The sequence below is a fragment of the Hippocampus guttulatus genome, chromosome 22 (assembly GCF_054856545.1).
Source record: "Hippocampus guttulatus isolate MCC_2025c chromosome 22, RoL_Hgut_1.0, whole genome shotgun sequence".
Lineage (NCBI taxonomy): Eukaryota > Metazoa > Chordata > Actinopteri > Syngnathiformes > Syngnathidae > Hippocampus > Hippocampus guttulatus.
The window spans coordinates 3,917,280-4,183,859 of NC_141282.1; the positions used below are offsets into that span (position 1 = coordinate 3,917,280).

General features: G+C 46.3%; 18 protein-coding genes and 6 long non-coding RNA genes across 78 annotated transcripts; 20 read left to right on the forward strand and 4 right to left on the reverse strand.

Moving 5' to 3' along the window:
• Positions 1-376: 376 nt before the first annotated feature.
• LOC147186103 (uncharacterized) lies at positions 377-54,588 on the reverse strand. Its single transcript, XR_015099292.1, has 5 exons — positions 52,859-54,588; positions 52,596-52,717; positions 51,521-51,651; positions 47,156-47,253; positions 377-522 (listed from the first exon to the last, which is right to left on the reverse strand). It is a non-coding gene; the product is annotated as an uncharacterized LOC147186103 (long non-coding RNA).
• A 3,000-nt stretch (positions 54,589-57,588) lies between these two features.
• On the reverse strand, positions 57,589-102,323 carry LOC147186104 (uncharacterized). Its single transcript, XR_015099163.1, has 4 exons — positions 102,251-102,323; positions 101,344-101,410; positions 98,614-98,687; positions 57,589-60,260 (listed from the first exon to the last, which is right to left on the reverse strand). It is a non-coding gene; the product is annotated as an uncharacterized LOC147186104 (long non-coding RNA).
• gpr37b (G protein-coupled receptor 37b) lies at positions 63,297-75,695 on the forward strand. Of its 2 annotated transcripts, XM_086103409.1 has the most exons (3): positions 63,297-64,659; positions 72,143-73,000; positions 73,435-75,695. In XM_086103409.1, the coding sequence occupies exons 1-2, from the start codon at positions 63,535-63,537 to the stop codon at positions 72,956-72,958; spliced, it is 1,941 nt and encodes a 646-aa protein (XP_085959535.1). In that variant the 5' UTR covers positions 63,297-63,534; the 3' UTR covers positions 72,959-73,000; positions 73,435-75,695. The 2 variants fall into 2 exon arrangements, with proteins under 2 accessions (XP_085959535.1, XP_085959534.1); XM_086103408.1 differs by having other exon boundaries at positions 72,143-75,695.
• Positions 79,757-81,434, forward strand: LOC147186106 (homeodomain-interacting protein kinase 1-like). Its single transcript, XM_086103410.1, has 7 exons — positions 79,757-80,225; positions 80,300-80,481; positions 80,563-80,686; positions 80,777-80,908; positions 80,986-81,048; positions 81,125-81,291; positions 81,356-81,434. The coding sequence occupies exons 1-7, from the start codon at positions 79,788-79,790 to the stop codon at positions 81,432-81,434; spliced, it is 1,185 nt and encodes a 394-aa protein (XP_085959536.1). The 5' UTR covers positions 79,757-79,787.
• tmem229a (transmembrane protein 229A) lies at positions 96,000-98,185 on the forward strand. The gene has a single exon (XM_086102885.1). The coding sequence runs from the start codon at positions 96,176-96,178 to the stop codon at positions 97,187-97,189; it is 1,014 nt and encodes a 337-aa protein (XP_085959011.1). The 5' UTR covers positions 96,000-96,175; the 3' UTR covers positions 97,190-98,185.
• Positions 101,349-112,236, forward strand: LOC147186108 (actin nucleation-promoting factor WASL-like). Of its 3 annotated transcripts, XM_086102882.1 has the most exons (12): positions 101,349-101,457; positions 101,560-101,996; positions 105,224-105,358; positions 105,449-105,535; positions 106,037-106,133; positions 106,839-106,862; positions 108,024-108,204; positions 108,322-108,364; positions 108,935-109,088; positions 110,237-110,748; positions 110,826-110,934; positions 111,054-112,236. In XM_086102882.1, exons 2-12 carry the CDS (start codon positions 101,895-101,897, stop codon positions 111,113-111,115), a joined length of 1,506 nt encoding a protein of 501 aa, XP_085959008.1. In that variant the 5' UTR covers positions 101,349-101,457; positions 101,560-101,894; the 3' UTR covers positions 111,116-112,236. The 3 variants fall into 3 exon arrangements, with proteins under 3 accessions (XP_085959008.1, XP_085959009.1, XP_085959010.1); XM_086102883.1 differs by lacking the exon at positions 106,839-106,862; XM_086102884.1 differs by lacking the exons at positions 101,349-101,457; positions 101,560-101,996; positions 105,224-105,358; positions 105,449-105,535; positions 106,037-106,133 and having other exon boundaries at positions 106,143-107,841.
• A 1,737-nt stretch (positions 112,237-113,973) lies between these two features.
• Positions 113,974-118,543, reverse strand: lmod2b (leiomodin 2 (cardiac) b). The gene is made up of 6 exons (XM_086103362.1): positions 118,125-118,543; positions 117,095-117,502; positions 116,318-116,578; positions 116,037-116,246; positions 115,015-115,455; positions 113,974-114,214 (listed from the first exon to the last, which is right to left on the reverse strand). The coding sequence occupies exons 1-6, from the start codon at positions 118,398-118,400 to the stop codon at positions 114,188-114,190; spliced, it is 1,623 nt and encodes a 540-aa protein (XP_085959488.1). The 5' UTR covers positions 118,401-118,543; the 3' UTR covers positions 113,974-114,187.
• Positions 118,544-120,083: 1,540 nt separating this feature from the next.
• LOC147186110 (uncharacterized) lies at positions 120,084-124,587 on the forward strand. 2 transcript variants are annotated; one of them, XM_086103912.1, is made up of 8 exons: positions 120,084-120,252; positions 120,609-120,716; positions 120,815-120,871; positions 120,968-121,126; positions 121,191-121,350; positions 121,967-122,067; positions 122,492-122,658; positions 124,150-124,587. In XM_086103912.1, the coding sequence occupies exons 1-8, from the start codon at positions 120,241-120,243 to the stop codon at positions 124,169-124,171; spliced, it is 786 nt and encodes a 261-aa protein (XP_085960038.1). In that variant the 5' UTR covers positions 120,084-120,240; the 3' UTR covers positions 124,172-124,587. The 2 variants fall into 2 exon arrangements, with proteins under 2 accessions (XP_085960038.1, XP_085960037.1); XM_086103911.1 differs by having other exon boundaries at positions 120,165-120,252; positions 122,492-124,587.
• Positions 124,588-125,323: 736 nt separating this feature from the next.
• On the forward strand, positions 125,324-130,099 carry LOC147186111 (uncharacterized). Its single transcript, XM_086103910.1, has 7 exons — positions 125,324-125,521; positions 126,214-126,422; positions 126,491-126,583; positions 126,654-126,743; positions 126,949-127,059; positions 127,162-127,285; positions 127,608-130,099. Exons 1-7 carry the CDS (start codon positions 125,497-125,499, stop codon positions 129,239-129,241), a joined length of 2,286 nt encoding a protein of 761 aa, XP_085960036.1. The 5' UTR covers positions 125,324-125,496; the 3' UTR covers positions 129,242-130,099.
• Positions 130,100-131,205: 1,106 nt separating this feature from the next.
• ints13 (integrator complex subunit 13) lies at positions 131,206-136,451 on the forward strand. 4 transcript variants are annotated; one of them, XM_086103761.1, is made up of 18 exons: positions 131,206-131,588; positions 131,673-131,918; positions 131,994-132,068; positions 132,298-132,500; positions 132,598-132,678; positions 132,792-132,882; positions 132,958-133,086; positions 133,390-133,413; positions 134,155-134,239; positions 134,337-134,429; positions 134,507-134,596; positions 134,678-134,856; positions 134,928-135,095; positions 135,200-135,354; positions 135,431-135,676; positions 135,743-135,873; positions 136,011-136,143; positions 136,236-136,451. In XM_086103761.1, the coding sequence occupies exons 2-18, from the start codon at positions 131,694-131,696 to the stop codon at positions 136,270-136,272; spliced, it is 2,145 nt and encodes a 714-aa protein (XP_085959887.1). In that variant the 5' UTR covers positions 131,206-131,588; positions 131,673-131,693; the 3' UTR covers positions 136,273-136,451. The 4 variants fall into 4 exon arrangements, with proteins under 4 accessions (XP_085959887.1, XP_085959888.1, XP_085959889.1 ...); XM_086103762.1 differs by having other exon boundaries at positions 135,431-135,661; XM_086103763.1 differs by lacking the exon at positions 133,390-133,413.
• Positions 136,452-136,953: 502 nt separating this feature from the next.
• ano6 (anoctamin 6) lies at positions 136,954-145,746 on the forward strand. Its single transcript, XM_086103272.1, has 20 exons — positions 136,954-137,225; positions 138,562-138,632; positions 138,853-138,981; positions 139,517-139,582; positions 140,081-140,371; positions 140,443-140,556; positions 140,654-140,769; positions 141,723-141,857; positions 141,937-142,042; positions 142,132-142,192; positions 142,331-142,476; positions 142,562-142,639; positions 142,905-143,133; positions 143,424-143,593; positions 143,677-143,774; positions 143,859-143,989; positions 144,127-144,332; positions 144,412-144,608; positions 144,690-144,795; positions 144,880-145,746. Exons 1-20 carry the CDS (start codon positions 137,135-137,137, stop codon positions 145,102-145,104), a joined length of 2,766 nt encoding a protein of 921 aa, XP_085959398.1. The 5' UTR covers positions 136,954-137,134; the 3' UTR covers positions 145,105-145,746.
• A 306-nt stretch (positions 145,747-146,052) lies between these two features.
• pwp1 (PWP1 homolog, endonuclein) lies at positions 146,053-149,427 on the forward strand. The gene is made up of 15 exons (XM_086103273.1): positions 146,053-146,226; positions 146,378-146,436; positions 146,505-146,647; positions 146,761-146,846; positions 146,915-147,011; positions 147,141-147,251; positions 147,329-147,456; positions 147,540-147,610; positions 148,082-148,178; positions 148,256-148,317; positions 148,379-148,487; positions 148,558-148,648; positions 148,746-148,867; positions 148,944-149,049; positions 149,141-149,427. The coding sequence occupies exons 1-15, from the start codon at positions 146,161-146,163 to the stop codon at positions 149,233-149,235; spliced, it is 1,443 nt and encodes a 480-aa protein (XP_085959399.1). The 5' UTR covers positions 146,053-146,160; the 3' UTR covers positions 149,236-149,427.
• Positions 149,428-150,076: 649 nt separating this feature from the next.
• On the forward strand, positions 150,077-151,075 carry mrpl42 (mitochondrial ribosomal protein L42). Its single transcript, XM_086103407.1, has 5 exons — positions 150,077-150,190; positions 150,422-150,482; positions 150,551-150,635; positions 150,719-150,882; positions 150,966-151,075. The coding sequence occupies exons 1-5, from the start codon at positions 150,112-150,114 to the stop codon at positions 151,009-151,011; spliced, it is 435 nt and encodes a 144-aa protein (XP_085959533.1). The 5' UTR covers positions 150,077-150,111; the 3' UTR covers positions 151,012-151,075.
• Positions 151,076-151,822: 747 nt separating this feature from the next.
• ube2nb (ubiquitin-conjugating enzyme E2Nb) lies at positions 151,823-154,289 on the forward strand. The gene is made up of 4 exons (XM_086103544.1): positions 151,823-151,969; positions 153,274-153,520; positions 153,599-153,739; positions 153,842-154,289. Exons 1-4 carry the CDS (start codon positions 151,940-151,942, stop codon positions 153,916-153,918), a joined length of 495 nt encoding a protein of 164 aa, XP_085959670.1. The 5' UTR covers positions 151,823-151,939; the 3' UTR covers positions 153,919-154,289.
• Positions 154,290-157,217: 2,928 nt separating this feature from the next.
• On the forward strand, positions 157,218-165,808 carry nudt4b (nudix (nucleoside diphosphate linked moiety X)-type motif 4b). Its single transcript, XM_086103534.1, has 5 exons — positions 157,218-159,131; positions 162,731-162,841; positions 163,317-163,361; positions 163,549-163,636; positions 163,792-165,808. The coding sequence occupies exons 1-5, from the start codon at positions 159,036-159,038 to the stop codon at positions 164,019-164,021; spliced, it is 570 nt and encodes a 189-aa protein (XP_085959660.1). The 5' UTR covers positions 157,218-159,035; the 3' UTR covers positions 164,022-165,808.
• Positions 165,809-167,023: 1,215 nt separating this feature from the next.
• pkp2 (plakophilin 2) lies at positions 167,024-172,735 on the forward strand. Its single transcript, XM_086103414.1, has 13 exons — positions 167,024-167,324; positions 168,188-168,258; positions 168,403-168,926; positions 169,004-169,139; positions 169,286-169,493; positions 169,562-169,739; positions 170,344-170,461; positions 170,531-170,692; positions 170,806-170,982; positions 171,160-171,313; positions 171,395-171,587; positions 172,104-172,191; positions 172,287-172,735. The coding sequence occupies exons 1-13, from the start codon at positions 167,129-167,131 to the stop codon at positions 172,347-172,349; spliced, it is 2,268 nt and encodes a 755-aa protein (XP_085959540.1). The 5' UTR covers positions 167,024-167,128; the 3' UTR covers positions 172,350-172,735.
• Positions 172,736-174,791: 2,056 nt separating this feature from the next.
• On the forward strand, positions 174,792-184,264 carry rassf8b (Ras association domain family member 8b). Of its 3 annotated transcripts, XM_086103415.1 has the most exons (10): positions 174,792-175,199; positions 179,645-179,811; positions 180,571-180,921; positions 181,021-181,223; positions 181,374-181,577; positions 181,695-181,769; positions 181,835-181,985; positions 182,416-182,545; positions 182,922-183,028; positions 183,630-184,264. In XM_086103415.1, the coding sequence occupies exons 2-10, from the start codon at positions 179,700-179,702 to the stop codon at positions 183,662-183,664; spliced, it is 1,368 nt and encodes a 455-aa protein (XP_085959541.1). In that variant the 5' UTR covers positions 174,792-175,199; positions 179,645-179,699; the 3' UTR covers positions 183,665-184,264. The 3 variants fall into 3 exon arrangements, with proteins under 3 accessions (XP_085959541.1, XP_085959542.1, XP_085959543.1); XM_086103416.1 differs by having other exon boundaries at positions 174,793-175,199; positions 182,922-184,264; XM_086103417.1 differs by having other exon boundaries at positions 174,794-175,199; positions 181,863-181,985; positions 182,922-184,264.
• An 8,163-nt stretch (positions 184,265-192,427) lies between these two features.
• On the forward strand, positions 192,428-222,811 carry LOC147186120 (uncharacterized). Of its 2 annotated transcripts, XR_015099226.1 has the most exons (7): positions 192,428-192,577; positions 194,984-195,040; positions 196,360-196,415; positions 196,528-196,594; positions 209,742-209,833; positions 214,012-214,084; positions 219,602-222,811. It is a non-coding gene; the product is annotated as an uncharacterized LOC147186120 (long non-coding RNA). The 2 variants fall into 2 exon arrangements; XR_015099225.1 differs by lacking the exon at positions 214,012-214,084.
• A 4,586-nt stretch (positions 222,812-227,397) lies between these two features.
• LOC147186121 (uncharacterized) lies at positions 227,398-234,841 on the forward strand. Its single transcript, XM_086103175.1, has 23 exons — positions 227,398-227,717; positions 228,334-228,536; positions 228,615-228,719; positions 228,800-228,895; positions 228,956-229,066; positions 229,151-229,274; positions 229,358-229,754; positions 230,105-230,172; positions 230,260-230,503; positions 230,587-230,762; positions 230,846-231,068; positions 231,159-231,304; positions 231,571-231,662; positions 231,727-231,884; positions 231,972-232,117; positions 232,193-232,430; positions 232,503-232,844; positions 232,973-233,115; positions 233,180-233,429; positions 233,495-233,619; positions 233,697-233,958; positions 234,023-234,126; positions 234,207-234,841. Exons 1-23 carry the CDS (start codon positions 227,678-227,680, stop codon positions 234,212-234,214), a joined length of 3,801 nt encoding a protein of 1,266 aa, XP_085959301.1. The 5' UTR covers positions 227,398-227,677; the 3' UTR covers positions 234,215-234,841.
• Positions 234,842-237,002: 2,161 nt separating this feature from the next.
• Positions 237,003-237,497, forward strand: LOC147186122 (uncharacterized). Its single transcript, XR_015099362.1, has 3 exons — positions 237,003-237,091; positions 237,192-237,207; positions 237,288-237,497. It is a non-coding gene; the product is annotated as an uncharacterized LOC147186122 (long non-coding RNA).
• LOC147186123 (uncharacterized) lies at positions 237,470-263,284 on the reverse strand. 17 transcript variants are annotated; one of them, XR_015099352.1, is made up of 24 exons: positions 259,667-259,813; positions 257,568-258,152; positions 257,141-257,288; positions 256,852-257,049; positions 256,668-256,772; positions 253,497-253,555; positions 253,338-253,382; positions 252,243-252,339; positions 250,990-251,396; positions 250,794-250,874; positions 250,647-250,714; positions 250,333-250,445; positions 247,368-247,642; positions 247,209-247,253; positions 246,117-246,213; positions 244,822-245,273; positions 244,626-244,706; positions 244,491-244,558; positions 244,177-244,289; positions 240,555-243,984; positions 240,424-240,470; positions 238,673-238,904; positions 237,846-238,538; positions 237,470-237,737 (listed from the first exon to the last, which is right to left on the reverse strand). It is a non-coding gene; the product is annotated as an uncharacterized LOC147186123 (long non-coding RNA). The 17 variants fall into 17 exon arrangements; XR_015099350.1 differs by having other exon boundaries at positions 252,243-252,930; XR_015099345.1 differs by adding an exon at positions 262,286-263,284 and having other exon boundaries at positions 252,243-253,382; positions 253,497-256,772; positions 259,667-261,661.
• Positions 243,511-245,307, forward strand: LOC147186124 (uncharacterized). 2 transcript variants are annotated; one of them, XR_015099360.1, is made up of 6 exons: positions 243,511-243,660; positions 243,761-243,790; positions 243,871-244,445; positions 244,524-244,714; positions 244,850-245,016; positions 245,075-245,307. It is a non-coding gene; the product is annotated as an uncharacterized LOC147186124 (long non-coding RNA). The 2 variants fall into 2 exon arrangements; XR_015099361.1 differs by having other exon boundaries at positions 245,186-245,307.
• LOC147186125 (uncharacterized) lies at positions 247,768-251,430 on the forward strand. Of its 28 annotated transcripts, none has more exons than XR_015099337.1 (9): positions 248,337-248,893; positions 249,773-249,815; positions 249,916-249,945; positions 250,026-250,252; positions 250,355-250,435; positions 250,500-250,601; positions 250,680-250,882; positions 251,018-251,184; positions 251,309-251,430. XR_015099337.1 is itself a non-coding variant. In XM_086103662.1 (9 exons), exons 1-7 carry the CDS (start codon positions 248,877-248,879, stop codon positions 250,775-250,777), a joined length of 324 nt encoding a protein of 107 aa, XP_085959788.1. In that variant the 5' UTR covers positions 248,337-248,876; the 3' UTR covers positions 250,778-250,882; positions 251,018-251,184; positions 251,309-251,430. The 28 variants fall into 28 exon arrangements, 8 of the variants coding, with proteins under 8 accessions (XP_085959788.1, XP_085959789.1, XP_085959786.1 ...); XR_015099338.1 differs by having other exon boundaries at positions 250,026-250,247; XR_015099340.1 differs by having other exon boundaries at positions 250,026-250,247; positions 250,576-250,601.
• nrf1 (nuclear respiratory factor 1) lies at positions 256,894-263,992 on the forward strand. The gene is made up of 10 exons (XM_086103657.1): positions 256,894-257,041; positions 257,127-257,271; positions 257,594-257,708; positions 257,787-257,913; positions 258,032-258,172; positions 259,694-259,852; positions 260,236-260,547; positions 260,617-260,774; positions 261,455-261,576; positions 263,281-263,992. The coding sequence occupies exons 1-10, from the start codon at positions 256,973-256,975 to the stop codon at positions 263,439-263,441; spliced, it is 1,509 nt and encodes a 502-aa protein (XP_085959783.1). The 5' UTR covers positions 256,894-256,972; the 3' UTR covers positions 263,442-263,992.
• The last annotated feature ends 2,588 nt before the right edge of the window (positions 263,993-266,580 follow it).

Genomic DNA, 266,580 nt, shown 5'->3' on the forward strand with positions numbered 1-266,580 from the left:
CTAAAAACGCCTTACTGTACTATGTCGTTTTTGTCGAGTTTAAAATGCTTTACTATACATGGTCGGTTTTTTCCAGTTAAAAACGCCCTAAACATGGTCGTTTTTTCTGGCTAAAAACGCCTTCCTATACATGGTCGTTTTTTCGGCTAAAAACGCTTTCCTATACATGGTCGTTTTTTTTCGGCTAAAAACGCCTTACTATATACATGGTCGTTTTTTTCGGCTAAAAACGCCTTCCTATACATGGTTGTTTTTTGGGCGGGTAAAAACGCTTTACTATACAAGTTCGTTTTTTTCGAATTAAAAACGCCTGACTAAACATGGTCATTTCTTTCAGCTAAAAAGACATTATACATACACATAGCCTCACTCACATGGCAAATTGGGGTCACGTCTGCGTTAGATGCTCTGCGGCTCATCAGCATTAATGGTGACTCAGGTTACTGTCAACACACGATGACGCTTGATGATTCCTGATGTCCTCACTTTCATCCGCTTTCTTCTTCCCACTGGAAAAGTCACCTTTGGCCCAAGAAAAATGCCCAAAATGCATCCGGACTATTGTCAGCGACTTCCCGCGCACGCCACAAATCTGCGTTTGTCTGTGATGCGACGACAAAAGGCCAAGATTGGCGCCGCTGCAGGGAAGGATGGAGGGATGTGAGACGAGCAGATGGAGGCGGCGGCGGAAGGGGAGCAGCGGGGCCTGTCAGACTATTACCGTCATGGCGTGAGCCCCCGCGGGCTCCCTGGCGACACGGGAGACCAGTGGAGATGTTTAGCAAGGTACTCTCAACACGTTCACATGCACCTGCACACACTGTATCCCACGAGTGCTCTTAAATATCCTTGAACACACAATTTTGACTGTACATACGGCTGTGGCAGGGCATAAGACAGCGTCTTAATAATAAACCACTCCGCGGTTTTGGGGTTAGGGCGTTTGCGCGATTGGAAGTTTGGGCGATTGGGCGTTCGGGGTTATGGCGATGGGGGTTTGGGGTTAGGGCGTTTGGGGTTTGGGCGATTCATGTATACTAAGGCGTTTTTGGCCCGAAAAAAAACGACCAGGCGCACCGGATTTTAAGGCGCGCTGTCAGCTTCTTTTCGGAGCGCGTTATAGTGCGGAAAATACGGTACATCTTTTTTAATTGACCACTTTTAAGAGGAACTTTTGTTTTGTGTTCAATCAGTGAAACAGTTTAATCGTAACATGATCATTTTTATTTGTTATTTTTTGAGAATTAAGTTAACTCGTAAAAATATGTTGAAAAGGCTATTTTACGGTGTATATTTTGATTCTATGAGCTAAACGAATATCAGCCAATGAACCGATTTCAGTAGAAATAATCATACAGCGATGGTCGAAGTGTGAATCTGTGGACTCCCTCTAGTGGTACTCCAGAGAATCACTGCCTGTTCTTCATGCTCTACACTAAAAGAATCATTATATAAATATAGTTTGGTTTTGTTTTGAAACTACATTTACACACAGCGTTACTGCAATAAAATAACTGTCTATGATTGTGTCCCGCAAGGTGTTTTTTTTGGGGGGGCCTGGACGACTATTTTGCTGAACGGACCAGAACACATCTCGGGAAATGGTGCACTTTTTAATAGAGGAAGGAGGAGGAGGAGGCGGGCATTTTGACAGTTTGGCTCGTGTCGCAAATTCAAGTTACTAAAAAAAAACTATTAAGGCACAATACCTTGCAGGCAGGCCAACAAAAAAAAATTTAAAATGAGTTTGCTGTACCCGCCGCCAGAGGAGTTCACTTTATCTGCCCGTTGCACGAGCGCGATAAGCGTGAATGTTGTGATGATAGCACATTGAAGAAACACTGACTGAATCATAATTAAGTGTATCATTGTGTCCTCCCCAGCAACGACTCTATCTGATGGCGCATGAATGCAGTTTTATTTGACTAGAGAGTGCGACCGATGTACAATCGGGGGGTTGGGGGGGATGACACTGGCGGCTGAAAACCCTTTTATCTCAAATCCGCTTTCTCCATTGAAATGAATAGAAATGACATTCTTTAAAAGCTCCATTTTTCATTTTTAATCACAAAAGTGGCCCTTTTTAGCAACTGGAAACATACACCAACGGCATCATTAAATTGAATACATACCGGATTTTCCGGACCATATAAGTTGCAGGGGGTTTTTTTCATCATTTGGCCGGGGGAGCGACTTATGAGTGAAATAATTACCACATTATTACATCATTTCACGTTATTTTCACCTTAAACCACAAGAGGGCGCTCTAGGGCTGTGTTGATCAGTCGACGACGACTCGTCAGCGACGTAGAAGACGAAGCGCCGCCAAGCATGAAGATTTCATTGGATGGAGTGACACTGATGCTTTGCTAAACTTGTTAGCGTGTTCTTTACGCTATAGTTATCTGACTAACTCTTAATACGTTACGTGAACATACTGTGCACATGTAACGTTAGCATATCATACACTTATTCAGCGTCCGTTTTATTTTTATTTGAAATTGCCTGTCAAGATGACATTGGTATTGGGTTTTATCAAGCAAATTTCCCCTAAAAATGCGATTTATACTCCAGGCTTATATACGGGGTTTTTTCATCTTTATTATGCATTTTATGGCTGGTGCGATTTATACTCCAGAATGATTTATAATCCGGTCAAGCGTCAGTTAAAGTGCTGCTTTTCAGAAAATCAAAAAGTCTGATTATCGATTAATTGGGCAATTATTTTAAATATATATAATGAATAAAAACATTTTGTGGTCCCTTAATGCATACAACTTTGAATCATCACAGGCGTTCCGGAACGCTTCACTGTTTCACAATAATTATTCCTTAACTTTACGACAGGTAGAGGTGAGCAAAGAGCAAATACGGTCCGATTAATCGGTCAGTCCCGACTTTCAATACGTGACGTGCGCGCTGCACAAGCACTCAACTGGAAACGGGAAATAAAATATCACCGTTCAAGCTATTTTCAGCACCATTGCGGAGTTCAAAAGCAAGACATTCCCCTCCATTGTCAAGAAACGAGTCGAGCAACAGGAGTCACATTTAAATCAATGACTCATTAAAATCAAAGCAGTAAAGGCCGTTTAATGGCGATGGAGCAGATGAATCATTTTAACTAGTGGAATGAAGGCGCTCGTAAAGAGCTACAGTGCAAATGCACAAGAGCTCCGATTTGTTCCGGAGCGCTCATCTCATCACGACTTTCCGATCAGGTGGTCGGTAATTGGACGATCGTGTCGAAACGGCGGCACGTGAGCTCAAAACGTTTTTTTGTCGCCTGCACGCAACGGAAGGGGAGAAATCAAGCGGTTCATGTCATGTTATAAAAAAAAGTAAATGGTGCGCAGTTGGCGCAAACCACATAATATTTTTCCGGAGTATTTTTCTGATTTTCGGGAAAAAAAAAAAATCCATATCTGTCTGGCCGTAGAAAAAATCGATTTCCGCCCGGCAACAGCGCAAGATACAAGAGCGTCATGGCAAATTCTGCCTCTCATCACATTTTTTTGTTTTGTTTTTAGGACCACCACCCGCAAAAATAAAGCATCAAACGTTCAATCTCGCATCCGTGGGCTGACTTCGCGAGGTCATGTGAAGGGTACAAACAACCGAGTGTTGTGGCCGCACGCTCGCGGCGGTGTGTTTGACTTAAGACGTCCCCTTGGGTGTCGTCCGTCAACAATGTCCCTGGCGGGATCAAAAACAACGCGGCCGTCCGTCCGTCATCTGCAGCTGACACCGGATTTTTGTTTTCTCTCAAATTGATTTTACATGGTGGTCTGCATAAACGTGCGTATCGAACACGCGCTGTCTCTGGGCGGCAAAAAAATAAGTACAAATCGATGGCGGGCGACCGAGCGAGGCCGGCGTGTGCATCGGCACTTAGCGGGGAAACGCTCCACTCTTTGCTTCAACTTGGGTTGTTAACTGGGGCGGCTTTGTTCTGTCTTCTCATGTCTTCGCTTTTTATTTGGCGCCGCAAAACTCAACGTTCCGGGGACGGTCGATGCTAAAGTAGCGTTAAAAGGCAGAATCATTTCCAGATGAAATGTACTGATGCGCTTTTGTTCCTGGTTCTACTTTGATCAGATGAGATACTTCCACTCATTGTTATCTTTAGGTAGGGGGTGGGGGGGCGGGGGGAGTCAACGTTTCGTTTTTGGCCTTGGAAAAAGGTACAAACAGTTGCCGTGGAATGCCGTAATTAGTCTTAAGGGACACTTTCCTTGCAGCTTGAAGAACAGAAATTGCTTCAGCCATTTCGAGCCATAAACAACCTTTCTCGTCTCCTCGGCCAATTATAAAGCATTGTAACCTTGGGTTGACGTCATCGGGGTTGAAATTGATCCCGCCCGCCCCCATCCGCCTACTCGAGTCGAAAAATTGGCAGAAAGACGCAAGGTTTCCCCCAAATCAATAATGCATTCAAAGGGGCGAGAACGACTTTTGAACTCATCTTTTTCCATTTCCTTGTGAAGCTCTTGTGAAAACACAACAAGACATCAGCCTCTAATGAGCAACATCATCGGACAACTAGAGACTAGAGTGCGCCAAATGAAGGACTATACTACTATAGTCTATAGTACTCTATACTAAGTTGGCAATTCAAATGGCCAACAATGGCGGGGATGCCGGCGGCGTTCGCCGCGGCACCCCGGGGCGAAAAAGCCCTCGCCTTTGCAAATATTTGCAAATGTCAGTGGCAAAGGGGTCAAAAAAACACCATTACCACTTCAACAGTGACATTTCTGTGCATGAGTGTGGCATTAGTGAGCAAAACTGCTTACACTGGAAGTCAGCGGGCTCCGGTGGAAGGCCTTCGGTGGCGGGAGATGCTAGCTTGGCAAAGGAAGAAATGCGTCACTAAACAGCACGTCGCAGGTTTTAAAATCATCTTGACTCCATTGAACTGAATGGAAAGACCATTAATCAATTCCATTTTTTTTAAATCAGAAATAGAGCCATTGATGCTATCTGACGTGTTAGCCAAAGCTAAAGCCACTTGTTTTTACATTTCACACTCAAATGATGAGTAAAAAGTAGGGCAACGTGTAAAAAGTAACTCGAAAGCATTGAGCTGTCCAACTGCTCCACTTCCATGAGTACCTTTCTCCGGATCTGCCGCCCTTGTTCACTAGTTTGGGTTTGAGGCAGAAATGAGACGGGGCCTTAACTAGGAGCTGCTGTCGACATATTAAAAAACGATCAATCTCACATTTTTATGGCTTCCCGCCGCCGGGGCTCAGGGCTGCCTGACTCATTACCTCGACCCCGCTCACTGCACATCCTTCATCCCATCGCCTTCAACCGACACGTCTCTAATGCGCCGTACGCCACAAAATAATGCAGAGTATTATTTAATCATCAATTATCTCGCCCGATAATGCAATTACGTCCCTTTTCTGGGCGAGCACATGTCCACAGCCGAAAGGGATCCCGAGGCGGTCCTGGGACAGATTGGATCAAATCCTGTGCGACTCTGCTGTTGAAACGTGCCTGGAAAACCTCAAGTACGCCCGCAACACCTCAACTGACCTCTTTTTAATGGCAGCAATTCTACTGGGAGGAGCGTCCAGAATCTGATTTACAGCAAAGCCGCTCTCTCACCGGAAGAGTGAAAATGACGAGTACGAGGCGCAATAGTGTCGATAGCACTATTTGGATTCCACTGCGATGGGACACTTGACTTTTAAAGCTACAAGCGAATACGTTTTAGCTAATGTTGAAATTCGAGGGGAACAGTTGACAGGGTTGACGATGGAAATCTGGCCACTACTGCTGAGAGAACTGCAGAGAAGAACTAATCAACAAAAAACAGTCAGCCTCTGCTACTTGAGAACTAGCGGTGCCAAGCTTGGCTCAAAGCTAACTTGCCCGGTACTAGCTGCAGCTAGCAAGCTATCGTGGCTAAAAACTGTCCAAACAAACTGAGAAGAACTAATCAACAAAAAAACAGGCACCCACTGCTACTTGAGAACTACCGGGACAAAGCTAGGCTCAAAGCTAACTTGTCCGGTACTAGCTGCAGCTAGCAAGCTATCGTGGCTAAAAACTGTCCAAACAAACTGAGAAGAACTAATCAACAAAAAAACAGGCACCCACTGCTACTTGAGAACTACCGGGACAAAGCTAGGCTCAAAGCTAACTTGCCCGGTACTAGCTGCAGCTAGCAAGCTATCGTGGCTAAAAACTGTCCAAACAAACTGAGAAGAACTAATCAACAAAAAAACAGGCACCCACTGCTACTTGAGAACTACCGGGGCAAAGCTAGGCTCAAAGCTAACTTGTCCGGTACTAGCTGCAGCTAGCAAGCTATCGTGGCTAAAAACTGTCCAAACAAACTGAGAAGAACTAATCAACAAAAAAACAGGCACCCACTGCTACTTGAGAACTACCGGGACAAAGCTAGGCTCAAAGCTAACTTGCCCGGTACTAGCTGCAGCTAGCAAGCTATCGTGGCTAAAAACTGTCCAAACAAACTGAGAAGAACTAATCAACAAAAAAACAGGCACCCACTGCTACTTGAGAACTACCGGGGCAAAGCTAGGCTCAAAGCTAACTTGTCCGATACTAGCTGCAGCTAGCAAGCTATCGTGGCTAAAAACTGTCCAAAGAAACTGAGAAGAACTAATCAACAAAAAAAAACAGGCACCCACTGCTACTTGAGAACTACCGGGGCAAAGCTAGGCTCAAAGCTAACTTGTCCGGTGCTAGCTGCGGCTAGCAAGCTATCATGTCTAAAAACTGTGCCAACACGCTTCCTTTAAATCACTAATTAACGCTAAAGGAGAACCAGGAGAGCAAGCCATAAATTACTATACAGCGTATTATGAAATCGTGCAGCATTGTACTTTTAACAGTCAGCATTATCCGTTAACCACGGAAAGAGTCTATGCTAGCTGTTGGTTAAACCAGAGGAAAACATGTCAGTGCGTGGCAAAAAAAAAACCCCGAAACTCCCCAGGCAATAAAAAAGGGAAACGCTGTAATATGAGCGGGGCACATCGGGATTTGACGAATGCAATTGGAGTGCGTGCGCAAGCGCCACCGTGCATGGTTATAAATCCTGGAAATGGATAAGCTGGCGATGGAGGCGAGCGATGCGCGAAGAGACAGATTCATTGATCGCTGATGCTGTCGCTCATAAATTACTTAAATTTGAAGAGTGTTTTCAAACATGTGCACAGGTTCTACCTCATGCATAAATGCATTTATAGGAAACTGTAATTTGGCCTTCATTGATGCCCAAAAAGGTGCAAACTGAATACATAATGTGGGGGGGGGGGGGGGCGTTTAATGTTTTATTTTGCTCAAAAAGCATGCAAAAATATGAAAACCTGCGATTTCAAATTTGTCAATCTGAACTTGTTTCCTTGAGGAATGAATAGCTGGTGCGTCCACTGCTGACCAAAACGTGAACCGTTAAATACACGTTTTATTCAGAGCCACCACGGAGCGCATTTGCCGTTTTAATTATATCTCGTCCGTGAAATTCTAAATGTTTGCGGCAATCCAAACAGCAGCAGTTTTAGTTAGCGAGCCCCCCGTTGCGCTATTGCAAAGATTATAGGCCACTTACGAGTATAGACAAATTCAAACGTTGCTCTTTATAGGCCAGCGGTTTTGTCAGAGCCGTCCTAAAGCAACATTCAAAACTGATTACCACAAGCCCTTTTTATTTTTTGCATGGAACAATTTTCGAGGAGGTCCCATTGGTATTCTCTGCTGTTTTGTTCTCCTTCAACATGGAGGAGGAGGAGGAGGATGCTCGACAGCGTTTGAGATCTGAAGGGCCTGATGAATAATAAGTGGCGTCCCTTTCTTAATTCTGACAGTAAATCTCCACACAAAGTGAAACTTGCAGTTTTCTGCTCTCACAAAGTCTCACAAAGTCATCTCAAATGCCACAATAGGCAGTAAATTGGACTGTTAAAAAAAGAAAAGCTGCCATTTTACATCGGACCGTGGTCACAAATGAGGTGCAATCGTTGCAGAGGATAAAGAATATGCCTTTAATAATGTTACATTGCCCGTGAAGTGTTCTCGCATCGTTTGTGCCACATGATGCGATAGCTGAGCATGTCTATCGAATTGCGCACGGTGTTAGCATTGAGCTAGCGTACAGTCAAAGCGATGTTGTTGTTCTAATACAGAGTAATTCGCTTCGTTTTTACAAAATACAATAAATCCAAAAAATACTTATCAGCGCCCAGTGGTTCGTGCGTTGGCCTCACAGTGCAGAGGGTTCAATCCCAGCTCATGCCTTCCTGTGTGGAGTTTCCATGTTCTACCCGGGCCTGTGTGGGTTTTCTCCGGGTACTCCGGTTTCCTCCCACATTGCAAAAACATGCACGGCAGGCTAATTGAACACTCGAAACTGTCCCTCGGTGTGTGCGCGGATGGTTGTTCATCTCTGTGTGCCCCGCAATTAGTTGGCAACCGGTTCAGGGTGCCCCCCCCCCCCCGCCGCCTACTGCCTGAAGTCGGCTGGGATAGGCTCCAGCCCACCCCCCGCGACACTCGTGAGGATAAATCGGATCGGAAAATGAATGAATGAATACTTATCATAGGAGGGTGATTGTGAGGAAATGAAACGCCGCCTCAAAGGAAGAAAAGACGATCAAGCTTTGCACTAAACGTCTCAGGCTGCATAGCTTGGTCTTGAAATGCAGTGCGTTTTAAATACTATTCTGTAAATTCGTCTGCAAAACAAAAAAAAAGATAATTAGTAGTTGCAAGTAGTGCAGAGAGACAGGTTTGTGTGGATCTGCTTCCGGGCATAAAAAGCCGCGCGAGCGACCTCCGCTCCGATGATTCCCTCGCCGCCTACACACTTAAACCACAGCGTCGGAAGCTGTCTCCTCTGTCTCCCGACACACCAGCAAATGTTTTTTTTTTCTACTTTTTCCTTTCCCCGAGGCCGCCTAAGTGGAGTGGTTCCACTGCAGCCTAGCCCCAGTAATTAACTGTCACGACGTTTCAAAACTAACAAATGGACTTTGTGTCAAGGAGGGCCCATTAATTTACTGGGCCGCACTCGTCCATCCCGTGCCTATTATCTCCATTACGGCCGACTTTCATGTCCGGGGCCGTCCGCTCCCTGCTCGCCCTCCCGTTTTCTCTCCCTAGCTCGGATTTGCGCCGATTCCCCGCAATGTTGCGGTCAACTTTCAACACACGGCAAGGGGGCGGGGCTTGTCGTTTTTCCACCAAGCGATTTGAAAGTTGCGCTCGACAACATCGCGCCGTCAATTTCGATTTGATCAATGGTCCAGCCCGAGTGCATTCGCCATCCCTGACGTGTGACTCATATGATAAGTGGCGTGGGTACAAAAAGAGGTACGCGCACTGATACGCTTCATCCCCACATATTTCCCTCCCGGTCAAATATATTTAAAGCTTCATCCCGCTCATCATGGCAGCCCGAGGGGACACATCATTTATATGTGAGGGGGTTTGTTAACAAGCTTAACTCATTCAGTACCAGCCAATTCTGGACCAAGACTGAAAAGACGTTTAAAAACGTCTTTGGGAGTGAATGAGTTAAGGAATGTCAGAAAAACGAGATCGTCACTAAAAATCACGTGCGCCTCTCTGTTCATGGTCACGTCAACCTGTGAAAATTTGAAAACAATCGGCACAATATTTTGGGGATTTGAGTGATACTAAAGTTGGAATAGTTTCAGAGTTTGAAGTACAGACGTCCATGATTCCTGACGGCGCTTTTCCGACATTCATCATATGGTGTGTCTATGGAAAGAAAAAAATGTTGCTCCCATAATTTCAGCAAAAAAAGTAACTCAAAGCCCTGACCTCAACTCCATCAAGCACTTTTGAACTCGATCAGTTTCAAAATTTCCTTTGCGGATGAATGGCCAAGAATTCCACACAGACACCTCCGAAAATCTGGTCCGCGTCGACATACGTCGGACTCTCGCCTCTGATGTGTGCTGAATGGCGCGCTAATATGACACGTCGGGTTCTACTCCGCAGTGGAGGACGGTGGAGAGCCCTCATTTTGGCACATTAGCCTCAGACGCCTTCATTACTGTCCGTTTAGTCATCAATATTGTCATTAGCACCGCAAACGCCGCGTGGTTTGAATGCAAATGCGGTTTTGTGGGGTGGGGGGTGTGAAAGACCGCTCGCCTCATTTTCTTGCCGGCACATCTGTTGTTGGCGGTTCTACGAAAACAGGTAGGCGCCAAGTTGCTTTCCCGGTTTGCGTGGTGCAGGATTGCACGCGCGTGGGCAACACGAGAGCAATTCAAGCATTATCCCGACGAGACAGAAGCACTGTTGCGCAATAACCGCGCCGGCGTGCATAATGTCGGACCGAAATTAGTCATGCCAGACAATATGGATTGCAATCTTGTATTCTATTTTTTTTTAAAAATGGACACCATCTAAGGTAGCGCCCCCAAAGTGCTCGAAAACAATATAGTGGAGGGCATTGTAATTTCCTAGGAATGTATCGAATTGGGGGTTATCGCTGTTGTTGCTACGGCGTTTGTTTTTTTCCCAAGTTCCTTCGCACAGATGAATGTCATGAATACCATTTGAGGTAATCTGAGAGCCTTCATTATTTCCGACGCATGTATAAAAAAAAAAAAAGTACAGTTGGTCTTCATATCAAAAAGCTTCACTTATGTAATCACACTGCTACATTATTATGTGGGGATTTTTCTTCGCGCCCTCATTTTTATCTGTAATTTTTAAAAAACAACTTAAGAGACTACAGATACTTATTTACTTTTTAGGTATCTGGTTAATGGACAATAATTTCAATTCAGAGTTCCCACTCTTCCACTTGCTTTTTATTTATGGACCTTTTAAGGACTTTTGAGGGCTAATTTGGCCATTTTTAAGGACTTTTTCTCATACTGTATGTCAAATTTTCATTTTTTTTTACCTGTTTTACAGGAAGGAAAATTAAAAAAACTTGAATTCATTCTCAAATAAAGTACACTAAGAAATATTTCAATTTAGAAAATATAAAACTTCAATTTATTTTCAAATAAAAATATTTTTGAGGACTTTTATTGATTTTAGACGTTTTCCCTGAAAATTAAGGACAATTAAGAACTTAATTTTACTTCTTTTTTATGGATTTTTATGAACATTAAAATTTAAGGACCCGTGGGAGCCCTGCAATTTGGGGGGCGGGAGGGAACAAGTGGGATTGCGCGCCATTTTGGAAATGTGTTCACATGAACGTACGACTTGAACCGTTTCAGGCTCTCCGGGCGAATTATTCGCCCCCAACATTATTTGCTCCAAACAGCGATTCCGAAACCTAGCCGACGCACTTGTGTTTCAATGTGCTCAGATGTGCACATCTGGTGGATTACAACAAAAGAAGGCAGCACAAAGACACTGACTGAAAGCGGAGAATCAAACAACGGCGGGCCTGCTCGCAAATGCCGGAAACGCGCTGCCCTTCTTCTTTTTGAAAGCTTCCCTGCTGAGAAACATGCTGTGTTTGCGTGCGTGTGTGTGTTCCAAACACCAATCCCCCCCACACCCTCCTCCAGGTGCCTCACTTTGCTCCTCCACCTTTTGTTTTTTTCCGAGCTCGACGGCCGACCCGCTGCCGCTCACTCTCTCCTCTCTCTCTCTCTCGCCTTTTGTCTGTCGAGCGGTAGAGCCGGAATGCCAATGGAGCGGCGCCTCCTGCGTCGTCCCCGCGACACATGCTTTCGGCGCGGATTCATGAGAGGGCAACGAAAGAGACTCGCCCACGCGGTTGCACTGCGCATACTGTGAAGACGCGACGAAATTTGTCTAAATGCACATTCGAGACGTACTCTCTTGCCTTTTACCGCTGCGCGTGGATGCTAATACCGCAGGCAATCAATATCGAGCAGCGTAGTTACAAACAGTCTCTGGTAGCCAAAGTATCAGTCGACATATCATTATGAATATTGCCCCCCCCCTGCCCACGGTCACAATGAGTCAATTTTGCCCTAAAAATACTCCCAGCACATCCGCCGTCATGTTGCTCCTACAGAACGCCAACTGCAACGCTAGCGCTTGGGTTTGCATTCTGTGGAGGAGCAGCCATGAAATGTCACCCAGCTGGCGACGGATAAAAAGGGTGGAAAGAAGAGGGTGGTCCCCCCCCCCTTCCCTCGCCTGGTGTCACTTGTCGCAGCTAAAATCCTGATTTTTACACTCGCCGGCCGTAACATTAGCATACCTGTCAACCTCGGTTAATAGCTGCCCTTATAAATGATTACGATTCCCCTTACAGAGCAACAAAAACACGCCCAACGGCTTACCGCGCATGCGCACATCATGCTTTATCAATCCGACCGCACGCAGCGATGAGAAAAAAATATACCATTTAGGATTACTTTTGCTGGTTTGCCGTGACAATAATAGCGATCGACCACGGCATTGTCGTTGGCTACATGCAGGTGAGACGATCTGGATTTGAGCCAAAATGGTCTTTGGGAGATCGGTTCACAATTGGGGGGTTTTCCCCGCCGTATAAAAGTTGTAATACGCCGTACATGATTTGAAATGATTTTAAAAAACGTATAAAATACGGGGAAAATGTACAAGTTGACAGGTATGCATTCGGTACCATTTTTTTTGTCGTTTTGTTTTTTTTTCCTGGACTGCTGGGACTGTCACGAACCGCCATGAAATATACAATAGCACAACTTTGCGAGACGTCAGCCAACTTTCCCGCGCGAGCGTGTTCATCCAATGTTACCATAGCAACAGCGGTGGCAGGCGAGCAAAAAGAGGTGGAAAGCGCTCGCCACAAAAAAATTTATAAAAGAATGTTAAAGGGAGTGCTAATGAGTTGAGAATGAAAGGGAGAGAAAGCAAAAGAAAAAGCAAGTAAGAAGAGCACGAAGCTGCTGAGATGACGGAAGCTAAGTACCGGTTGAAAGGTCGCGCCGGCCCACTTCTTCCACGCTCGCGGGGTCAATCAAAGAGCCGCGAGAAGGTCGGGCCATTCAACCCCCCCTTGACTCACGCTTCCCCCGCCATCGTGCGGACGTCACGCGGTGAAAAGCGCGTGGGCGCAGTGCGCTGCCGGGGTCCCGGTGACGCCGCTCATCATCATTTCCACGCTAGTGGCGGGACACTGTGGCCTGCTGGCGGCCTCAATAGATAAATATGTTCCCTCTTCGGGATGTACGCCCTGTTCTCGTCGCTTCTCCTAGCAGCAGCCCGAATGGCGTCAAACGAGTCCAAAGAGCTTGATTTTGCTCAGCGGCGGCGGTCGTAGGGGGGGGGGGGGGGGGGGTTAATTGTTGTCTTATCAAAAAGTGATGACTTGAGATGTGGAAAATGCTCTGTGTGACATGTGTTCTCTGCTCGAGTTGGACGATATGGCAACATGTGTCTGATTCGTCGCCGCCGCCGGAGCGCCTCTGGCGTGCTCGCCCATTTGACAAACTAGGGCATGAAAAGAAGGCTTGCTAGCGCCAGGAGAATTCGAAACGCAGGGCGGCTTTTCTTTGGCCTGGCCTCTTTAATCAACCTCGTCTTATCTCCGCTTGCATCCTCACGCCGGAGAGGAATCTCCGACTATCCTCCGGCCGTGGCCGCCCGTTCACCCTCCGCCCCCTCCGTCGCTGACCGCCTTGCTTGGGCACTGAGTTCCGGCGCATTAACAAAAGTAATGGACACCCGATCATAGGATCGAAGCGGCCTCGCTTTGTCATTATTGCGGCGAAAGAAATGGCCCAAGAAAATTGGAGGCACGAGAATGAATTAACTGATTAATGCATTAATGTCTAATTAATGATTAATTATTAATGTCTCGCACTCTAGAGCTAATTCATTCAATCCATAGGTACGGATTGGAGTGGCGTAAAAAAGAAACGTTTCCCCTTCCTGATTTAAAGCCTTTCCGATTTTGGCCGCATTTCTTTCCTTGCCGTCGCTTCCAAATTTCTCCCCAGAGCGTGTTGATGTGGATATTGGCGAATTAATCCTCATCGATGGGATCCGGTGCAGACTTGTTTGCTTAATTTGCACTCAAGGACAATTCTCGCCGCCGCTTTCGTCGCGCTCTCCCCCCCCCCCCCCCCCCCCCACAAATATGTCCGAGCGAGACATTAATAATTAATCATCCCCCCCCCCCCCTGTTTGACTCTCAGCGCTTCTCTGGCCCTTTTCGTTCTTTTCCTTTTTCCTCTCGGCCCCGTGAAATTTCTTCTCCCTTCTCTCTCATCGGATCGATGCTGGATGCTCCCTTGTAAACATTTGGTGAAAGTTTGCCCATAGCGAAACAGTTTGTATCCAGCATAAAGTTATCCATCAGGGTTGCCGTGGCAACAAGAGGGCCGGCATTAAGACCCTTCAAAGATCATCTCCGACAAACACGGAGGCAGCTAAAGTCGATTAAACGCCAAAAGGTGAGGCTTAAAACGCTTCGGCCGAATTTGACGGCGAGTGTCATTATTTTCGGACGGATTACGCCGACAACGCGAGATCACGGCAAGTCGCTCGGCAAAAGAAACGCTGACGCAAAACGTAGCGCGCTAATGCCGAACAATTCACGGAATTCAAATCGACATCGCAATGCGGTAGAATGCGATTTGGTTGGTCGCAATTACATCATCATCCCCCCCCCCCCCCCAAAAAATGCAGTGGGACTTATTACAAGGTCATGCATTAAAGGGGGAGATGACACGGGTGCAGGAAAAGTAACTCTTTTCATTTTGGCTCGCTAGGATTTCCCTTTTCAAGTATTACTCGAAATGAGGGCTTGACGCAGCCTTTTTGGGGGGGGGAGGGATTTCCTTTTTTTTTTTTTTTTTTTTTGGGCGCTCCAACCTTCGGCGCTGTTCCGACGTTCCCGAAGCTCGAGTGACAAATGTAGCGTTAAATTGCCCCCGCTTTTACTTGCGTCGCGCTGGAAATGTCTCGTGGGAATTTGTGTTAATATTTGATATGTTAATATTTGTCTTGCTGTCAGCCAATGAATAATGCAGGGAGTGGGGGGGAATGGGCACGCCCTGTTCTTTTCATCATGGCTATGACGTACGTGGCCTTTGGCTTGTTCTTTCATATCATTTCCCCCCCCCCCCCCCCCCGTCGAAACAATAAGGGCTTGATTGCAATTCCTCCCCCCAGCAATCTACGAACTTCTCCGCACCAATGCAGCAATTAACGGCAACAATGGCTACGAGCGTAACATTGATTGTTTTTGTTTGTAGCTTGCTAAAAGACCTCACAAACTTTTTTTTTTTTTTTTTAAGCAGAAGTGGTTTTCGTACCTTCGACGTTTGAATAGCGACAACGCGGAGCGTTTGACCGAGGCGTTTCCGCCCGAAAATGCGAGAGCGCCTCCCCCGCGCGCGCGCGACGCCGTAAATAAGCTTCCTTTTAATCACCCCAGCTGAAGTATAATTAGCATTTGATTTGTATTCGTCGGGAAGTGGGCTATAGCCGCGCGGCTCATTAAGCAAATCAAACTTGTTTGCTGTTCTCGCCCTTATTTCACATGATGGGCAAAGAAGAAGAAGAAAGCGAGGAGGGGAGGAAAGATGAAGGATGAAAATAATAAACACCCCCGGATAAATGTAAAAAATAACGTTATGCATGAATACTCCCTTAGCGGTGTAAAAAAAAAATAAAAAAAATGATATCGCACCTAAACTGTGCAAGTGAGACCATGTGGGGGTCATAAATAAAAACTGAACGCCGTGAAGGTCTGTGCATATTCCAAATGTGATTTTAAGACGAAAAAGTCTCTCTCGCCGTTGATTGATAGTCTTGTTAAAAATAAAAAGACCCCAAAAAAGTTGGCTGTAATTCAGAAATCCCTCCCATATTTTGTCTCAATTTTTTTTCGGGCACTGCTTTGTCAGCTAAATTGCGGAGACCCCGTCTGGAGAATAATTTACTAAATAAATTGTATCGGAATGATTTGACTGGACGGCCCATAAAAGCCGGTGGCGCTCGTTATAAAGCAGTCAGGAGATGGTATCGCAATTTTCAATAAGATTTAAAAAAATAAAATAAAAACATTTCAACAACCGAGTACGAATGAGGCCATTTTATTTTGTTTGTTTGTTTGTTTTAGCCGACTTGTAGCTATCGCTCGTATATGAGCTCATCGCATTTTTCTGTAAATAACAGCAGACGGGCGAGTCGAAATTGACCAATCGCGATTAGTCGTGTGTGTTTGTTCTTTGCCGCTGGGTGGGTGTGAATATTTCAACGTGACGGACGGATGCTAAACGACTGTCACTTCATCACATGAAAACACACTGCAAACTTCAGCCCCCCCCCCCCCCCATCCCCTTTGAGAGTTTTGGTTGCATTTTGGTGTGTTTTGTTTTTTTTGCGGGGCGTGTGTATGTGTGGGTGATGATTGACAGCTCGGTGCCGGTGGGTTCGTCCACTACTGAGAGCGAACCTCTGGAGAGGAGGCGCACACCGGCGAGGAAGCAACCGCACCACGCAGGCACACAATGACGTCGGTGTGATTTTTTATTTTTTTTTTCCATTTTATTTGGATTGTTTTGGGTCTGTTTACCGTACTTTTTATTCCCACACCGCTTGCATCGAAACAGAGGGCGACGAGGTCAAGCCCGTATTAAAGCGACGACGAAGCACTCTAATTCTACTCGCTGCTATTGAACATTTAAAAGCACTCGACCCGCCCGCCCGCAATTAGCTGATGCGCTGACTTGTTTTCATGATGAGCGCTGCGCTTTTTAGCCACGGACAAAGCGGGCAAAAACAAAAGCAAGGGGACGATTTGATTCACTTCATTTGGACGCTTGTGCGGAAACAAGACGGAATATTGTTTTGCGGTTGGAACCGGAAAGAAGAGCATCGGGATTGTTGTTGGATATCAATATATTTGTTTGGAGTTGGAATTAATTTTGTAAAAATAAATATCATCTAGGATCACATTTTGGGAGGGAGGCCAGGGGGGCACCCGAGGCCTATTCACTTGATTTTGAGTATGGGGACGAATGTAATTAACAAGTTAATCACAGTTAATCAAAGTTAATCAAAGTTAAATCACAAAGGGTAAAGATATCGCTAAATCGCCGTCGCTTCGTTTTTTTTTTTGTTGTTGTTGCACAATGTAACATTTTATCATTTTGATTTCGTTTTGATATGGAAAAAAAAGGAGTCCTCTCAAATGGAATAACATTTGATTTTTTTCGTTCATCTAAGATGGCGTATTTCAATACAATTTGCTTGCCTCGTTATTTTGTGACCCACCACTGATGTGCTGCAAAATGATTTCAATCGATGACTTATTTTGAAATAACGGAAGCCCTTTTTTTTTGTTTGTTTTTTAGCATTCCTGAAGTATCTGGTTTGATTACAAATAGAACAAAAATCGCAGGTCTTCTTTTTCTTCTTTTCAAAGAAACAACGGAGAAGAAGAAAAATGACGACACATCGCGCACGTCTTTATGCAATGTGACACGACACTGAACTCGGCGACACCGGAGACGCCTGATCAAAGACGAGCGGAATAGGACTCCCTATTTTCTTCCTGCTGCTGCTGCTGTTGTTGTTTCTGGGGAAGATTAGACGCGGGGACATACATCACCATGACAGACGAGTTGAGACGGAAAGCGCGACTGTGACAGCTTAGTTGCTTCCTCGAGAATTCCCTCATTGTTTTGTTTTGGTTTTTTTTTTGGTTTGACCCAAAAGCCCGAAACACAAGCTGGCAAACGAGCTGCTGTCAACGCGGCCTCGCAGCGCACCGTGTCCAATATTTGGCCATTTCTTGCCCGACGCCGCTCCTTCACTTCCGTCCGATACTTTGCCGTCACATTTTGAATTCCGCTCTTCACACTCGGGCGCTCTTCCCGCTAACAAGTTAAAAATGCTCATCTCTTATCACGGCTAAGATAATTAGCATTCAGAGAGGCTCGGGCGCTGTAATTGCATGCTCGCGTATGCGAGTTAATCTACAATTCAAGTCAGATTTATTTAGAGTGCATCATCAGCCAGCCGAGGTCCCAGAGCACATAATAAAACACGCACGCGGATAATAAACAACAAAACCTACGTGACACTAATCCTCCACGCCTTGTGTTTTCAAAACAAGTGCGCCCAGATCCAGTGTGTGCGATTATGATACCGATGCCGCTATTGCCTCCAAACAAAGATAATTAAAGATCCTCGCGTGGCACTTAGTCACCATCGATCACCGCTTCTTAATCCTGCGCCAAAGTAAAGACGACACCGGTGTTTATTACGCTCGTAACTTTCTTGTCACGCTCGCACTTGAGCTCCGGCCAGTTACGACCAGAAGTGGACGCCACTGCGAAGTGCATCCAAACGGCATTATTAAGTTATGTCTCTATCGACACTCGGATTTGTGTGCCGGTGCGCACATTCGGTACGCCTCACGTTGTGGCGGGCGAGTGCAAACAGCTGTTGAGCTAGAAATGACATTTTGGAATGAGATAATAAAAAGCGGCAAAAAAAATGATGCCTTTTTAGTGCACTTTACGAATGTAAAAGTCACTAATGGAGGGGAGACTGCGGAGTATCTCGCCAGGGCCACCCACTGTCTGGGTCGCACGCAGTCGGTGCTTTGCACCTTCCGCCTCCAAAATGTAACAGAGCTTCTTCAACTATGGAACGCTTTAACTGGAGCATCAATGTTTGGCGAGCGGCTCCGCTAACTTTTCATTATAAATGGCCTGTCTGCCTGCCATCCTGCCCCAGAAACGCGTCTCCAGTGTACAACCCACATATCGCCGCCAAAATTGTTGCTCAGGCGGCAACAAACAACTAAAAATACCCAGTCGGTATGTTCAAGCCATTTGGATATGACGACTTAACGGCCTCGTCAGAACACAAGTGGGTAACGTTAAAAATTTTCCGCATTTGGATCCAGAATTGTTTTTGAGTAATTAGTTTCGAAATTGTTTTTTAAAAAAATTGCAGCTGGCTGACAACAACAATAAACAAAAACGTTTAATGGTGTTGTTACAACTCAACTGGTGGTGATTTGACGCTATCGCTAGCCATCGAGCTGTTGAGCTAGCTAGCTCAACGGCTCGCGCGCTAGCTAGCTGGCGACTTGTGAATTGAGGTTTAGGTGTTTTCTCGTTTGTGATTGTCATTAAGCTTTTCCATTTTTATGCTCATCAAATATGTAAACATAGTGAGCCGTATTAACGCTCAATCATAAGGTTTTTGTTTTTTAATTAACTGGCAGCGCTAAGTGACTTTTGCTAGACCACACTGAGTTGTGCGTCGCCCACGCGATCAAATAAATCGACCAACAGTGATTATTTTTCACCTTCGGGCCGAATGAAAACCTGCAAAATACCAGCTGTGTCGAAAGGAGATGGAATGTGTGGATTGCAGAGACTGGCTGTTTTCATTCCTGCTGTTCTGTATGACAGGAGTCATGGAAAATCCAGTGTATAAATAATACATAATAGCGGGATAAATAATAATACATAATAGCGGGTATCTGTGAAGATGTTCCCTTTGTTGCCGATTCAAGCGGAGGTCTAATTCTCGATTAAAGCGCTCCCTTTGTCTCTCTTTTTGCGTCTCACCTAACTTGACGGCGGTAAAACTGTGGCTCACTTCAAGTAGCGTGCGTGGCGGCGTTTGGCTGTCATCGTCGGGTCTTTGTGGGTTTGAAACTTCGAAAACGACCCGAGTTCTCAGTTGTTTTTTTCTCAGCCACATCACGGCGAAGCATGACAGAAAGACACCGCCGGTGACGCTCCATGAAGCAGGATGCGCGCTCTTTCATGGGAGGCTCAGCGGGGAGTTGGGGAGGGGGGGGGGGGGGGTTATATTGCCATGAGAACATTCGTCGGGCTCCCTGCGGCTTTGACGTTCAGTTGTTTCGACAACACTGCCATGGGACTTTACGTGTCTGGCGATGTAACTTTTGGTGCTCAATTATTTGTATGGCCCGAGGCCGTCACGTCAAGGCCCCGTGGCATCCTAGCTTCAACTGTCCCCTTTTCTGGAAATTATTTTGTGTTAACGCGTTCGCCTTCGCCCTCTCTTTCGGCCTCTCCTATCCGTATTGTGGTTTGGCTCGTTGTCTTTTTTGTGCACGGTCAATAAAACAGCCTTTACCGGCCAATAAGTGAACACATCCATCCTGCTTTTCGAAGAGGAGCTTAGTGAAAAGAAGCAGGCTGATAGACTTGCTGGCAAGTGCGTCTACAAGACTTGTCAGATATCCAGCTTGGCTTTTCTCCCCAGGAGTTGTCAACATCTCTGTGATCACGCTGCGAACATCATAGACTCACACACACACGCACACACACACACACACACTCAATTTTTCATGTCAAACAATCCAAATCAAGTGAGTTGGGCTTCCGCTTCGAGCTACTGCTCCAACCCTGTGGTTCACAACCAGAAAAGCAATTTTTCGAGAAAAAAAAAAAAAAGAATGCGCTGACACACAATTGATAATCGGCATATTTTTAGGTGTCGTCAACCCTGGTTACGCGTTTCTTGAGACCATGCGACAAGTTAATCAGGTTCTGCTCAATCCAATGATGCAACCAGAGTACACCAACAAATAAATCGGCGTGACCCGACCGAGACAGCTGAACGGAATGATCCGTGGAAAGAAGAGGGCGCTCGTTCTTGCCAACAGATTCTATAGTGCCTGTTTCACCATTTCCATAATTGTATGCGTGACTGCACATCCTGTTCCCCCCCCCCCCCCCCCCGCAAGCCTCATACACAACCAGCAGCAACATCTCATCTATGACATGCTCTTCTCAAAAGCAAACCTAAGGAGATGACTGACGTGTGATATTTGGGTTTTCACCGCTCCTAAAACGGATGGACGCTGACGAGTGACAAACTGATCGCGGGCCGATTTCAAGTGTCAAGACAAATACGACGCCGGGCCGAATAAACAATTTGAATGGCAAATGCGCCAGAGAAAGAGACCAAACGGTTTTGTTGTGTTCAGATGTGCGTTTCCCGAATTATCGGCGGAGCGTTCGCACGGCGTGTTGGAGGAAAGAAGAGAGAGGCGGGGCATCGGGTCGGCCATATGGTTACCTTATCTTTTCAGCTTGGACCAATCTGCCAAAGCCGTGGGAGCTTGGCCTCGTTCGCCGCGCGCTCCATTTCAAACTCTTCGGATCGCGGTCGCAGCCGCCGGGCTCAAACGCAAGTTTTCTACCCGAGAGTTACGGTCACACCTCTTCACTGACGACATCGTCGTCTCTCCCTAAAGTCAAAAGAGTAAGATTTGTGATATGATATACTTTCGACTCTGACTGCGATATTTTTTCCGTCCTTACAAAAAAAATAAGGCAGCTATTGAGCACTTTTGGAGATGTTTGATTCGTCCTGTCGGTCGCAGAGGTGAAGAGGGCATGAAACAAGCCGGCGTCTTCTTCAAAGAACCAGATTAATCAACCGATGAATGCTTTTAACTCATCCACTCCCAAAGACGTTCTTAAACGTCTTTTCAGACTTGGTCTAGAATTGGCTTGTACTGAATGAGTTTTAAAAGCGCACTGCATTTGATCCGAGGAACTGAAAAGATTTCACTTTGCAAGGAAGAAGACCTTGCATCTCGTCAATGACGTCTACCCGCAAAGCTCGCGGATCGCCAAACAAATAAGGGCTCTTAAAAAGTTTCATTCGGCGTCGTGGAAAGGTGAATAAGGACGAGCGGGGGGGGGGGGGGGGGGGCAGAAGATTCCTGCGACGCGGACGGCGGCTACCTGAATACTTTCTGCCTCTGTGAATCGCATCCATCGGTGAAATAAATTCCATTTGGTTCACTGCCACTCTGCAGGCTTTTTCCTCCTGATTAACTCGGGTATGTTTGCACAAATTACCGGCGTGGCCAGAATAATGCGGTTGGCGACCCGTTCATTAGGAGGCAAATGATGCTTCAGTTCGCCCTACAGAACAGTCTGCAGTTGTTTAGCACAGCAGACCGAAGAGAGGGGCGGAGAAAAGTGTTATTTGGAGCAAAAATGGAGACGAGCGACTGCGTGCCTACGACCCGCATTCAAGACAAAACACAAAATAGCGACCGTAAATGTTTGCATTTTCACCAATGATTCGCGTTCCTCTCTTGAACTTGCTCTTTTGTCTCATTCCCGTTTCTGTCCTTGACAACGTTGCCGCTCGCGCACGAGTCATTACTCTTCCATTTTCCTCCGATTAGTCTCTCTTCAGAGTTAATGAGAGAGAGAGAGACAGGCCGATACGAAAAAAAAAACTGGCTACGTCTTTGCAGAATCCACAGCTTGGTTTCCCCCCACCTCGTTTAAATACATACATTGACTTTCCGGTGATGAGCCATAAAAAAAAACCATGAAGTGTGTCTATGTCACACTTCATGGTTTTTTCCCCTTTAATGATGTGAGAGTCGCCGGGTGATGGATGACCGCTGGAATGAGGATGGACGTTCGGGATGAGCACAGTCTGTTCCGTTTTCCCCGCCGTCGCCAAAAAGAAGCACTTTGGCGCCTTCGACGTGTGCCATCCTCACTCCCCCGTCTTAATCCCACAAACAGGTGGGGCCTCGTTGACTACCGGGTCTACTTCTCGGAGAGATTAATAATAATAAAAATTGGATGGCGGCAGTGACGGTTGGCTTCTCCGGAAGAATGTTCATCGACATGCCGCGGCTAACGGCTCAAATGGAGGAGTTGGTTACTGCTCAGCATGACGCAGTGCGGATCTACACGACCGCGATTGTGAGAATGCTGTTTGACGGTCGCCCACGTAATTAGCGTGACGATTTTATTCGGAGCTAAAAACGCGCAGTCGATCAGGACGGTCAAGTTGAAGAGATCCGGTCATTGTTTTGAATGATGTATCCTTGACGCTGACTTAAAAGCCACCTTAAGAAAAGTGCAGCTCATTAGATTGCCCAAGTGTAAATTGTGGCCAAAACTTGCACGGTTGGTTTATCTCGATGAATCCGTCCTTATCTAAATGGGCCCAGAACTCAAAGATGCATGTTTATCCGCGATAAAAACAAAGCGCTTGATCGGAAACGTTCACACCGTGACATTGGTGAAGCTAAGAGCTTCTATATTTTGTCCCGGCTGACCTGTTTTCTTTTCTTTTTATCAGCTCGCCTAATGGTCCGGAGGGCAATCGGTGTGTTTCAAGACTTGATGAAGTGGAGCCTATTGTCGAGGAACAAAGGCTTACTACATCTCGGTTCTCTCTGGCTGACACCGTCGGTCCCCGGGGTGGGGGGTTGGGGGGGTTGAGGCGCTGCGCCGGTTGCCTCGTCGTTCCGTTCGATGGTTACAGAATCGGGGACGGCGACGGAAAGGGAAGATTCACGGCGGACTAGGACGACAACAAGCGATGACATAAAACACAATTTAGCTTTTGTAGGCTGCACGGCCAGTTGACGCCGCCTGAGGCACAGTTCCTGGAACTTTTCTGACTTAAGTCGGACAACGATGAGTGGCTATCGCATGCTCGTTGGGAACAAAAAAGAACAAAAAACGCGACTCCGTTTGCAGTCTACCTCCTCGAGACAATCGCAACAGGTGCAACGGCGCGAGACTCAGTATCGATAGTACGAGTCGGAGTCGCGAGGCAAGGATTGCTAATTTGGTATCGAAAAGAGGAGCGCTTGCTCACAGCAGATGCGACGTGAGTGACAAGACATCATGTGTGAAATGGAGGAAGGAAGGTCCTCTGGGAAAGACTCGTCTGTCACGGCGTCGCGCCGCCTGTCACATCTCTTGCCATGTTCCACTTCGTCTCTTTTTGTTTGAGTCAGATTGCATTTCATTTCTCTCAGGAGCCCTCAAAGTGCGCGCCAAGTGAGGAGATGGGGTGAAATCAGGTAAAAGTGGTTTTCTTCGACTTACTGATAATTTGGAAACTAAAGAAGAGTCAACCACGGGGGGATTGCTCATGGATGTATTCTCTGTCATGTTTCTCTTTCTTTCTTCCGAGGTCTATTCTCGTTTATGCTGACACTTAAGCTTTCTTCCCTCTTGTTTCATCTGCTTCTTTAGAGTCGTCTTCCTTCTTGTGCCAACCACCTCTGGCGGCTTTTCAATTTCTGCCTCTGTATTTCTCGTTCCCGCTGCCGGGAACCACAGCCCGGTCTCCCTCGGGGATAAACACACACAGAGAGAAGAAAAAAAAATGTCGCTATAATCGCCTTCGGGGAACACAAACGCACTGTCCGGTCTCACGTTATATTTGTTGGCGATGCCACAGAAGAACTAAAAAAAAAAATTGGTAAGATCATTTATGACCTGCTGTTTTCACCTAGGAAGTGTTTGGAATTTAGCCCTGTAACGATTACCATATAAAATAGATATTGATGAACATTAGCTTGACATGATTAAGCTTCAAGGTCAGATCAGGAAGCTACTTTAACTCGATCCAACAGATATTCAACAGATCGACTTTTTGAGGTCAGCGGTCCATACGTCAGCCACGGGTGCCCAACACCCGTTTAAGCGGCCTCACTTCCGAAACCCTGAGAAACTTAATTGCCTGAAAGGCTCTTTCGTAGCTGTTATTTACATGAGAGTGCAACTCGGGTGGAGCTCTAATTCATTGACCTCAGCGCCTGTCAGTGGTGACAAATGGCAAAGGGCCGACGGTGACGGACTCAAGTGCGGCGGGGTCTGCCGCACACGTTCACAAAGTGGCTGACCGGAGCTCATTGAAAGGAAATATAGAGTCCATTAATGTCGCCGCATGGGTTAGCTGAGTCAGGAGAAAATTGGTCGGGGGGTGGGGGTTGGTTTCACAAGCCGACAAAATGCTACACAAAGTTCTCGTGCAAGCTAGGAAAACCCCCTGTTGTGAAAAATGTCTTGCTGCAAACGATTTCGTTGTAGAAGAGTTTCTCTGTGGTGTGCAAAGTTGACTTTTTGGACATTGTATACACTAAGATTGGAATACATGCCGGACTATACATATTAACGATTCAGCACTCGTAAAAGGATTGATAGGAGTAGTCCGTGGGCTCCGGGCGGGGTTTCTCACTAAGGCTACCCAAAGGCCGGCCTGCTCTGGGCAGCGGCGCGTAAGCCCAACTTCAACGCCACAAACACCATCGTAAGTCATATACAGCGCCGCGTCACCTGACACATCCCGAATGCCATTATTAGTGACTAATTTCTTGAACGGCCTTTCAATTTGTCTCTTGACGTGTTCACAGCTGCGAGGGGACTCATTAGCAAATTGATGTAATTGTTTTTTAGCCCGAACATGATTGAGCATCCTCGGGCCGATAATTGTTCTAATCCGTTTGGCTTTTTTTGCGGCTCTTGCGCAAGGAGGCTTTATGCACGATGTCAATGTGACTCCTACGCCCCCCGCCCCCCCCCCCACCCCCGCCCCGCACCACCACCATCTGCGTCAATTCAGTCAATGACAGGATTTTGTAATGAATTCAAGATTGGCTTAATGTCTCCAAAGACGCTGTTTAGGGAAGGAGACAAGCTTTGTCGGATTAATTCAAAACCAGATGGCTTCAATGACATGTAAACAATAAAAACATTTGGGCTTGTGGACGTTCAGATTTCAACGGCCCGACACATACCCGACACTTCTTAACGCCCATGTGGCCTCTCACGCGCAAACATACACACGCCAGTCTCATTAGTGCGCACTAATGAACATAAATCCAATATTCGCTATTAATGAACAACCAAAGTAAATAAAGCAATCGCCCCCTCAGGCACTCGCTGTGAGGCAATGTGCTTTTGGACTTTAATTAAAATCCTCATATTGCAGTTATTTTGAACAAATGACCTAGACAATACACTGCATAAATATATTGAATTAGCACAACGGAGGCTCAATCTGCAACAGTCAGACCGACATTTCCTTCTTTTTTTTTTGCTAAATACCCTTGAAACAGTAAATCCAAAGTCAGGTCGTTACGTAAAACCGAGCTACTATTTGTGGTTGTGAAAGTTTCCAATTAAACTGCAAGTTGAAGCCTTGGAGGGGGAAAAAAAAAAAAAAGTAAAGGTCGGGCAATTACTGCATGACAATTTTACATTCGCTCTGCAGTCGATCACTCAAAGTTTGTTTCTCGACTCTGCGGTAGATTTGGACTCTGCTGACCAATCGCGATGAAGCTTGGTGAGGATGCCATCGTATCTGCCTCGGTAGCTTATATTAATTGTTTCGATTACTTCCGATGGTGGTGCTGGAGAAGCTGCCAGCCGCACGTACGTCTACGATCAATTTCCCCAGGAATGCTAAGATAACCTGCTCCGTACTGACGACAAGCCACCTTTAGCTAGCTAGCGCGGCTAAACAGAAGAGAGAACACGAGAAGCCATGCTAACTGCTGAGCTACAGTGAAACGTAGAGTCGTGAAAAGGCCACAATCAGCGCTTTGGTGGTGGGAGGACACTTTAGAACAAAAGTCTCTCTCTTTAGACTCTTAACAGGCATATTCGGTGAAGAGCAACATCAGCGATTGCCTCGAAAGGACCCAGAGATGATGAGAGTCAAGCTGAAGCAATTGGATTCGGTCAGGAACCCAAACAAATCTGTTTGTTTACAAGAAGTGGCGGTCCGGTTCAACTGGCACCGCCACCAACTGTATGCAGGCGCCAGGATGGCTCTCTCTGCATGCAAAAGAGCATCATAATGTCTGGCTCAACAACAAGAATGTCATTTAGCAGCAATAAAAAAAGGGGATTTCGAGCGCGGGCCCGTAGAAAACCGGTTGACCCATATCATCTGGCTGAGACTGGGGGGGGGGAGTGCCGCCCACTTCCTCTGGCCCTTTAGGGATTAATGAGGGCCAGTCAAAAAAAAACGATGCACTCGGCCTCCCCACATCGTTAACTTCTCACAACACAAAGCTCAACTGGCACAAAGGTCTCACAAAATGAGCTGCGGAAGTCCCAAAGGTCCCATTAGTCACTGCAGGATGGAGCCTGTATTTTTCAGCTTCTTTTAAAACTCAGAGGAAAAATATGATTATCGACACAGGTCACTTGGAAGAAGCTTAAGTAGGGCAATTATACCCCTTAATCAACCTCCGCCCAACTGCAATCAAGCTCTCATTTATGCCGGCACCATTTGAATGGGCTCCTCAACGTATGAATGGAAATACTAGTCTGCAATTCTTTCAGTGAATGCAAAATTCATACAGGGCATCGGTTCTTTCAAGACGACACACTGGGCTGGGTTATTAAAGAACCCCACGGAGCCCTACCTGTCGCCAACCGCCTACCGACTAGAGGTCACTTAAGAATTTATAAGGAAAAGAACTGCCAAAGGCTAATTGTTTCCACTGATAAAGTCACTTCTTCCTTGTTACTCCCTTCCTCTCTTTCCGTGTTCACTTGCATAATGTGCTTCTCTCATTGGTCGGGATGATAGATGAGAGGAATGCACCACTTGTCACACTCCTCTCGCCGCACATCTGTTAGCACACAGCTCGGCACTGGCCGCGAAAGTACCCGAAGGATCCAGGAAAATGAAGGAGTGGGAGAGCAGGGAGGCAAGATAAAAGACCGGTCTCTACAGAGTGGACACAATATGGCACCCTGTTAAACAAATACATGAAAATGAGAGTATTTAGTTCATTGTGTTAAAATTTTGCGGTTCCTAATGTATGCCACAATGTCAAAAGATCACACCTATGTGGTTCTGTTCAAGAGGCCCTCATATTGACCCTTGGGGCACACCACACATGTTCTGCATCCATGAAAGATGCTCTTGCAGTCAAATAATGTAGTAGATATTTCAAAGCAAGGTCAAGAAATAAAAATGAGTTCAGTAAAATTAATAAAAGAACATCAGAAGAACAAGATTTCGGAAAAGAAAAATATGACGATGAAAGACGAATGCTTTAAAAAGCCTTAATCACAGGTGTGGTTGGAGCAGTTTTAATCTGGATTTAGAAGCATTTACACTTGGGGCTGACTGAAGTATTGTTGTCATCTTATTCCATTTGCGCGCAGCCTAACAGCAAAATGCTGATTCATCATGTTGGCTTTGAACTGTAGGCTCCACTAAGAGTTTGCTGATGCCAGACCCGGCTTTAATGAATGAATTAAGGGCCAGAACCATTCACGGATTTATAGACCAGCAGCATAATGTTAAAATGTATTCTACAGTTAACTGGAAGTCGCTGTAAAGCCTTTAGGACTGTTGGTAGTCCGTTCTGATCTCTTTGTTTGAGTCAGAACCCGAGCTGCAGCTGTTTGATGCTCTTTTCAGGGAGTCCAGTCAGAAGCCCACTGCAATAATCAAGTCTACTGGAGCTAAAAGCATGGATAAGCTTCTCCTGGCCTGCTTGGAGTCCTCCAACCCTTCAATCTGGATATGTTTTCCAGCTGGTAAAAGGCCGTTTTAGTGATTTATTTGATGTGACTGCTGAAAGTCAGATCCAAATCAATCCGCACAGCGAGGTTTCGGGCCGTGCTTTCACACAAGACGCAGAGATGAGCGCCAGAAAAAAAATAATAAAAAATGAATGCATAATCAGGTGAAGAGGCACAGTGAGCCAGCTCGAGAAGCCCCGTCACCTGAACATGATTGGAAAAGCTTTTTTTATTTATATACAGTATATCTATATATATAGATATATTGTTGCAGTAAAGAATCTATATTCGTTACATAAAGACTGGTTACTTTTTAATGAGAGTTTCCAGGCTTACATTAAGTCTTGCAAATACATAGTGACTGAGTACGCAGTGAGGGAAATCGATGAATGGATAAAGAAAATATGCCTCTGATTATCGCTATATCGTCTACATGTGTTGCTGCACGGTTTTTGTTCAAATACCCATTACTTGGAGCACGATTAACACCCGCCACGTGAATGCTATTCATCAGCCCAAGCGAGTCGACTTCAAGGCTAGCGTGTGATTCTCCGCGTTTTAGGTTTAGTTTGACTGCAAAACTTTTCCTGAAGCATCTTTTGTAAAAATTGTTTACTATCTGTCAACTGGTGCCCGCTCTGATGTGAGGAGCTATTATTTTGGGCGCATGACTCACAGCTCGGCGCAATGTCGGAGACAGGTTACGGCAACGCGATGGCACCGGAGTTGTCAACCGTTGAGCAAAATGAGACGGACGACAAGGCCCAGGTAAGAGGAGCTTCTGCCACTAACAGCCTCCATAACACCATAAAGTTCATCAAGTGTAGATTTATGACTTTTTACGTCGCTGCGCTGTGATACAACACCGGATTTATATTGGTGCAGCGAGTAAATTGGCGGAGGGTAAACTCCTCCTGACATGAAAACACAATGTTTGCATTCTCCAACTCTATGCGCAATTGGGTTAGGACTGCTTGTATGTCTTGCGGGCAGAACCTCCCAGCACTCAAATTGGATTCGCTTGTAACCATCCAACACTACGTCTGCGCATGAAAAAGTGCAATCATAATTCATCCTTGCGCTTATTGCCGTGCCGCCTTGGCTCCGTGTGGGGGGTAGCGAGTGGACGACTGGTGACTGAGTGATGAAAATGACTTGAAGGAGGTTAAAAAAAAAAAAAAAAAAAAACACGTCCATGACAGGATGAGAGTTGAAGGATGAGGATTTCTACATGGCTGCTCATCTCATTACTTGACGGCGCTATTTTGCCAATTGCTCCGTTCCATCTTCCCTCCGTGTCGCCATCCGGCAGACGGGCGCGAGGTTACTCTGATTTCCCTTTTTTACTCCCCAATATCATAGCATCGATTGCTGCTTGGCGAGAAAATACTGCGATCAAGCGTGAATTTAAATATATGTTCTATCTAAGTTTTTTTTTTTTCTCACCCGCATATTCATATCTTCAATTAACATTTTTTGTTGTACTTGGCACTTTCCGGAGCGCTAAAACCCCCCCCCCCCTCACTCCCCTCATTATATTATATATTGCAAATTATGCTTCTGATGAATTAATTGGTACCCCTGCTAAGGATTCTATTATGGCTGAATCGGCAATAATGGAAGACGAACTCAGCGAGTTGAGTTTGCAGTGGCGTGGCGAGAAGCCAATCAGATCAAACCGGCGAGATTGGGCTGCCTTCGTAAAAAAAAAAAATCAAACACGCGGTATTTGGGAATTCAAATTCCGCTTTAGCTGGAAAGAGCTCAGAGCAAACGAAGGCTCGTGATAGAAGTCGGCGGTGAAGCTTGAACTTAATTCCGCGGATCTTGGAAATAAGCTCTGACAAGGATATGAACACGGAAGAAAGACAAATAAATGGAACTCAAACTGCAGGTAAATAATCATTAATATGAACAAAACAAAAAATGACCATGGTCTAATTTCACAACAAAATAATGTCCGGAAATATTGCAAAAGTCAAAATGACAAATTATGTCGATCCAAATTGAGGCAAGCACGCAAATGCTAATCATCTAATTATCCCCCTTGTTGACTCAAGCCGTCACCCACTCAAAGACGGACACTCGTGGGAATTTCAAGATATCGTTCGCTTGCACCGCATGAGCCCGTCGCAATATGACCTCATTGACGAATTCCAAATCGCTTATAAAGTCAGTTCGTTCCGATCTTACTGCGTGTGAAGCCGGCAGAGCGGCCGCTAAGCCCACCCGCCCCCCCCCCCATGCAAAAGTGTAATGTATATTTTAACCTGCATTTATCTGGAGCGACAGGGGTGTAATTGTCTATCATTCAAAGGCAGACGGGCAACGAGTGATAAGCATATGTAAAAAATGAACATTATGTGCTTTGCTTGCCGGTTTCAGCGTATTTATAGAATATGGAACACGGCGCGCTGCGTTACGTTTTTTTTTTTTGGTTTTTTTTTCCGGGAAGCTATTCAAGCATTACAATATTTAAATCTTCTATTCATGTTTGCAAAATGCGGACGCTTTCATGCGCCAACGGGCACAGCGGAATTCTTAAACGGGTGCCGTGTAGAAAAAAAAGGATGAAAACAAACACGCTTTCCCTTTGTTTCTTAGTTTGATGTTGGGTCCGTGTTATCTCGTCTTTACTGCCTCCACCGAGGAGGTTACGTTTGAAATTGCGTTTGTTTTGTAATTAGCAGGATTACGCGCAAACTAAACTTGCTTGCAGTAAACAAATAGATTTTTTTCCCCCCCCGCCCCAAACGAACAAACATACTAGATCGAATTAACCATTTGCCGTCCGTCACTTTCCGTAGGCGTAAAAAGCAGGATCACGGCAGTCAATGACACAAACAAGATCTTCCCATTTTGTTGTTATTCTTTCAAACTCACACTAGCTGAATAGCTGTGCTGCCTTCTAGTGGTCGATATTAAAATTACACCAAATATAAGCCAGCGTTAGACTAAAACAGTTATTTACTGTTCAAACAAAACAAAACTGTGATATAGCCTGACTGCGAACCTGTAACACACACTGATGTTGGTGGGTTTCATTTGACGGGGAAATTTTCCATTACGCGAGTAAACTATTCCTAATTCGCTCTCACTCTGCTCACACATTCCATTACAAACACCCTCGGCCTGGGGAGCAGAGCGTCCTGCACCCTGGCAGGACGTCTGACTGCCTGTCACGCCAGGAAGGCCTGCAGGACTGGCAGCAAGCAGGCAGGCAGGCACGGTTGGAGCAAAATCTAACAGGACTGGATTCATATCCAAAGAACCGTGTCCAAGCTTGTTTTAGTCTCCCCTTTAATTAGGCGACAATACATTGAGTTATTGGGATTTTTTTTTTAATTTTTTCTCTCACGACAAAAATAAATACTTTGGTGATTTTTAGTTCAGTGGTGTGGAATTAATAACTTGGGAATATTTGCCCTGCTCGAACAACGGCAATTAAAACTGGGCATTATATTTAGCGCTCATGTTATAATGCAGCGTGAGCATTCCTGTTGGAGCCCATTTTTTTTTCCACAGTAAAACTCCATTTTGGGTGACTTGTTTTCAAGAATTAACATTTGGAGTAGGCTGGGAGTTGAGTAGCGCTGACAGGAAGTCGGGTTGCATCGGGCAACCAAGTGGCACATTGTTCTTGTGGGCTTGCTTGATAGTAAAAAGAAGAAAAAAAACGCGGGTGGGAAAAAAAACCCCAATGTTGAATATTATGCAAATCTTACAACTGCTTGGCGCACTTAAAATCTGTTTTGCGCGTCACACACGCACATGCAAAAAAACTTCAGAAAGTATGCACATAAATTAAACAACTTCTCAGACAAGACAAATTGGAGCGTTCAACTGTTGGTCCTGTTGCATTGGAAAAAAAAAAAAAAAAAGCCCCGCGGGAGGCGGCGCGGGGGTGCGGACGAGGCCAGGTATAGCGGGGTTAAAATGTGAAAACGTTGCTAAACATTTTTTTTTTTTTTTGCTCGACACGCCGGGCTCATTTTCTACTTCAGTGTGCAAAAGTAGAGAAGCAGTGCAAAAGCCTTAATACATAATTCACCGCCATCTGTCCGCGGCACATGTTGTGTAATAAAAGCTGTCTTGTCCGCGTCTCTCGCACTCTCGCTGCCATGTAGGAACGCTTCCATTTATTCTCTTGTCCCCTCCCCTGCACATCTTACTGGGCTACCAATACATGCCTGCTCTCATTCGCAGTTTGCCCTCCTTCCCTTTTTTTTTTTTTTACACTGCAGTATCCGTGACGTTGAATGCGTGTGGCTTTAAAAAGACTTTGGGCCCGGTTTGGTGAGCGACGCGGGAGTCACAGAGTGAGCGCGGAGAGTCGGCTAATTGTGAGCTCAGGTTAGCAGCTGGCTATGAAGTGGCGAACCCCGTTTCAGTCTGCGCACGGTGCGTCCGACGTGGCTGTGCGGATTTTGTTCGCGTTTGTCTTATAAAGCGCTTGACAGTGATCGGGCAGATGTGTCTATCTTGTGAGGGGATTACAAAACATTACAACTAGCGATGCTAGGCTCGATTAAATTAGCTAATCGACACCTGGTGTTGCTAATCATAGACATGCTGTTGTTGTAGAGTAGTTCTGCTTTGCTCATGGCGCTTTGTTGTTCTTTTTTGGAGCGGGTTAATCATCTCCAAGTGGTATAAAGATTGGCAAAAATAACTTTTTTTCCCCCCCCTCAATCTGAAAATCATCACATTCCAGAAACGAGCACTTCAGATGCGTTTATGACTTTATGCGGCGTCATCTGATGCTATGGCGGAAACGTGATTATTTTCTTGCCGTGTCCCGAAGCTTTCACGTGAAGAGCCCGGCTTCCCTTCGAAAGGACTCTTTGATTGCACATATTGGCGCGCCGCTATTTGCTGATTGCCGCCTTATTTGGCTCCACTTCCACTCGCTTTTTAGTCATTTGTTTTCCCTCCAAGCCATTGACCTCGCCGACAATATATTTTCCTCTACGTTCCCCCAATTATTTAGCGCTGCAGAGGCCAGACAACGGTTTGCCCCGCTTGCCCAATTGCAACGCATATTTCCCGATTCTTCTTCTGGCCCACGGTGGAGGAGGCGTGTCTGTTTTAGTAAAGTGCCGCTCTTATGAATCCTCCTCTGTCTGTACGTGGCAAAGAGGAATTTGTTGCATTGTTCTAGACCGCTAAACCCTTAAGGTAGTCTAGGAACGGCTAGGGCCACATACATATTCAAGATGGATCCTCCAAGAGCTCCCCTTGAACATTTATTCTTCCTCCTTTTGTTCCTTGCTTGCAGCAAAGAATCCATTTCAAATCTAAAGACGACAGCTTACATAATGGCAAAGGTTTCTATGCGGTGACGTTTCAGCCTGCCAACCACTTTCTGCCGTCAATGTTTTGGAAAACCGCCACCGCGCATCACAACAAAACATTCCTGGGCACTCTGAATAAAGAGCAGGTGTAGGAAAGTGCTCATTTGCCGCATCGGGCTACTTGAATGGCGTAATATGAAGGTCGGACTTGCTTATTTTTTGGGAGCGTTTCAAAAACGGAGACGTGAGGCTCGCCGAGCGCATTATTTCATTTTTTTTTTTTTCCAGGTCGCAGAGCTGCTCGTAAGTAGTGGGCGGTCAAGGCAACCGGTGCTTTATCGCAATTTCTTACCTCACACCACTTTCTCGTCTCGTCAAAACTTTCTTAGCTTGCTTTACACTCTTACCGCGTAATTTCCAGCGACCCCCTTCGCCCTTTCAAAATCCAAACGCCCTGCTCCTTTATTGCAAAACCAGCATTTCCGATGCGGCCGAGGCGAATATCGACTGCCACTGGCATCATCGGCTCGTGCCAAAGCTTGCTGCGCACAGAGTCACTTTGGGTAAAAGCAGCACAAGCCAAGGTAACGACGCGCACAGTTTCTCCAACCGAAAAGTTACAGCCATGTTCCCGAAACTGTCAAACTCAAGCATCAACATACAAAAGCAGAACGTGACAGACCATCGTCCCGCTAAAATATGCCTGACGACCATCTTTAAGTGTGTGTGATTACCGGTAAGCTCGTGTGAGCGTTCGCCCACAATAGTTCTGCTCTCCGATGTCACTCTCACTTGGAGCGGGCGTAATTACTGCCTTTTATTCTTACGACCAACGTTTTAAAATTCGCGGATGTGTAAAGTCACACGGCGCCTCGGTAATCTGGCCCATTAGGAATGACATTTCAAAGTTGGATAAAAGAAAGAAAAAAAAAAAAAAAGGCCCATTTTCATATTCAGACTCGTGTGCCTTGCTTCACTATTCTTTAACCTGTCGCCTTTTCGCTCTTTGTCGCTCTCTACTTATTGTTCTTATTACTTCATGCACGTATGTATCTTAATTGATTCATTCATTTTCCATTTCTACTTCCTGACGCTTCGGCATTGGAGGTGCAGGTATCGCTGAAAAGTTCAATCGCACTCCAGCAAATGGAAGGTCAGTCACAACACACACACACACACACGCACGCACACGTCGGGCGTGCAAAAACACAAACTGCTCTCGTTGCGTTGTGGCTCTCTAAACCTCCGCAGGACACACGTAGGCGGGATCACGCCGGAGTGCCAAATACGGATTATATTACATTGCGTGGTGGGGTCTCGATCAACAAGAAATGCACATATCACAAAACAAGTCAATGCTAGCAACGTCGCAGCCGTGGCTAACGACGGTTTGTTCATGCTAGCTTAGAATTGCTAGCACGATGCTATTATTTTCTTGAGAGGGATTACTACAACGAGGCGGTGTTAAACTTCATTTTCGCACTCAATCGATCCATATTTCAGATAAATGTCCACAAGTCCCATTTTAATGAGCAGAATGATGCCGCCCGGCGACACAGCCAGTGTGAAATGTCCCTGAATACGACGCCTTTGCGACGACCATGAAATTCATTTTAGCTAGTCTCGCAGAACATTATCCAACAGCTGGCATGGGCCAAACAATTCAACAGTCTGAAGCATTTTAAAACGTACTTTCACGTCATGCAAAAAAACGATTGAAAGCTGAGCAGGGGCGGAGTTAACGTTTCCAATTTTCTCCATGGAGGAGAGCGAGGTGATTTGGGGGAAAGATTCCGTCCAGAATCAAACGCAGATGATGCATATGCGAGAGAATGACTCAGCGCCAGGCGACGTGTGCGCGAGGCGAGTCCCTTGGTACTGGGGCAAATTGAAAAATGAAAGGGGTGGGAAGGAGAGAGAGACAAAGAATTAAGCCAATACAAAGCAGAGACACACAACTCCTGATAAGTGTCCCCATCCTCAAAGGCACCGCTCGGAAAGAAAGCAGCCAAAACCAAACAAGAAATGTCGACTTTACAATGTCCTGCAAACACATTCCAGCTCCACATAACTCACTGAAAGACTTTTTTCTAAATGCAGTTCACCTTCAGTTGCGGTCTTTGTGTTTGTCGCACATTCTGGTTCTACAGTTGTTGTTTTTTTTATTCCCATCTTGTCCACCATTGTGATGAAAAATGCAGTGGGGCCAAATGCAGGACTGCCACACTGGGCTAAATTTGTATATCGACACAGCCTCAAACAGGATTTATGAATAAGTCATTCAAGTCATCTAAGGGGCTGAAACCCTACTTGAAACCACAGAAACACAATGTTTTGGTGTCTGCTGTGGTGAACTAGCAACCGAGGGATGTTGTAAAGTGTTTGCTTTCTTATTCTGGTCCAGTTTTTTTGGAATGAAATGTAAAAGGATAAAAAAATAAAAAGCAAAAAAATTTTAAAATGGATTCAGATTTCTCACGTTAATGCCTATTTTGGATGGAAACTGTACTGTATCATCCTTGATTTTGTGGGACTGTCTCAAAAACTTCATTTTCACCTATTCCTTGGGGGTCTGGAATGCAACGCCCATATGGTGAATCTTGGTTCACTGTAGACACTGAATGTGAACAGCATGGGGCCTAAGATCGAACCCTGTGGGTCTACAAGTTGCTCATGAAGGGTCCAACAGTGGTCCAGAGTTCAATTCTTTCCACCTAACTAAAAACACTCAAAAACATCTTTCCACGTACAAATCATTGGAAATGCCTTTCATCCATATGAATACGCCCAAAAAAATCTTTTCATCATATGTTAGTTAAAATAAAATCACGGTATATTATTGATCTTTATAAAAACCCAAAACAAACAGATTTTACTAGGGCAAACCTATGTACAGGTAGTTGGATGAAATTATGTTCCTCAAAACATTTTACACACGAAAGAAATAATAAGGAGTCTTAACGTGTCACTAAGCCGCTCAAAGAAAACAATTCCCACAATGCAACAGTTACTCAAACTCACGGCAGCTCGGTCACCGGAGCTCAACTGAAAACACAAGGACGTGTGTCGATAGCGGCGCTCTCGAGTGAAATGCCACCTTTCCCCAAATTTAGTTTACTTCCGCTCGGCTCGTTCCCTCGCTCCAAGCGTGAATAATTGCGCGTGTCGGGTAATGATGGCGGAAAAGGGCTGACAATGTGCTGGATTCAGTGCGAGTCTTGACGGATACTCTGACAAATAGAAAGTGTATTAGAAAAGACAGTTTTTCACCTCTGGGTGACCTGAAATGAAAATTTATTTTCATAGCAATGCGCTTGTATTGCTTCTTTTTTTTTTTTTTATCTGAAAAGTGTTAGCTTTTTGTGAGGTACTGTACATTTTTCTGAACACATGGGCTTATGATGACAAAGGGTCACATATTTACAATCAATTATGAGACAAATTTGCTCTGAAACATCTTCAATCGATATTAAATGTCAGCGTGAAAAGTATGGAAACCTCCTGTCGGCGATTTGTGCAATTTGCGACAGCCGCCATCGTGTCCCTTGATATAGCGGCAAAACGGTGGAGTTCAATTAGACACATTTGTCACCGTCTCGCCGAGCTTGTTTACACATTCTGCCGGGGACAATGAAGTCCCATCAGTGACACGCCAGCGGCGGTTTGGCAGTTTGCAGTGTTGTTGACGGAGATATTTGTGGCATTTGGTGTGGACCGATGCTGTTGAACGACGCCGGGGACATTTGATATTGCTGTTTTAGTTTGGATAAGTATTTCCCACATATATTTAGATCCGCGGAGATAATTGCAAGTCGTGTATTTGAGACAGCAACGCAACTTTGCTTTCCAATTTGCCGCTAGTTTGATGCTAACAAACGACGCAAAACGCCACAGGCTACGTTATTTAAGCAATGGATATTTGACGCATGCCGAGCAATAATATAACAATACTTACGAGCAGGCCGTATATGCTTTATCCTCTGTGAAGAACGACTAATATGAACGCAACTGAGGAGCTGTCACTGTCTCCATTTATTTACACTGCCCCCAGGTGGCCAGGCTACGCACAACAAAGATAGTAGCCCAATGTCCATTGATATGAAGCAAACAAAAATTTGTGGCAAAAACGGTTTTATTATTTACGTCTGATTTCATTTTTATGGCTTTTTTTATGTCGTAGAGTGCTGTTTGTGTTGTCCAATCATGAGAAATTTTTATTCTGGGAGGCGGGAACCGATGCTTTTTTCCATTTATTTTAATGAGCGTTTGAGACAGAGGGCGGTCACGAAACGAATTAAACTTGTATCTCAAGGCACCACACGGTCTCGAGTTGAATGTTTTCAGCAGCTGCACATCAATGATCACACCATATGAGATTTGCAGTCATGCCTTGATTTCCCTTTCAGGATTAACTTTTTTTTTTTTATTATTCCCGAAGATGTTGCAAAACATAATCTTCTGTCATTTTCTCATCTTGTGTACTGAAGTGTTTCTCGATACGGTTTCGGCAATATTGCCCGAGTCGACACGTCAACTTGATTTTTACACGCGGAGATATTGGCTGTCAGAAATAAAGCATATTCCTTGGGTACCTGGGATATTGTAATGTGTATTTGAATAACCACATCTTCAGCAAGCAAGCATATCAAGAAGGCAAACAACTGGCAATAAGGAAATGGGAGGCAGACGGAGAGAAGGTGCTATCGAGGGAGGAAGTAATAGAGCATGCCAGTGGGAGATCAAATGGCAGAGATGACACTAAGCGGAGGAATGAAATGCAAGAAAACAGCACATGATGACAGCTGAAATTAACGCATTCACTCCCAAAGACGTTTTTAAACGTCTTTTCAGACTTGGTCCAGAATTGGCTGGTACTGAATGAGTTAAAAAAGATAATAATAATAAAATCATGACGAAACAAGAGATTGACAAAAATAAGGCAAATGGTCGCTGGCTTTTGGGGGAAACTAAAATAAGATGAGAATTAAACGATATGCACACTTGGTTATTGCAATCAGCTCACTTACAGTTTGTAAATTTTAAAAATTAAGACTCGATATAAGTTGCATGCAAAAGGCATGCACGGTGTACCGCAGGGGTCCGTGCTCGGGCTGGTACTATTTAGTCTGTATTTGATTCGCTTAGGCAAAATTATTGGGATAACGCTCCCATTTTTTTTCTACCGTTGGCGTACATCTTCATTTCACAAAATGAAGATGTACTCATTTGTTAGTTGTTGTTTTTTAAAGGAGGTCGTAAGGGAGGTGCGGATGAGAAAGTTACAAGAGTGCTTATTATGTGGTGGACGCCTGCACGCCACGCTTGGCTGCTGAACGCCGTTGATGCAGTGCGGTGCGCGGGTAGGAGGGGGGGGGGGGCGCAATCTTGTCATGTGCCAACATATTGCGCGTTGGCGCCGAAGCACACTGACTGCTAATGCCATCCCTCGCTTGGGGAAGGAATATTATCAGGGCAGAGTGGGGTAGGGATGGCAGGGTGGGGGCGGGTGGGGGGGAGCAAGCGCAAATAAGAGAAAGGCTGCGATAAAAAGAAAAAGGAGAGGGGGGGTGTCGAATGAGAAAACGCAAAGCGCTTGTTGGCGAGGAGAAGAAGAGCTCGGAGGACGAAGCGCGGCGCAGGTGAGAGGGAGCGGGAAGAGGATGAGAGTGCAAAGGGAAAGCCGGGAAGTGCACGTTGAATTATGAATGCGTTGGAAGCGCACGCGGGGTTTCCTGCGCTCCCCTGCAGCGTGGGCGGCTGCATTGATGGGGTTTGGCAACGCAGGACACATGCCGGATGAGCCTCCCCCCCGAACACGTGACGCAACCGCACCGTAACGTTCGGCGGTTTCGAGAGATTTTCTCGTGTGGATTCAAACCCACGCGTTGGGTTGAGATGCTTCAATTGTCAAACGTGTGTCACAGCTGCCGCATTGAATTGAAAAGAAATCGAAAAATACTCGAGGAAAGTTAAGTTTTGTGTGGAGACGAACAACGAAAGATTTGTTTCGAGTCGAGTTGAGGTTGATTAAATAAATTATTTTATTTTTCAGCACGGTACAGTGGTCCACAACCTTTGAGCAACACAATTGATTGACTCATCGACTAGTCGACTTAATTGCTCTGCATCGACGTTCAAACTTGAATTCAAGTCATCACTCACCACGTGCTCTCGGAAACTTGGCCAATCCAACAAAAAAAATGTACAAATGAATTTCGACTCACCCGTCTGCTGTCGTCGACTAGTCGACACATTGACTAAGAGTAGACGGGCATGATCGACTCATTCAAATCGGGTCGATTGGTGTGTGTGTGTGTGTGTGAATTTATTATTGCGACGGTTGGCTCCAAGTGCCGTTTACCAAACAGATGAATGCATGTGCGGCTTAAACATTTGAATGTGTAAACCAGTTAGCTATGACCCTGAGGTCAAGCTGCTTTCATGAGAAAAAGTCAAAAAATTTTTTGGAGTCAAACTTGGTTGCTGGTGGGAAATTCATATCGCCCAAAAAAACTTTCTCCAGCTTTGATCTAATTTAGGAGCAAGCGCTTTAAGACAGTTAAAAGCCAAAAAGAAAATGCCCGACACAAAAGGGAGGGGAAAAAAAAAATGATGAAAAAGTATTGGAATGTTGCAAGGCTGGGGATGCAAGAGAGAGACAATCAAGAACGGGGGGTAAAGACAGGCACAATATGAGGTGACCGACAAAGGGAACAATTGTAACGAGGCTGAAAAGGACGGCGAACGGCGGGGGATGATGAAAGGGAGGCAGAGGACTAAGTCGAGCGAAAGACATAAAAGTACGGGAAAATTGATGACGGCTTAAGCGGGAGAGAAGAAGCTAAGTGCAGAGTTGCGCTCGAAAGGTCAGCGGAAGAAGGAGTCGGGATGTTTGATTTGAACGGCGCTCGCGGCGATGCCGGGCGCAAAGGGGAAAAGTTGGGACCTCCTTTTTCATGCCAACTTTGAATGTCTCTGAAATGTTCTTGAGGGGAGGAGTTTTATAGATATATATGTGAAGATTTTTTTTTTCCGTTGAACGGCAGATGAGGGAAAAGCTTTATGTGTCGGGGAGGGGCTAAGTTTAGCCTGGGTTGTTAGCAGAGAACGCGAGCTTTTTCAAAATCAAATCAGTCAGCGGTCATTCTTAACTCATTCAAACCCAGCGTTTTACTGGATTTTGACTGATCTTGCAAGGCCCACAGAATATTTGGTTCCAATGCTATATAAACATACCAAAGCCTACCAAAAAAAATTTTGTTTCTATCTTTTTCCATTCTTCAGCAATCGGCATTACAAAATGGCTAAGTTTCACGGAAATTGTGATTCCTGGGCCAAAAAAAAAAAACCAGAGAAAAGGAGCTTTTTGTAAAAGCAAGCATTTCAATCACGTGAAGCACCACTGTCACCTACTGGTCGCTTTTTGACATGATTTACAATGCAAACGGCTTATTCTCATTCACAGATTGCATCAGACCCTCCTCTTCTCTATGACGCAACAAAAAAGACTTAGACGTACAACGACGTCCTTGGTAGGCGGGGCCTAATTTTAAAAATTTGTGGAATGAAAGAGTTAAAGCTAATAGGAAAATGAGTGTAAATTCAGATCAAAGGGTTATGGGAGTCACAGTTTGGAAATATTTGACCGGAAGAAAATTAAAAATAGTTTAATTGTGGTGGAATGCTGTGAGCGCGGTTCAAAACAAAAAAAAAATCTTGAGCAGGTAGCGAGAATATTCAGTTGCCCCAGAGACAAAGGCAATTTTCTCGAACAGAAGATTTTTTTTTTTCCCCATCATACATATCAGCTCCGTAGATCAAATATCCTGTGACGTCCTTTGAGAGGAATGAAACACAATCGCAAATGTTTTTTTAGGTCTTTCATATTGCAGCCCGGCCCTTTGAAGCACTATCGTTTCATTATGAGGGAGGGAAGGCGGGCGCGCTCCAACGAAGGCGAGCCGAATCTTGCCTCGTGCTTTGACGCGGTTACATCTGGTGAACGACGAGCGGCGGTTCGGCGTTGCTCTCCCGCAAACGTCTCCTTAATGATCCCATGTTTGTCCTTAGCCGGAAAGTCCGCGAACGAGCATGAATAATGCTGCCCCCCTCCCGCGCCAAGCCCGCGGCTTCCCTGAATGGAGTGCGGCCTCGCTGCGCAAGGGGGTCACGCAACACGCTTGCAAATTGTCTACTAGCATACACGTATATTTTGTACCCGACGCCGCTGTGAGTCACGGCCGCGCAGGCGAGCAAAAGGACGATTATGAAAGCGTGCGCCGTACACAATATCTCAGGAAGAAAAAGATGCCTTTACAGGTAAACAGCTACAGAAAACTGAAATGTTCTTTCAAGAGTTTATAATGAGACAGACTGGCGGGAAAGTTCTGGTTCTGGTTCGCGGAAATTCAATTCCTAGGAATTGTTTAGCTATCTTTGTTAGCGTTAGCATTTTGAACAGGAGGCGAGGGGGCTTAAAAAAGCGCCCTCGTGTTCTTGGCCGTGAGTGGAACTGGACAATTTCTGAAAGCGCTTGTGCGGTATGGAAAAAAATTCTTGTCCGTTGCCATCGTTTCAAAAATGTCAGAAATTCACAAGGGGTCAAAAAAAATGTCCTCTGACAAAATCCGAATAAATTCAACAGGCAAGAGTTGTTTTTTCTAAGCTCTAAAAAGCCAAAAGGTCATCTTCCTGTCGCAGAATCACACATCTGACTTCAACTGAACACAACAATATGATTCTTCCCACAGTATCGGGTTGGTTTTTTTTTCTCTCTCTGTGCGTTTCCCCACTCGAGGCGCTCAAGATGAACACTCGTGATTGGCCCCACAATGGCGCCGCGTCGGGGGCATAATTGCTCCATCCTGTGAGCTGCCGACTGCATGCGCGGCTAAGCCTGTCTAAGATCATCATTTCAATTTGCTCTTAGCAAGGTTGTCAACACTCCAGTGTTCCCGGAGGAGTAGAATGGGGGGGTGGATGTGGGGGGGGGGGGGGGGGGGGTCGCGCTTCGCTTCTGACCCGCCGACTAGTTGCTAATCCTGTTACGCCGCGAGACATAACGTAACAAAAGGCTCGTACGGCGAAAGGAAAACAAGGCGATAGCTCGGCTCCCCCGCCAACATCGTCACAGCATGAGCGGTTGTGGGGGGACATTTGAAATCTGTTTAAGCTGCGGTGGGAGCACCAATTTAGCATTAACGCGAAACAGATGTATAAGTCGACGCGTTACGTGAGGGGTGGCGTCTGTCGGAATTTTTATCACTCATAGTTCGGAAGCTGTTAGCCTCCGCGCTAAACAAAAATATAAACAAACACTTTTGGCAATGCCCCCTAACTTCATGAGCTGACCTGCCGAAGTAATCGATCCAGTTCAGTATATCGAGCGCACAGGTTTTTTTTTTATTGCACAAAAGCTATCGTTATCGCTACGATGTCGGATTGACGGCAAAAAAAAAAAATGACGGCTTTCCGCTGCGTTTTGGTCCACTAAAAGCATCGGGGCGCATTGGCCTGGCATGCGTTTGTTATGTTTACGTTGTCATGCGGCAGAAGCCGTTGGAGACGCATATGCCCTCCGTCAGTTCTGTGTCATACGCTGTGGCAGATTTCCGCGTATTGCGTGCGTGCGCTTGTGTCTTTCTGCCAGCGTGCCCGCAGTCGGTAATGGGATTGGACAGATTATGCTCCAGCCATTGTTGTCACGTCCGTGTTTTACAAATGGCTCTGCCTCGTCGCATGAAGCATGAGATGATGCAGCTGTGACAGCGAGTCCCTCATCTTTGTCACTTGTCCTTTTTTTTTTTTTTTTGAAGTAGTTTGATCTAATCGGGTTAAAGCCGCCTTTGCGGCTCGCCGACCGAGCCGGACGTGGAGGAATCTGACGAATTTACAATTATTTGAGTTTGTGCCGTCGCTCAAGCCGTCAAAATTCCTACTTTGGACGGCAGTGGCAGTAAATATAATAATGAAAATAAAGGATCGTCTCTGTTGGCTGCTTAGCAACCATAAAAGACGTCCGGGCGAAATCATTCGTCAAGCAAATGGACTTGGACGACAAAGCACTTGAAATGATTTATGTCTGCGTTGACAGAGCAACGTGGTTATTTAGGTGCCTGTATAGACCTTGAAACGAAACAAATCGCGGAGACATAAAATGAGATGTTTTGTGTACAGAAGTTAGTCATTAGAGGCATCCGATCGATCCAATATTTCCTATGTGGACGAGTAATGAAAAATAAGACGGTGCGAACATTACAGAAAGACACTGATGGAGCAGAGCGATGAAAGCGCATCGGTTTTACGCATTCGTTCAATAACGCGCTCATATTCTTCCCATTATCCCAGTTGAAGGCATTACTGCACATGTAAAAATGACTCGCGTCAAACTTTGAGGCAGGGCAAAAACATTATTTGGGTGTTCATTTTGCAAAGCGCGTTACTGCCGCCTACAGGATGGGAGGGGATTGAACGACGATTTCTTTGTCGTCGTGATTTGAATTATATTTGTTCGAAACAGCTTTTGATTTGGATTTTTGAAACACTTTTGAGTCGCCGTGAATTTTTTTCTTAACTTTTAATTCCCCGTGTACTTTTTTCGTAACTTTTCAATTTCCCACACATTTTTTTCCTGAAATACAAATTCGACTTCACGCTCTAAACAAGGCCACCAGTTTTAACCCAGAAATCATGATCAGCTGGTCTAGTCAGCTTTTCCTGACATCGGCTTTGTTTTGTTGTCCAGCAGATTTCTGAAAGCAGCCCAAAAGCATGTCAGGAGAAGCCTACTAAAAAAAAAATGAAACATAATCTTTAAACGTCCACTCACGTTTCACCTAACGTGAATGTGATTCGTGAATTCCGAATGCAGCTCCATCCCTGTGATGAGGGTGTGCATACTTGCGCAACCACATCGTTTCAGTTCATAAATCATGACGCGCTCGGCGAATTCGTCGGATCGCTTCTGGTGCGAGACTTTTGTCGTAACACGTGGAGCACTTTTTGCCGGAGTTGTGTAACGAGAGAAATCGCCTGCGTCGTTACGCATCTGATCACGTCAGCTCACATTAATGACCGCTTTGCATATATGGCGCACACACACACAGGATTCGTCATCCTGTTCGTCTGCTCGTTATCTCATTATCCCATCAGCTAGTTTGTCGTCATTCAGCATCTGTTCCCCTCACACAAACACACAAAAGTCTGCGAGTCCAAACCATTAGACGGCGGGTCCGTCACTGGCTTGCTGCCTGACACTTGTCCGATTCATCCTTGCCAGTCGTAGTCAATCAGCGTAATCTGCCGATTGTTCACGATGCAATGTGGCATGTTTTGTGGGGGCGAACGTGGCCCGAAGAGGCATAAAAAGGCGTCATCAACATACTGACATAACACAAGCATGGATAACGACGTGACACACTCCCAGTGCTCATTAACAGGCTCAAAGGATGGCGTCAAAGCAGGTCTTGATGTGACAAAATCATATCAAAGACAAACCTGCTATGTAATTTTGTTGATATGCGTCAAGTTGGCCTAGCCGCAACATTAGGTAACCCTGAACAACCTAATGACGTGTCCCAAATTCTGTTTTAGCAAATACAGTCGCGCATTTAAAACAACCGCATAGCTTTGCCGTATATGATTGTCTGCTAGCTTAATGCTAACACGCAGTCAATGTAAAATCCCATTGACGGGCTAACAGAGTATGAGCATCAAGTTCCAGGAGTGATAGTCCTTCAAATAACTCACTCAAACGCTGTACTAACACAGAGAAAGGTAACACAGCAATACTCAAAGGCATAAATTCTTCCAAACTTGCAAAAAATGAGTTGCATTAATCGAGCTCAATCGCAACTTTGTTCTTCTAGCTTCGTTAGTCGAACAAATACAAAGCTCCAGCTCACAATGCAAAATGGATAAAACAAATAATGCAGTATATGCAGACAAAGATCACGATACTCGCAGGCATATATTCTTTATCTTCTGTGAAAAATGAGCAATATTACATCGGCATAGTGCGTCAATTGTTTAACGCTCTTTGTGTATGTCCCTTTCTGTATATTAGACTATCCCCATGGCGGCCAAGATACACACACCAGGAGTGGATTAATGGCTTTTTCATTCAGTTCAACGGGGAAAGATGACTTGACAAGCTGCGTGCTTTATATCAATGACAGTGCGTGTGGTCTCAGTAAGCAGGTAGGCAGGCTTCGGTGTGTTTGTCATTATGTCACGGACCAGCGAGCCGCCGTCGGTGTCACCGAAATCAAAAATACGACGGCCACTTTCCTCCGACCGATTCCTCTCAGCTGAGCCGACAATCAAGCTGTCCGTCATCCCTCCGTCTCAGCTGAGATGCAGCGCAAAGTTCTCAAATTCCGTCTCACGGGAGGACTGCGGTGAATGTTTTCGACACATTCCCCCCCCCCCCCCCCTTGAGTATATGCGGTCGTCAGCGGCGAGCTACGGACCTCAATATGTAGCGTGTCGGAAGGAATGAAAGATAGAATCGGTTTGGCGGAGGCAGGCTGATAAAAATGAGAATACAAAATAGAATAGATGCCACAAGACACATTGTCACAATGCACTTTTCCCTCTTGGAGAGTCACAAGCCCTCCATTTTCAATAAAATCCAATATGGCAGCCCATTAGAATATACAAGGCTGCATATTGCACGGGAATAATTTATGAGGCTTGAAAGCTTATCCTGGCATAAAATGTGAGGTAAATATCCACATGATGACTCATTATTGGCCTTGGTTACAGAAATTTTACACCACTGCTGCATGCTGGGGATTGAGAGATAATAATTGATTCGCAGATTACTTAAAAAGAGCGGCACGGCAGGCTGTGAATTAAGTACATGGGAGAAAATGACCACCCGCGAGTTACGACAGAATACACACTTCGGTGCGGTTCGCGGAAAGAGTGTAGATACCCGATAAGGACGTTACACGGTGTGGGTGGGGAGTGGGGGGAGAATAAATAAGGGACCCTGCTTACTCGACTGTTGCCAGGTGAAGGAGGCAGTGACTAACAGCAGATCACCAAAGTCATTGATTAACACACACACACATATATATATATATATATATATATATGTAAGAAATAAATCAAAAGATTCAACTCCAAATGTCAAATATGGCTGTTTAAATTTGCATGAACACAAATTTAAGTGCTAAGTAAGGCCGGACACGTTACTACTTGATAAATGGACTACTTAATTTCACTCATTCACTCCCAAAGACGTTTTTAAACGTCTTTTCAGACTTGGTCTAGAATTGGCTAGTACTGAATGAGTTAATAAAAAGACAATCAAAGCACAATTTACAGCACACCCTCCTCCTTTAAATATGGAGACAAAAAAAATTGTCTATGTCCGCATCATTGAAAAAGAAGAAAGCAAACCAATGCAATAGTTGCCCACCTAACCCTGCTAGCCGTTAGCGGCTTGCTAGTTGCTAACGTTGCATTGGCGGCAAACGTATTGCTTGATCGCCTTTTATTTTGAAGTGAGCCTTTGCGTTGCTGGCGTGTTACGCTTTGAGTATGCTTATTTTAATTTGAGAAAATCTGCGTTCCGCGTGGTACCTTTGCTAGCTCATGTATGAAGAGGTGACTCCGTCTTCCAGGATCGTCTGTTCGCCCCGTCTTGTCCACAGTCTCCCTCTCCACTTTTCATGGGATGTCTGTGCATTTTAAAAAAAAACAGTACGAGAAAGTCAACAAAAGAGAGACACCATACAGCCGTAAAACAAAGTTCAACAGGCCCGAGTTAAAATCACATCGCCCTTTTGAATTTGGCGGAAGCGTGACAGAATAAGTCGTCGTAATTGCTTGTAAAAGCAGCGCACTCCCGTTGTTATTCCCAAACTGTGCTTAACCGAGCATCCTGCGGCGACGTTTTGCGCTGATGGTGCTTGGGTGGCAAAAGCATCTCACAAATGTCGAGCGTGCTTTGCTGCCCTTACCGGCCCGCGCTTAACGTGACAGCTTTCCTTTGCATGCAATGAACAAGCCCGGTGAGCCGATACTGCTCCATTTGCAGTATTTTCTTCCCTGTGACGACGGCAATGCAGCACGCCCCCCCCCCCACTCCCCCACTGTTATTCTTCACCGGGTAACCAAAGGCCATGGAGAAAGATGTACGCCGCACATCTCGGCGTTGACGGGCTGATGAAAGCGATGGCTTTGACGACTGTATTTGTCAAGGATAGAGACGGGGGAAGGGGGGGGGGGTGACTTATGCATGTTTGCTTAATAAATGATGGATGGCGGAGGCGGCTTTGTGCGCACGCGTCTCACCTCGCGATGCACCTCGCTTCACAAAAAAAATAAAAATAAAAAAGGTGAATTTCGACTTGAAATGATCATTACGAGAGCGCATAAGAGACGTAGACGTCAAAAGTGCCATGTTTGGGGTAGGGGGGGGTTGTGTCATATTGACTTGCAGATCTTTCAGTACCTTCGAAAGCAATAACTCCACCTGTAAAAGTGACAATTAATGGGATACTTGAAACTGCCTGCTATTAAAATGATCCAATTAGTTCGCACATTTGAATTAAAAAAAAAAAAAAAGACTGTAATACTCTTGAAGTGACTTTTACAATGACTCTGACCGTTCTAAACATTCTCCAATCTTCAGCTTTGATTTTTGGCCCCCCCCCACCCCTTTCGCTCTTTAACTTTCAAACTCCATCGGCATTGACAAATTCATTCTATCGCCAAAGCGGCGGCTCTTTTTAACTTCGCAAACGGGCTTTTAAGCCCACTCAGCATCATTCTTTATTTGTTTATCTCCTTCTCCACAGAAGGCAGGCTGACACGGATCCAGACCCCCCAAAAATAGAGCTGCTCTCATCCCACTCCGATTACACACATCGGCGTCTGGTGCCAAAAGGATCTCTCGCACGCGCTCGCTCGCACACACACGAGCTTGGGAGGAACATTTTATATGAACGTTATGTACAGCCAGTGAAAGAATAACACAAGGAGATTGCAACAAAAGAACTCCTTGGCGAACAACTTTCTCGGAGGTCATACGCGGTTTAATTGTATAAAAAAAAATGTATCACGAAATACGAAAAACGAACAAAGCGCACGTGAGGTATTAATTAATATTCAGTACCGGTCAATTCTAGACCAAGTCTGAAAAGACGTTTAAAAACGTCTTTGGGAGTGAATAAGTATTTGACATTCGACATTGTTGTGTTTGTGACTTTGAGTGGGTATGATTTGAAAAAGGCGGGGCCTGGATCGGTGAGTGACGTGGACGCCAGCGTTCAAGTGTGTCGTTTGGAATTGTGATTTGGCGTCGAACTCTTGACATAAAAATGCCCTGCTCAATCATTCAGGGTTTTTTTTTTTTTTTTTCCATTGTGCATTTTATTCTGTTTGGAAAAAAATACCACTCGAGATTTTTTTGGTCCCGGTAAATGGCGGCGGGCAACATGGGGCGGGCCCCCGGCCATCATTTCTGCCGCGCGCGGTCAACGGGGGTTAAAACGCGGTCGTTACGGGGCATTACGCACTCCGGCGGCTCAAAGACACAATCGGATGTGAGGCATCGCCTTCGCCCGTCGGGGGCTTCTTTGATGCTCACATCATCGTGCATGTGGGTCAAACATCCAGTCGTCACGTCAAACGACCGCGTCGGTATTTTACGATGATTGGAATGTTGGCTTTCTGCTCCTGGCAAGAGAGGCCTGTCAGCAAGATCGCTAATGTGTTACGAAATGAGCTGCCGATGTAAATTATTGGAAAAGGTTTGGAATGGATTTTGCCCCCAAAATAGACACGCAAATTTGGGGGTGTACTCGTCTTATTCTTACAACAAAAATACATCGATAATCATCTTTTGCGAAAGGACAAAGTGGCGCCACAGTTCTCATCAATCCCATTTAGGCTTTTGTGAAACCGAGGAGTTGCACGTATCCGTTATTAAACAGCGTGAAGCCAGATTTGTGGATAATTTACAATCTGCCTCGGAGCCGGCATTAAACTCGGCGGTCGGTCCAGTTTCCCGTTCGTGTGGCGCTCATGAAGGGGAAAAAAAAAAAATTCTGAAATGTCCATATTGCGCTCTGGATGCGCTTCGCAGACAAGTTCGGCAACGTGCTCCAAACAGGAGCGGCGGAAGGAGATTTCTCCTCGCGTATATTCGAAGTGACACACAAAAGGAGATTATGCATCCACACACACACACACGAGACTGCTCATGTGTGGTGTACCATCTGTGTCGTGAAAGGGGGGAGTCTTTGCGTTCCGCCTCCCCCCCCCCCCCCCCGAGGTTTGGCTTCTCATGTCCTCGCGTACGCTAGTTATGTTCGACGCCTTCTTCTTCATCGGCGACGACATGAAGGCGCGTCCTCCGCGCGCCTGAAGTGTCTTTGCGCAGTCCCCCCGAATTTCATCTCGACCTGTAGCGAGCGTGCTTCTGCGCCGAGTATTAAAGTGAAGTACTGTGCCTACATTGTCAGGAGGGCTCGATGCCGAGAGTGAATTTTTTTTTTTTTTTTTGTCGATGCGTCATGCGGTCCTTCGGGATCAATTCAAAAAAGATGATGCAAAGAAGGGAGCGCTTGGAATAAGGAAAGGTTTTCTTTCAGCAACTCCAGCGGAGGTTAGAGATAATGTGTCGACTGGACGGGGAATTCATCGACAAATGGCAATTTTCACGGCAGCCATGTTGACGAGTCAACGCGGGTTTCGCGCCAAGCGTATTTGAAGCCATTATTCGTGACCACGTTCCGCTGAGGTGGGAAAGGACACAAGACGGGGCGGGGGCCAGAAAGAAGTTAGCAAATGACGCCGGCGTTTGGCTGCTGTGGAAAATAAAGAGCCTTCGGGGTTGCCAATAGGGGAAAGGCAGCCAAATATTTTGGCGGCCCATTCAGGTCTGCCGATAACACGCGAGACTCCTTGGGCTGCTATAAATATGCAAAGTAAACACATTTGATGGAACCTAATAAAATGTCCTTTCAAGCGAGCGGCAAGTCGCGGCGATCTGTTCGTGTGAGGCGGGAAGCGGCGGCGTGAACTGGGGACTGACCGCTTGCAACATCGCATCCATTTAAAGATGAAATCTGGGATGAAATCTGGAACTCGGCTCGCTTCCTGTTTGATGTTGACGGCTTACAGGAAGTTGCATATGCGCGGCGGGTACGAGGCCCGCCCGGTCATGGGGGAGGGGTCATTCAAAGGGCAGATGTCATTATAAGTCCGAATACGTTACTATCCCTTCACAAATATCCTTTATCGAAAATATGTCTATTGGCTGGAAAGCAATAAAAGTGGCACCATCTTATGGCGCCAAGGAACTCTGTTGACGTGAGTTTGTTTCAACAAAAGGTGTACTTTGCCGCCCCTTTATGGCATTTTGATGCCAAGGAACGATGTTGATACAAGTTGAGGGGCTTTATTTTAACAAATGTAATGCTTTAGCGGCAAATTGTGGCATTTCGGTGCCAAAGAACTCTGTTGAGGCGGGCTGAGGAGCTTCATTTCGAGAAAAAGAGTGCTTCGCCATCCAAATCGAGGCATCTCGGCGCCAGTGATCTCTTTGTGAAGTGAGCAAAAGGAGCATTGTTTTGACAAAAGTTGCGCTTTGAGGCCTAATTGTGACAGAAGGTGAAACAAACCTATGCTCGTGTTAGTTGAGGAGCTTCCTTTTGACAAACGACATGCTTTGCCACCTAATGGTGTGACCAGTCCTTTTTTTTTCAACAGTATCCTCAGTTTTGGAGCACCACATTTAAAATATTTTCTCCCTAGAGAGTTGACACTAAGATGAATGGCTAAGCAACAGAGCTGAGGACCCATCGATGCCGCGTTTAAAATGAAAAAAAAATTAAAAAAAACATACTGGATGCAGTTTAAAAAGGCGTCCCGGGCAGGAAATAGAAATCTGATCGTCCCTAATGCCTCTCTGGACGCCCTCCCCAGGCAATAACTTACCCTTGTACGAGCACACCGCCAATTTTCCGTCGGCTGAATCTCCAGAGGAATGGGGACGGACACTCTCCCAGATGGCGAGGTGTTGGCTCCTGCTGGGGGCGACTGTTGTACCCACCCGAGCTCCGACATTCCTTCAATCAGCGAAAATGAAGCACTTCATGAGGACCGAGTAAAAACAGCACTCGGGAGATGTCACGGTCAAAGAAAAGGGTTACTTACTCTCATCAGATGGATGAAACGTGAGTGATTAACATTTCATATCTCAGATCTCGCTGACGTTTCCCGCGGGGGACTTCCTACTACTGCGGCCCAACAATCATGGGGTAGATTGCAGGACTGCAATTTTTTTTGACACCGTTTTTGTGCACCAAAAATCGTATGGTACCAATGTCAACCGGACAAGGAACATCTGGTACCTACTCCAGCTACACAGGATGAGGATCGATAGCGCTAAGTCCACTTGGCGCTTTTTCAACAGTCCAGGAAGGATTTGAAGCATCACATGGCGGAGTGGAGCGCGAGTGTGCAGACACCCGACGACGACAAACACGCTACGGCGACGATTGGACGCTCCATTGCATAACAGAGCGATTTGCATTTCCTGAGGTCGATTACAATATATGGCTGATTAAAATTCCGATTAATTAATGGGACGATTAATGCAAACATGAAATTCATCAGAATAACTTATTTTTTGGTCCCGTAACGTCTAAAACAAAAAATTATATAAATTAACTTATTCAGTACCAGCCAATTCTGGACCAAGTCTGAAAAGACGTTTAAAAACGTCTTTGGGAGTGAATGAGTTAAGAGTCAGAACAGTCTCTTTTATGATCAAAAAAACGCTATGCTCTCATTTACCGACACCCACGTCACTCACCAGGCCAAACCCCGCCTTTAAAGACACAAACACTCAAAGCCACAGATATGATCTATTTTTTTATGTGACATCTAAATAAGACAGTCGACTAGTCGATTATAAAAACATTCAAGCGCTGCAGCCCTTATGTAATATTCCTTAATTAAGCGGTTCATTTCTAATTGTATGGGGGGGGGGGGGGGGGGGTTAGCCTACCTTACGTAATCCAATGGTGTCGGTGCTTTCAGACGGATGTGGATGAGCCCAGTATCTGTCTGCGGTACTTCATGGACCGGTCGAGGCAAATTTTCGAGGCAACCGTGGTCCCACAGCACCATCTGTTGATTGCAGAGGGGAAAAAAAATGTTCATGCTTTTGGTTAGAGGTGGAGCCGTTTTTTCACGAGTAGTAGGGTGAGAGGTAATGGGACCCCCCCAAGTTAGCACTCCCAGATTTCATTTCTATTTTGGTTTACTGACATTTCCCGTTTCCAAGCGCTCCCTTCAAGCACTTGCGAATTGATGAGGACGCATCGATCAAGGAACCCTTAAAGGTTGGAGCTTAGGCGCAAACGTGGGAACGTTCCTGAAGTGATCGACCGGGCCAAAAAGACGCGTCACTGTCCCTGGAGTGGCTAAGACAAAAAAATAATAATAATAAATCAATGTTTATGTCACCCAATGGATGGCACATACAAAAGCCTGTAAAGAGACAGAGTCTGTTTTGCCGAATATAATATTCAGCCTGCTCCTCTGCGCGCTCCCGGCAGTCTTCTCCTTTGTCGCAATGACGGCCAAATCTTGTCTTCTCTGCCTGCTTCCTATGGAAATAGAAATCAAAGTGCTTTTTTTTTTTTTGGCAGCCTGATAAGAAGGTAATCGAGGCGACAATTGGAACAATTCCATTCGCCAATGGTATTCCGCTGGCCCGTTGTTGTTGTTTTCCTGAACAGCGTGTGCAGGAATGAGCATGTTATCTTTTTGCGTCTCCTCCAGAATAAAAATTCGGCGAGAAAATCCTTGAGACGGTGGAGATGACATTGCAGGAATCGGATAGCAGGGCCGCAGTGGGAGTTTCGTGGCTCAAAGCGGCAGGCTATGTTGCTGTTACAAGCTAGCGCGTAGCGATATCTCGCGTACTTTGGACATAGAAAAAATTATTTTAACAAAATGACAGAAAATTGCCCACCGAGAGCCTTTTTCTGTCGTGCACGATCATTCGCCAATAAAACCGCCCCCGGTATAACGCCGAGGAAGACATACTCGATGTTAAAATATTTTTGCCTCAAGTATCGGTGCTTAGTATCGGCTGCATTCATGATTTACTCGATAGCTGAAAATAAGACCTGTCGCAGTCCGAATATTGATATCTGTAATCGGTACTTGCACTTGGCGAAAAGAAATCAGCATGATGTGATTTACAACCACGAAGCAGTGATCAAGAGAGAAAACAAGAAATTAGCCTGCACTTGCAGCACGCACGTATCCCCGCGAGGATATGTCATGTGACCAAATTCGGCTCTCGCAAGAAGGAACGTTCCCAAAGGGGGGCGCGGGGGGGCGGGGGGCGCCTTATAATTGGCGACAGCCTTCAAACGTGGACTCCTACCGAATGCCGTTTCTGTCCTTATTAAGACAGCGAAGGGAAACCTGCTCGGAGATCCACGGCCAGTCACCGGCTTTGATCGACTTTGCCCCTAATGGGAGATTCAATTCCACTCCTTTTTTTATTTTTTTTTTGCTTTACCCCATGGACTCCCAACACTCCAAATGAGAGGAATTACGATTTGAAATGCGTCTAAAACGAGGCAGGAGTCAGACAAAATGACCGAAAATGATCATTTTTGAAGGCAGCAGCAATCACCTGGCAAAGGACCGACGGGGCACTCACATTAGGTACACCCCCATTTTCCAGACTGCTGGCTCATCTGGGTCAGACAAACAGCCCCCGGGCGCACTCGAAATCACGCCGAACAACGTAGAGCAGTGGTTGGACGTGAAGCTCCTCAACTCATCTCGACACGGCTCCTTGCAAGGTGAAAATCGACTAACAAAATAACTCACCGCGAGGCTGTAGAGCGCTGCAGACGTCGCCGTCCCTCGTCTCATCCGTCCCGTGGATTGCGCCGGCGTGCCTAACGAAGGACTTAGTGGAAATGTAAACCAAACAGTTGAAACTCGGAAACCGCTCGGGCTTGAAGAGGATGCACAACCCATTTGCGCGCCGGAACACCACTTGTGCCCCCCCCCCCCCATAAACGGCATTGTTGTGAAGTAAGTCTGCCACCCGTACAAATGACAATAAATGCTTTGCAACGCGGGCAAATAAAATATAATGGAGCATATTAGCCATCTTGCCGGGAAGTATTTCAGTGTGGCGCGATAAAACGGCTCACAATTAGAGAGCAAAAGAGCAGTGAAAAGACTCTTGACTGTTTGCACCGATGACACGTGCACGATGAGTGCTTATTAAAAGTAAGAGGGGAAAGTCGAGTCAGTATGAACCGGCCGCGATCGGGTGTGCAGTTGCAGCAGGAAGTGCGGGATATGATCACACCTTGTCAAATTGTTGCACTTTTTGGGGGGTGAAATATATGAACTCATTCAGTACCAGCCAATTCTGCACCAAGTCTGAAAAGACGTTTAAAAACGTCTTTGGGAGTGAATGAGTTAAAATGCGCCGTATAACACCAATGTGATATTTTTTTTCATTTGTTAAAAAAAAATGTTAAATTCCACCCGAAAGCCGTTGATCGCATACTTTTGGTGAATAGTGTATATCTAACTGAATGAGTCCATTTTTTTTCGTTTTCCATCGCTGACGTCCTCTGACCTTTCCCTTTCCCACAAGCAATTTACTCAACCTTTTCACGTCTTTACCGTCACCCGTCATCTTTTTTTTTTCCTGCCATTTAGCTCGCATTTACCTGTCAGCTGCGTCCATTAAGGGGCCGACCTGACCCCTATTTGGCGTGCCGCGGAACCCTTCTCGTTCGCTCATCAAGACTGACCTATGTGTAAGCATCACAATGTCAAAGCAACGCATGCATAAAGGAGGAAATTATAAGACGGCAACACTTTACTAGACCATTGCAAACACCGAACATGTCAAAACTATGAAATGCAAACTCCACTCGCTGACATATTATTGTAGAGTGGAATGAATTTTCCATTCATTCCATTTGTCCTTTCACGCCTGTAATAAAACATTGACAAATAAAAACATGCACTACTATTATATCGAGGTGAAAAATACAACAGTTTATGCACCAGGATGAATTCATTGTGCGGTTCTTTCTGGTGTGCCTTGGCCACAAATATGACACGGAGAAGGTCACACCTTTTTGTTCAGTTACAATTAAGTGCAGTTAATTTTTGCAAATTAAAAAAAAAATAGATGAGTATCGTGTGGACACTTTTATTATATTGTTAGGCCGTCTTTGGTGCTTTGCGCCGAGCGCTTGCAGTAAATTAGTGACAAAAACGATGTTGTTGTTTTGAATACATTTGTAATTTGTGTCATTTGTTTAGTTTGACACTCAACTTCAAATGAGTGGCCCACCCCCCTTACAAGTACTGTGCTGTGTATTTTCCAAAAATAATCTTTTAGTACGCAAGCTGTACTCCAATTTAGGTTCCGAGACAAAGTCTTGTGAAAGTTAAGTGCTTGTAAAACCTGCTTTGGTGAAGAAAAATGGTTATTTGCCTCGAGCTTTTCGGCCCGAGTGAAAAGAACAAATTCATGAAGCAAGAGACATCAAGTGGACTCATTGCCTTGGTTGTTGTTCACCACAAAAGTGCATTCTGACGAAAAGAGAAACATTCATTTGCATTGATAGATAGATAGACTTTTGAATAATTAAGCCATATAAAAACATGAATAGTTGGATGTGCTCCCCACCGAGGAGGCTTTCGACAGCGTTGCTGTTCGTGGTCGTCATTTTGATCGACAATCACCTTAACGGCAACCCCAGCCGGAGACCTAACATCAAGTTTTATGATTTGAGTTTGATGCAAAATTGGTAATATTGTATCTTACGCTTGAAAGAGGCGACGGGAGGCATCGTGAGGGAACGTACAGCCTGGCGTGGAAATGTTTGGTTAACTCGATCAGCTGGGGTTAGACCACCCAGGAAGGCAGTGTAGCGACGACAGGTGGACAAAAGGGGAACTGCAGGCAGACGCCGCAATTTTCGTCATCACAATCGTTCTAAAAAATATTTGGACTCTTCTTATTTTTCTTCTTGTTGTTGTTGTTGTTGTTGTACAGTAGCTCCAGAAGTAATAATAGTACTAGCATCAGTAAATTATATAACAATAGTTTTAATTATGGGTGGCGCTTTCACTGAATTAGATTATATATATATATATATATATATATATATATATATATATATATATATATATATATATATATATATATATATATATATATATATATATATATATATATATATATATATATATATATATATATATATATATATATATATATATATATATATATATATATATATATATATATATATATATATATATATATATATATATATATATATATATATATATATATATATATATATATATATATATATATATATATATATATATATATATCTCTCCATTTTCCGAACCGCTTGATCCTCACTAGGGTCGCGGGGGGTGCTGGAGCCTATCCCAACTGTCTTCGGGCAGTAGGCGGGGGACACCCTGAATCGGTCGCCAGCCAATCGCAGGGCACACAGAGACGAACAACCATCCACACTCACATTCACACCTAGGGACAATTTAGAGCGTTCAATCAGCCTGCCATGCATGTTTTTGGAATGTGGGAGGAAACCGGAGTACCCGGAGATATATATATATATATATAATTTAATTCAGTGATATATATATATATATATATATATATATATATATATACCGTATGTATAAAAGCTCGCATTTTTCTGGGTTTTTAGTATTCTATCATAACAATAATGTAGTTATGTTTGAAAGAAATTAAAATGAAATGTGTATATTTTCATTTCATTGGTTCAGGGAGTCACCACAAAAAAAAACTTTGTGTGTGTGTGTGTGGACAGAAAAAAAAGGGCCGATTTGGAAACATTGGAAAAAAATGAATTGAGAAAAATGTACTTGCATCGCTGATGAAAAAAAAACTTGGTGACCAGTGTTGCCTTTGAAAAGAATATCAAATTTAAACTAAATCCCCAGAAATGTTATTTATTTACATGTCATCACTTTCAGGCTTTATTTGCATATTTACTGTCCTACAATTGAAAGGGGAGTGCATCCCTATAGAAAAAAAATGGATGAATGGAAGTATGCAGCATGCAATTTTGCTTTTTTTGGCCTGAGTGGGTTATGATCTCTTCTCCTCCTGTGGTCCAAATCAAAGACATCTCTCAGCATCTTCTGTGCTCCGACAGCCGCACCTCCAATCAATGTACATTTCTCCCTATTTTTAACAGCACTTCCATCCACCTTTTTTTTTTTTTTTTTTTTACTCTTCTCCCCCCTCTTCCTCAATCAGGCCACAGGTTTCAGAAGGTCAGTCCAAGATAAGTGCAATTCGCATCCGTCTGGCAGCTTACTCGCCCCGCAGATTGCTTCGGGCCGCAGTCACGCCTGTGGACAATTCACCTCTCACCCGGGCTTTTGTCTTCAATCTGCCTTTCAAAAAAAGGTCGACTTCAATCCCAGTGTGAGTGTCACCAACCTGCTGGGAGATCAAATGAACCTTTGCGGAGGTTGGCAAAACGTTAAAATGTGTGCAACGAGACTGAAATTAATATGCAGAAAGTATAAGTTGGTACCGAAATAAAAGTTAAATACAACAGAACTGAACTTAATAAATGCACTGTACTGGATGTAACATTTTCTTACACCACTAGAGGGAGCACAGAATTTGGAAATCACTGCTATGATTCATTAAAAAAAAACCTGGATACAATGTAAGAATCTGTGGGGCCCTAAAACAGACCCATCATACACACCATGTTGTTTCCTTGACAACTTATGGCTGCCCCACATGGGAATGAAAGGACAGGGAGAATTCTGAGTCACAGTGATTCAAGATTTTGGAAAGGGGCAGTAGAGTTTTAATCGAAAAAGTGATGCAGAACCAACCACTTATTTGGTACCGAAATAAAAATCCAGTACTGAACTGAATTTGACACTTTCATGCACCCTGCAACCTGATAACATAGTAAGCTGTCCACTGCAGTAACCGCTGTCCCTGAAAGGGTGAAAAAAATGTTTAAGTTTGAACATTTAATAAAGTGATTCATTCATTTGCATCTTGGGGAAGCCCATGTACTAAACAATGTTAACAAGTCGCAGAATCTGCGGGGCCCTAAGACAGACCCATGCATGCACGCCACGTCGTTTCCTTGGCAACCTGCGCCTGCCGAGGGGAAACAAAAAGGAAATCGGAATGACTTTTTCACTAAAGCACCCTCTCTTTTCTCAATTGTTGCACTCTCATTACGTGAGCGAACAAGCCAACGATGAGTCAACAGTTAGATCCTCTTTACCGCCACCTCCCGTTTCGGTGATGTCACTTTCCCAAATAAACGACACACTTGGCCTTCACCTCATTTGCCGCACGGTAAGCCATCGCACATTACACAAGTAAGCGTTCCCCCTCCCGAATTGTACCTAACAAATGAGTTTAAATAAGGCCGTTTAGGTGTAAGTGCAGCACTTCATCACTTCCCTGCGCAATCATTACCGAGGCCCGACGCACAAGTGGCCGGCTCGCTGAATTATGCATGTTTGTTTGTTGCTTTCATTACGCCAGCAGGCGTCTGAGGCGGAATAATGGAGGATTTCCGAGCGTTATTATGTGGCGCTTCCTCATACTTTCCGCTTAGAGGGATGATGAGCACTTTGGGGGCCTCTTGGCGCAGCACTGAGCTCCATCGACACGCATCGCTGAAACAAGCTTCGTTTTCTTAGTTCTGCCCCGTGAGCCGTCACTTGTACTCATGTGCCATTTGGGATCCAGCTGCAATGAACAAGAAGTCCTATTTAAAAATAAAAATAAAAAAAAGACGTGATGATACATCCAAGAACCCAAGTTACACTCACTCCACATTTCTGGGGCATTAAAGGCCCAAAAACGATTTTCATTGCTCACACATGCAAATGAAAAAGTTTCATACTCACCCTGAAAACATTTCGCGTGTGCGTCAAAGATTCAGGGGGTGAGTGTGTGAACGTTTTTGGGAGTGAGAGGTTATTTTTATTTTTTGTTACTGTGAAAAGTATGAGAGATGTTTTTGGGTATTTTGTTGATCTGTCATTATTTATTAAATTGATTTTTTTTGTTGGGGTTAGGTTAACAAAAAAAAAAAACAACATGAAATACAAGTTGAAATTATTCCATGACCAAGTTCATACCTCAAAATATCCCCCCCCCCCATTGAAATAAATAGAAATGCTATTAATCAGTTGCAGCCTGGACATATATCAAGAGAGGTAGTCGTTCCCTGCAGATGATAAAGAATATATGCTTGCGAGTATTGTTATGTTATCTGTATAATTTACAAAATGACAAGGTTAAGAAGACAAAAAAGAGGGGGGTGCAGGGGGGGGGGGTGGAATTTTGCCAAAACATGCACTTGCATATTCTTCCATAATCTATATCCGTCATAGCGAAACATGAATAGTCAACTCCCTGGCTTGTCCTGAGTCGTGGGCGTGTGTCAGCGTGGGGTCGTGCGGCGCATGCAGGTGCTGGCTCGGCAGCTCGTTACGGACCACTGGGGGGTCTCGGCGCTTCCTCCTGTGAGCAAGAAGACGATGGCGGGCAGGCGCTGGGATGGAGGGGCTAACAGCGGGCCTCCGGAGTCCTGCTGGGAATTCTGCCAACTGCCTGACAAGTCGGCAAGCACCAAGCCATGCACATCTGTCAGACCGAAGCGGCTTTTCTCATCAAGCTGCGTAGTTGACTTTTAAAATACGCTTCGTGCAGAATCTAATGGCACACAAGGCGAGAGCAAAAAGCTTTCCGTTAACCAAAGCCTGTATAAAATGCAAAAATACATTTATTCACATACTTCAATAAATCATTCACACACACACACACACACAGTCTTTTCTTTTGGGGGGGGGGCTGATTTAAACGACATCGAAGGCCTTTTCTATGCTATACTGCCACCTGCTGACCATTATTGGAATTGTTTCTTGATTGCAGGCGACATAACTCACATGCACGTATGTATAAGTGATCTGAAAGGCAGAATATGAGGGCCGTTTCCATCTGGTGAATAGCAAAACACACCAGGAGGCGATTTTGGACATTTGTCTACTTCGTTAGGAGCGTTTAGAAAGAGCCACGAGATAAGTGATGATATAAGACTAATCAGGTAACACTTTAGCCATCTCACAATCGGGCCTTGCATTAGTCATGCCGCATATGCTCTCTTTGCTGACGTTGCGGTAAATAAGATCCTCCAGGAGGATAATTCGCCCACTTAAAAAAAAAAAACAACAACAACACACCACCGTGGCATATCAGCGCCCTGAGCTGCGATTGTGTCTCATTAAGCCTCATCGGCAGAGGCGATATAGTGCAAAGTCTTTAACTAATGATCTCCGCAAACAATAGATGTCGTGCAGAGAAGGAGCTGCGGGATGGAAATATGCCTGCTGCCGCACTGCGTTTCACTTTTTGGAGAGCTGGAGGGCTGATTGTTGGCAATATAGAAGTACGATTCCCCCCCCCCCCCCCCCCCCTCACCCTTGTTAGAATGTGACTTATTTTCCAGTCAGGATTGCACACAGAATAGAGATTCCTCTGGTAGTTACTGTTAGTTGAGCGAGCATTAAATATAAACGATCGCTGAAAAAAAAACTTTTGAATTGGCGCCGTGACCCAGATCGGGGCCGAGTTGATGACGAAGCCAAGTGGACCAAAACAACAATTGTAAATCACATGCATATTTCATATTGTGTTGTTTTCATTGCTGCACTTTTACAGACAATAAAGAACACGAGTTGCTCAGAAAGCGTCGTATTTTTAAACATCCAGCCATTATCCTTGTGAGCGCACTTTTGTTTCATTTTGCTTCATTTGTCAAACGAAATTTCACAACCCGCGCCACCCCAAAAAAAAAATCACTGACAATAAAAAAAAAACAGCAGATGGCAGCATCCTCAAATTAAACGGAAGGCCTTTTCTATGTAGTCAGGAACAAATGGCAGTTTGCTGACGTCCTGCCAATAGCAACAAAAATAGATTTTCCAAGTTTTTAAGGTCAAGTGTGAGGACACCAGGAGCAGATAAATATGTTCAAGGATTAAAATTAATGAGCGGACTAGATTTAGACGAACCACGTCACTGAGATTTCTGCATTTGACGTCGTCACTGGCACGTCTTCAAACTCTGACGTGTCCCCCGCGTGCGCGTGCACCCGTGCGTGTAATTACAATTAAACAAACGAATTAAATGAAACCACCACGGCCCTGGCGTGTTGTTGTTGTTTTTTTTTTTCCTCGCCGACAACACGCCCCAGTAAACTCGAGATTTCGCTCCGTGTTAATCCCGCTGTGCACATGTGCATCATTCCTGGATTTTTACCTCTGTGCACGTGTGTGTGCCCTTGACGCCCCACCCCAGTGTGTGCGTGTTTGTGTGTGGATGCGAGTGTGTGTCAGCCTTTGCGTGTTTTTATGCATGAGCACATCAGTGGGAGACACACGCCAAGAAGTGGGGTGTCTGTGGGCCCCCCCCCCCCCGTGAGAGGTTGCCCTGTTGCCCCTTTACTTACTCTGGAGGTATTTCAAGGTCGAATGGATTCTTTGGTGTGCAAGATTTACCTACAAAGGCCGAATAAACACTGTATGGGACATTGCACATGAGGGAATTTCAGCCGAGGCTTTTTTTGTGTGTTCTTGCAAGATGTTACCCATGGAGGACTGTAACTTTCTTTAAATCCACAGCGGGATGAAGGTCAACTGAAGATATTGGCTGAAAATGATGTGAAAGTTGGCTGAGCACACGCTGCTGAGATGACTTATTTGAAGTAGAAGGTCAGCTGCTAGGAGGTCTCCACTCTCATCCCCTATGGGAGCGGCGCAGTCACATTTTTACCCCCCCCCCCCATAAGCTCAACGTGAATGGATCATTTTAGAGCACCTCAGACGTAATGGGTCCATTTATTTTGAAAGTCTCTTGATTTATTGACACACGCATTGCTGCAGTAATATTAGTTGTGCTTCGCAGAGGATAAAGAATATATGCCGGTGAGCATCACTATATTATCTCCATTGTCTCCATGTCTTGCTTCATTGTTTTGTGTCCAAATATACGTTGCTGAAAGGGTTAAAACACAGAGGCAAAGGTGCTATTCATTAGCGCGTCTCTGTGAATGTGCATTGTTTAAGCTAGCAGACAATGTTTAGGCATATGTTGATATTGTAAATGGTTTTATTTGTGCTGCAGATTGGAAATAAGAAAAAAAAAATCAATAAAGCGAAGACAGATTTTTTTTGAGTGGCTCAGGTGTCCCTCACGTGGCGTCGAAATATCAAATTCCGTCACTTTTTGAGCTATCACAGCGCTTCCTGTGCGTGACGGGGAGAAACTGATGGCATTTATTATTTTTTTCCAGCATTTTTTACCAAAGCGGGCGTGGCTGCTATGTCTGCCTGAGGCAGCGGCAGAAGAGGGGCGGGGGGGGGGCTCGCTCTGCAGCCGGGGTCCGCCCGGGGGGGCTTGTGGATGCTCCATTGATGGATGAAGAGTGACAGATCGGGGTTAGCCGCCAGGGGAGTCCATTTTCTTTGCAATGCGTGCCGAGATACAGCAAGAAGAGAGGAAGGCGTGAAGAGAAGAGAACCCCTCCTCCTCCTCTTCCTCACTCTCTCTCTCTCTCTCACACCCCCCCACCCCCCCCGCTCTCCACTCCGGTGCATCAGTGAGCTTCAGGCGGCTCCACGCCGCATTGCCGCTGCTCCATCCCACTCAAGTCACACACGGGGACGGAAACAGTGGACGCTGGATATCCATGGATATGCAACACATTCCCTCCTCTTCCTTCCGATGACAAGGCGCTCTCCCGCCCACACCGCCCCGGTGGATGATGAACGCAGATGCGGCGCGGCCACACGTTTGGATGGAACCCACAAGTTTTGCGCCCTCATGAATGCGACGATTTATTTGTGTATTTCTTGACCGAAACGGCGATTCTCCCGCACTGTCTCCAACATGGCTGTTGACTGAACGGAAGCGCGGCGGAGTACATGAAGGTGCACGATCTGGATTTCCGAGTCCGCAATCCCCCCGCACGATGCAGATCCTCTCACTCGGGATGTTATTTGTGTTATTCCTCCTCCATGCGCATGTGTGTTTGTCCACGAGAAACATCAGGCACGTAAAAGTGGACAGGAGCCCGCACCTTGCGAGGACTTCCAGCGGGTCACCCCGGGACATTTGGGAAAACAAAACCAGAGACCGTGCCACAGGTGAGTCCTCGGTGGAGGATCAGGCAATCGTACGGGGGACCTTTAACTCCATCGCGGGAGCAGCGAGGAGCTTTGCGCGCAACGAGCGCGACTCGAATAGGACGGTGACATCCGTGGAAGATGCGGTCTCACACTGGGACCCGCCGCGACACCGTAGTAAGAAGATAAAGTTGAATGGCGGGCTGAGTGGCGCGGGCACGCCGGCAGGTGGACGCCACAATGCGCCTAAGCCCTCCATAATGCGAGGAGGGGGGCCCACGGAGGGAGATCGACACAGGAGGGGCACAAAAGACGAGAAAGCTTGGAAGAGGGGGAAAAACCGCCTAAACAAAAGCTCCGGGGCTCTGGCTCAGCCTCACGCGTTGCCGTGGGAACCCATCCCCAAGCCGGTGGCCCTCACAGCCACCGACGCGCCCTTTGACCTTTTCACCAGGAGGCCCGAGCTCTTTACCTTCCGGGAGGAGAACCCCTGGGACGCCACGCCGATCACGCCGCCCGGCTCGCAGGACTTCGGCGACGAGATCAAGAACCCGTTCTACCCGGTGACCAGCGAGACGTACGGCGCTTACGCCATCACCTGCGTCTCCGGGGCGATTTTCCTGGTTGGCATCGCGGGCAACGTCGCCATCTTGTGCATCGTGTGCCAGAACTACTACATGAAGAGCATCTCAAATTCGCTGCTGGCGAACTTGGCCGTGTGGGATTTTGTGCTCATCTTGTTCTGCCTGCCCATGGTGGTCTTCCATGAGTTGACCAAGTCCTGGCTGCTGGGGGAGGTCACCTGCAGAGTAGTGCCCTATATGGAGGTAACGTGCATTCAGTCTTTCCACTGTCAGGAAAAAAAGGTGTTAAATTTATAACTTTAAGGCTGGCTTGTCATGGCGGCAGAATCCTTAAGGGAACGCCGATTGTACCCCTTAAAGAGGGTAAATATTGGGACCTTTAGGGCTACTGTCGAGGTCAGGGAGGGGCAAATTTATACAAAATAACACTTCCTCTGCCACACTTGAAAAATTTGAAATTACATAATTCACCACTAGTTGAAGCACTTCCATCTATTCGTCCCCAGGGAGAAGAAGAATGAAACCCTAGAAAGTACGCAAACACACAATAAGAACCGTTGACATTTCGTTGAAAGTGCATCGAGTTGCCTATCCCTGGTCTACATGATTCCTACGACTGTTTATTTCTTTAAACTGAATTCCGTACAACCGTGGCCTCTTTCGACGGCCATTCACATAAGCCTAGCGCTTGTTTGTCCCCTTACATGTAAACAAAAAGTAACAGAAATGCTCCCTTTGCCAGTTTAAACCATTTATGTCCCTTTTATAATGATAAAAAGCATTTATTTATGCCTCAGGGTTCGATTGTGGACTAAACGTCCATCCATCCATTTTCCGAACCGCTTGATCCTCACTAGGGTCGCGGGGGGTGCTGGAGCCTATCCCAGCTGTCTTCGGGCAGTAGGCGGGCGACACCCTGAATCGGTTGCCAGCCAATCGCAGCCTCACTAGGGTCGCGGGGGGTGCTGGAGCCTATCCCAGCTGTCTTCGGGCAGTAGGCGGGGGACACCCTGAATCGGTTGCCAGCCAATCGCAGGGCACACAGAGACAAACAACCATCCACGCTCACATTCACACCTAGGGACAATTTTAGAGAGTTCAATCAGCCTGCTATGCATGTTTTTGGAATGTGGGAGGAAACCGGAGCACCCGGAGAAAACCCACGCAGGCCCGGGGAGAACATGCAAACTCCACACAGGGAGGCCGCAGCTGGAATTGAACCCGGTGACTAAACGTTCAACGAAGAAAAGACACTTTTTATTTTTAAAAACAACCGTGGAACATTGCCTTCAAGTCTGTTAGCTCGATGCTAACACCATATAGAAAATACCATAGACTGGCTAATGACTAGCATCTATGCAGTGCTATAACGCTATACATGATACTTTTTTTTTTGTCATTGTCATGCAACTGGTGCACCCAATCGGACTTTGAGGTGTTGGGTTTCCTTAACTGGTTTGAGCGAGATGCCTCGCCTGCCCCCGGAGACAAATACAGACCACATTTTGACCCAAAACAAGAAATCATTGTCCCTTTCTCTTCATGCTTACCGCTACGGTACTCTTCACAAATGCATCAACAGAATCATCACGTACATTTACTAGATTTGACCGACAGTATCAAACAATGCAGCAGGTAGTGCGATAACCCCTGACAAGAAGAAAATCACTGATGGAAAAGGCACGAGAAAAAAAAAAACAACACGTTGCACAGCCGCTGACATCTCATTACCAGATAATGATGCCTTCAGTGAACCTGGTTTTATCCGGCGGTCAATGGAGAGGCATGACAAGCGCAGCAGAGATTTGGAATGCAGCCCGCCTGTATTATTTCAGATAAGCTGAGTTGTCATGCCGATGCCAGACAGTCGCGCACAGAGCAGCACATTTGTATGAGGGGGGCCATCAGGGGCAGCATTTAGGATTACCTCTCGTACACACTCGTGAAATGCTCTCAAACAATACTGACTTTTTTTTTTTTGGTTGGTACTTCAACAGCACACGACTGAAATGCACCCAGACGCACTTGTGAAATGCTCATAAACACACAATGGAAAGGTTATATAGTTCAAGAACACGAACAAAAACTACAATGAAAAAAAAATTGCTTGAAGTAAATAAAATATACTTTGCTGAAAAAAAACTAACTAAAACTACAGCTTAGGTTAATAAGTCTTATATTTGTAGCGAATATGTCCTTTGATTTCATCTTTCTCAGTTCATATCATGCATGAACTTTAAGGGGTTTATTTGAAATCTATTTATTTTGGGATTGCTTTATGGCTATACAGGAGGACGGTCAAATTATGAAATTCTTATTTTATTTTTTATTCAACAATAAATCCATATATTAGAAAAAAACTAAAACTAATACTAAAACCAACAACCCTCCACTAATTATTCATTAAAACGAGCTGAATTTAAAAAAAAGCAAGTCAAAAGAAAATAAAAACTTTATCAAAAACCCTAAAGTATTTTCACCCTTATTACATTATATCCCCAGTTATCAAAATATTAAATTTTACGATACACTCAACAAATACCCCATATATTTGTGAGGGAAAAACTAAAACTAAGACTAAAGCTAATAACAACCAAAGTAAAACAATGCCTTTTTGAAAAAACAGCACTCTAAAAAAATAATTAAAATTCGATTGATTAAAAAAATACATAGATAAATACATAAACAAAATAAAATCTCTCTCAAAAAAAGTATTCCAACCCCGATAAATCACTTTCGCTCATCTACACTACTGAAAAAACTCGCATGCATATGACCTCTCACACACAATACTGAAATCTATTTGTATCACATACGCCAATGTATCAGGAACATACGAAAATACGTTTAGCTCGAAGCTAACGCGCTGCCATTTGAAGTTCTGCTGTGTTGGGAGGAGACATGAAAGGCCCGAAAATAACAACCAGGACAGGAAGCATTTTGATCACCGCAGGGGACGACGGGCATTGTTTTGGCCCACTTTTAGCTATATTGACAAAATAAGCTCACGGTAACATAATAGCGAAGAAACTCCGATATTTGAACCAAACAGCACGCCATATGAGTCGGGACACATCAAACAAGCATTCGAAATGCGCCACGGCACCGTTGTTTACGAGATTATAATTGAAGTCAACGCCCCATGTCTCATTGCCTTCCAACCGTGATGTCACACATGGTCACGCATTATTTTTCCAAGTGGGAGACTATTCCCTTTGGGTGACTGAGGGAGGGGGGAGAGGAGCATCACACATACATTTCTTTCCATCTGTCTTAATGCTAATTGCCGCTCATCAACACGGAACGCAAATCTAACAAGTCCCTCAAGGCGTGCAAGCCTGCTAGCGGTTGGCCATCGACCACGTCCATCAACATCCACTGAACTGATTTTCCGTTCGGATTTTATGAAAGGTACACCGACACAAAAGCATTCAAAATCTTGAGATCATGCTGTTCTGCTGTTGTTGTATTGGAGTTTTGATTTTTTTTTTTTTTTTTTTTTTTGTGGAACGTATTATACTAAAAAAAATTGCTTCGGCTCAGACGCGGTCAAGATGAACCACTGTGGTGTGACGGCTATGAGACGTGTTTCTTTATCAACTGCCTCAAGGGTGATCGGGTGATCGTCATCCTTGTACATGAGATAAGAGGTTTCTTCGCTCTTCGCTCAAAAGTTCTTTGCTCATTCCCGCAGCCGGCCAGGGTTGTCATTGATTTGGAGTTTTTGATTATTATTAGTTTATCCTGTTTTCATTTTTTAAATTTTATTTTTGATGTAATTTTTTTTCTAATAATCAGTTAGTTTGCATTTGTTTGAATTAGTTTGTGGAGTGGTTTTGCTAGGTTTTATTGGTTTTAATTTTGTCAAACATGCTCCATTTTAGATTTTATTAGTTTTAGTATTAGTTTTATTTTTTATTTATTTTTTTTCCAGTTGGAGTGGTTTTGCTAGGTTTTATTGGTTTTAATTTTGTCAAACATGCTCCATTTTAGATTTGATTAGTTTTAGTATTAGTTTTATTTTTAATTTTATTTTTTTCCAGTTAAAAAAAAACATTTAGTAACAAACATAAAAATGTAGTTTCAGTGAGTTACGCAGTCTTTTTTTTTTTTTTTTAATACCCTAACAAAAAAATGGGTTGACCATTTGCAGCCACCGTGTCCTTGTGTTCATCACACAACACAACTGCCGTTGTCGGCAGGACTTGGAAGGAAAAAAAAAAAAAACTCAGATACATCCGCTGCCTTCCGCCCAGATGTGTTTTACGCGTGTACGGTTGATTGACAAGGTGCGGAGCGTGGTTTTCTTCTGCGTCGCATACGCGCAGAGGAAAACGTACGCAAAGTTTAGTGGGGCATGCTTATTTGGCAGATGGTTGGGATGGCCTTACTCTGCGCCGAATCGCCGCCCCGCAGCGATTCTCCCTGCATCAGCTAACTGTGATTAGACAAAAGCCTCCGGGGGGAAACTCTGGCTCGCACACACGGTAAGCAGAGTGTTGGAGGATTTGGTCGCACCCACCTCATTTTAGGCAGGGCGGCGACACGCTACGTCTGGCGCCATGCGCCCTCTCGCCATTGATTGCTAATTGGACTGTATCGGCTTTGCGACAAATTCCGACGTCGTGGAAAAGTCGACGCTCAAGAAGACTGACATGCATTTTTTCATATTCAAGGGAAATATGCCCCAGACCGTGATGTAATTTAATGGAGGAGGAATTTATTGTCCAGAAGAAAGTGCCTGGGAGATGTTATAAAACGCAGGGAGGGGCATCGCTAAATGGAGCTTTTTGATATTTGATCTCATGAGAGGCGCAACTCAGGCTCATTATTGTATTTCGCTTTGTTGCAGAAAGCCTCCAGGCAATTCATATAAAACGTTATTAATACACAATCTTGAGCAGCTTTGCCCAGAATTGCGCATTGGTGTGTGGTTAAGAGGTTGAACAACTAAAGATTTTTTCGTTGTTGTTGACGATATTCTAATGAGTCAAGGCCTAGTCGATAAATCGATGATGTCATTGATTTGTTTTCATCACGGTACAGTTCTTATGAATGTTGGACCAGCTGAGATCGGAATAGCCTAAGCTAGCGGAGCTAACTTCGATTCGAAACCGCAATCGTCTGATTTTCGACTGATTGGAAGACAGGATGCAAAAAATGCCCGATTAGCAATTACACAATTTGCGGTAGAGCTTTAAACGTCGGAGCCGACCAGTAAAGTTTAGTCGACTAATCAACTAATCGGTTTAAATCGGGCCCGATTTTGCGGCCATAACTTCAATTTTGTGCCGGCTTGAGTCGAGTCTACCACGTTTGGGGCCGTGTTGCGCCTCTCTGGGAATTCCTGCCATGCCTCGCCGCCCCCTACGCATCTACATATTTGGGTACACAAAGTAGGCTAGATTTTAGACTCTGGAAAAGATGGTCTAACTCTGTGCGCAGATTGATGTCAATGCGTTTCATTTCGAAACATGTCACCCATATTTTTTATCTAGTGACTAAAGCAGTCGGAAAAACTGCAAAATATCGTAACCAAAAAGTGCTTTCAACAAACTCCCGTAGCCCCTTCGTTCGCAGCCCAGTTGTTTGTGGAAGCAGTCACGACCTGGTTGGTAGATCGGATGATGGCTGAGTCTCGGGTCAGGTGACGCCTCGACGGCAACACACACGAGCCAGTAAAATGAGTTTCAGCGCGTTTGCGTTCGCCCCCATTCATCAGCTGCTAACTCTCATTACCCGCTGACAGTGACAGCGGTCACATGGCCACCGCTGCTCGTTAGGAGCCAATTAATAACGCGCAGCCTTTGTGGCGCCGTCGCACCGGACCTTGAATCAGGGAAGTTAATGACCTTTTTTATTAAATCAACGCACGCAGGGACACAACACCTGCTGCTCATATCAATGACCGCGGCGTGGAAAAAAAAAAAAACATGTGTCGCCGCCCTATTCCGAGCCCCAAGGCTGAAATTATACAATACGGCATTCATTCCTTATCGGGTCGGTTAATAACGGCCATTCCGACGTGTAAATTATACATGGACCAAAAGGACTGTTTAAATATGGATGTTATAATCGAGCCATTTCTCCAACCTGCAACAAACTTGAAACGGAACATCGGCGACACGTCGAGAGACCCTTTCCGCCCTTTCTTCCCCTTTCCCATTCTTCCGTCCCTGTTTTCCCTGCCCCGTCTGCGTGAAATCCCATCCCCTGAAAACGGTTTTGTCACGCCACCAGGCCTGACTTCTCGACTCATTTTTAAACCCCCCCCCACCCCCTTCCCCCTTCTCCCGGGAGAACAAAGCTTATTTGCGGTGCCTTCGCGCTCCGCCCCGGAGCGCTGATCAAAAGCCGGCTGCTCCTCCACGGCGGCTTTGAAAAGACACTCGTCCAGTCATGAAATATTCACCGCGTATTTGCGCACGTTGCCACAAGTGGGAACGAAGGTGTCGTGACGGGAGAAAATTGGGCGAACTCATATCAAACATGTCGGCGGATCCCAATATTTATATAATCTGGACATATATATATATATATTGATAAAATTATAAAATAATCTTTGTGAAAAGTCGGAGAAGTGAATTTTGACCCAAAAGTGAATTTTGAGATTTTCTACACACAAAGAAGATTATTTACGACTGAGTTGCTTTAGAGCGCCCCGTCGTCAGCCGTGAAGGAACGCACATTGAAAGGCAGACTTGACCGTCAAGAGTGCGCACAGCTCTGCACTGGTTCCGCTTTAGAGCGCCTTGTTGTCAGAAGGGATGTGATATGCGGAGGTTTTTTTGTTGTTTTTTTTGATTTGCAGGCAGCATGCGGACCGTGGCTGCAGGCTGAAGGTAGGAATAAAAAAGGAACAGGCAGTGCAGAGCTTCGCGCTGCCGCTTTAGAGCGCCTCGTTGTTGCAGGCCAGCCAAACAGTGGCTTGAATATATTTTCATACATTGCGGAATATGAAGTAGCATCTGCGCATGTGTGCGTCGACACCGTATATATAATATATCCATCTCCGTCCGGGAAGTTTATGTTTCGAGAAAAGCAAAAGGCGAGGCTCACTGGGGCCATCTGGGATGCTGGCGGTCGTAATTAAATTTGATATGACGGGAGGCACTGCTGCGGCGGCGGCGGGGGTCGGGGTGATGGTGGGTTATTTGAGGAAACGATGCTTCATGTGGAACAAGAGGGCGAGGAAGTAAAAGTCATCGGGAGAAAAGCCAGACGGCGTGAAGAGGATGTTGGGAATAAGGGTGGGAGGGGGTGGGGGTGGGGGGTAGAGTATGGATCAGGGGGCTGTTAGTGCCGCGGGCCAGTTCATGAGATGGTCGGTGCAAGCACACACACACACACATACACGTTCGTGTACACACTCCAGCTGCTGTCGGAATACTTTGGAGGGTGCCAAACTGGCCGTTAATCCAACAGATCCTTTTGCATGAGGAACAATCCTCATTGTGAGCTTCAGTCGAGCGTCCAGCATCTTCGCCCGGGGGTCTCTTTATTTAGCGCCTGTCGGCGGGTGTGGGAATCGGCGTTGTCTTTTAAAACTCTGCCAAGTGGAGATAAACGCGTCAGGGGAGAGTCGGGCTCAGTGTGTCGCATTTGCTAATCGGCACTTCCTGTCCTTCCTACGACAGCGGACGACTGATCGTGTTATCAGGTGACAGGGTGAAGGAAAGGGTTCACGTGACGTTAATCCACGGGCGTTTCTTTCTGCTCCTTTCAGGTGGCCTCACTGGGCGTGACCACCTTTACCCTTTGCGCGCTGTGCATCGACCGATTCCGGGCGGCCACCAACGTGCAGATGTACTACGAGATGATCGAAAACTGCACGTCCACCACCGCCAAGCTGGCCGTCATCTGGATCGGGGCGCTCCTGCTGGCGCTACCCGAGCTGCTCATCCGGCAACTGGTGGTGGAAGACGCCGAAATCCCCGACGAGCCTCCCGTGGAGCGCTGCGTCATCCGGATCTCCGCCGCCCTCCCCGACATGCTCTACGTGCTGGGTTTGACGTACGAGGGCGCCCGGTTGTGGTGGTGCTTCGGCTGCTACTTCTGCCTGCCCACCCTCTTCACCATCGGGTGCTCGCTGGTGACGGCGCGGAAGATCCGCCACGCCGAGCAGTCCAGCGTGCGCAGCAACAAGAAGCAGATCCGCCTGGAGAGCCAGATGAACTGCACGGTGGTGGCGCTGGCCATCGTCTACGGCGCCTGCGTGGTGCCCGAGAACATCTGCAACATCGTGTCCGTGTACATGGCGGCCGGCGTTCCCGAGAACACCATGTCCGTGCTCCACCTCCTCTCGCAGCTGCTGCTCTTCTGCCGGGCGGCGGTGACGCCCGTGCTGCTTCTGCTGCTGTGTCGCCCGTTGGGCAGGGCTTTTCTGGATTGCTGCTGTTGCTGCTGCTGCAGCCGCGCGCCCTCCTCCACCACGGCCAGTGACGATAACGAACACGAGTGCACCACCGAGCTGGAGCTGTCGCCGTTCAGCACCATTCGCCGGGAGCTGAGTAACTACACGCCGGCCGGATCTCACTGCTAAGCTGAAGATCCCGTTTGCCTTGGCCAGTCCCGATGAGTCCCGGTTAGGCCTCCTGTTTCTCATTGCAGCCCCGGCGGAAAAACGTCAGCCGTCACACGGCAAATACAAAATGAAAAGCATGGAGAAGATGCAAACTGAACTTTGTTTCAAATGGGCAAACAGAAAATGGACTAAATTCGAAGTCAATTTGATAACGAGAGTTCTGATCAATTTTACTTGCATATTATTAGCAATTATCAATTCAATATTTCCATTGAATTTCTCTTGATGAGCGTTTTTTGCTCACTCCAAAAATTCAAAAACATTCATTAAATTTGATTTGACTTCAGGAGTAGTTTCGACTAATAATTGAGCACATTGCAATAAAGATTCAAATTTCCCCAATGACTCAACTATTAAAATGAATTTACATTTTTTTTGTTTAAAAAAACTATTCAAGATTTTTGAAATAAATAACCCTCCAATTTTTTTTTCAGGGTGGAGTCAGAGCTCTCAACGTTCCCTCCTTGGCCACACCCTTTAAAGACACAGACTTTTTTTTTTTTTTGCTGTTTCTTTTGTGTGTGTGTGTGTGTGTGTGTGTGTGTGTGTGTGTGTACAAATACATTTCAGATCTCTTGTTGCCAAACAAACTTTTTTTAGGTTTTTGAAATGATGCCGGGCAACTATGTATCATATTAACTAGTGGTGGACAAGTGAAGCTTTGGGAAGCACGTGTGTACGTTTTTGACTACTCTAGAGGGCACTCTTGGTTTAAAGATGCAGTGGAATTTTAATACATTTCCATTGTACTAACCTTTATATTTAAACCAAGAGCACCATCTAGAGGTGTCAAAAAGTATCACAGGTGCTTCATGAAGCTTCGTTTTCCCATCATTAATATTAACCCTTTCGGGCACAGCGGTTACTACAGTGGACAGCTGATCATGTTCCCAGGTTACAGGTGATCAATACTGGTGCATGAAAGGGTTTAAAAAAAAATCCAATCGGTTAACACTGCCTGACATTATTACACGACTCTATTTACATTTTTTTAAACCTACTGTAATTGTCATTACATGCATATTTGTGATGGGAGATTTTTTTTTTTAAGCTTGCACAGTCTGTTGAACTCCAGTTCAAAAAGCTGTCTCCAAAATTGCGGAATATTTGCTACAGTTCTTATTTAGGGTGTCAATACAGTAAATCGTGCAAGTGTACTTAATGGGGTGTCTCCACTGTACATAGTGAACACGTTTAGCGTGACCGCGTTGGACATTACTGGGCTGGTCTCAGAGAAGCGTGATCGAGTGGAAATGGAAAAAAAAAAAAAAAGCTTCTCGACGGGCTCATCAAAAATATAAAACACGAACTCAGCATGGACAATGCGAATTGCCCGCGACACTGTTGTATCATTAAAAAAAAAAACTGTACACTCTTTGGTGCTCTTATGAATGCGCTGTAATCAACAAATAAGTCAGTTCCACAGTAATTGAACTGCACACTTCATTTCTGGAGACAAATGGTGTTGATTTGTGTGGCTTTGGACTATACTTTACAAAAAACGTTTTTAAATGTTGGAATAACCGATCAGCTAGAGTAGAGTGCTACCGCGAGCATGCAAAAAAAGCGCCAAAGTGACGACTTTTAAATGTGTCAAAATGACAAATCAATGAGTGTGCTGTACTGTAAATGTTTTTTTTTTAATCGATTGACTCTTTCAGTGCCATTGCGATGAATTTCAATGACTTCATCGCGAGTTTGACGTCCAATCCATTTGAACAGGGGGGGAGGGGGAGCTGCCATTCGTTCGAATGTGGACTGCTTGGGCAGTCAATGGCACTGAAAGTGTTATCAGAGACCTGGATGGAGATACTTTTGAAAATATTGTCGCTCATTACAATCACGGTGAAATAGCCAAAAGGTAGTTTACGTTTATAGATATCAAAAGTCGTCCCCATGAAGTGGTACCTGCTTATTTTTATGCATCCTGGGCAATTATCACTCCATGTCAGAGCAAGAACCGTATTGATTATGGATATGTAATCCAAGATGCTTAAAATATCTCACAAAGGTCATTCTGGTGCATGTTTTTTTGTTGTTTTTTTCTCGCTGCGAATTAGTAATCGCTTCATGGGGACGACTCGTTTCTTCTTAGATTGACCAAAAGGAACAAAAAAAATCGATTATAATGGCCTTATCGTAGACTACTCCATGTCTCACAATCAGTTCAATTCTACACTGCCAACATTTTGATTTTATTTTTTTTTTACTCCCGGTCTTGGGGTAAGCGGACATTTGGAGCGCTCGCGAGGTCAGTTTGGCACCATTGTCGACAATCCCGAAAGGTTGACCTTGCAGTGCCGTTAATAACGAACCGTGGTGCTATGCTCAAACCCCCAACCACAAATCACAGCTCATTATTTCAAGTCAAGTCCAGCATTTAGGGGCACTCCACTCGAACTGACCTCCCAAATTTTGATGCAGCATTTTAAACGCGAGGCGTTCCAAGTGGCTCGGTGTGTAGTTTTGTGTGGTTCAAAGTGTTGATGAAGTGGTTTTTGTGGCCTACGGTACGTATTCTCAACTGCGTGAGTGTCCTCCGTCCCTAATTGGTGGCCGCCAATGTAAGCACATGCACTGTCGTCTTCAACCCCCGCTTCACTGGTTTCTAATCCTTAGTAGCTTTTTATATAGCCAAAAACTGTCCCTTTGTCTATCAAAGAATGAAAAACTGCATTAAAACCATAAAATCTGAGTTTGATGTGTTTCCTGTTATCGCTGTCAATGGTGGGTCAATTTACTGAAGTCAAAGGACAAACTCAAGAAGAAATATACTTGAAGTGAATATTTTAAAAAAAGAAAAGAAGTCTACACACCCCTCTTCATTTGCCAGGTGATGAAGACATTAATAAAAAAATGAATAAATAAAAAAACACGACCAAGATGAAGTCATTAAACCATTAACGAGACCTGGAACCTGTACAAAATCATTGAAAAAAAATGTCTTCAACAGTGGAAGGAAACATGACTGACACGCCATGTTTGCATAAGTGCGCACACCCCCTTAAAACTGGTCGGATGGATGTGTTCAAAATTGACCAATCAATTTTTAAACTCATGTTCATTGGGAATTAACAGATATCTGGCACCATATTAAGGGTTAATGTTTGAGATTAACCCTGATTAACTTGCAGTTGCTCTAGTAGGCTTTTCCTGCCCAAAAACGTTCAACAGTTGAATCGACCCATGAAACATTTTCCCACATGTGATTGGGAGATGGCAGTTGGAACTGCGCAAAAATTTCACTCCTGCTAGAATATATATATATATATATCAGGAAAGGCCCACTAGAACAGATGAAGTTTATTTGGGGTTAATCAGAGGTCCTTCAAACTTAACACAAGTTTGAATGTGATTGAGGCATTCTGAACAGTTAAGAGGGTGTGCACACTTGTGCAAGTACGTATGGTTTGTGTTCTACATGCCCCTTTGTACTGATGGCTTTGCTAACACGGGCTAACCAAGTTTTTAAAAAAATGCTTAAATTAGCAAATACTAACTGGAAAAATGCCCCTTAACTTCTTTCTTTCTGCGACAAGTACAAATACTCCTTGTTGCCAGCTCGCTATGGCAACTCCCTCTGAAGTCTTTTTTCATTCTATTTAAAGCAAGAATCCATGTCGCCACACCAGTAGGGCTGTTGCTATGGAGACACGTCACGGGTTACGGATACCATATCGATACAGCTCTGCCAATGAGGTAAATAAACTTGTGGTCAAAACTGGCCTGTCATTGAATTCAGATAATTACGACGCCGCCAAAAAGATGAGCCAAACACAAGATCTGATAGCCCATTGCGTCACAATTATTTTTTCCCTCCCGTGGTTGCTCCTAAGCTCTCGGCATCCTTTACGGACCTCACATGGGTGATCAGTCGCTGAGGAAAAAAAAAAAAAGTATCGCCACACTGAGCAGATATTACGGGACGGAATGGGTTACTTTTGTTTGCCTCGTCACTCATTTCGAGGTCACGGGGGAAACGCTCAAGTGAACTTGAAGCATTTTCATTGCTGCATCTCAAGTGTGTGTGTGCAATAATAAATTCCTTAAATGCCAGGGAGCGACTAATGAGGTTTCGTGACTTCAAAAGATCTTTTCTCTCCCAACCTGAACAGCAAGCCAGCAAGGCCGGTAATGATACATTGGCGGATACAAAGAACCGAAAGACAAGAGATGCATTTCACACGCTCAAAAAGGTGAAGGACCCCAATTAAACGATGCAGATTGCCGTTATACAAGCGCGCGAGGAAGTCATTTTGCGCGGCCGAGGTGTCGCCAAGGAAGTGTTTCGCAACCCCGGGTTGAACCGAGGCAAATATTTTAGGTTTTGAAACGGGAATATCGCATGTTGCAATAATAAACAAAATAAGGGGGCCACAGACAGACACCTGCTGCTGAGCACTTGATGGGCCTTCTCTAAAGAGCGCCCCTTATTGCCATGGAAACCCTTGAGCCGGCAGACTGATCATTAGAGAGTGGTGATCCTTCTCCGAGGTGGCCCCGCCTTCCTCTTGAGACATCTCTTCCCCTTGGAACTGTAGGTTATCTTTTGCCTTTTTAATCTGCGGCATCTGCGCTTTTTATCTGCCGTTTTATCGCTCCACCCCTCCCTTGTTCTACCTTTATCCTCCTCGGTCTTAAATCCATTCTCCCCCTTGCCACGGCTACCCCGTCTCGTCAATAATGGCCGTTGGTAGTTTTAATCACAGGCAGGACGAATTGAAACCCCAATTAATGCCCTCCAACTTTGCCGGTGCTCAGAGGGAGCCACCACGCTGCTTGAAAATCCGATTTTCATCAAGGAGCACATTTTCCGGAGTGTTTACTCTTGCGCAGTGGCGTAACCGCATTAGGGCGGTCAATTTATAGTGCGCAGGAGTGAGGATAATGCTCACAAATGGTTCAACCTCAGTAATGTTGTGGGGCGGATGGTTTTCATGGCGGCGAGCATGTCGGGGAGCAAAAATTAGTTTTCGCAGGAGGGAAGTATAACAAGCGGTGGAAATCAAATGCAATTTGCATGAATTGGATTTCAGTCGTTCATAATCACGTCGGGATTGATTAGTTATGGATGCCATCATAATGCGGCGCCGGATGTCATAGTGGGCGACATCATCACATTATGGGATGATGTCGCCCCTTTTATTTTTGTGATGTAAGCTGTTCTTTTTGCGACATTTTTCTTCGGAGGCCAAGGCAGGTCAAAAATATTCCGGAAGCCATGATACACTTCTGGATCAGTTTGAGAAGCTTTACGGCCATCAAGAAAAAGATAAGATAAGAAAACCTTTATTAGTCTCGCAATGGAGAAATTCCCAATTCACAGCAGCAAAGTTGCCTGCTCAAATCCATCCATCCATCCATTTTCCGAACCGCTTGATCCTCACTAGGGTCGCGGGGGGTGCTGGAGCCTATCCCAGCCGTCTTCGGGCAGTAGGCGGGGACACCCTGAATCAGTTGCCAGCCAATCGCAGGGCACCTGCTCAAATCAACCTGCTCAATTTATGCTTTTCATTGGAAAATTTCTCCACATGGGTTCTGTTTCTGTTCTACCACCACTAGATGAAAACACTGAATTCCTAGAGCAGGCTTTCACGCAAACACAAGGAAAGTCTGATCGGGACGGCTGCGCACCAACAAAACCTCCATTCAGATGGTGATGGAAGCTTTAGCTGATACTTCCATGCACATAACAGCGGGACGCTTTGCTCCTCCATGCCCCCACCTGTTGAGTCCATCTCATTGCTATCGTTCTTCCAGATCACTTGTATACACTCTTTCTCACACACACATACCGATCATCTCCCATTGATGGGCTGAACCTCCGAAAAGCCTTTTTCCATATCATTCACCCAAATGGTCCACTGCAGTGGACACAGGACAGGCCGGGCCACCAGATTGGAAAGGAGGACCCATCCTGACAGACTGGGCCCCTTCTTTTGGTGCCCTGTGACTTCCTGATTATTGTACTTGAGCCACAAGCTGCGCCAGACACTCCTCCTGAGGAGGAGGCAGTCGATGGCTAAGTGCAGCGGAAGCACCGGTGGGCGAGGACAAGGAGCAATTGTGTCTCCAGTTCATAAGCTTGCCATATCATCTTGAATGAAAACTGTTTGAAAATAAATATTACCGATAAAGCCACATAACGCAAAGAATTGTACAGTGGAACCGTGTTTATCGCAAATAAATACCGTACTGCTTTACATTCGGTATACATTTCCTGGAACTGATGCACATTCATCCGAATCAAGTCGTGTAATACAGGCTCAACACAATTTGAATAACAAATGAAATCCCTGATATAGAACTATAAATTTCGACTTGGACCAGTCTGGAAATTACCCATGCTGTCTCAGTTGGGTCTTCGCCCGTGACCCAACGCTCCCGACACGGAGGCAACGCTGTGGGTGATGTCATGAGATGACATATTAGAGCTGTGAGCGGTGCCGTTCCTGTGATCGAAAGACGCCGGTTGTGGCTGTCCGTCCTTTAGCAGTGTCAGTTACATCATTTTTTCAAGCTCCTGGACCGCAACTTTATCATGAGGGCTGAGTACGCCCTCCGCCGGTCTCCCCCACCCCCCTCCCCGCCCCATCCCCGCCACCGCCGCCGCATACGCTGCATGGCAGACTCACCCTCAAACACTCTCTGCCTCCACTATTCATTCAACCCAATTCACCTTCACAGCACATCGAAAGCTGTCCGGTTGTAAATGGAATGGATACACGTATAAACACCATGCGAAAAAGAACTTGAGTTTTACAATCAGCTTGACTCGGCAGATGACATGTCAATATTATTCCACTATGCGGCATGGAGTGATGAGTCAAGTTCATCTGGAAGCGTTTTCGGCGAGGAGTTAGAGCTGAATGTCGGAACTTTGATATGCTCACCCTCTGCAGAATACATGGTGGAGAGTGTTTTGGGGTGCGGGTCGTTCGGAAAAGTCGTCCACTGCAGGAAGCTGGCCACGGACGAATCAGTAGCTTTAAAAATCATCATGGAGAAAGATTTCAACAATGACGTGCAGACAGAGGTGGAAACACTGGAGGTGCTGAAAAACTTCAATTTGGAAAAATACAACATCGTCAAATGGTACAGCTCCTTTGTCCACGAGGGCCATTATTGTCACGAGTTTGAGAAGCTAGACATGAGTCTTTACCAATACCAGGTCACAGAGAAAGACACTCTGGAGCTCAAAGAGATACGACCTATTCTGCAGCAGGTTTGCTTCCACTACCGAATGTCGGATTGTCCAAAGATCGGATGTGGCGAAATGACCATTCGTCTCCGTTTCAGGTTGCTTTATCGCTGCAACTCCTCAAGAGCCTCGGGATAGCCCATACCGATCTCAAACCGGATAACATTATGCTCGTGGATCACGTGCATCAGCCACTGAGGGTGAAACTCATCGATTTCGGCACGGCCAATTTGATTTCGGAACGGTGCAAGGGCTCGGAACTTCAGACGCTCTGGTTCAGGTGAGCGAGCGACGGCGGCGACGGGATCAAAAATGAATCGTGATCATGAAAGGCTATTAAAATGTCAATGTTTTGGTGAAGGTCTCCAGAGATTCTTCTGGGTGCTTCCTTCAATGAGGCTATTGATATCTGGTCTCTCGGCTGTATTGCAGCAGAACTGTTCATGGGCAAAGCGCTGTTCCCCAGCAGCGATGAGTTTGATATGGTGAGTCGGGTCGAACCTCCTTTGAGACCTAGCCTAGAGATACAACCCGCCAAAACTCCCTTTTGGTCAATGCGGATGTTATTTCACTAGATGAGACACATACTTCGAGTCATTGGCAAGCCACCCGATCATCTGCTGAATACCGGAGTCTACACAAAGCAGTATTTCCGACATTTCCTTGCCAAAAATGGGAAAAAGACAGAGAACCTTTGGATGTTTAAGGTACGGAATGATTTCAAGGGTTGAGGTCAGTGCAGTTTTGTTTTGTTTTTTGACGAATCATATTGTATCCCGTTTAGTCAAAGCTTTATAGTCCCTCTTGCAAACCCTGCACCCTAAACAGCCTATATGACCTTCTGGAGGTAAGAATGCCAAAAGTTTCAGACAGTGAATCAATACTATGGTTCCTACAATTTTTTAAAATTTCCTTTTCACGAGGGATGCGATGAACAGACGGGAGAAGACCTGGACAGGAGGAGCTTCGTTGACTTGTTGGTGAAGATGCTGCAGCTGGATCCGGACGAAAGGATCAAACCCAACCAGATTCTTCAACATCCCTTCATTACCATGAGCCACCTCCTCGGCAACTTCTACGACTGCCAATAGTAAGAAATTGTATTCCGTTGTCGCCGAGGGTGGTTTACTGACTCAAATGTGAACATTTTCTAGTGTTAAATCCTGCTTGGATCTCCTGAGCGGGCATTTGATTGAGGCCTCGTTGAACCAAGGAGACTTTCTGCCGTCGTAGTGGAGTGTGACGGACTACCAAGACCCTTCGGGATGAGGACGACACGAGATGACGGGAGATAACGCCGATGTGACTTCCTACTATCCGCTTGCTTTTTGAGTGTTTTGATAAGAACAATTGGAATGTATGGAGAAAAAAAATATCAAATCAAAGTCAAAAGCAAACAAAAATGGAACTGTCCTATGGTAAAATTGGGCATGAGAACAAGACAGATTGGGGTGGCCCCTGCGAACGACCCCCCCCAAAAAAAGACTTTGAATTGGGTTCAGCTTTGGGTTCTGGTTACTTTCACCCCAAACAACCGATAACTGTGACTTTGTAACTTGAGTGCAAGAAATCATACGCAAATAAATCTAGGTCTGCCCTGAAGTATGATGGAAAAACTTGGCAGAGTAAGACTGTTTTGTTTCTCCCTCTTGGCGCTCGTTTCTTACACAGCACCTTTGAATAAAGCCTATACAAGAACAGTTCAGTTCCAGTGCTTTTTACAAGGGATTAAGCTGCATTGTAAATCTACTTTCGTGCATTGTGGTATCGTATAGTCGCATACCAGCGCTTGCCGTTCGCATTGAATTTGTAATCAAGGTGAGATGTTGAGAGATACTTTGCGGCATACCGATGGGAGCACTCATAATTGAGTGTCACGCGTCGTGGGACAACCAAGACGTGGTCAAATTCAATTCAGAAGAGTGCTTTTTAATCCTCGGATTTTAGTGCCTTTATCCTTCATGCCTGAAGCAGGTTCATGCCTTCTATCTCAACTCAGCTATCGAGAACACTTTAAAACAGCCACAGAATAGAAATGAATTTTGAGACCAGTTTTAAAGATAGGCAGCGAGGGGGCTTGCCGAATGTTCAGCGGGAAGTCATTCCAACAATGGGGGCCAGCAACGGAAAAGGCTCGATACCCTCAAAGCCTCCGCTTGGTGTCTGGTCCGCAGACCTGAGGCACCGGGTAGGGGCGGAGGAGCTCAGGTAAGGGAGCGAGGGATGCCAGAGTAGGAGTTATGCGCTCCCTCTTATGAATACCAGTCAAGAGGTGGGCAGCAGCATTTTGGACCAACTGGAGACGCTTAATGGAGGATTGGCTGACTCCAAAGTAAAGAGCTTTCGTCCTGGCGATATTCCTTGATGTTTTGCATGACCAGTGCGCGCCATCTCCCACTGATGAATGCTAATGAGCCTGATAGTTGTTGTATATCTGGTTTGCCATTGTCCCTGACTGCACCAGCGCTCAAGTCTACCACGGGTATCATTCGCGACACTGAGGCCTTTCCTGCCAATTCGTGTTTTTGTCGACAGTTCAGCGTGACTGCTGAATAAAGCGGCATCTGTGGATCTCAAGGACGTGCACGCTTTGCCCTCTCCTGACTCAAATGTCAGGAGAAATCTTTGCACTGTCTGCCCCCGCCACCCCCCAAATGCCAGCGTCTGCCGGCACATCCGCCCACATCACCTGTCAGCATGTAAGGGAAGAACAGGAAACACTTGAAGGATGCCTGAACATGGCTGCACCATAGAGCACAACAGTACTACAGAGGCACAATCTTTCGACCCATAACCCTTTCAGTTCTATCATTCCACTTGATTTTTTTATCTCGAGTCTGTGCCGCCATTTTATCACTGGCCTCAAAGAGTCAAAAACTGACAGAACTCTTTGCACTCCCCCCACATCCCCATTTGCAACCACTGACTCGCTCTGTTCTACTCTGGTTCAGCCGGAGTTTAAGCGGGATGACATCGCGCATCGCCGGAACGCTAATGGGAGGAATCAGAGTCAACACAAATAGGCCACGATTTCCCCCTGCTAGCACTGTTTTGCTACGACTGGCACCCCTTGGCGACAACGGGGGGCGACATGTTGTTTTATTTATATTAGTCCAATTTTGACTCAAAATATTGAAAAAAAATACTGGCGACAACCACAGCTTCTTCATGTCACACTCGGGCCACAAAAAAATATGTTAGCTTAATATCATTCGTATCATGCCTATGACATTTTTCAACTTACTGCCACAATATCAACATAATTTTGTTTTTCTTTATGTCTGGTGGATTCTCAGTCGCCCAGCTCTTGATGCATCATCTGATTATATTTTTCAAAATCTGCTTGACAAAAGCAGCAACACTCACTGCGGATTGACGCCCGTGTTGTTATTATTCATTTCGCCTCGCTAATGTAAAGACGCTAAAGCGACCGCCGTCCTTGTTACATGCGCATCTTATCCGTCGCCGTAAACCAATGATGACACTCGCAGCTCATCCAAAATCTCCCTTTCATTCTCTGGTTTACCTTCCACCTCACCGTTTGAACAGATTAGTCAAAGGCAGACACGCACACACACACACACACACACACACACACGCAGAGAGTTTTAATCTTCTGTTCATAGCTGCCAATGACTCAAGCAAAATGGATCAGGGAATCGGGGACTACGTCCAATGAAAAGGAAGCTGCCTCATAGCAACGCGCGCGCACACACACACACACACACACACACACACACACACAGATAGACGACTTCACCATTTTTAATTTGGCGCAGACAGCTTGCGGGCTCTGTGTTGTGTTTTGAGGCATAAGAGTGCACAAATTCATTGTTGGTGTCCATGTTAATGCATTCGGATGTGCATCGGCAGCCCCCCCAAACTAGCTTGCGTCCGCCACGATGAGTCACAAAAGCCGTCACGTTGTATCAGCCTACCGTGTAGGGTGTTCATGCCACGAGGCCCACCCGAATAGGACGGTCACAGTCTTTGCATGCGCTGCCATGCGATCGCTTTTCGACCTCCCTCTTGGGCCTCGCTTTTGCACTGGCCTACATCCACGCCAGCTGCTCTTGCAGGCCCGTCCAACTTTAAAATACAATGTTCTGGCAAAGCGCTCGCCTGTTGCCGGGTCAACGGCGCGGAGTGGAAAACGGGTTGAAATCAACGCTGTCAACACCAAGAGGGCAGCTCGTTAAAATAAATTTAAACTTTGATGTAGGGGGAAACTATTCGCAAAAAAAAAAAAAAAAAAACAAGGTGACTTTTTACCCAGATGCAGAATATTACAGACCGTAATGAGATCCCATATCAGCTCAACAAATGACATTCTGGTTTGATAAGATTTGACAGGTAAAAGCATCCAAGCATGCTAAATGGGATTTTCCGTGTTCATTTTAATTGCTGCTTAAACTGGATCAACTGTGGATGAAATTTTATCTGGCGTCAGAAATTCTCACTTTTTAAACAAAGTTTGTTGTCATGTTTTATGATATTTGCAGCAAATTTGTTGTCTTTTACTGGCACATAAGTAGACCGACAAATAGCACCCTTGTAAAAAATCCATCTAGAAATTCCATTTGCAGTATGCCCTCCAGTCCAAGGTTATTTGGCTGCTCAGCCTGACGCTAGTATGCACATCAAAATCATATTATTTACATGACTTTCATGTGTGAGTCACAGGAAAAAAATGACCCGGCCGCTGTCGTGGGGGAGTGGGAGATATAATCAGGCGTATAAAACCTACATTCAAATTCCACATTTCCTCAATAACTGAAAAAAAAATAATCTAAAAATCACGGTTGCTAGGCGGTACACAAACCTCCCCTTTGAACAAGTGTGTGTGATTCGACGTCATATTTCTCCCTCGGGAGCTCGGTGCCTGCGGTAGCCTCTAGTGGGAAGCGTCAAACAAAAGCGAGCACAACAACAAGCTGTCATTGTGCAGCAGTAGTTGGGGTGGTGTCGTGTAAAAAAATAAATAAATAAAAATAAAAGATGCAGCAATGATGATGCATGGGGGATGTCACCGTTTACACCAGGGAGGAAGAGCTCATGTTTCATCGCTCCGCTACTGGTGTCATGTGCTGCAAAATGGACGCCCTCATCATCAATCGGGGTTGATGGAACGATAAGAGCGTATTGACACTATTAGCGTGCTAGCATATTGAAATGTAGTGTTTATTTTCTCCCTACGTGTTTTTCTTTCTTGACTTTGCACTGAAACGTCTCTATTGTTCTTACAACTGCTTTCAAATGACTTACTTTTCATTCTGTCAAGCACATTGAGTTACCTCGCGTGTGTCGTGGACGTGCACACGCTGAGCAAAATCTCACAGAAAAAGACAGCGGGCGTATCATCGGGTGCCTGTAAAAAATAATTACACTTAGTCACAGTCACGGGAAGTAAAAATTTAACAGAAATTCTACATTGCTAACAAAGAGAATGTCGTTATAATGTTAGGTGATGCTAGCATATGCAAATAGCTAACGACGTGACCTTATGCTCGCAAAAGAAGTGCCGTGAACAGCTGTCATCCTTTTTTTTTTTTTTTTTTTTTTACAACCCCAAGGTACTGATAAACCTCTGCTGCCCTGTTCCTTGTCACCGCATGCACACGCGCGTCTTCGCCCGGCCCACTCGCACGAATATGTCGATGTTGTCGATAACGCAGCGCGCACTCACACACACACCGAGCGTACAACGCAGTGACGGAAAGGGAGGGGGAGTGCGCGAGTTTTGCGAGTCAAAGCCGCTTTTGTCCGCACAACACAAACAGACACTTAGGACATAGGAAAGTAGGAAGGGAGGCTGTAACTTTCCACAGAGGGCCTGGCCGCGACCTGAGTTCACTTTCCTTTCCGTGGTCATGGCAGCCTTTGTACGACGTGTGTGCGTGTGCGTGTGCGCTTCCTTGTAGCCTGTGTGCACGACAGCGTGAATGGATGAAATGCGGGAGGTGCGAGACGAGGTCGACAGACCTCATTGTGACACCTCCTCTGTCTGTCGTCAATTTCCTGCTTTATTTCCCCCATTTATTGTCTCATCCTTCAATAGGAGCGAAATGTTTTTGTGCACGGATGCAAAGCAGCCCCCCTGAGCACTCGCGCGTAAAGTCGGCATTGCGTGTTTTTTTTTTTCTTCGATCGGAATTGGACTTCTGACTTTCCGATTGGAAAGTTGCGAGGACATTTGGTCAGCCCAGACGGGATTGCAGCCAAATGCTTTAGAAGTGCGGTCCAGACAACTGGCACGTTTAGCCTGGGAAGTGGAAATAGCTTTGAGTCTCAGATGTGGAGTCATCCTGCATCCTATTCCTATGTGTCTCCAGCAGGTGGCAGACGTGGGCTTTCCCTTCTGTGTGCACACCTGCTGCCGGTTTTCATCGGCCTTGTATTGAAGGACTGACAAGCTGCCTGCAGCTTGTCGGTTTATTTGATCTTGTTGCTGCTCTTGCTCAAGTGTTTTGTTTTCTAGACCTCGTTCTCGCTCTCGCTATAGTCGTTCGTGTTCCCTTCTTGTTTTTGTAATTTACTTGCCATTTAGTTTTCGGTTTAACTCTTTTCTTGTCTTTTTTTGTTAATGTATTGTTTTTCCTGGATCCCTGTGACCAGCGTTTTCCGTTTTGGACTTTCTTGGCTTTGCGTCTTTGATAATAAAATTTTTTGACATTTTGTTCGTGTTTACATTTCTGGGATCCTAAACATTATTTGGTTCGTTACGAACCTGATGGAATCTGGGTGCCTTTTTTTTCGGTCTGAAATGGGATTTCAATGTGAGCTTTATGCGAGGTGAAAATGATTTCACGTATCTGGTGCACACATCAGTAATACATTCAAATTTAGAGGTCGCTTTCCCGAGCTCCACTAAGGACACAATATTTGCCTCGTGCACCAAGTGACCTCTCAGGTACAATTACACAAAGATGTGCTCCGTGCGGCCATTGCCATAGTAACCACACAAAAAAAAAAAAAGGTCTCCTTTTGAATAACCTCCCTTAGAAGATTTCGCGCAGTGGAAGCCGTCAGGAGATATACTTGGAGATCAATGAGAGAATGGCAGCGGGAGCATGTAAATCCGCTCCCAGTGTTCCCAGCTGGGGCGTGCGATGGGGAGGGAGGGGGCAGGCTGTTGCTAGGTGGAGCTGCGCTGGTGCTTTTCGGGTTGATTAGACTGGGTTGAACGCACTGAAATGCTCTCGTCTATCAAATAAATAAAGGAATGAATGTGCTGGTGGCGCAGTAGCACCCGTGGGTGGACCTGGATATAAAAATCTCGAGGATGAAGCTAGGGCAATGGTAGAAGAAGGAAGTGGTGAGAAAAGAAGTGGGAAGAAGGAAAAGGGGAGGAGTGATCACATAATACTGTAAATGCGGTTTGATGGAGAGGCACTCACTTGCCACAATATTAGGTACACCCGCACAAGAAAAGGAGATTACAACGCCACAGGCCGTGGTCGCCGTGTTATTTTCCGGACAGGCAGAAAAGGGTGACGATTGATTCTTTCGTTCATCTCATTTTTCTTCTTCAATGCAATAGATAGCTGTTAGCTAGCAAATGTACGCGAAGGAAAAACACAGTTTACGATGAAGATGTTGAACTGCACCGCATCAGACAGAGCTAGCCTCTTACGCGCAGGTTTTCCCGAGGACAACGAGCAGCTCTCATTACCAAAAAAGCTCACTCTCGATTACAAACGGCAGATTTGGAATTTGGTTTGCGCGGGGTGATTGTTTATTGATTCGGACGCGTTCTTGTTCATCCGCATCTTGTTGAATCTCAGCTTCAGGCTGGAGGTTAGTCAACAATGCGACAGAGCCTTCGTTTTAGTAAGCCGAGGAAAGCTGGATGAAGACCAGAACAATAGACAGTTCGGGGATCTAAAATCCAGCGAAATTCTGTTTCATTCTTTTCTTTCTTGTTTCATGCAGCATATCAGTCGCCAAATTACTTTTAACACTGCACCCAAATAACACCGAGTTCTCTGTCCACATTCATGGTTGATAAATCCAAACTCGCACACACCTATGCGCTGGCTGTGGGCCAAATGGAATTCACCATGGCAACAGCGGAGTCCGACACAGGTGGTGTGATACGCACATGCACCCGCGGACGCACGCATGAGTGTGCAAAAAAAAAAAAAAAACACTGGGCGGATAGGCCGTAGATGCGATTGAGATAACATTTCCCACCTTTAAATGGAAATATTCTTTATTTTGTATTTATATGCTTTAATTCTGCAGAAATGTAGAATCCATAATTGTCACTTCCCAATCTCCCAAGACCATTGTCCAAATAAGAGTATGACACTGAAGGTGAAAATGAGAGAATCCACAGAGGATCCATAGAGTAACTTAATGCAGACAGACTAGTTGGAGAAAGAAGGATGTGATGATGGCACAAATCCATTAGAAGTCCAGAAAGAATTCGGGTGCTGGACAGCCACACGGGAAGAGAATGGGGTCAGGGGGCTAATTGGACAGGAAATACATCATCCAGGATGAACTGTGAGCAAATGATAGCACCTGAGTCCAAGGATAAACACGAACCGTGCATTGATAACTCGCTAGCTAGATGCAGAAGTAAAAAAAAAATAAAAATACTGAAGTAATCTTGAGTGGTTTAGATTTGGCTGACAGAACTTTTTGCGCTAGCCTTGGTCACTCTGAGTCCCGCACTACCCCATTGTCAAACGGTGTTCCACAGAGTTCCTTTCGAGAGCTTCTGCTGTTTTCATTGTATTTGCTGCCCTTCTGTTCCATCAGAAGAAAACATTGAATTTTCCTTCCACTGCTATACGGATGACTGTCGGATCTACTGTATGTCCCGCTGAGCAAATGAAGACCCTTTCTCATTGAGGCCACTTTGGAGTTGAGTTGAGAGTTGGTGAAGGCTGATGGAACGATGGATGGATATGGTCAGTAAATATGTGTGAGCTTCATAAATACATTGTAAAAAGGCCCAAATGGTCTCAAAAGACATATTTTTGCCGCATCGCACAACAAGAATCTGGCATGGACACACACACACACACACACACATATACACACTCTTTGTACTCCGGCCTGGATGTATTTCAGACACACTTTGATCCAGCAGATTTCTGAGGGGTGTTATAAGATTATAGGGATCGTCTGCGGCAGATATGGTGAACTCTCGCACTCGTTATCTGCTGTTGTCTCTTTTGTTCCCGCTGCCCGGCTTTCTCGCTCGTGATGAATCAATTCAGAATCTTATTTCTTTGTTATGAGGAGGAAAAAAAGAAAAGTCAATATAAAGCAAAAGTCAAATGAGACGATGCTTCCATAAATGATGAATCAAGCTCGGTGAGCGTGCCGCTCCTCGTCTGTCTTTTAGCACCTGAGCATGAAACTGGAACTAACGCTAAGGCTTTTCTCGATGCACACTACGTACTTGATTATGCGCCGTAAAAGGTGCGGCGAGTGATTTATGCATGACAGGGAGAGGAGGAGGCGAAGGTGATGCGGTGTACGGAGGGGGGGGGGGGGAAGAAAAATGAGAACGTGAACGGAAGCAGATGGGGGTCAGCGGCGAATGATGGATTAAAGAAGGGGCAGCAAAAAGATTTATGTATGATTTATGGATCGTTTCGCTTGCCGTACGGGAGAAATGAGCAGCTGGTGCGTGCCACGGAGGACAGCAAAGCCCAAGGTTGAATTATTCAAAGGAGTCGTCGGGGTAAACACCGCGAGTCGACACGCTCACTTCCGAGCGTTTCGACCCTCCTCGGAGCTCCTCATAGACTGATGGAGCAGGAAGTGTGTCAGTGGGTCAAAGGCAGACGTCACTACCATGGCGCCAACTGTCACCTCAATTAACTGGCTACTAATTAATTGGCTGCTGTATTTAAAGGCTACTAGTGAGTGTCGGATTCCCCGAATTTTGGCTGGAATTACTTTTCATGGGAAGTCATGTAATTAAGAATACAATTTAGCTACATGGGAGGGGTAGTCTTATAAACACATTGCTTGGTCTGCATTAGTCCATGATGTAAAAATTTTGAAAACAACCACATAGCTTCATCTTCCATTCCCATTTCCGTTTAATTGTATACTAACAAACAACACAAAACCGAATATGATGTGTTCTTTATCCTCTGCAAAGAATGACGACTATTACTGCAGCTTACTGAGCAAATGGTAGACTGGGAACAGCACAATCTTCGTTGAAATGAAGCATAAAAGGTGGCAAGAAGTGGCTGTTTCATTTTTTTACTTACTTGACTCATGAAAAAAAAAAACACAAATCTCGAGGCGCCATCGTATTCTATTTCTAAAGTCATCGTTTATGACACAACTCTTGGATCGGATCTCATTAGATGCAAGCAAATGAAGTGGCCCACGGCTACAAGCAATTTTTTCTAATTGGACTGCATCTTAATTGTTATCGGTTTGTCCTAAATAGTTGCCTGACTAGCAATAACTCTGCGACACAAATCGATTGGAGCAATTAAATTTCCATTAAACCCTAAAATTGCCACAGTCTGCATTAATAAACAAGTGCGGGCAATTAGCGATCTCTATGCTAGCGCTCGGCAGGATTTAAATCATGACATTTCCTTGAATCGGTTAGCGCGACAGGCTTTTGCCGGATGCTAATGTGCCATTTACCTATGAAACCACAACCACGACGCAACAACGGTCATTTAATAGGCCGTTTCAAAAGGTTAAAAGTGCCAACTTGGCTTTCTGAGAACACAAGAGAGTGTTGACGTGCCCGATTCGCCCACGAGTATTACAGACGTTTGTGTGTTCAAATGAGCATCTTAAAGTCATAAACCAGGATGGGGTTTTTTTGGGGGGGGGGGGGGGGGGGTGTAATCAACGGATAAAAGTAGCATTGAAGATCCTTTTGCCAGGGAAATAGCTTCAAATTATTTATTGTGTGCTGAAGGGATAATCTTATTTTTCATGTCATTGTTCTTCATTCAATTGGAAAGGTTTCCTCTTTCTTGTTCTCGTGTTAGCGCCGAAGCTGTCGGATCCTCGTCACCTGTAACAGTTGACAAAAACGGAATCCCCCCCCCCCCCCATCCGGTCGTAATTAACGTCAGGATTATGCTGATCCGAATGGAACGGTGAATTTCAGCGGAACAGGGTGACCCCATCTTGCGATTGACCTCATGTGGAAAAACACGAACACAAAAGCAATCATTTCGCCCCGCACGCGCTTCGCGTGAGGAAGTGGGGACCATGTGGTGGCCGCGGTGGCCCCGGCCGTCCGTGCGCATGACATGAATGGTAATTTGCTTATTACATCTACGCCCTCGAATTACGTCCAGACAAACACATGCTGCTTTTCGTCTTAAAGAGAAAAAGGCCGCTCGTGCTAACGCTAATTAGCCATCCTTCTGTGTTTTCCCCTGAACAGGGTCGCGGGGGAAGATAGCGCCAAAATAATCATTCACGCTGATTCTAATAGATTGAAACAAACTATTTGGACTGGTTCATGCACCCTGTAACCTAATAACCTGATACCCGTCTAGTAACACCAAGAAACAAGGGGTTGTTGTCAAAAATTTCCTATGTCACTACTGACATTTCACTGTTTCCAAAAAAAAAAAAAAAACGGCTAGTGGTGCAAAGTGAGTGTTTGCATCGCCGCGCAAATGTGTTTCGCACGCGCTCGACAGACGAGCAGACAGCAGCGCGCGTGGGCGCCGCATCGTGTGGGAAGTGGCGGAGCGCGCGGAAAGATGGCGTCGGCGCCGTGAGGAGAAGAAATAAAAGAGCAGAGGTGAGACGCAGTTATGGGCAACAGATGGGGGGGGGGGGGAGTCAAACGCGGTCACCGCCGTTCCCGTTTTGAACAACTCTGACCTCATCGGGAAACACGCAAATGTCATCCAAATGTTGAAAAGAAGAAAGAAAAAATTTGTGTGAACCCAGAGGCAGATTTGTTGTCACGTTTGTTGCAAATTTGTTTCGACGTGTGAAAATCACAGTCGGCAGCTCGGTGGGCAATCTGGAGTCGTCTTAAAACGTTCTTAATTGGAGCACGTAGCGGGAGCATGTAACTGATTCTGGATTTCCTCAACCGGCTGCTTGTGCATTTTAGAATTCATTTGGAGAGTCTTTTATGGTCTCCTGCCACCTGCCTCGCGCTCCAGGTTAGCTGACCAGCTGCTTCCGGAGGTACAGAGGTCTCGACCGAAAGCTCGTAGGAATGGCCTCCCTCTGAGCGGCCTCATTTTAAAACCATTTTTGGAGACTTTCATTGTTTTGAGGCCTCCACACCTCCATTTCCTAAGACCGTTACATGATCGTTTTTCCTTCCGTCCATCTCCACTCCTCCCCCTAACACGTCCTTCGGTGACACACAGGATCATATTCTATCTCTTGGGAGTATGACGTAGCCAATTATTAGTCACTGATAAGCAGAGGAAGGTTCTTTACTCGCCCGCTCGAAAGACCTCGGAAGGAAAAAGACCTAATGAAAAAATACCAATGTGCGTTCTAAAATTTGTGATTTTTCTTGCCCCCCCCCAAAAAAAAAATATGACTTCGGCAATTATGTGGCTGACAATATATTAAAATTCAAGCTAGGCGTGGCACCCAAAATCCCCACTCCCCAACCGTGCTTGACTTTCTTTTGGCAATTGGCGAATAGTTTTGGTGCATCACCGCCAGTGGCCACAAGGCGGACATAATGCTCTAAAAGCAAAACACCAAAAGAAAGTCAAAATATAATAATAAGAAGAGATACTAGGATTAGAAGAAGAAGAAAAGGGGGGGGGGGGGAAATAGCGGGGAGGCCGCTGCGGTGTCTCGTTAGCGTTTTTGCGTTTCCAACAAAGCAACAACTACCGCTGTGTCTCCAGACGTCCATTCGTCTTTCATTTTTCATTTTGGGTCTATACGAAACATTTTGACATCACAGAATTGAGGACAGAGTCTCATCTCCATTCCCGATGTGGTTGTTTATTAAGAGACACACTTTGGGCTAAGAATAGACTTTTGTAAAGCATGAGTCATCTTCAATAGGGATGAAGGTTTTGTGTCTCAGGCATCTGATATTATTATTTCAGGTTAATACGTGTCCATGTATTTGTTTTCTTTACCATAGGTGGCTAGAGACAGAATTTTTGGGGGCAATTAGTCAACTAACATCCAGCAAACTCTCAACTGTCAATCTTTGACACCCATGTCACTCACCAGGCAAGGCCTTGCATCTCAAAGCACTCAGAGTGACAGATACTAGAGTAAGAACTTTAGGACGGTGAGTTCCAAATGGACAAAAATAATACCTGTCCCTCACATGCAATTATTTTGTTTTGTCATGCAAAAACTAAACTGTTGATCGGATGACTTGATGAATCAACGGGAGAGTCGGCAACCATGACACCCCAAATGAAAAGTCATCCCAGGGTCATTCCTCCCATGGCGCCGCACTGGATCGTCGACGTCCTACGCTCCGCCCCGTCCGTCTGAGTGGACGCGGAGGAGGAGGGACAACAACATCAGCAAGCGTCCGTATGACTAAATCCCCCAAGTCCCCGTTGGGCTCGATACCAATCAGAGCGCACGCAAGCAGAGTCTCCGTAACCCATGGCTACAATCGCCCACAAGCTGGCCAGGGCACTACGGAGGATAGTGAACAGGATGCACAAAATAGGCTCGCAGTAAACAGTTTCAACGTGAGACTAAAAGCAGAAATACCCCCCCACCCACCCACCCACCTTGGAGCAGACACCTTTCAGCTAAACTGGATCATACACTGAGCAATCACTCGTTGGAAACTCGGAGGTGGTCGGAACGCCCGCCGTCTGGCGGCGGCTGCACAGAGCCAGACAACGGAGTGTGTCGCTAAGTGAACAAAGAAGGGGGCGGGGGGCGTACGTGGGCGCCAGTTATGACAGGTACCAGGAAAGGTCAACAAGGTGAAACAAAAGACTTGTAAATGTCAATCGCTACGAAGTTGCCATTGACAACCAGGCCACCGGCTGGTGAGAATAGTGACAAAATCATCCTAATTAGATTGTCCTCAATAAAAGGGGGCTTGGGCGCACTGTGGCCGCGATGACGACTTCAGATTGATTTTTAGCGGCGAGCGTGCTATGTGTAAAAATGTAGTAAGTGAGAGTCCATCCGAAGATTTTAGCAATAAAAAAAATGGTTCTTCTTTACTGAAGGCGAAAGAAGGCGGAGAGGTGAAACTGAAGGTGAGCTTGAGGTGGAAATGACGTACGAGCAAAGAGGGGATGGTGATTGGGGTTACATAAGATGATAGGGTAGAAAGGAAAGGAGTGGATAAATTATGCTGCTACTTCCGCAGGAACTGCATACATCCACAAAATATATTTTGTGGGGCTAGAGCAGTCATTTAAATCAGAACAATACATAATATACATGGAGGACAATACAATGGACACTTATTTCTGTTAACTCATATTTATTTGTTGGGGAAATCCGCTGACACCAATTTTCACGACAGCAAAAAATTTGGGGGGTTGAATTGCCCGATTTAAAATTTGTATCGAAATTTCTCGCCTTGAAATTCGGAGTATATGCTCCGAAGTACTGCTACAAACCGACCATTTAAATTATGGCGGATGCGTCGGGGGCAATAATCACCTAGCAATAGCGCTAGCAAGGCTGTATTTAACCCTTTCATGCACTCTGTAACCTGACAACATCATAAGATGTCCACTGTAGTAACCGCTGTCCCTTAAAGGGTTCATGAATTTTTGAAAATTAATAATAATAATAATAATAATAAAAAATTGCCAGAGGTGGAGAAGTCGATTAACTCCGAGAGACATACAGGCAAGTTGATAACAATATCATCTTAAAGAGAGGAAGGGGGGTGGGGTTGACAGGGCGCACCCTCCGCAGTCGGAGAAGTGGGGGAGACGATTGGGGAGAGGGGGGTTGCTTGCTTTGAATCCCTAATGAGGGAACTGTTGAAGGCCTCGCGGGAATAATGAAAAGCTCCTTTCGGGAGAAAATGTCTTTATCCTCCATTCATCCTTCCCCCCTACAAATGTTATCCGAGCAACAGGCACCCAATTGGAAATATCTCCGGTGCAGAAAGCACCACGACAAACAGTGCAACTGCAAACACACATGAAAGCCTCGTATTGGCTACACAATAGCACGAGGCCAACCGTCCATTCATTAATGGCAACAAAAAAAAAATTGGGAGGAAATGGGTTCTGAAATCACATTTTCTGAGCTCCTCGTTCTAAGTGCGCGGCCGCAGACTCACATTAATTTCCGGAGGGACTAAGTCGAGCGTCAGACAAAGACAGCTTCATCTTCCTACGGCCATTGGTTGGGCTGAAATGAGCCTAATGGAACGGATTTGATGAGAAAATGTTCTCGTCACGCCATTTGACGGCAGGCTGTCGAGGACCTTAATGGGATGGAGATGTGACTGGAGCGTTTGGCTTACTGCTCTTGACAAGGAGGAAAAATATGATTAGCTGTTAGATAAAGCACCAAGGATACAGGATGGGGGGGGGGGTGCATGCGGTGTTTTGTGTCAGTGTTTTTTAACCTGACGACCACTGATACACACGAGCAACCATTTTGCTCATGTTTCGGTGAATACAAAACAAGATTTTAGGGCACAGAAGGGGCCCGCCCAAGCCAGTCTCAAAAACGTCACAATGCTGCCATCTACTGTTCAACTTTAGTTCTGAAGAATAATGCGGTTTTCCCACCATGTTAAACTGCATTGGCAATAAATGTACATGATATCACAATACATATAAAAACGGGAGGGAGTATATCAAAATCTCGTTACGTATAAAAACGGTATGTAGGCCAAAAATGCCGAATGACTTGTCAGAAATCGAAGTTTATAAGAAATCGGCAGAGAAAAACGCTAAAGTGTTGTTTTGCCGGGACGTTCCTGAACGCACCAGCAGGTCAGCGTATGCTCGCAGCCGCTGCGGTTACCGCAGAGCGCCTTTGAAAACTGAAAACAATGTTTCGGAACAGGAAAGCGGATGCGTCTCGATGACCCAACGATGGTCCGTCGCTCCAGAGACGGTACTCGAATCGGGACCGACGAGTCCAACGGTTGCGGTGAGGCTGAGGAGAGCGCGCGGTGGCTGCCGCCATGGATGCGGCTGTACTTCTACGGAATGCACGGCGTCACTCTGGATGTGGTGCTCTCCTCGGTGCGGGGGGTCCTATCCAACCGGGACCCCAAGTTGTTGGGCTTTTCCTCGCCGTGTCTGTGCGTGGTGCATTCACTGACCCACTTGGCGCTGGAGAAAGTCTACTCGAAGAAGAGGAGCTTTCAAGGGAGGCCTGTGCTTTTCCATCTGCTCGTCTATCCTTCTGTTTACATCGGGCTGCAGGTTCTGATAGAGAACTTCGGCAACGCGCTGAGCAAGCAGGTGAGGGTCATATCTGGGACGCGCTTGGTCCTCCACTACATCCTGGCTCTTTATTTTAGTCAGGTGTTCCACAGGGGGGTGTCCAGGCTGCAGTACCGTCCCCCCGCGGGTGCCCGTCCAATCCAAAGCGTCCCCGGGTACATCCGCTTCTTGTTTTTTGGCATGCACGGCTTTTTGGATGAGGTGGCGTTCACGTCGGTGTTCAACCTGGTGGAGAACCGAAGCCTGACCGGTCACACGTCCCTGTGGTCCTTCCTCATGTACGGGAGCTGCAGCTTCGTGGTGGAGAAACTGTACCTGCGCCTGCACTTTAAAAGAGGCTGGGGGTTGTGGCGGAGGCTCCCCATCTACGTCTGCTTCATCTACACTTGGGAGCTGTGCTGGGGTTTAGGTCTGAGGCAGTTCGACGCCTGCTCTTGGGACTACTCGCACTACCCGCACAATTTCATGGGACTCATCACCTTGCTCTACCTGCCCGGGTGGGTCTGCCTGAGTCTCTATCAGGACGTGCTGTCCAATATCTTGCTCGGCATCAGGTGCGCCAGAGAGACTCTGCGACCAAGCGCGGACGGCGGAGATGTCAACGGATGGCCTCGGTCTTGCAAAAAAAGACTTTGAAATGTACACTTTGGCTCAGGTGTGCGAGTTGCTTTTTCAGCATCGCTTCAGACAGAAGACGGCGCTATGAGGAAGTAAAAAGGGAACGTCTATAATTACGGGACCGCAAAAGGTTATTCTCCATGTCGGTGGAAATGTTTATTATTATTACATTGAGGGGAAAAAAGACGCTTAACAAATGAAATTCAAAGTCGGTATCAGCACAAAGGTGCCTTTTAGACTTCCCTGTCACACAAAAACTTTTTTCCTCTGAACTTCATTCATTGTATTCGGGAGATCAAACGGCCACGTTTTTCTTTTTTCAGTTAATTGCAAGTGGAAAATATACTCACAATAGCAAATCATGTGAGCTTGCTGGACAGGATGAACATTTTTGGTACTTTTAGCATTGAACAAATACAATGGCTTGCAAACGTATCCACCCACTTGAACCTTTTGACCTTTTGTCACATTTCAGGCTTCAAACTTTAACATCGCATGTTCCATCGTTTAGTTTTTTTTTTTGTGTGTGTGTCAAAAAAAAAAAGGTTAGAATATCATATGCGGCCCAAAAGTGGCAAAAGGTCAAAAAGTTCAAGGGGAGGGGCCATCTATTTCGCAAGCCACCGTCCATTCAAAGTTTCTGAAAAGTTTTTATGTCAGCTGATATTTTACCAAGACAGAGTGCACATGTTAATCTTGACCACATCCAACAACGCACATTCGGTGATTTATTGTCAAAAGTGTAAATACTAATCCTGTTTCAGTCTCAATTGAATCCAGACAAAATGCTTGTGGTTCTATTGACATGTGAAAATTATGCACATCCAATAATTTTCAAAAAAAAAACACACGGTCTGAAATGAAGGAAGCAAATTTGTGCAAATGTTTGACCACATTCTGCTTCATTTTTATGATCCATGAGGGAATTCTAGTCCAGCTCTGTCACTATGCTCATCACATTCAAGTCAGGCTGTCAATCACATCCGGCATAAAAATAAATACCATTCATGTAAATGTATCGTCACTGTGAATATATCATCCCGACGTTGCTTTTCTTGGAATATTTAACTCATTCACTCCCAAAGACGTTTTTAAACGTCTTTTCAGACTTGGTCCGGAATTGGCTGGTACTGAATGAGTTAAGTGAGTATTTGTGCTCGGTTGTTACATACTGTACCCACAAAAAAAAAAAAAAAATCACTGTGATGATCGAAGCAAATCTCGCAAAATCCAGTATAACTAGTAGCCGTCGCAGGTACGGGCCATAAAATAAACCGCAAAGTAACATCTGCTCTCAAAAAGCCGCTCAGCAGAACAAACGCTACGTCGAGTCGTAACATGAGAAACTTGTTTGGAAAGGCCACGTGAGGAAGACCGGTTTGGATGTGATGACATCACTTGCACTGTGGCCTAGTGGCGTGTTAAATGTTTTTGTATCTGACCTTGTAATTTTTCGTTGAAGCATTCTGTTGACTTGACACGAACACGGCTGCCTGCTACTCCAGACTTTATTCCCCTGAAAACCAAGGGAAAAAAAATTATTACAGAGCAGAACATCACGATAATTTCGAGTCAACAAAATGGAAGCCGTACACTTTCATTTTCCGTTGACTGAATACATATCGCACTTTGAGGCAGTTAGCAAGCCAAAAAAAAAAAATTGAATCTACACATTATACCTCCATCATCGTTATACTGTATGTCTGTCACGAAAGTTAACTTTAAAAGAAAAAACATCTGAACTCCCATTGAATCCTGATGTAGATTTACTTATCTTATTGCCCCGAAAGGCTCTCTCTTGTGGTCACAACAATCTCTGCAGTTCACTTGCATTTCACATTAATGTTCAATACATTGGCAATTCATCTTTAAAAACTGTTGGTTTTCAAACATTCATTTGTGTAAAATAGTATTCATGTGTAATACACTTTAATTGACTCACTATTGATTTTTTTTTCCTATATTTAATTATATGTACAGGGTAAATGTTGAAACCACATTTGTCTTACAACAATTTAAAAAAAATTTAAACCAATAAAAGGCTTTTTTAAACAACCAAAAAAAATTATAAAATGAGCCACGCTTTTGTTTTAAAATCCTTAAATGTACAGTATTTGATTTGTAAGGATTCCCAAATTTTTCGAGTTCAGTAGAGCTATTATGGTGAAATGCTGCCCTCTTGTGGTTACATTTCAGAGTTCAGGGCATTTGGGGAGCTTTCATAGACATAGTATGGATGCAGTTTTATTTGAAGCGTTTTCATATTTTGTATTTCAATACTCCCAGATATTGCCTTTTGGTTATTTTTGGGGGGGGGGGGGTTTACACGTAGTGGTACCTCGTGGAAACGTATCTTCCCATTGTACGGCATGCTAACAAATTGTATGAACGTGATCAAATATGTATGTGAAAGCCTGCAGGGCACGTCTTCCTCAACGATCCAAAATATAATATTCATGTTGTCCTCTGCCCTCATTCTCTTGTTTTGTGGGTCAGGCTAATATTTAATGAGTGCGACCCCCAACTAGGTGTCACCGCTAAAACACACACACAACATGACCAAGCAGCCACACGACTTGACACATTCTTGTCTTACATGGCTGCCTGAGTATTTGCATACCAAGTGACACTGAGATAGCGTTTCCAATCCACGTTTCACATCACGGTGACAACTTTCAATTGCGTAATTTAGCTTTGAGGTATTTGGAGATAAAAGCAGGAGGCAAGCGCAGCACGAGACGTTTCAGAACTTTGTTCCACGCATCAAAGGGGAAGTGAAGGCGCTTATGTTCTTTCGGAGTGGTTATCTAAAAAAAAAAATCCTCCACTTGTCAGTCAGGTTTTTCAAGTTGGTCAAGCCTCGAGTGCAGTGCAGCGGAATTTGGTTGACCAAAGACCACGTGGAAGTACAGGTATTCATTTGTTGTGAACAAGGTCGAAGCTGTGTCAGTTCATGTTATTCAGAGACGAAACTTAAAGTGGATATAAAAAGTCTACACACCCCTGTTCGAATCCCAGCCCCAGTCATGAGGGTGTGCACACTCGTGCGACCACATTATTGCAGTGGAAATGGTTTTAAAATTATTTATCTGGTCTATTTTTTTTAAATATCACAAAAAAATTAATAAATAAATTGGCAAAGGGTGTGTAGACTTTTTATATGCACTGAATATCGCGTGGTATGGCATGACCCGGCTTCTGACAACATCTAAGGTGCCGCAAACACAATTGAAAGCAATTCAAGGTTCATTCAAAAGGCTGCCATTCACCGGCCAAGCCACAAGTTCACAAGAATTTGTATTCGTGCAGCCTGGAGGAAACTCCACAAAAAAATGTCCCCAGATATGGAACAGACTTTACCCACCGTGGACAAGGAACTGAAAGTCACTTGAAATGGGACACTGGGTGTCACACACGCGTTTAGGAGTACAAAAGCACAAAGTCTTCAAAGTGCCATAACTACAGCATGCGGCAAAACAAATAAATAAATAAATAAAACATCTGGAGTGTATTTTCTTTCTTTCTCTCTTTTTTTTTTTTTTTAAATTCCCACCACGGCGCCATCCTGCATAACACCCATTGATGAGCCTGACTGAGCATGTTGTAAAAATATCCTCAGGCTTACTGTTGAAATAAGTATGAGTCATGCAGGCAAGGATGTATACTTGGAAATGGCTATTAAGCAATATCATTTGTGGAGAACAATATGCCTCGGAAAAAGGGGAAGATGATACAAATATAATATCTAGTGACTGACGTGGGACCAGAACACTAAATGTATTTATGTATCTAGTGACTGACGTGGGACCAGAACACTAAATGTATTTATGTATGTGCCGGATGTGGTCCTCATACCCCTGAGGGTACCTATAGTAACTGGAGCAGTCTTAATTCGACTTCAATTTATTATGGACTATATTTAGTGCATTGTGATGAATCATCCTAGCAGCATTCATAGTCCAGGGAGGATATTAAGACTCAATCACTCCTTCCAAGTGCCTAGATAACTGCAAACCCTCTTTTCTGGTTGAATTAAGCAGCACGATCTTATCTGGGAGAGATAATTTTAATACTTCTCTTTTAAAGGTGCTTTTAGATTTGCATTAATTTCAGCCCAAAGTCCCTCAAGAAGCTCACGGTGTTATGCTGGCAACATGCACCTTGTGTCTTACCTCCTCCCATTCTGCACTGCATACATTCCTGTCATAAAAGCCAGGGGCGGACAGGATCGTACCACACCTGAGGAGGACATCGAGAGAGATGTTATTTTCCGCATAATCATGAAGGTAACGACGTTTAAGTATGATTTAATCATATTTAATACTCAAGTTGTGCTGTTAACCTGCGTTTTAGTGTATTACTGATATATTTTTGTGCGTGGGACGCAGCCGTAGGAAGACGTAACCCCCCATTCCACAAGAATGGACTCGCCCTACCACTGCCATGTTGGATGGAACTGACTGCGGGCGCTAAGGCAGCCGGAGTTCCCAGGAAACTTTTTGGCGTTTTCCGCTCCAATTTTGACCCCTTTTCGCACAAAATCCGGATCTGGCGTCTTCTTCTTCGACACTTCTGGCATCACAGCCGTGCGACCATCCCGTGAAAGTCTGACTCAAGGAGGGGGAATCGGACGGAGGAAGGCCACGGATGACCCGGGGATTGTTTATGGATCTTTTCGGACTCCGTTTACCTTCTTAGAGTAAACGTTATCGCTCGGTTCACAATGAGCGGACTTCATCCGCAACGGCAAACAAATGTCGGTTCCATACTACTGACGCCTCAAGAGAATGACTACCTTTTTAACCACCTTGGCAGGAAATGCATCGTAAGTCACGTCAGCCTTTCTAGTTGACCCTTTGATAACTTGTCTTCCTGTTTAACGACGCTCGTTTGAAGTTAGCCTTTTCCCCTTTTTTGTCCAATTGAGGTGAGGAGGGTTCGTTTGTTTTGACAGCCGAGGCAACGAGGGTTCGGCGAGCGGGGACGTCGAATCTCGCTCGGGACGATCGCAGTCGAGCAACATTGAGTTGTAATCCATTTTATTAGGCCTTGACGCGTCAAGGTTGACGATTGACACACCTGAAGTCACCCAGGAAATGTTGTTATCCGACTTGGACCCGCACCTCCGCCTCAACTGAGCTGCCGTGGCGTTTAGTGGTGTTAGCCCCGCCGTCAGTTAGCTGCTAAATCAATCAACAGCTTGCAAAAAGGACCTTTTTTTTCGCCGTTATTATATAACGTTATCCGAACCTGGGTTGTTTTCGGGAAGTGTGTCCACTGAAGGAATGTGCCGACAAGGCTTGGCAGGGGACAGCGCTGACTAGTGAGAACTCATCGGGGTTATTACCCCCCCCCCCCAACCATACTTCGTCAAACCCCAAAAGTCCTGCCTTACCAGTCTGTCTGCAGTGAAATGTCACTATTCTAAAATTAGAATAAAACTAATCGCTCTCATCTCTGCTTTTCTATGAGCAAATAAAACACCATGCATTTATCCAGTTTTTCTCCCACTCCTTTAAAGTATTGATAAAGGTGCCGATACTCTGTGTCTGCCCCGATACTATGACATCGGTACCACTTTACCAGCCGGATATTAAACTTCGGGGCAGATGGGTCAAGAGACACGTCAGCCTCGTGGAGAAGCAGTCAAGCTTAACATTTCAATTTATTGTCTGTAATGTGGATAATGATCTCCACTGATGACACCGAATACGAAATTTCTTTCAGCATATCTGAAATGACAATACATGGAAGTGAATGTTCAAATATTAGTAATGGCGACTCATAACGCTAAAAAGTGTTCATTTTTCGTCACAGTTGCAAAAATGTCATGACATTATCCACGATCAATACTTTGTTTTGATGAGTTCTGAAATGTGAGTACCTTGTATTCAGTGTGAAAAAAAAAATTATATCCGTATTTATTCTCTCTTTGTGGAATCTGGGCCTCATTTAGTTGAACACAAAGATGGCGTTCTGTTAGATCAGCCACACGATTGTGTTGTTTCCTCAAAGTAGTAATTGATTCCTGAAAGTAAAATGCACGATGATTGGGGAAGTGGGTTTTTTTTTTTTTTTTTTTTGGTCTCACCTGACAGCGAAAAGCTACCTGAGCTCCATTTCCTGCCTCGTGAGTCTTGACGGACGTGTTTGTGCTTAACCCACACGCCGCTCGCTTTGTCTTCTTCCCTTTTCACAAGTTCTCTTGGGTTGTGCCGTAGGTTGACGTAGGCGCGCTCAGAAACGCAGCGGCGACATTCCTCCGGCACTCTCTGCTGGTCGTGTCACTCGGCGTGAGACGAAGGAATTTTGGGAACATTCCTCCAAATCGCACTCGATCTTTGTATGCACGGGGGTGGGGGGGGGAGTATTTGTGTGTCTCTCCTTCACCATCAAATTCAAATGTGCAGCGGTGATTTAATGGCCGTCTTGTGTCTTGCAACGTTGATTTGCATTCCTGGTCGACTGCGCAAAATGGGTCAGAGGTGGTTTGATTGCTTTGTCAGTGCAGTACAAAAAGAGGAACGAGATTTCACCACCGCTTTGACTCGTGCACGTGCAGAGATGCTCATTGGTATTCCCTCGGCTTTCGCCATCAGTAGGGGAAAAAAAGGGGGGGGTCCAATCTATGCTGTGTGTTTGTGTTTGTGTGTGTGTGTGTGTGTGCACAGACTGCCCGATCAGCATCCTACAGGAAGTCCCGTGGTCAGACCCCCTTTGGTGATTTGTGCTGGAGAAGTGCAACATGATTCCACTCAATATCAGCCCATCTATGTTCTTCCTGCCTGCATTAAAAAAAAAAAAAAAAAAAAAAATCTAATTTTAAACTGCAGCTATTATCTTTTTTTTTTTTCCTCCTTCCTGCACAAATGAGGTCGAGCTCGTCCTGGAGGAGGACCGAAATGAAAATTTGTCGTGGATGGCTTGAGCGAAAGAAGTCGGCGAGCGCGCGTAGCTTCACTTCCTGCCATCTTTTGACCCTGTCAGGAACTATCAGCACTCCATAGGCAGATGAAACCTTGGGCTCTTCAGCCCTGACGTCATTCCCCCCCCCCCCCCAAAAAAAAAAAAAAAACTAAAATAGCGTCCTTGTTACGCTCTTGAAAAGAAAATCCGATTTAACGATGTCATGTTCAGGAATTGCCAAAGAAGTGGCGCGCCTAAAGAATGAGGCGCCTGCTAGCTTAGCCGATGCGCTAGCACCGGCCGTGATGTCACGTCTGCGCCGCTTTAGCTTCGTTTCGTGTGCGAGTGCACACGTGGACGCCGTCCTGTACTTTAGCTCCGTTGTTGTGGCAGTGCGTCAAAAATGAGATCATGAGCGAGACTTTGTCGTCACTTCTGTCAATATTTGACGAAAAACGGGACTCTTGTGTTTGTGCTCCTAACGAGCTTCCCCGTCACCAGACAAAATGACACCCGAGGGCCTCCCAGCCTCAACCCGCGCGGCCCAAATTTGAAACAATGTCGCGAAAAATGAGGCCCGTCGACCGAACATGCCTTTACATCCCTGATGCTTTCATCATTAATAGCCGGGAAGCTGCCCCCCCACACACGGCACCAGGAACCCCCCTCGGCAACCTGCAAAACCAACCCGGCGCCTGATCACCGTCTGGAAGTGTGCGTTGCCCCATCTGTGCTTGCATGCACACTTTTCAACGTTAATGAAGGAAGGATTTCTTTGGGGAGCGTCACTTTTATTAATGCCTATAAAGAAGTTGGAGAGTTTACGAGCAGCTTCCTGATCTGAGCGCTAATCCGATCTTGCGCGCAGCGCCCCGAGGAGATTAAAACCTCAAGGCAGTTGCTCTAAAACTTTTTCCACCAAAGTTCCACCCAAAAAAATGTCCTTATCTGTATTTCTAAGCCACTGTAACATAATGCACAGTTTGAGTAATTCCTTTGCTGACCAGTAGAGGGAGCCCACACACTTTTGAGAACAACTTTCTTATGAAAAATGAAGGGCGTACTTCAATTTCTTAATTTTTTTTCCGATGTGCTGTATCAGCGCTTTCGGCTGACTCTGCTGCCGTGTCCCTTCCCCTGTCCTAGGCGTTGTCCTCGGCGGTGATCCAGGTCTTCCTGGCAGACCGGAACGCCACCTGGTCCAAGAGATGTTGCGGCGTGGCCTGTCTGATCAAGGACAACCCGCAGCGGTCTTACTTCATCCGAGTCTTTGACATCAAGGTAACGCGGCATTGCGACGCGGTGCGCGACCGCTCGGACCCGCATCCGAGACCTCTCACGTCGTTTTTGTTTTGTTTTTTTTGGTCACAGGACGGTAAGATGCTGTTCGAACAGGAGCTGTACAACAACTTTAGCATAAATCCCTCCCGACCATTCTTCATCTCGTTTGCTGGAGACGTGAGTTGACAGTTTTTTTTTCCTCCTCCTCTCCCCCCCCCCCCCTTACTGCATTTTGCATCTTACTGATAAAAAAAAGCAACGACAAAAACTTGGTTTTGTGTCATTTAGAAATGGAGTCGTATGTATCGGTTATATAGAAGGTCGGCCAAAATCACTACAAATGCTCAGATGTGAGGCCATCGCCATTTGGGACCTTACCCGAAAACGAAATAGAAAAATTATGTAGTCACAAAAAAAAAAAAAGGTTGAAGACCCCCGCCCCTTTTTTTTTCTTTTTTTTTTAATCTGTGATGCCGCGGTGTTGGTAGATGCAGCAGACCATGAGGTATGCGGCACAGTAAATTGTGGTGATAAGAGACTCATCACTGTGTACACGTCGGCAAAATCATTTTAGGACAAAGAAATGCACTCATTGACCTGTGTGTGATTTAAAATGAGATTTATTTATTTTTTGTGTGCTCATTCGAACGCCCCCCCCCCCTTTCCCTAATTCTGCAGTCGAGCCAAGTGGGCCTGAACTTTGCCAGCGAGGAGGAGGCCAAGCGTTTCCGAGGTCACCTGTCAGAGCTCTTGGGCAAAAGGCAAAGGAAAACTGGTACTGATCTTCCTTTTATTGCCACCGTCGATGTTGACGTCTAAACGTGTCGTCGGAATCGCACACCGAAACCCGACACAATGATCACCATCTTCAGTCTGCTAAAATCTTGTATTTTACGCGCCGAGTTGGAAAATAGTGAAAAGTGGCAAGTGTAATGCCGTTTCCGTCCTGAGGGGGGCACTATAGACCAAATGCAACCGCAAGCGTTGTCATCAAATGAAAATGGTGGTTCTGTTATTATCTTTTAAACCGTCCTGACAATAACAAGCACATCTTTCATGAAACATGCCGAGAATTGTATTTTTTGTGTGGGGGGAGGGGGGGTTGGGGGGTGACAACTTCATTGCTCAGGTTTGATGAATGACGTCTTTCTTTTAAACCTACAGCCGGTTCCTCCGCTTCCCTCTTCAAGCTTTCTGCCTCGGGTGCGCACACTTTGCTCACGAGGCTCCCTTCCCCCCCGCGCCCCCCCCCCCCCCCCCTCTGTTCTCTCGAGAACTCGCACTGGAATCCTTTCATCCAGTTTCTCTGGACTTTTCCCACACTTTCCATTGGATGTGTCGCTGTGATCATAACCGTGCGCTTCACTAACTCTCCCGACCGACTTTCGCTTTCGCAAGCTCCCTTCTCGCCCGCCCGCCTCTCGCCCCGGGCGCCACTTAGCGCAGCGTTTATAACCGTTTCGTTTGTCTGTGTTCACAGAGAAGAGACGCGAGCCTCCAAATGGTACGTTGCCCACCATTTCCTGTCCTTGCAGTTATTTTTGTCCCTCGCCGCTGTAATTATCATCTTGACGTTCTCCCGACCTTTGTCGCGGTTTTCATAAGCGGGGGGTTTAATCCGAGATTAGGCACGCGGTTATGTAAAAACCGGGCGCTAAATCCTCGAATAATATGACGAGATTAGAGCCGCCGAGCGTGTGCGGTTTGACGGGACAGGAAGGGGGGGAAATGGTGAAAGTGGGCGGAGCAAGGGCAGCGCACCAGCCAATCCGAGCGTGGTGATTTGAGCAGTGTGTCCTGCTGCGATGGAAAATTGGTTGGAAAAGGCACCCAGATGTGCGCGAGGAGTCGAGCTGGCCTGATGCGGGGCTCGTCCAAACAAGTGTTGGCAGGATGTGCGTCCCAGTCCACTCTCGCAGATGTCCGATGAGGGTATTACGGTCGAAATCCAAGTTGGGTTCCTACGCCGGCGCGCTTTGGCTCTGGGTCTTTTGAAAATCTTTTTTAGAACCTGCTTGACCTCGAGACAGCGGGAGTTTCTTTTCTCCGGAGGCGGTCCTCACCTGGATACGATGCGTCCGCCAGAAGCCATTCTTCATTTCTGTCTTGAGTAAACGCCGTTTCCTTCAGGATCCCCTTCGCAGCCATGATGTTCTGCACCACCTTCCTGTCGGCTCCCTCGGACGAGCGCGTTTGTGAAAGAGGCGGCGGCGGCGGCGGCGGGGGGTTGGGCCCGGCGGGCTGCTTGTCCACCTTGCACTGCTTGGTCCTCCCCCAGGACGAACTGTACCCGAATTTCGCCGAGCCCTCCGCCGCACAAGTGCGAGCTCGCGGCTTTATCGGCGACGCGCTGCCGGACGTCAGGGCGGGCGCGTGCCGCGACGGGGACGGCGGGGGGATTTGGGACAGGGTGAGGAGGAGACGCGGTCGCTCCGTTTCGCCTTTCCCAAGCAAAACGCCCAAAAGCCCTTGTAGTGACAAAGGTATGTGGCGCGCAGACCTTCCACTTTGGCGTCGAGCTGATCCGGGTTGTCGAAACTTGCCATAGATAGCCAAACGCCGCTCCAAAGTCAACTGGCAAGCCACGGGCAAGGGAATTGACGCCCCCCCCCCCCCCCCCCACCCGAAAAAAAAACTAACGCCGCTTCTCAATGTCGTCTTCCAGGCCCGGCGCTGCCCATGGCCACCGTGGACATCAAAAACCCCGAGATCAGCACGGGACACCGTTTTCACAGCAACTCTCAGATGAACAACATCATGCACTCCACGTTCAGGAAGGAGAAGAAGAACAAAGGCAAGAAGAAGCGGCTGACCAAGGCCGACATCGGCACGCCGAGCAACTTCCAGTGAGTGGCCGGCCTCGATTTGTCGGATTGAATTTTACACTGCGCGACGGGGCCGACGTCAGCGGTGGTCAAACGCGCGTGCTTTTGTTGACTGGCGCCTCTCTTGTTTTGGCACAGGCACATCGGGCACGTAGGATGGGATCCAAACACAGGCTTTGACGTAAGTGAAGTGAAGCATCGGCTCCAAAAATATTAATCTCCGCCATCATGTGGCCAGTGTGGTTACACAAGAAGATTTTGTGAGGGGAGCGCAACTTGTGTTTGCATCATCCTCGGACTTGTTCCCAAAAAGCCCCCCCCCCCCCCCCCCCCGTATGAGATTACGCAAGGCCAGGCTGAATTCAGAAGTCACCGCTTTAATGGCCTTGAAAATGGAATGGATGATGTCATTCAAGTGAATTGTTCCCATCTTCTGCTTTCAATAAGTGGATTGGCCCTGGAGTAATATGACCACTAGATGGCGGCAGCGAACTTCAAACCAAGTGGCAGGAAGTCAGCCGTCCTTCCCAAAATAAAACAAAAATGAGGCCAATTAGAAGTTTAAATGTGAAACTGACATGGATTGAATCAAACTGCAAAAGCTCTGAACGTCTTTTAGCTTAATGCTAACATACAATGCAAAACGCCATAGACAGGCCCACGAAACTAGCATCACAATCAACCCAACACTCGCGTCATTTTGAACCCTTCCGGTTTTTTTTTTTTTTTTTTTTTTGCTTCGTCCGCACAGTTGAACAACTTGGATCCCGAGCTGAAGAACCTCTTTGACATGTGCGGCATCTCCGAGGCGCAGCTGAAGGACAAAGAGACCTCCAAGGTCATCTATGACTTCATCGAGAAGAAGGGAGGCGTGGAAGCGGTCAAAAATGAGCTGCGGCGACAAGGTGGGCCAGAGGATACCGAAAACGATACACGGGACAAATATCAGCGCAGGGTTTGTCATGAAAAGCTGTGGGGGAAAAAAAATTGAACAGCACAAATGCAAAAGCAGACATCTCCTTTTTTGGGGGGGTGAATTGAGTGCAATTATTTCTGGTTCAGCTCTTAACAAGCAATTTTTTTCCAAGAGGTCGTTTGTCACGTAATGGTAAAGCCGGGCAAATCCAAGATAATCCGTTTTGTTCAAAAACAGACAAGTCAAAAAATGTTCACACAGAGTTGCAATTACACCCAAAATGGTTTTAAGTGCTCCACTTTGTGAAGTGGTTGCTGGTTTCCCATCTGCCTGACAAAACTCACACATAGCGTTCGTCCCCTCCAGTCGTACTTACAAAACCAAGATGTTCTCTTTGACGACAGGCACGTATCGTCGTTGAGCCGACTGTGAGAACTGGGCGAGAATATCGGAAAGGCCATAATTAAGGAGCGAAAGAACAAAATGGCGCTCTCAGAACCCATCCAAATGACAGCCACTGCTAACGCGCTAGCTTGCTAAGCTAGCGAGCTAATGAATAGAACTTGAATCAAACAAAAAAAAAATTGTTTTTTAAAGCTAACTCACGAATGGCGGCGATACATAATAACGTGGCTAGCGTAACGTATGAAGCGTCATGATTGAATGCTGCCCTTCTGGCATGTAACACTGTAACAAGATGCATTCCTCGAACTTGGCAAAAAAAACAAAACAAAACCAAAACAAAGCAATTAGTGTCGTTATAGTGTGCCATTTTCCGTTTGTGTTATCAATTATCACCATTCGAGTGGTGGATAAGCTGGAGCCTGTCCCAGTAGGCTTTGGACGAGGAGTGGGTCCACGCAAGCACATATCGAGAAACAAGCTTTCACACCGACATCTGTTGACAATTTGGAGTCTTGAAAACAAACATGGAACTGTAAATGCCTCACTTTGCTCATTTCCACCTCGGGGGGAGGGGGGAAAGGAAGCGGCAGTAAATCAGGCCAAAATCCACATCAGTGGGTTTCTTTGTTTGTTTCCTGTTTGTTTTTTTCCCTCTGGAAGCTAGACCACCCGTAGAAAAGCCACCTATCTAATAAATGGCTACAATAAAAAGTTTTTTTTTCCTCCCTGCAGCTCCCCCGCCCCCTCCATCCAGAGGGGGCCCTCCTCCCCCTCCCCCTCACCACGGCTCGGCCCCGCCGCCCCCACCCCCCGCCCGCGGGCGAGGCGCCCCGCCGCCCCCTCCGCCCTCCCGAGCCCCCGTCTCCGCACCTCCGCCCCCACCTCCGTCCCGGCCGGGCTTGACCGCTCCGCCGCCGCCTCCCCCGAGCCGAGGCTACCTGCCCCCGCCCCCGCCGCCGGCCCACGCCTCGGCGCCCGGGCCGCCGCCTCCGCCGCCGCCCCCCACTTCCTCCATTCCTTCTTATGGAGGACCTCCGCCTCCTCCGCCCCCTCCCCCACCGGCATCCTTTGAGGCCAACGGAACAGTGGACGGCGGTTTGCCGCTCGGCGGCAAGTCGGCCTTGCTGACTCAGATCCGCGAAGGCACCCAGCTGAAGAAGGTGGAACAAAAGGAGCGGCCGGCGTCCAACACCGGGCGAAATGCGCTCCTGCACCAAATCCGAGAAGGGATCCAACTCAAACCGGTGAGTTTTCTTCCCATTCCTTCTCAACACTTCCTGTTTTGTAGTCTGACATTAAAACGCTACTTTGTCATCCTCAGCGGGACGAAACAAACGACTCGCCGCCGTCCTCCCTGGCCCCCTCGGCCGGCATCGTGGGGGCGCTGATGGAGGTCATGCAGAAGAGGAGCAAGGCCATTCATTCTTCAGGTACTTTGCTCAAATTCGGTGAAAAATGCATGGTGGCGCTCCACTCTTCTCACATTTCCGCAAAATTCCATCGTAGCCATTCTGGTATCCCTCACTCGAGTCTGCCTCTCTTTCTCCAGATGAGGACGACGACGACGAAGATGATGAGGACTTTGAAGATGAGGATGAATGGGATGACTAGTGTGTTTGGCTCCGCCCCCCCGCCCACCTCCCGTATTCCTTTCCGTACCTTTGTATGATTATGACGCAAAAATTGTTACTTCCTTACTTAAAACAAATTTAATTTCAAATCACAAAAAAAAAAGATTTTTTTTTCTATTTGCTGTATTTTTTTTTTTTTTTTTTTTGCCTTTATGCTTTTTTTATTAATCTGTGCAATACCTCATTTAATCTGTCGGACATTCTCATATCTGTTGTTGATGTTTCTCTGACGTCTCGTGTCCCTTTTTAACCGTCTCCTGCTTTTTTTTTTTCTTTTTTTTTTCGCCGCTCGTCAGGCCATCTGTCACTTTGTCGCCACACATTCCCTTGCGTCCTGTCACTCTCGCGCTCGTCCTCGTCTTCCCAAAATAACGTGCAATTTTGACATCGAGCTGTCGCCGATCTTCCGGACAAAATTCTCAGAGGCATGAGTTGCCGCAAATCCTCCCGTTGAGAGAAAAAGAATTATTTTCATACCTTAATTGTGGTTTATTTTTGCTTACTCTAATGATCGTAGTTTAGCAACCATATTTTCTAAAAAACAAAAACAAACAAAAAAAATTTGGACTCTTTTCGCTTAAGCTGCTGTTTTCTGTGAATGTGCTCCAGATGTGAGTCTTGATGTTTTTTTTTGCACAGAAAGAGAAGACTCGCATGCATGACAACAAGGACATGTTCAGGTCTGCGTCGTCCGTATCATAAAGCGCAACGCACGCACTTTGCGAGATGAGGAAGAATGAGATTGCAGCGGTTTATCGACGGTTATCGTCCTGTGTACATTTGCTTTTTCGACGCAGTATCGATAACGGATGCAGACTCCCGTTTAATAAACTGACACTTATATTTTATTTTATTAAGTGATATTTTGTGACACAGTCATGCCGTGATTATCTCAACTCATTGGACATAATTTTTTTTTCTATTCTGTTAACACAATGACACTACATTCAAGTTGGTTTGTCTGTCACGACTACGGAATCTTTTTTTTTTTTTCATCTTTTTCTACTTTACGCTATACAATATAAAGCAGAGTTTTGACATTTGTTGGAATTGGGTCATTGATTGTGTAAAATTTGAGGAATAAAGACATTTTTAGTTTTACACCTCTTGATGCTGACGTTTTACTCGACACAAAAATTGCCGCGTTATGTTATTGGAATATTAATTTATTTTGTTTATGTGAGGACTTCAGGGGGTGGTAAGTTTTCTGCACGATGTGAAAATGCATTGATATTGAAAATAATGATTTAAAGGTATAGTCGCCCCTGGCGACGATTATATGGAGGCTAAAAGCTAGCAATGCTAACTGATAATGCATTCCTGTCCAAAAAAAAAAAAAAGTGATTACGCTTACTTTAAAATAAGTGTTCTGTTTTTGATTGACCTGCTTTTTATATTCCATGGCAAAACTAATTGGCAACTTTGCTAACTGTGTCCTGTTTTTAATCGAATGCTTAGCAACCTGCCAACAACTTTTGCTTTGAACGCGCAAACAAGGCCAAAGATTTTCATATAACTGGGAAAATTGCCCCGATAACATCTTTTAAATATTGAGCAGTTACTCTTATTTTTTCCTACCTTGAATTTTTTTTCAAATACAATTTAAATAAAATAAATGGCCTTGATTGTAGCATAGATTTAGCAATGAGGCTAAATTGGCTAAAATACCCATAGCGTCAAGAAGGACTATTCAATATACTATTTTAAGTATATATTTTCTGTCGGATAAATTTATTTTACAACTACGTAGTGAATAAGAATTTAGAGCCAATTTAGCTCAATTCTATCCAAGCTCTTGTACATTGTACCCTCCAATAAAGACACATTGAGAACTTTTTGAGGGGTGTTTGCCTATTTTGAACTCAAATTAGGCATACTTTTCAATTGTGAAATGCATCTTTGTGTTCAGTCACATCGCGGTGTTAAAAGAACCCATTGTTGGTCCTTATCGGCCCTGCCGTTGTTTACTCAAGATTGGCAATACCAACAGCATAAATTGTATGTGCCATTTTATTTTTAGCGAACGGCCCCTGTGTCACATCTCAGCTGTGGACCTTCTGCGAGGGGATTAAAGCAAGGTATGTCACTTTCCGCTGGCTCTGTGCACCCCTAGTGACACGCGGGCAACCAAACTACAACCGCCTATCAGGTGGCGAAAGATGAAGTTCAGATTTAGTAACTTCAGAGGAATGTATTATCTTCTGACAGATATTGCGCCATGAACCGTTTTCGTTGTGTAGCTCGGAGGGAGGAGGGGTACTGTTGTTTAATTCTGTTGGACAGCACAAATGCGTCCCGATTTTCCACGGGGGGGGGTCACTGACCGCATGAACAAGCAGGATGTCTCCACATTTTTTGCAGCAGATCTCACTGAAAGGGTTCCCCTTATTGGCACTTGGGCGGATTGTTCGGACAAAGTGCCCCGCTTCCCCCGGCCATGAAGTTATATTCTTAGGCATGCTTAGGCCTTGGAATGCGTGCGCGCCCAAGGGAATGATATTGAGTACACGTGTTGTCACAAGTCGAAAAAGTATCGAATAGAAGGTGCAGATTGCTGTCAAGTGAGCTGGCGGCAAAGTTAATACAGTCGTTGGCGCTGGCAAATAGAATTCCCAAAAACGATTTTACACATGCCGAGGGCAAGTTGTAGCGCACTTCGCACCAACTAAACGCATCGATCTGTTAACTGAGCATCATCCATAACCGTCATTATTTAAAAAATCCACAGAATTTCCCCCAATCCGTGTCATTTAGGATTCTTCATAATAACTTGACCCAAAAAAAAAAATGAATGACAATCAAAAACAAATCTGTATTCCGAAATGAACACGTCATTCATTCAAACATAGCACGTCGTATTTACAAGTTTACAAGAAGAAAAAAAAAAGAATTGTAAGTAAACAACTTTTTTTCAAAAATAAAATTACAAAAACAAATCATATTGGTGTCAGTGCAAAAAAAAAAAAAAAGAACCAACAAAAAGAATCCTTTTTTAATTGCTGTTGATCTTCGGGTATCCCAGCTAGTTCCCACGGCATCTTCCTCTTCTGTATTATCGTAGGTGCAATGGAAGTTCAACCTGTTAAAAAAAATAAATATTTTACATAGAAACAAACTGTAGCATGAAGAATCAACTGACAGTGTTTGTGTTGTTGCTACGTCTGCCTTTATCTAACCTCCGCCGAACACTTGCTATCAATAGCAGCATTAAGTGAAGGAATTTTTCCGGCTGGAAGCAGAGCTGGCTTTTATTTTTCCACTCTGACAAGCCACGAGGTAGCCAAACACTTGTCTCCATTGAAAAGTGTGACAATTATTTTAGTGGCAAACATTAATTTAACAAGGGGAAGGAATGTGATGCATTTGGGAATATGTCTGTGGCGAACGAGGCAACTTTTTTTTTTTACGCATTATTATTTCATTATTATTATTATTATTTTGGTCCATAGCTCGATTTATGACGTTTATCTTTTGGAGATTGCGAGCACTAGACGTCAACATCAATAAAAAAAAGTTGGCTTTGACATTGTCTTTGGCAGGCTGCTAGCTTAGCGCTAACACAGAGTGGAAAACATGGTAGAGAGGCTAACAAAGCTAGCATCGGTGTTGCGGCGAGTGTAAATGTTTCAACGTAGTTAGGTACTTGAGCAACACATGCAAACAGAGTAATACTCACGGGCATATATTCTTTATCCTCTGCGCGACTACAAAAACAAATGTGGTCGGTGTTTTTGTGGAGCTGGGATGGTTTCATTTCCATTTATTTGAATGAGGAGAGTGTCATTGTGTCTTTTTTTTTTTATAAGTGATTTATGAGGTCAATGCTAATGCAAAAAAAAATCTGCTTTGGCCAAACAAGGTAATGAGTGTTTTCCTCACCTTCCTCAGGTTCCGGATGCTGCTGTTCCGGATGGAGTCCATCAGCTGGTCGTGGGCCGACCTCATCGGCGTGGACGGCCTGCTGCTCTCTTCCCCCCGTCTTTCCACCGCCACGGGCCTCAGCGCGTTCTTCAGCTCCTTGAGGATGCTGGTGGTCTCGTCCTTGGCCTTGCCCTTCTTACCCTTCTTCCCTTTGCCCTTCACCTTCTTGCTGCTGGCCTCGTGGGATTTGATCACCTCAGCGATGGTCCGGGTGGGCTTCTTCTTCTCCTGGCGAGACGGAAGCAACGGCGGAGGAGGGGGAGGTGGCGGCGGAGGAGGAGGAGGAGGTGGCGGAGGTGCTGGTGGTGCGGGAGGTGTCTGCTTCTTAGCCAAGTTGCTCCGCGGGACTTTGGGGGAGGACCAAGGAGAGGATCGAGGTGAGCTGCAAGGTGTTGCTCTCTAGAAACAGGAATGGCGGGGATGTCAGTCTTGTTTTCAATTCTGGAAGCTATCTGCCATGATTTGCTGAAAATGTTCACATGGCGCCAAAGTACTGCTTTTATATTTGCCGATCCTCTGGCATCATCAATAAGTCAAGATTTTTAGCTGATCAGCTTGTGCCAAAGAACTATGTTGAATGTGATGGGAGGAGCTTCCATCAGGCCAAAACACTGTTTAACTCATTCAGTAGCAGCCAATTCTAGACCAAGTCTGAAAAGACGTTTAAAAACGTCTTTGGGAGTGAATGAGTTAATAGCAAAGTAGTGCTTTGGCACCTTTTTTGTGCATTGAGAAGCAATTTCTTTGCAGATCAGCAATAATCAGGGTGGACCATAATCTACAGTTCTTTTTTTTAAGTCATTTTTTGAACTTTAATGATGTCTCATAAAACTTAGCAAACATACGATATCAATATGCAACACTTCTGTAAAACTCTGCCAGTGTTTACGTTTTCAAATGATCACCTCGGCAACATGCCTAGGAAATCACAATGTCCCATCACTGGGCTATTATTAGCGTCAGACAGAACGTTGCGTTACCAGCGCTGCGGTCCGTGGATTGGCGGCTCCTTCCGGCGCCCCCTGTTGCTGCTGTTGCCTCTGCTCCTGCAGTCGCTTCTGCCTCTGACGGTCCTGGTTTCTGGTGAGGATGCCCGTCATGCTCATTCTGGGTCCGGGCAGGTTAAACTGGTAGCCCAGCTTGATCAAGGTGTGGTTCTCTCGAAGTATCTTCACCATCTCCATCTCTACCTGAAGTCAAGCAACCAATGTTGCGATGTCAAAGGTGCAGTCGATGTAGTGTAGCGAGTCCGGATACCAACCTGCCCTCCGCAGATGTGCCTCTGGTTGTGGAACCGGAGCTCGGTCAGGGTGTTGTTCCATGGCATGGCTTGGACCAGCGCCAGGACCCCCTTGCCGCTCACGTAGTTGGACTCGATGTTGAGGCTCACGATGGACGAGTTCTCCCGCAGCATCTTGGCGACGGCCACAGCCACCGGGTCGTCTGCGTGGGTATTGGCGAGGCTGAAGACGCGCACGTGCGTGTTGGATCTCAGGGCTTCGGCGAATCGGATTAGGGTCTCCTGAGAAAGCAACATTCAGCTGTTTTATTTTTTTCGGTTTGTTGATGGAGACTTCTTGCTGAACAATTTGAAATTGTAAGGTATCGGTATGGGGCTGATACCGGTCCTTATTTTAAGGGTATTGCATAATCCTGGATGCTGCTGATATCAGCAACCGATACTTAAGGCAAAAACTATCCCACTCCTTGGCAGTCATTGCTCCTAGACTGCAGCAGTTAACAAATGAGCGTTCTATTTTTATTTATGTATTTATTTACAGTATGTCATTGTGTTAAATTTATTTTTATATATCAAAAATACTAGCGGTATCGGTACTTAGTATCAGTGAGTACTCAAAGTTCTTACATTTGTTTGTGTCATTGTTGTCATTTGATTGATGACGTACTGACTTCCTTTTGGTAAACATTTTTTGACAGTCAGAAAAACATTTTTCAAATAAAATCGCAACCTATTGTGCATTGAAATTGTCAAAATATCACCAAAACATGATTACGTACTTTTGCGCAGTTTTTGTACCTGCGAGATGTCGTCAATGTTATTCAAGTTGACTTCTGTGAGCTCGGGGTCGTCACTCAGAGCCCGCTGCAGGGCCTCGTCCACCACGGTGGGATTCCCGCTGGTGTTCGGGTCTGGAGGGGGAGGAGTCAATGGGACAGGCTCCGCCCGCTGGGGCTTCAGCTGCTGCGGCGTGACGATCGGCGGCAGCGACGGCGCGACGGGCTCAACGTGAGCGTTTTCTTCTTCGTCGTCCTCCTCTGTTACGACCTCTTCCTCCTCCTCCTCCTCGCTCTCCTCATCTTCTTCCTCTTCTTCATCCTCCTCTTCTTCCTCCTCCATTTGTTTTTTCAGCTCTTTCTCGCTTTCGTCGTCCTTCTCGTCCTCGGATTCGCTGTTTCTGTCTGTCACGCCTTCATCTTCTTCATCCTACATCGACACACATTTGTTATTTTAAATGCCTCTATTGATCGCAACTTAGGTGGAGAAGTGAACTGGCAGTAAAACAGGCCAAAATCCAGATGGTACAAATGGAGAATTTTTTTAACAGTATATATATTTTTTTTATTTAATTCAGAACTGTGGTTCAAATTTGTATAACCAATGTTGTTCATAATTTCAAAGAGATACGTTATATGCATTTTGTTTAGTCATTGGTCAAAGGGGCAGTTACGATCGAGGCTTACTAATTTTGCCCAGCAACAAGTGCCCGGACAAATTCGATACTACGAGTTTTATACGTAGACTAAATTTTGATTTGAGGCAATTAAAGTTATTTTGGTGAAGCGTTGTGAACTGTACGCTCTTTGTTGGGCTTTCATCAACTTGTCTCTTGCAATGCAAGAGGAAATCCAGCGGTAGTCTAGTGGTATCCGTTACACAGTCCTCTTATAGAACTTTTCCACACAGCTCTTGAATTGTATCTGATGAGATTGTCCCAGCACAGGAAGGCCCGAGCCCAGATTCCAAAACCGTAAGGCAGACATGCTGAAGACATTGGTGCCAAGACAATCGTAACGGGACAAAATTTCAGTCATTCTCGCAAACTGACCGTTTTAGGGCTCGCTCCTCCAATTTCCTTTTCCAGGATTTTCTGAGTCTCGGCCTCCCAATATTTCATGAGCGCCTCTCTACTGAAGGTCCCCGTCGGGGTCTTGTCAGTCTGGTCCTTCTGTCGTAGCCCGATGGGCACGTTGGCGTCGGGGTCGATGTCCACCAGCTCCTTCTCCAGCTCGGCCAGCTCTTCGGGACTGAGCGACGCCAGGAGCTCATCCTCGTCCACGTCTTCGTACTTGCTCAGCTCCCGGCGATATCCGAAATAACTCATGGCCAAAGCGGGATCGGTACAGAACGCTCACATTCAAAAGTGTCGATTCTCGAGACGTCAAAGCAAAAGCAAACTCAAAAAGGTTCACCAGCCCAAACCCGATCTCAGCCGATGCTATGCGTCCGTGTCGCTGACTCGTCTAATCTCCGCCAGCTGCCGCTCCGGCCTTAAGAGTGGGATCAGAGGTGTGCGTTGCAAAAGTAGAGGCCCCTATGATGCGCCGTCTTATTTTTGGGAGGCCTGGCTCTCAAAAGGGGACTGAGCCACGAAAAGCATGTGAGCTCAGCGGCTGCGGCAGCCTGTCATCAGCGCGGCGTGTCACCGATGCCTGAGTGGCTTTGTTCATAGCCAAGAACGGAATATGCAACGGCACACAAATGCAGACACGGTATCACAGAAAGTTGGCGTGTCCATCGACGAATCTTGGCGTCTTCTCCTGGTTATCCCAATTACAGCCACTAGTGGGCATACTTCCATGAAATATGCTAGGATATATATACTGTATATACTGTATGTATATATATATATAGAGAGAGAGAGAGAGCAGGGCCAAACAAACAGAATACCGTGACCAATCTTAAATCAAGCTTGACCAAGGATTAATGCAACTCATTAATTTAATAGGATGCAGGGGACGGAAAATCGTCTGGATTTCCCACACAAATTGCAGTTCATCAAAGAGTATTTGATTTCTGAAAGTATAACGAGAAGCATGCTTGTGTGCAGGACACAAATATGAGGTTACTATAGTTGATTGTCTCGAAAAATTTTGACCTTTGAAAGAGAAGAGCGATCCGTTTGGATTCGGTAGGAGGGGCGTGTAAATGCAAAATATGCGTGCAAGATGTTGCCGGAAGCTCGGGATAAAATGAGGCACGGCATTTTTAAACCATCTTTGATTCAAATCGGGTCCATGTTTTCGGAAAGACGATCATTTCGCGTATGCATTTTGAGCGCGTCTTAAATGAGCTCGGTGATAATATCACTGTTTGACGGCTATCGACGCTATCGTGCAACGGAGTGTAAATTGAGGGGTTCGTTGTTTTTAGCGGACAGCTCTACTTTACGAACGGCAAAAGGAGAGATGGAATCATTTAAATGCAGTTTTATTAAAAGGGAAAAAAAGACATCTGCACCGCAGCACATTTGAGAACACAACTCTGCTCGTAACGAAAATCACTTCCTGCTTCTCTTTCTTCAACAGCCAATCAGAACCCATCAACATAAAAACATGTCGAAGCAATTATTAAACAACAAAATATAATTGTAAATGATATTCTCTTGTTATTTAGGTATTCTTAACATGAAATATGATGCTCAAACATAAAATGATAATCATTAATAATATAACAGCGGTATGAAGTTAGCGTGTCATGTCTTGCAATATGCTTCTCTGTCTGTGAGATACTTTTGCGCATATATGATGAAGTAGCACAGACTGGTTGAATATCAAAGCCGTTCATTTAAACATTCACGAACGAGCAGATGTCAGGGGATAAACCCCCCCCCCCCCCCCCCCCCCGGCATCTTCCGAGTGGAAAATCGGTATCGAGTCGATCGCCTCGCGGTCCTCTGACGAACCGGAGTGATCCGTGGGAGAAGTCTCAGATGTGGTCAGCGTGTGACACAGTGACTCAGCCTGTAGGCGGCCTCTCCAAGCCTTCAAAAACACTCCGCCAGTCTGTGTTTGGAGGCAGGCAGACGACTGGCCCATCCTCAAGTTTCACTGCTTGTACCTCACACACACACACGTGGGGGCTCGCAGTTCCTTCCAGTTTTTTGGATTATAAAGACGCACTTCCATGCAGCGGATCAAGTCAGCTTTGCATTTGTGCTCCATATGAGGGAGAAAGTAAGCCCGGCTTCTTCTCTGTCCGTTTTGTCTGATTCGTCACGCGTTTGCGTGGATTTTCGAATTGTACTTCGTTGGGGTACACGCGTGGAGCGTTGCGCGATGTTGTTGAAAATGATATCTCTTAAGAGCAGTCTTTTTTTTGGGGGGGGGGGGGTAAACGAAAAGATGACATTTGGTTCCGGTCTTGTTGTTGACAAAGGCAGATGAGCTTGTGTTAAGCCTGCAGGGAGATAATATTGACCTTATTGCATGTTGGCTTTCGTCTTTGCGCCAGGTAACAAACTCCGTGCCGGCGTCGCATGAATTATCGTTGATCAGACCGCGCGTACCTGACAACTCGGACTTCTTTGCAGATCTTCAAGGCACCTTGTCTCCTCTTGAGTCTGTTGACAAGTTGGAATCTGTGCTGTGGAAAACTCGGACCCCCAATAACTGATGATGTGAGCAAGCTGTCGCTGCTGGTGAGCTTTTTTTTCTCTCACACACACACACACACACACACGCACACAAATGTTAATTTCTCTTGGATTTGTGCACTGAATTGTGACGTCTCCTTTAGAAGCACAACATCCCTTCCGATTATGAGATTCCTGTTTATTACATTCCCAAAGAAGTGGTATGTACGTGACGAATAATTCCTGCATGACCTCGCCAGCGGCTCGAATGTTTTTTTTTATATTCTTCCCTGTCAATGTTTTTTTTTTTTTCTTAGTCTGGTGAGTGTTGGGTGGTATTAAACGTCTACCCATTGGAGCAAAGTCTTCGCAACCTGGCCGACATGTTTGGCGCCGTCTCCTCCAACAGGGAAAACATCCTGGTCTTCGTCACCATGCTGAAGAGCCTGCGCTTCACGTTTGACAACCAGGAATTGGTTAGGCGTCGCCGTTCTATTCGTCCGTGGCGTAACGTGAATTAATCGAGACGTTGCCGCGCAGGAAACGGCGATGCAAGTCTTTCAGTGTCACTACAAGGAGGGGAGCTTGAAGAATGAGCTCTATTTCGACTACATCGAGGAGATCCTCAAAGCCGCGGGTCAAGAAGCATCCAGCTTCTCCTGCAAGCCGCCGCCTTGTCTCAATACGGCAAACGGACCAGGTAATTAATGAGGGTCTTTTTCGTCGGCTTTATTGATTTCCCCCTTCGTCACACAAGTCTCTGAAATGGCATCGCGAGCCCATAATTCACAAAAATCAACAGGAGGTGGAGAAGAGAAGTGGCAGTAAAACAGGCCAAAATCCAGGGGCAAGAATCTCCCATGCATGTTTTGGGGGTCTTTTTTCGGCATGTGGGAGGAAGCTGGTGTACTCGGAGAAAACCCACGGAAGCAAATGCATGTTTTTTACCACTCTGGATTTTATATTTAATACAGAACAGTGATTCAAATGATGTGTATAAACAAACTCGTCCATTATTGTAATAATTTTGGAATAGATTAGGTAGAGTCCGGTTCTAATTTGACATTCAAATGCATTTTTTTTTCCCACTGGCCAATGGGGCATCTACGATTGAGCCTTACAAATTCTGCCTAGCAACAATCAAACAAGCGAATTACCTCTTGCTCTGCATTATACTGTTTAATTTTTTTTTTCTAGATTGAATAATTATCCTAAAAGCACAAACGGATGTTTTATGATCAGGGGAATTGCGCGGTCTCTGATAAGATTTCTTGGGAATATTTTCCAATGGCATGATGATGTGTCCTTCCCGGCAGGGGGTCAAAAGGGAGGTCGCGATTACAGATGGTGGAAAAGAACGCCGCTGCTGCTGGTGATCGTTCCGGTCGTGGCTTGCGTCGTTCTCATCGTATGGCGGGTGAGTGGATTCAAATAAAAAATGTTCGGCTCTGTCGTATTGACTCTCGTGACTGCCGTGCCCCACGGCAAGATTTGTACGATCTCAGGCAGTTATTTTCGCTGCGGCTTCTTTCCCAGCGCGTCGGAACATATTAACATTATGCAAACAATATAATCGCCTCGCAAACACTTGTGAAAAAGGCGTCCAAACTGAAACAGGGCTAGTTTGTTTGTTTTTTTTCTTTAAAAAAAAAAAATAATAATCCCATTATGAAATTTCCGAGGGCCATTCCAATAAAGTCGAAACGATGACGTACTCTTGTCTTAGCGAGCACTTCCTGAAAAGGAAATTCCTGTTAACAATCGTTCATTAAATATTGATCGGTGCTTTGAGGTTCCCCTATTAGCCGCCTGGCGATGATACTGAACGGGATTTTCTTCAGGTCACATCAACGAGACATTCGCCGCCGCGCCCCGCCGAGGAGATCGAAATGTCACCCGCCGACTCCGTCCTCAGCGTGTCCGTTTCCGTCCCGCTTCAGAAGCCCGACGGCGTCGCCGGCGATGCTCTCGCGGAGGAGGACGCGTTTGCCGGTCATCGTGACAGCAGGTGAAGGATAAAGATGAAAGCAGGGGGAAAGAGATCTGGATGGGAGAAGCTCCGATGGCTCATTGTGCCCCAGATGTTGCGCGTTCGTCAAGGCGGCGCCAAGCTGCTGCGAAGACGAGCGTGCGGTTAATCAAGACGCAGAATTCTCTTGGGCCACTTCTTGTACAAATCGCAGATGGACTCTTCTGACATTAAGAGCAATGCGAAAACTGAGGCCGGAGTGTCAGATGTGGATTCAGCTTTCAATCCGAAAATCTACAATGCCTACTTGGTATAAAATGTGCCGCCGTTGGACTATGAAACATAACTGAAAAAAAAAAAAATGGAGAAGAACTGGACTGGATATTCTTCTGGAGGAATGGACCAACAGATTTGGAAATCGGGTGTCCTGTTGGCAGAGATGGGAACGCGAGTCATTGCGGCATGGACTCGATTCACTGTTTTGATGACGCGTGACTTAACTCGACAAAAACTGAAAGACTCGAGACTGGACTGAAGAGACGATGAGGTGTTAAAGTGACATACAGGTCGAATAAATTGGGGAATAATAAGGTTATGCGATTTGACCGGAGACAAACCGTAACTTGATTTGACTTTTGCGAGGCAAAACGATTTGGGGCTATCAGGGTTGAAACGATTAGTCGACTAGTCGAGTTCTCCCGCATCGACGTTCCAATCTTGAAGTCAACAAATCACTAATCTTGAGACAAACTGGGTTTCGCAAGGCAAAAAGAAATTGGCACTATCGGGGTCGAAACGATGAGTCGACTAGTCGACATCTACGCGTCGACAAATCACTAATCTTGAGACAAACTGTCACTTGATTTGACTTTTGCAAGGTAAAAAAAAAAATCTGGGACTATCGGGGTTGAAACGATTAGTCGACTAGTTGACATCTACGCATCGACAAATCACTAATCTTGATTCGTACAATATCAATGAAGTCGTGCATTATTTGACTTCAGCACGCTATAGTCGACTAGCATTTTTTTTTTTGTTGTCATTGAACCCCCCGCTGAGGACTTGCTTCAGATATCAATAATGTCACCGACTAATCGACTCGACTTTCAGCGCACGATAGTTGACCACGAAAGAATTTTAGTCGTTCAACCCCGACGTCGGACTTGCTGGAGATTTCAACCACGTCGTCAATTAATTGATATCATGTCCCGATATGGTGTCGAATATTATAGCCATTGGATTGTCATGTTTTTTTCTTCATGCCTTCTTAGCCTATAAACACATCGAGAGTGATGCCGCCGGGCCGGTCGCGCACTTGTTGACATTGCGATGATCGGTCACAGATGGCAAAGCCGCCGCTCGCAAACAACACTGCGCCCGCGGTTCAACAAGGGTCCGACTTTGTGTATCAAAGCTTCGAGCAGATGGCAAAGATAGCCACGGCCAGACTGGCCGTGAATCCTTCCATTGTGTCCTCCTCTCCACCCGTGATGTATCGCCGCTTCTTCTTCTTCTTCTTCTCTGCCGCAGTAAAGAGGACTGGACTTTCTAATGCCTCATTCACTGAGTCAAGACCGTTTGGGTCATGAGAAGATGACTGTGTGGAGAGAGGATGCGTCACACACACACACACAGAAAGGGAAGACAGGAGCGTCGAGGGGATACGGATGGACGGACGGACAGGCGGATGAGCTCAGCGAGGAGCATAAGAGGGACGCTTGTTCTCGCCCCACAAAAGACGAGGCCGTAGGCTGGAGGAAATGCCACTTACCAACACGACCGATGTCGGCGCAGTGCGATGAATCAACGGGCCAGGAATCTCTGCCGACCGCACGCAACTGCGGATGGTGGTAAATATTCCAATAATAGTTTGTCAGTACGCCAACGATTGCGTTCCAAGGAACCGCTTCATTAAAATTTACAAAAGTGCAAATAGCTAAAACAATTGAGACACAACCCCCCCCCCCCCCCCAAAAAAGGGCCAGCTGTTGGATACAAATTACATCCTGCCTAATGTGAAAGTATTAGAAACAGATCCGTTTGATGCAGTGCAGCGCTAAACCACTGCACCACTACAACCACAATAATGAAATATCGATGCATTAAAAAAATGATGATGATAATTGCCATCGACAGCTCAGGATGCCAAATATGCATTGTAACTGGGAGTGTTGGCAGTGAAAGTCAAACTTTGTATTGGAATAAATTCGTTGGATGTATTTATTGGGAAGATTGCATTAACATTAAGGAAAACATTAATTTAACACTATTAACATTATAACTATGAATGTGACATTTATGTGTTGGTTGTGTATTTTATGCGAGATGCGTTTTGCAAAATTTTTAACCAATTCTGGTTCTGCCTGGTGTTACTAATTATTCTTACATGGACTGGGAGGGAAACCGTTTATTGTCGCAATGATAATTTATTTATTACGTAACAGAAGTGATCAGATTTAGCAGCACTGCTAAGTGCTTTTTTTTTTTTTTTTACATCTGAGTGTGAATATGTTGTTTAATGAATTTCCATGGGGTCACGCTTTTCCTGTCTTGAAATAATAACACAATAAACATATTTTTGACAAGTTGATGCTGTAGTGTCATGAACTCTTCAGTTTCCGAGGTAACCGAACGCATCATTTCGAATCAAAACTGCCATCCTTTTATTTTATGCAGTCACTTCCGCCGGAAACGTCGAAGCTTTTGTTTTGGAAAGCTACTAGCCACCGTCGCCATTATTCTTCCTGGCTTGACGTTCGATAAAAAGACATTTATTTGACTTTTATCGTATATTTTTGAAGCAAACCGAACATCTTCATTTTTTATACAACCCGTTTATTCAACGGTGAGTTTGCAACGCTGACCAGGGGCCAAAGAATGGAGAGGCGGTCCGAGGGTGTCGGTAAGTTGCTAAGCTAACGTTGGTCAGCTAACAGCTGCCGCCAAGAACAGTTGAATAAAATGGCGCATTCAATTTGTCACTGTACGTAACATAGATACTGACGGTCAAGGTTGACCGTGGATGTTACGCAAACTCTTCACTATGTGCTGCAGAGCGCAGACCCTGCACGCGCTTGAACAAAATTAATCATCGTTGCCCGGATGTTCCGATCGCATTCTGCATGGTTGGTTTTGTTGCGTCCCATCATGTTACATGCACCATCAAGCAAAATTCAAACATTAGTTCGCTAGTTAAAAATCGGATGCACGTGGGTGCCCATGTCGTTTGCGGTGCACGGTTCGGCTCATTTGCGGATGAATTACTGTTTGTGGTTCCGGTTTTAAGTGCGTAACCAGCGTCTGCGCACATCATGGTCAATGACATCACTGCGTGGTATAATTGACCTGCACGGTGCTGTATATGTACTTGGCCATCATCCTGCATTCATTATATAAAAGGGAAATTGTGTGTGGATGTGTTGGTGTTCCAAAAGAGTGTAAAACCAGCCCCGCGGGGCTGCACATAATGCACATGCCAGAAACCACCACTTAGTGAGCAAAGGTCCCGGACTGTGAGGGCAAATACGATGAATGGCTATTTTTCCGGACGGCTAACTTTTGTTTTCTGCCCCCCCCCCCCCCCCCCACTCCCAGGTGCTGGATGGGCTCTCCCCCTGGCCTCCCTTCGCCTGATGGCCTCCCCGCTGCAGCTGACGTACTCGTTCATGTGGCAGGTGATCCGCCAGAGAAATGTCAGTCAGTACAAGAAGGTGGAGGAGTTTGTCACCGTGGTGACGCAAACCGTTCCGGAGCTCATGAGTTTCAAACAGACGGCGCAGCTCGTCTTGGGCTTGCGGGCGAGGGTAAGGTGGTGGTGGTGTTCGATGAATCGTTCCACTCTATACGTCTAATAACGAATTTCTTCATTTAGATCATTTTGGATTTGCTCCAGGGGGAGGGCCAACCAGACTCCCGCGCTATTCAAACGCTAATAAATAAACTCAAGATCGCTCCACCTGTAGGGGTAAGAACGCGAGCGCTCTTTTTCCAAAATGTAAGCGGCGTTAAATGTTCAAAACTTCCTGTCGCGAAAGGACGTGGAAGTGGACAAATGTCAAACCAACTTCATGGTGCTGGTCCAGAATCTGCTGAAAAGCCCCGCAGAGAGGAAGCTCTTCTTTAAGGTACGCTACGCCATCCTGGGACAAAACGTCGTTGAACTGGAGGGGGCGGGGGGGGGGGGGGTCCACGTTGTCATGGATATGCTGGATTCCCCGCCGCGTGTATAATAATAATAACAAAAGCTTGTCTCCGTGGCAACCATGTCGCCTCGCTCAGCCTTCCCAGATTTCAGAAGGAAGCTCACGCGTTGGGTTTTTTCCTCCGCAGGAAGTGTTCCCGGTTCAGTATGGCACAAAGTTTGACACGGCGCTGCAGACTCTGATCGCCGGCCTGGTGTGCAAGTTGGAACAGTTGCTTCCCGTTCCCAATCTCTCCCAGGTACGAAACCAGGATTACGAAGTGTCCGCTCGCATTTATGGCCCTTGTAACGCGATCTGAGTCATCGTTTTGTTTTGTTTTGTTTTTTTTCCCCCACCTCAGCTCAGTTCCATGATTTCATCGCAACCGGCTATGCTGGAGGCATGCGGGGGCGTCATCCCCCAAGGCGGCGACCTCAAGACTCTCCTCCTGTACCAGCAGTCCAGAGGACTGCTATCCGGTAAAGGTATGGATGAGTTCCCTTTTGGTTCGAAAGCAAGCGCAGTGTTCTTGAGCAACAATTTGGAACGAGTTTTTCCAAGTCGGAAGACGCTGACTCCCACGTCACTCACCGGGTTAGGCCCCGCCTTCTAAAGCCGAGAGCCAAACATATATTCATGGTGTCTGGGTTTTTGAGGGCTGCCGGAATTGAGTTTTGCGCGCCGACGTCGCCTGTTTTTGCATTTGTTAATTTATTTTGGACACTAATGGCCGCGGGAGTCGATTGTGGTGAATCGTCTTCCATCTGTTTTCATTGATGAGCTGAACCAAACTTTCTCCGTGTTCAGCAACCATCTCGTCTTCAGTGGGCGACTGCGTGCTCTCGTCCCTCGCCTTCCGACCCAAACCCGTCGAGCCTCCTCCACCTCCGCCGCCACCGCCCCCTCCACCGCCGCAGCCCGCGGTCAGCCCTCCGGTCGCGAGCCCGCTCGCGCTCACCGACCACGACGACTTAGGCGACATGTCAGACGACTCGGAGGACGCCGAGGTCGCCGTCGTCGCCTCGCGGGTCGATACCGCCGCCGGTAGCGCAGCCGCAAAAAGCGTCGCCGACCCGGCGGCGCTTTCCGAGGTGGATCTGGAGCAAAGCGAAAAAGCCGACGAAGCGGCGGCGCCAGACAAGTCCGAACCGCCGCGCCCGCCCCTGAAAACCATCCCCTTCAAAGTCGTGAGCGTGCCCAGGAAAACGGCGTCGCCCAATTCCGCCGTCACCAAGGACGGCCAAAAGGTCCAAACGCAGCGCGTCACCCTGCACCAGTGGGTGTCAAAGATCGCCACCAACACCATCGCCCTCCCGGCCTTGCCGCCGCTGCCCCTCGACCGCTTCAGCGACGACGACTACTCGCGGCCGAGCATCCGGCGAAAGAAGCAAATCCGCCCTCCCGCCGACCGCTTCAACTGCAGCATGTGCGACAAGAGCTTCCCTTACCAGTCCAAGCTCATGGACCACGAGCGCATCCACACGGGCGAGAAGCCCTTCGCGTGCACGTCGTGCAGCAAAAGCTTCCGCACGCAGGCCTTCCTCAACAACCACCTGAAGACGCACAGCACGGCGCGGCCGTACGCCTGCGGCCAGTGCGGCAAATGCTTCGCCAAGCTGCAGAGCCTCACCAAGCACATGCTGGCCCACAGCGGGCAGAAGCCCTTCTACTGCGACATCTGCAACAAGGGCTTCACGCAGTCCACCTACTTCAAGAGGCACATGGAGTGCCACACCAGCCAGATGACCTTCCCGTGCAAGCACTGCAACAAGAGCTTCCCCACCGCCTTCAAGCTGGCCAACCACGAGCGCTGGCACACCCGCGACCGCCCGCACATGTGCGAGCGCTGCGGCAAGCGCTTCCTGGTGCCCAGCCTGCTCAAGCGACACATGGGCTACCACATCGGCGACCGCCAGTACCTCTGCTCCCAATGCGGCAAGACCTTCGTGTACCTGTCGGACCTCAAGCGGCACCAGCAAGACCACATCCCCAAAGCCAAAATCCCCTGCCCCGTGTGCCAGAAGAAGTTCTCCAGCAAGTACTGCCTGAGGGTGCACCTGCGGATCCACACCCGCGAGCGGCCGTATCGCTGCTCCATCTGCGAGAAGAGCTTCACGCAAGTGGGCAACCTGAAGGTGCACATCCGGCTGCACACCAACGAGCGGCCCTTCAGCTGCGACGTGTGCGGCAAGACGTACAAGCTGGCGTCGCACCTCAACGTCCACAAGCGGACTCACTCGTGCAAGAAGCCGTGGATCTGCGAGACCTGCGGGAAGGGTTTCACCATGCCGGGCCTGCTCAAGAACCACGAGCAGTTGCACCTGCGCGAGGGCGACCCGGACTTTGCCGCCAAGCGTAGGACCAGGGGCAAGCAGAAGAAAAACGCCCTCAAGAGGAAGTTTGACGAGGAGGAGGAGGAGGAAGGCATCGATGATTTTTAAAGGAAATCCAGTGGCGCCTTCAGAGAAGGCGGCCATATATTCTTTATCCTCTGCGTAGAGCAACTAATATTAGTGCCGTATCGATGAGCTGTGAGAAGAGCTGGGATGTCTCAAGGAATGGTATTTGTCTTTTGTGTATTGCCTCCAAATGGTCAAGTCGGGCCGTTCGATTGATGCAGTGTGACAAAAGCTTAAATTCTTTCACATTTTTACTTCGTCGTTACTGTCTGTTTTGTATAGCAGTACAATATTACGGAGTGCTGTTTTCATCCATCAAAATATACTTAAAAGCATTTTTGGGGGGGAGTGGAGCGGCAACAAATTTATTTCAATATAAAAATAATATTTGTTTTAAGTTACAAGAGTGGGACAGAACAAATTGAACCCTTATCACAAGGCGCCACCGTATTTTGTCGGCAAGCTTTTTGAACTTTTCTTTTTTACTCCTTCCTAAATAGTTTCCCCCTCAACCAGCAAGATTATTTTTGTACCGGGATGCAATGAAAGATTTGAAAGACAAGCATGGCTCTTGCCTCTGAATCATTTTCATTGGCAAAAGAAAAAAGAGATTTTTTCTTTTGTTGTATTGCAGTGCATGTGAATGTCACATGTGTTATTGTTTTGTTTTTTTAACACATACAGCGCATCTCTGCTTTTTTTTTTTTGTGGGGATGACTATAGTTAGCTTTCAATTAGGCGTTAGTGATTGCATTAGTGATTACAAGTATAACCTGACTCTAGATTTCATTGTTATAGTATTTGTTTTCTTTCTTTTCATTTTTTAATTCAAACGTGGTGAAATTGTCAAATGCGTCTGTGCACCCCAGTTAGAACATTAAAAGTGAGAGCGAAGGATTACATCAGTGTTGTCATTTCACTGAGTCATTCATCTTCATATACAGTGATGAAGTCGGCCATTAATCCTTCTAGCTGTTCACCCCTCAACACTTAAAATGTTTGGTCCTAATGACTTTTTAATAGCAAGTCCTTCATTTTTGCCCCCCTTCTGAACTCCTAGGGGGTTTCGGGATAAACCAGTCTCCCATTTCTGTTTTATTGATGCTCCCTTGCATTTATGAAAACCGGCTTTTGCAAAAGTAGCAATAATCAGGAAGTCAGAGTTTAAATCACATGATTAGTTGAGGGATCGTTAAAGCCAAGACACGCTGAAGGAGAATGCGACGTCTTTGAAACGCATGGTTTAGATTAACGCTTATTTTTATGTGGTACGCGATATTGTGGGCCAAGCTGGGCCACTTTTTAAAGCAAATCCACAGTCAACAAGAAGTGAGTCACTTCCTTTCCATACCCAGGAGACCTTCCCCGACCATTATGGACAGCCAGCAGTATGAGGCCACATAGTACATACATTAGTATGTAACTTAATCATCAGACTGGTCTGCCTTGTTGTCAAGGAGACACATTGACATCTGACATTGAAGAAAACAATGCAGCTGTTGTGGCTTTTATAGATTGTATGGGCCCATTTAGTTGCATGTGTTTACTTAAGATTTTAAAAAAAAAGCACATCAACTTGAAGATGTTTGTGTGTGTGCGCGAGTGTGTGTGTATATACAGGTATATATATATATATATATATATATATATATATATATATATATAATGTGTATATATTACACACAAAAGTATAAATACATTGAAATAAAACAATACAAATACTATAAGTTGAAAAAATACTTAGCATGTACCTACTCTTGTACATTACATTACAGTATACTGTATATGATAGATATGCACATTACACAAAAAGAAATAAAACAATATCAATACTATAAGTTGAAAAAATACTTGTTAAATGTTCATTAGCGTGTACCTATTCTTGTTTTTTTTTTAATTTGCTTACTTATTTACTTGCGCTGTCGTAACTATGTTTTCTGGTCGGAACTTTCGAGGCAAGAACTTGATCCGGGGAGATAGTTAGTGACGGACAAACGCCGGCCATATTTCCGCTAATAACAATCCTAGCTAACCTACCATAAGGGTTGTTTTTACTCAGGTGCACTTTGGAAACCGTCATGGAGAACTGTGAAGAAACGAACACATTTAATTTAATGATAAGTATTCAGTAGTCGTTAGTAATAAAAGTGAAACAGAAAAAAAATAATCACGATAAAGCCAGCTTAGTGATGACTTGCGCGCTAGCCACTTTAGCATGTAGCCTGCCTAAGGTTTGGAGTCGGTTCTCGCTAACGTGTCTTAATAATAATTAGAGATTTCTCATTTGATTTACAGATGAATATAGAAAAATAAACTTTCTACGGAAAGTGCAATCATGTTTCTAGCGATCATTTCCTGACTGGGAAACTTTTAAAAATATTTTCCACGCGTGAGTAATGACATTTTTACTCTTAATTTGTCTTATTCGACAATGTTTCATTTGATTGACCCCAACACTTTCTTTACGGTTCAGCATTCACTTTAGGCTTACAAGATGAAGATGTTCTCAGTAGCCCACAAGACTGTCTTTGTGGTGGACCACTGTCCCTACATGGCTGAGTCCAGTCGTCAGCAGGTTGAGTGTGATGTGCTGACCAAAAGCCGAGGCCAGGGAGTCATCCCTCTGGCTCCAGTGTCCAAGTCCCTGTGGACGTGTGCTGTGGAGTGCTCCATGGAATATTGCCGCATCCTCTATGACATTTACCCGCTGGACAAATTGGTTAGTAAGCCCTCTTGGTTTGTTTCTGCAAGGGGAGGCCAGATGCTTTCAAGTAAAATCTATATTTCTTTCCAGATTAACTACATAGTGAGTGACTCTGAGTTCCACCTCTTGAATAGCTGGAAACGTGATTGCCAGAGCACTCATGAGGTTAGTATGTCCCTTGAAACAATCCCCCCCCCCCCTGACCTTTAGTGAGCCACTGCACATTTTATGTTAGAAAATTGTCATCTCACGTCACCAGAAAAAAAAGTATTTAAAACTACAATAAACTCTCCCTGCACACCACAGCGGTCAGGAATGGCTGCTTTAAACGCCATCCTGCACTCTTGCACAACTTGAAATATGGACACCATACTTACATTTCCTCGCCTGACAGCTCATGTCATCTCTGGCCGCGGTGGGGCCCCCCAACCCGTGCGAGGACCCCGAGTGCTGCAGCATCCTGCACGGGCTGGTAGCGGCGGTGGAGTCGCTGTGCAAGATCACCGAGCTTCAGCACGAGAAGCGCATCGCCCTCATGGACATGGCTGAGCGAGTAGCCAATCGGGGTCGGATTATCTGTCTAACAAATGCCAAAAGGTAGACGATCCAGTCATTGGAAAGTTTTGCATGATTAACATCAACCAAAAAAGTGAAAAGGAGGGTATGTGATGTAATGTTTTGTTGAATTTTACAGTGACACTCATGTGCGCATGTTGGAAGATTGCATTCAGGAGACCATTTTGGAGCAAAACAAGCTGGCAGCAGGGTCCGACAGGTCCGGTTGTTAGCTTGCCTGCTGACTGTTATGCCCGTGCATGTGGGAAAGGAGAGCCACTGTCGCTGAGGCTTTTTTTTTATTTTTATTTTTTTTTACTTTTGCTGTTTCAGATTGATGGCCATCCAGCAATGCGAGCTGGTCCTCATTCACATCTACCCCCAGGGCGACGACACACTGGTGTCTGACCGGCCCAAGAAGGAGGTTGGTGCTCAAAAAGCTTCCTCGTCGATATTTACATCACACAATTTATTTTTGTGGGATTCGTCTTTCCTCCAGGTGTCGCCTCTGCTAACCAGCGAGGTTCACAGCGTCCGCGCGGGGAGGCACTTGGCCACCAAGCTGAACATCCTGGTGCAGCAGCACTTTGACTTGGCCTCCACCACCATCACGAACATCCCCATGAAGGTAAGTGCCCTTTGACCCCCGCCCGGCCAGCACCCATCGCTCACATATTCCAAAAATCACTAAGCGTCTCTGCTTTGTCTAAATGTTCCAATCAGCCGTTTGCATCGCTCCACTCGCATCTGCTTTGAGTTCTCACTCTCGTCGCTTGGCCACACTCTCCGCGCGAGCCCCTCCTCACTTCCAACGACTCATCGCTTCATCTCTGTTTTTTTTTTTTTTTAATTCCTTTTCGTGCATCTCACCTGCACGTCGAAGCGACTGAACCCTGCTGCTGGTTTCATGCTGTATTTTCTGTTTTGCTAGCCCACATTAAATGTTTGCGAACAGGTTAGTACTCGATTCTCACACACACACGCACGTGAGGAGGAAAAGGGCATAGTCCGAGTCATGTGTCGTGTCTCTTATTTTGTTGTGTGTGCGTGTGTGGTACGCTCTTTTTTTTTTTTTTGCAAACATTCATTTGTATGATGTGTGAGATGTTCAAAGAAAGGCAACATTGGTCTCTGTATTTTAAAAAAAGCAAAACAGCACTGCATTGCGAAATGTAAATATTATGCCCCATGCTCCTTGCGAGTGTTGTCATTTTGCGCTAAAGTAATTGTCCCCCGATTTAATTTGTAGTTTGTTAAAAATACACGGACCTTGAAAAATAATTGCATACGATATCGCAGTATCAGGGAGAGGGGGGGTGGGGGGATGGAAATGAGATTATTTTACGATAATCACAGTCGGAAACGATCAACTGCAGCGAATTGTTGTGATCCACAAAAATCATTGCGACCACTGTTGCCTCTTCTTCACCCTGAAATCCGTTCAGTGTCTGTCTGTTCCTCCTCCGCTCTCCACTTACAGTCACCCGCTGTGTTCTCCTGACTACATCACTTCAGTGTTGAAACACACCTTAGCGTAATAGCCCCCCCCCCCCCCCCCCCCCACCTCTCAATAAAAGCCACCTGCCATCACCGGAACATGAAATCAGCAGTGTGTGAGAATTTGCGTTCTTCTTCTTCTTCTTCGACTTTCTGCTGACGGGTTGCGTTTGTCTGTGTCTTTTCCGCGGCCGGACAGGAAGAGCAGCACGCCAACACGTCGGCCAATTACGACGTGGAGCTGCTGCATCACAAGGACGCCCACATGGAGTTCATTAAAAGTGGTGGGTGAACTCAAAAGCGCTTGATCGAGTGAAGAGGCCACTTTTCTAGCCGCCGTCATTTAATTGTTTTTTTTTTGTTGTTTTTTTTCTCGCGCAGGGGACTTGCATATGGCCGGCACCAGCACGCGGGAGAACGGACTCAAAGAAACGGTCACGCTGAAATGGTGCACGCCAAGAACCATTTCCGTCGGTGCGTTCAGGTCAAGCGACGGGTGGAATTATTTTTTGGGGAAAACGGGTCCTGACTTATTCGACGATCCATTTCAGAACTGCATTACTGCACAGGAGCGTATCGCATCTCGCCCACGGACGTCAACAGTCGTCCTTCGTCGTGTTTGACCAACTTTCTCCTCAACGGTAAGCCGCGGCGGCGGTCAAGGTCACTTGGGGCTCGAGCAAATTAAATCAGTCGGACCGTTTGCTTTGTGGTCGCTCCAGGTCGATCGGTGCTACTGGAGCAGCCGAGGAAATCCGGCTCCAAGATCATCAGCCACATGCTCAGCAGCCACGGTGGCGAGATCTTCCTGCACGTGCTCAACAGCACTCGCTCCACGCTGGAGGACCCGCCTTCCATCAGCGAGGGCTGCGGCGGGCGCGTGACGGACTATCGCATCACCGTATGTTTATTCCGATAATATAACTCAAGACTTTTTTTTTTTTTTCCTGATTGCCTTTTCATCTTTTCCAGGACTTTGGCGAGTTCATGAAGGAAAACCGCCTTACTCCCGTTTCGGAGGCTTCTCATCATCATCCGGCAGGGAAGCTGCCGGCGGAGCGGGCCAAAGCGCAACTTGAACGCCACACGCGTTACTGGCCCATGATCATCTCCCAGACCACCATTTTCAACATGCAGGCAGTGAGCACGTCTTCCCTCGCCATTCCCAGCCGAACCCATCTGGCATCCTTCAGCATTTTGTTTTTGTCTCTCTTTCTCTCTCTCTCCGCCCCCGACCTGATAAGGTCGTTCCTCTAGCTAGCCTGATCGTAAAGGAGGCTCTGACCGAGGACGACGTCCTCACCTGCCAGAAGACCGTCTACAACCTGGTGGACATGGAGAGGAAGAACGACCCTCTTCCGATCTCCACCGTGGGTTCCAGAGGCAAAGGCCCCAAGAGGTTGGTTTGTCACGAACCTCCTGTGGAACCTTTTGCAGTTTTACGTGGGTTCGAATGACGTCGGTTCCCCCCGCAGAGACGAGCAGTATCGCATCATGTGGAACGAGCTGGAGACTTTGGTGAAAACCCACGCCGGGGCCACCGACAGGCACCAGAGGGTCCTGGACTGCATCGTCGCCTGCCGTAGCAAACCTCCCGAGGAGGAGGAGAGAAAGAAGCGAGGCAGGAAGAGGGAGGACAAGGAAGACCGGGCAGACAAAAACGGGGGCAAGGATGTGGAGGACAAAAGCTGGAAAGACGCCGAGAGGCGAGTCATTGACATGTGCGTGTCGCCGCAAACTGGGCGGTTCCCTTGTGTAGCCATCACTTGACTATGCTTTGTTTTCAGGGCCAAAAGTGTGCCGGATAAAGAGCACCAGGAGTCTGAAGTCATCAAGGATTCACCGGACTCCCCAGAGCCCCTCATCAAGAAACCCCGTCTGGCCACTGACGAGGTTGAGTCACCAGAGGGCGCAAAAGGTACTTGAATCAGGATTGTGTTTTCCTTCCCAGCCATTATTGAGACATTTTGTTGTTGTTTTTTGTTTTGTTTTTTTGGGAGGGGGTGGGGAGTCTTAAAATGGCCAATTTGAACCTGGTACTTTGTCTCACCACAGGTCCCGTCTCGCTCTTCTCTCTGTGGACCAATCGGATCACCGCCAAGTCCAGGAAGCGGCGGGAGTTTATCGGCAGAGCGCGCTCGGTCAACAGCAAGTTTGAGCTGTACCAGCACCTCAAAGATGAAAACGGGTGAGTTTGGAATCGGCTAAAAAAAAACTATATATATGTATATATATCGATGCTCTGACATTAAATTCAAATAATATTTTGTATGTTGACAGGATGGATGTTCATGAAAATGGCAAGGCCTCCAGATGATGCTTTTCCAGCAAGCAGCGGCGCCGCTGTGTGTTTTAAACTTGTCAGTCACGCCCTCAAAGGACGTGCCAATGAAATGTTCTATTTCCAATTTTTTTTAACCATTTTTGTAAATATAATCCTCATGTATTGTACATTGCAATAAAAGCAGACACTAGAGAACGCTGCATTGTATTACATTGATGTGTTTTTTTTAAATACACACCCTCCATCGCTCACATTAACGCAATCACCCAATCAGATTGGAGAAAAACAGTCCCACAAAGTTAGCTCGCATTAGTAAGTGTTGATGATGTTTTGATGTTGTGTTCAAATGTATGTAAGCATAAACATTTGTCATTATGTGAACGTTATGTTTAAATGATGGAAGCAACAAGTCCCATTTAGAAGGGAGTCATTACAGGTTGAAAAAAGTTGAGAATTGGCATCGCAAAACTATAATCAAATCAGTTCGTCATTTTTTATATTTGTCAGGAGAAAACGTTTGAATGGTTGTTGGGTTTTTTCCATTTGTTTTCATAAAATTAGAGATTATAGATTTAATATGCTTCACACTGTAATCACGTACAAACGATTTCACGGGGGCTGCCATCTTGGATTGCCAACTGGCTCTGACGTCATCATATTTCACCAAGTTTGGAGTTCCGGTGGAAAATGGAACATAGCGCCTCCTCCTTCGACCCCACCCGTTTCTTACCGCTTCTCTCAAGTCTCAACTTGGTCTAAAGTGTACCAAACGGTTGGTCAGTGTTGCGAAACTATCATAAGAATGTACGCGAGACGCCACCGTTAACCTGCTGTGACATCCAAACGAGCTAGGGAGGGGGGCGCAGAAGCGAAAACTTTCGCGAGGGAGTCGAAAATGGAGAACGACATCCTGGAGATGGAGTCCCTCTCTGACGCCGAGGAATTGGAGGGAGATGCCCGCTTGGAAATGATAGAAGAAGACGTCGGTGAGAAAAAAAAACACTCGAGCTGCTTTTTAAACTTTTATTGTATCTTTGTATTGTATCAACTGGCCATCGTTCACACAGATGGTAGAGGAAGTCAGTTGCGTGCCCCGTGAGTCATTCCTCCACAAAAGTGTGTTGAAATCAGGAAATCAGTGTGCAAACTTGGGGGATTAACATTTGCAGTGGTTTAAACTGTGTTGTTGTGACTGCCTGGCAACACGAGTTGAAGTTTTATCCCAGTGGGGGCGTGTCTCCATCCTCGAATTAAAAAAAACAAAAAAACAAAACACCGCTTTCGTGTCCCTCAGGGATGTCACATGGGCCCCCTGACATTTTCCTGGATGTTGTGGTTCTGCTTAGCAACCGTTGGTTTGTTGTTGCTTCCATTCCTTGAGTGGAACGGTGCTGGATCGTAGAAGTTGGACAGAATGGAGTCCAACCTGTCTTTAAAGGGGGAAACGTGTTTGCTTGCGCCGCTGACAGGCGCCACGCTTTGTGGCAATCGATGTTGTCAATCTATTTCTGTAGCGCTTGTCTGACAGACAAACATTCACATCTATGGACAATCTAGAGCAAACCTTTTCATTTCGTAACGTATACAAAAATCCAGAAGACGTCCCGTGGCATAAATTTTGCTTATCTACCAACATGCACCATTTGAAATTTTTCACATTCCCCTTGCCGCAGATAGTGCAAACAAATTTCACAGGGTGCTCCCACAAGGAAGATGTTATTGATCCCCCTCCCAAACCTAACGAACATCAATTAGCGCACTTGGCTTTCAAGGCTCATCAATTATTCACACTCGCACGCCGAGGGGGCATTATTAAGACTGAAAACATGGCAACACAAAGTCCATTCTTGTCGCTTTATGATGATCTTGAACTGACACCACGCACGGGAAAGTAGAAACATGTGAGCCTCCCCTGCTGAAACACAGACAGGAAGTCGTGTTCACGATGGGGAGGGCATCCACCGGGCCTGGCTGCATGTCCGAACGTGCGACCCCGAGCTGAGATAAATAATACTCAAAGAATGCATTTGTTGCGTCAATGTGATTGCAGCCCGGCAATCGGATGCGCTTGAGAGGAAGTGGTGAGGCTTGCCTCTGTAGATAATCACATTTACTGATATTGCAGTTTTTTTTTTTTAATGCACATGACAGGCGCCCCTGGCAAAATGTAAAGGATTTAATATTCCGTTTCTGTCTGATTTTAAACCCTTTCAGGGACAGCGGTTACAACAGTAGACAGCCTGTCCTGTCATCAGATTGCAGGTTATCATTATTGGGGCATGAAAGGGTTCGTCAATCTTATTTTTTTTTTTGCCTTTACAGTTTACCCCGAAGAGTTTCTGCCAACGTATCACGGAATTCAGGAAGGCTCGACGGTCGTTAAAGTGCAACTGGTGAGTTACAGATTCCAGATTCATGACACGTGCCTTTGCCATGTTCATGTTCACACGGAGGCTGTCGTCATGTTTGCTCATCCCGCATCGCCTTGCATCAAGCGCGACGGCATTTAAAACCCTCAGCGGACAACGGCGCCGGCCGTTCCTCTCCGACATGTACGCCGAGTACGAGTACCAACCGGCCGACTTACCTAACGAGCCGCGCTCTTGCCCGCAGGCCGACTTCAACGGCAAGCCCGATTCGCTTTTCTTCAACGACGGCGTCCGCCGCATCGACTTCATCCTGGTCTACGAGGACGAGGACAGGAAGGAGTTTGATAAGAGACACACTTTTGCACGGCGAAAGGTACTTGGTGATTCTCAAGAGTGAGGTCTCAACGAAATGCCGAATCGAAATTACAAATTAAATTTAGGACATGCACCACACTTTTTTAATTTAATTTAATTTTTAAATTTTTTTATTAAAAACATTTTTTTTTACTTTACATGCAGTCGAGTACAGCTCAGTTGTATTTAACTTTGAAGTCCTGTGAGTGCTGTGTTCCAACACTATTGACTCTGGACTCTCTATTTGCACAGGGAGTTTTCATTTTGCATCGGATTAGATGCGCCACAGACGTCCGTATTTATCATCAAGTTGCTCTTTTCTTGACAACCGAAGAATATCTGTGAGCTTTTAATCTTTGTAAGGTGCTTATGTCCATCTCCAAGTAAGTGAGTAACTATGCAAGTTTGCCATTTGGATTGTCCTTTAGTCACTTGTTAGTTTCGCTGCATCTAAGTGCGCTTCTTAAGGGTCTGGCGTTCGATCGGCTCGGGCCGTAGCAAACGGTGCTGCTGTTTTTCGGTGCACGATAATGAGGCCTCTTCCTCTCGCGCAGAGACGGCGGGAATACTTTGAGGCCAGCCTGATGAAAATGGGCATGGAATTGGAGGCCACACGATCTGTAAGTGGCTGCACATTTTTCATTTGATTCTTAATTCATTTCATTCCACTTAATTAACCTTTTTTTTTTTTAACCCAAAAATATGATTGGATTATTTGACCACAAAATTGGGTGTTGTTATTTACAATACTTTTTTTTTAATGAAAAGATTTTCTGTTTTCAGCAAAAAAAAAAAAAAAGTTCATTTTAATAGTAGAAAAATAATACGGGCTCGTTTTTATTTACTGATGCATTTAATTTCGATTTACAGTAAATTAATGAGATTATGAAATGCCAATGAAAAGACAAAATCAATAAAAATGCATTGAATATATTCTATATTTTAGAAAAAAGGGCTAAATTATTCATGGAAGAAATAATTTCCCAAAAATGTTTTTTAAACTCTGATTTTGATTCAACTCGATCAATTATTGAGTGCAGCGTTTCGAAATATTCCAAACGGATACATATCGTCAGCTCGCTTGAAATAACTCAAAGTCCGCCACGGCTCCCATCCAGGTGGCGGACGACAACCTGGTGTTCGTCAAAGTGCACATGCCGTGGGACACGCTGTGCACGTACGCCGAGGTGCTGCACATCAAGTTGCCCATCCAGCCCAACGACCTGTCGTCGCAGCGCTCGCCGTGGTGGCACTGGCTGTCGGTGGTCACCAAGCCCTTCTACCCGGACGAGAGCCTGATCAGCAAGGAGGCCGAGTTCTTCACCGCCCCCTTTGAGAAAGACCGCCTGGAGTACTTCTACGTCAAGGACCGGGATGTTTTCTTCACCTCGTCCATGCGCAGCAGGATGGTGAGCGTCCGGCTTTAAGATGGCGGGGGCGAACGGCGTCACGATAAAACATCCGCAATGCTCACTCGCAGGCTTATTACATCTTGAGTCGAGCCCCCTATGAGATACGAGGCAGCATGAAGAAATTCGGCATCCGGAAATTATTGGACGGCGGCGTTTACAAAGGTGCCTATCCCCTCCATGATGTAAGTGTCGACGCTCACTTGTGGGACCTTTGCTCATAGGGTGGGGTGGGGGGCATTTCCCTTGGAGGTTCATCCCCCGTTTCGCATGTTGAGCCAGTGTAGGTTTAATGTGAAGTCGCAAGAAGAAGGCTGCCCCAACGAAAGGTTCCGCCTCTACAGCGAATGGGCTCACCCCAAAAGCTTCTACAAGATGCAGCCACTAGACCTCATAAGGTGACTTGTTACACAATTCAGTTCGTTTGAGATTTTAAAGCGGGTTTGCTCGTTTTGGGGTTGTTGTTTTTTTTTAACCCTTTCAGGCACAGCGGTTACTACAGGTATTCGGGTGCGTGAAAGGGTTAATTGAAATTGCATCAAGTTGGCCCGGCGGTAGACCGGTTTGCGAGTTCGCCTCACAGTGCAGAGGTGCAGGGTTCGATTCTGGCTCCCGCCTTCCTGTAGGGAATTTTGCATGTTCTACCCGTGCCTGCGTGGGTTTTCTTCGGGTACTCCGGTTTCCTCCCACATTCCAAAAATATGCATGGCAGTTTAATGGGACACTATAAACTGTCCCAAGGTGCGAGTGTGAGCGCGGATGGTTGTTCGTCTTTGTGGGCCCTGCGATTGGCGGGCAACCAGTTCAGGGTGGACTCCGCCTACTGCCCGAAGACAGCTGGGATAGGCTCTAGCATGCCCTTTGACCCTTGTGAGGATAAAGCGGATCAGAAATTAGATTGCATCATTTAGTTTAGCTTTTATTAGTGTTACTTTTAGTTTTAGTTTTAGTTATTTTTAGATACCTGTATATGCTATAGTTGTGGTTATGCAACACAAAGAGCATTTTTGCTCTTTGAAGTGAGTTTTAGTTTTATAAATGTAAAATGTAGTTGCAGTGGGTTCGAGTCTTTTCAAAAAGCATTCTTGTTCTTATTTCATTTTCATGAACGAAAACTTTTTTTTTTCAATTTTACTTTGAGTTATTTTGTTTGTTTTACTTTGGCTCCCACGTCACTCACCGGGCCAGACCCCACCTTTCAAAGCCGTTCCTCTGACGCAGATTTTCTTGCTTCGTCATGCTAAATCAGTTTTTAGCTGAATAACCGATAGAAAAAAATACATTCCAAAAATGTAAATATTTAAAAAATAAATATAAAAACTGATTATTAGCTTTCTCTTGGACTTCACAGGAAGTACTACGGCGAGAAAATTGGAATTTACTTCGCCTGGTTGGGCTTCTACACCATCATGCTGGCCCTGGCCGCTATTGTGGGTCTCAGTTGTTTCATATACGGATACAAAACACAAGAAACCAGCACGTGGAGGTACAGTGCTCCTCTATTCGGTCTTCATCTCGACTGTGAGTTCATTCCGATGAGGTTTCTGCCGTCTCGTGTTTGCTAGCAAAGAGGTGTGCGACCCGGAGATTGGCGGCAAAATAGTGATGTGCCCGCAGTGCGACCAGGAGTGCAAATACTGGCGGTTAAACAGCACCTGTGAAGCTTCAAAGGTCAGAATTTTTCTGTGCCGTATGATCGCATCATCGCGTGTGAAAAGTTTCGAGCTATCGGGCTTGAACTTGATGGTTCTGTTTTGTAGAAACTGTGCATATTTGACAATTTTGGCACCTTGGTGTTTGCAGTTTTCATGGCGATCTGGGGTAGGTCACTCGAGCGCATTTTTTTAGTCACTCATTCAATGCCAAGGACGCTTTCTCATGTTTTTTTTTTTTGTTAAACATGACTCAGACGTGCCGCTAATCAGCAGTTAATGTCTGCTTTCACTTCCTCGCTCGCAGTGACGCTGTTTCTGGAATTTTGGAAGCGCTACCAGGCCGAGCTGGAATACCAGTGGGACACGGTGGAGTTCCTGGAGCAGCAGGAGACGCCCCGGCCTGAGTATGAGGCCAAGTGTATATACGAGAGGAAAAACCCAGTCACGGGGGTGAGTTGCGCTCTTGGCGTCATCTCGGTTTGGTGGCAGTGTGTCAAAAGCTTACAGTGGTTTTTGTTGTGTGTGTGTGATTTAGGTGAAGGAAAAAGTGCCCTACACAGCCTGCGGACGATGCGTTCGAGTGTCAATAGGAATAGGGACAGTTTTATTCTGGGTAATAAAAAATATTTGTTATTCTACAGCACTAAGTTGAAAAAAAAATGTACAAAAATTCCCACAGATTTGACATTTTTCACCGATAAAATTGCCTAGGCATTGTGTATCATTCCAAATCATTCCACATCATTCCGTGTCTTTTCATTCAGCCTTCCAGCCTCCACACACAATTTCTCCGGAAATGTCATTCTCTACGTCTGCCACGATTCTTTTCCTTCGAGTCCAAACTCCATCGTGATCCAATTTTGATATTTGCGTCACAGATCCTGCTCATCCTGGCCTCCATCGTGGCCATCACCGTGTACCGCCTGGCCGCCTTCTTCGCTTTCTCGGCCAGGCTGCGAGCGCAGGACCTGAAGGAGCTGGAGCCCCTCAAGGAGTACGTGACGCCGCAGATGGCCACGGCGGTCACGGCCTCGCTCATCAGCTTCGTGGTCATCATGATTCTCAACATGCTGTACGAGCGGGTCGCCATCTGGATCACCAACTTCGGTGGGTCGCTGAGGCCGAACCTTGTCATCTTTAAACCCTATAAAATGTAAACTAACAAGACGCGGGCATGTGTTGTTTGTACAATATTACAGAGTGCTAGTCTCCTTATTAACTCATTCACTCCCAAAGACGTTTTTAAACGTCTTTTCAGACTTGGTCTAGAATTGGCTGGTACTGAATGAGTTAAAGAAAGAGCACATTTTTTTTCGGGGTCAGGGGAGCGAATTAATGGCATTCTTATTCATTCCAATGGGGAAAGATGATTTGAGATACATTTTCTGACTGAACAGAGCTGCCAAGGACCAAGACGGACTACGAGAACAGCCTGACGCTCAAGATGTTCCTCTTCCAATTCGTCAACTACTACTCGTCTTGTTTCTACATCGCCTTTGCCAAAGGGAAAGCCGTCGGCTATCCCGGGCGACCCGTCTACCTCTTGGGAAAATACCGTAACGAGGAGGTGAGATTTGTCCTCCTCTTCTTGCCTATGTACTCTTTGAAAATGTCTGAATTTGCGTTGTGGGCTTTTTGTTTTGTCACCAGTGTGATCCCGGTGGTTGTCTGATTGAACTGACCACTCAGCTGTCAATCATCATGGGCGGGAAAGCCATCTGGAACAACATCCAAGAGGTCCTCTTACCGTAAGAAAGTACAAATACTCAATCAGAGCCGGTATGGCAAAAAACAGCTGACCCGAACTACGACCTCACCTGTGCGTCTCGCAGGTGGGTGAAAAATGTGATCTTCCGCAAATGCACCCGCGCGTCGTCTCAGAAGGTGATTCCTCGCTGGGAGCAGGACTACCAGCTTCAGCCAATGTCCAAGTTGGGACTCTTCTATGAGTACCTGGAAATGGGTGAGCACAAGCAAAGACGCCAAAGCGGGCGAGCGCCGTTTAGACAAAAGTAGACCCTAATAGAGGACCGCTGAGCACGCTATGGGTGGAATTATTTCATTGTGTATTTATTTAATTTTTTTTTCCCGCTCACGCAGTCATCCAGTTTGGCTTCGTCACCCTCTTCGTGGCCTCCTTCCCCCTGGCTCCGGTCCTGGCGTTGGTCAACAACCTGTTTGAAATCCGCGTGGACGCCTGGAAAATCACCACGCAGTTCCGCCGCATCGTTCCCGAGAAGGCCCAGGACATCGGCGCCTGGCAGCCCATCCTGCAAGGCGTCGCCATCCTGGCCGTCGCCACCAACGTGAGTTGCCGTCCTTCTCGCCGAACGTCCCCGACCGTGCGATCGTCACCAATCGCGCGTTCTTCCGCGTGGCGCTCAGGCGATGATCATCGCCTTCACCTCCGACATGATCCCGCGGCTGGTCTACTACTGGTCTTTCTCCGTGTACCCGTACGGGGAGCATGGCTCTCAAACCATGCGGGGCTACATCGAAAGCTCCCTGTCCGTCTTCAACATCAGCGACTTCTCCAACTACAGCAGGCCGCTGAGCGCGCCGTACAACATCACCACCTGCAGGTACGACGCGGACATCGCCACATGCGGCTCACGGCAGAAGTGGCTGGAGTACTTCCACCGCACATTTGTTTTTCTTCTCAGGTATCGAGATTTCCGCTACCCTCCCGGACACCCGAAGGAGTATGAATACAACATCTACTACTGGCATGTGATCGCTGCCAAAATGGCATTTATAATCGTTGTTGAGGTAAAGAACACAAGCAGGAGGTCTCACCTTCCCCCCCACGACCCAAAAATCGCTTTTGAGTTACTAATGGATGTCTGTTGACAGCACATCGTTTACCTGACCAAGTTCATCCTGTCCTACGTCATCCCCGACGTGCCGTACGCCGTCAGAGAGCAAATGAAGCGGGAGAAGTACCTGACGCAGGTCATCCTGCACGAGACCAACCTCAAACTGGTCACCAAGCGCCTGAAGCCGGCCCTCGACGTCACGCACAAGAACTCCGACGGCAGGATGGCCAACGATGAAATCGGGCTGGATTTGGGATTTTGAATTTTTGCGAATGACTGAGTGAACAAAACGGACAATTTAATAAGGAAGTACGTTGGACAATAAGGAGAAATGCTGCTCGTGTGCTGGAACAGAGAAAGGAGAAAATTATGTAACGTTGCTATTGATTTTACGGACAGGTCACATGATAAGCTTTGCTCTTCTTAAATTCTGACATATTTCAGTATTATTGAAAGCCATCGAGATTACACTTTGTTTTTTATTTTACTATCATCTCACAATGTATACCTACAGAAGGAGTCCATGAGAGAACGAATCAGGATAGTGTTTGCGAGATGAGAATTTTTGATTATTTTAGCAGCAAAAGAGTCTTTGTGTGAAGTCTGTCCAAAATTTGAACGTTTACAGAAGGTCGATACGTCACTTTCCCAAAGTCCGATTGAGGTTCTGTCAAAATGAGGAATTTTCTTTTTTTTATGGACGGGGTTTCAATTATGTGACCACTGCACTGCACATTATTTTGACTGCATGTTGAAACCTGTGTCAAAACCATTATCTACAATACCTCTGCTGTATTATTGCCACGCTTAAGATGGTACCATAACCACTATAAAGGGCCTCTCGCTTCTGTATATGCTCATTTGCTTTTTCTATACAGTTATTAAATTGTTTTATGAAGAAAAAGTGTGTTGTAAGTCATTTTTGTGTACTCAAGCAAAATTGCTTCATCTTGGGAGTTTTCATTGTTGTTTTCTTGACCTTTAGTCAGTGTAACGGAATTTAAATGGCCGCTTAAATGGAGATTTAACACAACAGAAACTACATTATTAAAATATACTGCTAAAATTTTCAGAGAACACTTGGAGTTACATTGTTTAAGTGTTCCCTTTATTATTATTATTATTATTGCTGTATATAATAGTCCGCCATTTGTAAGCAGGCGGATGTGTCTTGCGTTGCGACGCTCCGACGTCATCAGCATGCGCACAAACCACATGGCTTGTTGGCAAATTTAGTTCCGTATGCGATTTGGTTAACAATCTATAATTTCTTCACAATAGAGAGCCAATTTTTTTTACAAGTGGGTTGGTTTACATCATGAGTTCTCAGATTACATGTGTCGGATGGGTGAAGCGAGGCGCTGCCAAGGAAACCCCGGACAAAGTAAGTAAAGTCATCGGAACGATTAGTTCGCTAGCGTTAGCCTACCGAGCGCTGATGTCAACAAGGCCCTGTCCATCTGTTTGATTGACAGAATCCTGAAAGTTGGATCTGTAAATTATTATGTTTATGAAGTTGACTATTCTTTTGACAGGTTCAGTTGAGCCAGGAGGAGTTGCAACGGATCATCAATGAGGCAAAAGAGGAGCTGGGGTGCGTTTACGTGCAATTTTTTTCATCGATATGTGCTTACATTTCTGAATTATTATTTTTTAAATCAGGGCACAAGCAGCAGATGAAGATGAAGAGGAGGATGGCGGCATTGTTGCAGACGAGGATGTTGGCGATGTTGCCGAAGTGCAAAATGAAGACGAGGATGAACTTGCGGAATACGGCTTGGATAAATATGATGAAGAAGATATAGGTAAGAGCTTTGATCACATTTTGTTGAATCTATTAAGTAAATCAGAAGAAAGGATATTTGTCAGAACATACATACAAGGTACATTGGCGTTTTTTATTTTTGAAACTGTATAGTGGCATCCAACCTCGGTGACAGCCTGGCAGGTCTCACCGTCTTCAGCTCAAATGAAGAAGACCCTTACATCACGCTCAAAGACACTGTGAGTTGAACACCCGGATGAAGACGAACCATTCGGAATATAACATTGACATTTGGTGTCATTTTTAGGATCAATATGAGCGAGATGACTTCCAAATTAAGCCCACCGACAACCTCGTCCTGTGCGGCAAGGCTGACAAGGACTGCTGCAACCTGGAAGTCTATGGTAAGCATCAGATGTGAAACCAGTGAAAATTATCAAGCAGAGTTGAAATGATTAATCGGACAACTCGTTTCATTCGTGAGCTGCCGATTAGTGCTCAGTGAATTTTTTTATCCCCCTCAATATTGCCAGTGTACAATGCTGAGGAGGACTCTCTGTACGTGCACCACGACATCTTGCTGCCAGCATACCCGCTAAGCATCGAGTGGCTCAACTTCGACCCAAACCCTGAGGAAGCTCGATGTAAGATAAAACCTCGGTTGTCAGGTTTGGTATCGTAGAGTTGGCGCGAAAGGTAATTTTCCCCCCGCTCTGTCCAGCCAACTACGCCGCGGTGGGCAACATGACGCCGCAGATCGACGTGTGGGACCTGGATGTGGTGGACTGCCTGGAGCCCGTCTTCTCGTTGGGCAGCAAAAAGGCGGCCAAGAAGAAAAAGAGCAAGAAGGTTTTTCTTTTTTTAATGTACATGCATTTTTCTGTCTGCAAAATGTTTGACTTGAGTTGCACCCCTGTTTTGGTGGATTTTAGGGTGCATCAGCGGAGCTTGTGGAGGGACACACCGATGCCGTGTTGGATTTATCCTGGAACAAACTGGTCAGGTCAGTAAGTACAATGTATATACAGAAATGTCATTTCTGTAGATTATCAAGATAAATGTGCCCTAGTTTTTTTCTTGAGCACAGGTATTTTTTTAATGCGGTTATTTGGCCAGCAAACTGCATTTTGGCGTCTCTTAAAAATCAACCTTTGACAAATTTCAGCCGTGTCACATTTAAGTTTTGAACATGGATTTGCAGCATAACAGACAAATGCTGATGCACCGTGTTTGCTTTGAACCCTACTGGGTTTATATTTGATCATATCTGTTCAGAATGTATTTAACTTTTGGGGGGCTGTATTTTACTTTTACGACGGCAACTTTGTTATTCCTGTTTTGACTGCGATGTCAATCAAAGGTACTTACCATTGCCTCGATCTGCCCTCAGCATCCCGCAAATGCAAATGGCTTGCGACAACAATGTTCCCAAATGCCGTGATTTTGTGATTACGTGTCCCGTTTTGATTCTCAGGAATGTCCTGGCCAGCGGCTCGGCGGATGAGACGGTCATTTTGTGGGATCTGAGTCGAGGCAAACCCGCCACCACGCTGCGCAGACACACTGATAAAGTACGGCGCCGATTGAGCGGGTTGATTCTTGAATCGACCTCGCACACCTAACCGCCGCACTTGTTTTCGTCATCCAGGTTCAGACGTTGACTTTCCACCCGTTTGAGGCACAGACTCTCCTGTCAGGATCATATGACAAGTACGTCACGTGTTAAATCTGTTGGAAGAAGCCGCGTTTGGAAACTGTGCTGTCCTTGTAGGACGGCCCTACTGTACGACTGCCGCAGCCCGGAGGGCTGCCGCTCCTGGCGATTCAGCGCTCAAGTCGAGCGCCTGGTGTGGAACCATTTTTCACCGTGTAACTTCCTGGTAGGCGCCACTCGGTTATTCCAGGGACAAATATACGGAATGGCTGCGGTGATCCGTGATTGTGTTTCAGGCCAGCACAGAGGACGGCTTTGTGTACTGTCTGGACGCTCGTGCCGATAAACCCGTTTTCACACTCAAGGCACACGACGACGAAGTGTCAGGTGTGCGTGGAAAAACAAATTGATTCGAGTATGAAGTTGTTTTTTTCTTTTGCTCTGTTTCTTCCCGCTGAAACAACTTTGCATTCCGTGTGTTTAGGTTTGGATCTCAGCAGCCAGATTAAAGGCTGCTTGGTCACATCGTCGGCAGACAAGCATGTCAAGGTCTGGGACGTTTTGAGCGACAAACCAATTCTGGTGCATTCGAGGGACATGAAAATGGTAGGGCTTGTGCGGATTGATTAAAACGGTGCAAATGGAGAAGGAGAAGCGTGACGCTTGATGTTTGCGTGCGCAGGGTGTCGTCTTCTGTGCGGCGTGTTGTCCCGATCGGCCCTTCACTTACGCTTTCGGGGGACAGAGAGACGGCTTGCGGGTTTGGGATATCAGCGATGTTGCAGCAGGTAGGAGCAAAATCGCTCCGATTCCGTCTCTGTCGAGAATTAACCACCTCTCTGTCGCGATCCTCTGAAATTGTTTGATATTTACCTCTAGTGGCTTCAGTGTTCGGCAGTCGGGAGCGCCTGGTGGTGAACGCGGGATCGGAAACATCCAGCGCTGCCGCCGCAGCAGGGATGGACACCTCGTAGTGGGATCACAGCTCACATCTTTAAGTGCGTTCATTTTGTTAGAGTCGCCAGTTGGTTGGTGAAAGCGTGAAGTGTTTTGTACATTTTCAGAAATGCCAAACTATTATGGCATACATATTTACTGCTATAAGTGTTGAAACTAGATTCTGTATATCCAGTGTATAAATACAGTTTTTGAATATTCTGACTTCATATTTTGTTGTGTTTTCTTATTTGTTGGCTGATTTTATTATTGCATTCATTACCACACTTTTTGCAGTAGTAGAGTCACACAGTGGGGAAAAGGTTATAGGAAAAACAAAGTCAATGAAATACTGCAATTGGGTACATTGTCATCATTTTGTTATGAAGTGCATATAAGAGCATTATATTGCCTTAGGAAATGGAAACATATTTCTATACGTTTTATAGTCAGATGGATTACAGTTGATCAATTATATTTTCAATATGGTCAGTAAATATATTTTAAAAATATATTTTTAATGATTTGATAAATATACAGCTGTTTTCAAACTTACTTGTAATTATTTAGTGAAATAAGAGTTTAGTAAACTTAAAAATAGTGATAAAACATTATTTTGTCTTATTTCCAAACGGATTAAAATGTATGCATTTTTCCCACGGTGTACGTCTCTTTATTTTTTCCGGGTGGGGACGTAGCCCGAAAAATTTTGGTTAGTAGGATAACATTTTCTATAGCAACAAATTGCTCCATTTATATTTCATACTGATTTGATTTACTAAGTATCCAATTATTTATTAATGACAACCTTAAAACTCGTATTTTTAAAAGACTATTATGATGCGGAATGAATTTCAAATCTCCGCGAGGCAAGGTCACCCGGAAACAAATAGTGACGTACGTGGAGAAATAGCATGGCGTCGGGTCACCTGAACAAAATAAACAGTCTTGCAACGAAATTTGCTTACTTCAGCAGATTACCACGCCTCCAAGGTAATTACTACTTTCTGTTTTCATACAAACAGAATATCTACGTGTTTGTTTCTACGCCGTTGCCCTTCAACGATTGCGAGTAAAGCTAACGCTAGCTAACCTTGACGCTGGCCAAAACGCTTGAAATGCTGACTAGCGGAAAATATTAAAATCAGACTTTTAAAAGCAAATTTAATATTGGCGACTCACTATTGGTGACTAAATGTGATAATATCACAATTTGTTTTGCAGCTTGCTTGGTTCCAGTCCGAGATGCGTCCAATATCCGTGGTCCTTCCATTGATGACTGCAGGTTTGGTTCTTATATTGTGTACTGTAATATACTGTAATTGATTGTAATTGATCTCCTGTGTCCATTAGTGACGTGGAGATCGGTTTGACATCAGACGGGAAGACGGTTGTTTGCTACCACCCAACCGTGGACATTCCCTATGAGCTCACCCAGGTCAGAACGCAGTACAGTAGACATAACTCTCATTCCGATCATTGCATTGTTCTCTGATAGACCTTCTCTTTGCTCCGTTGCAGCGGATCGAGAGGCCCGACCCGGTGGGATGCCCTCCCGAAACCCACGAGCAGGTGTTGAAGGCCCACCTCAGCAAGGAGGTCCTGAGGCACAAACCGGGTCCCACCATAGAAGAGCTGAGCAAGATGTTTTTCACCACCAAGCACCGCTGGTATCCGATTGGACAGTAAGTCAACATGCAATGCACAGTTTATGGAAAATGAAATTGTTTTAAATACGCTTACTGTTGATTTCTCTCGCTATTTACAGGTACCACAAAAGACGCATCAAGACCAATACTCCAAAGGACCGATAGTTGTGTATATGTTTAATTGAAATGGCCATTTTCTGTGTAATAAACTACATGTATGTGCACATAATTTTGCCCTGAGTGTACCGTTTTGTTCCTAACTTGTCTCGATCTGCTATATTAGTTTTTAGAAGTTTAAAATCCATAACAATAATCCGTGCGGGGCTTGGTTGCAAAATCAAGAACAAATGTGAGGGGTCGGGGGGGGGGGGTAATACCGGTTTTGTTTTATTGTGCAGTTTTATTAAATATAGAAGCTGCTTTTTACTCAACATCAGTACGACAGAACAGGTTTGTTCGAAAACTTTCATTTTACTTTCAGAATTGGTGTTGCACAAACAAAGTCCATCAAAATCTAAATCTCAGATCAATCAACAACGTTTCATTGAAAAGGAATTAAATAGTTAATTTTCAAATAGGGCGCAGAGTAATGCTGCAAAGGCATTCTTAGGCCATCAACATGTCTTAATATCAACAAAGCTGTATGCACTGTACATATGAGGTGTATTATGGAACAATGTAAATATATAATCCCCACTTTTTATACATACTTGCTTTGAGGAAGAGGTGAAAATAAATGGAAGAGGAGCAGAACAAAAGAAAATGAAGAGTTAAGTACATACAGAGATGGAAAAAGATAACACATGCAGTAGGAACATGTCTTTTATGATTTATAATTTTGTTTTATTTGATTATCTTTCATTTGTACTTGATTCTACCAGCAGGTGAGTTGTGTTCATCAGAAAACAAACAATAAAAACGAAAATCCCAAAAGCGGACGGTCCTGACCGACCGCATTTTCCCGTGACGTCACGCCAAAACCGGAAGCGGGCGTGGTGGGCCCCGCCCCGGTAGCTCAGTCCATCCAGGTTGAAGAGAAAGCGACTTGCACAGCTAAAAATATTTCAAAAAGACACACACAAGCCAACCCAAAATGGCTGGTTTGCCACGCAGGATTGTCAAGGTACACTCCAGCTACACGCCGTTGAACGTGGGTGGTAAACGTCCTCGCGTGAGGGCACAGCGATGTTATTTTTCAACGCGAACGGGCTTTTTTTTTTTTTTTTTTTGCTGCACTCGGGACGCCGAGCCTGACGTGAGCACGGTTAGCTCAGCGGCTAACTGCTAGTCTCGATTTAAGTGTTTGGTTTGCCACTACGGCTCCTTCGCGTCCACTCATCCACGTCGGATCACATCTGTTTTTCAATGTTATAAATGTAAATTAACCTCGCGATCGTCTGGTGTGATCACACTGAGATAACGGCGCGTTTCGAGTGGACCTATGAATGGGGATTCGCCAGGATAGCAACTGTGTGGCTGCGGTGCTGGCTTTCACATTATAAACGTTGAAATCACAGTTTAATTCCGCGTTGAACGACAAGTTTCTTTTAAAGTAGTTTATTGATGGGATCCGGCAGAGGCCCACCAGCCTGTTCCACCGCCGCAGCTTTTCCTTTTAATCAAGTTGAGCAGGATTTCACGCCGATTAGCATAACAAAGCTAACTGACAAACGCCATCGAATAGCCACTTCCTTGTTGTTGTGCGAATGCTCAGATTTCGGCCTCAACGTTTATCACATTGAAAACCTCAAAACCATCATCACGAATTGATCTGTCAAGTTTTTTTTTATTTTTTTAGTTTTACATAAAAAATGTGTGGTGTTTTTTTTTTTGAGAGTGAAAGAGACACAAGATCATGGACATAAAAGCAAAGAAGTCATGATTTGCATGAAATGAGACCATCTTAAATTCATTGTAGTTCAGGTATTGCTCATAAGTCCTTTAGGACTAAAACCAAATGTATGAACGCCAAATACTCCAAAATATCACATACATTTCACTAACATTGTCGGACTAAAAATTGTACTGTTGTGGAAAAGAAATCTACTGGACTGAAATGTAATACAAACCACTTCAACAGGCTGCTTAGTTACACATTTTATTAGAACACATTTGAGTGTATTTAATATTTGAAATGCAAATTTTATGTATTTGAGTCAGTGATTCTTTCATATATCATGAAAGGGACCCAAGATTTATCTTCACTAATCCCAATTGTGCCACACATGACCAATTAATTATCAATCAATACCTTGAGCGGCAAGCCCTAACCTTAGCTGTTAAAACTTTCTGTGTATCATCTTGAGAGGTTTACCATCGCTCCGTTTGCGTGTGGCGAATCATAAAATCCCTCTAGCCGTGGCTGATTTTGACCATCTGTGTCATGACGTGCGGTGATTTCCCCAACTGTGTTCTGATCCGCCTCAGGAGACGCAGCGGCTGATGCAGGAACCCGTACCCGGCATCACGGCGACGCCCGACGAAGGCAACGCACGTTACTTCCACGTGGTCATCGGGGGACCCAAAGACTCTCCTTTTGAAGGGGGCACATTTAAACTTGAACTCTTTCTCCCGGAGGAGTACCCCATGGCAGCCCCCAAAGTGCGATTCCTGACCAAAATCTATCACCCGAACGTTGACCAACTGGGGAGAATATGTTTAGACATTTTGAAAGGTAAGCTTATTTTAGGACTCCTGGCTTGTTGCTTTTCGGATGTTCTGTTTTGAACCGCCTCTTCCCATCCTCCTCCAGAGAAGTGGTCTCCAGCCCTGCAAATCCGCACAGTGTTGCTATCCATCCAGGCATTATTAAGCGCTCCCAATCCCGACGACCCCCTGGCAAACGACGTTGCCGAGCAGTGGAAGAAGAGTGAAAGCACCGCCATCGAGACAGGTCGGCATCCCTCCCAAAAAACTTGACGCACAATATCTGCCTCAAATGTTTCCACTGATCATATTTCAACACTTCTGGTTTTTGACCCCCACCCTCTTCCAGCCCGAACATGGACCAAGCTGTATGCAAACTGCAACAACGACCATCACAACGACCGTCACAGTAGCACCGGGGTCTGAATGGTGAACCACGACGTGTCCTCCGTTACTGTCAATGTTTGAAATTGACGGACAAAATAAGATTATAAGTCCACATCTATTTGAAAGAAATCTACTGTTGCAGACCTATGGGGGGGGGCTTTGTTTTTGTTTGTTTTTCTTTGTAAGATGGGTTTAATGTGTGTTCTCCCCCCCCCCTCCTTCCCACTCCCTTCCTTTCCGCCCTTAGCCTTCCCTTGTGTTGCTATTTAAATGCATGGACAGAGAATGACACCCTCCTCACTTACAGTCTTAAGATGAATAATGTGTGTTCATATACAGTATCATGGAAGAGCCAGGCGCACACTGGTACGAAGTCATCATGCATTAAAAGCTGTCCTACTTTTAATACACGCATCGTTTGTCAACTCATCTTTTTGACACTGTGGTTCCGCACAGGTATGTGTGTTGTTTAATTTTTATTTCTTTTTTGTGATCAGTTTTGACAGCTAAAACACATTTCCTTTTCGGCAATTCTCATGAGTTGGCTTGACTGACGTCTAAAAAGAAGCATTTATGGAAAGGAATTGCAGTACACAACTTGCCCTGCTAGAGGGAGCCACAGCATTTTAACAGCTTGAGCACAGCAGGAGGAGGTCGTCGACTAAGAACCGTGAGGTACCAAAAGTTACTCCTAAATTATCACACATTTACCCGTTACTTGATTTTATATATGCAGTATATATATATAGAGAGAGAGACAAAGAAAGAGAATGTATGAGTAGAAATTGCTCCACCGCACAGTCAAGCCAATGAAAATAAGATGACACTCAAGTAACGTGTACTTGAAAAATCACTCGTTCTGTGTGTTTTGAGGAGCCAAAAATTGTACTCTATACTTTAGAATTGGACTCCCAAAAAAAGTCAGTCGTGTGGCAGCGCCTCTTTGACAAAACCAAAACAAATGGATGGAGCAAGTGGAATGTAGCGATAAGTAACCTGAATAAAAACATTTATCCCAAGCAAAAAAAAAAACAAACTTAAAAGTTTGCATGAAAATTGACCAAAGGCGTCATGAAAGTAAACGAAACGCTAAATAACTATCTCCGATTACGGCTACTTTTTAGTAACAGTATCTTTTCCTCTGCCGTTCCGCAGACTGCCACAAGACGGCGCCACTTTGGATTGGACCCCTTCAAACTCCCCCCTCTGAGGTACACCCCAGTCAAGTTGTGTGAATCCTTGAATGTGCAGCACTCAGTTACAATATTTTCATCCTACTCCACCTGTGTTGTCCCCCCTGGAAGCTTTTCACAGCAGTTTATGACCTGGTTGCCATGTTAACGCTCCCAGCCCGATGTTTGAGTGGGTTTTTGCAGGAAACAATATGAAAATAAGTAATTATTAACTCATCACTGTGCCTCGCTCTCGCTCGCTGGCTTTATTGCTCGGACGTCCTTGCTTGTGATATAGTATTAGCCCCGATGACGATAGCGGTTTATGGGCAAGCATCCTATACATAGTTGGCCTGCATTGTGTCTCGCTGGCTTGCGAAAAGGAAAATATTTTCATCTGACAAGTCGACGACAAGCTCTTGACACTTGTTTATGGTGGTAGAGCGATGCTCATAATATCTGATCCTCATAAAATTAGGGATTATTGGTATTCAGGGTGAAATTTCAAACAATGGTGGATTATTTGACCCAGCTCGTTGGGTCAAAATTTTAATAAAAATGATTGAAACTTCAGTATAACAAAACTGTCCAAAAATGGCCTAATCTCCTCAGATCACCCAAATACAATCTTCAACCCGATGGGTCAAAATAATATAGCCCAATTTTGGGCTACCCAGTTCACAGCAAATGTCACCACGAATAATAATGAGTTCGCGCCAAGGCGTCGTCACTATCCCGCGAAGCACCAAAAAAAACAAATCGGAATCCCTTTGAACGTGTCACCGGAATTCCAGACACATTCTCAACTCCCTCCATCCATGCGTCGCCTGTATTCAGGTCTTTTTTTTTTCTCTCCCCCTTCTCCTTACATAACAGCTCATTCATAAATCAGCACTGCACCTCGGGGAGGGATGAGGCTGAGACAAAATGTCTTCACAGGGAGCTTTTTTGCTGCAGCGTGTGAATACTGATGAGAGGTCAAGTCATGTCACGGGGAAACGTACCGAAAATAGTGCACTGCTACATTCTGCATCTCGATGCAAGATTCGCTGTTATGGAATACAGGGGAGACATGGTGGAAATACGCCTCTATGTATCGAATAGCATCACATGGCGCAGGTGCAGCTAATATCGCGGAAGCTCGCCGTCCGATCCGAGGCCGCTGAGTTCATCGAGTAGCTGGACGGCCGAGCTAATCAGCCGAAGATTTTGTCTGCGTAAATCCAAATGGATCATCGAAATTAAAAACCGCTGCGGGAAAGTGACAATGATGCGCCAGGTGTTAGCGTCGGCGGCATGTAACGTGAGCGTCGCGGGACGACGTCCCGGCTCCTCCGGAAAATGGCCCCCCATTAGTGACTTCACACTTGGGCTAAAAGAAGATACACAAATTGTTTTCCGTTGCTGTGCCGGGAAGATAACAAACGCTCAATAGTATCAGAATCGGTGAGATCATGCAATTGTATTCGCGTTGTATATATTCATCATGTTTCGCGTACGCGTTGCCCAGCAGAGCCACCATTTTGTAATTATTAAATCTCCACTTACCTAACAGTGAATGGAAAAGTCTACACACCCCTTGTGCAAATGCTACATTTCTATGGTATTAAACAATATATATTTTTGAGGAGGGTCATGTGGTTGCATAAGTGTGCACACCCTCCATCACCGGGCATGTAGCCGTGTTCAAAATGAAACCGCTAATGTTCAAATTCATCTTACATGGGAGTCAGCACACACCCGCCACCATTAAAAGTGCCTCAGATTAACCCCAAGTGAAGTTAGATCTTCTAGTCGGCTTTTCTTGACATTTGTCTTCTCACCCGTGATATCAGTCAGGAGATGGGTATAAAAGAAATAGTGGGCTCAAATGATCTGACCCCACAAATTCTGCCTCGTAACTAGAGGGGGGGGGGTTGTGCTGATCCACACTGTTATGCAATAAAATTTGGATTTTCTTTTCACTATCAAAACAATTCTGACATGCTTCTTCACAGTGTGAAATAGAGATCGTTTGAGTTCCCTGTCGGAACAAGCAGGAACACATTAGAGCAAGATAAAAAAAATGTCAACAAGACATACTTGCCGGTGCCGACAGGGCGAGTTTAAGAGGATTAGAAAGCCACAATTGATCGGATCATAGATGACGGGAGGCATGCGTGCAAACCCGACGAGTGTTATTTTCATAACAACGCAGGCCGTTTTTCTCTCTGGACATTGCCTGCAACTTCGACGCCATAATCTTCGCAAACAAGTCGGCCGTCTGACAATCTTCTTTTGATCAATCGTTTGTCTCCCGCAGGGCCGCCGTCTGCCTTTTCTCCTTCTGTTATCTTAACTTTTATGACGCGGAGCCTCCCCAGCCAACAGGAGAAAGGTTAACAGAGGTGGAGGGTCAACGCGCACCTTGACCCATTTCGATGCTTCGTTCAGCGCAAGGGAGTCTGCGCTTCTTCATTTCTCGTCACGCGACCGGAGTTAATGAGTGCAGCCGCCGCATTGTTCAATCAGCCGCTATCACATAGCTGCTGCCTGACGCCGAGCGCAACGTGGGAGTGTCGTGACATCTGCGACGTATTTAACTTGAACGCGTTTAGTCAGCGGGGCAGTTTATAGGAGTGGTGCCTGTTTGCTTGCATCACTCACATATAAGCGACGCTGATCTCATCAGCATCAGTTTAATACAAACCAAATAGCGCAAAGTATATCAGCCTTTTTTTTTTAGGCTGACTAATCAACTCGAGTAATTAACTCATTGATTTTATGAGTCATGAGGACTCCATGTGACTTGTATGTACAATTTTCACACAGTGTAATCTTAACAATATCAGCAGTGAAACTACTGTTCAACTTCTGACACCAAGTATAACCACAAAAAAAAGATAGGTGAACCAAAGATTGTTTGTAGTATAAATAATTTATGAGGATTAATTACAGCCAGCCAATGTCAATAATCTTACAAAAAAAAAAGGATTATAATATATCAGCCGTTGACACTTTCTCGTGAAAGATTTAGACTCTTCCAACATGGAAAAAGTCATTAGAGAGTGATAAAAATGCCACATTTGACTGACAAATACATGTTGTACTCATGTCATTCTCTTGGCATTTGCACACAACCAAGGTGGGGCATATTCATTTGAAAAGTAAGTGAAAGTTGTCTTTGGAAGTATAGGTTGGTTTAATTTGTGTATGGGATAGCTCACTTATTTGCATGTGTACGTCCTTATAAGTTTTGTATTTTTTTTAAAAACTGATTTCAATTGTGTGCCCCCCCCAAGATCAAAGCTGCATTGATGTCATGGAAATTCCCAAATATCATAGAGCGTGTTTGGCATCCAATCAGAATGCTCTGACATTTGAGGGCATTTAAAATAAAAAAAACGTTATTAAATTTACGTTAATAGCGAATGAGTAGTTATTACATGTAACTGACTATAAATCTTTTTAATACTTTTGTGTTTTCTGTTGTTGTGATTTGATGGGGGATTGCTATGGTTGCCCTAAATATAGTTTCTGGCATGTTACCAGTGGATCACCGGGGTTGATAAAGTATCCAATCAGCTTGCATTCAATTGACGTGGAGCACCGCCCATCCCCAACAGCTCATCCAATGAGATCGCCTTATGTCCAGCGGGGCGCGGCTTGTAGATGTCAAACTCCACTCGGTTGCGGCCATGCGCAAATGGACCCAGAGGAGGGCCGTCTACATAAAATCCCTGCCGGGGGGCGGGGGTCTCCATTCACTGCTTAACAGACAACTTAAACTAGCAGCTGGAGGTCCGATCTACCTTTCTGGCATATAATCAACCGAGGAACACTTTATAAAAGCGCCTTGGAGCTTCACAACTAGTCCCCTCCCTCTCTCAGGACTCTACGGATTTAGACGGTGGTGATGCGGCGGCTGTGTTGCTAACCTCTTTTCTTTCGGTCTTTATTTTCAAATTGTCGCCGGTTCTACCTCGGGTGAAGACCCCATTAAGGATGAAGCTGAAACCCAACCAGACCAGGACGTACGACGGCGACGGTTTCAAGAAGCGAGCGGCGTGCCTGTGCTTTAAGAACGAGCGCGAAGACGAGGTAAGGGGGAAGCCGCTTGGCAGTGCGCTGCCCTCCGTTACGTACATGAGCCACGCACGGCTCTACTTTTGGGGCCTTCTCGCTTCCGAGACGTGCCGTTCATCACACACAAACTGACTTCAAATAACGTCACTTGTTTGACCAACTCTGACGTTAAACGTGATTCTCACTAAATGCGTCACAACATGTGTAGATGTAGACATAATTTTAATTCATTTCCATTTGTTTTTGTCTTCGTTTTCCACTGATGCGCCTTGGATCATCCAGTTTGGGCTAGTTTGGGGAGTCGAGGGAAAAAAATGAGCGTCGTCATTGGGGTGTCTAATTGGCAGCACTTTTACTACATGTACTTTCAAAATAATCCACTTCCCCCGGCTTGTATCATTTTGGAATGGTGCCTCGCTGTGACCGAACGCTTTTATTTTGAACAGTGACATTTATACTTCCTCAAATCCTTCTTGCGCGCTTGTCGCAGCGGAGAAAGAGGCGGCGAGGCGCTTTATTGTACGTCCACCGGGATTTCTCACGTACTCGTGTGTAAATATCGTATAATATCAATGGATAATTGACATTTTATTTCAATTGTAATTCAGCCGTGACAATAAAACTACTTGAGCGTGTAGTAACTGGTGGTCATTCAAGTTTTTTACTGCATCTCGACCCGCCAGTTTGACGCATAGGGTTGGTGCGTAAGAGGATTTAAAGGGGCCGTAGCATGTAAATAACGAGCATGAGCTGACATGAGTTGTTGTCACTGCAAAACTCTCCCCTTGCGTTGATATTCTCATTTGTCACCTGTAGTTACCACTGAAATGGGACCCCAAGGCATATTAATATGCCATAATTTCCCTAAATCATCTATAATATTGTAAAAGATGAAGCAGATTGACGTCTTGGTGATTTTTGTTTTGTCACTGTGCTTCAATATCAGATTCAAAATAAATAACGTCCTTTTAGATTGAAAGAGGATCGTTACGTCATGGTTACTGGTGATAGGACCTAAGTATTTTAAGGAAGGTCCTGAGGATACGCCAGTTGCTCAGATTTGGGCATGTGATCGCCCGGATTTTATGAGTCTGGCATTGAGTTGGCACTCATGTAATCTCAGAGGTGACTTTGGTTTGACGCCAACGCCGACCGTGATCTTAAGTTGTTAACAAAGAGCTCCTTTTCAGACCCAAAGCTGCCATTGACGTTGGACTTTGCCCCATCAATACCCACGCCTGGACGCACGAGAGGCGATTGTTGTGAAAGAAGAGCCACATTGGCACGATGGGAATCAAACGCGGCCTTCGTGACGCATCAACTATGAGAATCGGCTTGTTAGTTGTTGATACCGGGTGAAAGTGCGAGGCATTTTATCACTATTGCATCTGCTGTGTGACATTTAGGAGCCCCGTTTTTGTATTTGACAGCTACGGGCGTTCCTCAACGGGTCGGACGAGGTGTTTATGGCGTCCAGAATATCATGCCCAGAAGTTTCGCTGTCGCCGTGTGACTCGGGGCGATTCGGAGTCCTCTTATTGTATAACCACCGTGATTTAACGTTCAGTGCAGATCGCAGGTTTATTTGTTTACTTCTTCCCCTGCTCAAAATTGTTGACATTAGTCAATGCTGACGTGGCTAGCATCGCTAGTCTAGCACTGTTCAGTGCCACTTTTTTTTTTCTCAGAACGATACCCGTACGAGTATTCGCGCCCGAGTACTCACTGATACCGATTACTTTTGATGTCTAAAATTTCATTCAACGCAATGACTAAGACGTAACAAAGAGCTTCTTTCTGATGTCGATGATGATTGTGCCAGTTGCGTCAAACTGTTGGAGTATAGCGCCATCTACAGCTAAGGAGGATTTCGGATATGTATTTATTTTGGCGCAAGTATCGACTCGTTTGCGTGTAGTTGGACACTCGTCAAATATTGTGCTCAGTTCCGTGAAGCTCTCGGTTGAGATGTTGCCATGCGTATCGTCGCCTCCACCCGTGCAAACGACGCGTATGCGTTTTCTATTGAGAAGTGCGCCTGCTAAGTTGAAAGTGGCATTTGTCGGCCCTCCATTGAGGAGATTTACTGTAAGTGGCGGTAGAATTGAGCCAGTGCCGCCGCCTTCTCCTAGCAAGCGCCACTCTGGGAACTGGTGTCGATTGCTCAACAGTCAAGGAAACACTTTCAGGGCTTCTGGGGTTTCGTTTTTTTTTTTTTTTTCTTCCCCTCCTCGCTGTGACCCCCTATCCAAATTTAACCTGGGTTTCTGTCCAGCTGTCACTTGTCCTCTGACCTCTCTATCATGATGGTGTGAGTTATTTTGTTTTTGTCGCCGCTGTTTTAACGGTAAGTCGACTCCACCAGGCAAAAGTATGGCCACGCCCTCGACTCGGGCTGAACAATTAATCACATTCAAATTGACATCGCAATGTAGTAGTAGTAGTTAGATGTTATTGCATAACGACTCTTAATTTTCATGACCGCCATTTTCCTTGATCGTAAAGTTATTTTAGGTGTGGCAGCGTTAAATTGGCTTCCAATGGGCATCTTGGCAAGCGCCTCCACATGACAAGTCCTCATTAAACATACTTTGCAGTATGTAGATTAGGCTCGCGACATTCCTCCAGCCAAACTAAACAGAGACCCGCGTGTGTCCCCGCCGTGCGCCTGGCAACCGGAGCGGAGGTTTTGTGTTTTGGCCCGGCTACGCCTGATTTTTGTTTTGTACACACATCCCAGCTTTTTTACGCCGCTAAGGCTCCACAGGACGGCCAGGGCTCGAGTGTGCGAACACCGGTGACCAGAAAGCGACTCATTCACACCGCGTGGGTCACATTGTTCCATTGTACACCTTTCCGATACTGTACACTGCACCTGTTGTACGTCGTAAACACCTGTACGTGCTACCGATGTGGCATTTGCACCATGTGGCAACACACAATAAGATCCGTTCCCAAACTTTTTGATTTCAGGGAGAGAATTTATTTTTTCCAAGGACTCTCCCTCTCATCATCCTAACGCCAATTAAATATAAATACCCTGAGCACCAATGAATGCCAAAGGACATTGGTATGTGGCCTCCCTCTAGCGGCCTGTAAACGAATCGCAGTACATTTAATTTAACAATAACAAAATAATGTGTCAACTTGCACCGGGGCTACATTGGACGCAAAACGGGGTTCAGTTTCCGTTCTCTGGCCGCACATGTCTGAAAAGGAAGCACCCTGCAGACGCCCTGACCCCTCTCAAAGCATATCGCTCGCCGCCCAAATCCCATCAAGGGCGCCGAGTCCTCCGATTACGGCGCGATCACATGCGAGACTGTCACCGTCTGTTGTGCAAGCAGCATTTTTTTTGTTTGTTTTTTTAAATTTGAATATTTTGGGTGCACTGTTTTACAGTGGATTTGTCACCACGTGGCGCTGCAAAACCTTAAGTCAGCAGTTTGTCAGAACAAGCCTGCGAGTGTGCGTCCTTAGGCTATTTTTGGGGGTCCTCTTGCCCCACTGGTCAATGTATAGCTGCACTATATAAGCAACTGGAGACAAAATGGCTGCTTTTGCAAAGAGCTACCGGTATATTGTGCTTATTTTGCCGTTGTTGTTTTGCGCAGGTGTTGTTGGTCAGCAGCAGTCGGCACCCGGATCAGTGGATCGTCCCCGGAGGAGGGATGGAGCCTGAGGAGGAGCCTTGTGGAGCGGCGGTGCGGGAAGTCTTTGAGGAGGTAAATCGGGCTTGGGGGGGGAGGGGGGGGGGGGGATTATTCATTTTAACTTGGAGCGGCAGTGAATCAGAATAGCTTTATTTTCATGGCAGTGCATAGTGCGACGAAATGGAACGGATAAGAGACATAGAAAAATAATGGCTGACAGGGGGACACAGAACGGGAGCCCCCCCCCCCCCCCCCCGCGTGTGTGTGAGTGTGTATGCATGAGGCTGTAGCCTTTGAGCACACTGAGGTCATGATTTGCGTCACACACCGAGGGTATTTGCGGGTGAGGTGTCGCTCGCCGAGACCCTTGTCTTCTCAGGCATGACCGCGGTCTAAACTTGGATCCTCGCAGGATTCCCGAGCGATCGCCGGCCCGCTCTGCAAAGTGTTCGGCACGAGGGGGCTGCACGTCTCGATTTCTCCGAATTGACTCAGAACGTCCAAACAAGCAAATCATAAAAAAAGCTTTCTGTTTATTTTTCCTCAGGCTGGTGTCAAGGGCAAGCTAGGACGTCTGCTTGGCGTGTTTGAGGTAAGAATTTAATACTACATGTGAACCAGGAAGTTCTTTGCCCCCCCCCCCCCCAGGAGCAACCTTTTAACATCTCACCAACATAATTTTGTTTGGATTTTTTTTTTTTTTAGTAATCCCCACTTCCTCTTAGTTCCAGGCTTGTATTTTTCGACTCTTAATTTGCTGTCCCTCTCATTCCCTAAAGCAAAACCAAGATCGGAAGCACCGGACGTACGTCTACGTGCTGACCGTTACCGAGACGTTGGAGGCGTGGGAGGACTCGGTCAACATAGGTTTGATTCCCGTCTACGTTAGTCACATTTTGTAGTTTGCGATTTCAAATTGATTTATTTGACGCCTGAGCTTGTCAGCAGCGCGGCTCCGTTGGCACCTGGGCGTCCACCCGCTCACCGTTTGTCATCTGTCCCCCCCTCGCCCCCGCCGGCAGGCCGCAAGCGCGAATGGTTCACGGTGGACGAGGCCATCAAAGTGCTTCAGAGCCACAAGCCCGTGCACGCCGAGTACCTGCGGCGGCTGCAGCAGCTCCAGCTCAGCTGCTCGCCCACCAACGGCAACTCCATCCTGGCCGGCCCGCCGGCCAACGACAACTACCCGCACTACAGCGCCACGGCCACCACGCCGTCCACGGGCGGCATGCTGGCCTCCTCCCGCAGATAGGACCCCACCCTGTGGCATTTTTATTCTTTTTTTGTTTTTTTTTGTTTTTTGTACAGCCTCGCATGGAACCAGGACTCTCTTCAACCAGTATGTAAATAGTCTTAACTGCTGGACGGACCAAAGCCATTGCCAGAACTTGAGAAGGACTCACGCGACTGAGCGCTCAAGTGGCAAAGCGCATGCAGCCAACTCGCCCATTTTATTTTTTTTTTCTCAGCGTGACGAGCAGGGAGGACGCCGCGGACTCTGCTGGCATGCCTTACAGTACTTTGTATGAATGTTTCTGTTCCCTTTTGGCACAACACACGTGCTCTGTGGTCAAAGCATGACCGTACGGAGAATGTTCTGAGACACAAAGGTGGCTTACGGCGCACGGCGGCGACATCGGCCACATTGAAGGCGCTCGCTTTCTTGGTTATTTAATTTTTTTGTTTTTTTTTTTTAATTCAGTCGTATTTAAAAAGTCACCACGGGTTGGCGTTAAAGGCCGGATGTTACACCGCAGAGTATTAAGGCCATGCTGGAAAACATTTGAAAAAGTCCTAATTTGCGAATAAAGGTGTCGTTTTTAGTGAGGGAAAAGCTCGTAATGTTCCAGGAATTTAAAAAAAAAAAAACACTTCAAAAAAATTGGAGCCATATGAAAATAAAATTGTCATAATTCATTACTAAATGATAGAAATGCTGCATGTTTGTGCCGAATGCAAATTATGTTGCAAGAAAAAAGGAGGTTTGTTTAAAAAAAACATCATAAAAAGGTTATCAGAAGAGTGAAGGAAAAAAAAAGATTATTGGGAGTCGTTGGTGGCCAGTTCAAAGGTCACGCCAGGCTATGCACGCCGTCTGTGAATTGCTACCTCAGTCCAAGTAAACCAAGCGGACGAGCCGGAGACGCTGTCCGCTGACAACACCGTTGAGCTCGTCGTTACGTTTTCGCCAAAGCGCCCGCCGATAATGATGATGATGATGATTTCTCACGAGGAAAAAGTCGCCTGGTTCCCACCTTTCAAACCGTTCGAAGGTCTCTGCAGTATAAATTGCGCGCGTTTAACCGCGGGGCTGCTTCCCGCTCGAGCGTTTTACGCGCGCACACCTTTATAGATGGTACGCTCTAGCTGCTCTTGTTTTTATGATCCGGTGTTGCCCAGGGAGGCCTTGATTGAGGTGCTTGAGTCTTCTCGGGCACCTGATCCACTTTCTGCCAAAAATAGAAGTCAAAACATAAAAACGGAAGGGTGTAACGTTGCTTCTGCCGACGGCTGAATGACGACGCTCGAATTAGTCCATGCCTTTGGAAACGTATCGGAAATTGCTTTTTTTTTTCTTTCTTTTTTTTTAACCTGAATGAACCTGTACTTAGTTTTGTATCTTTTTAATGATGTACAAATAACTGGAGAACCCAGCACACCCCCTCTGTATGCTTGGTACAGCCCAGAGGATGGTTTGGATGTGTCACATTAAAACTCACTCAAGCCGTTAATGGAATAACAATTGCCTTGAATCCAAACTCTGGTAGAACCGGAGGAAAAATCCTTTTCATTTTTTGCACAGTATCGAAACGTCACGAAAATGTTTGTGTGAAAGTGCTGTTACGGATGCGAGTCATGTGCCAAATATGAACATTTCATGCAGACAAATATATATGTTTAAAAAAAAAAAACACTTCATGATTGAATAATGTGAAAAAAAGTGTGGTGTTGATTGTACTGTTGAACTTGTGACTCATGAATGATTTCTATCATGTAATATTAACGCATCGTACATTTAAATTAAATCCCCTCGCATAACTCTGCAGGCAATTATTGAACCCAAAAGTCACATTTAATGCAAGTGAATGTAAGCTTGGTGCAAGCCTCGTTGTTTCTGTCACAATGCGGCAACTGAATGTTCATAAAATCGGAGCATACCAGGAGATTCTTATGCACGGTGACGTAAACATTGACTGACTTCAAACTGGAAATATTGTGTCTAAGAGGGGTGGGGGAGGGGACATTAAATGGGGATACATTCTTACCGTAACTGCTTGTGGTGCTTGTCTTTCTATTCTTCATAGGAAGTGAAATGTCATGGAACCATGGGGTTAATATTCCACAATAATTTGCGCGGCTTATGTTCCTGTTATTGGCAGACAAATGTGACACTTTGTCACTGTATTAAATGGCAATGACACCGGAGGGCCAATATTCAAGGGCCCTTTAGCAGCTGAAGGAGCCTGCGGTAAAAATAGTGTCCTAGAAACATAGAACATGAGAGCCCTACAAAGACAAAGGCCGCCACGTAACAAATCAGACAGCTTATGAGATATATAACACAAGAGATGAATCAAAAATTAAGAATTGAGGAATTAATTTAGAATTTAGGAAACCCAAAACAACTCTTGGCCACAGTAATACTCCCTGTGCGGCCTCACATATTATGCTAATACTGTGGTTCATAATTTGGTTATAGAGTTGCATAAGACGGTCAAAATAAATATATTTTTTAATTAGAAAACGTTTTAGCAAGATTGACCTATTGTTACATCAATCAAAAATTGGCATTATTACAATGTAAAGATTTTTTTAAGGATCTTATTCGATTGTACAAGTGTCAATAGATATTTATTTGTCCCACAATTTATGATTAAATGTTTATGTAACAAATTATAAATAAAAAAAAACAAACAATACAGATGAATAGTATATGTTTACAAAGTTTAGTCATACATTCAACGTAATATCGCGGTATTACAGTACGGTAAATATGGCGTCGACAAAAAGTAGATCCATCCATCTGCCCCCAAGACCGTTGTCATGACAGCCATTGCTCGAGTTATAAATCCTTTTAAAGATTTCGGACAAACAAAAGTGTTAAGTAAACCGAGTTGTGTAATTGTTTTCCATTGGGATTGGGCGTGTTTTCGTTCAAACAAAAAAACACAAACAAAATAAAACTCAGTGCAACTTACAATGGCGTCACTTGACACCACAGGTAAATTTTAACTCCGCCTGGCATGACGTCACAACCCACCGGATGGATTTTCAGGAGGAAAAAACAGAACCAAATGTGTGCAACTGCGTCACTTTGCTCACGTTAACAATGTCGACGAGGCCGTGAAGAGGTGAAAAATGGAGGAATTATTCTTTAAGTCGGCCCTGCCGGCGCTCGCCCACCACCGGCTGAACACCGACACCACCTTGGCCTTGCCAGCCGAACCGAGAGCTCGCTCCTCGGCTCGGCTTCCGTCCAGTGACCGCGGCCTGCGGGTCCAGCAGCAGGTTCAGCTAACCCTGGCACGGAAGTCGAGGAGGAGCGTTTCCAATGGTAATCCCCACTTCCTCTTTCTGTGCTCTTACTCAACATTGTGATTAGATAAACATATATTATACATGTATCCAGTATTGTGATTATTCACTAGTGTGATTATTCACTCCTTGGTTTGCTGGTTTCCACCTCCATTATTCCTCAAATGCGATTTAGACTAGCAAAACTAACCACAACACGCTGCAATTAATCACATAATACTGCACACAGATTTACTTGAAAGAGTCACACCCCAGGGCTGGAGAACTGTTTGATAAAAGTAAATATTGTTTTTCAAAAGAGGTGTTGTTTTTCGAGAGCCAATCTTTACTTTCCAGTGAGGACCTTCACTGACGCCAAAATCAAGGCTTATTTTTTTGCAGTGGATTGATTGCACGTCACATAGTATTTTGCTGGTCCAACAGGTTCCTGCAGCGCTCCCCGTACGCCCAAAAAGCAACATGGAAGCTTCTTACCGGTTTAAAAAGTATCAAATGTTTAACTTGTATTGATTAGGCAAAAGCAGACTGTGGACTCGGGTCACCTGTTTTTAGTTAAGAGTTATGGTGTCATCCTGTTTTACGTTTAAACTCACCTGTCACAACATTCGGTTCACCAATCAGAGCCACTGCTCAGTTTTGATTGTCAGAGTTATTATTTAAATACGATGTTAATTATTGTGGTTGTACTACGCGAGCTACTTCCGTCTCTCATTGGAGGGCAAATATCATCAGCATTCCATCTACCTCTCTTGCAACAGAATGCCTCCGTGTGGTAATTTATTTACTCTTGCGTTCGGCTTCCTAGGGAGTTGCGATGCGTACGTGTGATTACAGTATCGTGTAACTAAACACTCTCCACTGAACCTCCACGACTTGTTTCAGGCGGTGTCCACTTACAGAGAAGCGCCGCCAAGAGTTTCGACGCGGCCGACGGACTGAGCCCTCACGCCGCGGTATGTCTGTGTTGATATTTTAAAAGATTCATGACGGCAGGACTCACAAAGAAGAAAATGCGAATATTTAAGGGTTCACTATACATTCTTTATGGTAAGTATTAAGTTCAAAAACCGTAAATCGTGGTGTGTTTTATTCGACAGGTAAATGGCTTCGGTTGCACTCTGTCGAGCAGCGAGCGTGTACGCAGGCCGTCCAGAAGAGTCGAAGTTTCCCCCCCAGGCACACCTGACAAGGCTCAGCTCCATTTCAATTTCCACAGCCGCCGTTTCGGCACGTCCTCCCTGCCCGTCCTCAGTCCGTCCCACAGGAACTGCTCCCTGCTTGGCCGCTCGCTGGGCTCGCATCAGCGCCACGTCCTCTCCGAGGCCCTGCAGCAGGCGCCGACCGACGCTTCCACGCCCGCCGAAGGTAGCGTCCGCTTTCGGTCGGACGCTTCGTTTAGACAGCGCGGGTACGAGTCCAACTGGAACGAGTCGGCTTTCCAGCAGAGCGAGGGGATGCTCGTCGCTCCGCAATTACGCGACGGGTTACCGTGGATGTCAACAAGTCAAAAGCTTCTCAGATTGAACACGTACCCGCCGTCGGGCAACATCATGGAGATGGACGTGGCGGGGCGAGCAGGGGCGGAGCTTCAGCAAATTCAAGCCATTAATATCTCAACTCTGTAAGTCCTCTTTTTTAAAATTTTTTTTTATGCATTTCAGCGTGCGGGTGAAAATTCTGATTTCTTGTCTCGGCCAGAGGGTTCGAGAAGCCCCCGGAGATGACGCTGGAGAGGGCCGTCAATCTGCTTTCTCAGGAAAACGAGGACACGCTGATCAGCGCCGCCGGACACATCCAATCGCAGTGTTTCAAAAGCGCAGACGCTAGGAAGATGGTTCGGATTTCTCACGTTCCAATCCAGTCATCCCCCGTCAATAGCACGGGTTGATTGATAAATCTAAATTGCTAAATAAAAATGACTGGATTGTACTAATATCGTGCCCAGTGAGTACGCGCATTACATTCCAAGTCATCTTGCAGGTGTTTTTCCTGCGCGGCATCAAAAAACTGCTGCAGCTCCTCCACAACGACGAGGAGGAGGTGCAGCGCGCCGCCGCCGCCGCCCTGCGCAACGTCGTCTACCAGAGCAGCGACAACAAGATGGAGGTGAAGGACAACGGCGGCCTGGCCACCATTTTGCGCGTGCTGCAGAACAGCCACGACACAGAGACCAGAAGGCAGCTCGCCGGTCAGTTTGCGACTTAAATCGCTAGCATTTATGACGTCGAGCTCATCTGATGACCTTTAACCTCTCAGGCCTCCTGTGGAACCTGTCTTCTCACGACCTCCTGAAGGAAAGTCTCTCCCGAGAGGCCTTGTCGGTTCTCACGCAAGCCGTCCTGGTGCCGAGCTCGGGCATTTCCGAAGGGGAAAACCCCAAACATGAGCTGCTGGCCGACGACGAGGCTTTCCACAACGCTACCGGCTGCCTCAGGTACGCCACAGGAAGTATTGACGATTCCATCACAACGCAGTACATGAGATGACAGCGTTGTAAGACGATACCTCGGAAATTGACTTCTGTCTTTCTATGACTCAAATGTTTGCATCCAGGACCGAATCTGCTCTCACTTGACTTCCTTGGATAAATTATGTTTGAATATTAAAAGAATTGGCGGTGTTTTTCACAAGAAAAATTATACTCCATCATGTTCTGTCCTTAAAAATTGCCACATTTTTTTGCTTTGCAATGGGCTTTTTGGTTTGTGCCAGTTTTGCCCACCTGGGGGCAGTATCACACAGAGAGCCACGTGAAGAGTTTCAAAACGCACTTTAATATTCGTTATTTTTCGTCAAGGATGCCACGTAACTATCTATTTTTGGTGGCATTTTCAATTTCAACACACTTTTACAAAAAAAAGGAATTATTCGTCACATTCAAGTTCTCCTTTTTCAAGTTTGACCGCCTGCATTCCTCCGTCTATGAACTGTTTTACAAAGAGGCTCTTGTCAAACGTCAGAGTGCCATCTGCCGTTTTTTTGTTGTTGTTGTTTTTTTTTTTTTTAAATCTTACAGTCATTCAACTTTTTGTGTCTAGAAACCTGAGCTCCTCCGGTCCGGATGGAAGGAAAGCCATGCGTGAGTGCGAGAACCTCATCGACTCTCTGGTCTACTACATCCGCCGGACCGTGTCCGACTACAAGGCCGACGACAAGGTTGCGTCAAAAGCCGCCTTCCTTTCCTGACGCTCGCGTCTCATGCGAAACTATTATCGTCCCCAAAAGTCCACAGAGAACTGCGTGTGCATCCTGCACAACCTCTCCTATCAGATCGAGTCGGAGCTGCCCGACAAGTACGCCGGGAATCTCTTACAACCGCAAGAACACGCGGCGCCCAAGTCCAAGGTGGTCGGATGTTTCGCTCAGCGCAGCGCCAAGACCAGAGAGGTAATCTTGGCAAAAGTACTCACGCAACCTGTCGGGGAAAAAAAAGAAAAATCGAATGAAATACAGCCACTGGCTCTCAAAGGTCATCCGTCATGTATTTCATGCGTGGCCAGCCACAGCAGCGTCATCGCACGCTGCTGGAGGAGAAGGCCAACCCCCGCGGCATGGAGTGGCTGTGGAGCTCCATCACCATCCGCATGTACTTGTCGCTCATCGCCCGCAGCGTACGCCACCACACGCAGCAGGCGGCCATCGGAGCCCTGCAGAACATCACGGCCGGGAACGGAGTGGTGAGAACTGACCTGACATTGTCTTGCTGTGAGGGAAGAAATTGTTTTGGCTCCCTCTTGTGGAGAAATGAGGCCATTTCCATCCATGACAGATGATAGCGTTACAGTTTATTTCCATCAAGTATCTCCCCCCACCCCCCCCCCCCCCGTCCCTCAATGATTTGTCTTTTCTTCCAGGTGACCGAAACCATCGCCTACACCATCGTCCACAGGGAGAACGGCCTCCAGCACGTGAGAAAAATGTTGCAGGAGGGCGAGCGCGACGTGAAGAAGACGGCCGTGTCGCTCGTCAAAAATCTCTCCCGCTTCCCCGAGCTGCACCCTGATATTGGTTGGTCGCTGTGATCAGCGTGCTCATTAGAAGCTTTTTATTTAAAACAAAACAAAAAACACTGAAAATGTTTGCTTACAGTTAAGCAGGTATTGCCAGAGGTGGTGGAGCTCCTGCCAAATAACGACACGGGGAGAGACCTGCCCTCGGGCGTGACCGCGTCTCTGTGTCACATCCTCGTCACCCTGAGCCAGAACGGCGTGCACAACGTGCGAGCCATGTTGAGCCAGAACGCCCTCCCGAAGATCTGCAACATCAGCAAGAAGGACAACGGGTTAGTCAGCAGCTCCTCTGCCTTTATCGAGCATTATTTCATTTTAAGATGCTAGGTAGCATGAAACCATCGAAGGTCAATCACTTAAAAAGGAAAAAAATAGCAGAAAAGCAAGTTTAAAGTGTGTATAAAACTATGAGTTGATGAGATGTCAAGAGAGCAACTCAGCTGTGACAAAATAAAACATTCTTACAATGTTACACCTGAGTTAATAAATTAAAAAAAATAAACATGAAAAGTCATGTGACACTCACAGTCATTTTTCCAAAGCAAATATGTTTAAAACTCACTTTTAGTTCAATTTGTACAAAACGGGCATTCAAATACTTTGCATGCAAATAGAAAGACCAGAAACAACATGGACCTGAAATGCTTCCCTGAGGAATGCCAATCAGAGTTGTTCCTTTCGAGAATTGATGTATACTTCTTCTATAATTTTTGTGCTCTGCCTTAGCTTATTGTCATCATTTCATCACTTCATCATTTAAGGGGAAAAAAATCCTTTTTGTTTTTTAGTTACGGCCCAAGTAGGGCAGGTGTAGCAGCATGTGTCCTACTCCACTCCATGTGGAAGCACAGTGACCTCCATGGGACCTACAAGAAGGTGAGCAATCGCGGAGGCCTTCTCATTTGGGTTCTTCAAGACGACAACGACACGAGTTGACACGTACTGACAATGTATCTTTTTGTGTTCAACAGTGCGGCTTCAGAAAGTCGGATTTTATCAACGCAAGGACCACAAAGGCGGTAAACTCCATCTAGAACGAAACCAAAGGCGCCAAGCGTCATTTTCGTTTAACTGCTGGACATTTATTCTTTGCTCACAAGCCAACTTCATACAAGTATATTCATGTTTTATTCAGTAGTTGACTTGGACATTTGTAGTCCCCCCCCCCCTTTTCCTATTGCATAATATTACAACTAATGCATGTGGCTATTGTATTTTTTTTTCTTTTTTACACACAACAAAAAATGTATGCATTTTAAAACACTTCTGGAAAGATTATGTCATGCAACAAAAACAAGCTAATTTCACATGTCTCGATAAAAGAAAAAGTTAATTCTAAAATGTATTTATACAGACTTACTTCTATGTAATTTTTTTTCAAATCATTTTAAAGGTGAATACAACCATTTTTTTCCAACAAGGGCATGTTCTTTGTTTTGGATCCTCTAGAGAGCAGTGTTGCACCATTTTTTTTTAATGATCTTTAATTGTTGCGTCCTTTAATTTGTCCCCAAGCGGCCTGAAACTCGTAATCCATAAATTCCCTCGAATCTCCGACTTTTGAAATGCTTCAACGCTCTGATTAAACTTTCAGCCATCGCGGAACTCGCTCCAGTCAACTCTTAATCATCTCTTAATTCGCTTTTTGTGTGAGAGCGTTTCAGTGCTATTTCGGTGCGGCGTGTGGCGAAGGAAAAACCGTGCGCAGTCCAAAATCCTTTTGAACAATAGGCCTCTTTGTCTTTAACGCGGCTTACAAGGCCGCTGTGAGGGAGAGGCTCATCCACTGCTAATGAAGTCTAGACGCCGGGGGAGGGGAAAAAAAAACAGAACGGTGGGGAAAATGGGAGAAAAGGAATGAGAATTTCCCTGGGAATCGTGTCTTTTGAACCTACTTGATCCCTGAAGAATTTAGGGAATGAAGAACCACCCTGCTCATGGCAAGACGCATCCCGATCGGGGCCGCTGTGTGGGTTAACTCTCACGTCGGCTTCGCGAGAACCATCTGGCGAACTGTGGACAACTTCAGATGTCCCGTGCGAAACGTAGAGGTATAAATAAAAGAAAGCACATTTTTAAAATGAAAAGTTCAAAACAAGTTTTGACTGTGTTCCTCCGCTCAATGTCCAAAGACTAAACTGGCTAATCATTGCTAGCATGAGCTGAATGGTTCGTTAGCCACCGTCGCTAATAGTGAATGATTTTCCCCAAATTAGAATACAATTAACTTCTTTCAGGCTGCGAAGCGGAAATAAGATGCTCGTCTTTCTTTGCGGTGCTAGCTGGCCGTGTTTGAATACAGTTGCTCATTTTCTAGTTTGATTGAGTTTTACATTATTGTGTAAATTTCTCCATCATGTGGAAAGGAAAGTGATGTGGCTTGTCCTTAAAAAGGTAAGTGCTTATTATCTTCTTATCTGTATTTTTTTTTATTTTAAATATATAAAACAAGCTTTTATTTCTACAGCGCCATCTTTTGGATCGACTGGGGCACGTCCCAATTCCCCCCCCCCCCCGTCCACCCTGATGCATAACCACCACTGAGAAGAGCTGAGCGTATCCACGTTTGGAGAGAACGTCTTTGGTCACACGCTCGGTTGTTTGGCGAGGTCAACCAGTCCAGAGACCACAGTGAGTTCTTGTGGAATTATTTTTTTTTTTAAACACTTCAGAGCGCTTAAAAGAGACTCGTGATCAGATTGTCTTCAAGGGAGGTTGATTTGAGAAGCCACTCCCATCCTGACAATTGGAATTAAGAAATGAAAAGCGTTTAGTTTTCGAGCGTGATTTCCTCTCGTGCCTTGTACATGAATAAAACATGTGTTATAAACATACCCTTCACGTCCACGGAAAGTTTGAAAATATCAAGAGATCCATGAGCCATCAATTACACGCGGAGGGGCAAATTATTTTGGAGACGTGCGCAAGCCGGCTCTCACGTCTTCAATATTTATGGAAGATGGAAGTATGACTTAGAGCTGCAAATGTAAGGGAAAAAAATTCCTCCGTGAGGGGAGTCATCTTTTTTTTTTTTTAAGTTAAGGAAGTTTTGCATCGTTCAAACTGAGAGAACAGGCAACCTTTTTTTTTTTTTTTTTACTAGGAACTACAAAAATTAATTATTCGTTCTCCCAGTAGCACCGTTGCGACTTTCCAAGCTATTGTATTAAACTAAAACGTGAAGTACAACCGAACTGTACCAAAGCAGCGATTTGGGGTAACGACCATATTTGGACATTGTGATTTCCGCCCAACAGTGATGACAGATTTATTTGAATTTGAAGCTTATTACCCACCTCCAATGCGAAAAATAAAATTTGTTATCCCGTAAAATAACCGTGAACATGAAGTGAGACAGACCACTCCGGATTCAATCTCTGCTCTGTATTGAATATAAAACAGAAAGATGCAAAATGGCGCCCTCTGTTGCCACCGCATTCGATTTAAAAGGTCCCGGCCAGTGCGGCGGTCGCTGTCGCTTTAACCGGTCTGTCTTGCCTTGCGGTGCCCCACTTCTGTTCCCACGTCATTTACAAGCCCCGCTCGATCCACACCCCCGCCAGCCCCAACGTGCACACACCCGCGGAGGGAGGGAGGGAGCGAGAGAAAGAGAGAGAGAGAGAGAACTGCGGTTGCTGAACGCTCCGTGTCGGATGTCCGGTGAGTGGAGCGAGCGAGCCGTGTTTACATGCACATGCGGCGGCAGCGTGACTCGTGTCGGCCCGCAGCAGATGACAACCACCCCCACCACCCAGTCCCTCCCATCTATTCTCGCAAAGTAGCTCGCCTCCTTTCCTCAGCAGGGGTCGTTTTTTTTTTTTTTTTTTTTAAATCCGTAGGGGAATAAACTGCACGGAGGGCAACATGCGAGACGCTGCGAGAAGGTATGTTTTGTTTTGGTGGGCCCAAGCCAACCTATGGTGACTGATTAGCCAATACCTTCTTATTTCTGCATTCTATGTTCACCATGTGAATACTTTTGACTTTGCATGCCCATGGCAGCATCGCATGATACGGAGTGGCTGTGCAGTGTTTAGCAAAAGAAGTAAGCTTGTGTTGTGCTGCTCCAAGACTCAAAAACTCCAAATTATTTTTGTGCTCGTTTTTCTGTCCATGGTTGAGGACTAAATGCTTAATTTGTCCAGTTTTTACTCATTAAAAAACAAATCTACTGATATAAATAATAGACACTCTAGGATGTGATGGCTCAAGGACACTATTCCCTGCCTTAAAATTCCATTTCCATTTTTACAGTTAGTATTTTTTGAACCAATCGTTGATTCAACGTAAACATTCAGTGTAGTGTTGTTGAGTAACTAATCCCGTTGGAGTGTGTCTTTTTGTAGACAACCAAACACACACACACACACCTTCCCACTGAGTTAAGCTGCAAGTCTTACAAGCTTATTGTTTCCACCAAGCTGATTAGTTTCAACTTACGAGACCGCGTGGTATCGTTTAGTGTCAACGCGGTCTTGGTAGTTCGGGATGCGCTGAGACAACTTTTTTGTTCTGATACAAAATACAGATACTGCGTTAAAAATGTGCTTCATTTTAATCAAACGCTATTTAAAACTAAACACCAATCGCAACATTTTTTCACTCAAAACATTTTTATAGTCATAACCTTAAACCAATATGTAGCCTGTAATGAAATATATTTATTTAGCATCTCAGTCTGACCACACGGGGCACTATGTAGCAAGATTACATGGATCAGAGACGAAGAAGAACATTGTGATGCCATTTTACCTCTGGATGTTAACTACAAAGTGTTCCATCTTGAAAAATCGCAAAAATTATTTTCAAGTAAAATCTTTCAGTCTGGGCCAAAATGATGCTTGCAGGGGTTTGATGAGTGCTAACCGCATATGCTAACTGTGCTAATCAATTGAAATGACTGTCAAGATCCTCATTGGATGTCCGTAAGATGGAGTGTGTGCCAACTTAAAATGACAAGGTCACAAGCGTAGTACTTCACCGGCGGCCTGAGTGCCTCCATCAAACTAATTGATATCTTGTCCGGGGGATACGGGTCAACCTAATTGAATTTACTTTTTGATATTAAAGCAACTGCTGACATGGACATTCCCAGTGTTGCCCGCCTTCCGACACTGCTGGTGTGTCCAAAACGCCCCTCTGTGATCTCCTTTCCTGACAATGTCGCAATCTGATTGGATCCCGTGTGCGTGTAACTGTGCAAAAGTAGATTACAGAGGACACTCTGTACTATTAACATGATAGCCATGAAAGAGTACAAAGAGTTAAGATATTCACAAACAAGCAGTTTGCTGAGAGTGCTTGTGGTTGCAAGTCACTTGTTCCCCATCCTCCACACAGATTCAGGTACGTGTTATCTTAGTTCCTCTGAAGAAAAAAAAAATTACAATTTGTCCTTACTTAACTCTGCTGCATCCTGTTTTGCCACGATTTTGATGACAACATTGTTTTAATTTCCTTTTTGCGGTCAAGTTTTTGAAGCAACTGCAGAATTTTTGAGGGGCGAAGGCTAACTTCGAAGTAAAGTGTAAGTAAAGACACCCTTTACTTCCGAATGGTTTATGGTCAACTTCCCCCCCCCCCCCCCCCCCCCAAAATCAATGCAGTCATGTGTGCTGTGCGAGCGAAGCTCGGAACAAAAGGCTGGAGGGTCAGCGTTGCTATGGCGACGGGATTGTTTGCGTTCAGTCATGCCGCGAGTTAGCCATGTGGACACGCACGCGCTGCAGTGGTCTCTTTTGTCGGGGCAGCGCTTATTTAGAATGAAGCCGTCCTTTAAAAGAGGGATATTTGATTACATCATCAGTTTTTGACTGCCGCCATGTTCAGCTGCCTAAATGTCAAGTAATTTTTTGAAATAAGGATTAATTCTGGCTGCTTCGGTCGGGTGTGCGTAGCTTGTCCATGGACGCAGCATAATAGAGTCAACCGAACAAAGAATTTCACTCAAATACGTTACTCTATTTTGCCCTAATATCGATCCTTTTTTTTTGTTGCAGAGGATAAAGAATCTATGCCTGTGAGTATTTCCTGGCTAGGCATGTCTCGCCACTGTTTTCACATATCCGTTACTTAAAGCATGAGAAATCTACTTCACGTATGCTATGAAGTAGCCTGTCTATGGCGTTTCCCATTTCGTGTTAGCATTAAGCTAGCAGCCTTGAGAGCAGAATTGTGTTTTTAAATACACAGCATGTAGTTCTTGAGATGCAGTGCTTGTTGCGCCTTTTTTTTTTTATCTAAAGTCAAGGCAAAGTAGTCATTTGATTGGGTCACTTGTATAATTTCACCCCGATTTTTTAAATGAATGTATGGGAGTACATATTTGGACGCTTATATTTGATTGCGAGTACATATATCCAGATTTTCTGTGTCAGTTAAATATTCCCACATATGATTTAAAGGGACTGCCTCCCTTTTTTTTTTCTCGGTTTCTTGTCTAACCATTTGGAGGGTAACCACACGGTGTTCCCTCCCTCGCCCTGCTTTCCTTGTGGCATCCCGAGAATGACGCTTGAAGAGAGTGAAGTTACATCCAAATTAAACTCCCGTCTTCTGTGCGGCCAGCACATGTCCAAGTACTGCGCCGTGTGTCCAGCTGTCTATTTTGTATTTTTTTTTTGTCAGCGTTGCAGTTTGCGCTCGCTCTATTGTGTCCCAAACACCGGCCGCTCGTGCTGACCCGGCGGCCATAAATGTCACATTTTAGTAGAGCTGACATTATTGTAGAAGTTAAAAAAGCCTGTGGAAATGTCACCTCATAAAGTCGTCATGGCGTAAAGTTTATTTATATTGCTTTTAAAAGAGCCAACAGTGCAAGTTCAGGCTTGTTTTTCCCTCTTAATGGCTCCAGATGGGAATTGGATTCTTATGCAGGTGTGCCCAATGTTGTGGCCTGTCTTCATAAGCGCATTTCCCCGTCTGAATTTGAGCATTTTAAGCCAGCAAGTGAGCGGCATTTATTTTCTGCGAGGAATGCCGGAAAACCCCTTGAGGTTATGAGACATATAGCTGCGTATAAATGTGGGAGTGTAGATTTGCACCAAAATAGCAACGCACGCACGGAAGCACGCGCGGCACTGCAGCGTACACTGTGGTGTTTACTCACAGCCACGTCTCGTGTGATTTATTTATCCGTCGGCCGCCATTGGCGGGCATCAAAGCGGCTTTTTGAGGGCGCGTGTATCACAATTCACAAGTGGAGGAAAATCGAAGGTCGTTTCTGCCAGGGAGCCTCCGTGATGTTGCGCGGCGAATTTGATTAGGGAGTCTTAAGTTAGTGCTGTCTTTTTCCATTTAGTTGCTATAAAAGTGCCTTTTCATCACAAAGGGGGGGGGGTGGAAAAAAAATAGAACAGCATCTGCCTCTCAACAGCCGGGTTCTCCCTATGCGCGTATGGCCTTGCTGTATCTTTCCTAAAAGCAAATTTCAATGTATTACGTGCCCGAGAATTGTGACGTCTATGCGGCGCTGAGATAACGTTGACTCCACTACAATAACAATCATATTTAAATGGCTACTTATTATGAAAACCGAGCATTTACCTCGGGCTTGCAATTTTAAAAAAAAATTGTTGTCGAGCATATTCAACAAGACGCCGATTTTAATGATTTTTAGAAGTCCAGCCGGCTGCACGCTCATTCGCCGACGCCCACGTCACTCACCAGGCCAGGCCCCGCCTTTGAAAGCCACTCACTTTCAAAGTCTCAAAAAAAGGGATTTTATTTGTTCCTCTTTGGTGTGAATCCGTTCCCTGCCAAATAAACACCCAGCGCTGCCATTTTCGATCGCTCGTGTGAAAATCCGACACGTCATCACATCGTCCGCTAATGCTCCTCAACCAGATGCCCAATGTGCCCATCGTAACACGCTCGTCTCCAACCTGTCATTTCGGTGAAGAGACTCACGCTGGGATGTTTGCGCGCACACACTCTCTCGCTACACACACCCACCAAAAAAAAAAAAAAGGCCCGAGCGTTGAGCATCGCCGCCTTCTGCCGCGGTCCGTGTGGCCGCTCCGGCGCGCCGCTGCTTGCGGCCCCTGCCAGGTTGATAATGAGTCCGCCGAGATGCTTGTGTCAGCAGTTTGAAATAGCTTTCCAGCGGCGTGCAGGCCAACTGCTGTTCGCTTTGCCGCATGGAAATCACACCAAAGCCATTTGAGAGTTTTTCCAGACTTGAACGGATTCATTTAATGATTGTGTTTGTTCAAAATAAAATGCACGGGAAGAGGCCCTAGAAGACACCCATCACACATTATTAAATGCACATTGACTCATAAATGTAATCACTAATTCTCTCCCCTACCCTCCCCTTTCTCGTTGTCAGATGGCCATTGACGCTTTAGCACCCCCTTGTGGTGCGGAGGAATGAAGGCGTCTGGATGAAGGCCATGGAGCTGAAAGTGTGGGTGGACGGCGTGCAGCGCATCGTCTGCGGCGTTACCGAGTTCACCACCTGTCAGGAAGTGGTCATCGCGCTCGCTCAAGCCATCGGTAAGCGCAACGATTCAAAAAAACCCCCCAAAAATTCACAACAAAATTTTAAAAAAAAAACAAGGAAAAGGTAATCACATACACACCAAAACACAAAACAAAAAAACAAGAGAGTGGTTCCTTTTTATATCTTTCTTTCCCACAAGCGGCCCCACTCAAGGCCCCTACCCCCTTCCACACACACATACACAGACCGTATGGCGACAGTGGAGCAGGAGTTATGGCGCTCACTGTCCTTTGTGCTGGCTTTTGCCTTTTTCTCCACACCACGGCACTTTTGTGCACGTCTCTGGTGATGAATGTGCCTCTTTTTTTTGCTCTCGCCCGTGCTCCCATAGACACGCACACATACACACACAGAATAGCCGTGAACCATTGAACTCCGTTCCCAGTACCCACCTTTTGTTGAGGTGGAATTTCCCCGCTATAAAATCCTTTCTTTAGTGTTTACTGTAAGTGTGTTGTTTTTTCTTTTTCTTTGCTGCACCGGCAATGGGGGATTGGGAGAAGAATTGCTTCGAAACACAGCCCACCTTCTTCCCACCTTAAAAGTAGTGGGAACATTAGAGTTGAAGAGTTCTCAGCAGTGCACTTATCACCTGTGAATGGAAAAAGAAATAACAGGGTCGAACAGTACAAAAGGCCAATCGGTTGTTTTCACCATTTATAGTGAAGTATGAGAATTGAAGAAAAGGATCCGCTGGATCAACTTGGGCAAGAATTTTGAACATACGACACTTTCTGTTTTCTCCCCCCTAGGCCGCACTGGCAGGTACACCTTGATCGAGAAATGGAGGGACACGGAGCGCCACCTGGCTCCCCACGAGAACCCCGTGGTTTCTCTCAACAAGTGGGGCCAGTACGCCAGCGACGTGCAGCTCATCCTCCACCGGACCGGCCCATCCGGCGGCGAGCAGCCGCCCTCGGACGGGCTGGCCCGCGGCTCCGAGCGCACCTTCCACCGCCAGAGTCTGCCTCCCATGGCCAAGCTGCACCCGTCGACGGCTAATCGCTCGCTCAGGCGCAGGGAGCCCAAACGCAAGTCGGTGACGTTCAGCGGAGGGACGAGAGGTCTGCGGGAGATATTTGGAAAAAGTCGAGATCCGGAAGGTGGCACATGTTCTGCACTCGTTGACAACCCTATGCTACGAGTATTGATATTATAAAATTCTCTCTCTCTTTCGCATGCCGCTTTATGTGTTTACGCAGCCAAGCACTCCCAGCGGCGCGGCGTGAGTCTGAATCTAAGGCAGGTCAGCGGCGGCGGGACCGGCGGGGGCTCCTCGGTGCCGGGGAGTCCGTCGCGGGAGCTGGGCCGGCTGGTGCGGTTGCAGAGAGACAAACTGCAGGTCCTGGAAAGCCGCCTGCTGGGCTGCGAGGCCGAGCTGCGGGAATGGGAGGAAGCCAGCGAGGTGAGGGGGCGGGGGGAGCGGAGTTTCTCATCGACAAGCAAGAGTTGCCCGGCAACCAACTAAACCCTGCTCGTCCTTAATAGTATTACACGCCATCTTTTTTTTTTATTTTTATTTTTTATGAAGTTGAATTAATTTTCCACCCACCAGGAAGGAAGTCTGGAAGAGGAGCTGCTGCTTTTGGAGCAGCAGGTGAGGAGGAACGACTCCGAGATGGACGAGGAGGAATTTTGGCAGAACGAGCTGCGCATCGAGCAGGAGAGCGAGCGGCAACTCCGGCAACAGCTGGCCGAGCTGCAGGCCCGCGTCCGCGACTGCGAGGCCAAGCTTTCGGAATACTTAGCGCGCATTCAGGTTTTTTTTTTTTTTTTTTTAAATTGAGCACATGCAGTGAAAAATATGCTACTTTTTCTTTTTTTTAAGTTTAAAAAAAGCAGCGACGGCTCTTTTCCGTGGTGTTTGTGTTTTCAGAGCATGGAGAGCAGCCTCGAGCAAGAGCGTCTTCTGCAGCACGACGAACTGAGTCACATGATCAAGGAGGAGGAGGTAACGTGGGTTCATTCTGGACACACTAAGGCTCTGAATTTAATTAGAGGGGTTTTTTTTTTTAGGTCTTTCCTTCTCTTCGCTCGCTTTCAGGTGGAGGCCCAACTGGAGAAGGTGACAACCGAGTTGGATGTGCAGAGCCAGCACACGGCTCGCCTGGAGAGCGGCTGCAGGGCGTTGGAACGCTCGCTCGGCCAGTCATGCAAGAGACTCCAGGTCGGTTGTCCCGTAACGACCGTGAAGCGTTTTCACATCCGGCACGGAGACGATTGTTTGAGGAAGATGCTCGCGGGGGTTGCGGAAATCCCCCATCCTCTCGCGCCGGAGTGGAACCGTGCAAATCTAAGCTCATTAGGTCGCGGATAGGGAAGCCGAGTTGAATCTTCGCTTTGCGAGGGGAAGAAGACTCTGACGGATCCTTTGCTGCGCTTGGATTCAAAAGCGCTGGATGTATACAGGAAGGTCCCGCTGGGTGTGAGGTCATAATGAGAAAAGGGAAGGAGGGAGGTGGAGATATTACAGCATTCTTAGCCTTATTAGAGGCTGAAAGAAGTCTGCAATCCCTTGCCTGCACTTGCACAACTAACTTCAAACTAGGGCATGGCTTGTATGACATCACTGACATGCACCCCCCCCCCCCTTACAGGAAAAGGAGCAGGAGCTGGAGCAGCTGACCAAAGAGCTTCGCCAGGTCAACCTGCAGCAGTTCATTCAGCAGACGGGCACCAAGGTCACCGTCCTGCCGGCTCAGCAACCTCCAATGGACGACGACGACGGTATGTAAACACACGTAGGACAAGTGGATGGTACCAATGAGACCAATTCTGGTCTCCTAGTGAGAGTAAAGAGGGTACCAGTACATGGACCTGCAAGTGAGAACAACTTTCTTCAACAAACTACATAATGCAGTGGTTGTTACAGTGGCTTACAAAACTATTTTAAGATATAATGCCACTTAAAAACACTTTCTCATATCGCCTGGCTAAAATGGAGTTTCCTGCACACGTGCACACTGCCACCTTGTGGACATACACATCATTACAAGGCAGATTTTGATTGTGGCGAAACGTTATTTTTAAACCCTAAGTCTTGAGGGAATTTTTTTTTTTTAAATAAGTACCCGGGATTGAATTTAAAGGGTTTGTTTTCCAGAGGACCCGTGCGGCTCTTTGCGGCGTCACTTACCCACCGACCTGCGCTCCCTGCAGAGCATCACCGCATCCGGACTCAACCCGGAAGGCATCTACGTTTGAAAACCGGTAACACATAAGACGTGATTCTGACGGTAGGACTCGGCCGATGTCACTCGAGTGGGACTCTCCTCCATCTTTTCTGGGCTCCCTTTAGGACTTCAAGTGATGTCAGTGCATTTGCAACTTTTCATATCTTATCTGTTCCAACTACAATATATTAAAAAAATAAGACACTCAAGTAAGGCCAGCAGATATATTTTTGTTGACAAGAGGAATGGTTTTCTATCGGAATGCTAATAAAAATATGAGTAGCAGAGAATCTTACCAGGATGTCAACAAAAACGCATATACAGTACGCAGGCGCATGCACAAACCTCGTCATAGATTTGATTGCCTTACCGTGATGTGTGGAAAGCGCACATCGAGAGAACTCAAGATAGCTCGAGCCACAAGCTTTTTGGACCGTATAGTTTTTTTTCGCACCAATTCAGGGGAATTCTTAGCCGTCAAGTTTTATTTTGTATTGATTTGAAGTTTGAAGAACAATGGAGGGAACCGGGGGAAGAAAAAAAAAAAAGATTGGTTCTGTTGTACATCACCGATTTCGCTTCACTCCAGTAGCAAAGCCCGAGAGCCATTAATCTCTGCTTCCTTTTTTTTCCCCCAGTCTTAACAGAGCTCAGAAACGAGAGTGATGGATGACTGAAGGCATTTCTCGCCCGCAGGCGTGAACTTCCCAAATTGGCCACTAGGTGGTAGCAAAGGCAAGACTATGCGGACTAAAGTTTTTTTTTCTGAACGCTCACTTTTAAAAAACTTAGGCATTAAAGTGCATCCTAATGTGTCTCTTCTAATGACTAAAGCAGGGACTCTGTAGTGTTTTTTTTTTTTATCTTAACAAAAGATGTCGACTATGAACCAAAGCTAGACAAAAACGTGAAATAAAAGGTTAGATGAATGTATTTTTTTATACACCTTGGACAGCATCCACAAAAAAAATCCAGTATTGTATAGTTGTCAAAAGTCGTGACTGACTGGGACACTGTAAGTTACTAATAAGCGAATAACGGCATGCCTTACCGGGACGAAAGTGTTAATAACATTTCAGCTGCACCACTTGAAAGAGTGCATTGAATAGACCCCGTTATAGGTAAGACAAAACAAAAAAACAGTTTGCTTTGGAAGATGTTAAAAAGAAAATGAAGCCACGGCGAAGTTGGCTGTTTTTCCCCACATGTACAAACGTTCTTGATTTCTGTTGTGCCATCTGTTGTTGATTTTCAATAAAATGTGCAAATACGACACGAGCGATTTGATACTGACTGAGCTGCACAAGACCGAGGCCGACCTGTTGTACCGGGAAAAGTTTTGCGGGTCTCGGAAAGCGTCGAGACACAAAGGGGGTAACCTTTTTGTTGACCAGACGAGATGAGGTGCAAACAACAATCTGGCGGATGAAAACAGCTTAATTTTTAATGCGTCTGCGGGTGCACACCGGTTCTCGGACAGGAGCGTAAACAAAAGGCGGCTCAATTTGGGACCTGTGCAACAAAACATCACACCGCTTCCATAGCGCGACTTGATTTCATACTTTTATATGGGGGGGGGGGGGTCGAAAGGCTTCGGATTACATCTGCGACCATTTCACCCCTGAAAACTCTTGATTCGTGACAACCCCCGCCCCCTCCAAAAAAAGCTCCAACATGTTCTACCATGCAGTTGAGATCATCAGAGCTTTTGGCATCCTCGTAAGTGTGATAAATGTGCAGCCAAAATGGCTTCTCGGATGTCAATACATTGAAAGCTATCAAATCAATTAGTAATTTCTGACTCGCGGGGGGGGGGGGGGGGGGGGGGGCAAATATCGCTTCGTTAGAAAATATTCCATTACCGTGTTTGCCATGAAGATGGATAACACTGTGCCGCGTGTGCGTGACCTGGCTGACACTGTCATTAAATAGCCCCTTGGTCCCCTCTCCTGAATATGTTTATTCCGCACCGGGCAGGTGAGGAAGTGGCAAACAGATGGGCATCCATGAATTATGGAAATGACGGGCTTTGATTAACCGAGTGCGCATTTTTTATTTATTTATTTTACGCAGGATAAAAGTAACTCGGGGAGCTGCCAAGTTGCGAGCCGCGCCGTCGCTCAACCCGCACGCGGAATGGACGACAGAAACTGGTGAGGGAGGGAGGAAAAAGAGCTTTTCGTCTGGATTCTTGAACTTTTTATGAGCCGGCCACACTAAAAAATGTGAGTGACACGCATGCATTTCGGCAACGGGGGCTCTCCACGCTTCGCTTTTTTGCGCAGAGGTACACCTTTTCTAGTTAAATAGGCTAACTAAAATAGCATGAGCTAACTGGCAACGAGCACCAGACGTTTGACCACTACCAACAAATCAAATTCAATCTTTTGCATCAGCAATCTTTCCAGACGAGCGGCGATCGCCGTAGCCGAAGCTAGCAAGACTAACCGCTCTCCCCGCGCAAGTCGCATGAACCCATAAGTTTTTATTTTGAACCTTTTATTTACCCAGGTAAGGCATTCGAGAATAGATTCTCAGTCAAAGAGCTTGACAGGAAGCGGTGCATAAAAGTGAGTGCGGATGGTGGTGTGCGTGGTGAGCAGAGATCGAAGAATCTAGGATCGTAAAATCGTTGTTCAAGTAGCCTTTTTTTTTTTTTTTGTTTGAGCTTGAAGGTGATTATATATTGTCAGTTGAACATTTTTTGAACATAGTGGCCATTTTCATGTGCCTCTCGGCCTGAAAACAACTTGATTGCCATTCAAGTCGCTTCCTTTTGAAGACGACGCAGTGTTTTTGCAACACGATGGCCATTAAGTACGCGGCGCCTCCCAATCACGGTTTTAATTCTTTAATTACTGCCATCAAAATGGACTTGGCTCTCCAAAAGTGTTTCATCAAAGCTCTTTTATAAAGTGTTTGATTTGGTTTGGACGGGCTACCAATTATCTTGGCGTTGGCACCGCAATTTGGCAGCGCTTCCATTTAGCGGATGAACCCCCCCCCGCCCCCTACCAACCCCGCCGCCCAACACACATCCACACCGTGTCTCCGGTCCCCTCATTCTCATAAATGAAGAGAGACAGCCTTATTCGGCGACCAGCACGGCAAAGCAATTAAAAGGGAATTAAGGGTGCACGGGGAGAAATTGGATATGATACCCGAAGCCTATTTTAAATGTCAACGTTATTACAGTGTTGTTGTTTGCCGTCCCTTCGGCCGCCTCGCCCCTTTGCCGGGAGTGACAGCCCATAGTGTGCTGCGCGTAATGAAGCCGTCTCGCCATCCTCCGGGTGATCCTTCTGGGGTGGGGGGCGATGTACCATCTCTCATTAGGATCCCGGTGGAGAGGACACCTTGCTCTTCGCCGTTGACACCGCCGCCCCTAATGACGGCGTGGGAAACGGCTAGCGCGCTATACGTTTCTCACTTTTCCGAAGCTCATTTCTCACGACGGGCTCGCCCGCGACACGCGCTATTAGGCGTCTTGATTGCGCCGGTGTAATACAAACACGGCGGGAACGTCCGCTCTGATCCTCCTCGTCGACGCCGGGAAAGAAAATCGGGGCGCGCTCAAGGGTTCTGATCGGCTTTTGGAACGTGGGCGGCGGATTTTTACGCGATGCAGCGCCATCCATCTTTCCGCCACGATATTCATTTTGTTTATGGTTTACTAATTTGTGTCTCCCATCTGGATTAGGCGCCCGGGCCTCCATTTATCCTTATAAATTATAAATGCATGCTTATTACTACAAAATGGTTTAGTGCCGTCTTTTCCCAGCGCTCTGATCGAGGCAGGTGGCCCGCACGCTGTTAGAAAGTGAAACCTCGCCATACGCATTATTAATGTTGCCATATTGTCTGTCTACAATGCGTGTTGACAAACAACTCAGAGGGACATATTCTTTATCCTCCGTGGATAACGGCCAATAATGCAGCTGACGCGGTCACCAAGGTTTGAAAGTCTTCGGAGTATGTCTGTTTTATACTGCCCCCCGGTGGCCAAGACATGCACTAAATATGCCTCGATTGAGAAATATTGCGAATGTTTTTTATCCAGTTAAACTGCGTAAATATTTCCAGCAAAATGAATGTTTTAAAAATTAATCTCATAAATATTTCAACCAAAGGAAAATAGCAACAAAAAAAATTGAGGACACCTCTTAAATATCATAATAGGACAAAAGGCAAGTTTTGTTTAATTAATCCCTTCAATATTTAATACAAAAGGGAAAGCAAAAAGCTTTTTCTCCTAATGAATCCCAGAACAGTCGTATTGCTGTTTTTTTTTTTTTGCTACTCTTAAATTCCACCTCTATTATGTTAATCATTCAAAAATACACCAACGAGCTATTCATTTTTCAAATAGTTTATCTTCCATATTTTTCACTGTTACCCAAAATACTAAAAAGCACCCTTTCAGCAAAAAAAAACAACAAAAAAAACCCAAACCAGAAAACATTAGTGTAATGGACTCCTATTACGACCGGCCTGGAAAGAAGCACTTTGAAAGCTTTTCAACACTATTTTCACAGGTGCTCCAACACAACACTAGCACAATGCTCGCAATGTATATTTTAGGCAAGATGGCCGCTGTCGCCGTGTGAATTTTGACAGCTGATCTGGGATAACCAGAGTTTTGTCAAAATCCAGTTTTATCCCCTGCGCTACTACTTTGCCAAGGAATGGTGTATGTAGCTTTGATTTCAGTGTATTGCAAGTCCCCCCCCCTGCATTGCACACAGACTGGATTTAGATTTCTTCAAAAAAAAAAAATCCTCAGAGGGGGTTTCCTGGCATCTCTTTATAGGCTGCGGACATATTCTCTTGAGCTCAGCCACAGCCTGCTGCTCGTCGGCCAGCGAGCAGCAGGCAGCTCCACTGGATCCATTTGAAGTCCTTGAAGGCGTCTTGGCAGATGTGGATGCCTTTTTCTTTTCTTTTTTTTTTTTTTTTTAATTACAACTATCCTAAAATTGTTGATTTTCACAAGGAAGAACCGCGATTCCTTTATCGCTCTCTGTTGTCAGGCTCAGTCCAACCGTGTGTTTGTGTGTGTGGGTGAATCCTTGTCCTTTGTTCTCAACACAATCTGCTTTGTGTGTCACACTTCATCCCGCCGGATAATGGAAGAAGGTGACGGCGGCATCTGAAGTCGGGAGATGAAAGACGTCATTTGGAAAGAAGACACACGTGCACGCTCACACACACACACATATGCAGGCGCACAATGCAAAACTGATCAGATGACACAACAGACTTCACAGTTGGATGGCCAATGATACGTCCATCCTTGGATATATTAATCACTGCAAACAAACGCCATTTCTAGATGTTCTGAAAGGTATAAAAATGTGTATTCATCCAAAGTAAAGGGCCGATAATCCGCAATACTTCCATTAAAATGCGGCAGAAGGATGCGATGGACGTTTTTGGCTACCGTAAGCATTTTAGGGCTCATGGCTAATGTTAGCATATTGAACCCCGGTTTCATTATCTGGTGCTATCTAAGTATGGGAGGTTGACCAATATGCATTTGTAATTTATATAATCGAATGAATATGGAATTCAAAAGAAAATGTCTGCACTTTTGGGATGTTTTGAAACGGGGAATTCTCACAGGCATCCAAGTATTGCGTTTCCAAAATGGAGGAACACACGTTGGTCTTTGAATAGAAGTGTTTCGCCCTGATACGCTTAATTTGATTCGGTCTGTTTGTATTTATGGCCTGATAAAGAAAAGCTCACCAAAAAAAAAAAAAAAAATCAAACGCCGACCGTACAATTCTTTGTTGGTTTATTCCCTTCCCTACACTGGCGAGTTTTTTCCACCCAATTATGCAAGAAGGTAACCTGGCCGTGCTGATGGACTTCCCGTAATCTCTTCCCTCCCGCATCCCTCGCGTGAACACACCGGGGCCGAGGGTACACACAACCCCGGCGCTCCTCGTCTCCGTGCCCTTGAGCGGTAATTGGTCCAATCCCTCCGCGATCTGACTGGAGGGCAGCGGAATCCGCAGCTCCCAATCAGCCGGCTGTCAGTCACTCCCCAAGCTAAACTAAAGCCGGGGGATGGCTAACAGGCTGAGATTGGGAATTGCACTTGGACAGACATAAATCTGAGAGACAAGTTTGTACTCGGCCAGGTAGTCGGGCTATTACTGGAGTGGATGACAGCCATGTTGCTGGTTCAGGGGGGGGAAGCCCGGCATCCAATTCTGCCTGTCGTGAGAAGACGAGTTTGGGCAATTTTCTTGCAAATATACATAAGTGACACCATCCCCCACCTAAATGGATGTTTAGCTCGGCCCTGTCCAAACAAATAGGACTGACAAATACGCCATTAAAAAAAAAAAATAAATGAAATAAAATGCTGCATAAAAAAAAAACAGCTCTAAAAACTAACTGAATTTGGAAAAAGTCAAATCAAAAATGAAAAACTGAACAAAAATGAAAAATACAAAACAATATAACCCTGGCCGTAATTGATTGGTAATCCTATCAAACGGCGGTTTACCATCTTTTTGTTTTGTTTCCAGGTGCCCACGCCATCACTTGTGATGCAAATCCAAATTTGGTTTTTCCGAGTGCCCAAAGGAAGTGGAAAATGCTCATTATGTTTAATGGGGAAGAATAATTTCCTCGTTAATACCTCCTCCAAGGAGATTGTGTTTTCTTCACCAGTTTGCCTGGGCATCTGGATTTAAAAAAAAAGGTTTTGATGTAAGAATTCTTTTGCCCAGTGTTTTGTGGATAATGCATCTTTTTTAATGACCAAAATCCTGCTGTTGTTGAAGGTGGCTACCTATGAAGGTGTACGATTCCATTCTGATCTGCAGTCGGTTTTGTTGGCCTACCTCGGGCCATGAACGCTTAAATAGTGCACCGGCGGTGTGCCAAATGTCCTTCCTTGCTTGTAAAGTCACTGCTCCAAACGTCAAGGTTACAAACGAATGGCGTTTTTCATTGGAAACTGCGTGCATCTCAATGCACGCGGTTTCATACAACCCTTGGCATCCACACCGTACAAATTCCACTTTAATCGCCGCTCTCAATCTGCACCTGCAGGCCCACGCGTGCCCACGTTGACCTTGCTGGCGGGGCCGCGTACACGCACGCACTAATGCGCGCACGTCTATCGATCGACGGTGAAATAGTTCACGCGCGGCACCGTTAATCACACCGGAAAAGCCGGTGCCTGACAATAATCCCTTCCAACGGTGATTAATTCGGCGAAATAATGATCTGCGCCGACACAATCATTCCTTTCCCTCCCAGAGACGCATTTAAACGGGGAACAGTGGTAGCTAAAGTAGATGAATGGCCTCCTGCGGTGGTAAATAATGGAGCCTTTAGCAGAGGTGAGCTGTGACCTATACTGGACGGTAAATGTTAGCAGCTAAATGCTCGTAGCAGCTACTACGACTCATAGAAATCCGTATACATTTTGTTATAACTAAATATATAATATTGTCAGACAGCCAAAATAATCATGATGTACTTTTATTTGCATATTTTGTTTTTGTTTCCAACAACGTAATTTTCGTCTTGTAGCTGCTTCGTCTTCTTCGAGTACTTCCGTTCTGTGCTCTCCAGCGCCCCCTTTTACCACTTGGGTGATCTTCCACCCATTTTCAGTCAAACGCAGCTAACTCAGTTACACATTACGACCAAAAAAGCAACGATTAAGAAGGCAAGTTTTGTTGTATTGCAACTTTAAACACTTGTATATTTGATATTTCCTCAAAACGAGGCATCTTAATGTAGAACTCGCTTTTGATAGTAAGCTCGCTCGCCAGGCTAATAGCACGTTTGCTAATTGCTATGTGATAAATTTATGCTAGCGCTTTTAACCATGTGCTCTTAATTGAGCTAATACAAATAACTAAAGTTGGATCGTCTTAAATAAAGTCACTAATTGCAAATTACCACTCAAGACACGACATTTTCGTCAAAGTGTGGCTGTGGCTGATGGGGAAATGCTATTAGTTGGACTCGGAATTGGCGATGCTGCTCCAAATTTTACTTAAGCGTGTCTCTATCAATTTTGATTTTAGCCCGTCATACGAATGCTGATATTTTAGTGAACATTTTATATGATGATGGCCCCTGTGATGGGAGCCCATAGAAAGCCATTGGGTTTTATCGTCTTGAAACTGTGAATGTCAAAGTCCATTTTTAATGCAATCCATCCAAGAGCTATGGGGCGGGGGGGGGGGGGGATCATCAGGAGTCACGAGGAGTCCTTCTCTTGGGTGACTTAACCACATTTTGTCCCTCTGAATGCTGCAGCGGAATCATATTCTGCCTGCATGTTGTGCATGATTTTATTCCGCAACTGGAGGAGGTTTCCAGCGTCTCCACCTGGAGCCGAGCAGCCATGCTGAGCAGCGTTCGTATTAATATTCAGATTGATCACATCCTATGATTTATCTCTTCGCTGCTGGGAGCTTGACACCACGCACAAGTGGCCGCCCTGTTGTTTGATGAGCATGATAATTATGTCAGCCATATGCCGCTCTTTGTCAAGCACCTGATCTGAACCCAACATGAGGCGAAAGTAGCGGCGAAAGGCAAAATCGACGTTTGCCGCAGACAAACCATCACTGACGTTCTCTGTGTTCATTATTTGCTGCTATTTGCCCCCCGTTTCCTCCCCTCATCTTTGCCATTCCTTCAGCTTCCCCCGCTTCTGGTTCCCCCACGCTTGCCTGCAACCCCCACCCTGGCTCACTTGATTATGTGGAGCCAGAGTCGGGGAAAGTGTCACTATGGAAACAGGGGCAGAGGCAGCGGAGGGCTCTCGATGGGAGAGAGGGAGCGCAGAAAAAGACGAGATGGGCTGTGGAATCCACCAGCGGTCATCTGGACTGAAAATTTGGGAGGTAACAACTGAATTTTATTCACCACTCAAAGCAGAAGAGAGGCACAGCTGCTGTGAGGTTTATTTTTACCCAAAGCACTTTGCTAAACCTTAAGTGCCTCACTTTTTTTTTTTTTCATCCAAGCACTGTTTCTCAGCCCATTAGACGCCGATTCCAACATCCTAGCCACAATCATATTTCAACGAGAGACGACATTGATTTCAGAAGTGCCCTGGCCACTAAATATCCCTTCTCCTCGTTAGATTTAAGTCAATATAACAAACATAGCCTTATGTCACATACAATTACCAACATGCGATAATTTGTTACATATGCACACTCATGATAATTATGCGTCCCTTATCTGTATTATGGTGGGATTTTGCTATACAATGCAACAAAGCTTCGACAACTAGTTTTCATTTGAAACTGAGTTTGAGGAGCAGGGCGGTGTCGGAGGAAGGAGAGAAAGGGAGGCGGGGGGTGGGGGGGTGTGCGGGTTAGGCAAGGGGAGGAGTGAAATAAAAAAAAAAGGGGAGTTGGGGAGGGGGGTGTTGGGCGAATCGGAGAGAGGCTTGATAGTGAGACGCAAGTTGAGCGAGAAGCAAAGAGGAGGCGAGGGCGAAGGAGCAGCATCTCCTCTTCAGTCTCCAGCCCCGAGCCGACAAGTTCCCGCCTTTACCGCCTCTGAAGTTGCAGCAAAGAGATCCATCCGCTCTGAGGTACGACCCTGCTTCTTCCGTCATTTACGTTTACGGGGCGTTACCGTAGCTCGTCTTTTTATTTTTATTTTTTTCAGCCGCGCGCGCGTCGGGCAAAATAATAGATCTGATTTTCCGAAATAATCATATTTGAAAATTGATAGCATTTCAGAACAATAGCACATTCCCAGCAGAAAACTTTGCGTTGTTGCTCGTACCTTTGAACTTGAGAGTACCGCAGTCATGACTATTTGTTTCTCATTTGCATGTGCGAACATAACTTCGCTGTCAGAATTGCTTGGACCTGTTTTTCCTCGACCCATAAATGCGTGCCTTCTTGGTGAAAATGGGATTATCTGCCAACAGACTTTTCGTGCGGTCTCACTATCTGTCCACCACTCTCTTCATTAGTGCCATTAAAGTCACCCTAATGTGATCAGCCACATCGATCCGCCGAACCTGTTTTGCGGGCAGGCAATCGCCCCCCGACCCTTGCGCCTCCCTCAATCCTGATTTCTTTATTGGATACTGGATGAATGTGCTCTTTATGCGGCGTATACCGCTCTACAGAAAGCTGTGCAACTATCGAGTGGACTAGCGCAGTGCCAGTGTGCATTTTGTGATGTCATCAGACTTGTCAGTGTCGTGAGAACAAAACGTGGCAGTGACTTGGACCGGTTTTTAAATAATAGTTGATGATGGTCGTCTTCGTCCAATCTAACACAACATGTGAATCTTAATCTACCGTTGATTTGCTTGTCTGTGAAATATGAGTACGATCGTACAAGCGCGCGACACATCTGCGTGACTAATGTCGCTAATTTGGCGCGTTAGCCAGCAAACGAGTGTGACGATTGACACGCCGGGAGCGTATGCGCTCGGGCGCCGGCGCCGCAAGGCGGGAAAGGTAGCCTAGCGGACCCACGCGCCCCCCCCCCCCCCACACACACACACACCATGCATGTATTCATCGTCGCCTGTGGGCAGCATCTGCGGGAGAGTGGACCGGGCGACGCGCAAAGAAAGTGGGCGGAGATCAATGCGAGCAGCTGTTCGGCGCACTTCAAACGCCGCTGTGTTGTCGGCGCTGACAGGCCCTCGCGCCAGGGAATCAAAGGCTAATGAGACAGTCATCGCAAAAAAAAAAAAATGCACCCGGCAGACCTATGAATATTGATACGCCCCGGGAGTGGGGATGGGAGTTAGCGAGTCTTTGCGCATCGTGCCTGTGGGGTGGGTGTCGATTGGAAGGACTTAAAAGGGAGCAAACTGTCTGGACTGGCGGCTCACTGATCAGCTCCTTTGCGGCCTCATCGTTACACTTTCGTTTAGACTCTGGAGGTTAACTCATTCACTACCGGCCAATTCTCGACGAAGTCTGAAAAGACGTTTAAAAACGTCTTTGGGAGTGAATGAGTTAATCAGTTTGACTGCAAACAAGAGATTGCGCATTTGATACCCGATTGGCAAAGTTGAGACTGTTTTGACGCTGGACGAGTGTACTTGCAAAGACGGCTTCAATCGGGCAATCGCGAAGAGTCTTGGGGTTGAAACGGTTGGACCGCCAGGACGGTCAGCATCTGCTAAGAAGCGATCGCAGTCCAGTGCCGTCACTCGTTCTCGTGTTCGCCAATCCTCTTCCGCTTTCTGGCAGGTTTAGACGACCTAAGTAGCCACAAGTGGATCCGCGTCGTCGAGTTTCATGTCCCTGCCGATGAGCACGAGGCTAACAGTGACTCAAAAGTAACGTCGACCGTCTCATCTCAGGCTACAAGCGCTCTCGACGGGGGGTGGGGGGGGGGGGACAACAGCAGGCGGTCAGGAAGGGGGAAGACTGATGATGCAGGAAGACGGTCCAACCGTATGTGGGCGCCTCCATTTTGATTCCGTCTCATAAATCAAGCGTCTCTCCCTTGCGGGGCCTATCTTCCATTCGCAGACCTTTTGGCGGCGCCGCGTTCGCCGGCCCGTGACGAGAAGGCGCGTCGTCCCGGCAGCTATCGATCGTGCCGGATGAGTTTGTCAGGGCGGGCGTTTCGCCCGTCTGAGCTCAGTCACCGGAGTGTCCTGCCATGCCCCCCCCCCCCGACCTCCCCAACCCCACTGTGTCTGTCTCCGGGCTGCATGTTCTGTCTTAATGTCAAGTCGGTCCAGCTTGTCAGCTGAAAATAAGATCTTTGGCCTCTGAAATAAATCAAGGCCAGGATGCTTGTCGGCTTTCGATTCGCACTCGGATGCTCACGTGAACCGCCCGTTAGCTTAGCTCAGCATGACGATGAGAAACAGCTAGGGAAAAAAACAACAACACACAACAAACATTCCACCTGCACAGCTGTGCCGTCATAACTTGTTCTTCATTCTTTTGGAGCTCACTTGCAAAAAAGAAATCAATAATAACCCTCCCTTCTTCGTATTTCTCCCCAACAGCGGTGTGCCAGTTTCCTGATCGGCGCCGCCACGAGTCTCGATGATTGTTTGACTCTGGTAAGTCCTGATAACGTGCCGCCGCGTGCTATCGCGGTTTTCAAGGCATTCGCAGGGACCGTTTGTGAGGTCACAAGCCAAGAAATGTGTTAATAAATCTGCAATTTTTAATTTTTTTATTTTCTTTTTCATGCGGATTAACGGTCCAGAAGCACCCGTTAGTCACAGTCCATTACCTGCCCTCTGTAGCTGCCGGTTATGGCGGCGGGGGCTGATATTTAAATCCAATGCAATTCCGTGTAATTTTTTAAAAGCAGCTGTTAAAGTTAAAACCGGCGCAGTAATGGATTTACAATCCTATTCAAATATGAAAGGGCAACTGGCAGGGGGAGGGGGGGGGGAGAGATATCAGACTCCTTTAAAATGAAGTAGTTGAATTATTCACTGGCACCCGGTCCCATTAAAAGCCAATTGCGGGAATGTTTCAGGCGAAACAGGGAGACGGTTGATATGCGGCTGTCATTCCGATTTCAAGGGGGGAATAAATTCCCCCGTTCTCGACAGCTCGAAAATTAAAGGGGCCCTTGAATCTGATATTCCTGTCAGGTGCGTTCGTGACGGGCTCAGGCTCACAAATATCGCTCGCGCACGCCTTCCCCTCCGCCATTTATTTTCCCTGCGTTTTCCGCTGATGAATGACAGTGATCATGAGGAATTTCCAATATATTGCAGAGGGCATCAGACAATAACTGCGCACTTCCTCCTTGAAGAAAGGGCAACCCAAAAAAAAATAATTTTAGCGTCATTGGTGGTGCTCCAAAAAGACCCAAAAAAAAAAAAAAAAGGAGGAAACTCAATCGATTTCCCAGATGTACGGTAGAGGCGCAAAGCAAAACGTATCGACGGCCACGCCGGCGCTAATGTTGCGCCGCCCCGTCGCCAATGCCGGCGCGCGCTCATTGTCCTCGGGCGCTTTCACGGCATTTCTTCATCTTGTTTCCTGAGCCCAGTTTGCCAAACTCAAGCGGCAGCGCATGAAAGCGCTCACCCACTCAACCTCGCGGCCTGCTGAGAGCACTTGAAAGCAATTTTCTTTTAATCAAGTTCACTATAAAGGCCCTTCTGACGCCAGCCTCAGCAACACGACCTTTTTTTTTTATTTTTTATTTTTATCCCAGCCTCTGCACACTATATTGATTTCCAGATGAGCGTTTTATATAAAATACTGTGTACAGACTTAATGAGAATTCTCTTGAGCTTATTGCCCTCGCAGACAGATATGAAAATGAAGGCGCCCTGTATAAAAAAAAAAAAAAGGCCCCCTCTCGTTTTCGGAAATTGGATTTTGCATCACCATCGCTCATTTTTCACTTTTACAGGAAGCCGTATTGCGGCAGTGGTCCCGGTTCTCATCCTTGGGTTTTCATCAGAACCAGCTAAGTACCATTTGTTGTTCAATGCCACGAAACGCGCGCGCCAAATTTCTTCCAAAGTACATTTTGATGTCCAGTCGCCGCCCCAATAACGCCGCAATTTTGCCCCATTAGGTCCAGACGCTGCAACGACGACGTGGAAACCGCCGAGAGGACCCCGCCCCCACCCGAGAGCACACAGGTGGGCCTAACTGCCCTTAGTGGCTCCCTTTTTCGCGCAAAAATCCCGAAAGGAGATGATCGATGGCAGTTTCGATGAGCCATTATAGAGTGCGAGCAGCGTTTGACGTCTCGGTCGTGACAAGACAAACGATCCTTGACGGAATTGATGATGTTTTATAGCAAGCCCCCCCCCCCCCTTCCCACCCCACGCTTCTGTATTCAGCACCTCGTAAATCCCAGCCTTCCGTTCAATACCGGTACAGGTGGGAAAAACATGCATTTCTTATTTATTTCGGCTGTATGTGCACAGTATCCTGAAAGGTCAGACTGGGAGGGAGTTTAAAAAAAAAAAAAAAATCCTGCAACCCACACCCAGGACTTGAGGGGACAGATTTTCTATGAATTTTAAAGTGGTACAAACATCCACGAATCTCCACTTTTTACTTCACCGGTGGACCCCCTCCCGCCACCCCCGCCTGCTGCTGCACGAATCCCCAAGTGGGACAGCCAGAGGGTTAATGCAAAAACCGAGAACATGTCAACAAATTTCTGCCAAGAGAGCTTTAGCAAAAAAAAACCAAAAAGGGACTCCGGCGGTGGCTGCGACTCTCCGGGTGAAAGCAATCCCAAATATTTATTTAAAAAAAGGAAATCAACATAACGCGGCGCTAATATCCATAATACTCCTCGGCAACAAAATGAAAGATCCGGGAGAAAAATATCCCCCTCGCCGCGTAATATTCCGAAGCCAATCTAAGTTGAGGCGGCACAACAGAAAATGTAATCCTCTTCACTTTTCGTCTCTTAATGAAATCCGCCCCAAAGAAACACAAAGCACTTAAGGCAGGCAAATAAAGGGAGCGAATAACCCCCCCCCCCCCAAAATATCTTTTCAATTGAATATCAGAGCGCCCGTGAAGCGATTCTTAGAGAAAGGGAAAAATCTATCCTGCAGTTGCTGAAAGCTTCGTCAAAGTCAATAAAAGTGTCATATTTGTTTGCTCAACGAAAAAAAAGTACATTTCCACCACTTTGCCCTTTTTTCATCTGCCATTTGCAATCTTCCAACCCCCCCCCCCCCCCCGTGGCTCCAACTATTTTCTTCATAGCCGCAGAAACCGATCCGAGTTAATCCCGCCTGACTGAGGTGATTCATGGGTCCAACGTGTTGCCATGCAATTTCGAGAAACACGACCGAAGGGCCACTTACTTCCCCCATTTAAATAATCAGACATTTTTTGGAACCATTTCTTGCTTCCAAATTATTTTTTTTTCGTGTCAACATAAATTGCTCAAAAAATAGCCCAAAACGACTTAGTGGCGTGCTTTTGGGATGGAAGAAGCCTTCTAAACTGTATTCAGAGTACTTTTAGAACAACCAAAGTAAAAATCACGTCTCCTGCTGAGTCAAAATCCAAAGGAAAAAAAAAAAGTTTTGAGATGAGCTTTAAAGATGGGCAGCGAGGTAGGGCTCGCTTGACTTTCAGCGGGAGTTCATTCCAAAGAGAGGGACCAGCATCGGAAAAAAGCTGGATCCCCTCTGAGCCTCCGCTTAGTTCTCGGTATCTCTAATAGTCTTTGCTTCACCGAACTGAGGCACCAAGCACTTGCGGAGGGGCGGACGAGCTCACAGAGGTAAGGTGTAGGCGAGAAAATTCTTTGAAAACAAAAAAATAGAATCTTTAAAAAATAGTGAAGCGATGCCGGAGTAGGAGTTATGCGCTCCCTCACACGAGTACCGGTCAAGAGGCGGGCAGCAGCATTTTGGAGCAACTGGAGACACTTAATGGAGGATCGGCTGACTCCAAAATAAAGTGCTGCACATGACAGAAGAGTTTTTGTTACTCCGGAGCTGCTCAGCCGTCTTTTCTTCTGTTCCATTTCCTGTTTATCTGTGTACGTGTCGCGATTTGTCGGTGAGTCCAGCATGACTCTCGGCATGTACAATTTGAAGGAAATGGCGCATTCCGGAATACCGCGCTTTGACAGGGGCTTAATGATTGCACCCGAGTTGAGTTCAGCTTGCGTCATTGATTGCTGACCCCCCCCCCCCGGCGGGCTGCGTACCGGGGGACACCTTTGTGTCAGCGTTAATGAGATGACTCCGCTCTGTCCCCGGGTCACGTTGATATTTACGGAAGGCGTCGCGGCGGCGATCCGCAACCCCCCCCCCCCTCGGCGATGGTCGCGTGTCTCATTTGCATGGCTTTCAGACTCCCTTTCACCCGCTCGTCGGCCGCTCTCGCCGCCGCGCTCCCGCGTTGATCGACATGCTCCTTTGCACTTCTCTCCAGTTTGTGTCGCGCATGTTAATTAAAGCTTCTAATTAGCTTTCTCCCACTAAAAGGCCGCATTAAATCAGAGATGGAATGGCAAATGATTCCCGACATTAGCATAATTGTGTTTTTGAAGTGTAAAGATTCGGGCATGAGGGAGGTGAGCTCGCTTTTTTTTTTTTGTTGTGTTTTGGGCTCCCAACCCAAGGTTGGTTTTGCCGGGTAGGTTGCAGGGCTCCGGGACCCCACAGGGGCCAAAACGCTAATGAGGCCCGCTCCCCTCTGATGGAAGAGAAGCAGGAAAAACAAACGAGCGACTCGGGTGCCCCTCAGGTGTTCCTGCGCCTGCCGGAGCGGAACTGAATGATGGTGCCACGAGTGACTTTTGCAATCAGGAATAGTCAGAGGGGAGGAGGAAGTTACTGGTGATTACGTGTACCCTTTCTCGATGCGCGCCGGGATTTACTTCCACTAGTCTCAAAAAAAATAAAAAAAAATAAAAAAAAGTACTGCTTTCCAGAATATGAGAAAACTTCTTCCGTTATCGTCGAGGACAAGTGGCACTTGGCCCCTCACTCAGTGAGCGGTCTCCCGTTAGGATTTATTATTATTTTTTGGACTCCCCTCCACCCGCTTGGCTGTCGCCTTCAGCTCCTCATCAAAACCGCTCGCTGGGGCCTCTCCTTATTGTGTTTCCTCTCGCAATACATCAAACTCATCCACTATTGAAATGCCACCAAGTGGCTGCTTTGCGGGTGAAATGTGGCGAATTCCACACTCCACCCGTACAATAAGAACATCAATCATGGGCAGCGATGCCGGGAACGCTTTTCCAGTGACGTCTCATCTTAAAGCGCTGCAGTGGTTGTCAAGGCTCAATATAAATAAAGCCGTATTGCATTGTAATGCGTTCCCTTTAGCGTAGCTCCACCTAGTGGAGGCATAATGCAACCGCGGCCACTATTGTAGCTTTTATGCACCTTATTTATGAAACCGTTTTAAAAGAGGCCATTCGTTGAAGCGCCTTTTAGTGCAGAAAATACGATACTTGGAAAATCACCAGGGCTGTTTAACTCATTCCCTCCTAAAGACGTTTTTCAACGTCTTTTCAGACTACTGAATGAGTTAAGGCAGTTAACCGAGGTTAATCGTGCGCTACTTTTGCTTCGGGGTGTGACCGTACACTCACTCGCCTCGTCCGCGGTGTCATGTCTCTGGAATTACGAGCGATCGTCGTCGCCCGTTAGTCAAAACGTGACCGAAACTGTCATCGTCCGGCAAACCGGCGCCTGCAGTTAAAGATGCGATGCGCTTTTCACCAGCTCTCCAATGGGCAAACTATTGCTCTCTACGGGTGAATTATTCAGGGAGGGGGGTGGAACTTGTCTTCCCAAAGGCTCCGTAGGGGAACGGTGACACTTTGGGGTACGGATGATAACTGAGAGTGTTGTCATATAAGTTATTATGGCGGCAGACAGATATACCATAATGCCGAAGATTCCCGCGCCGGCCCTGAATGTGCTCCAGGCATGAAAATCCATTAAGAGGCAGTAGAGGAAGGAAAGGGGGGGTGGGTGGGTGGGGTGATGTAAAGAGGAAAACTGAAATTATCACCCAGTCCGCACGAGGACTCTTTTAATTTGATAAATCCCCATTCCATTTCAGTGAAATCATTTCACTGTTTATAGAGGATCGCTGGGCGCATGAGCACACGCCGCCGTCATATTCCGCAGGCCACAGATGGAATTATATGAAATGATTTTATTCGTGGCACGCAAAAAAATTGCTTTTTCAGGCGTTTAACTGGGTGAGTAACCGAGCTGGTGAACACAAAGAAAATGGGGGGCGGGGGGGGGGGGGGGCACAAGGCAGAAGTGGACAACAGAGCCAGAAGAGTCGAAGAGATATTGAGACTGCAGGCGGCAAACGACTCTGTTTGGATGTCAAACATTCATTATGTCTGTTTGACGGGCGCTCGTAGGCAGCGGGGAGAAGATGAAGAGCCCAGGCTATCACCAAGGGTTTTATTTAGACCAAAAAAAAAAAAAAAAAGGCTTTCACCCAGTGCGACCTACATGAGATTTGTTGTTTGGCAAAGTTTAGCTCGCCGGTCCGACTGAGAGAAATGTTGCACTGCGCTCGGAGTGGGCGTCGATGCGGTTCCCTCGGCATCCGGTTTTCATATTCACGTCCTGATCTTTGGCTAGCAGGCGGTCGGTCGGCTGCTTCAATTGCCCTTTTGGAAATGCGCTGCTCATGATACCGAAGCAGTTTTGGAACTATGACGGGGATCGTTTGCAAGACGGGCCATCGAACACAAATCTCAAGCGTTGTAAATAGCTTGAGCGTGAATCCATTAACTCTACTGGACACTTAAATGACTGCAGTCTTATTCGTCTTCTTGATTCCCTGTGGCGCTGTATTGCCTCGAGATTTAAAGTCAGCATTTTTTTTGGGGGGGGGGGTTCAACCGTGAAAATAGCTTCCATACATTTGAGTAGGCCTCTTTTGGTAGAAATCAATTTGCGGTAATGCTTGATTGCAAAAAGAAGCCTGTCAGCTATGAAGGTAAGTTAGCATGCTAATCAATTTCCTTTGGGGATGCTGTTAGTCAGCATCCCCAATTATTATTTTTCTTATTGCATCATTCGATAAAGTTGTATCCAATTCAATCCAATGGATATTTTGGAGCGATGCCGGCACGAGCTTTTTCGCAACGTTATGCGATCGCAGGATAACGATACGCTAACTTGCTAACTCGAGCAAAGTAACGTTTTCACATTTTTCGGGAAAAGTAGTGCTTCTGGAAAAGCGGCAGTGATCGTTCCATCACTCCTGCGGGTATGAGATTTATGCAAGTGCGCCTCAGACGCGCGGTGTATTTTTAGAGGAGAGGTGCTGATGGGCTCTCGGCGAAGAAAATGACAGCGTATGATTGCCGCCTTTACCCGCTCGTTTATTTTTTTCGCGCTAACTGTAAAGGTAATAAAAGGTCCCGCGCAATCAGCTGACATCCCGTAATTACAGTGACGCGTTTGGATCGCTTCGCACCTTCCTCGCCCGTCGCTTTAAATGTTATTGCGCCTCGAACGTCTCAGGCAATGGGCACTTGTAAGCTGTTTAATTTAACAAATCTCCGCAAACGGCGTCAACAGATCGGTCGGCCGCGTGCGCTCCAAGCGAGACGGTAACAAGATGACGGCAGCAGAAACAAACCGATGTTTTCATCCTTAAGTATCCGGCGGTCTCGTTAAAGACCGGGGTGGGGGGGTGGAGGGGCGGGGGTATCACGAGCCCCTTAATGTCACAAAAGCAAATACGACAGGTACGCAACAGACGCGCACGCAACCCGAGCAGCCGTGATTGAGTGTAAGTGTCTGCGTTGGCGGTCAAGGTCAGCTGATAATGGGAGAGATTGAGGACAGTGTGAAGCAGCGGCGGTGGGGGCGGGCGGGGGGCGGGGGTGTTGCCAGCCGTCTCAGGTAATGAGATTTACGACCCTGAGCTCTCACCGCAGCCCCCCCCAAACCCCCATCCACCGGCTAACATGATTTATAGATCTAATAGACGTCACAGCTCCCGCCGAAGATAGAGGCTTCACATTATCACGGCGGCAAAGTCATCTGTTCAAACGGGGTAAAAATATACGACAACTTGAGCAAGCTGTCGGTGTGTATGCGCCGCCGCGGTCTTGAGGGCGTGTTAGGGTTGTTGTCAATCAGCATCGTTTGTATTCATCGGGTGGGGGGGGAGCTCTCACGATGAAACTGGTCGCGAATTTAGGGAGCTCGATTGGTTTAAAACAGGGGTGGGCAAATTTTTGGGCTCGGGGGCCGCATTGACTTTTAAAATTTGACAGAAGGGCCAGGTCAGCACGAGCTATGGTACATTAAAAAAAAAAAATCATTTGTTGACAGTCCATATCAAACATCAACAGAACAAAAGCATGAAAGTACTGTATTAATATACTTTTTTAAATGACAACAGTGTTGTTGATGCCCTCTTTTAGCCTGTGCATTGCTGCAGATGGGTTGTGATCAGACCAGTATAAGTAGAGCGATATAGAGGTCCTAGGTGGTCGAAAAGATCCCCCCCCCCCCCGTGTTCTGCAACTACAAATCAATGCGCCACCTGGCGGTGAAATGCCTGTCAATACAAGTCCAATTGAAATGAATGCAATCATTCACATCGAACCTTAATTGTGGACCAACCTTCGGCGGGCCGGATTAAAAAGACCAAGGGGCCGGATTCGGCCCGCGGGCCGTAGTTTGCCCACTACTACATCGGAATTGCGAGATGGAGGAAAGTCCCTCGGAGGAACTCTCTTTGTTTGACACAGTTTGAACTTTGTTTGAAACAGATGCACCCCCTCGGGGGGGGGGGTGTCGAAGTAATTAACTCATTCAGAACCAGCCAATTCTAGACAAAGTCTGAAAAGACGTTTAAAAACGTCTTTGGGAGTGAATGAGTTAAAAACAGGAGAAAGTTTAAAAAAAATCTAAAACGCGATGAGCTGCCACACAAGAAGAATGAGATGACCCCCGCCACGCCGCCCTCCGCGACACAAAAGCGCGCCAAATAAAACGGCATTCAATCGAAGCAAACCAGAAGCCAGACGTGGCGCAGCCGCCAAAAAAGACGGAAGCCATCGAAACTGACGGCAAAACAACACAAGCCAATGCTTGCTTGTCTGTTCAGCTCTGTTTGCTTACGCTTGTGCGGAAAAAAAGCCAACAACAATATGGTGACGGCCAGATTGCCTCCCAATAGAATCAGTGTTAATATTTGCACTCGGCCTTCTGTACGTGTTGAAAAATATGCTCGATTGGATTTTGAGCACACGCTTACACACATAAACGCCTTCAATCCCCCTCAGTTGTTTGCTCTTACGCAGCCTCCCAATCGCTGCTTATTTTGAGAATTAAACCAATAAGCCCCCACCCCCACCGCCGCCGCCACCCCCTCCGCTAAGCTACAGCCGAGCGGTTATTGATGTGCAGCCTTCTTATTGTCTGGAGTTTGTTCTGCTCATATTCACTGCGTCTGCCTTTGGGCCAGCGTACAGTCGCATTCAACAATGCGACAGTGAAAGGGGGGGGGGGGTCGGTCGGGGGGGGGGGGGGCTCAGAGCCACCCAAGCAGCTGTGGGATTCCAGGCGAGAGCATGCTGTGGAAATCACAATTAATGCTCCCGATATGCGTTTAGCCTCTGAGTGTTTTTGTGAATTCTTAAGCTCTTTTGGAAACGGCGCGATTCAGTTTTAATTTTGAGAGAATACAAAAAAATTTGCCTCAGGGGCGGGGGGGTTGCTGATTCCTTTTTGGCTTCAAAATATGCGACACAAAAGACGTTTACAATAATATATGGTTGTGTAATATAAAGGCCTGACTGTGAGTGTTTTTAGTACATTTCTACCCAAGTCGATCCTAAATATAAAAATGGCGAACGCACTTAAATTACTGATTTCAAAATGATTCCACAAGTCGGAAGAAAATTCACGTGCCGCGTGGAACAGTGGCCCGAGCGGCGTATGTAGCAGCCCCAGCCCACCAGGGATGGACAGATTACTAGTCCGGGTCCGCCGAGAGGCAAAAGATACTGTTGAAGAAACAGACAGGCCAAGTTTGGTAAACGGTTAGACGGTCAGCGAAGGTGACGAACTGGCGACGAGAGCGAACGCGACGTGAGGTCGAAAGCATGAGGTCATCGGGGATAACGAAGCGCGGATGAGGAAACCAAAATCAGGACCGAGTGATGAGGACGAGCGGCGGGACAGCCCATTTCAGTGATGAGTCAAATGGAGGATGTCGCACTCCTGCAAAGTTTGTCATTCCGTCGCCGACACCTGAAGCCGCTCGCGCTTCCTCCCAAGGATTCGGCAATCACGTTTTATCGCCCCCACCCCCTTCTCGCATTTTATCTCATCTCGCACATTGTCTCCTCGTGGGTGTCGCCCCGCCGGCGAGTTTGTCACTTTGATGGCGGCTGGGAGGAGAAGGCGGCGTCGCGGGGCCAAACCGCGAGGCGCACTTTGTCTCGGCAGGGGAGAGATAGCGAAAAGTACGAAGGGTGACAGTCGTCCTCGTGCCCCCCTGGAAGTTAGATTTGAGCGAATTGATAGCCAGCCACTAAATGGTGCCTGATTTCCTGGTTGGGCAAGAGCTGCCAAAGATTTCGAGTCGATGCAAACCCGGCGAATGCATTCGAGAGGCACTCCCTCGTTTCATTTGAGCACTAAAACATCCCCAGTTTTGTTCCAAAACGGGGGAGGGCGAGCGTTGCCGGGGGGGGGGGGGCTTAAAATGGCTGCGGAAAGTCAACACGCTGGATCCCAACCAAGCCCGGCAGACGGCGGACGAGCGCGCGGTTGGATGGCCGCGTTTGGACGGCGGCGGCGGCTCGTTAGGGCGGAAACGGATTAGCGAGCGGCACAATGGGAGTCTTTGGCGTGTCCGCGGCGTTGTGTTCGAGCCCTGCCTGCGTCGCCCCGGCTGCTCGACTCATTTATGCCCAGCGGTGCGCGCGGCAGCCGGCACTCTCGCACTCGGTCTTTTCTAATTGCCGCGGCTTTCTCTCCCCGCGCCGTCCGCATCCATCAAAGAACCGAATTAACCTGCAGCGCCGCGCTGTTGTTGTGTTTTGTCACGCGCTGCCGGTCGTGGAATTATTTCTGCGGCGATTGTTGCCTTGAGAGCGAGAGAGACACTTTTTGAGATGTTTTGCTCTTTATTTGTATTTTTTATTTTATTTTTTTACAGTAAGCAGGTTCCGCAGCCCCTGCGGGATCCCGACTTGACATTCAAAAGTCAGCGAAATCGTGCCAGCAAAGTTTTATCTCAAGGTCGCAAAAGCCAACAGCTTCCCGTTCAAACGTTCGGTTTGGCCTCGTCGCCGCTCGACGAACGGTATCCGAATTGCACGCTTGCCGAGTTTATTTGGCCAATTTGTACACCTCGAGAGTTTCCTTTTTCCCCTTTTACAATCGCCAGATTTCACCGTTTACGGATTTGTGCCGTCGTTTTGTATGTGAATATATTTTGAGTGGTGTAAAAAAAATGGCCGCCATAACATTTGATGGGCCGAACGTCAACGCAACACAATCGCATTTAATCGAGTCCCACATCGGCAGAAAAAAAAAATTACGTTGCGCATGTTTCATTCCGTGTCCCATCGACGCACAAGAAATAATCACGAGATTGCAAAAAAAACCCATTTTTTTAAACTCATTTAGTACCAGCCAATTCTAGACCAAGTCTGAAAAGACGTTTAAAAACGTCTTTGGGAGTGAATGAGTTAATTCATACCCGGATTATTCCGCACGAGTCAGCAGTATCTGAAAGTCGTACGCTTCAGCTGCAGGCAAAACGAATTCTTTTGCGAAGCGATCGCCTCGTAAACATGGCGGCCGTTGTTCAACAATCAGAGGTTGCGTTCGACGTATCGTCAGTCAGATTTTCAAACGGGATATGTTTGAAGCTGTAAAAAATAATTCATTTAATTTTTAGTTTTTTAAATTTTATTTATTTTATTTTACTTGAGATGAAAAGAAAGAACATTCGCTTGCGAACGCACAGTTTTGCGGAAATTAGCGATGCCGCTAATGTGTTAGATCGATAAGAAAAGCTCATTTCTCTCAACCACAGATTCCGATATTGTATTCGTCTTGGATAAATCACTTCAGCGAAAGGCTCACCGTGAGAATGACGGCTCGCGTCGCTTTTGAAAAAGACACGACGTACCTTTGTACATCCCTTCTATTTTTTTTATCTGCAACCTGTTCTGTGCAGGGACAGCGCAGGCGGCGGAAGGCGGGGGTTGGGGGGGGGGTTCACCTTGGGCCGGCCGCCGCACTGTCACAGGGCTGCGGTGTGCAGATAAGCAGCCACGGGGGCTTCTATCTTTCCGACATTTGACACGTTGCGGTTGGAAAAACACAAGTCGGGGAAAAAAAGCAAATTAATGATGTTTGAATCCCATTAAGCGGCTTAGACTGCGGCTCTTTTGCATTGTACATTCCGGCTCAATGTCACACCCGCCGTGGCTTAGTGGGACACTTCAATGCAGCCTAATCGCATTATTAACACCTTTTTTTTTTTTCCTCGCTCTTCCCGCTATTACAGCTTAAAGCGTCTGCCGTGACAAAAAGCCTTTATCGCGCGCGCCCCATCCGCACAGTCTGCAGGTAAACGCCGTTGTATTTGCGGCGTCTCGTTTCCACCGACGTCCCCGTTTCGCTTTGGGAACGTGCCAGCGAGAAGGAAGAAAGAAAAAAAAAATGGAATGACATTTGAGAATCTATTAATACTCGCAAATGTATTCCGCCTTTATATGCCTGAATAAATCACCAACAAGGATATTCCGAAATTCTCTTGTCGGTGGATTTTTGCCGCCGAACGTAACCAAGCGTGTGCGACATGTCTCCGGCTGGCGAAATGAAGATTGACGTGCCCCCGACGCCCTCTGCCGCCAACAAATAGATCATCAAGAATCCCGTTTTGACCCACGCGGACCCCCCCACTCCCGACCCCGCCTGTGTCTTCAAATGGCGTCCGAGCGCTCCAAACGTCGCCGACGGAGATTGATTCTGTGAGTGTTGGCGAAGGGGGATGACAGAAAGATGAATTTATTCCGCGGCTGTCACGGTATCAGCCGCGCTGTTTAAATATTCATTTCTCAATGTTATAATGCAGCGGCGCCGATATTATTCCGCCGCGAGCCCACCTCCCCCTCGCGTATCGCGCTTTGCGTCGTTTGCCGCTTCGTGTGTCGCGCGCGTCGCAATCCCCCCCCAACCCCCCTCCTTCAAAATCCTTCATATATATCGTCGAGTTTTTTTTAATCGCGCCGGTCGAGTTGATATCGCAAACCCGGTGACAAAAGAGATTTAGCAGCATGAAGCCGATTTAATGAAAGAGGTTCTTGACTAAAATCGAGTCAATCGTTTTTTGCTTTTTTTTTTTTTTTAACCGTCTGCTAGCGGAGATTGAGGGCGATGGAGAGGTGGAATGAAATAAAAGCGGAGGAGATGGACTATTGGACCGGTCACGTCCATCTGCGGCGCACTTATCAGGTGGGGGATTTTCTGGAAGTGTCACTCGCTGTAGGAAGCCTTCAAGGCCCTCGGGAGACGGCGGGTGGGGGGGATGGGGGGGGGGGTGCGCCGGGCTGGTGACAGGGCTATCTGCCTCTGACAGCCCCCAAGACCTAAAGCCGGATGGCTTGGACAGATAAGGCGGCGTCAACGCCGGTCACACAAACACAGCGGACGCACACGCGGCGGCGGCCGAGGCGTCCGGCGGCGCGTGCGCGCATTAACAAATGAGCCATTCGCTCGCTTGGCCGGCGGGGCGCGCGCACGCGTGGACGCGCGCAATCACACGTGTTTCGCACTCGCCTGGTCGCTGTCTGGCAGCCGCTGAGGCTTCCCATTAGTTGTGGTGCGGTGTGCAAAGTGAGGAGCGCTGGGGCGAGAGACATCAATTTGCTTCCTCTAATGCGCTCGCTGCCCCCACAAGACATATTGATTATTTCTTCCCCGCAAAGCGACAAATAGCAATTTCGGGGGGCATAATGGAGATAGATGGTTGGTTTATAAGAAGCCCCCGAAGAAATGTTTTAAGGGGGGGCTGGACTAATCCACCTCCCCCTTTTTTGGGTCACCCCCACCCGCACCCCCGTCTCTGCATCTCTTCGATTTGACGTTCACATTTTTTTTTTTCCATATCACGGCAGAGTGAAGAAATGTGAGCAAATAAATGAGGCGGCGCTGTGGTCAATACAAATAAAGGCGAGCGAGGAGAGGACAGATGTTTGCAAACTTTTTTTTTTTTCGAGGGCGCGCAGATGTCGAGGGCGGTCCAGCGAAGCAAGATTTGATGCGAGCCCCCCCCCCCCCCCCTTCCGCCGAGTGTCACCTCCTCCAGGCTTAATGCCGGTGCTGCAGAGAGCAGCTGGTGCCGCAGTGTTTGCTCTGCCTCAGCCTCTGCTCGATGCATCTACTTCATACCCCCCCCCCCCCCCCCCCCCCCCCGCATGTTAGCGTCAGCGCGAATGAGCCGCCTCGCCCCCTTATGGTGCAACATTCAATATTCCATTTTGGGGTGGAAGCAACCCAGAATTTTGAAGAGCGCTGTCAAAGCTTTTGGTTTCATTTCAGGCGGTTGAAGGCGGCGTGTCATTGTCTCAGAGGATAAAGAATATATGCCTGTGGTTGTCGTCGTCGCGGCTGTTTTTGTTCAAATAGCCGTTGCTCAAAGAGCCACGCGGATCCCGATCGTCAGCCCATCGGTGCCGTTTCTCATTTTGTGCGAGCATTAAGTCGGCCCGGCTCCTCATAATCCGAAGACAGGGCCGTTGTGTCGGATAATAGTCGAACCAATTGTAAGGAACGTCTCTCCAGACTGTCCACTCAACATTAAAAAAAAAAAAACCAATTTGCCACCCGCTGTTGCCGCTTCACTTTGCGCATCCATCCGGTGACATCGCGTGAAGTCGGCCATGCTCATCCCCGTCCGCAGCAATTTAAGTGTTCACGTTTCGAGAGGCGAGCGTCTCCAGAGGAGCCGCGGGATCAAACGAGCAATCTTCCAATAACAAGATGGCCACTCCGCCACCTGAGCCGCGACGCGAAGCCGTTCGTGTATCGCCGGGCTCGCGCTTGTCAATTTATGAGCCAAGTCTGACTCGCTGTCACCTTCAGCGGTACGAAATCAGGACGGGGTGGCAAGCACGTCACGTTCGCTCTTGACGGTTCTTGTTTATGAGCCGACTTGGCGGGGGACATCTTTTCCTAAAGTTGCTGTCGTTTCCATCCAAAAATGTTCCTGTGGTTGATCCGATTTCCTCATGCCCCCCCCCCCTTTTTTTTTTTCTTTCTTTTCCATTTGCAGACCGCTCACGCAGCGCCAGCATGAAGGCTGATTTGTCGCCGCCTCCGGCTAGAAGAACCCAGCGTGGCCCCAACCTGCATGCGGTAAACGAGGTAATGCGCCGCCCATCACGCCAAGAGGAATTGGGTTTTAGCCGCGCGGCCAGCCTTTTCCTGCCCCTTTCGAAAATGACGGCCGCAAGTGATAAACGAGCAAAAAGTTGACGGACGTTCAGTCTCCAGCTATACTAAAAATCGAGATTTCTTGAGAGCTGTGGCCGCAACTTTAGAAATGTTTAGTTTTGTTTTCCACAAGCCCCTTTATATATATATATAATCCGCTCCCCCCTTTTTTGGTGTTGCGTGATCTGCAAATAATTCTGATCAAAGCCACAGGACCGTTTTTTTGCATGGCGAATGAGCGAAATATCGCTGGGGTGCACCTCGGCTCTTTTATCTCTGAATATTTCATGCGCGCGCTCGCGCACACCAACCGGTCTCATACTTCCTTTTGTTTTCTTTCAATTTTCAGCTCTAAAGCCACTATCCTTGTTTAGTCACCAGAAAATCTTGCAAATCACAGATGCGGTTTTTGTCTCGAGCGTAACTATTAATAATTCAGTATTTTTTAGTACTGGTTTTACCCAGCGAAGAGCGACGCCGATGCCTCGCCTGCCGCGCTTGCTACGCCCCCCCCCCCCCCCCCCCACAACAAACAGAACGCTTTTATAGTTTTGCACACAATGCCGCTTCGCCAGAGGGAGGATAGAGAAAAAAATGACTCGGTAGAAAAGCGGTAAAAGTTTTTGTGGTTTTGAAAAGTTGCTTTAAACCGTCGATAAGAATAAATCCAATTTGGATGTACAAATAGCCGTATTTTGTCCAGCGGCGTTACGGACTGTTGAGTTCCAATATATTGTTTTGCCTCTCATAAGTGAACAAAAGTGGCTATGACAGGCCTATTTGGATTATTTTTTTTAGCTGTAATGGATTACATCTTTAATTGCATGCAACAAGCCTGCAACGGGCCATTAAGCATGGTAAATTATTTCCCCAAGCCAGTTTTAAAGAATGGCAAAAACTTTCGCCGTCCCAGTGACTTTAACGGCCCCGCCTCCTCTGGCCGCCGTCACCGCCGCACTTTGTCAAACGGGGGCGGTGCGGAGCCATCACAAAGCGCAATCGCGGCGGCCAAATTGACACGCGCTCAATGAAATGGAATTTTTAAACACCGCGGCCAATCCCCGGCGGAGTAATAAACGCGTGCCTCCCCAGAGACGGAGCGGGCCTAAATTATAGGAAGCAGCCCCGACGGAGAAAAGCGACACAGAACCGCGCATGCAAAATGAGCTTGTTATCGGCGTGACTGTCAACGCGGCACGGCCCGGCTGTCAGCGATCACAACAGACGACAACGGCGTTCCAGGCACGAGTACCTGATAAGACGAATGATCCATACTGTTGATGAAAGCGGTCCTGGGGGGGGTGGGGGGGGGGGGAGTGGCTGTTAGCAAGCGAATGTAGCGGCACGGGGGGATGCAAGACGATCGCGTCAGGTGGAAAGAAAAGGCGGGATTCTAGAAAGCGGATGCCGAAGTAAGCAAGAATAATGTGATGCTTTGGAAGGAGGGATGGATGTTGATGGGAGGCTGAATTGGGGAGGAGGTAAGACGGCGGGATGAGGTGCGCCGGGTATTGTCCGCCATCGATTTCCTCCGGTCGGGGTTGGCTGGAGAGCTAATGAAGTGCGGGATCCTGCGCTTGTCTGTGCCTCATAGCGTTGAGGATGCGCGGCGGCACCTGTGCGGACGTCTATTAAGCGTGTCCCGCGTGTCTTACAAAGCAGATGCTCACCGCGATATTTGGTCCACGTTGGAATGACTGCAAAACGTGCGCATCCGAGACTTGAGTGGGTTATGTTGCGGCCTCAAAAAAAAAAAAAAGAAGACTGCGACAACCAGCGCGTCGACTAAATTAGGACAACATCCCTCTTGTGAGCCGCAACGAGCACGACGACCGGATCGCAAAATTAACAAACAAAAGGCGGCGAAGGGAAATCCCCAAAACGTGGCCCCTTCTCCCCCAGTTGCGGCTCCTCCATCCCCTCACGTTCCCCTCTCATCTCGCATCCCCTTTTTTCCCCCGTCGCCTCCACCCGGCTCCTCTCCCCGGTCTAATCCTGTGCTCGACATGCTCCCCCCTCTTTGTTCCGCGACCCTGACAAGCCATCTCATTCCCCGGCTCCGAGGACAGTCCCGGTGTGCTCGGGATAATGGAATGAAATGCCGGGTGTGATAAAGCCCCAAGGATCCGGGGGGGTGGGGCGGGGGGGGACACAGGAGTGTGTCAAGCGAGGTGATAACACTCAATACTCCCTCGCGTCGATCCGAGAAAACGGGGATTACGATTTTACAAGCAGGCTTTTGCTTATTGGCGGACGAGGTTTACACAGGGAGGTGTCCCGGCTAGCGGCAGAAGACTCTCGTATCGGTCTGGCGCAAAGGCCTTTATTAATTTTGACGCCGGCCGCCTGTTGTTGGCGGACAGGCAATTTCAAATCGCCCCAGCAAGAGCTAACTGCTCCCAACGGAGGCGAGAACTCCGGAGCTGGCGTTGTCGTAATAGGAGCCGCGTAGCCTCTGTCGTGTATTCTGTCCACGCGACGTAGCGCATCTCGAAAATCCCTTGCTCCACTCGCTCGTGCTGTCGCATCGGCTACAACCGGTGAGTTGAGGTTCTGATTTCACTTCTGGCCGTATCGATTGCTATTAACTCATTGCGTACCACCCAATTCTGGACCAAGTCTGAAAAGACGTTTAAAAACGTCTTTGGGAGTGAATGAGTCAAGGATGATCCGATTGTTGGAGACCACGCACAAGTATTTGCACACCAAGTACAGATACTTGCTGATGGTATTACGTCGAGCAACGGTGACGATATAATCAAATATTATGCGTCGGTTTCAATTAAATTTGTAATTATCTCCATTTCGTGTTCGTTTTACCGCAAAGTTCGACGAAGGAGGCGTTGGCTATCGCGCGGGAGAACCTCCCACCCTCTAAATAGAAACGGTGGCAATTAAGTGCCAATCTCATCGTCCCTCTGCTAAACCAGCCCTGAAAAATCCACCCTCATATCTCAGCGTCTTAACTCACATGACTTCCTCATCATCGCTGCCTATTGGCTTAATTATGCCTCCGCCATCCACAGATAAGAGAGCGATAGCCTTAGCGCCACGGCTCATTTCCAGATCCGTGAAATTAATAAAGTCCACCTCCCCCATCTCAGTGATGGGGGCAAACTTATATTAGCCGTCACCTACAAGCACCCGTGAAGTCGTACGCTGGCCTGGCCTTGCAGTTGGCAAAGAATTGCAAAGGGGGAATTCTTATCTGGTCGATTTGAGACAAAGATTGGTGCGCTTCTTTCGGGCGATAGTTGTTTTTTTTTTGCACAACGCTAAGGCAAGTTTTATGCGGCTCATTTGTCACGGGCGCAGCAGTTGTGTTATTAATTTCATTGAGTTAACTACTTCATTTTCCTTAATATGCACCTGGGGAGAGCTGCGAAATTGCGCTCCCGTTTCCCTCCCCGAGTGGACTTTGTAAATATTGTTTGGCTGGCTGACTGTAAAATATTAATTATTACGACTGTGAGGGAGCGCAGACCACACACGGGTTATAAACTCCTGACTGACTCCGAACCTAATCGAATAAAAGTGGACACCGAAGCCGCTTTCCAGCCCAAAACCCGCGAGCGGCCCCGAAGTCCTCCCGTTCTCCGTGTCGGCTCCTGTAATCAGCGGGGAGACAGCTGGTTTCACCGCGCTGTTCCACCTGCCGTTTCCTCTCGAGTAAACGGCTGCGCTTCACCGACCGAATCCACTCCAAGCCTCTCTCGGAGTCACACTCCAGCACACAGCCTCCTCTCGCACGTCGATTTCGGAGGGGAAAAAGGGGGGAAGGCTGGATGACGGGCGCTAGCCCGTCACAGTAACGATGTTGGCAGAGGAATGAGACGGGCCCCCGTGAGGTTTGGGCCTGTCATTTATTTCTAAATGACGGCAGATGGTGGGCTTGGCGCTCGCACCATTCTCTCAGTGTCCCAAGATGCACTTCTTTGATGGATGTGTTGAGCGGGAACGCCGTGGAGGAGGCTGAGGCACATCTGCGCAGGCCGATAAGGGGGGGGGCAAAGTGTGTCTGGGCTTTCTGGCCGTACACATAATAGTCCTTCCCATTGACCGCTTGAGGACTCCATTTGAGTTTGTGCTTCTGCGGCCTTGTTTTGCAGACCTCCACTGAGAGGGACGCACAGGCACGATGTGACTACTTGCTAGCAAACCGACCGTTTCTTTCTTGTAAAGGTACGTCGCAACAAGGTTCAACTGTATTTGGAATGAATGTGCGTGGGTCAAAGCGCAAAGTACAATGCCGCTGCTGGCATGTAGCAGTGTTAGCGCTCCTTTGGCACCATGCGTAGAAGAATCCCATGTCCATACTTTCAGCACCATGCCTTGTTGAGGACTTAGCGCAGACTTAGCCGACCTAGCGCAGACTTACAATGAAGGCCACAATTGAAATATCGGCTCATCTTTGATGATAGATTCAAGTCAAGTCAAGTATCAAGTACAACTTTATTGTCAAATGTGAAATTTCTTCCCTCTCGCAACATACAACAAGAGGAGCTGCTGCGGGTGCCCGCGCCGCCATAAAAAGAAATGTTCATGTTTTAATGTCCGACTCCAGAGCAATAGCGCCACGCCAGTCAGGAACCTCACCGCCGTAGAAGTCCACTCGACACGGAAGGCTTCACACCTTCACCGGCACATTAAATTGAGCAATCGCCGGCTAACAAAACACCCTTGCAAAGGTCGTGTCAGCGTCATCATCCTAATCGTCGGGCCGCTGTCGCTTTCGGTGATTTAGCGGCGCGAGCCGTCCGCCCATCAACGTAACCCAGGCAACGGATGATGTCGGGCTCGCGCCACCGCCGCCGATGCATCTTTGGGAATCCTCCGCGTGGCGCCGCACGCGTGTCAAGTCAGGCGTTGAGAGTCGATTTAGCCGCGGCGTTAGGGAGGCTCGCACATTAGCGGCGAGGAAATAAGAGCCGGCAAATGCTTAGTGGGTGATTGGCTCCGCAATAACACAACACCCCCCCCCCGACCGCCCTTTGGCAACCCGTCAAGCGGTGCTATACGGTTACCAAGAGGGAGCCGTTAGCAGCCGGGGCAGCTTTGCGAAGCGTGTCGCTGCTTCACGCCTTTTCGCCACGGGGATGTTTAATGTCATTTATGATCATATTGCGATATGGCACACAATCAAGTGTCAAGGTTAACGGGAAGCCCGAGCAGAGATTTGAGATGAACCCTAAAAAGAACGACTTTGACTTCACGGCAGAAGACAACCGCGTCCGGAATGTTTGTTTTTGTCGCTACGTCTGTTGGAGCATTTTGTGGAGCGCACGTGTTTCATCTTTCATCAACTAACACGGCCCCCGTTTTTTGATTTGATTTGTTTTGCGGTGATCGTACATATGACTTTGCGCCCCCCCCCCCCCCCCCCCCGCGCGCGCCTTCTCGCAACCCACCGCGGCTCAGAGGTGAAATTTCCAATGCTGTCGAGTGGAAATTACATTTAGCTAATGCTAATTTGTTTTCCCAATTACGTCTGTGGAGAATTGTAATTACTTCCCGGATTGCGAACCGGGGGGAATGTGTTCTGCCCGTGTTGCAAGTGCCGCTTTCGCGCGTAGGACTTCGGTGTTCTGATTGGGTTTCGGGGCACAGGTAAATCGAGTATGGGAATCATTGTTGTTCATTTACGAAGCGAGAGCGTTCGAAACCTACCCGCTGTGAATAATTAATGTAATATATCGTCATTTAAATTACGCCGCAGTCCTGGGCCCAACAAACCGTGACACTAAAAATGGCCGCGCGTGCACTCGCTTGTTGTAATTGTCTCGTTCGAATATGAACGGCTTAGCTTCGCTTTCATTGATGGCCCTCTGCCCCGAGCGTGGCGTAATCAACGACCTGAGGTGAGGACGTGTTGGATTGAAAGCGTCGCCCTAATAGCGCGCGTCATCTGCTAAAAAGCTCGTCTGTTCTGGACAGACCATGAGATGACGCCCCACCGGGAACCTTTAACGCTCATCGGGGGCACCCACCTGACTGGCAGGTCATTAGGAGAGCGCGCCGCACGTGCGTCGTTTGCCAGACAGGGCCATGCCACAGGCTGCATGCTAATTGCGGAGGCGTAGCCGGCGTGGGATGACCTTGTATGGTAAAAGGAAGGAGGCAGATAAGTGGTTTTGTTTAGCGTCTGGTGGGCAGGGAGTGGAGGGGAGGGATGGGGGGGGGGGGTCTCTCGCACTCAAACCGCCTTTGTCTTGACCTTGGGCGGCAAAGTCAGAGCGCTCGCCGAAGAGAGATCATAAAGCCAGCGCCTCATTAAAAAATATGAAGCAATGTGGTGTGTATAATGGCCGCTCGGCACATCACGTCACGTTATAGAACGCCGACGTAATGAGCGGAGCGTCGCCATCGCTATCACAACATAGCCTTTTATTTTATTTTTTGGCTTCGCTCCATTAGGTCCGAGTCATATAACGCCCCTCAAATTTCGACATTCACCTTTCAAGGCAATCATTTACCTCGTGGCTGCCGTGAGGTCGTCTTCTCAAAGGGCATGCAATTTCCACGGAACGGGAAAAGCCGCTTTGCGATCCTGATAAAAGCGGTAGGTACCTTTTTGGAAGGGAGGCGGGGGGGGGGGGCACAATCTCTCGATGTGTCCGGCTTAATCTGTAATTTTATCAGAACCTCTCCAGTCCCAATAGCGCGACCTTTTGGGCGGCACGCTTCGCTCTTTTGCGCCCGCCTCTGACAGGATTCCTCGCTCGGCTAAAACCGTAAAGACCTCGGATTAACGTCCAATCAATGATCAAGCACGTACGGATGAGACGGAAGTCTTCGATGAAAGGTCAAACGTCGCTGAAGCCGAGTGACGGATGGCGGGGAGGGCTCCGGTTGCATTTTTTTTTTTTTTTTGTTCACGTGCTGCAGTTTAACAAGCACAACAACGCGAGGACGCAACAGGCGGAGTCGCTTTTAGCGCCGTTAGTTCTCCGCTTTGATCAGGGAAAAAAAAAAGAAAAAGGGCGCCGTCTTCATCGCTCCTCATTAAAAAGTCATCATATTAAAAACGATCATTCCAGACCTTTGCTGATGAGCATTTTATTGCCTTCATGAAAATGTTGGCGTCAACGGGAGCGAGCGAGAGCGTTAGCTCGACGGAGAATAGCCATTAGTGAAAGCTGACAAGGGCGATTTTTATTTTTTATTTTTTATTCTTTTTAGACCGAGTTATTTCTTTGGCAATTTAGCCACCTTATGGAAACATCTTCGCACCTCTTCGCATCGACACCCCCCCAAGTTACGATTTGATTCGTATTAATCACGCGATAAAACAGACCTAGCATTAGCCGTAGCAACGGTTTTGTATCTTTCATCGACAGTATCTGGCTTGGGGATGGGAAACGGTTGCGAGACAGGTTCGCCGCGGTCTGTCGTTCAACTTTAGCTCTCATCAGAACTAAACTACCCACAACAAACGATGCATTCTCTTCCAAAGTTTCCGACTTGGCGGTAAGTCAGCCCCCCTGCGGGCATGAAAGTTTTAATCTGCATGCAAAAGAGCCCCGCTTCACTTTTGACTTGTTGACATGCGCCTTGCCTGAAGTGCCAGGAGTAAGGTTTTTGCCTCGGCGTGGGAGGCGAATCAATCCATCATTGCGATAAAAGTGGCTTCTTGAACAACCCGAGCGGAGACAAAAGTTGCGATCGGAATCAAATGCGCTCCGGCGAATTCTGCTCGGAATAACTGCTCCGAGCGACGTAGCAATCGGCGAAAAAAAACCCGACGCCGGTGTTTGTCGCCTGTATCTTGGTGGAGGGATTAAAAAAAAAAAAGGCTGATTAATTAATTGCGTTTCCCGCCCAAGTGGAGTCAAACTAAAAATAACAGCGTGGCTAATCCGCGAATAGAAACAAGACTGCGGCGCGACCGCTTAATCTGCGCAGGCGGGGAAACCTTGAACAATGAGCGGACACGAAGCCAATTTCACATGTGCGAAGCGCCGCGCAAATAGGCACGCTCACGGGGGGGGGGGGGGGGGGGCGAGCCACTTGATTGGCCCCGAGGGGGGCTCGATATCTCGCGATTTCATTTGGGATAGCAAGTAAAGCATATCCTCGTTACAAGGCATTTACAAGAGTTGAATGCCAGCCGCCATTTTGCCTCAATCAATTTGCCACTCGAGATGTAATCAACTCATTCAATGCCATTCAGAATCCAGGCATTTAATCCCAGCGACGTCTTGGAATTTTATTTATTTATTTTTTTTACAGGGTAGTGTCAAATGGGAATGAAAGTCGCTGTCATGAACTGATGTAACAAGATTTCTATTTGGGGTCCAATGAAATTCGGAAATACTTTTTAGCGTCATATTGAAAGCGAAGTGGTGGTGGGGGGGGGGGGGGGGCTCGCTTTGCGCTGGTTGAGTAACAGTTCTACTTTTGCTTTGATGATTTTTAAGGACAAACTTCCCGCTGCGGCAAACGAACAGAGGCGCCCGACGACAACCGCGGGAGCCGCTTTGCAATCCACGTCGGAAAGCCGAACGCGCGATTGATCATCCCGCGGCCCTGCTGGGCGCAAATGGGCGAACGCAAGCCGGATAAAATGGGCCGGTCCAAAACAGAAACTATTTGAATGTTGCAGAAGCGCTGGGGGTTAAAGTGACTTCAAAACAAAACAAAACACTGCGGCTTTAGTAAATTGGTGTAATGCAGGTTGAAACGATACATTCACGGGGGGGGGGGGGGGGGTGCTGTAAGGATGCTCATTTGCACCGTTTCATATTCTCGCGTCGGTTTTTGAGGTGTAATATAGGCCTGCCAAATCAGCAGTGGGCCCATTACTCATCCCCCCTCTGTGCTGTCTCCAGACTGGGGCTCCGCTGCTAATGCAGATTACAGCGATATATGAGGGCTATTTTGTTCGCCGCGGGGTGGAAACCATCACAGGCAACCCCATCCCTCTCTTCATGCGCCACCCTACATCTGTTCAACACCCCCCCCCCCCCCCCGACACACACACACATAAGCCGATCTGAAGATCCATCATAGTCTACTTGCAATCATATCAAAGGCGGCGACATGTCCTGTCCATCAATTATGGATGACGTGTCGAAAAATATATATATATAAAATCTGGTCGCCCTGGCAACTCGCTCACAACGTCGAGAGACCTCGCTTGGCGTCCTCGTTGGCGATCGGACGACAGCGGGTTCTGGGCTTTCGTCCTTGACCTTTAGTGATCTTCCAGGATCTTTTGGCGGGAGGCGCAAATCCTCAACACGTTGCAATCGATGACCCCCCCTCCCCCGCTTCAAGGTGGCGAACGACGCACGCCTTGCGGGTCGGCTCGCATCCGTCGACTAAACGGACCATTCATCATGTGATTGGGCTTTTTACATCTTGACTTTTGAGTGATCTGCCTCGCAAACAGCCGCGCGGTCTGGCAGCGCGATCCATCATTGCTCAATGGGGATGTCACAGCTCATTGTGTGAGGTGTTATCACCCCCCCCCCCCCCCGACTCAACCCCCCCCCCCCCCCCCCGCCCAACCGCTCTCTCACCACATTTTTTTTTGTTGAGATGATCAAGACCAAGCTAAAGTTTGAAACTCGGCTTGAAACTGTTCGCCGCGTGTTTTCTCTCTGAGGTGACGGTTGAGCATTGTATGACGTTCCAAACTTGTTTCGAACACTGAGGTGGTCTTAACTGCTTTGTCTTTTTTTTGTGTGTGTGTCACAGGATCCCGCTCCGGCTGCCACCCGTGAAGCCCGAACGTGGCCCTCGGTGAGCTACAGGAAGAAACAAAACCTAATACGATGAGAACATTTTTTTTCAGTCTCATCTGAACGGAGGTACGTATGCATCGTGTTGTTCCTCCAAATCAACAATTTTGAGTCAGTTATTTTTTTTGTGAAGGAAAAAAAAACAATGCACCAAACGAGTTCTCGCATTGACGTCGGTTTTGCCGTTCAGCAGTTTTGTGCCGTCCTTGAATGGTAACTTTTGTGCAAGACAGCACCTTGCGCTTGGGGGGGGCGGGGATGACAGGATGTGGCTTTTTTTTTTTTTTTGCTTTAAACTATTTGTTGGCATGGCATTGAGAAATGAAATGTATTAGACGGCGCATGTTTTGTCCACGTTGAAAGTGGCATTTTTGACGTACACCGAGATCGGAAGTGGCGCTGATGCAAAATCGCGCCCCCTCATCGTCACGATGCAAATATTGTCGTCCCTAGAAGCCAAAATTTGCAGATTCACCAATTGGATAACAACGAGAACGAAGCCTGCTTCAATCGATTTCTCTGTCCCACGCTCGCCTTCGCGCTTTGCAGTCCTCCCGCCCTTCCGTTTAGGAGGAAGAAGCGTTACTTGGCCAGTCACGTCTCCCGTCTTATGAGTCTCCTCTCTGCGGCCGCTCTCCCGCGTGACGCCCCCCTCCCCCCACCGCCTCCATCTCCCCACCCCCGGTGCAGCACCGTCGCATTATTAAAGTTGTATAAGATCATTAGCATACAAAGCAGGAAACCTACAGCGTCGCAGTCATCCATATTTATCTGGACGGGCCCGGCTCGCACTGGAAAGCCCTTTTTTGCGCGCCAAGCGGGTCCGGCCGGCAGATTTTGGCCGGCGCGAAGTGGATATTAGTTGACACATGCCTGGTGTGAAGGGGCGGGGGGGGGGGGGGTGCTATTTCGCGGGAGGATGCATCAGGTTCATCAGCGCGCTTTGTTGCCAGCATCGCGAATGTCATTTCCACACGAGCGTCTGATCATAAAATACATATTCATCTGCCGGCGCGCATCATCAAAGGGGGGAGGGGGGAGGAGGGGGGGCTTTGATACGACAAGTGTCACCTGTGGGTTAGCCGCGTATGAGCGGGAGAGCGGCTGGCTCCGCTTCTGCAAAATCCACTTTGTGCACAGCCACGCCATCATTGTTTCCTCGCTCTCCTAGCCCCCCCCCCCCTCTCTTTTTCAACCTCCCGCCTGATTGCACAGCCCCTCCATGTTTGCGATGCAGAATTCTCTCGAGAACTTGCCTAGCTCTTTCCCGGTGGCATTTTAGAAGTGGGGCGGGTGGGGGGGCTCTTGTAAAAGCAATAAAATGCATTATCTTTGCGCGTCATTTTAGCAAACTAGCGAGCGCGCCACGACGTCGCTCTGCAGACCTGTTGGCGTTCTTTTCTCCTGGCCGCGGCGCCCTTGTCGCTAGGCAGAAAATCCCCCGTGGTCTCATTTCGAGCTGCCCCTAAGGCCAACTGACAACACGCCAACCAGGTCAAGAAGGTCGAAAGCTATCGGGAAGTGTGCGATTAAAAATTCTGTGCCCGAACACGAGCGTCCTCTTCCGGTTGCCACTGCTTCTTACCACTTCCTGCCCCCCCCCCCCCACCTGCCTCTTTCCCCCCTCCCTGTGAGATTGCTGTTGTGTCTTATGGCTTTTTATTCCTACGTGATGGTCGATGGGTTCATGTAGGAGCAGAAGCCACTAAACACGCGGTGACCGCTCAGCGCGACGGCCGGCCTCGTGCAGTCAGCATTGAGTTTTTATTTCTTTTTTGGGGGGGGGGGCTTGAGTTAAGACAGTAAGGCGGGATGCGCCAAACCTTTCGCCTCACCGATCTTTTTTTTTTTAAATTCTGCCTCCAAGCAGGAAGTGGATTGCTTCCACCCCAAAAGCAGAGATTAGATGCTCAAAACGTTTCGATATTCAAATTTGAAAAAATCTCGAGGAATTGGATCGACTTTGCTGAATTTCACACCGACTTTGAAGACTTTTATTCCCTCACAGTTGACTTCCAACCAATTAACTCATTCAGTACCAGCCAATTCTGGACCAAGTCTGAAAAGACGTTTAAAAACGTCTTTGGGAGTGAATGAGTTAAGCGTCACAATTCAAATCGCCTCGTTCCTGCCGGGTTCACTTTGGCGCGACGGGATCGGGTCGAAATGTCAACTGTCCGTTCGTGTCCCGACCTCCGGGGGCAATCCCGATAAATCCGCATCGTGCTGTTGTCGGAAAGGCAAAAAAAAAGATGAATTCTGAATCCGCGTGGATTACACCGCTTTGACACATGCTTCCAATTGTGTGACATTATTTCCGCACCGACGCAAGCTCTGGATTAATATTCAAGAAGACATTGCAATAGCGATGCTCTGCTGGGGTCGAATGATTTATTCAGCGCCGCGAGTTGTTGTGATCTAATATTCAGTGGGCGGGGATGGGAAGTTTCTCTCGCTTGCATTATCGGTTTCATTTATTTTGCGGGTCCCCGCTCCGACGCGGTGTTTCATTTTTTTTCCCCTACGCGTCGGCGGTGCGAGACCGAGAGAATTTTACCGAAAGCCGAGTGGGGCCGTTTCGATCTCGGACCAGCAGGGGGCGGTGTCACCAGGAACCGAAAAAGGAACGCTAGCTTGTTTTTGGAAGTGAAGCAGCGCGCGTAATTTCGGAACGGGCACGATAAAAGGAAATTGATTGCCGATGTCCGCCTGCTTTGCCCGCGGCTGTCGCGCCTTCGCCGCGTGTGATGTGGCGCCGCTTTTGACGTTGAAAAAGTCATTTAAAAAAATAATTATAATAAATGTCGAGAAATAAGCGCATTTCCACAGACGTACGCCGGATTTCGATTAGGCGTCCTCGGTTTATGAAGTCGCGCAAGGTCACGTGACCCCCCCCCCCCCCCCCCCCCCCCCCCCCGTCCTCTCGCAACTGCGAATCAAAAGCGCGGCGGCCGTCGACGACGGAATGCCTTTTTAATTTTGCGACAAATGGCAAAGGCGTTATCGTGCGTGTTGTGTTACAGTATCACCCCCCCCCCCCCCACCGCCCGCAGGCTCGCCTTTGATTTGCCTGTACTAAATAATGCTCTTTTGTATTCTCGACTTCATTTGTTCACCGCTTGTAATGTCAGCGCTGCTCAATAAAACATGAACAATGCCTATCCAACCTGCTGCATATCTCCTGTTTCATTTGTCACTCAAACTCCCCCCCCACCCCCCCACCTTCGCCCCCTCCACCAAATTGCGTCTACGCGGTCCGCCGGTCTTCTGCGCTTGACAGTTTTTTAAGAGACGAAGCGGCACGCCCAAGGAAGTTTCATTCCGCGCCCGTTAAGACGGGCCGGGGCCGCCTTTCAGTCTGCCTGTCACGTTGGAGCCGCCGCATTAAGTCCACTTCCAACTTCTGTCTCATTAAACAATAAAGAAGCCTTTAATCAGCACGACACGATAGCCTACGAAGTTGAGCCGCGAGCCGCGAGAGGATTGTCGGCTCGCCCACACACACCAGCTGGACAGCGTTTGCAGGGGAATCGCCCTCGCCATCTTTTTTCTTTTTTTTTTTTTTTCTGATGAAATCGGAGGAAATCCACAAGCGGACCACACGCACGCACCCTCACTCTCTTTCCCTCTTCCTTTTTTTTTTTCTCTAAGCGCCTCTGTTCAATAATTCTCGGCGATAGGCCTCTCGTTTGAATGCTCCTCATTCCAATTACCGCAAGGCAAAGAGACCCTCGCGTTTGTCGGCACGCAAGCCATAATTGGATAATCCCTCAAATTTGGGCGACGGCACAGAATCTGAAATGGAAGCGCAAAGATGGTCAAATATTGACACAGATGAGCCCCCCCCCAACCCCCTTCCCCCTATCGACGTTGCAGATGATTCAACGCGAACATGGAGGAGCTTGAAAAAAAAAAAATTCTGTTTAGTTTGATTTTTTTTTTTTTTTTTAGGCCGATTAAAATTTAGATTGGCAGTCAAGTTTTTTTGGACTAGACTCATCTAGTATGTGTGCGGCAACACAATTGAGAGGTGAGAGGTGCGTGCGGCTCCCAGTAGGGCCGTACCATCATTGTCTGCAAACAGAAAGCTAGCATCAAGCTAGTAGGAATGAACAAGAGCATGGCTTTTCTTGTCACCTTGTAACCAAAGGATATATTTTTGGGGGGTGTGCACCAAAAAAGATGATAAAGCACACAAAGAAAAAAATCCCCCCCCAAACGATGCCATCAAAATAAAATGAAACTGTCATGTTTTGTTATTCAAGACCAAGAAAAAATGGTTGCCTGGCGACCGTAAATGGATATTTGACGTTGGCGCATCAGTCCAAAATGAGTCTTCCCGTCTCCTCGTAATGACTCTCGGCCTCAAGCGCGGCCGTTCTCGCCGGCTCGCGCCGCCCGAGAGCGCGACCCGCCGACGTCCCGGTGTGACAGCCGCGTGCTGAGTTGCGCGCCTTTCTTCCACCGCTCACTTAAGAAACGCCGCCACGCCGTGTCCACTTAACGAGACTGAAGCGTCAGCGTTCTGCCTGCAATTACAGCGCTTAGGACTCTTTAATGATATGTTAATGGCTTGGCTGTCTTACCTCTCAGCTGCCCAAACAACATTAAACTGATTAATCCGGCATCCGCAAAAACATGCAATTAGAGGGAAAAATGTTTGATTCCGTTCTTGCCAAACAACATGCGGCCAAGAATGATGGGCAGTCAATGAAATGCGATTCGATATTGCAGTCAAGAAGAAAACTGTAACATTAGGATGGGACCGCAGAGTGTTCCCGTTCTTCCTCCACTGTAATTTTTGTACTTCCTGTTTGTTGTCTCAAATACTCAAACGAGTTTAGCGTTTTGGAATCATAAAAGTTAACTCATTCAGTACCAGCCAATTCTAGACCAAGTCTGAAAAGACGTTTAAAAACGTCTTTGGGAGTGAATGAGTTAATTAGCTGAGCTAGCAAATAAATGTTACTTCTTGAGAGTAGAACGGCCACAAGAGAGCGCCAGTGCGTAGTATCGGTGACTGGTATCGGCGAGCATCGATACCTTGACAGTACTGGCCGATACCCGCCAAACACATTATTTTAGTTATTTACATGATGCCATTTCTTTATTCGTCACCTGCTTGCCAAATAATTAGAGGCTAGTTTTGCGCTATAACGTTCCACAATCAGCCTGGACTCCACGAAACGTGATAATGTTTCACAACTGCATTGGCTGTCATCAAGTTGAAACGCAATCACATCTCAGACGAAACTATACGACAACACGTCGCCCTGATGGCGGGTGTAATAGCGGTCCGCTCATCAATCTTTTCGCCATAAAAGCCCCCTCGGAGCGGCGGGTTTTTAAGCTCCATCTTGTCTCTTATCGGCTCTTATCAACAGGCCAGGAGAAAGAGGTTGCAAGGGCTCCTTGCTCATTTCAGGTGAAGAAAAAAAAGGGAGGGCAGGGGATGGAAGGTAGCCAGAGCATCCTTATCAAAGAACCCGTGGGCTTGGGCTAAAAATAGAAAGCCAAGGAGATTGGCATCGATTTGTGCTGCCGTTGACGGGCCCGATTGGCAGCGGCGCGGTAGCGGCGGGCTGTTGAGCCATCGAGGGAATCCGCCGCAGCGCCTATGATGAGATGAGATGGCCAGATAACTTCTGACAGGCTCCTGCGCCCGCCAACCGGCTCTAATCACACACACAAGTACACAAAAGTGAAAAAAGTAATTACCACTCGCACTGACACACACACTTGAGCAAGTTAAGGGAAGCTGGCTGGCTCCGCATCCCACCTGCCCGCTGTCTCGTGCCAAGTCCGAGCCCGAGCGCTCCCACACATACCAAATGAGCCATGGATGTCCCTGCACGGCATCCGGCCGCTTCCCCTCCTTGCTGGTCTCGCCAGTCAACACCAGGCGGTCCTCCGAGGGGCCCGCCAATGTCGCTGACCTTTGTTTTTGTGCTGAAAATGAACTCCGCTAAGTGATTGGTGTTATTACACTGTCTACTTTACTGCACCGCCTTGTCACTCATGTCCCCGCTGGATTAACTTACTCGTCGAGCGTGGCAGCAAATGATGTGCGAGCTCCTTGCCAGTATCGTTAAAAGGTAGGCTGGCACTCTGGGAAATCTGCTCATTAGTGTGTAGGCCGAGGAAAGAGTTGCTCTCGGGGAAGTGGATTGGAGGGGAAAAGTCTTCCACAATGAATGGATTTCAACAAATATCCAAATAACAATTTAGGTCTGTCGTTAGGCACCGTGCCAGCAAAGGTAACCAACGTCATCATACATATTTATTTCGTAAAAGTGGAAGTCGAGTCCAAAATCGATGTGGCGCCACGAGTCGAAACACGGCAATCTGATTGGTTGTTACCTGAGCAACTGTCATGTAACAAAATGGCGGCCTCCGGAGATGGGTCAAAACGAGTGGTCCCCCCCGCACCAAACATGAGTTTCTCATCTGCTGCAAAAAGAGGTGCATCCAAACTTAATTTGTTGTCGAGGTAATGTAGAACACATTTCAGCACGCTGGTCAGTTAATTGAGGTTGAACGGAACATCTGATCTGCAGCAATCCTCTCTAACATTCGCTCCCATCCTTCCTCCTTTGCTATAATTACACACAAAAAAAGCCAAATAATTATCATTCAAAAGACGCAATTTATGTGTGTGTTTGAGAGAGAGTCTTAATTAGGTGATTTTCCGCAATCTGCTACAAGGGCTCAACCAATCTGTCGGTGTGGAAACAAGTCAGTCTGAGCTTCTGCTAATTAGAAAACCATTGAAATGGACTTGGGCATTTTACGGGAGGGTTGTTGTCGGACCGGTGAATTTGGTACAGGTCTGTTTACAGTTTTGAGTTCTTGCGTGATTTTTATTTTTATTTTTTGTTGTTAATTGGTATATGTCTACCTCTGGTGGTGAAAAGGAGGTACTGGGTTCCCTCTTTTTAAAAGAATATAGTACAGTATTGTCAGTGAGCTACAACCATTTAAATGTATATATTTAGGTTAAATGCATACAGTTTCACTGTGAGCGATTTGATTTACGGAATTAAAACATTTGTAATAAAATGAAATGTCGAACAATTTTGGATTCTGGACAGTTCATAAAGTGAAAAAAAATTACCTGAATGCGCAAGCGATGTGTATGATGTTTTATCAGGTCGACCTTGAAAATGAGAAAATGTTTAAATTAATTAAAGCACTCCTTCATGCTTTTCTTTTATTAAAAAAAAGAAAGAAAAAAAACTTCAAGGTGTATGAATGCAATACTCCTCATCATGATTCGTCATAAAAAATGTTTATTTCAAGCTAATCAAAACAACATACAGGAACGAAACAAAATAAAATAGTGTATAAGAATGAACACTTTACTACAGTCGTGCAGTCGGAATCTTGTCTTTTTTTAACCATTTTTCCAAAAATCTTTATTGAAGCAAAAAAACAAACCCAACTTGGAACAAAAATGAACTCAAATGTGCATAAATTTTAAATGTTAAATTGTTTTAAACTGCTGCGGTGACGTCAGCACACACCGGAAGTGAATGTAACAGCTTGTCACCCGTTTGCTTCATAAAGCAGTTATTTCAATAAACAAACAAAAACGGAACGTAAATATGTCTCGGTGTAATCTGTTCAATATTACGGTGCGCTTTTTTTGTAACTTTTTTTATCCTAACTCCCTAAAGTCAGTTTGAACGTCAGCACAAACCGGAAGTGAACATAAAGCGGTGTCGCCACCTAGCGTCACAAAGCCGCTACAACTGGTTCGTTCCGGTCTTCGTCAGCCAACCAGGAAAGGGGGTTTGCTGTGATCTGGACTGAGGCGGATGAGACCAGCGACTATTGTTCCGTTCTGCCTCTCCCCCCTTTTTTTGCCAGGCTAAAAACACGAGTCGCGAAGCGGCTACCGGCTACCAAACGGAGCTAACGGCACGAACTGGCAGAGTTCGGCGGTTATTGTCACGCTTTTTTGTGCCCCCACTCGACGTCCTCCCAGCCCGAGTGGTGGGGTCCGCTCGGGTTTTTGTCAGTCAGCTGCTAAATGGAAATAAAACGAGGAGCTGAAAATGGCAGCAGTCGAGGTGGGTCTTCTGTCATGTTACGCCAAAAAAAAAAGGAAACGAAGCGGGTTGGTTCATTTACTGGCGTCGTCAGCCTTGAGGGGAGCTTGCGGGTAACTAGGTGACGATCGCAGCGCGTTCCTGTTCCGGCTAGTATGCGTGTTTGCTAATGCACTGCACGAATTAGCATGTGAAGTGTAGCTGCTTAGCATCATCGCGCTGTCCTGAGGGCTACTACTATCTGTCTGATCAGCTGACCCTTGTGTCGTCGGCGGCATATTATGGGATTGGGTGTTGTTGCCATGGGAACCAGAATGCGCGTGTGGTGCCCGCGAGTGCAAATGAATCGGGTTGCTAGTCAGGATAGTGAAAGAGGAGTTTAAAAAAAAAAAGACCCAATCTGCCATGAAGTGGTGACTTGATTGCCTCCCCATATGAGGTGATTTTTTTTGTTTTGTTTTGATTCAGCAAATAAGCTCCTCCCATGATGTGCCATCAAATTCCATATGGAACTCAGGAAAGGATGCACAGTTCAACATTTGTAAATACACACTTTGTCAGTCAGTCCACACATGAGCAATAATGATACCATAAAATTAGTTGGAATTATTATTATTTTTTTGCTTGTCTCTTCCAGCTAACGACCTCCCCGTGCATTACCTCCGCCTCCTGGCCCCGCCCTTGCAGCTACTGTCGGCTGCGATGTGGCGCGTCGTGCAACAGGGACTGGTGGACCACTACGGCATGCTGGAGGAGTTTGTTACCATGGTGACGGAGCTGGTCCCCGAGCTCATGAGCTACAGCCAGAGGGCTCAGCTCACCTTGGGACTCCGGGCCAGGGTAGGTAACGAAACGATTTTCCAAAACGGGACGAATTGAACGCGGTTGGATGGCTTTTGCGCATGTGTGTGGCTTCAGCTGGTTCTGGAGTTGTGTCGAGGTGAGCAGCCGGCGGATATGCAGACGATGCAGCCCCATCTGGACAGAATCAAAGCGCCCGTCAGCACAGCCAAGGATCACCATGTGAGTAAGGCACCTTAAAAAAGAAAAAAAAAATCTATTTAAATCCTGCTTCAACTGGTTTTGTGTTGTGCGTTGACAAGAGTACCATCGACCTGGTGGAGGAGTCAGAGGTGAACTTTGTGGAGCTGGTTCACTCCCTCCTGGAGGACCCAGTGGAGAGGAAGTATTTTTTTGAGGTGAGAGCACGCGCTGGAATCGTTGAGTGCGGCAGCCATTTTTGTTTTGTCCTACCATAGGAGATCTTCCCTGTCTACTTTGGGCCAAAGTATCACGCGGCGCTGGAGATGCTGGTGTGGGAGTTTATATCCCGGCTGGAGGAGCTGCTCCCGGTCCCCGACTTCACGCAGGTGCCCCCGTTTTAGCCTCCTCGTCTGTTATTTCTCCCCCCCCGCGTGCGTTGAGGAATGTGTGATTGTATCCTCTCTGCTCAGCTGGCAGCTTTGCTCGGAGACGCTCCGTCCTTCCTCAGCGACTGTTTACAATCCTTTTTCCCACCAGCGGACATGAAGGCTCTACTTGAACACCACAGAAACCTTGGGCATTTTGAGGAGAAAGGTTGTCAAATCGGGACAGTCCCACTTGATAAGCGATGAGTCAGTTGCCATGGCGACACTGCGTCCTTACGTTTCTTTTTGTAGATCCGAGGTTATTGCCGATGGACGACTGCATCCTCACCTCCATGTCCCTTCCTCCGGGGAGCAAAGCCGTCACGGACGCTACCTCCTACCTGCCCGCCCACAGAGACCCGAGGCCCTCGGAGCACCACGCCGGCGGCCCCGAGGCGCCCGCCGGTGACGCCGCGAGCGCCCCGGAGGCGGCGGGCAGGAGGCTGCGGGAGTCCTCCCACGAGGCGAGGAAGCAAAATTCCTGCGAGGAAACCATCGACCTGACGACGTCCAACGACCCCGAGCCGGAGGCGCCGGCGGCGAGCGAGCTCAGCCTCAGCTTCAGGGGGGGGCGGGCGCTCAGGAAGAGGAGGCTGAGCGGCGGCGTGGACACGCCGGCAAAGCAGAGGATGGACGCGTCGGCCTTCTTGTAAGCGAAACGACCTGTCATTGAATTAAAAAAGAAAAACAAACATACCGTATTGGCCCGAATATAAGACAGCCCTGATTATAAGACGACCCCCTCTTTTTCAAGACTCAAGTTTGAAAAAAAAAAAGACTTTGCGAACACCAAATTAATTTTTATACCGAAAATAATAACAGTACATCTGAAACGATGATATCTGGCGCCATCTGGCGCCGTGAATGGGTATAACGTCTAGACCTCGAATATAAAACGACCCCCACTTTTTCAGTCTTATTTCAATGCAAAAAAACATCATCATATATTCGGGCCAATGCGGTAAAAATGTAAGTCACTTTTTTTTTTTAACTTTGCAGAGAGTCGTCAATGGATGATGAAAATTCTGGCGAATCTCCCCTAATCTCCATATGGGGGGAGTATACAGGTTTGGATATCTAATTAATGACCTCGTTCATTGAGTACTTTCGAAAAATGCAGACGATAACATTCTCGTTTGCCTCGCGACGGCAAGACGCTCACGAAGGTCCCGCCGCCTCGGCGATCGACGCCAAGCTTCCCTGGACGGAGGAGGAGACGCTCCACCTACTGGACATTTGGGGAAACGACTCGATGCAGCGCGCGCTGAAGGGCTGCCTGAAGAACCGCCACATTTACGTCCAAATCGCCCACAAGATGGCCGAGAGGGGCTTCAAGAGGACGGTGGAGCAGTGCCAGACGCGCATCAAGCGGCTGAAGAAAGGCTTCCGCCAGAATAAGTCAGTGACGTCCCGCCCCCCCCTCCCCCTGTTTGCGTCGTCCGCTGCAACTGAAGCGCCGTCCCTCCCCCCCGCCCCTCCAGAGGCACCTCCCGAGTGGAACACACCTTTTACGAGCACATGAAGCGGGTGCTGGGCTCGCCGGCCTCGGCCGCAGCGCCCGACTCGGCGTACGACGTCGACGAGGTGATCGACGACGAGGAGTCTCAGGACGGCGACGAGGACTTGCAGATTGTGGGGCAGACCAGTCAGGAGATGGGTACGCCCTCGCCGCCATTTTGTCCCCCACACACACACAGGGACCAAAAAAAAAAAAAGCAGTCTACGTTGTTCTGCTCAAAGGAACGAGAAACGTGCCGTGGACGGAGGCGGAGACGCTGGCGCTCATCAACACGTGGGGCCAAGAAAAGACGCAGCAGGAGCTGAGGGGGGCCAACAGAACCATGCACATGTTTCCCATCATCTCCACCAAGATGGCCGCCCAGGGCTTCTCCAGGACCCCCGAGCAGTGCCAAACCAGGCTCAAAAGGCTCAAGTCCAGTTTCAGGCAGTGCTACGAAAACAAGTAGGCGGGCCGAGCAGAAGATGGTTCGCCATTTAGTTTTGTTTGGGGAGCTCTCCTCGGATCTGACTTTTTTTTTTTTTCGTCCCGCAGCATGAAGGGCCTGGAGCAAGTCCAGTGCAAGTTTTACCATGAGCTGGCACGTTTTTTACTGAAAGAGCACCGATCGCCGCCGCCGAACGAGGCGTCCGCCGAGACCGACGACAACGACTCGCCCTCCCGCTCCGTTCCGGATGTCGGTACGAAAAAGTAACAGCGCGCCAATACGACATTAGAACGTTTAGAAACAAAAGAGTCAGTAGGTCAAGGTTCAAGTCTTGTGTGCTCGATTAACTCATTCAGTACCAGCTAATTCTGGACCAAGTCTGTAAAGACGTTTAAAAACGTCTTTGGGAGTGAATGAGTTTTAAAAAAAAAATGCAGTTTAAACATTTCATTTCTGTGATTCTGGAGCGAGCGCTGGTTGCGCAAGTGATATTCTGCTGATTTTGGTTTGTGCCTTCAGTGTCTTTCGTCAGCCTCCAGGACGACAGGAAGAAAGTCCCCTGGGCCGACAAAGAGACCGTCATCCTTCTGGAGCTCTGGGGAGAATCCCAAGTGAGCAGTTTTTTTTTCTTCCAAAAGTCCCATCCACACACATTTTCACATTTCCTCTCCTTAGATGCAGCAAAACGCAAAAGGCTTCCCGCCCAACGTGCACCTTTTCGGCGAAATATCGGAGAAACTGTCCGTCCACGGCTTCAGCCGCACCGCCGAGCAGTGCCACACCCGAATCAAGCGGCTCAAGACGAGCTACTGGCAGTGCCGGGACGGCATGAGGTCCGGCGGCGAATTGAGAAGCTCGCTTTGCAACCGGCGCCGCTGCAAAATCATCAACGTGTCGTCTTTTTGACCTTTTGTCCGCAGCGCCTCCGGGACCGACAAGGTCAATTTCAAATTTTTCGATTTGATGGAGCAAATCCTGGACAAGCGTCCGTCCACCTCCACCGCCGCCGTCGCGGACCCCATCGAAATATCGGAGGACTCCAACGGCGACTCGGTGACCGAAACGGGTAAAACGAAAAGATCGGGAGTCGGATTTGAGGGCCTCAAGGCGCCAACGTCAAAGTTGCGCCGCGTCTCGGCAGAGGGAGAAGCGGGACTGTCCGTCAGCTCGTGGCCGGACGACGAGACGTCGGCGCTGATCGACATGTGGGGGGAAGAGGAAGTGCAGCGCTCGCTGGCGGGCTTCGTCCCCAACGGCCACGTTTACGCCGAGATTTCCCGGCGGCTGCGCGACCTGGGCTACGCCAAAACGCCGGAGCAGTGCCACGAGAAAGTCAAGACCCTGAAGAGTAACTTCCTCAAGTGTCACGAAGGGAAGAAGTGAGTGCCGCCACCGCCGCCGCCGCCGTCGTCCTCCGAGCGTCGTCGCCATCCTGTTTCTCCCTTTTTCAGATGCGGGAGGCGAGTCGATGACAAGTTCTACCACCGGATGGAGCGAGCGTTCGGCGCCGAGGCGTCCCCGCCGGACGAGTGCGACGAGCGAGACGAGCAGGACGGCGGAGCGCTGGACCAGCTGAACGCGCCGTGGGGCGAGCGGGAGACGGAGGCGCTGGTGGAGGTGTGGGCCGCCGACGACGTGCAGCACAGCCTGAAGACGTGCGTCCGCAACGGCCACATTTTCGTGGACATCGCTGAGAGGCTGGCCGCCGCCGGCTACGCCCGCAGCGCCGAGCAGTGCCAGGCCAGGATCAAGCGGCTGAAGAAGACCTACAGGCGCTACTGCAACAGCCGCAGGTACGGCGTGTGGGATTTTTCTTGTCGGCTCTTCCGTCATTACGCGGGGGGGGGGGGGGGGCAATGCGCCGTTGCGTCGCCTCAAGATTGAAAGTTGCCAGTGACTGTTTTTTAAAAAAAAATTCCAGAAATGGCCGATCCGCAGCCTTCCGCTACTTCAACCTCCTCGCTCCGGTGCTGGGCGACAACTCCCTTTTCAACGACGCCGACACTTCCTCTTCTTCCGCGTCGATATCCTTGGCACCCCTCGACGAAGCCTACGCGGACATCTGTAGGTCCCACTGGCCTTCCGATCCCATTTCGAAAGCCGCGCTCTGAACGCGCCTCGGTTTCAGACGAGCAGCCGTCCACCAGCCACCTGCTGCCCGACCCGAGCAGGAAGACGCCGTGGTCGGACCAGGAGACGCACACGCTGCTGGAGATCTGGGGGGAGGACAACGTGCAGATGACGCTGAGGGGCTGCCTGAAGAACCGCCACGTCTTTGAATTCATCTCGGAGAAGATGGGCAACCGAGGCTACGCCCGGACCACCGAGCAGTGCTACACCCGCATCAAGCGCCTGAAATACGGCTTCCTCCACGAAAGGTCAGTCGAGTCTACTTTACAATTTTTTTTTTCCTCACGCCCACATGTTCCAAATTGCGTCTCAGGCAGGACTTCAAGTTCTTCCAAGAGATGGAAGAGATCTTCAGTCGGGATTTAAAGTCCAGCGGCTCGGTCGCGGGCATCCTGGCGCCGGATGAGCCCGACAACGGCACGTATGAGCCCATCAGAGGTGAAGCCCCCCTCGCCCCCCCCCAAAAAATTTAAAAGTGAGGACAACTTTTACGATTCCAATTTTCTCCTCTCCAGATTTTGTGGTTTCCCCGGGCAGCCAGTGGCTGGCGGACAACTCCAAGCACCCGTGGAGCGACGGCGAGACGGAGGTGCTGCTGAGCATGTGGGGGAGCGAGGATGTGCAGGAGAACCTGAAGGGCTGCACCAAGAACAAGCACATCTACATGCAGATCTCCGACGCCCTGGCCAGCCAAGGCTACCAGCGCACTCCCGAGCAGTGCCAGACCCGAATCAAGAGGCTCAAGTACAGCTTCCGGCAGTTCCTCGACGGAAGGAGGTAAGCCTCGAGCGCGTGACTTCCCGTTTGCGTCCGCGTCTGATCGCGTCTCGCTGTTTTGCAGAGGAGACAAGCAGGAGTGCAAGTATTTCGACCAGCTGGTCAAGATATTTGGCAACAAGTACCTCGTGATCGACCCGCAGCCCGACGATGCGGCTGACGGCGTAGGTGAGCGCTTTTGGAGGCGAGCTGTCAGAGGAGATGAAATGAAGTGTGAAATTTAGAAACTGCTTTTCTCTTTGCTGCAGAGTCGTAATTAAAAAAGGGCGCATTGCCGTCGTGCCAAATTCTGGAGCCACAAGGAGGGAGAAGAAGAAGAAAAATGATCACGCGAGACATTCACGCTGAAGAAACTGTGACGTCATCCTCTGCGCCGATGCCATATTCGGGCGCATCTGGCCCGTCGCCCCCAAGCGAAGACGCTCAGAAAGGGACGCGGACATGCGAGCGCATCCTCGCATGATTGCTGGTCTTCCTCCCGGAACCACTGACGTTTTTTTTCCAAACGTCCACAATGTTGTTTTTTTTTGTACTTGACAAACACTTCACTTGTCCAATCTATTACCTTTCTACTTCATTTTATACACTTTTGGTGGATACAATTTCAAGTGCTAAAGAGTGAGATGCATTCTTCTTTCGTAATCGCGTCAGACGTCTTAAGCAGAGTTCTATTTATTTAAAAACATGTTGCTGTCTGTGATCCAAAGTTTTGGAGGTAATTTATTTGATCTTTTTTTTTCAATGGCTGTGTTTTTCCTGTTCATGCATATAATCGTTTTTATCACCGTTTGTCTGATTCCCTATGTATTGCTGTAAGTTGTCATGTTGGAATTTCACACTTTGTACAGCGGGATCCTTCTCAATAAACCTCCGAAAAAGGGAAAAAAAAGGTTGTGACGATGACTCTAAATGAATTGAGTGAAACGCCGCCCTCCGGTGGCGAATTTGTGTAACTACAACTATGACCGCCCGTTTCGTTTTTTAAATGAATCCAATGGAAAATGTAGTCAAAGAAGGATATAAAATACGAGTATTTGGGGCGATGGGTTCATAGTGGTGCTGCATGGATTCATTGTAACTGCAACTACGGTCACTTATGGGCCGCCCGTTTTATTTTTGAAGTGTATCCACTGGAACGTTGGAGTGACAGGAGGATATAAAATAGTTATGGATTCACATCTGATTTCCGTAACGGCGGACGGGGGTTCTTAAACTTGGTTTTGAATATGGGTCAGAAATAAGTTCGCTGCTAACTTGTTGACGCGCTTTTTCAATCCTCAGCTTTAGCTCCACTGACAAATGTATTCGTCGGGCAATTGTCAATGGTGCAGGAAAAGAGATTCGAACATTTCTTGCGGAATCTTCAGCTCACATATAAGGTTAAATCCCGCGAAGAAATCCGGCGAGTTCCGCGGACTGGTGGACTAGTGGTGTAAAATTTGGATACCGACAACGACGGTCACTGTTCGATTCCCACTCAGTACATCGTTCGCATAAATAAGCACAGCGGAAAACTGGGATCGAACCAAAGGTTCATGACTCGGAGGCAACGTCTTATAGCATTTCACTAGATTGCCCTTATAACTGTCATAATTTAATTGCTTATATTGTCTGGGTATGTATTGCTTGAATATGACATTTTGTGGAGCATTCGCCACCCAGAGATGGTTTATTGGTAAAGCAACTGCGTGCGATTCGGATGACCGAGGTGCGAGTCTCATTGTGGCTTAACTCCTTTAGGTGTCATGACTTATTGGTTTTTAATATTGCCTAGGTATGTATTGCTGGAATACGCCATCTTGTGGTGTTGCAATCACCCTGAGGTGGCTCGATGATAAGGCAACTGCTTGCGATTCGGGTGACCGAGGTTCGAGTCACCTTGTGCCTTCAAACCTTTAGGTGTCATGACTTTTTTAATATTGCCAAGGTATGTATTGCTGGAATATGCCATCTTGTGGTGAGTAATGACCCCGAGGTGGCTTGATGATAAGGCAACTGCTTGCGATCTGGTTGACCGAGGTTCGAGTCTCCTTGTGGCGTCACTCCTTTAGGTGTCGTAACATGTTGGTATTTATTGCCTAGGTATGTATTGTTGGAATATGCCATCTTGTGGTGTTGCAATCATCCTGAGGTGGCTCGATGATAAGGCAACTGCTTGCGATTCGGTTGACTGAGGTTCGAGTCTCCTTGTGACTTCACTCCTTTAGGTGTCATGACTTGTTGCTTTTATATTGCCTAGCCATGCATTACTGGAATATGGCATCTTGTCGTGCTGTCATCACCCCGCGGTGGCTCGATGATAAGGCAACTGCTTGCTATTCGGTTGACTGAGGTTCGAGTCTCCTTGTGGCTTCACTCCTTTGGGTGTCATGACTTGTTGGTATATTGCCTAGGTATGAATTACTGCAATATGGCATCTTGTCGTGCTGTCATCACCCTGCGGTGGCTCGATGATAAGGTAACTCCTTGCGGTCTGGTTGACCGAGGTTCGAGTCTCCTTGTGGCGTCACTCCTTTAGGTGTCATGACACGTTGGTATATTGCCTAGGTATGTATTGCTGGAATATGCCATCTTGTGGTGCTGTAATCACCCCGCGGTGGCTCGATGATAAAGTAACTCCTTGCGGTTCGGGTGACCGAGGTTCGAATCTCCTGTGTCTTCATTTCTGCAACCAATATTTTCCCCTCCTTGCCTGTATATGTATGGGTTGAATACGACATTTCTCGACGTAGCAATCACCCACAGGTGGCTTGATGGTAAGGCAACTGCTTGTGATTCCGATGACCGGGGTACGAATCTCCTCTTATTTGAATTCTTTTCAGTGTCATAGCATTTTAAACATTGCCTGGGTATGTATGGGTTAAATAGCACATCTCGTGTTAACATTGACACTGAGGGTTGGCTTGGTGGTTAAACAATTGCTTAAATGTTGGGTTACTTTGGTTCGACTCCCCTCTTGGCGTTTTTTTTGTTTGTTTTTGAAATAAAGTTTTGGGATGAAAAAACGTATGACGTCATCAACGGAAACCTATTTAAGGTGCGACTAATTGCCGGAACGTTCTCTCTCCACTTGGCTGACAGACTCCGGTAAGTCGACACCCCCGATCGCTGCTCTCCACGCATTTTGACGAAGGTCAGTATTTAAGGTGATTTTGACGCATCATTTCAACAACGTCAAACGTGCCCTTAAGCAATGATTATCATGACGGTACTGGCGTAAACTTTCTTTGCAGCTCAGTTTGGCAGAAGGTAAGTTTCCAACTTATTTTGTCATTCCTAACCAAACACAATGACCATCTGTGTCAATGATTTGTCATCTCTGCCTACAGGTGTGCAGTTCGACTCAAAATGGCTGACTCGCCATATCCTTTTTTCAACGTGGCTTCTTCAAACTTTTTGTAAAAATTACCCAATTTCCACACCGTTAACTATGTTACCTTGTCTTGCAGGTCATCGAGGAGGTGTCCAGTCCTTGCCACAAGTGAGGAAAAAAAAAAAACACTCACACGCATTTAAATTCAACTTTTTTTTTCTCCCCCCCTCCCAGCACACAGATCACGGTTGAGGTGAGAACATGTACTCTGTACAAAATGTAGTCATTTGTAATGGTGAAAACTGATGTGCTCTTTAGACGCTATTAACTTGAAGTGTGGTTTTCCAGGCTTTTACCAAGTTCGGGCCTCTGTTGCAGTTTTCTGCTGACCCGGTTTTTGAGTGTGCAATCACCGCAGCTGGTCGAACAAGATGGTGGCGTTCGAGGACGGCCTTTTGGTTGGACACTGCGAAACAATGACCAACACTTTGATTTTTTTTTCCTTGCACCCCCCCCAAAAAATGTAAAATAAAATAAAAACTTGAACCACTCTGACTAGGGTACTTAACCTTACACAAGTTCACGTTGGTTTCTTCTCCCCTTGTCCACCAGGTGGCGCCAAAGCATCACATGTCCTGGGAACCCGTCCAGCAACGACTTTTTTAAGGCTGATCCTAAATGGTTTGAAACAATTTTTACAAGTCAGTCTGGATAAATACTTGTTCAAGTGCTCCGCTTTTTTTCTTTTTTTTTGCATGTGGACAAAGTAAAGCATCAAATTCTGACGTAAGCTCAAAAAATGAAATGGACGAGCGCTCACCTGTTTCCAATTTTCTTGACTGTGTGCAGGGCGGCTTCCAGTTTAAATGACGTGGTGGACAATCCTGCCCCCCCACCCAAAAAATTCAACCACAGTATGTACTCAACAAGAGACTTAACCTTCCACAAGCTCACGTTGGTCTCCCTTATGCTTTTTTCCACTAGGTGGCGCCAAAGCACATGTCCTGTGATCTTGTCCAGCAACGATTCTTTTTCGTCAAGGCTGATCATCAATGGTTTGGAACAATTTTAGCAACTAATTCTTGATAAATACTTGTACAAGTACTTGGCTTTTTTTTTTTTTTCTTTGCAGGTGGGGAAAAGAAGGCATTCAATTCCGACGTCGGCTGCAAACGAGTGCTCACCTGTTTCCAATTTTCTCTTGACTGTGTGCAGGGCAGCTTCCAGTCGGCATGGTGGTGGACAACCTTGACTGAAGAAAATGGACCTGTGGGGGGAGGGCAGAAGAGGTCAACATGTTTTCAAATTGACAGTGTCCATGTTCCTCAAGGTGAAGAAAAACTTTGGTGAGCCCTTAGCCTTGAAAGGTGTCTTCTTTTGAATGCCCTCAACTTAGCAAACCTGTTTTCATTGATTTGTTTTTCTTCCAAAGGTGCTGAACGTGATCATCTTCCAGCCGTCCACTTTGCTGATCGTCTTCCTCACAGTGTTACCATCTTGCGCCGTTTGCTGCACAACAAGGTGAGGTAACTTTTTGTCTTGCAGGCGTCCAGGCTGTCCTCGTTGGCCGACCACTTCTCAAAGACTCGTCGATGTCCTCCTGCTTGTTACTTAAATGTTTGCCACTTGAACTCTGCAAAATGAAATAAAGCTTGTTACAAATGCAACACTTGTTTGAACTCTTCTCCTCATTCTTAAAACATTTATTTTCATTTTAAAAATCAAACTTTTTTGAGAATTTTTTTCCGTTTTTTTTTTTTTTTGCCGGGTTTTTTTTCTGGAATTTTTTTCCGGGATTTTTTTCCCCCAGAATTTTTTTTCAGGGAAATTTAAATGAAAAGGGGTGTGGCCATTCTAGACAAATGCTGCCTGATTTGCTGGTGGCTCCCGAAAGTAGGCGTGGTCGGAGCGGTGATTGGTCGAGCGCGAGAACGGGCGTGCCTATGCAAAACGGAGGGCACCCATTGGTTGGAAAATGGGGCGTGGCTATGCAGATCTCTGTGATCTGATTGGTCCGTTCCGGAAAAGTCGGCGAAAATATGCAAATTTATGCAAATCTCTCGTTTCCGATTGGTTCGTATAATGAGGTGGGCGTGGTTATGCAAATGAGATGGACGCCATTGGTCGGTCCGGAATGTGGGCGGGGCGCCGCATTCATCTTGGAAGATTTTCGGTCTCTTGCCCAAGAACACAAAGTCGGCTCATGCACAGACCCACTTGAGACAGCTCGTCGGAGTGCTTTTGGGTGAAAAACCAAAGTATTTGCCCTCTCCCTTTGAGGAACACTCGGCTTCCCACTCGGATACACTCCGACTCAAGCTGTCCCATGCGACGTCTGCACATGAAATGACTAAGTCGGCTCGGACCAGAGGCCAAAAGTCTTGCAAGACTTACCCAGCAGTCCACTTGCCCTGAGAAAACAATCACATGCAGGGAGACGCAATAAAAACAACAAGACTGCACCTTTAACTTACACAATTTATTGAGGAGAAAACTGGGATGACTTCGTCGCCCAGAAAGTCATGACAGGCTGAACATAGGAGCATTTTGAACAGCTTGCGTGTGATCTCACTAAGGGGCACATAGTGCAATGAGCTGGCCAGCCACAACATCAGCAAATGCCTCTCAACACCTATGGCTTCACAGCGACACTGAGGAGGACCAAGTCATTTTAAAAATTACAGTATATATATATCTATAAGTCTCTCTTTTTTAGATATGCACAGTACTTTTAACACTTTAAGGTAGTCACACTATTTTAAACAACTCAAAACACACGTTCAATAAATATATTTTCAATTACTTTAGTAGCCTCAGCAAAAAATGTCCAATTAAACAGTGTGAAATAAGTCATTAAATAATGTTTTTTTCTTTCTTCAAATAATTTGAATCAGATCACAGTGATTTTTTAAAAGGCATCCAGAACTTAAATCTGTTTTCAGCTGACACTGATTTGGATCGAGTTATTAAAAAAAAGAAAGCAAATATGTTTATGTTTTTAAACATCCTAAAGGTTTTTTAAAGAACTTTGGCCACACCAATGTCATTGCAAAGCACAACCAGAAGTGTTTGCTGATGTAGTTCAGTCCAGCATATTGCGATCTTGTTCAAGTTCGGACAAATGTCAAACGGGCACAACATCGTCTACTCACACACGTCCACACGAAGCTTCCATCTGTTCATCCAAAACTCCATCATCCTGTCATGCAAAACCCTTCTTTCAAGCATATACAACATATTGTCAACATGCAAAGAAAACGTGTGAAAACTGAGCGTGTGTTACCTGTGACAAAGTGTCCGCAGCTGATTTGGATGGGCAACAGCTGACGTCGCGACCACGTTCTTTCATTGTGAACGCCCTCGCACGTGTAAAAAAAATAAACAAAGACATCTTTCGTGCTGGAGCAACGTAACTTACTGCTACTTTAGCTCGGGTGTTTGTAGCACACAATATAACGTTCAGGCAAACGCGCCGGTCAACCCAAACATTGCTTCCTTTCCGGTTCGGGTGGAGCTTTCACTTCCGCGTCTTCCGAAGAAAACAGTCACTCACGAAACTAAAGATAGCGATATAAAACCAATTCAAAAAATAAATAACGGACAAACAATACACGGTAATGAGCAATACAACATAGACTTTTATTTTTACATTTTGAGATATTTTTCTGTTTTCTGTGTAAGAACACAACACTCAATTAAAATACGTCATCCAAGATGGCGCCCGAGTAGGCAACAATCTCCAAGTGCTCCCCAAGAGTTTTTCTTGGAGGGGGCGGGGGTTGTCTTTTGTCACGTGGTGTTTGTTGTGACTTCGTGTGCACCCGATATGGACTGTTTTCAGTGTTTTTGGTCAGGACATTCGTCAAAAGCGAAGCATCTGTGCTTGGTGGTTGAGCCTTCTCGGCAGCACGGGTGCACCTTCGCTGATTTGCATTGTTGCATTGGGAGAAATGTCGGCGCTAATTTAACTGTCACCCCTGGACAGTCCCGGGGCGCTTGTTTTTTTCCCCCTGAAGTGGGCAGCATTTTTTCACAGCCCCTTTTTGTTTCGCGTAGATGATGACGCTATTGGGACAGTCTGCCCTGGTACCGTTGGGTAGGTGGCTTTCGGAGCCGTGGATGAGGAGAGAGGAGCGTCGGCGCTGAGCGTGGAAGCATATTTGGAATTGAGAGTCCCCGATGGAAATCAAACGGATTCACATGGGCCAGGAGAAGTGAACCAATTTCTTTTTTTTTTCGTCAATGGACGCGACAGCTTCTTGTTTACTTTCAAGTTTAGCTTGTCGCAGACGTGTGCACATTTTGAGCGTGACGTCTGTGAGCGAAAGGACACTTTTGATAGTCTCCTCTTTCATCTCGACCTGCTTCAAACAACAACGCGTATTCAGGAAGAGTGGCTAAGATTGCTTGACTGTCCGTGTTTTATGTTATGTATCGTGTTATACTATTGTGTTGTGATGTGAACTGTTTATGTTATGTTTATGTGAAGAAACCAGCCTTGGGACTACGGCTGAAAACTAGCATTTGTGCTAATTCCGGTGTAAGGAGAGCTGTGTTTATTTTAAAACATTGCTGTCTGTTTGGGAGGTGATTTGATATATTTTCTCTTACGTCACTGTGTTTTTCCTGTTCATCCACATGATCATTTTTTTTGTCACCGTTGACAAGTTTGTCTGATTTACTATGTATTGCTGCAAGTTGTCATGTTGTCATTTCACACTTTGTCCAGCGGGATCCTTCTCAATAAAGCCTCCGAAAAAGGGAAAACAAAGCTTGTGACGATGCCTCAAAACGAATAAAGTGAAACGCCGTCCTCCGGCGTCGGATTTTAGTATCTACAACGACGGCCGCCCGTTTAATTTTTGAAATGAATCCAGTGGAAAAGGAGGATATAAAATACGAGTATATGGATTCATAGTGGTGCTTCGTGGAATAATAAGTTATCTGCTAACTTGTCGACGCACTTCTTCGACTTTCATCTTTAGCTGCACTTAATATGTTCGTTGGGCAATTCTCAATGCAGAGACAGATTCAGACATTTTGCGGAATCTGCGACCACCCAGCCTTTGCAACCGATTGCTTTACCAGTGGCTCGTGAATAAAGCCGTTAAATGCTACGAGAAAATCCGGCAATATGCACTGTCCGATGGATAGTGGTATAAAAATTGGACGCAGGTGCGGACAGTCAAGTTTCGATTCCCACGCAGTGCATCGTTCGCATAAATAAGCGCAACGGAAAATTGAGATTGAACCAAGGGCTCGGGATTCTTTGGCAGTGTCTGATACCATTTGATTTAATGGCCTTTAATATTCAACCTCGTTTTGTTGTATTTCAGTTAGTTGAATCTAGAAAAATTGCCTAAGTATACACTGGTTAAATATGACATTCCGCAACTACGTTGTCATCTAGAGAAGGCTTGATGCTTACGAAACTGCTTGTGACTCCGGGTGACCTGCGTTCGAATATTCTGCTGTCCTAAATCCTCTCATCATTACTTTTAATGTGGCCTGGGTATGTATTGGTTGTGTAGGACATCTCGTGAAGCACGAGTCACCGAGAGATGGCTTGATCGTAAGGCGACTCCTTGCAATTCGGATGACCTCGGTTCGATTCACTTTGTGTCTCAGTGTCATAAGTTTTGCCTTTTGCTGATTAACTGGGTATGTATTGCTTGAATATGACATCTCGCGAAGCAGCCGTCACTCAGAGATGGCTTGATGGTTAAGAAACTGCTCGTGACTAGGTTGACCTGCGTTCGAGTCCTCTCTTTTCAGCTTTTTTAAATATTGCCTGGGTATATATTCGTTGAATAGGACATCTCGTGGTGCATTTGTCACCGAGAGATGGCTTGATGGTAAGGCGACTGATTGCCATTCTGATGACCGGGATTCGAATCTCCTCGCGTTTTCACTCCTTTTCGGCGTCACTTTTAAATTGCCTTCTTATGTATTGGTTGAATACGACACATCGCGGTCAAGCCATCATCCTAAGGTGGCTTGATGATAATGCAGGTGCTTGCGATTTGGATGACCTCGGTTTGACTCTTGTGTCTCAGTTTCAGTTTTTGCTGATTACCCGGGAATGTATTGGTTGAATATGACATTTCGCGATATGGTCGCACCTAGAAATGGCTTGATGGTTAAGAAACTGCTTTCCATTTGGATGACCGTGGTTCGAATCCCCTCCTGTCTTAACACCTTTCAGCGTCATGACTTTTTTTTGTTTTTGTTTTTTAAATAAAGTTTGGGGTTTAAAAAAACGGATGACGTCATCAACGGAAACCTATTTAAGGTGCGACTAATTGCCGAAACGTTCTCTCTCCACTTGGCTGACAGACTCCGGAAGGTCGACACCCCCCGATTGCTGCTCTCCACGCATTTTGACGCAGGTAAGTATTTAAGGTGATTTTGACACATCATTTCAACAACGTCAAACGTGCCCTGAAGCAATGATTATCATGACGGTACTGGCGTAAACTTTCTTTGCAGCATTTGGAGAGAAGCTCAGTTTGGCAGAAGGTAAGTTTCCAACTTATTTTGTCATTCCTAACCAAACACAATGACCATCTGTGTCAATGATTTGTCATTTCTGCCTACAGGTGTGCGGTTCGACTCAAAATGGCTGACCCGGCGTATCCTTTTTTTAAACGTGGCTTCTTCAAACTTTTTGTTACAATTACCCAATTTCAACACCGTTAACTTTGTTACCTTGTCTTGCAGGTCATCAAGGAGGTGTCCCGTTGTCACAAGTAAGGGGGAAAAAAAACCACACACGCATTCAAATTAAACTTTTCCCCTTTTTTTCCCCCCCAGATCACAGGTGAGGTGAGAACATGTACTCTTTCCAAAATGTCATTTGTGAAAACTGATCCGTTCACGAAAGTTATTAACTTGTGGTGTCTTACCAAGTTTGGGCCTGTGTTGCAGTTTTCCTCTGTGCTGCTTTTTGAGGGCGCAATCACCGCAGCTGGTCGAACAAGATGGCGGCGTTCGAGAAGGACAATTTGGGTTGGTGGGACTGCAAAACAAAATGGCTGACCAACACTTTGAATTTGTTTTTTTTTCCTTGCAGGCTCGTGAAATGGTTTGAAACAATTTTTGCAAGTCAGTCTTGACAAATACTGCGCTTTTTTTTTTTTTCTTTGCAGGTGGGGAAAAGGCATTAAATTCCGAGGTAAGATGCAAACAAGCTCAGAAAATGAAATGGGCGAGCGCTCACCTGTTTCCAATTTTCTTTTGACTTTGTGTGCAGGGCGGCTTCCAGTCCAAATGACGTGGTGGACAGTCCTGCCCCCCAAAAAAGAAATTCAACCACTATGTACTCAACAAGGGCCTTAAGCTTCCACATGCTCACGTTTGTTTCCCTTCTGCTCTTGTCCGCCAGGTGGCATCCTGTGACCTTGTCCAGCAACGACTCTTTTTCATCAAGGCTGATCTTGAATGGTTTGCAAGTTATTGATAAATACTTGGACAAGTGCTTGGCTTTATTTCTTTGCAGATGGGGAAAATAAGGCGTGAAATTCCGACGTCGGCTGCAAACGAGCGCTCACCTGTTTCCAATTTTGACTTTGTGTGCAGGGGGCTTCCAGTCCAATCGGCGTGGTGGACAACCTTGGCTGTGAAGAAAATGGCGCTCCTGGGGGGGTGAAAGGTCAACAAGTTTTCAAATTGACCATGTCCATGTTCCTCAAGGTGAAAGACTTTGGTGCAGCCTGAGAAGAAGTCTCAGCCCTTTGCCTTGAAAGGTGCGATTTTTGAATGCTCAACTTTGCAAACATGATTTCATTCGTTTTTCTTCCAAAGGTGCTGAACTTGATCATCTTCCAGCCGTCTACTTTGCCGATCGTCTTCCTCAGTGTTACCATCTTGCGCCGTTTGCTGCACAACAAGGTGAGGTAACTTTTTGTCTTGCAGGCGTCCAGGCTGTCCTCGTTGGCCGACCACTTCTCAAAGACTCGTCGATGTCCTCCTGCTTGTTACTTGAATGTTTGCCACTTGAACTCTGCAAAATGAAATAAAGCTTGTTACAAATGCAACACTTGTTTGAACTCTTCTCCTCATTCTTAAAACATTTATTTTCATTTTAAAAATCAAACTTTTTTGAGAATTTTTTTCCGATTTTTTTTTTTTTTTTGCCGGGTTTTTTTTTCCGGAATTTTTTTCCGGGATTTTTTCCCCCAGAATTTTTTTTCAGGGAAATTTAAATGAAAAGGGGTGTGGCCATTCTAGACAAATGCTGCCTGATTTGCTGGTGGTTCCCGAAAGTAGGCGGGGTCTGAGCGGTGATTGGTCGAGCGCGAGGACGGGCGTGCCTATGCAAAACCGAGGGCACCCATTGGTTGGAAAAGGGGGCGTGGCTATGCAGATCTCTGCGATCTGATTGGTCCGTTCCGGAAAAGGCGCAGAAAATATGCAAATTTATGCAAATCCCTCGTTTCCGATTGGCTCGTATAATGAGGTGGGCGTGGTTATGCAAATGAGATGGACGCCATTGGTCGGTCCGGAATGTGGGCGGGGCGCCGCATTCATCTTGGAAGATTTTCGGGCTCTTGCCCAAGAACACAAAGTCGGCTCATGCACAGACCCACTTGAGACGGCTCGTCGGAGTGCTTTTGGGTGAAAAACCAAAGTATTTGCCCTCTCCCTTTGAGGAACACTCGGCTTCCCACTCGGATACACTCCGACTCAAGCTGTCCCATGCGACGTCTGCACATGAAATGACTAAGTCGGCCCGGACCAGAGGCCAAAAGTCTTGTAAGACTTACCCAGCAGTCCACTTGCCCTGAGAAAACAATCACATGCAGGGAGACGCAATAAAAACAACAAGACTGCACCTTTAACTTACACAATTTATTGAGGAGAAAACTGGGGTGACTTTGTCGCCCAGAAAGTCATGACAGGCTGAACATAGGAGCATTTTGAACAGCTTGCGTGTGATCTCACTAAGGGGCACATAAGCACATTGTGCAATGAGCTGGCCAGCCACAACATCAGCAAATGCCTCTCAACACCTTTGGCTTCACAGTGACACTGATGTGGACCCAAGTTATTTTTAAAACAAGAATCATTAAAAAAAGTCTCTTTTTTAGATATGTAATTTTAACAGTTTAAGACAGTCACAATATTTTTTCAATCACTTTTTTTCGCCTCAGCTGCCATTTCTAAGAACGAGGGAGATGTGCAGAGTTGTAGAAACTCCACAGAAATAAAGGTGAGGAGCCATACAATGAAACTATGGGAAAGAGTAGTTGAAGCTGGACTCAGAGCGGAAGTGAGCATTTGTGAGCAGCAGTACGGACGCAGAGCTGGAGGTAGCAGAGATGAAGATTTTGGAGAGAAAGTCAGAGAGGCCGGACTGAGATGGTTCGGACATGTCCAAAGGAGAGAGGGTGAATATAATGGGAAAAAGCTGGAGGCAGACCAAAGAGGAGGTTTATGGATGGAGTGAAAGAGGACATGAAGGTAGCTGGAGTGAGAGAAGAGGATGCACAAAGCAGGGTTAGATGGAAGAAACCGATTCGCTCTGCCGACCCCTGAAGGGAAAAGACGAAAGGAAAAGAAGACTTTAGTTGCCTCAGGAAAAAAATGTAAGCTTATGTTATATTATTAGTTATCGTTTTATGTTTGAGCATCATAAATCATTAAACAATGTTTATTTCTTCAGTTAAATCATTTGAATCACATCACAGTGACACTTTAAAAGGCATCCAGACCTTAAATCTGGTTTCAACTGACCCTGATTTGGATCGAGTTTTTTGTCAAATAAAGCAAATAGAAATATATTTTTAAATATCTTCAAGGGTTTTTTTAATAACTTGGGCCACACCAATGTCATTTAAAGCAAAACCACAAGCGTTTGCTCATGTCGTTGTCCAGCACATTGCGCTCGTGTTAAAGTGAGGAGAAATGTCAAACACACAGGACACTGTCTACTCACACACGTCCAAATGAAACTTCCATCTGCTGATCCAAAACTCCGTTCCTGTCATGCAAAAAATAAATAAATAAAACAAAAGCAGTGAGCCACGTTCTTTCGCGCACATACAAAATATTGTCAACATGCAGGGAAAACGTGCGAAAGTTGAGCGTGTGTTACCTGTGACAAAATGTCCGCAGCTGATTTGGATGGACGGCAGCCGGCGCCGAGACGACGTTCTTTCGTTGTGGTCCCCGACGCACGTGTCAACAAAAAATAAACAATGACATCTTTCGTGTTCGAGCGACACAACTCACTGCTAAGTTAGGTGATGCGCTTCAAGCATACCAAACAACGTTTAAGCAACCGCGCAGGTCAGACCGCACATTCCTCCGTTTCCGGTTCAGGTGGAGCTTTCACTTCCGGGTCTTATTTGGATATTTTTTTCCAACCTGCTTAAAAATAAAAGGAGAAAATCATATGGCATCTTGTGAAAAAAAAGACAGCGAAGAAGGAACCAAACTAACATACTTTGTTTGACACATGCTGTAGACCAAGGAGGGGGGGGGGGGGGCAACGTGTAGATGACACTGGAGGGCTGCCTGAAGAACCGGCACTGTTTTGAGTTCATCTCAGAGATACGCTAGGACCACCGCACAGTGCTTCACCCGTTTTAAGCGCCTGAAGTACGGCTTCCTCCACAAAATGTCAGTCGACCGCAATGGTTCTCAAACTTTTTTTCACACCAGGCGCCACGCTAACGAAGCCCGTCCACCCATGCGAAGACGCCAGAAAGGGGGGCGGCCATGAAGATCCCCCCCACCCCGAGTTGTTTCTGTTCATGCATATGATCACTTTTATCACCGTTGATACGTTTGTCTACTTCACGATGCTGTTATTTGTCATGTTGGAATGTCACATTTTGTGCAGGGATATCGTGATCAATAAAGCCCATCGAATCGCGTGACACGCTGCCCTCCGGTGGCTAATTGGAGTAACTGCAACTACGGTCACTGAATGGCCAACCGTTTTATTTTAGGTTCATCCAAGAGAACGTTTCGTTGTGGCAGGATATAAAACACGAGTATTTGGGGTAACTGATTCATAGCTGATTTCCGTACAGGCAGACGGGGGTTCTTCGATTGTTTTTTAACCCGCAATAGTGTACAAGTGCCCATGGTTGTCTGTTGTTTGCCATTTGTATTACGTCTTGATGTATTTTTATGCAGTTCAGTCTGCTGCCCTTATTTTTAGCTGTTTGTGTTTCAATGCACTGCATGTTTGCACTGTGGTTGAGAGAGGAAAGTAATTTCATCAGTGCTGTATGTTGCACATCGAGCATATTTGACAATAAAGCTTGAGTTGACTTAACTTAAATCCCATAGGTCACCTCAGTGGCGCTTAATGGAAAAAAAAATAGTTCTCTGCTCACTTGTCGACGCACTTCTTCGACTTTCATTTTCAGCGACACTGAATTGCGGAATCTTCAACCACAAGGTCATCACAACTGCCTTTCCAGCTGACTCGTGTGTTAGGCTGTTAAATGCCACAAAGAAAATCGGTGATTTCCGCGGCCTTGTGGATTAGCGGTGTAATATTTTGGTGCCGGGACCGACAGCCAAGGTTCGATTCCCACTCAGTACGTCTGTCGCAAAAAATAAGCGCAGCGGAAAACGAGGATCGAAACAAATGCTCATGATTCGGAGGTAACGTCTTATTCCATTGCCTTTTAAACCGTCGGGTTATATTGGCTGGGTATGTATTGGTTGAATACGACATATCGCGGTCTAACCATTACTCTGAGGTGGCTTGATGATAATGCAGCTGCTAGCTATTTGGATTACCTCGGTTCGAATCTCCTCGTGTTTTTACTCCTTTTCGGCGTCATGACTTTTTAAATTGGCTGGGTATGTATTGGTTGAATACGACACATCGCGGTCCAATCATCATCCTAAGGTGGCTTGATGATAATGCAGGTGCTTGCCATTTGAATGACCTTGGTTCGTGTCTTCTTGTGTCTCAGCTTGTTTTTGCTGATTACCTAGGAATGTATTGATTGAATATGACAATGGATGTCACCTAGAAATGGCTTAATGCTTACGAAACTGCTTGTGACTCTCTTCACATGGGTTCGAATCCTCTCCTTTCAGCATTTTTTTTTAATATTGCCTGGGTATATATTCGTTGAATAGAACATCTCGTGATGTAGTCGTCACCGAGAGATGGCCTGATGGTAAGACAACTGAGTGCAATTCTGATGACCAGCGTTCAAATCTACTCGTGTCATAACTCCTTTCAGCATCATAGTTCGTTTTAAATATTGCCTGGGTAGGTATTGGTTGGATATGACAGAGTGCGGGTAATCTGTCACCACGAGATGGCTTAATGGTTAAGAAACTGCTTTCGATTTGGATGACCGTGGTTCGAATCCCCTCCTGTCTTAACACCTTTCAGCGTCATGACTTTTTTTTGTTTTTGTTTTTGAAATAAAGTTTTGGGTTTAAAAAAACGGATGACGTCATCAACGGAAACCTATTTAAGGTGCGACTAATTGCCGAAACGTTCTCTCTCCACTTGGCTGACAGACTCCGGAAGGTCGACACCCCCCGATTGCTGCTCTCCACGCAGGTAAGTATTTAAGGTGATTTTGACACATCATTTCAACAACGTCAAACGTGCCCTGAAGCAATGATTATCATGACGGTACTGGCGTAAACTTTCTTTGCAGCATTTGGAGAGAAGCTCAGTTTGGCAGAAGGTAAGTTTCCAACTTATTTTGTCATTCCTAACCAAACACAATGACCATCTGTGTCAATGATTTGTCATTTCTGCCTACAGGTGTGCGGTTCGACTCAAAATGGCTGACCCGGCGTATCCTTTTTTTAAACGTGGCTTCTTCAAACTTTTTGTTACAATTACCCAATTTCAACACCGTTAACTTTGTTACCTTGTCTTGCAGGTCATCAAGGAGGTGTCCCGTTGTCACAAGTAAGGGGGAAAAAAAACCACACACGCATTCAAATTAAACTTTTCCCCTTTTTTCCCCCCCCCAGATCACAGGTGAGGTGAGAACATGTACTCTTTCCAAAATGTCATTTGTGAAAACTGATCCGTTCACGAAAGTTATTAACTTGTGGTGTCTTACCAAGTTTGGGCCTGTGTTGCAGTTTTCCTCTGTGCTGCTTTTTGAGGGCGCAATCACCGCAGCTGGTCGAACAAGATGGCGGCGTTCGAGAAGGACAATTTGGGTTGGTGGGACTGCAAAACAAAATGGCTGACCAACACTTTGAATTTGTTTTTTTTTCCTTGCAGGCTCGTGAAATGGTTTGAAACAATTTTTGCAAGTCAGTCTTGACAAATACTGCGCTTTTTTTTTTTTTCTTTGCAGGTGGGGAAAAGGCATTAAATTCCGAGGTAAGATGCAAACAAGCTCAGAAAATGAAATGGGCGAGCGCTCACCTGTTTCCAATTTTCTTTTGACTTTGTGTGCAGGGTGGCTTCCAGTCCAAATGACGTGGTGGACAGTCCTGCCCCCCACCACCCCCCAAAAAAGAAATTCAACCACAATATGTACTCAACAAGGGCCTTAAGCTTCCACATGCTCACGTTTGTTTCCCTTCTGCTCTTGTCCGCCAGGTGGCATCCTGTGACCTTGTCCAGCAACGACTCTTTTTCATCAAGGCTGATCTTGAATGGTTTGCAAGTTATTGATAAATACTTGGACAAGTGCTTGGCTTTATTTCTTTGCAGATGGGGAAAATAAGGCGTGAAATTCCGACGTCGGCTGCAAACGAACGCTCACCTGTTTCCAATTTTGACTTTGTGTGCAGGGGGCTTCCAGTCCAATCGGCGTGGTGGACAACCTTGGCTGTGAAGAAAATGGCGCTCCTGGGGGGGTGAAAGGTCAACAAGTTTTCAAATTGACCATGTCCATGTTCCTCAAGGTGAAAGACTTTGGTGCAGCCTGAGAAGAAGTCTCAGCCCTTTGCCTTGAAAGGTGCGATTTTTGAATGCTAAACTTGATCATCTTCCAGCCGTCTACTTTGCCGATCGTCTTCCTCAGTGTTACCATCTTGCGCCGTTTGCTGCACAACAAGGTGAGGTAACTTTTTGTCTTGCAGGCGTCCAGGCTGTCCTCGTTGGCCGACCACTTCTCAAAGACTCGTCGATGTCCTCCTGCTTGTTACTTGAATGTTTGCCACTTGAACTCTGCAAAATGAAATAAAGCTTGTTACAAATGCAACACTTGTTTGAACTCTTCTCCTCATTCTTAAAACATTTATTTTCATTTTATAAATCAAACTTTTTTGAGAATTTTTTTCCGTTTTATTTATTTTTTTTTGCCGGGTTTTTTTTTTCTGGAATTTTTTTCCGGGATTTTTTTTCCCCAGAATTTTTTTTCAGGGAAATTTAAATGAAAAGGGGTGTGGCCGATCTAGACAAATGCTGCCTGATTTGCTGGTGGCTCCCGAAAGTAGGCGTGGTCGGAGCGGTGATTGGTCGAACGCGAGAACGGGCGTGTCTATGCAAAACCAAGTGCACCCATTGGTTGGAAAAGTGGGCGTGGCTATGCAGATCTCTGTGATCTGATTGGTCCGTTCCGGAAAAGTCGGCGAAAATATGCAGATTTATGCAAATCTCTCGTTTCCGATTGGTTCGTATAATGAGGTAGGCGTGGTTATGCAAATGAGATGGACGCCATTGGTCGGTCCGGAATGTGGGCGGGGCGCCGCATTCATCTTGGAAGATTTTCGGGCTCTTGCCCAAGAACACAAAGTCGGCTCATGCACAGACCCACTTGAGACGGCTCGTCGGAGTGCTTTTGGGTGAAAAACCAAAGTATTTGCCCTCTCCCTTTGAGGAACACTCGGCTTCCCACTCGGATACACTCCGACTCAAGCTGTCCCATGCGACGTCTGCACATGAAATGACTAAGTCGGCCCGGACCAGAGGCCAAAAGTCTTGTAAGACTTACCCAGCAGTCCACTTGCCCTGAGAAAACAATCACATGCAGGGAGACGCAATAAAAACAACAAGACTGCACCTTTAACTTACACAATTTATTGAGGAGAAAACTGGGGTGACTTTGTCGCCCAGAAAGTCATGACAGGCTGAACATAGGAGCATTTTGAACAGCTTGCGTGTGATCTCACTAAGGGGCACATAAGCACATTGTGCAATGAGCTGGCCAGCCACAACATCAGCAAATGCCTCTCAACACCTTTGGCTTCACAGTGACACTGATGTGGACCCAAGTTATTTTTAAAACAAGAATCATTAAAAAAAGTCTCTTTTTTAGATATGTAATTTTAACAGTTTAAGACAGTCACAATATTTTTTCAATCACTTTTTTTCGCCTCAGCTGCCATTTCTAAGAACGAGGGAGATGTGCAGAGTTGTAGAAACTCCACAGAAATAAAGGTGAGGAGCCATACAATGAAACTATGGGAAAGAGTAGTTGAAGCTGGACTCAGAGCGGAAGTGAGCATTTGTGAGCAGCAGTATGGACGCAGAGCTGGAGGTAGCAGAGATGAAGATTTTGGAGAGAAAGTCAGAGAGGCCGGACTGAGATGGTTCGGACATGTCCAAAGGAGAGAGGGTGAATATAATGGGAAAAAGCTGGAGGCAGACCAAAGAGGAGGTTTATGGATGGAGCGAAAGAGGACATGAAGGTAGCTGGCGTGAGAGAAGAGGATGCACAAAGCAGGGTGAGATGGAAGAAACTGATTCGCTCTGCCGACCCCTGAAGGGAAAAGACGAAAGGAAAAGAAGAAGACTTTAGTAGCCTCAGGAAAAAAATGTAAGCTTATGTTATATTATTAGTTATCGTTTTATGTTTGAGCATCATAAATCATTAAACAATGTTTATTTCTTCAGTTAAATCATTTGAATCACATCACAGTGACATTTTAAAAGGCACCCAGACCTTAAATCTGGTTTCTACTGACCCTGATTTGGATCGAGTTATTTGTCAAATAAAGCAAATAGAAATATATTTTTAAATATCTTCAAGGGTTTTTTTAATAACTTGGGCCACACCAATGTCATTTAAAGCAAAACCACAAGCGTTTGCTCATGTCGTTGTCCAGCACATTGCGCTCGTGTTAAAGTGAGGAGAAATGTCAAACACACAGGACACTGTCTACTCACACACGTCCAAATGAAAATTCCATCTGCTGATCCAAAACTCCGTTCCTGTCATGCCAAAAATAAATAAATAAAACAAAAGCAGTGAGCCACGTTCTTTCGCGAACATACAAAATATTGTCAACATGCAGGGAAAACGTGCGAAAGTTGAGCGTGTGTTACCTGTGACAAAATATCCGCAGTCGATTTGGATGGACGGCAGCCGGCGGAGACACTACAGTCTTTCATTGTGGTCCCCCGCGCGCATGTCAACAATAAACAAGGACACATTTCGTGCTCGAGTGAATTAACTAACTGCGAAATTTGGTTATGCTTTTCAAGCACACCAGACAACGTTTAAGCAATCGCGCCAGTCAGCCCAAGCATTCCCTCCTTTCCGCTTCATGTGGAGCTTTCACTTCCGGGGAATTTTGGGACAATTTATTTCCAACATGCTTAAAAATAAGAGGAGAGAATAAAACGGCAAATCGTGAAAAACTAAAGCACAATTACACCGTTTTCAAAAAAAAGAAATAGCGAACAAAGCAATACATTGAAACAATCAATACAACATCGCCATTTTTTTCTCCCAACTTTGTCTTCAATTTCCATACATTCTGGAATAAGAAACATCGAGCATTCTTCGGAAGACATTAATTTTGATACTGCAGAAACAGAAATCTTACATTTACAAAATTCCCTTCAAGTGCATAAAAAGACCAAAACAGCGGCGTTGATTTGTTTAGCTGTCGCTGAAAAATGACGTTTTGTAGTCGATTCCGCTGTTTGTCGTCGCTGGAGTGATGACTAAACAGAGGGGGGCGCGGTCTCATTTATTTTAAAATGATGCCTTTCAGGACTATCGGAATTATTCCAGACAAATGTACTTGGTGCCCTCTAGCGATCGATTGGGTTAATGTTCAGGGTTTTTTTTAAAACAGGAATATCAAAATTAACAAATATGTTATATTATTTCTTGATATTATGTAATACAACTATATAAAAATCTGTTTAAAATGTAGTTATTGTTTTGTATTATATATCTAATTATATCATTGGTTTTTAAATAGGTTATTATAAATCACTTTTTGAAATGGTTGAAAAAATACGTATTCATCTTGGAATTAAATTAATTTATAATAACATTTGGGTGAGGATGCATGGTTTTGAATACGTTATTTCCTTTCAAAATAATGAACAACGGTGGCAAACCTGGGACAGTAAAAAAAAACTCGTGCTCTCTGAATCGACTTGGACACGTGCCAACACATAGGTTTGTGAACTGGTGAACAAATACAATGGTGACACCTAACGGTCAACTTGGTGACTTACATGAAATGCCTCCAACAAATGAGAATGAATTAATTTTAACTCCCTCACCCTCAAAAAATGACATGACCTGTGTCCGTTTCAAAAATCGCATTGAGCTCAAGTGGAGGAAAAACAGTTTGCCCACCGCAGGTATCAAACCAGATTTAAAAATATATAAAATGGAGGATAAAGTATCATTTTATAGCAGATGATTAAAGACATATTAAGTCATGTAATATTTTCTATGTGTTTGTATTATGTTTTTTTGTGTGTGATCTGCAGCGCGGGTGGGGGCAGCACTTGAACGTCTCACCAGTGCCGCTCACACACAAAGTGGCTCCTACTGTTGCTGTTGTGAGGGAGTGTGTGTGTGCGTGTGTTTGTGTGTGTGTCGTCCATTGTTGCTCGGCTCCATCCCAGCTGTACGGCGCAGGCCCGAAGTAGCGCAGCCGCTCTGAGGTTCGTACCCTACCGCGCAATCTCCGTCTATTTCAGCCCCGGCGCAGCCGCAACGCGAACCCGGCAGCGTTGGGGGGGCAAGCGATGCTCTAGTCAAGATGTTGGCAGCCGCCGTAACCGTGAAAGCTGCACCGATCGTTTTTTTCCCCCCCGTCACTGTTTTATCGTTGCAAGGGAGAAAAAGCTCAAAGACGAGAAGAGCTGTTGATAGGCGGCAGGCAGGCCGCTGCTAGCTTGTAGCTGCCGTTTAATGGCAATATTATCGCGCGGGATGGATGCTAAGTACGCTTTTGGTGCCGCTGCGGCCTTTCGTTGCTTTCCCACCGAGCACCCGCGCGGGCGTGCTTCCGGAATAACAACGTTATTACGACGCGGGGCGTATGTATCCTATTTACATCGATATGCAAAAGTGTGCAACGCCAACTGGTTTGCACGCTAGCCGGGTCGCTAAATGTCGGACAGGGCTAGCGTGGTTAGCTTAGCATCACCGAGGAGTGATCAGTTAACTGGCAAGTCATGAAAGACGTTACGGATTTTGGTTGCATTCAGTGCAGTTATCCCGTTTGAGGAAGCAAACGTTTGTGTGCTCGGTGTAAAAATTACTTTGCCGGTTAATTTAGCTTGCTTGGCTTTAATAATGCACGACCAAAACATAAGGTACACCCATTGATAAGCAATACAGGAGGTGGAACGCTAAGAAGTGTTATGACGAACTAGTCAGTGTGTTGATGATTGTATTAGAATTGCACCGATTTAAACCTTGTGTTTTTAAGGATCTTATTTATGTGCGCGGGAAGGGCAATATTCTAAATTTCATGATGTAATGATGTTTTTCCCTCCACTCCTTGTAAGGAATATGTTCATAATAACATAATAATAAATGCAAGTGTTCACAATGAGTCCATGCTCTTTGAGGTGTGTCACAAAAGTTCCATAACTGGTGCCAGGCGTCTGGCAGAAAGAATCATCACATCTTCAAAAACCATCAGAAGTGGAGTGGCTTTCTTGTCATTGTACTTCAAGGTGTAACCAAACTGAATAGCAGCTCCAAAATGTGGAAATATCAAAACACCCCAATTCCAATATCAAAAGAAATTGAAAATATTAGAATGAGGAGGGTTTTTTTTATGTTTTGTTGGTGCTTTTTTAACCCAAACTGACCAAATTTGCCCAACAAGTTTTCCAGTTTGCCGCCCAAGAGTGATATTTTTCCCCACGCGTATTTGTAACGTGTTCCCCAAAACGCACATGCAAATCTGTTTTACAATATAGCAACCACATCTGTAAAACGTATTATTCTGATTTTTTTTCCATTTAACTCTTTTATGCACCCTGTAAGCTGTCCACTGTAGTGACCGCTGTCTCTGAAAAAGGTTAATGTGCTCCATAAGTCCATGTCACAATAGCATTTGCAGTTGGTTATTTTTATTTTTACACAATGACATCTCAGAAAATGTGGAAAGTATCATCAGAGCAGAAACAAACTGTTGTCACCCGTACCAGGGAGACGTCGATGCTAAATCTCAAAACTGGTTGCTCCAAACGTTTATTTTGAGACATATTAGAGTACGAAATGAACTTTACCTTTCCGTTGTCGAAGAGCGATCGGTGGGCCTCTTGTAAATATGATATCAGATTGGAAGTGTTGAATCCAATTTCAGTCTCTCAACCATGTTGTGCATAAGCTTCCTTGAGCACAGCAAAAAAAAAAGTATCTGAGTACCAAAGTGAAGCCATACCTTGAAACCGCTAACCAGCCCTTGCCTACTTCTGCAGATGAAGTTGAATAAAGTAGATGCGAGTTATTGGTTCATCGACTTGTCTTTTTTTTTTTGTCCATCCTCAGCCATTGGACCCTGGATCCAGCTGTGTAGACGAAGGCGTCAATCATGGATGATCACGGCATTCACCAGACCGAACACATGACCACCATCGAAGCCAGTGCCGTCACTCAGCAGGTTTTACCCTGAAAAAAAAAAAGAGTGAAGTCAATCAGCCCGTTAAGTCAAACAGGTTCAATATCGCGAGTCGGATGTATAACAGGTGCACGTGACCACCTTTGCCGACACGTCCATGATGAGCGCAGACGAAGACTCCACCTCCTCGCCGGACGATGATCCCTACGATGACACGGACATCCTCAACTCGGCCGGCAATGACGAGGTCACCGCCCATCTGGCCGCCGCAGGTTGTGCTCAGGATTTGCTTTAGAATTCAAATGTTGAAAATGTCATGTAATTGGTCTAGAAATTTTTATCCGCTGCCCCCACAAAAAAACAACAACAAAATCACTGTAACACTGAGTAAAATAAAATTCAAATTCAAAGTTTGAACATCACCAGAAATTGATGTAATGTTTGAAAATGACCACCAGGTCGCGCCACAGCCTTATTTTCCTTTTCCTTTCCTTTTTTAAATTTCAACTACTTTCTGTATTCCAGAATGGCTGCTTCAGGAAAACTTCCAAACTGTATTTGCACTTACATTCTTGTCCGCCGTTTCCCCTCCAGGTCCCGTCGGCATGGCAGCAGCTGCCGCCGTGGCGACGGGAAAGAAAAGGAAGAGGCCCCACATCTTTGAATCCAACCCGTCCATACGCAAAAGGCAGCAGACGCGTCTCCTCAGGTAAGCTGCAAACACCCTTCAGCAAACTCAGTTCAGTGGTGTGAGCGTTCGGGAAGTAAGTGGGTGGTTTGCTAACAGGAAACTGAGGGCCACCCTGGACGAGTACACCACCCGCGTGGGCCAGCAGGCCATTGTGCTGTGCATGTCCCCCAACAAACCGAACCCGGTCTTCAAAGTCTTCGGCGCTGCTCCGCTGGAGAATGTGGTGAGTGCGCCTCGTCTCACTCGGGTCAAAAATAACTCAATCATAACTCATAATTCCGTTATTTTTTTTGGGTTCACCTCACCTGATCTCAAGGTCTGTTTTGTTGTGTGTCACCCAGGTGAGGAAGTACAAAGGCATGATGCTGGAGGACCTGGAGAACGCCTTGGCTGAGCACGCCCCCGCCGGAGGGGAGCTGGCGTCGGAGCTGCCCCCCCTCACCATCGACGGCATCCCCGTCTCTGTGGACAAGATGACCCAAGTGAGGCTCCGCTTTTGCTCGCGTATGGTTGGTCATGACACATGAATAGAAGTTATGATCATAAAAAATAAAAAGAAGAAGAGAGAGGAGGGATTTGAGTTTGGACCGCCACTCTGATCTAAGGGATGAATTGGAGCCAGTCACAAGAAGAAGTCATGCCACAGACAAACATCTGGATTTCCTGAATTCAATTCGTCATGCTATATTCACTGTAAGAATTCAGCCCGGGCCTGCACAGGGCGCCCTTTGGCAACATCACAGTCCAACAAAAACAAATTTGTCCTGTTAAGACAGCCAGCCCTTTTCTAAAAGTATCATAATTTGTAGTTGTTAAACACCTTAATGAGCACAAGGTGGGTTCAGTGAGGTTCAAATTTGCCGGCTGCGTGAATTTCCCCACCCTCCCACGGGAGCCCGTCTTGTTTACACGCCACTCCCAGGGCTGCTGATGTTTCCTCTGCCCCGTTGCCAGTGCGGCACACACCCTCTGGGACCGTCGGCGGGTGCGCCGCGCGGGCAGGTGTGTTTGTCTGGCGGAAGGATGAGATTAGCAGCAGTAACCTGTTGCCTCACTCACCTTTTAAAGGGGGTTGTTTTCGTGCCGCAAGCTGGTTTGGATGTGTGGCACGTTTGCCCCAAGCGAGCATGAGCCTGTAATTAAACCCCCAGCCAGGTTTGCAAAGCTGACCCGGCAACATTTTAGAAGGTGCCGCTGAACACACTTGCCAGTATCACGACAGCAGCAAAAGGGAAGAAAATATGCAGTTGATTCACGGCGCACGGGGCGATTTAATCTGCACATGACCAAATTTAGTGATGCCAAGGCAGGCAGACGCAGCGATAGAATCCCCCCTGCGGCGATGCTCCCATATTACCAGGACGCCGAGGACGTCGGCACTAAAGCGCACCCCCGAGCCTGCCAAGCCAGGGAAGTGATGACGTGACGACGCACGGCTTAGCGGAGCCAACGAGCGCATTCGTAGGCTCAACAATGCAATCTGTACATGAAGGATGACATTCAGTAAGACGTCCTTTATGAAGATTGCCATCTGTCTGAATTTGGCCTGGAAGCTTCTTGTGCTTGTTGTCAAATGAACACAAAATAAAGAGAATTTCATGTTGGATATTTGAAGCTAGCATGACTAGCATCGATGTCACCAAGGGAATTATAGTTGACAAGAACTAAGAAATTAACAAAAACTAACCCAAAACAACAAAAACGAATTCAAATTTAGAACAATGACTTCCAAGTGAGTCATGAATGAAAGTTGACTTTTCAACACGTTACGAGCCTTAAACGGCGTTCTATTCGAGTCGTCGCCAAGTTCTGGCTGACACATCAGCCTGGTGCCATGTTCATAGATTAGTCTGTGACTCGTTCCCCTTTTTAGAAAGCGCATTGCTATTTGCGGGCCGTAACCTCCCCGGCATGTTACTGATCAATACTCGTATCACTTTTTTTTTTCTTCAAGGGCGCGTCCGTGTCATGCTCACCCGTCTCCTTCTTCTCCTTTGCCGCAGGCCCAGCTGCGCGCCTTCATCCCGGAGATGCTGAAGTACTCAACGGGCCGAGGTAAGCCCGGCTGGGGCAAGGAGAGCTGCAAGCCCGTTTGGTGGCCCGAAGACATCCCTTGGGCCAACGTGCGTAGCGACGTGCGATCTGAGGACCAGAAACAGAGGGTGAGAGGATGCGGAGGCAGGGTGCACGCTAGATGAATTTCCCTCGTTTCTGTGATCACAATTTTTTATTTTTTTTTGCAGTCAATAATAAACTACCAACACTTGACTTTTATATATAACATGAAAAACCAGAAAATAAATGAGTTATAAAGTAAAATCACAATATATTCCAATCATGGCAATTAAAATTAAAAATATGTTCCTGCTGTTTGCACCTTGGCCTCTCTTGGGGGCAGTGTGGTGCCATGCATGCATGCAGTACACGCAAATATAAAAAGATTCGAAGAACAAAGTTGTGATTGAGCCTAAATATAAGGATATAGTCAGTATGGGTTTAGCTAATGATCGAGTCGAACGACTTCTGGTTGATGCACCCCCTCTAGGTGTCCTGGACGCAAGCGCTGCGGACCATCGTTAAAAACTGCTACAAGCAACACGGCCGCGAGGATCTGCTTTACGCCTTTGAGGAGCAGCAGATCACCACCACGACCACGCAGCACCACCTGGCCACCGCCCAGAGCATCGCCCACCTTGTGCCCTCGCAGACAGTGGTACAGACCATCAACAACCCCGACGGCACCGTGTCGCTCATCCAGGTCGGGACGGGACACACCGTGGCCACGCTGGCCGACGCCTCGGAACTCCCCGGCGTGACGGTGGCGCAGGTCAACTACTCGACGGTGGCGGACGGCGAGGTAAGCGAAACTACGCCGGAATCGATCGGACACGGAAAAAAACTCATTCTGATAGAACGGACTGCCTAGGTGGACCAAAACTGGGCCACCCTCCAGAGCGGCGAGATGACAATCCAAACCACGCAGGCGTCCGAGGCCACGCAGGCGGTGGCGTCGCTGGCGGAAGCCGCCGTCGCCGCCAGTCACGAGATGCAGCCGGGAGCCACCGTCACCATGGCGATCAACAGGTAAGGAATGCGGCCATTTTGGAGGTCGAGATGAAGGGCTCACTTCGATGGGGAACGATGATTTGAGCGCCTACATTCGGGACAAAGAAAATTCAGTCACATAAAAATAAAATGTCCTCAGCTTCATAAAAATTTTTTGAGGATTTATTTGGGGTTTTTTGGGGGGGGGGTAGTGCGTCGCTAACCGAATATGCTAGCTTGTCAGCAGGTTTCCCAGCGTCAAGGTGACTGTGTCACAAATGGCTCAGTCCCATTGGGGCTCGTTACCTGCACCCACCTGAGTCACACCTCTACCTGCTGTAGTCTGCAGAACATTTTGTTTTCCTACTTTTTTTTTTTCCAGTTTACAAAGGGTCTTCATCAGTTCATATCCAGAGCCGGCTCGTGCTAATTCGGCCTGGCCGTGATCTGGTTAATAAAATGGCTTTGTTAGACGCCGCAGCACCTGCCACCTTCAGAGAGCTGTGACAGATTCTCTCTAAGTCCAGACTGGAAAAGCCTCTTAGACTCCTGCTTCCCCCCACCCACACACATATCCCAAATAACCCCCACCAGACAAAATTTACCTCCAATTCTGCATACGTAAGCCTTACATGTGCTGATACCACAATGACTGATTAAATTCCTACAGCATTTTTTGGGGGGTGTTTTTAAACACTGCGGCATATCGTCTTTTGTAGCGAGGCGGCGGCCCACGCCGTGGCGACACTAGCGGAGGCCACGCTCCAAGGCGGGGGGCAGATAGTCCTCGCCGAGACGGCGGCCGCTGTTGGTGCGCTAGCAGGGGTGCAGGACGCAACAGGTATTCTTTTTCATCTTCACTGTCATCGTTCCTCTATGGTTTTGCTCGCATACGGGACAACAGGCCTTCCCACCAGTAGGTGGCCCTAATTTAAAAAAAAAAACATTTAGATGGTAGATATGTCCAAGACCAAACTTTTCGCCCTATCCACACTGTTAACACATTTCAGCTTAATGCTAACATATAATGCGAAAACACATTGACAGGGCTAAAGAAATTAGCAGATATTCCAGTGATTTTAAAACACAAATAGAGCAGCAACACATACAAGAGATGAGAATACTAAGAGACACTAAGGGGGGCGGTGGACACGAAGCGTAATCTCATGGTGACACAATAATGTATTCAATGTTCAGCCTTGCTCTTACGCTGCAGCCAATTAGCGTGGCAGAGTTTTAAGCTTCCCTCCGCTGGCTCCTCTGAGGCTAATCTACTCCGTGCTGATGTGACAGATGGCGCATGTTGGGCACACAACTTGTTGCGTCACTCCCGTCTTTCTCTTAATGCTGTGCAATTTGTCATCACAGTAAAATGGTCGCTATTTGTGATCATCAATCACACACAACATACAGTATTTAACTACATAATTTCGAATTCAACTTACGGGCTCTTTAGGTAATACAATCATTTTTATATTTCAATGGCCAATCAATCAATCAATACCACAAATGAGCTTTCAAAGCCTAAGTCAGTCAATCAAAGCGGTCACCTGTTCCCTCGAGGGCCTCCCCCACTCTGCCCCCTACTGGAGAGCTTTGAATCACTCCATTACGAATCCACGTCTTATCTCGAGGACCAGCTGTCGATCCGCGCTTATGCGTCAACTTTCGCATTCGTTCCGAAGCGCCCGTGCGCACACACAATGACATCGTCTGCGACTTCACATCTGATTTGACCAAAGACGCCTGCGAGGAAACATCACGTCCGTTTCAAAGTGACCGCTTGCTAAACGGAGCTGCGACGGCCAGTCCTTCTGCCCGCTATTGACCTTAGCGAGCTAATCACTCGAGTGGAGGGCGCCGTTTTGAAGTGTGCCGCCCTGCTGATTGGCTCACGCAAACATGCGCATGGCCCTTTTTAACATCTTAGCGACGACGTCGAGGAGTGGCTACTTGACGCGGGCCCGCCATCGAGGGGGGGGGGGGCCAATAATATAAGCCCTCCTCCACTCTGTCACCAATCACTAGCAAGTGGGTTTAGCCAGAGTGGGTCTGACAATTAGCCCTCGGGATTTGAGCTTTGTAACTTTAAAAACAATTACGGCTGCATGCGGACGGCGGTGTGCTTTGGGTTGGTGACACGGCCAGATTGGAGGGCGGAGCGGGAGGCCCACGTGACAGCGGCGGTAATCCCTGCAGACACTCACAGCTGTGTTGGGAGGAGAGCGCCATGGATGTTCAATTGCGCCATTGTTCTGACACGGACGATCTGAAAGACTAGATCAGCACTTGAGTGAGCCAAGGCGTAGACACACAGGAAGAATTTGGCTTTGGAATGAACCTAAGAATGCACTATAGTGGATTTAAAGCGAATATTTTTCACAGCTCAAACACGTACTTTAAGAAAGATGCTCAGGAGTGTACTTATTCCGCGTGTCAATGTATGTCACTAACATGAACAAAGAAAAATGGTTGGTGTTACTGGACTACATAAGCACATATGGCAGCATTGATAATCAATTCTGGAATGTTCACCTGCTTCCAGGTCTGGTCCAGATTCCAGTCAGCATGTATCAGACGGTGGTGACGAGTCTGGCGCAAGGCAACAGGCCTGTGCAGGTGGCCATGGCGCCGGTAGCCACGCGCATCGACAGCACGATGACGCTGGACGGCCAGGCGGTGGAGGTGGTAACACTGGAGCAATGATCCACCCGGAAGAGCGAATTCCAGTTCCCAACTCTGTACAAATCTGTTTTTAATTTCAGGCGGAAAGTACACGTGACGCGTCCTACGTTTACTTTGTAAAATGATTTTTGTTTTGCTTAGGTATTTATTTGCTCTTTAAAAAACATCCTTGAAAATGAACTAAAAACGCCTCACCGGTACCTGCACTCCTTTCTGTGTACTCCACTTGACAATAAAATATTACTTTGGATCACATCACTGTACTCAGGAAGTACATCCGTTTTTTTTTGGTTTGTTTGTTTCTTCATATTGGAAGGCTGTAATGCTTTCTCCTAAGCAGACGTTTTAGTGTATAAAATCACGGAACTTTTTTTTAAACAGCTGTGCCATCCTCTGTGTTCCTTATTGTATATTTCTTTTGCGTCTTTTCAACATTTTGACTCTATCCGTATGTAAATTGGCTTTGTCAGGATAGACGGTGTAGTATGTTGTACAGACTGCGTCATGACCTTTCACAGAGGGATTTGTGATGGAGGACAAGAATAATAAAAGTTACTTGACTTTTAACATTTTCCATTTGTTGAACTTTGTATTGTGTACGACTACAAAATAACGAATTAAAGAATTAAACGTAGAAATATAAACATCCCTTCCATGCCATAAAAAGGTGGTTTTATCTACATTATCTGCGGCTTGCGTGGAAAAACCGGCTCAATATTTATGCTAATTATGACTACTTAATTTGCATAGACACAGTAATGAAACGTAACATGCTTTCTTAACCTCATTTTCATTTCTTTAAATCCATATCCATAGTTTGGAAATCATTCCTGAATAATGAATTACATTTTGTGAGTAAAAAGAGCTCTAAATTAACCCTAATGCAGCTAGCGACAACATTAAGCTAGCTAAAAGCTAATTAGCGCCGACGCAAATATTGATTTGACGTAAGATCTTTTTACACCTAAATTTCATTTGTTGAATTCAGATACATGCTCAATATCGTATTTAGAAAGAATTGACTTACATAGGCACCGAGTGTGGGTAAAAAAAAAAAAAAAGGCTCAACATGAATGCTAATGTGAGCCAGTGATGCGACAGGATGAAAGAGCGAAATTCAAATTCACAGATACCAACAGCAGTGGGCGCCAATTGTGTCGTTTTATTTTAATCCTACATAACGCTAATATAGTTTGTACTGCAAGTTTTTTTCTCATTTTTGTAAATAAATAAATAAAATAATAATAAAAATATATTTTGAAAAAAATAATTGCATTTACCATCATCATAGAACACATCTACATTCAATGTTGAGGCCTTTTTAGCCTACACTAATTTAAGAACTTTAGAACTTCTCTGCTAGCATTCCATGCTTCCTATTGCCCTTCTCCCTATCATAAAAGCGTTCTAACCTCCACGTTCTCCTCACCCAGCAGCCTCCCTGCCGTGACAGACAGGGCCGTGATTACATCATAAGCCGCCCCAACCTCCTCGGCTTTAAACCCTGGGATTTGCCCGGAGGGGGTTGTTGGGGGTGGGGGGGCCTTCTGTTGCATACACACATAGTGAGAGACGGAATAGGAACGAAAGAAGGGCGCATGGGCCTTAATCTATCAGGCATCATCCTACATCCCACGTCCTCCAGATTAAAACCGAGGCCAGGTCGCGCTCGCCGTGATGAAGCCGTTTTCCTCCCTTGCCGCTTCTACGTAGCATTCGGTGGAATCAAACAGTTTGACGGAACGTCGTGCTGGGCGTGTGCTTTCTTGGAAAAAGGCCTCGTACCTCTTGGGGGTTCTCCCGCTACTTAGCTAAGTGCAGGAAATCTTTCAACGGCACCATTACAACTCAAGACCTGTTGGACTTTTAGTAACTATACTATGGTAGCAATTATTTTAAATTCTCCCTCACGTGGCCAACTGATACTTTTCCAACCTCCGATCGGTTGTTCTGAGCAAAACCAAACGCACGGGCCGCTCCAGCTAAACAAGCTCGCTTACAGTGGATAAAAAGGTTACAGATGCTGCCTTTGACTCGGGCCTGTCTGTCTTTTTTTAAATAAATAAATAAAGCATCCACTCTATGCAGTGAAGGTGCTGGATGTAAGATTAGTGCATCCAAAGGAAAGAAGCTATTGATTTGCCGGGGCTCGACGGGTCCTTGTAGCCGGCGAGCCACGCACGCGGGCGCACACTCCAGAGCCGAGCTTTAATCTCCACTAATCGTTTCTTAATACGCACATCCCGGGCCCTGCACGCAGGCAGGAACACAAGCTGGTGGCCAGCCAAGCCCGGGAGAGGAGACACCACCTCCTGTAGCTTTTGGAGTCAAATGCAATTTACAAGTTTGAACAAAAGTATTGAGACACCACCATGACACAACGATTTTATTCATTCATATTAATTTAACTAAAGAAAAGAGAGAAGAACTGAAATGAGTTTGGTTTGTCTAAAAAAATAAAGTGGGCTAAAACAAGAATGAACGGGTTAAGCTATTATCACACACCTGTTTCCAGTGTGTGCGACGACGACATAAAACGAAGGCAACTCATTTTAAGAGTTGTTTGGCCACTTCTAAAACCATCCATATTCCTGTCATGGACTCATTGAGTGACAGGTGTGTCCCAATACTTTTGCCCGCACAACGCCCTTCCCTTCCTCACCTTTCCCAACTCGCCAGTCCAGACGGCGCGTAACCATAATCTCATTGCGCTAATGCCCGGTAGCACAGGCGGCGCAGTGTCTCCCCTGGCGGCCTCTGTGGATAAACGTGTGCGAGAGATATGGAGGAAGGAGGAGAACAAGGGAGGGGGGGGGGGTAGATTTTGGTGGGCTGAAAAATGCGGTTGTAACTCGAGCCGCGCGGCCCATCTGGAGTAAATGGCCCACAATGCACTTGGATGCAGAGAGGGATACAATGAATCAGTCTTTTTTTTTTTTTTTATTGTGCACAATACAATCATCACATGGCGCCTGCGTTGCTAACAATACAAAATAAAATATTAGCAGAATGGGAAGTGCAGCCTTATAAAGCTTGGGATTTATATACCGGCAGATAAAGAAGGTTTAATCCCCACATCCCGCTGTCACCTACATTAACAGAGCCTGACCCAGATAGAGGCAAGTGCTCTCGGCCTTGAACTGTTCATGGCGCTGACCGC

Excerpts from the sequence above, each read along its gene's own strand:
- LOC147186121 (XM_086103175.1), top strand. The coding sequence starts at position 227,678 with ATGGAAATAAAACGAGGAGCTGAAAATGGCAGCAGTCGAG. Across the intron at positions 230,504-230,586 it reads AAAGGCTTCCGCCAGAATAA|AGGCACCTCCCGAGTGGAAC; the intron begins GTCAGTGACGTC and ends CCGCCCCTCCAG. Across the intron at positions 230,763-230,845 it reads GCAGACCAGTCAGGAGATGG|GAACGAGAAACGTGCCGTGG; the intron begins GTACGCCCTCGC and ends TTCTGCTCAAAG.
- pwp1 (XM_086103273.1), top strand. The coding sequence starts at position 146,161 with ATGAGTTCTCAGATTACATGTGTCGGATGGGTGAAGCGAGGCGCTGCC. Across the intron at positions 147,457-147,539 it reads AGAAGAAAAAGAGCAAGAAG|GGTGCATCAGCGGAGCTTGT; the intron begins GTTTTTCTTTTT and ends GGTGGATTTTAG. Across the intron at positions 148,649-148,745 it reads ACACGACGACGAAGTGTCAG|GTTTGGATCTCAGCAGCCAG; the intron begins GTGTGCGTGGAA and ends CCGTGTGTTTAG.
- ano6 (XM_086103272.1), top strand. The coding sequence starts at position 137,135 with ATGGAGAACGACATCCTGGAGATGGAGTCCCTCTCTGACGCCGAGGAA. Across the intron at positions 139,583-140,080 it reads AATTGGAGGCCACACGATCT|GTGGCGGACGACAACCTGGT; the intron begins GTAAGTGGCTGC and ends GCTCCCATCCAG. Across the intron at positions 144,796-144,879 it reads CATTTATAATCGTTGTTGAG|CACATCGTTTACCTGACCAA; the intron begins GTAAAGAACACA and ends GTCTGTTGACAG.
- nudt4b (XM_086103534.1), top strand. The coding sequence starts at position 159,036 with ATGAAGCTGAAACCCAACCAGACCAGGACGTACGACGGCGACGGTTTC. Across the intron at positions 159,132-162,730 it reads AGAACGAGCGCGAAGACGAG|GTGTTGTTGGTCAGCAGCAG; the intron begins GTAAGGGGGAAG and ends TGTTTTGCGCAG. Across the intron at positions 162,842-163,316 it reads TGCGGGAAGTCTTTGAGGAG|GCTGGTGTCAAGGGCAAGCT; the intron begins GTAAATCGGGCT and ends ATTTTTCCTCAG.
- lmod2b (XM_086103362.1), bottom strand. The coding sequence starts at position 118,400 with ATGAGTTATTTCGGATATCGCCGGGAGCTGAGCAAGTACGAAGACGTG. Across the intron at positions 115,456-116,036 it reads ATCCACGGACCGCAGCGCTG|AGAGCAACACCTTGCAGCTC; the intron begins GTAACGCAACGT and ends TCCTGTTTCTAG. Across the intron at positions 114,215-115,014 it reads GCATCCGGAACCTGAGGAAG|GTTGAACTTCCATTGCACCT; the intron begins GTGAGGAAAACA and ends TTTTTTTAACAG.
- LOC147186110 (XM_086103912.1), top strand. Across the intron at positions 120,872-120,967 it reads ATTACATTCCCAAAGAAGTG|TCTGGTGAGTGTTGGGTGGT; the intron begins GTATGTACGTGA and ends TTTTTTTCTTAG. Across the intron at positions 122,659-124,149 it reads GCCGGTCATCGTGACAGCAG|TAAAGAGGACTGGACTTTCT; the intron begins GTGAAGGATAAA and ends TCTCTGCCGCAG.
- pkp2 (XM_086103414.1), top strand. The coding sequence starts at position 167,129 with ATGGAGGAATTATTCTTTAAGTCGGCCCTGCCGGCGCTCGCCCACCAC. Across the intron at positions 169,494-169,561 it reads GACCAGAAGGCAGCTCGCCG|GCCTCCTGTGGAACCTGTCT; the intron begins GTCAGTTTGCGA and ends TTAACCTCTCAG. Across the intron at positions 170,693-170,805 it reads GCAGCGCCAAGACCAGAGAG|CCACAGCAGCGTCATCGCAC; the intron begins GTAATCTTGGCA and ends ATGCGTGGCCAG.
- rassf8b (XM_086103415.1), top strand. The coding sequence starts at position 179,700 with ATGAAGGCCATGGAGCTGAAAGTGTGGGTGGACGGCGTGCAGCGCATC. Across the intron at positions 181,578-181,694 it reads AATACTTAGCGCGCATTCAG|AGCATGGAGAGCAGCCTCGA; the intron begins GTTTTTTTTTTT and ends TTGTGTTTTCAG. Across the intron at positions 181,986-182,415 it reads AGTCATGCAAGAGACTCCAG|GAAAAGGAGCAGGAGCTGGA; the intron begins GTCGGTTGTCCC and ends CCCCCCTTACAG.
- mrpl42 (XM_086103407.1), top strand. The coding sequence starts at position 150,112 with ATGGCGTCGGGTCACCTGAACAAAATAAACAGTCTTGCAACGAAATTT. Across the intron at positions 150,191-150,421 it reads CAGATTACCACGCCTCCAAG|CTTGCTTGGTTCCAGTCCGA; the intron begins GTAATTACTACT and ends TTTGTTTTGCAG. Across the intron at positions 150,883-150,965 it reads CGCTGGTATCCGATTGGACA|GTACCACAAAAGACGCATCA; the intron begins GTAAGTCAACAT and ends CGCTATTTACAG.
- LOC147186125 (XM_086103658.1), top strand. Across the intron at positions 249,816-249,915 it reads GATTGCTGCTCTCCACGCAG|CATTTGGAGAGAAGCTCAGT; the intron begins GTAAGTATTTAA and ends CTTTCTTTGCAG. Across the intron at positions 250,602-250,679 it reads AAAAGGCATTAAATTCCGAG|GGTGGCTTCCAGTCCAAATG; the intron begins GTAAGATGCAAA and ends CTTTGTGTGCAG.
- nrf1 (XM_086103657.1), top strand. The coding sequence starts at position 256,973 with ATGGATGATCACGGCATTCACCAGACCGAACACATGACCACCATCGAA. Across the intron at positions 257,709-257,786 it reads CAGCAGACGCGTCTCCTCAG|GAAACTGAGGGCCACCCTGG; the intron begins GTAAGCTGCAAA and ends GTTTGCTAACAG. Across the intron at positions 260,548-260,616 it reads CGACGGTGGCGGACGGCGAG|GTGGACCAAAACTGGGCCAC; the intron begins GTAAGCGAAACT and ends CGGACTGCCTAG.
- LOC147186108 (XM_086102882.1), top strand. The coding sequence starts at position 101,895 with ATGAGCGGACTTCATCCGCAACGGCAAACAAATGTCGGTTCCATACTA. Across the intron at positions 108,205-108,321 it reads GGCACGCCGAGCAACTTCCA|GCACATCGGGCACGTAGGAT; the intron begins GTGAGTGGCCGG and ends GTTTTGGCACAG. Across the intron at positions 110,935-111,053 it reads CAAGGCCATTCATTCTTCAG|ATGAGGACGACGACGACGAA; the intron begins GTACTTTGCTCA and ends CTCTTTCTCCAG.
- ube2nb (XM_086103544.1), top strand. The coding sequence starts at position 151,940 with ATGGCTGGTTTGCCACGCAGGATTGTCAAG. Across the intron at positions 151,970-153,273 it reads TGCCACGCAGGATTGTCAAG|GAGACGCAGCGGCTGATGCA; the intron begins GTACACTCCAGC and ends GATCCGCCTCAG. Across the intron at positions 153,740-153,841 it reads AAGCACCGCCATCGAGACAG|CCCGAACATGGACCAAGCTG; the intron begins GTCGGCATCCCT and ends ACCCTCTTCCAG.
- gpr37b (XM_086103408.1), top strand. The coding sequence starts at position 63,535 with ATGCGACGATTTATTTGTGTATTTCTTGACCGAAACGGCGATTCTCCC. Across the intron at positions 64,660-72,142 it reads GAGTAGTGCCCTATATGGAG|GTGGCCTCACTGGGCGTGAC; the intron begins GTAACGTGCATT and ends TGCTCCTTTCAG.
- LOC147186111 (XM_086103910.1), top strand. The coding sequence starts at position 125,497 with ATGGAGAGGCGGTCCGAGGGTGTCG. Across the intron at positions 125,522-126,213 it reads GAGGCGGTCCGAGGGTGTCG|GTGCTGGATGGGCTCTCCCC; the intron begins GTAAGTTGCTAA and ends CCCCACTCCCAG. Across the intron at positions 126,744-126,948 it reads AGAGGAAGCTCTTCTTTAAG|GAAGTGTTCCCGGTTCAGTA; the intron begins GTACGCTACGCC and ends TTTCCTCCGCAG.
- ints13 (XM_086103761.1), top strand. The coding sequence starts at position 131,694 with ATGAAGATGTTCTCAGTAGCCCACAAGACTGTCTTTGTGGTGGACCAC. Across the intron at positions 132,883-132,957 it reads CTGACCGGCCCAAGAAGGAG|GTGTCGCCTCTGCTAACCAG; the intron begins GTTGGTGCTCAA and ends TCTTTCCTCCAG. Across the intron at positions 134,240-134,336 it reads CATGGAGTTCATTAAAAGTG|GGGACTTGCATATGGCCGGC; the intron begins GTGGGTGAACTC and ends TTTCTCGCGCAG.
- LOC147186106 (XM_086103410.1), top strand. The coding sequence starts at position 79,788 with ATGTCAATATTATTCCACTATGCGGCATGGAGTGATGAGTCAAGTTCA. Across the intron at positions 80,226-80,299 it reads TACGACCTATTCTGCAGCAG|GTTGCTTTATCGCTGCAACT; the intron begins GTTTGCTTCCAC and ends TCTCCGTTTCAG. Across the intron at positions 81,292-81,355 it reads AACTTCTACGACTGCCAATA|TGTTAAATCCTGCTTGGATC; the intron begins GTAAGAAATTGT and ends AACATTTTCTAG.
- tmem229a (XM_086102885.1), top strand. The coding sequence starts at position 96,176 with ATGCGTCTCGATGACCCAACGATGGTCCGTCGCTCCAGAGACGGTACT.